This window comes from Triturus cristatus, chromosome 8, assembly GCF_964204655.1.
Source record: "Triturus cristatus chromosome 8, aTriCri1.1, whole genome shotgun sequence".
NCBI classification, from domain to species: domain Eukaryota; kingdom Metazoa; phylum Chordata; class Amphibia; order Caudata; family Salamandridae; genus Triturus; species Triturus cristatus.
Window position 1 is genome coordinate 104,505,984 of NC_140591.1, and position 288,358 is coordinate 104,794,341.

Here is a 288,358-nt window from a genome sequence, read left to right on the forward strand (position 1 = left end):
AAAACCATTGAAATTCCCCCGTTATAGTTAGTTCAGCTAACTATAACTCGCGCGCCCGCAATGCACTGCTGATGACGTCACATATTACATCACTCATGACATGGTCAGTGACATCACTCATGACATCACTGATGACATCTCAAATGACATCACTGATGACATCACTGATGACATCATCCTTGTGATAGAGTGGCAGACCTCCTCTCACCCTAATATAACCTTTGATACACACATTCAAAAATAGAGACTAAAATTTTCAAAACAATGGACATACCAATACCAGTTACAACAACCTCTTCAGTAATTCTAAGATCCACATACACATCCACTCATTCACCAACAGTCCAATACAGTCACTCATACATGTACTCACTCATCATATGTACTCATACACCTATACATCCTGTTACACAATGCCACTCATCCATAGAGTTACTCACACACATAGTCACTCATGCTAATAAAGAATCAAACATACATTTACTTGCATATACAGTTATACACACACCACCACACTTACTTCTACGGAAACTTACACATACTTAGTCTTTTAAACAATCACTTATAGAAACACATACTTATTCATACAGGAACTCTTTCAATCTCTCACTCTCACATATACTCACATATATACACCAATAGTCACATATACTAGTTTAAAACATATGTAGTTACTCATAAAGACACTATTGAGACAGTCATTCACTCACTAACACACCCATACACACACTCATCCACCCATACAGTCCTGCACACATACTGTGTTCAACACATACAAACAGTGAGTCACTCATTCATGCACCTATGCACTACGTAATACCCCCACCGAACCATGCAGACACTCAGACTGATACTCAAAAAACCAACTAATAACCTATATAGACACCCATGTAGCTACTCACCAACCCATGCAGCCACTTATACACAAAATGAGAGACTGATACAGATATTTACATATTTAAACATTACTCACTAAGCCATGTATTCACTATGATACACTTAATCAGTCAGTTACACAATCAATTTTTCAAAAACAAATCCTCCATTTAGACACTTATATACCCATTTATTCTTCCATCGACCTTGAGATATACATATATAAAACATATTTAATTTTCAGAATAACACACATTCACTGGATGATGTCATCAGTGATGTCATTTGAGATGTCATCAGTGATGTCATGAGTGATGTCACTGACCATGTCATGAGTGATGTAATATGTGACGTCATCAGCAGTGCATTGCGGGCGCGCGAGTTATAGTTAGCTGAACTAACTATAACGGGGGAATTTCAATGGTTTTGTACAAGTGAAAAGTCCAGCTAACTATAACACCCCTGAAACCTATGGTTTTTTCAGTGAATATATATATATATATATATATATATATATATATATACATACATATATATATATATATTCACTGAAAAAACCATAGGTTTCACACATGTTATAGTTAGCTGGACTTTTCACTTGTACAAAACCATTGAAATTCCCCCGTTATAGTTAGTTCAGCTAACTATAACTCGCGCGCCCGCAATGCACTGCTGATGACGTCACATATTACATCACTCATGACATGGTCAGTGACATCACTCATGACATCACTGATGACATCTCAAATGACATGACTGATGACATCACTGATGACATCATCCTTGTGATAGAGTGGCAGACCTCCTCTCACCCTAATATAACCTTTGATACACACATTCAAAAATAGAGACTAAAATTTTCAAAACAATGGACATACCAATACCAGTTACAACAACCTCTTCAGTAATTCTAAGATCCACATACACATCCACTCATTCACCAACAGTCCTATACAGTCACTCATACATGTACTCACTCATCATATGTACTCATACACCTATACATCCTGTTACACAATGCCACTCATCCATAGAGTTACTCACACACATAGTCACTCATGCTAATAAAGAATCAAACATACATTTACTTGCATATACAGTTATACACACACCACCATACTTACTTCTACGGAAACTTACACATACTTAGTCTTTTAAACAATCACTTATAGAAACACATACTTATTCATACAGGAACTCTTTCAATCTCTCACTCTCACATATACTCACATATATACACCAATAGTCACATATACTAGTTTAAAACATATGTAGTTACTCATAAAGACACTATTGAGACAGTCATTCACTCACTAACACACCCATACACACACTCATCCACCCATACAGTCCTGCACACATGCTGTGTTCAACACATACTAACAGTGAGTCACTCATTCATGCACCTATGCACTACGTAATACCCCCCACCGAACCATGCAGACACTCAGACTGATACTCAAAAAACCAACTAATAACCTATATAGACACCCATGTAGCTACTCACCAACCCATGCAGCCACTTATACACAAAGTGAGAGACTGATACAGATATTTACATATTTAAACATTACTCACTAAGCCATGTATTCACTATGATACACTTAATCAGTCAGTTACACAATCAATTTTTCAAAAACAAATCATCCATTTAGACACTTATATACCCATTTATTCTTCCATCGACCTTGAGATATACATGTATAAAACATATTTATTTTTCAGAAAAACACACATTCACTGGATGATGTCATCAGTGATGTCATCAGTGATGTCATTTGAGATGTCATCAGTGATGTCATGAGTGATGTCACTGACCATTTTCTGAGGTTTATAGTTAGTTCAGCTAACTATAACTCGCGCGCCCGCAATGCACTGCTGATGACGTCACATATTACATCACTCATGACATGGTCAGTGACATCACAGCCCTGTGGCTGTTCTAAGTTGAGAGATTAAGTCCCCCTGAATCCTAAGGGTCCCTAGGGTCCCTAGGGTCAAACTAGACCACTAGGTACCTCCAGTAAGCGCCACAGAGCTGCGTTGCAGAGAGGTGTAAAAAGGGGCTTGGCCTCAGAACACCTGGCTGCAGCGCAGCTCCCTGGCGCATACTGGAGATGCCTGTTGGGGGCGCGTTTGCAGAGTGCTGCACGGAGGGGGCATGGCCTCCGGCACGATGCCAGTCTTTTATTTATTTTAGTTTTTTAAGAAGGGGGGCTGTTTGGTTCCCCTTCTTATTCTAATTTATTGGCCCTGATGACCCCATCCCCCAGGGCCAGTCTCCTAATTATATTTTTTTGACCCCAAACCCCAGGGCCGGCCACTGTTTTTTATTATTTTTAAAAAATATATATTTATAGACACACCTAGGACATGCTGGACAAACCGTACGTACCTATCACCATGACGATTTGCGTGATATTCATTAAAAGGCGACTATGCATGCAATGAATCCACGTGGAATGTATTTACACCACTAGTGAAGCTCTGACATGTCTGATGCCCTACCGTGCCTAATCCTGGTAGACACCCTTGTCGTTTATTTATACAAACATGGGTAGCTATTGACGGGCACATTTAATACACATGCACACCAAGCCATTCAAAGGGGATTCGACAAAAATTCGACCAAAACTATGCAAGAAACCCCCCTCACGGTTAATAAAACACACATCCACTGCCGGATGTGTAATACTTTTTATTTTACTCTCTGGAAAGGGGACGAACATCACTTGAGAGTCACAGCGTGCTCCTGACAGAGCCCAATGCTGTGTTACACCCACCATTGCCTGCCGAGTGCCACACACCTCTGTGTTGTATTCCACTAGCTAGTGCATATGCTATGACACTCTCTAGCCCATGTGCACTGTAACACCACCCCGTGAATATGTCATGCCACACTTGTCTTCGCACGGGTTATATTGCCCCATCTAACGTGCCTTTCTCGATGCCTATGTTATAACGCACAGTGCTATGCCATACATATTACAATCTGGGATCCATATCTTTGTCACAGTGCATATGCAACGTTACACTCCCCAGCACATATTTTATATTACAACTTTAGAGACTAGTTAGGTTACACAACACTGCCCTGTGCATATTACACTCCAAGGCGCATATCGCATAGCACGCGCTAGTGCCTGTGCTATCTCGCGCTCTCCCATGAATCTGTCATTGCGCACAATGTATTGCATATTATATTTCACGCCCGGTTCATCTTATATCACACTTTTTGGTGCATAGTTTATACCATACACTATATCTAGTTTTCATTTTCAATCGTGCTCTCAGGACTATGTTCTATATAACACTGTGTTCACCTACCCTTTTCACGGGCATTACATTTTGCGATAGGGGGTGGAGGGTCAGGGGGTGTTTCTGCCAAGTGAGCCCGGAGTCACAGTCACAAACGTCCTCTTCTTCCTGAATAAAAGTGAGATTATGCTGCATACTTGTTCATATTTTAAGTAGTTCGCACAGACACAATGTTTTAAAAACAATAAAGTTCCTAATACCCGCCTTCTCTGAACAGTTAGCTTGCTGCCCCATCCCCTTCCTCCCTATCCTCTGTTGTCTGAATCCATGGACTAGCCTCCTCCCTCCTGCCATGCATGGTCTGATGTGCTGCCACTGCCCTCAATTTAGTATGATGTACCAGTCCACTCCTCCTGCCCTCCATTGCCCAATTCTATGCCCCATCATTGACCTCCTGCTTAAACTCTGTGCTTAGCTTGCTGCCCCTATTCTCCTTCCCCCTGCCCTCCGATGTCTTTGTGCATGCCCCTGCTCCATCCTTTTTGCCCACCATGTCCCATGGACCTGCCACTCCTATCTACTCTGAGTGTTCTGTTGAGCTGCCACTCCCCTCCCACCTGCCTAGCATTGTCAGATGACTGTAACCTGTCCCTGCCACCTCCACCCTGCCTGTCCACATGCCATGCCCCTATCCTCTTCCTCCTGTCCTACATGGTCCATTGTACTGCCACACCCTTCTGCCCTCCCTGGTCTGTTGTGCTGCAACTGCTCCTCCTGCCTGCCCCGTGTGGTCTGTTGTGAGGTCCCTTCCCCTGAACTTTCTTGTCTGTGCACAGGTCCTGACCCTTCCTTCTATCCTCCATCGTCCTTTGTGCATGCCCCTCCACCCTCCTTCTTGCCCATCATAGCCATTGTGCTGCCACTAACCCTCCCACTTGCCATGCATGGTCTTCTGTGCTGCCATGGCCCCTCCCACCTTCCCTGTGTGGTCAGTTAGCTGCCCCTGACCCCCTCCCACCTTCCCTCCATGGTCTGTGTGTATGCCATCACAGTCTCACTGTTGCTCTTCATGGTGTGTCTTGCTTCTAGTGCCCATCCTGCCTGACCTACATGGCTATCTTGCTGCTCCTGCCCTGCCCCCTTGCCCCCAGCCCTACTCCCTCCCTCCTGGCTTGTCTGTTCCATTGTAATGCCCCTGATCCGTCCCTCCTGCCCTTTATGGTCTGTTATACTGCAGCTTTCTCTCCTGTCTGTCCATTATGGTCAGCTAGCTACCATTGCCTCTTGCCCCTCTGTTCTCTGTTGTCCATGTGCATGGTCCTGTCCCCTCCCTCTTGCTTTCTATGGATTGTTGTGCTGCACTCCCGTCCTGCATGCCCTGTGTGGTGTATTGTGCTGCTGCAAACCCTGATGCCTGCCCTGCAGGGTCAGTTTGGTGCACCTCTCCATGTCCCTCCTGTCCTCTGTTATCCAAGTCCATGTCCCTATCCCATTTCCTTCCATGATCCAATGTACCATACTTGCGAACATTTTGAACTTGGTAAGAGGGAGATTTTGAAAAAAAACTGGGGTATTGATTTTCCCCTTTGAGTTACATTGAAAAAGAGGATATTGTAGACAGGAGACAGATCAAATAAAGCCCATTTGAGCTTAAAAACATTGGACGTTTCCTGGCTGAATCGGGTCTGTTGGCATGTATGGTTGTACTACCATTGCCTCTTCCTTCTGCCCACAATGGTCTATTACATTGCCACAGCCTTGAAGGAGGGTAGATTTTGTATCACAGGGGGCCCCTGGCCCGTTCTGTCCACACCTGAAGTATGAGACCCTTGTCCTTGCCCTGCCAGCTGCATTTGTAGGCCGTATTAAATTGACCAGCGGGTCCTGTGTTGCTATATAATTATCCTGAGACATCCTTACCACTCAGCCAGCATAAAACCCCTGTGTAGGCCCTTCTGTTCAATATGTAGGCCTCTTTGTTAAATTGACCATAGCTCTGCAATTTTAGTGTATAGCAGTCTGAAGGCAGGTCTGCGAGGCCTTCTGATCCAAACTAGTAGCCCCCACCCTACCCGAGTGCTCCGTGCTCGGTATCAAAGTTCAACATCCCCCTGAAGCTGTCGACATACAGTAGGCTGCATCCTGGACTGGTACTTGCTTCCTGGGCAGGTTTCCCGCTTTTAAGGAAGTGGCAACCGCAGAGCGTCAAGTTAGGAGAACTGAGGAGATTTTATACATGAATATATTGAATTCCCGTACAATACCCATTATTTTCTGCTCGCTCTATGGAACTTACGATAAGCGATTGGCCTGAGAGACTGACCTTTTCACCCAGTCCATTGTCAGCATTAAGTGGGTAAATGACGAAATGTCTGGTAAAATCTGCAGACGAAGCTTTTGGGTAGCATACGTAGGTAGATGTAGCGTGCAAAGGAGCCCACAAAATGATATAAAAAGGGAGCACCCACAGATATCGACGGACTACCTCGCCGTCTGTATGTAGGTTCACAGGCAGTGCAGGTTTTCCCCAAGAGCTGGGAGCTCTTGTCTTCCTTTGCTTAAAATGTCTTGCTCTGCTTTGCTTGAAGTATCTTATTCTATTTTACCTATATGAAATGTCATGTTATGTTTAACCATTGTTCTCTTTACTTTTGCATTTAAAAGATTTTGTATTGTAATTGCAGGAATGCTTGCTCTAAGAGTAAACGTGAGTGTTCCTAGGTAACATTTTCCTTGGTGTAACTTGTTTCTCATGATGCATTTATAGATGTGTTTTCTCTCTCTCTCTGTCAGTACATTAATTGAGATACAGAGAATATTATGACAGCTGTATGATTATCTGGATTCTGTATTTTGTACTTTATGTCTCTATTCTGCGGTTTCTTTGAAGTTGCATCTTCTCATTAAACTGCCATTGTATTCTGCCTCCAATTCCATGTCTCATATGTCTGTTTTCTTCATTTTTGGAGCAAGCGTTCCTAGGCACCCCGGCTCAAATTAAGGTGCCCCTTTTGTCCCTGACTCACTCTCCTGCTCAGTTCTGTGGTGGCTCCCGGGGATCTGGGGACCGCCCCTAGCTTCCTTGACCCGTAATAGATCTTCCCTCCAACAGTCTCTATTGCAAGTCCTGTATTGTTGGTTTGTTGCCCCTGCCCCCCTTTCCACTGCCCTCCATAGTCTGTTGTGCTTCCACGGCCCTTCCTGCCTGCTCAGTGTGGTTAAATTGTTGCCTTTGCACCCTCCTACCTGCCTTCAATTTTCAGAGTCCGTGCCCCTGGCCTCTGCCTCTCAACAGTATCCTAATGAACAACTAGATTGCTAACATTCTATATTTATTACAAAAGTGTGGAACGCCTGACATCATCTTGATGTAATCAAAACTGTAATACCTAGAGCATTTCCTTTAGAAATTACATATATGAGAGGGTCTTATTGGCATCAAAATTATGGTTAGTGCTCTAAAAGACTAAAATAAGGACATATTTTCTGAGTTTTCAAATAGCGACAAAGCACTTTTAAATTATTTGTTATCTTTATGTTTTTTTATCCAGTTGACCACTTGATTAAATGTTGCACTTAGGGGAGAGGATGTGGTGTTACTTCCAGAACTGCAGACTTTGCAACTGGGGAACCAGGTTGAAGTTTCTGCTTCAGCTCGACATTCTGTGATTCTGGTCAAATCACTTAGTCTCTCCATGTCTACAACCAAAATGAATTTGTTCTTGTGTGATGTAACCAATGCTCATGTAAAGCACTCCAATACCTGACAAGTCTGCACTATATAACACTGCAAAAACACAAAATAATAAGTGTTTTGCACACTTCTGTCATTGGGCTATATTTGGGCTACATCTGGGTGATTTTGGGCTACATTTGGGCTCTTTTGTCTCCGGTGGCCATCTTGGCAGATTTATTTGTTATGAAGTTTCCTAATTTCCTCATGTACTGCAGTCTCCTCAGTAGGAAATGCTTTCAGTTTTTTACTTTGATTCCATCATGAAGGTATTCAGATATGTCACACATTTGCCATAAATTCTGAATGTTAGCACTCTAGTTGCTCATTAGATCACTGTAGTAAAACTACTGCACCATGGAAGTCTGCTCCTGGTATTAAAAGTGCATGTTTCAGTCTGCATGTCAGAATTTTTTAATGAAATAAAATAGGATTTGAAAAGTCACTCAAAATGTGCCCTCATTTTCTTTCTTCAGCATTAATCATAATTTCTATGGCAAAATGAACCTCCTCATTGTGTTCCTTTTTAAATTAAATGTTTTAAGTGTTACCAGTTTATTCCAATCAAGATGGCTTCAGGTGTGCCATACTTTTGTCATAATGAAGACAGTAAGCGCTCTAGTTGTTTATAAGAACACTCTGGGACATTCTGTCATTGGGCTATACTTGGGCTACATCTGGGTGATATTTGGGCTACATTTGGGCTCTTTTGTCTCTGGTGGCCATCTTGGGAGACTTATTTGTTATGAAGTTTCCTAATTTCCTCATTTACTGCAGTCTCCTCAGTAGGAAATACTTTCAGTTTTTTACTTTGATTCCATCAAGAAGGCATTCAGATGTGTCACACATTTGCCATAAATTCAGAATGTTAGCACTATTTTTGCTCATTAGATCACTGTAGTAAAGCTACTGCTCACCAGGGAAAACTGCTGCTGGTATTGAAAGTGCATGTTTCAGTCTGCATGTCAGAATTTTTTAATGAAATAGAAGAGGATTTGAGAAGTCACTCAAAATGTGCCCTAATTTTTCTTTCTGCAGCACTAATCATACTTTTTATGGAAAAATGAACCCCCTCATTTTGTTCCTTTTTAAATTAAATGTTTTAAGAGTTACCACTTTAATCCAAGCAAGATGGCTTCAGGTGTGCCATACGTTTATCATAAGTAGGACTGTTAGCGCTCTAGTAGTTCTTTGGAACACTCTGGGAAGCTGCAGTAGAACACAAAGGAATCAACTGACAGTCTCTGCCCTTGTTGGATGTACATGTTTTACTGAGAATGTCAGACTTCATTCTCACATGACTGAGAAAGATAATGTGAATTTACAGAAAATAAGCTCTCAGTTTAGCCTATAGATCACCTTCCAAACCTCTGTGGTAAAAGCATGAGAAAATATTTTTCTCTCAATCATGATATCCCAGCAGAAGGCTTTTTCACATGGTGAAATCACCTTAGAACATACCACAATTCCTAAAATGAGTATGGTACCATCAACAAATGATTTATAATGTAACTAAAGTCTTAAAACCTTCTATTAACTGCAATGCTTTTTAATGAGGTGCTATCATGTATATTGGTCCCAAGATGGCTGCCAACACTTCTTGGATGAAGTGCTGACAGCCAATCAGATCTCAGGATGAGATGTGTGGTTAGGCTCCGCCCACATATATATATGCTTTTAAATGCTATTTTCTCAGGAAATACTGAACAGATTTACACCAGACCTGCAAAAGGCACTTCCTTGACCTTATGGCTACCTCTCTGCCAAATTTCAAGTAATTCTGTTCAGCCGTTCGGGCTGTAGCCGTGTCTAAAGGTCCTATGGAAAAATGCATGGGGAAAACGCGTTTTGGGACCCCCCTTTTTTCTCGGCCCCTGCTTGACGAATCCCCCCAAGACTTTCAGGGTAGGAGCGGAGCGTAGCGCCCCACCTATTTTGAAAATTTCGCGAGGATTCGTCGACCGGCGCCAAAGTTATTCCAAATAGAATGTTGCGGATTTCCTATGGAAACAGGGTCCTAACTATATCTACCTACTGGCGACCGCCAGTAGGTAATATATATATATATATATATATATATATATATATATATATATATATATATATTAGCTACTGGCAGTCGCCAGTAGGTAGTTCTAGTTAGGACATATTTACATATTTTCCATAGGAAATCCGCAACATTCTATTTTGAATAACGTTGGTGTCGAATGATGAATCTTCGCGAAATTTTCCAAACTTTTGGTCAGCTCCGGTCCGCTCCTATCCTGGAAATTTCACGGTGATTCGTCAAGCGGGGTCCGAGAAAAAAGGGGGGTCCCAAAACGCGTTTTCCCCATGCATTTTCCCATAGGACCTGTTGACGCAGCTATAGCCCGAAGTGCTGAACGGAATTACACCGAATTTGGCAAAGAGGCAGCCCTCAGTTCAGAGTCGTGCCTTTTGCTTAAATGGTGTAAATCCGTTCAGTAGTTCCTGAGAAAATCAAAAGTAAAATCACATATATATCTGTGCGTAGCCTAACCACACATCTCATCGTGAGATCTGATTGGCTGTCAGCACTTCATCCAAGAAGTGTTGGCAGCCATCTTGGGACCAATATACATGATAGCACCTCATTAAAAAGCATTGCAGTTAATAGAATGTTTTAAGACTTTAGTTACATTATAAATCATTTGTTGATGGTACCATACCCATTTTAGGAATTGTGGTGTGTTCTAAGGTGATTTTACCATGTGAAAAAGCCTTCTGCTGTGATATCATGAATCATGTTTGAGAGAACTATTTTCTCATGCTTTTCCCACAGAGGTTTGGAAGGTGATCTATAAGCTAAACTGAGAGCATATTTTCTGTAAATTCACATTATCTTTCTCAGTCATGTGAGAATGAAGTCTGACATTCTCAGTAAAACATGTACCTCCAACAAGGGCAGAGACTGTCAGTGGATTCCTTTATGTTCTACTGCAGCTTCCCAGAGTGTTCTAAAGAACAACTAGAGCGCTTACTGTCTTACTTATGACAAAAGTATGGCACACCTGAAGCCATCTTGATTGGAATAAAGTGGTAACACTTAAAACATTTAATTTACAAAGGAATAAAATGAGGGGGTTCATTTTGCCATAGAAATTATGATTAGTGCTGCAGAAAGAAAAATTAGGGCACATTTTGACTTCTCAAATCCTCTTCTATTTCATAAAAAAATTCTGACATGCAGACTGAAACACGCACTTTGAATACCAGCAGCAGACTTCCCTGGTGAGCAGTAGCTTTAATACAGTGATCTAATGAGCAACTAGAGTGCTAACATTAAGAATTTATGGCAAATGTGTGACACATCTGAATGCCTTCATGATGGAACCAAAGTAAAAAACTGAAAGTATTTCCTACCGAGGAGATGCAGTAAATGAGGAAATTAGGAAACTTCATAATAAATAAATCTCCCAAGATGGCCACCAGAGACAAATGAGCCCAAATATCACCCAGATGTAGCCCAAGTATAGCCCACTGACAGAAGTGTGCAAAACACTTATTGTTTGTGTATTTGCAGTTTTATATAGTGCAGACTTATTGGAGTGCTGTACATGAGCATTGGTTACATGCATCACACAAGATCAAATTCATTTTGGTTGTAGACATGGGGAGATTAAGTGATTTGACCAGAATCACAGAATGTTGAGCTGAAGCAGAAACTCCAACCTGGTTCCCCAGTTGCAAAGTCTGCAGCTCTGGAAGTAACACCACATCCTCTCCCCTAGGTGCAACATTTAATCAAGAGGTCAACTAGATAAAAAAACAAAGATTACAAATAATTTAAAAGTTCTTTGTCGCTATTTGAAAACTCAGAAAATATGTCCTCATTTTAGTTTTTTAGAGCACTAACCATCATTTTGGTGCAAATAAGACCCTCTCATATATGTAATTTCTAAAGGAAATACTCTAGGTATTACAGTTTTGATTACATCAAGATGACGTCAGGCGTTCCACACTTTTGTAATGACTATAGAATGTTAGCAATCTAGTTGTTCATTGGGATACTGTTGAGAGGCAGAGGCCAGGGGCACGGACTCTGAAAATTGAAGGCAGGTAGGAGAGTGCAGATGCAACAATTTGACCACACTGGGCAGGCAGGAAGGGCAGTGGCAGCACAACAGACTATGGAGGGCAGTGGAAAGGGGGGCAGGGGCAACAAACCAACAAATACAGGACTGGCAAGAGAGGCTGTGGCAATATAATAGATCATTGTGGGCAGAAGGAAGAGGCAGTGGTAGTACAACCATACATGCCAACAGACCAGTTTCAGCCAGGAAACATCCAATGTTTTTTAGCTCAAATGGGCTCTATTTGATCTGTCTCCTATCTACAATCTCCTCTTTTTCAATGTAACTCAAAGGGGAAAATCAATACCCCAGTTTTTTTCAAAATCTCCCTCTTACCAAGTTCAAAATGTTCGCAAGTATGGTACATTGGATCATGGAAGGCAGGAGGAATTGGGGTAGGGACATGGACTCGGATAACAGAGGACAGGAGGGACATGGAGAGGTGCACCAAACTGACCCTACAGGGCAGGCATCAGGGTTTGCAGCAGCACAATACACCACACAGCGCATGCAGAACGGGAGTGCAGCACAACAATCCATAGAAAGCAAGAGGGAGGGGACAGGACCATGCACATGGACAACAGAGAACAGAGGGGACAGAGGCAATGGTAGCTAGCTGACCATAATGGACAGACAGGAGAGAAAGCTGCAGCATAACAGACCATAAAGGGCAGGAGGGACAGATCAGGGGCATTACAATGGAACAGACAAGCCAGGAGGGAGGGAATAGGTGTCTGCACATGGAAACAGAGGGCTGGGGGCAAGGGGGCAGGGCAGGAGCAGCAAGAGGACCATGGATGTCAGGCAGGATGGGCACTAGAAACAAGACACACCATGGAGAGAAACAATGAGACTATGATGACTATGATGACATACACACAGACCATGGAGGAAAGGTGGGAGGGGGTCAGGGGCAGCTAGCTGACTACACAGGGAAGGTGGGAGGGGCCATGGCAGCACAGAAGACCATGCATGGCAAGCGGGAGGGTTAGTGGCCGCACAATGGCTATGATGGGCAAGAAGGAGGGTGCAGGGGCATGCACAAAGGACCATGGAGGATAGAAGGGAGGGTCAGGACCTTGGCACAGACAAGAGAGTTCAGGGGAAGGGGCCTCACAACAGACCGCGCGGGGCAGGCAGGAGGAGCAGTTGCAGCACAACAGACCAGTGAGGGCAGAAGGGTGTGGCAGTAAAATGGACCATGGAGGACAGGAGGAAGGGGATAGGGGCATGGCATGTGGGCGGGCAGTGTGGCGGTGGCAGGGACAGGTTGCAGTCATCTGACAATGCTAGGCGGGTGGGAGGGGAGTGGCAGCTCAACAGAACACTCAGAGTAGATAGGAGTGGCAGGTCCATGGAACATGGTGGGCAAAAAGGATGGAGCAGGGGCATGCACAAAGACATCGGAGGGCAGGGGGAAGGAGAATAGGGGCAAGCAAGCTAAGCACAGGGGCTAAGCAGGAGGTCAATGATGGGCCATAGAATTGGGCAATGGAGGGCAGGAGGAGTGGACTGGTACATCATGCTAAATGGAGGGCAGTGGCAGCCCATCAGACCATGCATGCATGGAAGGAGGGAGGAGGCTAGTCCATGGATTCAGACAACAGAGGATAGGGAGGAGGTGGATGGGGCAGCAGGCTAACTGTTCAGAGAAGGTGGGTATTAGGAACGTTATTGTTTTTAAAACGTGTTTCTGTGCGAACTACTTAAAATATGAACAAGTATGCAGCATAATCTCACTTTTATTCAGGAAGAAGAGGACGTTTGTGACTGTGACTCCGGGCTCACTTGGCAGGAACACCCCCTGACCCTCCACTCCCCATTGCAAAATGTAATGCCCGTGAAAAGGGTAGGTGGACGCAGTGTTATATAGAACATAGTCCTGAGAGCACGATTGAAAATGAAAACTAGATATAGTATATGGTATAAACTATGCACCAAAAAGTGTGATATAAGAGGAACTGGGGCGTGAAATATAATATGCAATACATTGTGCGCAATGACAGATTCATTGGAGAGCGCGAGATAGCACAGGCACTAGCGCGTGCCATGCGATATGCGCCTTGGGAGTGTAATATGCACAGGGCAGTGTTGTGTAACCTAACTAGTCTCTAAACTTGTAATATAACATATGTGCTGGGGAGTGTAACGTTGCATATGCACTGTGACAAAGATATGGATCCCAGATTGTAATATGTATGGCATAGCGCTGTGCGTTATAACATAGGCATCGAGGAAGGCACTTTTAGATGGGGCAATATAACCCGTGCGAAGGAAAGTGTGGCATGACATATTCACAGGGTGGTGTTACAGTGCACATGGGCTAGAGAGTGTCATAGCATACGCACTAGCTGGTGGAATACAACACAGAGGTGTGAGGCACTCAGCGGGCACTGATTGGTGTAACACAGCATTGGGCTCAGCCAGGAGCACGCTGTGACTCAAGTGAGGTTCGTCTGCTTTCCAGAAAGTAAAATAAAAAGTATTACACATCCGGCGGTGGATGTGTGTTTTATTAACCGTGAGGGGGGTTTCTTGCATAGTTTGGTCAAATTTTTGTCGAATCCCCTTTGAATGGCTTGGTGTGCGTGTATATTAAATGTGCCCGTCAATAACTACCCATGTTTGTATAAATAAACGACAAGGGTGTCTACTTGGGGCGCCGGGATTAGGCACGGTAGGGCGTCAGACACGTCAGAGCTTCACTAGCAGTGTAAATACATTCCATGTGGATTCATTCTATGCATAGTCGCCTTTTAATGAATATCAAGCAAATCGTCATGGTGATAGGTACATACGGTTTGTCCAGCATGTCCTAGGTTTTTCTATAAATATATTTTTAAAGAAAATAATAAAAAACAAAGGCCAGCACCGGGGGATGGGGTCCCCGGGGCCATAAGTGGCCTGAGGAGGGAGGCAACGCAGCCCCCTCCTAAAGAATAATACAAAATAAAAAAAAAGACCATGACCTGGGGGTTGGGGTCCCCGGGGCCGATTAAGGCCTTGGGAGGGCCAAATGTATTTTTTTCAACAAAAAAAATTAGGGTGCAGGCCCTGGGGGATGGGGTCCCCAGGGCCAGTAAATTAGAAAAAGAAGGGGGGCCACACAGCCCTCCTTCTTAAAAAAATAAAATAAATAAAAGACCGGCATCGCGCCGGAGGCCACGCCCCCTCCTTGCAGCACTCTGCAAACGCGCCCCCTGGCCAGTTGGAAGTTGGGGAATTAATTCCCCTTCAATACTGAGGGTCCCTGAGGGCCAACTAGCCCAACAGGTATCTCCAGTATGCGCCAGGGAGCTGCGTTGCAGACAGGTGTTCTGAGGCAACGCCCCTTTTTACACCTCTATGCAACGCAGCTCTGTGGCGCTTACTGGAGGTACCTAGTGGGCTAGTTTGACCCTAGGGACCCTTAGGATTCAAGGGGACTTAATCTCTCAACTTAGAATGGCCACAGGGTGTGTTTACACAGTGGTGAAGGGAGGGGACAGGGCCTGCGGTGACTTGTGCAAACACGCCCTGTGGCAAGTTTTAACAGGTGGTTTTAATCCCCTGCCCTATTATATACTAGGGGCTTACAGAGGAGGTCATGCTGATCACAGGGGGACCCCAACGCATAGTGTTCCCTAATGTATGTAGGTGTTTTCACTGTATTCTGAGTGTCTTTTAACATAGCACTGGCTCTAGGACTGGTTAGTCAGACTCAGTTACCACCAGTATCCGTCTGAAAAAGTTGAGGGTACAGGATGATTTGGCCAAAAGGCTTCTTTCTGCTCTTCTGTTTGTTCTTTCTGCACGTTATCCTTCTTCCTGCACTTTTCTTCGTCTTTGAGGACTTCTGTTGCTTCTTTCTGCATTTCTTTTTTTTCTTTCTGTGCGTTTTTTCTTCTTTCTTCACATGTCCTATCTCTGTAGGCATAGTTAGAAATTAGCATTTAAAAAACCTTTGAAATTCACTGAAAAAACCATAGGTTTCAGGCACGTTATAGTTAGGAATTAGCATTTAAAAAAACCTTAGAAATTCACTGAAAAAACCATAGGTTTCAGGGGCGTTATAGTTAGCTGGACTTTTCACTCGTACAAAACCATTGAAATTCCCCCGTTCTAGTTAGTTCAGCTAACTATAACTCGCGCGCCCGCAATGCACTGCTGATGACGTCACATATTAAATGCTGATTCCTAACTATAACGTGCCTGAAACCTATGGTTTTTTTCAGTGAAAATATATATATATATATATATATATATATATATATATTCACTGAAAAAACCATAGGTTTCACACATGTTATAGTTAGCGGAAATTTTACTGATAAAAAACCAGTGAAATTGCCCCGTTATAGTTAGTGCTGGCAACTATAACTCACGCGACCGCAATCCTCTGCTGATGCTAATACTGTATTTAGACACTTATTTGCCCATGTCTTCTTCCATACATTTTTAGCTATACATATATTACAAATATTTTTTTTTCATAAAGACACATATGTCATCAGCAGAAGATTGCGGTCGCGTGAGTTATAGTTGCCAGCACTAACTATAACGGGGCAATTTCACTGGTTTTTTATCAGTAAAATTTCCGCTAACTATAACATGTGTGAAACCTATGGTTTTTTCAGTGAATTTGCAAGGTTTTTTAAATGCTAATTCCTAACTATAACGTGTGTGAAACCTATGGTTTTTTCAGTGAATTTGTACGGTTTTTTAAATGCTAAGTTACTTTACGCCATTCGAGGCGTGCGCGCCCACTTAACGCAGTTCGTTCCGTGCATGGTTTTTATCAACTTTAATAAGCCCTGTACATTTGGTGGCCTTCGGCCACCAAAAGCACAGGGGGTGGGGTCAATGTGGATAGTGTTTTTTTTATTTCGATTTTATAATTTCATGTTGCCAAATTTTTTTTTTTTTTACCTATTAATAAGCCCTGTACATTTGGTGGCCTCCGGCCACCAAAAGCACAGGGGGTGGGGTAAGTGTGGATAGTGTTTTTTTTTTTTTTTTACCGTACGCTTACGGTAAGCGTACGGTAAGCGTACTCGGCGAAATTGCCGAAAAAAAAATAAAACCGTTTTTGCTCTTGGGGGATGTTTGGGGACTCCCTCAACATGACTGTGTGGGAGGGAGTTGTCAAAAATGCCCCGTAACATGTTTTTGGGCATCAAGTTTGAGAAATAACTCTCAATGCGAGAGACAAAATGGCGGACGCCGCTTCCTGGTTTCGGCCGATTCGAATGTTTACTAAGATCTAAGAGCCAATCAGAATCGCGCTCACGCACGCCACCGTACGCTTACGGTAAGCGTACGGTAAGCGTACCGTAAGCGGGCTCAGATATATATATTGATTTAAAGGCTATTTTCTCAGAATCTACTGAACAGATTTACACCAAACCTACAAAAGGCACTTCCTTGACCTAGGGACTACCTCTCTGCCAAATTTCTAGTAATTCTGTTCAGCCGTTCGGGCTGTAGCTCGTTCTAAAGGTCCTATGGAAAAATGCATGGGAAAAACGTGTTTTGGGACCCCCCTTTTATCTCAGCCCCCGCTTGACGAATCCCCCCGAGACTTTCAGGGTAGGAGCGGAGCGTAGCGCCCCACCTATTTTGAGAAATTCGCGAGGATTCATCGACCGGCGCCAAAGTTATTCAAAATAGAATGTTGAGGTTTTCCTATGGAAAAGGGGTCCTAACTATAACTACCTACTGGCGACCGCCAGTAGGTAATATATATATATATATATAAATAAAAAAAATGACAAGACGTTTAATGCATTTAAGGACCCCAAAAGAGTAGGTACACAATGTGAATTAGGAAGTATCAACATGTTAAAAAATCATCTGCCGTTTCAGTTCAACATATGTGAGGTCAGATGTGATCATGCTTGTGATGGACAGGATGAGCCAGATCACTATACTTATGTGAGGAGAAGCGAGGAGGTAAAGCTGGGTAGGGGATGGACAGGGAAGTCACGCACGTATTTGCTGTGCTTTACATTTTTTAAGTTTCCTCCGCACAGCCCTTGTGAAATCTCATGTAAACTAAACAATAAAAATCTTAAAACTGGCTTAGAGCCCACCCAATACTCACCATTGGTTGACTTGCACATCACTTTCCTTCAGTGGCGGATGGTAATTATAGGATGGAGGGGGTGGATGGGACACATGCACACACACACACAACCATGCATTCACACACTTTCGCACACACATCCAGTCACAACACTAATTACTAATTATAAAAAAAAAAATTTTACCTGCAGCTCTGCCTCCCAGGAGACTAAGGGACTGCTGCCTTCCCTCATTGGCTGACCACAGAGTGGGATAGGGTCAGTGAGACTTCTGACCCCACCCCACTCTGTGACAAAGTGTCACTAATTGACACTCAACCCTGGGCACGTCAGGGCTTAAAGCTGAAGCGCCCAGGTGCGAGGCAATGAGTGACGCTACCCCACGTCAATGAGGGGGAGGGCCTCAAAGATCCTTTTTCTTGTTTTTAACTTAGTTTTTATTCGTTTCAAATGACATAACATTGCAACATTAAAATAATTCATAGACAGACAAAGCATTTTGATTCTACTCCCAATAATCAGTACATACTGAAGCAGTTCATAATGAAAGGGAAATATCCACCCCTGTCCTGCCGTTTACTCTAGACCTCCCCATTTAAAGCAGGTATTGCGGATGTCGAAGCCCCGTTCGCGATGTCAGCTAGGTTAGAATAGAGGGGACAAGTAGCGTTAACACAATGAGGATCCGTGACCTAGTATCCACATATCGTCAATTAAACATCTGAAAGTATACCTGGAGAGAGAGAGGTTGAGGTTCAGATAGGAAGTGTACAAAGAGTATCTCATGTACATTGCACTCGTAAATGTCTATGTCGCTGGTTCACCTTCAGCGATTCCCTGAATTGCCAAAGGGTGTGTATTAAGGTAGTTTTTGAGGGGATCCCCGATGTCCCTAGGTCGGGACTTCAAGGGAAGTAGTTCTGCATAATTACTCAATTGTTCTTGACAGTATGTTAGATCGGTGAGCCAATCCTTAAACGTTGGCGCTCTGCCTCTGCCCCATCTGCAAGCAACACAGCGTTTAGCCATTAACAATCCCATTGACAGGAAGCGACGTTGGGGCCTGCTATTAATGCAGTGTAGCCCACCAAGGTCAATAGCGGGGAGGGTTCAAATTAAAGCACTGTCATCGGTTCTAGAGCCTCACAGACTTGCCTCCAATACTCATTAACCACAGAACAGTCCCAGGCCAGATGAAGAAAATCTGCCCCAGCAAAGCCACATCTGTCACATCTATCCGAGTCTTTCAATTTGTACTTCTACATTTTGACAGGAGCATAATATAAACGAGGCAAAAACTTGGAGTAATGCGGAGTCTACTGCTTGCCGAGAGTTGCTCCGTTTTGTAAACAGCAGAAAGCCCAGTGTTCGTCTGTGAGCTCAAAACCTAATTCTGTATTCCAGTGATCGCGAGAAGGGAAAGGAGACACCTCCCTCTGTGTGTAGATAGTCTAGTAGAGTCTGGAGACAACATGCCCCAGAGAAGTGGCTTGTAAGACCAAATGTAGGGGGTTCATTGTGGGGGGCTCCTGAGGGTACGCTGGGGAAATGTGTTGCATACCTTGCCGAAGTCGCATATAAAGGAATACATCTAATGGAGAGGGCTGAATCTTGAGGAATATCTGTTCTAGCGGTTTGAATGTGCCATTGAGATATAGGTCCCCTCAAGTTGCGATTTTCGTCCGTTCTAAAAGTTTAAGAAATCCCACCCCTTGCAGCAATGGCATATGAGGATGGTATGACAGTGGGAGTAATGGAGAGTAAAGCAGGGCGCCTCGTAGTAATGTAAGAATGCGGAACCAGGCATCAACCGTGCAGGTGATTGTTGTGGGTGTTTTGTCCCTTGGCTGAGGGGCGGTACAGATCATGCCCGTAAGGGGGACCGGGTCCGTCAGTCATTGTTCTGCTGCTGTCTGTGGCATGTATGCGGGTGGGTGAAACCAACAGTAAGCATAGTGTGCCTGAGCGCAAGTGTAATATAATTCAAAGTCTAGGACGTCAAAGCCCCTCAGGGCGTAAGGCCTAGTAAGGATATTCCAATGCAGGCGTGGCTGTTCCCTCCCCCCCTGCCCCCGCATATTAATCTGATAATTTCAGAACGCAGCGCCTTAAAGAGGTGCCTACCTGGGTGATATGGAATGTTATGGAACAAGTAAAGCAGCTGCGGAAGGACAATCATTTTAATTAGGGAGATACGACCTGCCCTCGAGAGCGGAAGGGAGATCCATTGGGTAACACAGCTTGCAAAGCGGTCAAGGGCTATACCATAGTTGAAGCGCAATAATTCCTCCCGATCTCTAGAAATGCATATCCCCAGTTAGCGCAGATCGGAGCTAAACCATTACAGTGGGAAGTCCATGGGGAATTGTGTGGCAGCAGGCGTAAGAGGGAACACTTGCGACTTCCCCCAATTAATGTGAATCCTGGAAAGTTTCCCAAAGACAATAAATTCACAAAGTAATGGGTTTATGTTGTGGTTCCCGAGCATATAGTGACGTTGTCAGCATAAATTGATAGGAGTATTTGGCGCAAATTACAGCATAATGCCTTGTCCTGGTGGTGCCGCCCAATCTTAGCCGCTAAAGGCTCGATCGCAAGGGCAAAGAGCAGGGGGGAAGTGGACACCCCTGCCGGGTGCCCCTGGTTATGGAGAAGGCTGGAGACAGTCGGTCATTGACCATGAATTTAGCCGTAGGAAGCCAGTAAAGTAAACGGATCCACGAAAGAAACAGTGGAGGGAAACCCATTCGCTGCAGCACCCCTAATAGTTAATCCCATTCTACAGAATCAAACGCCTTGGTGGTGTCTAGAAAGACAGTCGCCATGAACAGACCGGGATCGACATTGTGCAATATGGAGAAATAAAGTGCATACATTTTGTGTAGTCGATCGACCAAGGATGAATCCCGATTGGTCGGGGAGTACGAGCTTCTCCATGAGCAGGTTCAGCCTATTGGCAAGGACCTTGGCTAAAATTTTGGTGTCACAATTAATGAGGGACAATGGCCTACATTAGTCGCCGTGGGTAGCCAACTTCCCCGGTTTGAGTAAGGAGATAAGGAGCGCCTCTCATATAGACTGGGGGAGCGTACCTTGCTCTGTTAGTCCTCGTATACCTTCCAGAGAATGGGAGCTGGTTGATCGATGTATGCCTTACAAAAGTCAATGGGTATTCCATCTAGGCCGGGGGCCTTTCCAGACTTCATTTGCATAACTGCTTCTCGTATTTCATCCAGTTCAAATGGGTCACTCAGAAACTCCCTCTGCGGGTTTCCCAACAAACCCAGGGTGACATCAGCGAGACAACTGTTGAGGTCAAGGGAATCCCACCTGCCTGAGGTGTACAACTTAGAGTAATGTGTGGTAAATGTTTTAAGTAAGTCGGATGTGTCTCTGTAGAGCACCTCCCCAGGACCTTCAACTTCCAGGACATAGTTAGAAAAGCGAGGCTTACGTATGGTCTCTGCCAGAGCCCTACCGGGGTGCTCGCCCTCGCCATCCCTTGAGGCCACCCAATACTTCCCCCGGAACTTCGTCTCAGTCTGCTGTGCTGGTGGATTCTGAGAGCTTATCACGAAGCTCACTATGAGCTCGTCCATCAGCTCCACAAGAAAGTCTATTCTCTATACTTTTAAGTTCCTTCTCTAGTGTCTGTAAAGTACGTTGGATGTCCCGTAAGACTCCAAAGCTTTTGGAGATATAAAATCCTCGAATTGTGACCTTGAAGGCCTCCCATATTGTTTCGACATTCTCAACAGAGCCGCGATTCCTTTGTTGGAAAATCAGCAATTTGTTAGAGTTCTTCGTGAAAGGCTGCGTCAAGCAGCGTGAGGGGCAACAATTTCCAGATGCTGCGTGGGAGATCATGCCCTGGAGGGGATAGTGTCAACTTTACGGGTGAGTGATCAGAATATGTGTGCGCTAATTGCGTAACAGCCCTGATCGACGGGCCACGACCCCGGGAGGTGATCCAATAATCCAATCTAGCCCTTGAGGCAGAGTGTGCTGTGAAGTGTGTACATTCGGCGGTGTGAGGATGTACATAACGCCATGAATCTATCAACTCATCTCGTCAGTCAGTATATCTTGCAGTATTTTTTTTAGATCTATTGTAATGATGCGGTGCGGGATTGGACCTATCTAGAGCAGGGTTAAGATCTCCTCCCAATATAATGTGAGTGGAACCGATCTCAGTGATTTTCCCCCATAGCGTGGCAAAGAATTCCGGGGAGTCATTGTTAGGGTCATAGCAGCAAGCTAAGGTGATTGATACTGGACCCAGCCTACCCCACACAATGCAGTACCACCCCTGCTGATCTTGTGTAGTCCTGGCCACTACAAAGGGAGTTTTCCTTTTAATAAGTATGGCTGTCTCTCTAGAGGAAGAGGAGGAAAATGTTCTATGATCCGCCCATTTGGATGCAAATGTATTGTTGTGACGGGGATTGAGATGGGTTTCTTGGAGCATCACGACCTGTGCCTGGTGACGATCCAAATATACAAAGACCCTCCTCCTCTTCCTCGGATCTACCAGCCCCCTGACATTCCAGGTGAGGACATGTAGATGTTGGGGAGATTAGCCATGGGATGATGGGAAAGCCAATGCTCGATGGTGTGATTTCCCTGCTTCTGTAACAAGTAAAGCTAAGCTGAACTTTGTCTGTCTGTCACTGTAGGGTGGGAACAAAAAACAGGCCACTAGCCAAGCTCCCGGCCACCAGGTCACCAAACCTAAAATGGTGGCCGGGAGCAGGCGCCCAAGGTATTTATACCTGGGCAGAATTTAGCTATATTTGGGCTATATTTGGGCTACATTTATGCTACTAGCAAGCCCGAATTCAAAAAAGGCCGCGCAGGGCCAGCAAACCCCTCCCCACACACACCCCCTCCCAAACTGCCCAGGGGTGGGGACTCCCTACGGTCGCCTTCCCCCCCCCCCCCAAGCCCCCCTTGGGAGGGAGGGGTGGAGGGGGGGAAGCAGGCCACTGACAAAATTGTGTGTAAAAGGCCGCTTTATTGGAAACAGGTGCACATTACAATATAAACTCCTTGGCCGAAACGCCTTCCAAAACTAGACCTCACTAAATAGAACATGCCTAGCCCCGCCCCCTCCCCTAAATACCTTCGAGCCCGCCCCCGCCCGTACATTACAACATTACAACAATATAAAACATTATAAAACATTACACTCCTGTATAACCCCCCCAACAATCTCTAAATCCAAACCTTCTGTTAACCAAAACTCCCCTGCCTGCCCCTTTACAGCTATCGGCCCCCAAACTGTGTAACCGAACTAAACTTACCAACCTAACCTTTCCCTGTCGATAACCCAACTCAACAACATAACTCCACCAACCTCCGGTAAAACTGCCCAGAATTCACCATAACCCCCGCCACCCAGAAAGAGAGGGGCGGTGAGACCACCACCCTCCTCTCTTTCTGCCCCCCCAAACCACAGAGGGCTTTAAACACCCAGGTCCGGCTTCCGTACATTCAAACACCGCGACAAAACCTCCCTGAGCTCCAACAAATAAAGATCCATGCCCAACCTTGACAAGTGAACCCCGTCTCCACGAAAAAACTCTACCGCCTCAAAGCGGATATCTTTGTGGGTCACTCTCCCAAAGCCCAAATCCCGACAAAACCTGGCGATCTCCAAATTCACCTTCCTCCGGGACCTGTCAATCGCCCTGGGATTCAAAGCCCCTCTCCACACCCTCCGCGGGACCAATTCTGTCCAGAGGACATGACAACCGGACCAATGCTCCTTCAACAACGCCAAGTCCCTTTTCATGGCTCGCAATAATACCACCCCTTTCACGCTGCAAAGATCATTCTCCCCCAGATGAATTAAAAGAATATCCGGGCATTGTCCCCTCACCATGGCTTTATTCAAACAGGGAATCAGCTCCCTCCAAAGCATACCCCCCTTCCATACCAATCGAAAACGGCTGCTATTAAAACCCAAACTCCCCCCAAAATAACTTTTGCACGCTTGAACGTGCGCCCACTTGACGAAGGAATGCCCCACAATCCACACCGTCAATTCCCTCGTGTGTGGCCCAGCCACCGAACCTGAAAAGAAAAACAAGCATGAGACTCAAACCAAAGAAGTGGACGCAGGCGCCTGAGGAGCATTTTCTCTTACATATTTGTGAAAGCAGGAAGATGACCAACGCCCTAAGCGCATTATATCGCCCTGTGACCAACCCCGGTTATGCGCCTCAGTCGCCGCCCCAATCCTAAAAGAGTGCGTCCCAAACTGGGCCCCATCCAAACCCAAATGCTGTAACCCCTTACGCAGGACCATACGCAGCTGATAGTCAGAGACGCGCGCCCCATCCATGTGTCGAAAAACTAACTCGCCCCCATCACCCCCTGAGAGAGTCTTCCATTGCCTCGCCAACCGCAGCGGACATGTGCAACTAGGGGATCCTGCTTCTAACCAAACCCCTTTACCAACCCCCCTCTGATCTGTTTTTGAACTAGGCAACCAAACGTTCACACCGGTGTCCGCGAAGAACACGTCCTGCCAACAAATGCCCCGCTTCACCTTAGTCCCCAGAAGCTCCGAAACCCGAAATGCCGCAAAAAACATGAAAACCATAAGGGTAGAAAACAACAGAGCCTCAAAATCATCTCTGCAAAGTGCAGGCAACACAACCAACAAACGTGCCAGCGTCTGCCAGGAAATAGGCAAACGAGACAACCCAGTCCCACCCCGTTCTCTAGCCCAACCCTCAAGCATCCTGCGTCCTATTTCCCCAGCAGACGGGGCATAACCCCAAAAAAGCTTACCCATGAAGGCAACCCCTGCCAGTTTCCCAGCAATAGTGACTCTTGACAGACCCTTCTCAATGAGGTCAAGGATAAAGTGAACCACATCATCCGAACTGCGCCACCGCTCCTCCCTCCTACAAGCTCCTGAAGACAAAAATTCCTTCCATGCCAATGCATATGCTGTACGCGTGGAAACAGACAAGGAACCTACCACCAGTTGAAACACCCTACGTTGCCGAAACTGCCCCTCCTCTTTCTTGGGCACCACACCAATAGGGGAAATGATCAAATTAGGAACTGGCCACTCTCCAAACGGGCCTGCCATCCTCCCCTCCTGCACTTCTTTACGCAATTTTTCACTCACCACCAGTTTGTGCTCTGATGCGGATTTCAGATTATCTGCCCACCGTCTCTGCCGGGGCCCGTGGTACCCCAAATGAAAACCCCACCTGAAACCATCCAAAAGAGTGTTTTGCCACCAAATCCCCGTAGCCTTCCAATGCATCCTTGAGCTGAGCCAATTTAATTGGCGTAGGAGCCCTTTGGCCCAGAACCCTGTGCGCCCCTACCCCCTCGTCCACCCTGCGACTGCTGCGCACTGCCTGACATCCCCGCACCTGCTTGCTGCCCTTGCTGCCCGCCTGATGGCCTAACGCCCCAGCAGTTGACGAGAGGGTGCCGCTTGCCGCACTTGAACACTCGTGCCGGTATTTACAATACTCCCGAGTACACAGGCCTTTGTTGAAGTCCCAACATGCCCCGACCCCAGTCTGTGATGCGGCTGAGCCTCCCACCCCACCCCGGGTGGGCTTACCCTGAAAGGGCCGATAAACTAGAGGCAGACCACTAGCCGTAAAAATCGTCTTACCCCCTGGCGCGGCCCCCATGGTATGTTGCCACAGGTCATTATCTAACTCACCCCATTTTGCTTCTGAATCCCAAGCCATACGGGCCCTAAATTCCTCGTCATACTGAGCCCAAGCATAACCATTACCAGTGATTTGAGCCTTCCGTATAACATCCATATACTTAAATATGGCCACGCAGCGCTCGGGAAACTTTTCACAGTATACACTAGCATAAATTAAGAACGCCGCCGTCCAATTCTCGATCGTCAGCGGCACCTTAGGGCGCTTAGCCAATTCATACTCCTCTTCTTTAGAACCCTCCTTAGATCTCACCTCCCTGTGTAACAGCTTCAGAATCTCCACATATTCCCCCTTCCAAATACGCTCCTTTGTTGCCAGTATTAAATGCGCACCTAGAGGCTTAGTCACCCCCATATAAGGGAGCTTCTTGATCTTTAATTCTTTGCTCTGCGGCTTCTCCTTACCATCGCCTGCCTCTGCATTAGACCCACTCTCCACCTTGGCCCCCGACAACGCTCCCTCCGTCCCCGTGCCAACCCCTGTATCCTTCACATACTTCCCTCTATATAATCTCCCCTCCGACACACCCCCACCCCGTCCTCCCCAGACCCCACAGACACCATAATAGGTTTGGCCTGTGTTTTCGCGCTCTCACCTGGCTCTAAAGAGGGTGTGCGGACCGACTCCGACCGCTTCACCGACCGTGCAGAAGAATCCCTTGGAGGATGCGCCCTCGCTGACGGGCCGTGCTCTCCTTTAGATTTCACCACCACGGACTGTGCAATGGGTGCCACACCCGGAACCTGTAACAGACTACGAGAAACATGAGAATGTCCCCCCTCCTCGTAACCCTGAATTTCCCCTTCCTCGGGGCTGTCTTCATCATAATCGAGCAGTATTGGCTCGTCCACCAGCAAATTCTCTTCAGCATAATCCACCACACGGGCCTTACCGGACCCTGAATGAGCACCACCGGCCTCCGCGGCCTTAAAACCACCCTGCGGGGGAGCCGACTGTACTCGCCGGTCCTCCCCTCTACTTCGCTTAACATAACAATCCATCCTATCAGAAAATTCCATCCACCTTGACCGTCGTGACGTTGGGGCCAGCAAGGTCGCGCCGGACCTTCGTGAGCTGGCCGCGACGGGATCCCCCGCCGGTACGGAATGTGCCGCGCAAGGCCTCATCCTCCCTTCTCCTCGGCGATAATGGGCCGCACCTCGCCCTACCGAGTCCGCTGCTCTGCTACTTGTCCTACCCTGTAAAGAAAAAGTTTGGACTGGTGTGCCAGGAGCATGAAAACTACCAGCTGCCCGCGACCAGAGCACTCAAAAAACCCGCGCCGGATAGACCACTTCCCGAAACACCCGCTCGCCCCGCCCCCACGAGCTGCGACGACATCATCTCCTCCTCATCCCCGCTCCATTCCAGCATAGCGTGCCCCAAAGCTGACGCCGCAACTTCGCCATACCCTTCCCCCATAGATAGCGACCTACCCGACCTCGTACGGACGCGACCGCTCGCCCCATAAACCGCCCTTGTCCTGTCACCCCCCACCGTGACCTGCCCCCGGGCACCTGACCACCCCGGGCACCTGACCACCCCACTGCACCCTCCCCACCAAGGCCCCGGACACCTTCAGCCCAGGAGGGAAAAATGTCCAGGCCCTCGCCCTCAAAACCCCCCCAGCTGCCTCCCCGCCCCCCACAAACCAACCTTCCTCTCCAACCCCCCCTTCCCCAGCACCCCCAACAAACTCCTCGTTCAATGCATGCCAACCCACCCCTCCCTGGGCCAGTAGCTGCTCTGAACTCCCCCGCTCCGAACACCCCTGCTCCCCCTGCCTCCTCAACTCCTGCGCCGGACACCACCCCTCCACCTGCGCCCATTCCCCTTCTCCCAGAGAACTCGCCCCCACCGAGAAAACCGCGCCCCCTACAGAAGAGCCCGGAGAAAACAATAAGGGGCTGCTAGGCGCTGCCTCGCCCTGCCCCCTGCGCCTCTCGTCCGCCACACCCGCCTCTGAATACCTCCCCAGACCCCTCATATCTGGCACCTGTCCACGTGACGACTCCGGGCCTACTTCCAGCCCCCCCCGCACTCCCCGCGACAAACGAACTATCCCCCAAACCAAAACCGGCTGTGCCGGCAGCAAAATCCGTCCCACGCGCCTGTCCTGCCTCCTGCTCCAAAACCGCCGACCCGCCCACACTCAGCACCGCACCCCCCTCCCTCGCGCTACATAAACCCACCTCCGACACAGACGACGAACGTCGCTTCGTGCCGCGCCCGCCCCCGCGCTTACCCACCACCGCGGGAGATGACAGGGAACGCGCCGCTGACACAATTAAACCCACCCCAGGCCCCGCCGCAGACTCCACACCCGCCTCCCCCGGCACCGTCACCCGACACGGCTGGCCATAACGAGCGGGGACCGCCCTTCTCACAAGCGGGCGTCCCCGCTCACTCACTGGAATCTGCCTGGAATGCTTCGGAGAAGTACACGCGGCCACCGCAGCCGCCACTCCGGCCGAGGCCTGCCTCGGGGGACGAGACGGCCCCGCGACCTCCCCGATAACCAGGTCCATCCTGCCTGCCTCCGACAAAAGCCGGAGAGCCTCGAGCACTCGGTAATCCTGAGAAGCCATCACGACAAACCAACAACCCTCGAACTGCTGACCAAGAAACACCACAACAAAAAACACGCCACTAGCCAAGCTCCCGGCCACCAGGTCACCAAACCTAAAATGGTGGCCGGAAGCAGGCGCCCAAGGTATTTATACCTGGGCAGAATTTAGCTATATTTGGGCTATATTTGGGCTATATTTGGGCTACATTTGGGCTACATTTGGGCTACATTTGGGCTACATTTATGCTACTAGCAAGCCCGAATTCAAAAAAGGCCGCGCAGGGCCAGCAAACCCCTCCCCCCACACCCCCCCTCCCAAACTGCCCGGGGGTGGGGACTCCCTACGGTCGCCTTCCCCCCCCCCCCCCCCCCAAGCCCCCATGCCTAGCTCGTGGCTTCCTGACCTGAAAATGAACTGTCAGGCGGACCTTTGCTCAGCCTGACAGACACGGTTTGTTAGGGGCAAAAGGTGAATGGGTGTGGCATCTCAGCCCTAATGAACCTGCTGCAGCTGCTTTCCTTCCTTCCGATTGGTCAGAGTCTCCTCATCCGGCTTCCTCCTGGAGCTTCATGGATTTCCCTGCCATGGAGCAAGGACCAAGTAGAGATTCCTGGCTTAAGCCAGTATCCTCCCACTGGCCGCAGGCTCCTGCAGGTACTTTTTTTTTTTTGTGTTACTTTTGTACATGCACTCTTATAGAGTGCATGTGTTTGCAATCCCTCTCACACCACCCTCCTTAGGCTATCTGTTGTATTTCCTCCTGTCAGTTTTGTTTACCCACACCCCATTCTCCTCCTGCTGTCTGTTCTTTTTACACATCCTTCAGCCCTCCTCCTGCTGTCCGGTCTTCCTTCCTCGCTCGTGTTGCTTGCCCCCCTCCAAACCAGCCACACTTTAAGACCTTGCACAGGAGACTAAAGGAAAAAAGCACTATCACGTGGTCAATGCTAGCCACATCATAGCGCACGTTTTTCCTTTAAGCCATGTTGCACAGGTAAAGAAATTGACAAATCCAATAGATCTTGCATAGGCGAAACCTATTGGCTTGGCCAGTGCTTGTTTGAGAGACATTCTTAAATCTTGTGCTCCGCTAGTAAACCGTGATTAGTGGTCATAGGACATCCAATTATTTCAAGTTTTTTTGTATAATTTCTTTTTAATTCCAGGTGTCTATGTAAATAAGAACATGAAACGTTTGTTTTTTAAGCTACTTTTTAGAAGAACTTTATTTCTGGTTTTAAAGCTTAGCTATTTAAAAAAATTAACTATTGAGTCAAACACTTTCTTTGACACATATGCAATAATAATTGCAGCTAGGTATTACATTTTTTTGTGTCGCGTTAGATACTAATACCTGTCGGGCGTTTGCCAACCTTTTTGTTCGTGTTAACTATGGTCACTGTATTTCCTGGACCCCTCACCTTGCATTACTGATGTACACATTATTTCGGCTGCTTTGGACAACAATGTATAAAGATTTTTTTTCTCAGTAGGTGTTAGTACTTACTCTTGATTTTTTGGGAATACTCAGAGAAGATGGCTTTGAGACTGGGCTCCAGTACAGAAGATGTTCAAGTGAGAGGCACTGACGCAGAGGGGTTCATGGGCGAGGGAACGCAGCCGCCAATCGAGCTCCTCCACGTGTGTGGCCGTCAGCGGGTATCCGGGGCTTTGAATGCATACCGAGTGTCCATTGGTCATCTGGAGTACCAGCGTGTTCTAAAGAGGACTCCAGCGAGGCGTAGTAAAGCCCCAGTCAGCTGAGGCCAGCTGCGTCAGTGCACGCTCATGGAATGTTGAGATTGACAGTTTGGGAAAAAGGGAAGGTACCAAAGCGAGGAGGGGGGAAGGAAGAGTGTACCATGGAAAAATATTACAACGCATCCCCCTTTGCAGGGAGAAACAGCACTTCTCACGAGGTGTGCAGTAGGGTTAATGGGAGAGAACTGACACTGCCCGGAAGCATCCAGATAGTGAGTAGCAGCATTTTTATTATAGCTCAAATTTCTAGCACAGGATGTATCCAGTCTGCTCTCAGGTAGCATTACAAACTCCCAGCTCACCGCCACTGGCTGCTCACGAGAGATGCTGGCAGTCCAAGGCCGCTGCAAGCCTCTCGAGACGATCCCCCCCCCCCCCAGCATTGGCAGGGGACCCCAAAGGTAAATCATTTACTCCTCACAGCCACTGGCGCTTGCAGAGTCTGGGCTTAAATAAGTTTCATAAAATAAGTGAGGAGAGCTCTGAATTAGCTGTAAAGTTTATTGTAAAACTATCTTCACAGTTACCAAAGATGTGTTTTTCAAAATGTCACAGAATTAAACACGTGAATTCATGATATGCATAGTTCGATCTTAAGGTAAATATTCCCCACTTTATTTACAGTTTTGTACAAATATAAAAACGTCAGTTGAAGCAGTATAAGGATATTTTCTAGGTACGCCTTAGAAGATGCACAGGAGAATGCCCCCTTCTGGAGGTGGGTGGAATAAAAGGCACGGGGAAGAATGGCACAGACCAGCGTGGAGTATCACACATTGGGGACAGGTTAGAGGAAGGAAATCTAACGGGACACGGAGTCATATGGCACACCCCTTCGACCCCCGAACCACGACCTCTCCTTGCCACTGTGAAACTCCTACAGGCCTGTTTTATCCCCTGCCCTGGTACTTCTGGACTTGCATTTATGACGAGCAAAGTAAAGCTGGAAGAGGCTGGACGATGAGCAGGATGCAGGACTGGGCGAACTCCTCACACCTGAAACAGCACACCTGGGCATCTCTTCCACTGCACTTTTTGCAGTCAACTGGGAAGAACAGACTTTGGGGCAGACATGGAGGGTCACTAACCTGTGCCCCAGTTTCAGGGAGACCGCAAGTTCACGTGCCTTCGCTTGTTCATACCCTACAAGGAGGAGCATGTACCTCATCCAGGCTCAACCCCATGAAACACCCCCCACTGAAGACGGATACAGATGACCAACACCCCAACCGGTACTTATGGGATCACCAGCAATATGTCACAGCGTTGTGTAAAAGTGTTCACTGCACTAATGAGAAAGTGTAAAACATCCTGCACCGCAAACATATTTTACTGAAGTGCAATTGGATGGACAGTGCACACCTTTGCAAATACCCAAAGCTAACCTCACTAGTCATTGCCATCACCCCCTCTGTCCTTCCACTCCGGCAGCGTAGGGCCTCTACAGGGCGGGGTTTGCACGAACATTTAACTATAGGTGAAGGTGATAAATACCCCATCCTCCTCTGAGCAGCCTATCTTAGAGGGTTACAACACATAGGTGCATGTACATCTCATCACAGACGTCGCTCATCGTGCAGGGTCACCATGGAGCCCGGCTGGTGGCGAGACCAGAGGACCACATGGAATAGGTCTGGGAGCACACCAACCGAGCGAGATACCACTGTGTCCTTATTGGGCCCTCAGGGGACGCCCTGAACACCCTTCCTCCAGCGATGCCAGCTACGGCAGTGCAACAATGGGCCCTTGAGTATCTGTTGGAATTAGGGGTGTCAGCAACTTCCGTTAAGGCTGCACCCTATCCGGCGAAAGGCTCTCTACCACTGCAAGAGCTAAGTAAGCACATACCACCTTCTACAACAGGCAGCAACCGTCTGAAGAGTTATGATGAAGGCACATGGTTTGACATATTAGCAGAGTTCTCCTTAAGAGGCCCCACGCCTTGCCTAGTTAGTCAATCACGCTTTGAATGATGGGAACTGTAGGCACATACGTAAAGTGCCGGTGGCTAAAGACCAGGATGGCAAAAATAAAATGGCGATGATGAGGACAAGAGGACTTCTCTTAATGTCGTGTCAAAGTAATTATTTCACCACTATTTCCAAGTAACAACTCCATTCTTAGCTTAACAGGAAAAAAACAACACACACAGATTGGGCAAACACTTAGGGCTTTATGCATCCACTTGCATGTGCCACACGCCTAGTGAAGGATGTTCCACTGACCTTGGGCATACTACATATCACATACTACACATCACCCTCCCCTGAACACCTCAGAAAGAGTTCTCATTCCAGATTTAAGGCACAAGTATTCCCAGTGGGTGTTCACATTCTCACAGCGGAATATATGCCCCTAAACTTCGACATTTCAGCTGAAAGTCCAGATGATGGCATTCTAAACCCTGTGCCACTTTCATCACAGCACTTTCCGTCAAATCTCCCTCCAGTTAGACAGCCAATCACAACCGTGTGCCATGTCTGGGGCTCATCAGGTAATTTAGTTCACCAGCTTTTAGAGTTTGGAAGCCTGAAGAGTGGAAATGCTCACAAAAAACGCTACAATTCTATGGCAAGTAATTAAACTGGGTAAAAACGTATTGACTTTACTGGGCAGTAGACATAAAAGTCACTACAGAAACATGCAAATGTCCTCTGTAGAAAGCTACAGAACAATGGTACGCGGGTTATTGCAGGGAGCGCTTCTCTTCTGCTTACTTTCATGGTGCACGCCATTTTTGAAAAAAGATATATATTTTACTTAGGACAGCATTGCAATGTGTTCACATCTACTACAATAATTCAAAACAAAAATGGAAGAGAGGGTCAAATGACAATTTGCGGCTGTGTGAACGCCTACAGAGATCAAGGGAACAAGGCGAGAGAAAAATAAATCTCACACAAATGAGGAACGCAGACACCTCCTAAAGCGGGTCTTCTGTGATCAGCTGAAATTCTCCTGCTCCCACCACCATGTGCTAATTATATAAATAAACCAACCCCATGCTTCCACAGATACGCTTCTCTACACAAAAAGCACCATTATGATGAATGCATTAAAAAAAAGGTCTCTTTGAAGTAGAAAAAAAACAAAAGATGCAAATGCTCTTAAAAAATAAAAAAAATCTGCCTATAAAAATAATTGTCAGTGAACAGCAGCAGGTTGTTCACAGTCTAGATATAAAATTAGTTTACCAGTAATGGTTGTTACAAAATATTACAATGAATATTATCAGGTTGTTCTAAAACAAGAGGGGTCAGTGTTGATCTTTTCTGTTCACCTCCAAGTATCAATTAACTCTGGCACTGCTCAGAGGCTTCCAGCAAATCCAGGGACTCCAAGCTCCACCCCCAAATTCCCACCAAATGAGCATCATTGGAAACCTGGGGGCATTTGTCACTCGTCGGTCAGGGCTTTTCTACTGGATTACAAGGCAGTGGCCCTGATTGCAACACATTTTCAGTGGTTCTCTTAAAATACAGTGTAAAAAAGGCATCAACGTTCATTTTCTCCTCGGTTCCCCCCACTGGTGTCTAGGCGTCCACTTCATCCGGAATCCGCTTGGGTTTGTTGGCTGGTGGCTTGGGTGGCTCTGTGCTTCGGCGACCAGGTGCTTCCTCCTCTTCATCATCATCCTCATCGTCCCTCTGTCTCAGAGGCCTTCCTTGTTGGGTTGGCTGTCCCTCTTCTCTTTCACTGCAAAACCACATCAATGATGGTGTAAAAACAAGGAATTCAAGTATGTGATTCATTATGTTAAATAACAAATGCAACACAAACAACATTTTCTGCTCACAACCTAATCTCACCAAGGTAGTCAATTGTGTCCAGTTATTGACTACTCTAAACACTATTCTGTGACTCAAGCGTGAACATTTGGAAGTTCAAACAACTTTTGCAATCGGAGCTGAAACTACACAATCTTTGAAAGTCCAGACTGCACCGGCTTCTCCTACGCTCAAAGAACACAATTTTGGGTAAGGCTTTGAACCCAAACTCCTCTCATAGGCAGGGGATCTCCAGGGAGATCAGCCCCCGTTAGATCCTAGGTCAAACACGTGCCAGGTTGGCATCTGCATAAGGAAGGTTGACACCCAACACAGGTGGTAGGTTGCTGTCCTGAAGGAACAGGAATGATGGAGCCAGCACCATGTCACCCACCTCTGCTCACCCCTCTATGTGAGTCCAGCTCAATGCGTCTGTCAGGAACCAAACTGTTCTGCTGTGCCATCTCTGCCGAAGGCAGGACCGGGCCCAGCAGTCCTTTGGAAAGCCTGTAGTTGCTGCATATTAGGAGAAGGACAAGAGAACTGCAGCTTCCATTGAAAACCAATTTCAAAATCCAACAACTCTAATGGGCAGACATCACAAAAGCTAGGAGAAGCAGCTGACCATGATCAACGGGAAGACAAAAATTCAACTCAATTTGGTTTAGGACTTGCAACAACTTTTCAAGATTTCTGTACTGTCCCAGCTTTTAATACACTTCTCTGACAACCGTGGCTTCATGCCAGAAGTCCATTATACTTTGGGTGCATTATAAGAGTGATTCGAGTACCCGCCCTTCTCTGCCAAGCCCTGGTATAGTGAGTTACCCAGTAGCAGACCTATGGGCCAATAATGGACAGTCAATAGCTCTAGAGGGACTGAAGGTCATGGACCTCCAAAGTTGGTGTTCATCTCCAACCTGATCCCAGCATTGTTGGAATTAAAGCCATGCAACCTTCCACTGTCACGATGCAGCATGGGTCCCTCCAGCTTTGTGGATAGCCCCTTATTCTGTGGTCCTGATGGTAATAGAAGATCTTGAGAACGACCCTTTGGTAGTGATATACAAACCCATTACGACGATGAGAGCTTTTGGGTGCGGACCTCAATGTACTAAATGTATTGCACAAAATACTAAGAACTATCAACAATGACTCGTTGGGATTTAGTATCTGGTCTCTGTTCCTAACCAGTGCCCACTACAACTACTGGAGCCCAAAGGCTCTGGGGCACTGTACAGACATTAACTAACTTTGCCAAGGGCTACCCATTTTCAGTCCACCAGCATCCATCTTTGACTTGGATAGACCTTTGGGTGGATTTTGAAAAGCTCTGCAGAGCTTTGGCTGAGCCTTCTGAGGTTCTATGGTTAACCCCGCAATGGTATTTAAGAATCCAGGCCACTTGTCAGACCCAGAGAAATAACAAACTCTTCATCGAATGGAGCGTGCAACCTGAACCTACTGCATTCCTTCCAGGGAGAGCCCGGCATCTGGTCATTCGAATGCAGCCAAGGGATTGCAAGGGATCCAGATGATCCAACCTCAGGCAGTCTGGAGATTGAATAGGGGGATTTAGTGTTTATTATTTCTGGGTGCTAGAAAATCTCTGGGGCCCTTGTGTTGGGTCTCTGAAGGTGCGAGGACCATAGGTTTGTGTGAGTTTCATTCTAACTTCCCCCTTCTTTTCCAAAACCAATCCAAGTTGCTGCCTTATTCTAACTAATGTCTCTGACTGGATACTGACCTTTACTACATGTGGTAGTAAAGGTCCACTGGTGGTTCACTAATCACTCCCACTGGTGGTTCACCAACCAATTTCAAACTTCAGTACACTGAAGAGAAACGACTAACCATCAACAATGCTTCCCATCGCTCGGAGTCCACAAGAAAAGGGTCAGGAGGGACAAAAAAAAAAAAAAAATAAGACAAATTAGAAATGTACTGTAACTGACTAAAAATGAACAATATTGGAGACAGCTTTTCTTTTAGTTCAGGTTTGTTGTTAAACTGTAGAAGGTATTAGTGATCCGTCGGGTCCTCAGAGGTAGGAAATGGAGGTTAGCCATGGCAAGGTTGGTCAAAGCATTGTCCTCCACACGATCAAAAAAACAAGCATTTGCAATGCAATAGGTCTCACATTTTCGAGAGTTTAAGCTATTGGCATTGTAAATGGCAATGCCTTTTAGTTATCTGTTTTGATAATTAACACATAAATAAAAGGCATTGTCATTTACAATGCCAATAGCTCAAACTCTTGTAAATGCGAGATATTTCACATCAAAGAAGCGACCGCCATTGACACAGGCTGCTTCGAAAGTTAAAAAAAGGCATGGCGTGCTGAATATTACCCTGGAGACGGTCGTAGAGTGCAGACGCGGTTTACTTGTTCCCGTATGAGGTTGGAATTCAATTCCCTAGTGTGCGCTGAATTACTACGCTCAAGCTCACCGGGCCTTTTTGATTGTGACTAACTGTGAAGATTACTTTTGGAAGATGCAAACCCCCATGTTGGATTCATTAAAGGAACCAAGGACCATTTTCCTCACTTTCAATTGATGGGTTGCCCAGGCTAGTCCTGATGAAGATTCGCCAGGCCGAGGAATATTATAACTCGCTTTTTGGCCACAAGTCGGATCGAAACGTCGACGCTTATTTTACTTAACCTGGACCCCCTCTTTCCTCCTGGTCTTTTGACGTGCCACCTTAGAATTGAATTCTAGCTAGAATTGAAAAATTGTTTGGAGTAAATATAAATATAATTGGGCCAGGTTACCTACGGACGGTGATTTACAACCTCCCCCCTTCTTTTTTGTGCTTTGACATATTGAATTCTCTATATACTTCGGTTGAAGTATCTTCTTTCATCACTTCACTTTTGAGCACCCTGTTTTTCTGCACGTCTCCTCCTGGAGCAACCTCCTTCAAATAGCTAATTGTATTATATATTGTCTGGATCTCACCCAAATTGCTGTAAATAAATATATGGTGACCCAGTTTATGGTCGTATGCTTGTACTTCTTATAATGTTTTTGGATAATTATCTTTTGGATATTGATTGTTCTATCCTATAATCTACTAAATCACAATCCTTGATTGTTACAATTGAAATATAGGTTCAGGACCATGGTCTTTTATACCATACATTACCCAGGTCCTTGATTACTTTGGGTCACCCCGTTCTTTATTAAAGAATATTGCAGGAAAGCATGTCATGCCTGCAGTAGGAGAAACTCAATAAGGAACTTGCAGAGTAAATCTGACATACCGTGTACCAATAGAAGTAAAAGGACCAGTCCTCATGGGAGGTTACAAATGAAGACAAGGCGGTACTAAGGAGGGACTAACATGCCTATTAAGGAATCAGAAGCCGGCATTTCCAAAGGACAATGACACAATCCAATAAGAAATATGGGTGGAGTGTGGGCGGAGCTTAAAGTCCATACTTTAATACAGCGTCCCTCGCAGAGCAGCTCATGTGCTACCCAGGCTCGACTTAACAACTTCAGAACATTACTAATAAAGGATGGCAAGGGACTCACGCCATCTCGTAGTCTTCCTTGTCGTCTCTGTTCCTGCAACAACAGCAGTAGGCAATGATGCCAATCAAGATCACACCAGCGAGGCATCCTCCGATGATCCCAGCGTAGAAGGCAATGTTCATGGAAGCTGCATGGAGCAGAAAAATAGCAGAATCTTGACCCATTGAGTGCATGGTGGGACGCAACACATGCACACTTCACATGATTGTCTACACCCGACACACACAGTTGGGAAAACCAAAAGTGAGTAAAACATCGGTTTCCAGCAAAAGTTTGTGATTTTCTATAAATCTCATTCATTTCAGTGGAACAGCAGGTAACCTCCTAGGAATGGATCATGGAATGAGTTACAAAAGAAACAAACTAAGTCAACTACAGTCCACCCGCCGCCGCTGGCGCCACCCCCACCACCACCGCCTCCGCCACCACCGCCGCCACCATCACCACCGCCGCCACCATCACCACCGCTACTCCCCTTCACACATGTTCACATAAGAACTGAGGCAAAATGGTCTACAAACCACTAATGAAAAGGCAATACCAACTCTTACTTTTAATTAGATTTGCTACATTACAGATGATCAAAATACCAAAAATCAGTCATCTCTACGGATGGCAGTCAAAAGATAAATCAAAATAATATCAGAATACACATTCACCTGGACTTCTTGTGTACAAAATCAGAAACCTACCACACGTATACCAACACCACTACATACGTAATGAAAGATGGTGGCACACAAAAAAAACAGTATTAGTAAATTATTCATTATGCATTTAATCATTTTGTTCCGGAAATCTGAAGAACCAAGTATTACCAACACATTTCTACAAAACAAAATCTTTAAATAGATTTTGGAGCACATTGCTTGCTTCTTAACTAGTAATCAATAAAAGTTTGCTAGACTCCTTCCGGGGAGGCGGGTGGGGGGGGGGATTACAGGGCGCACAGGGGTAGCTGGGCCCACACAATGGTGGGGGAGATACATTGGGTTTTCTGGTCCATTCTATTATGGTTGTGGAAAATGGGCCAAGCACTGGTACAGCCTGGAAGCACTTGACTCTCAGGGCGGGGAGGGCTTCTCCGGGGTGTAGCATAGGGCAAGAGAGTATAACTTAATCAACCAACAGACACTACCAAATTGTTCATCGCAGTGCTTATCTTTTTTACCAAAAGAAAGCACTTTAAGCTCGAAGCAAAACGTGGCACTACTTAATTCAATAAGGCGTCAATAGGAATTAAAATCGCAGGGCTGCAATCTCAGTTATGATCTTCAGTAAGGCGCTAGATTACGCTAAGGGATACCCAGTACCCAAGCCCATTGGAGATTAGCTTTGTGTAGAATAAAGTACTTTTTCTAAAGATGAAGTACCATCTGGAGATTGATGTATCAGGTGCCTTCTTGGCGAGGTCTGAATCTCTACCAAAACCACCTCCCTCAGTAAGCCTTGGCTTGATCTGCCTAGCCATTGTTGAGGTAAAGTGTGAAAGCGCTGTACTTGGCACTCAGTTGTGGTCCAACTGTGAAGTGAGGCAGGATATCTTAAGTATAAGGCCTGCCCTGGCACAATTAGAGTCCTGTAACCCCTATGCCCCCCTCTACCAGGGCTACTCATAATGACAAAGTGCTGCTCAAATGCCTCAGGGACATTTCCCATGTAAGGAGCTCTGTTCAGAGATTGGTATTGATTTAATGATTTTTATAATTTTTTGCATTTTTTTCGGAATCTCTTCCCAGACACTTAGGCATTTAGAAGAGTTGTAAGGCGAGGCTACATGAAAACATCACCATGAATGCTTGATTCTGATGTTGCATCTCCTGTAGTGTTAAGAACACTAATGGGAAAGAAGCCTTAGTAATATGGGGTGTCTACAACCACAAGGCCAAAAAAGTGAAGGAAGGTAGAGGGGTATGTTAGGTCCACCCTCCTGTTGCAATAGTAGACCTACAAAATCTGAGATGTCGGATAAGGAACGTAGCAAAAAAGGGAAGGATTTTCGCTCGATCGGAGTCGGAAAATTCATCAGGAAAGGAAAGATTTCCTTTGAGTCCCCTCACTCACCAGGGTTTCCCCTTGGTGACATGCTTCATCATAGGGGCCATCTCAATCTGCTACGGATTGAGGCATGCTACGACTTGCGACGTTACGTAGGAGCACTTGTAGTGAAGAACTATGCGTAGTGCAGTAACGTTGTGGAGTGAGTAAAAATACCTAACTAGTTGGCGAAATAACTTTATTCTGGCTCCTAGTTGGTATGTCTAAAAACAGGGCGAGTTACTAGGAGGCCTAGCTATAATGAGTTAGGGGGTCCCTAGTGAACGGCAACATGTTTCGAGCCTCCCCAGAGCTCTTCTTCAGGACACACTCCAAAAAGTCACCTAAAATGAGGTAAATAGTGCAATTATTCAAGAAACCAAAACGCTGCAACTAAAAAGCTAGCGTTGGTAATACATACGATAAACCATTTGTCACGTAGTATTCATTATGATGCAAAATGTGCCTCATGGTCTTGAGGGGGTGAGGGTGCCTGCTCGAGCTTTGATATGCTCTCCTCAATGGCACACTACCTAATAGTTCCTCACGAGACCGCATATTGCAGCCCAGTGGCGAAGCTAGGCCTTTTGTCGCCCGGGGTGGCGGTAAGAGCAGGGAGGGGTCAGAAGTGGGGGGGGGAAGAGATGCTGGCAATCAATTCCTACTTTTGACGATGCGCAGCCGCAGGTAAAAAGGGGGGTCGTGGGTGGCTGCCCTGAAAACTCTTGACGCCAGGGCCCACCCTCTTTGCTATGCCACTGCTGCCAGTAGGAGTCTGTTCTTCAACATTGGCTTAGTGTGCCAGGGCTGCTCACCCTCATGTCTTCTACAGATCAAACAGCAGAGTTGCCCCTTAGTTTACAAGACACTGCCCTGATACAGCACACACAGCCATACCAACATACACACAGTCACAACTAAGTACAGGCTGCCATGCCAGTTCTTTCCTAATTTCCACAGTAACATCCCATGCCTATTTTCAAACTGTCAAAATAATGCCAGTGGGTTAACACCAGAATCTCACAAAGGCGAAACACTGTCCATTCTTGAATATCCATCAAATCTCGCCACACACTGCTGCACATGCCTGCAGATTGCCCTCCACGGAGGGTCCAGTGGAGTGCGCTACTGTGACCACTGTTTGATACAGCAAAGTTCTCCGGGCTCACAGAACTCCAAAAGTTGAGGTTGTGGTTTCAACAGTTCTTTATTTCATTTTTCCAACATACGCCGTTTGCCAACACGTGTTTTGTCTCTTACTACACAGCAGACTTCATTAGGGCTTGAGTTGTCCCAATCTTGTGTGTGGTACTCTACAATATGCTTTAGGGCTGGTAATTTGTTAGTCCATGTCTTGGATGTGCAAGTCCATGCTGCATCAGGTCGATCACACTATGGGAGCTGATGGACTTGCACATCCAAGACGTGGACTAACAAATTACCAGCCCTACAGAATATTGAAAAGTCCCACACATAACTCGAGCCCTGATGAAGGCTGCTGTGACTGTAACAGCATGAGACGAAACACCTATCGACAAAGGGTGTGTGTTGGAACAATGAAATAAAGAACTGTTGAAAACACGACCTCAACTTTTGGATTTGTGTGTGCCCGGAGAACTTTGCTATTTAATTTTCTGGACTTTTCCAGTTGAGGAAGAATAGGTGGCTCTTCCTCCTCCTGAGCAGCAGACAATATTTGGACATTAAACAAAAAAGAATGATTAATTTGACTTGATCTGTGATACATTGTGATAGTGTGTGTCCTTTCTCCCAACCACTCTAATTGCTTTCTTTCACTGCTTGATATGGTTTGCCATCCCCAGCCTAGAAGTGGCGGTCATTTCCTGGGTTTAATCGGTAAACATAGTGTACAATTTTGCTCAAAAACAAATGTCTGTGGTTACTTTACAATATTTCCCATTACTTCAGGTTTTAGTCATTAGGTACGCTAACTATTACTGAATAGTCTTAAACTACAGCATATGTTTAAGACAGGGCCATGCATGAAAAAGTTTCCTGCATCACCAGTTGGGGATATTTGGGTTTAGAAAACTAAGTCGCGTGGCATGTTGGATGTATTATGTCGGGTTGATTTCAAAAGGTGCACGGACTAAAACAATGTCTTCAACTGTAAATCTACATGCTTTAACTGTAAATCTACATGCTTTAACTGTTAATCTACATGCTCCGACTGTGAATCTACATGCTCCGACTGTGAATCTACATGCTCCGACTGTGAATCTACATGCTCCGACTGTGAATCTACATGCTCCGACTGTGAATCTACATGCTCCGACTGTGAATCTACATGCTCCGACTGTGAATCTACATGCTCCGACTGTGAATCTACATGCTCCGACTGTGAATCTACATGCTCCGACTGTGAATCTACATCCTCTTTCAATATACTGAATGAGGTGAAAAGTCCAGTTTTTCTCTTACAGTTTGAACAATGCAGCCCTTCGTAAAGACGTATTGTGTAAAACCAAGTGCTCTCTTTACTTACTTGTAGACTACCCTATGAGCGTATTGGGATGCAGGGTTCACACAAGCAGCATCTGGACACAATCTAGGCCTATACGCTATATTGGACCCTTGCTACTCCTGTGGTCAAAATAGTACTTTGGATATTTAAAGTCAACTGGAAACGAGGATATCCATCATGCACAGAAAGTGTGGTGGTTGGTCAACCACAAAATGGTATAGGAATGCAGTCATTGCATAGTGAAGATATTGGTTAAAGGCAGTATCAGATATAAATCCCACCACAGGGACCTGGCAGATGAACCCATGCTGTTAATGCCCGCTTGGTGTTTTCAAGGTGGTGTTGTCTTGCTGAAATATACTCAAGATGTTTTCTGGAAAAGTACCCCTTGTGCAAGAGATGTCCCAGGCAGTTTAAGAGACAGAATATGAAATGCATCTCAAGTAGGGAGTGAAACACATGTCTGGGAGGTCTCCTGATAGAGGCCACAAACTAGAGGTAAACACCTTGATAATGGAGGTCTAAAGAAAGGTGAAGGAAGGGCTCCTCTTTCAATGCTGCTGTACTGCTCGAGAGTAACAGCAATTCACTTTAATCTAAAGTTGCAGCGCATCCTGGTTCAAAGGGACTTCTAGCCACTTCACAACAAATATGTATGTTGGGATATGCCAGGTAGTAAGTAGTAAATAAGGAAAAGCAAATTTAAAACATACCTTAGGTTATCTAGTCAGATGGAACTTAATATGCTTAGGTCTGCAACGATTCGTGAACATCCGTCTAGCTTTTAAAAGGAAATTCCTGCGTTAAATTAATGCCTCCACCTTTGTCACTACAAGGTGGACACCTCGACTCCATTGGCACTGGCCAACTTCACAAGCATAGAGAAAAAGGGAGTAACCCCACTGACCAAGAGACAACTAATTAAAACAGAGCTCTCTTGGACTGAATATATTTACCAAAAGTAATTTGCCTCAACATCCAATCAATCCGGGGTCTCACATCAACCACAAAACCAGGCCCAAAGAACAATTATAAACACATTGATAAAAACTGAAAATAATATAAAAATATTTTTTTTTTTTTTTTTTTTTTGAAACCGTTTATTGCAATCTCAAATAGTTACAGGTATGGGCCTACAACCGTCTGGCCGGCCGCTAGAGTGGCAGAAGCATATGACATATATACAGAAAAATCTCTTGGCGGTGCAAAAAGGTAAATCAGGAGATATCAGTAGTGCAGGCCACATAACTCCAAACCCACAATACGGTTTCCTTTTGTCGAAACACAACACAAAAAACCACACCCGCAAGGCAACCCGCAATCCCAAGTGACAGCACGCGCTCCTTAAGTGGGGGACCCCAACCAATCGCCAGACTCTGAAGAGGAGAATGAGAACAGATCAGGGACTGGGGAACCACGTGCCCATGGCTGGGGGAGGGGGTCGGCTAGGGGGACGGAGCTGGTGAGGCAGCCGGCAGCAGTGGCGGCTCGCAAATACCCCCGCGATAGGCGTTCCAGGGGCCCCAGATTTTCACCCACGCCCCAGGCTTACCCCTCGCAACATACACCACCTTTTCACGAAACATACACCAGTCCATGTGTTCTTTCCAGGCCGACACCGCCGGGGGCCTCTGGGATCCCCACAATTGAGCAATGTCACGCTTAGCTATCATGTATCCCAGAGTCACCCACCGCGTCTGCGGAACCGAGTAGTCAGTTGGCTCCCACACATTCAGCAAGCATCTCCTCGCTTCAGGCAACAGCGCGACACGCGTAACCACTCGCAGGACCTCGTGCACACCACGCCAGAATCGCTCCACCTTTGGGCATTCCCACAGAATATGCAAGAAAGTTGCCAAAGCACCACAGCCACGCTTACACAGTCCATCCCCAGCAAAGCCCATACGTAGAAGCCTTGGCCCCGTCACGTAAACCCGGTGGAGGATCTTAAGCTGGACGAAGCGAAGGCGAGCCGGGATGGCCACCTCCTTCGGAGAGGCCACCGCGGAAATCCAGTCCTCGTCGTCCAATTCCAGCCCATCGGCAACCCAGGCCTCGCGAAGGCCAGTCAGCAGGCCCGATCGGTCGTTGATCAGTTTTTTATATATAAGGGAGATCGTGCTGTCTGGGACATGGCCATCCAGCACTCTGTCCTCCAGGGGGGAAGACTCCGGAATGGACGCGACATCCGGGAAGACGGAGCCCAGCGCGTGGCGGACTTGTAAGTACCGAAAGTACTCACTGCCTTGCAACTGAAACTCCGTCTGCAGCGTCTCGAAAGTTTTGAATCCCCCCCCTCGTCCAGAGATCTCCCACTGTGCTGATGCCGATCGTGTCCCACTTCTCGAAGCCCTTCGAGGTCCACAGGGAGCCCAACCTCGCGGACGCATATAGCGGTGACGCCCGGGTCAAACGGTCCTTCCACCCCATAGCTGCGTTAGCCGCGTGCCATACACGCACCATGACACGCGTCGGTCCCGTCAGGCGAGGGTCCGGCGCGCCAGAGTAGAGCGCTCGATTGTAGTCGCCACCGGGCAGGAGCATCTTGTCCATTTCAAATGCCGGGTTCAGGGCGGGCCCGTAAAGGCCATGATTAATCGCAGCTAGCTGGGAGGCCCAGTAATACCGTTTAATATCCGGGAGGGCAACCCCCCCATCGTACCACGGGAGCGTCAATTTAGCCAAGGCAATACGTGGCCTCCCGTCCCAGAACAGGCGACGCTGCAAACTCTCCACCTCACGGAAGTAGCGCGCCAGGACCAAGTCCATAGTGTTCTGGAGAGCGTACAGAAAGCGCGGCAACGACATCATCTTAAACAAGGCCGCTCGGCCGAGCGGCGAAAGCGGCAGACGCCGCCAACGCACCACATCCTCCTTCAAGCGCTGGAGGGGGGGCAGCAAATTCCGCTCGTAGCGGGCCTCCGGGTCCAGAGTAATATATATACCCAGGTACCGAAACCCCTGGGAGGCAATCTGGATCGGACAGTCCCGTGGTAGGACCGGAGCCTCCCCGGCAAGCACATATACACAGGATTTCGCCCAGTTGATGACGAGGCCTGAGTTGTGACCGAATGAGCGCAAAACATCAACTAGGACGATCAGTGATTTACGCGGGGAGGCGAGATATAGAAGGATATCAGCGTAGAGGGACACACGGTCCTCATGCTCGGGGGTCCAGCGGAGACCACGGATGGAAGGGTGCCACCGCAGCCACTCCGCCAGGGGCTCCAGGGCCAGTGCAAACAGGAGAGGCGACAGGGGGCAACCCTGTCGCGTGCCCCGTCCCAGTGCGAATGGGCCGGAATACAACAACTTGACCCAGCTGATGAAGCCCGGTCCGAAGCCAAACTTCGCCAGCATCGCCCAAATGTATGGCCACTCGAGCGTATCAAACGCCATGGTGGCGTCCAAGGACGCCAAGATGGCCGGTTCCCGCACGAACGGGACACGCGCGAGCACCCCGTGCAAGCGTCGCAGATTAAGGGCCGTGTTACGATGGGGTATGAAGCCGGACTGGTCTTGGTGGACCAAATCGCCCACCACGCCGAGCAGCCGGTTGGCCAGCACCTTGGCGAGGATTTTGGGCTCAGCGTTCAAGAGCGAGATAGGCCTATAGGATGTGACCCGCTCACGGGGTCTCCCCTCCTTGTGGATCACCACGATCGTGGCCAGACGCTGGTCCGGCGGAAGGGAACCCCGCGAGCGTGCCGCCAGGAACATCGCGCGCAGGTGGGGCGCCAGTACATCCGGTCGCAGCTTATACAGCTCGATAGGGATGCCATTGGGGCCCATGGCCTTGCCAGATGCGACCGAGCGGATAGCAAGGGCAATTTCGTCCGAGGTGGGAGGAGCGTCCAGCGAATCCCTGTCCTCCACCGAAAGGGAGGGCAGCGCGATGTCCCGAAGCAGGGCATGGGAATCCTCCTCCGAGCAGGGAGAAACCGGGGAATACACCTCGCGGAAATAATCCGCGAAGCAGGAGACAATGGCGTCCGGCTCGGCGACACACACACCATCCATCCTCTCGATCAACGGAACCACACGACTCGCTCTCTCCTTTTTGTCCAACCACGCAATCAATTTACCAGCCTTATCACCCACATCATACAGTCGCCCCTGTTGCTCTCTACTGAGGCCCCTGGCCGCCTCCGTGACGAGGGCCCTATAGGCCGCCTGCTTGAGGTGTAGAACATGCAATGTGGCATCCGTCACCCCGCTCCCCAGGTCACCCTCTAGTTCAGTAATTTCGGCCTCCACCCGGGTTACCTCCTCCCGCTCGCGCCTCCGGGCATGGGAGATAAAGGAGAGGGCCTCCCCTCTGAGAACTACCTTAAAAGCCTCCCACAGGGAGATAGCCGAAGGGACAGACCCCACATTCTCCTCAAAGTACCGCTGCAAGGATTTGATCAATTCGGCTCGAATAGTGGGGTCGCGCAGGTACCAGGCATTGATTGGGGCTACCCTGCCCTCCCCCCTCGGGAAGACATCAAAGTGCAACAGTAGTGGGGAGTGATCTGAAATACCCCGCGCCAAATGGCGCACCTCTCCCACTCTCCCAGCATAAGCCGCAGGGACAAGGACATAATCAAGCCGCGAGAGGCTACCATGGGCACCCGAGTGGAAGGTGTATTGCAGCTGCGCGGGATGCTTTAGTCGCCAGCAATCCACCAATCCTAGTGTATCTAAAAGGCCGGACAGCCACGCCTGTGCCCGGGGGAGGTCCCTGGGGGATGACGATCCATAGACCCAGAAGCCACCGCATTGAAGTCCCCCCCAACTACCAGAAGCCCACCCGGGAGGTCAAGGAGGAGGCGCCCCAGGTCCGCAAACGTGGTAGATTGCAACCCCGGCGGAACGTACACTGATACAAAAACGACCACTCTGCCCTCCATTCTACCCACCAAGACAGTGTAACGTCCCCTCTCATCATGGCGCACCTCATCAATCTCCAATGGGAGCGAGTTCTTAATCATGATGCCCACCCCCCGCGAGCCCGAAGTGAAGCCCGAATGGGCCACCAAGCGATAGCCTCGCCGATTCATGGCATGAAAGAAATTACCTATAAGGTGTGTCTCCTGCAGGAAGACCACATCTGGTGAAATCCGTTTCAGATACTGCAGGACCACACCACGCTTAATCCTATCCCCCAGTCCGTTAACGTTCCATGATAACACAGTCAAATCCCTACCCCCCATCATACATGGAAGCCATCAGTCGTCCCCCAAAGAGCATCTCGAAAACAACAATACAGTAAAGGGTTCGCCTTGCGGTGCAAACAAACAACACTCCACCCCCGCCCACCCATCCCAACAGAACTCCCCCCTCCCTGCACCCCTGCATGAGCCCAGACAGCCCCCCCAAAGTGCAGTGTGCCTGTCGCCCCATAGACGAAAAACTAACTAGTCCCCCAGAGGAGGAGGGAAAGCCCCCAATGGACCCCGTACGACCTCCATAGGAGGGGAACATACACGATCAGTGAGTGGTAACCGGAATGTTGTCCAGAGCAAGGCCTACTATTCACCCCTCAGTTCTGATCCGGCGAGCCCTCCCCGCCAACCGCACCCCCCCCACCCCCCCGGCCCCGATCCCCAGGCAGAGTATCCAACCAGTCCCCAGCCGCCTCGGGACGGTCAAAAAAGTGCGTGCGACCATCCACCTCCACCCTCAGCTTAGCTGGAAAAAGCATTGAGTACTTAAGGTTCAGGTCCCGTAGGCGACGTTTAACTCCAAGAAAACTCAGTCTCTGCTTTTGGACCGTCGGAGTAAAGTCAGGGTAGAAATTCACGTCCATATTATCGAGCTTGACCGGTCCCTGTAGCCTGGAAGTCTGCAGGATAGCGTCTCTGTCCCGAAAGTTAAAAATCCGGGCAATGAGAGGCCGCGGCGGGGCTCCGGCCTTAGGTCTTCCTCCGGGGACCCTGTGAGCACGTTCCACCGCAAAAAGTTTACTCAGCCCCCGGGGCTGGAGACGGGTGAGGATCAGGTCTTCCACAAACAAATCTGCCGCCTCCTCCTCCCGTCCCTCCGGCACCCCGACAATGCGAACGTTGTTCCTCCGGGCCCGACCCTCGGAGTCCTCCAATCGACGGTCCATCAGGGCGCTCGCCTGGCCAAGCCGGTGCACCTCCTTTCGAAGGGCCGCCACGTCTGTAGTGAGACTCGAGGTAGTGTGGGCCAGGGAATCGACTCGGTCATTTGTTTTAGACAAGTCGGCTCTCACCAGGCCCACATCCACCAGGGCCGAGTCTATCTTCTGCGCCAGAGTATCAAAGCGCTGGTCTACCGAGGCCTTCATCTCGGCAATGGCGCCCATGACGTCCCGGAGGGTCAGATCCGCGGGCTGAGCAGACGCCTCAGTCGGGCCCGCGGGGGATGTACGCTGTGCCTCTGGAGATCCCTTCTGGAGGGTGTAGCGGTCCATGCTGTTAGACTGATGTGCCGGGCCACGGCGGGTCGATTTCACCTTTGCCCGGTCGCCATCTTGCTTTGTGGACATGTCGCACTCCCAAAGTCGTGCCAATCTCCTCGAAAGGGCCGATAAACCAGTTCACGGGTTCCGGGGGGGGGGGGTGACCACTGGACCGCAGGACAACTCACAGCCGGCGGGTCAGCCGGGCACCAGGACAAGGCCACACCACCGCACCCCGCTCCGCAACCCTACCTCGCTTGAGGGCAAGGAGGGCGCAAAAGCGAAAGTGAAAGCGCGGGGTACGCGAGTCGCCCAGCCCTGCCCGCCGCTGTTGTTCGCTTTGTCCCCGGATCGCCCCACAACTCCAATCCGGGGGGCCGGCGCGGAGAAGGCCGCAATCTTCGATCGGTGCTCCCACCGGTGTCCGGGGTCCGATTCGAAAAAGGAAAACGGGTGCCGCCTCAGCTCGGGTACACAGACACAGTCCCCTCATCAAAGACAGGATATAATCAGGATTAATTCAGGAGGTCGCGGAGGTCCTCGGGAGCTTCGCACCTACGCGGCCATCTTGGTTGCGCGCTAGGCTCCTCCCCTATATATAAAAATATTTTTATTTAAAAAAAGTTCTTAGGAATTATTCAGGATTAAAAACAAATTAGATCAAACAGATGACACCAATATAATTACTAACAAATAATCAAAGTGTAAAATGCATGAGAGACCAGAAATGTGTGAAACATTCAAATCATCAAGATACGGTTATTTCAAAAGAAACAATCAATTAAATCAAAGTCCCTTAGTAAATTATATGACTGGGCATGGACAGTTCCTGGAATATACCCTTAGAGTAAAACAAGAGCGTCAACGCGTTTCGGTGGCAATAAATTATCGAGAAGCCACCTTCATCAGGACAAGGGTAATAATTGTCTCTCTTTATGGAACAATTTGTGGTACACTTTAATGTCACCTAATTGAAAAGACAAATATACAAAATCACAACTATATATTTTATCATCAATACAAATGGAAAACAATTAAAAACATTTTTATAAGAACAGTTTCAAAATGGTTTGACTGTAAATATCCAAATGTCCTCTTAAAACCAAGAACAGACCTAAGTAGATAAAATTTGTTTATAATTGTTGATTGGGGTCTGTATTTGTCCTATCTTTCATCTCTCATTTATACGCACATAGGCAGAGAGACACCACTCATTCATCAAACCATGTTACAATCTACTCACATCTTTAGAACCGATTATCTATAATAGCACTGTTACAGTAAGCTTCATATAATGTATCATATTTTTAATCTTTTATATTAAGGAACACGGTGGGGATCCCTCACCACCGTTTATGAATAAACAACTATATTTCTAACTCACGGTGTCAGGTCAACCCTAACACATTCGTATCAAGGATGTGGTATAATATTATTATGAACCACATATATGGGTTTAAATTTATAACAACCTTTTTACCCATAGCACCCACCTTTACGGTAAGTATGTAGTCAAATGTCAACCTCCGGTTAGTTAAGAAGACAGTGGCAAAAACAAATCCTTAAGAATCTTCTTCTTAGGCCAATGAGACTCCCATGGAAGAAATTAATGTTCCTTAATTTTGAGTGCCTCGTGACCTACTTGACCATCACCCCATCTAATGCTGGTGGTGGCTATGTATATATGTACCTTCCTCTTGTGGTGCTTTTCGATAAAAACTCTGAGATTTCCTCAAATCTTAAGCGAGAATTAAATACGTTGTCCGCCTTGGGTCCAGGTCAAAGAAGATCCCCTGTTATATCAGTGGGATTCTGAATAAAGGGACAGAAATAATGAATATTAATGTGTCTTTTTGATAATTACTCCATCCACACTCTTCCCCCTTTGTCTCCTGATCTCATAAAAATGGCATCTCACCTACCTTTATTATGCACAGTTTGGATATCCAAGGTAACTTTTGATTAAATATATTCTGTTACCATCATAGTGTGCCAGGGGATGATATCTTTAGTGTTGATCACTGTGGCCTGCTGCTTTGTCTAATCCCTGAAATGATATGCGTATATCTATGCGTATTTTAATGCGAAAGGTATGGTCTCGGATAGACCATAATATAGTGATAATTACAATTTCCCTGTTTGTTCCAAATACCCTATATTTTGTAATATTCCTTGCATTGTTTCCAGACCTTTCATGTCTTGTCAGTAATTGTCTTCAAAATATTCATCCTCCTGAGCCACATTGAATAGGTTCAAGAAAAACTATAGTGAAGCTCATCCGCCCCTTTTCCCATGTGTTCGGTTAACGACTGCCTTCAGTTCTTATTTAATATTTAGATCACCCCAAATATTTGCAAACGCTTCCTGTACTCTCAATAACTTTCTTTCTCTCTTTAACCCCAACTACACAGCTCAACCCGTGTTACATTGGTTCAAGAAAGCAAAGAGTACAAGACTCAAACCATTCATTAATGTTTGTTAGAGGACTGCCTCTTGTGTAGCCCATATCTGACTCATTTCTGTATGCTCTATTCGCTCACCTTTATGAATGAATCCAGCGTCTGGTATCTCGCCGCACCGTTCTGCTCCACGATCGGGTAGATACTGACCCGTATTGTGGCCCTTTTTAAATACCTTATTTCATTGGCCGTACCTGGTGCGCCACAAGCGCATCATCCAGAATCGCCTAACAGCGATGGGAATACGGCGTTAAAACAGCAATGCCTCCCGAGCCACATTGGTGGCTACCACCACCACTCAAGATTCACTCGAATTCATGAGTTGTCCATGAAACACCAAGCAACGCTCTCGTGGGTGGCTATAGTCACCCATATTGCCTCTACCTCATTACTAGTTCACAGAGAAAATCGTCTGATGTGAATCAACCAGAAGCTACTAAACGAAACCACAGTGTGATGTTTAAAGACACTTCTTAAAGTGACAAACCTTGATGATATCATGAGATACCTAAGTGGCCCCACCGTGCCTTCCGAAACGCTTAAATTCGGGTGCTAACTGGGGACTCCATGAGGGGATGTCAATAATAGATTTAAATGCCATACGTAGCCTCAGTATTAACCCTCAATTCTATCTGTAAAGAATGATGTATTGTATTTAATCAAACTAATAATTTTGTATAACCCCATATATTGTATACATGACCCTACCATATAATATATGTCAAACTAGTAGCCCTTTTCAGTGTATACGTGGCTAAAAATGAACATAAAGGCCAACGAGTGGCTAACAAAAACTGACAACTACTTAAAGTTACTGGTATTTAATGGGTCTCAATCAAGCCGAATGCCTCTAAAACAGCAATAGGACATGTCCGGTACATACCCACCTGCTGTTCACAAGGTCCCCGCAAGACCAAAGTTCCCAGTTAATCATGTCCTGCTTCCATAAAGACCCAAGGATAACTCTGAAGTGGTACATAATCTTATTGCTCAATCAGTTACATCCAATCTTCCTTGGTGTTCAGACCAGTTCTAATAGTGTCCAGGATTGCAATGTACCCTTGTTCCCGTTTTTTTCGCTTCACGTTCTCAAAAAAGGAGCAGATTCATTGAAAATAGGTCTGTCCTCAAATTGCCCCACATAGAGGCAAGCCAGACTGGGGGCACAGGAGGCCCCCATACTGGTCCCCTTGCGTTGTAAATATAGGTCACCTTTGAAAAGAAACATATTTTGTTTAAGTACCAAAGTTGTACATGCAATTATGAAATCTGCATTGGCACCTCTGCTTTCGGCAGGGCCCAGGATGCGCCTGATGACATCTAATGTCGCATCCTGGGGTATGTTCATGTACAGTGCCTTAATATCAAGTGAGAACGTGATAAAGTGGAGTAGATTCATTGACGATATTTTATTCATCTGGAAAGGCACTGCAGACCTTCTATAGGAATTTTTACAATGGCGGAATCTGGGCGATGAAAATTTAAAATTCACATCAGAGTACAGTAATAAGACTGTGAATTGTTTGGACTTAAGCAATTAAGGGCGTGGGCGAAACCTTGAGGTAGAACTTTTCACTAAACCCACAGATAAGAATACACTATAGCATTACTCGAGTTATCATCCTAGGACACAGAAGGACAACATCCCCTTTGGGCAGTTCCTCCGGCTCCGAAGGAACTGCTCATCGTGGATGATTTTTACAAGCATTCTGAAGTTTTAAAAACCAAATTGAAGGACAGTGGTTACCCCAAAAAACTCATCTCACATTCATTCAAACGAGCCCAGTTTTACGACCGTGAGTGTATGATATCCAATACAACCAATAATAATAAAAAAATTAATTGTAATGACAAGAAAAAGATCATATTTGTGAGCCAATTCTCTGGCATCAGTAATAAACTTAAAAACTTTATTAACTCCAATTAGAGTATTCTCAATGATAACGAATTTATGACTCTAGATAGGCCATTATTTGCATTCAGACGCAATAATAATTTAAAGAAAAGAATTGGTGCACTCATTTCGTGAAGCACCGAAAGTGGGCCAATGCAACTTGATGGGTACCAGAGTATTAGGCAACTACAAATGTAGTAGTTGTACTATGTGTGGTCAGTGCATAGTAGGCAAGGAGATGTTGTATAATAGACCCACTCTTGTCTCCTGAGATTTCAACAACTGTAGAATTTGAAGTTGTAGATTGAGCAATAAGAGTATGTACCACTTCAGAGTTACCCTTAGGTCTTTATGAAAGCAGGACATGCTTAACTGGGTACTTTGGTCTTGCGGGGGCCTTGCGAACAGCAAGTGTGTATGTACCGGCCAGGTCCTATTGCTGTGTTAGAGGTGTTCGGCTTGATTGGGACCCATTAAATACCAGTAACTTTTAGTAGTTGACAGTCTTTGCTAGCCACTCGTTGGCCTTTATGTTCATTATTAGACAAGTATACACAGAAAATGGCTACTAGTTTGACATATTATATGGTAGGATCATGTATTTTAATAATTGGTTATACAAAATTATTAGTATGATTAAATACAATACATCATTGTTTACAGATAGATTTGAGGGTTAATACTGAGGCTACGTATGGCATTTAAATCTATTATTGAGATTCCCTCATGGAGTCCCCAGTTAGCACCCAAATTTGAGCGGTTCGGAAAGCACGGTGGGACCCACTTAGATATCTTGTGATATCATCAAGGTTTGTCACTTTAAGAAGTGTCTTTAAACATCACACTGTGGTTTCGTTTAGTAGCTTCTGGTCGATTCACATCAGGCGATTTTCTCTGTGAACTAGTAATGAGGTAGAGGCAATATGAGTGACTGTAGCTATCCATGAGAGCGTCGCTTGGTGTTTCCCGGACAACTCATGAACTCTAGTTGAGCGGCGGTGGTATCCACCGACGTAGCTCGGGAGGCATTGCCGTTTTAACGCCATATTCCCATCGCTGTTAGGCGATTCTGGATGAAGCGCTCGTGGCGCACCAGGTGCGGCCAATGAAAGAAGGTATTTTAAAAAAGCCACAATACGGGTCAGTATCTACCCGATCGTGGAGCAGAATGGTGCGGCGCGATACCAGACGCTGGATTCATTCATAAAGGTGAGAGTAGAGCATGCAGAATGAGCCTGGTATGAGATGCAGCGCAGAATCTGGTGGGTATCGATTCGATATTCACATGAGGCAGTCCTCTAACAAACATTTAATGAATGGTTTGAGTCTTGTACTCTTTGCTTTCTTGAACCAATGTAACACGGGTTGAGCTGTGTAGTTGGGGTTAAAGAGTGAAAGAAAGTTAGAGAGTACAGAAAGCGTTTTCAAATACTTGGGGTGATCTAAATATTAAATAAGAACTGAAGGCAGTTGTTAACCGAACACATGGGAAAAGGGGCGGATGAGCTTTTCACTATAGTTTTTCTTGAACCTATTCATTCAATGTGGCTCAGGAGGATGAATATTTTTAAGACAATTACTGACAAGACATTAAAGGTCTGGAAACAATGCAAGGAATATTACAAATTATAGGGTATTTGGAACACACGGGGAAATTGTAATTATAACCATATTATCGTCTCAGACCATACCCTTCGCATTAAAATATGCATACATATACGCATATATCTTATCAGGGATTAGACAAAGCAGCGGAAGGTCACAATGATCAACACTAAATATACTGTCCCCTGGCACACTAGGATGGAAACGGAATATATTTAATCATAAGCTACCTTGACTATCCAAACTGTGCATAATAAAGGTAGGTGAGGTGCCGTTTTTATGAGATCAGGAGACAAAGGGGGATGAGTGTGGATGGAGTAATTATCAAAAAGACACACAATGATATTAATTATTTCTGTCCCTTTATTCAGGATCCCGCTGATATAACAGGGGATCTTCTTTGACCTGGACCCAAGGCGGACAACGTATTTAATTCTCGCTTAAGATTTGAGGAAATCTCAGTCTTTTTATCAAAAAGCTCCACAAGAGGTAGATACATATATACATAGCCACCACCAGCATTAGATTGGGTGATGGTCAAGTAGGTTTTGAGCCACCGAGGCACCCAAATTTAAGTAACATTAATTTCTCCCATAGGAGTCTCATTGGCCTAAGAAGAAGATTCGTAAGGATTTTTTTTGCCACTGTGTCTTCTTACCTAGCTGGAGGTTGACATTTGACTACATACTTACCGTAAAGGTGGGTGCTATGGGTAAAAAGGTTGTTATAAGTTTAAACCCATACATGTAGTGCCTAATAATAATATACCACATCCTTGATACGAATATGTAAGGGTTGACCTGACACCGTGAGTTAGAAACATAGTTGTTTATTCATAAACAGAGGTGAGGGATCCCCACCGTGTTCCTTCATATAAAAGATTAAAAATATGATACAATATATGAAGCTTACTGTAGCAGTGCCATTATAGACAATCGGTTCTAAAGATGTGAGTAGATTATAACATGGTTGGATGAATGAGTGGTGTGTGTCTCTCTCTCTGTGTGGGTATAAATGTGAAATGAAAGATAGGATAAATACGAACCCCAATCAACAGTTATAAACAAATTTTATCTACTTAGGTCTGTTCTTGGTTTTAAGAGGACATTTGGATATTTACAGTCAAACCCTTTTGAAACTGTTTTTATATAAAAAAAATTGAATTGCATTTCTATTCTTATTGTTGATAAAATATATGGTTGTGATTTTGTATATTTGTGTTTTCAATTAGGTGACATGAAAGTGTGCCACAAAATGTACCATTAAGAGAGACAATTATTACCCTTGTCCTGATGAAGGTGGCTTCTCAATTTATTGCCACCAAAACGCGTTGACACTCTTGTTTTACTCTAAGGTTATATTCAAGGAACTGTCCATGCCCAGTCATATCATTTACTGATGGACATTTATTCAATGGATTGATTCTTTTGAAATAACCGTATCACGATGATTTGAATGCTTCACGTGTTTGTTGTCTCTCATGCATTTTACACTTTGATTATTTGTTTGTAATTATATTGGCGTCATCTGTTTGATCTAATTTGTTTTTAATCATGAATAATTCCTAAGGAGAACTTTTTTAAATAAAAATATTTTTATATTATTTTCAGTTTTTATCAATGTGTTTATAATTGTTCTTTGGGCCTGGTTTTGTGGTTGATGTGAGAGCCCGGATTGATTGAATGTTGAGGCGAATGACTTTTGGTAAATATATTCAGTCCAAGAGAGCTCTGTTTTAATTAGTAATTTCACAAGCAACCATGGGCAAGTAAGTAGCTCATACAGGAGTTTGTAGAGTATGGCTTCCATCTGGGAGTAGATCCAAGCAATGGTCTGAAACCAAGGAAGACATGCAAAAGAACTCGAGTTAACCATCCCTCCTCCGCCTTTCTGCCCGAATGGTCACTCACTCACATTCTGGCGTAAGATGTTTCTAAAGTAATGTGGGACTGAGGAAGCCATTTAAACAGTCCCCCATTACTCCTAGAATCAGGTCAAGGGCATTATTAAAGCAGGTACATGACAAGCAACACTCACGAGGCATCACGGCTAGAGTGATGTTGCAGGATTCCTGGCCGACTATGTTTTTGACCGAGACAAGATAGAAACCAGAGCTGTCTGCTGAAATATTCTTCAACGTCAGGGATCCTTTGTCTGCAAAAAAACAAAAAACATTGTGTTACAAATAGCGTGAGTAAAAATGTGCACCACTAAACACAATAAGACACTACTTGTTGAAGCAGTCTTACCCCCACCATAGAGACATCTGGCAGGCCTGGCATCATGGTCTGAACAAGCATTTGCAATGCAATTGGTCTCGCCTTTGGGACCTTATATGTATTTAGCTATGTAGCACATTAGCCTGGGTGCTGAAACATCTACTGTTCCTTAACATGGAGGGAAAGTAAGCACCAAACTGGGGAACACGCCAGGTATGGTAACACATGGAGAGAAAAACTGCGTATCACCAGGAATTGTCCAAAGCTCTGTTTTTAATATAAAATCAGCCCCATCTGTGGTCATATCACTGAAAATACAAGTTTTGAAAAAAAATATTATTGTCTACTGGTGCTCATTGAATACAAGTTTCTATGGCCTGGAATCTAGGGATGCTAAAGTGATTCTGGTGTTTTACGTCTGCTGGTCATTTTCTGTCAAGAAAGTTAAATAGAGGCAGTTGCCAGAAAAATAAAAAAAGAAAGTCCCTAAGTAGAAAGCAATTCTGGTATTTTACTGCCCTCTACTGGTCGTTTTCTATCAAAACAGTTAACTAGAGGCAGATGAACAGAAAAAAAACCTCCCTAATCAAAAGCCGAAGCAGACAAGTCCTGGGGCTGATCTCCAGATCCCACAAGCACATACAACAGATCTTCCAGACAGCACAGGCGCTGTCTAGGCTCGACCTAAAAACAAAAGCAGGCCAGATAAGGACATCCAGGAAAACATCTCTCATATGAAGAAAAGGTAAAAGGGATACACCTGTTCTCTGAACATTAGAGGGAGCAATATTTTAATCATCAAACAGATACCGCGCTTTCCGCTTTTTGTGTCCTCCTCTTTACAGCGTCAATTAAAATATTTACTCCAAAATCATTGAATTTGAGTTAACAGCTGCTAAACTGTATGCCTGGCAGTTTAACACCTACTACAAAGAACCCCCTTCTCTTCCTCTTAAAAAGAAAATATTGAAAAAAGCTCAAAAGTTTTAAAAGTAGTTTTTACATCTATATCCTATCCCCAACTCCTCCCTTCCTGCAATGTTTGAGGCATTAGTTTACCAGATATTTCCACTGATACACAATTCCCTACACCATCTGTGTGTTTACGTGATTTCCCCCAGTGTAGATTCACATCACTATGTACCAGTTTTCCCCAAAATGTCCAGCCCGATTTGCTCCTCTAAGCACATGTTCAGCTATCACAACCTGACACCATCTGTGTATGGGGGAGGGTTAGGAGTGATATCCACCCCACCCCCTCAGGTTAAGCCCCTGTCCTTCACTCCTCTTGTCCTCACTGGGACATCAATCTAACAATTTTCACCACAGTTCATCCTCTTTTCAAATATTTTCCTAAGTTTAATTAAATAATTACAATGTTTTACTCTTTACGTGTTCCTTTAATATAAGGAAATATGTTTTTTTTTAAAATGCAATGTTTAAAAATTGTTCAACATGTGACTAACGTCTTCACTTCTTTGTTTACTCTTTCACTCAAAGTTTGTGCAGCTCAAATTGTTATTGGTAGACATTTTGACCCAATACCCGTAAGACCAGTTGCTGTAGTGAGTTCATGTCAAGCTTGTGACTGGAGGAATCGGTCTTACCTGCTACAGCCGTCGGCGGCAGCGGGCGCAGCTGACTGGCCACGGTGTAACTCTGCCAGGTGTAGGTGGGCACCGGAGAGCCCTCCTCAGATTCACATTTCAGTATGATGTCCTGTCCGTACTCCACCGTCCCAATGATCGACTGCTTTGGCTTGGATGGGGCGACTAGAGAGAGAAACACAAAAACGAGGATACAAAACTTGTAAAACAAGCGCTGCACTTCTTTTGATGTAAGTGAGCATCATCAAAGGCTGCACATTAAATCCTACCTCTGGCCTGTACCACTTATCCAATCCCAACAAGACAAGCGAGCAACTTCATGCAACTACTCTGGACATGTCACAAGCCGACAACTTATCCCAGTTTACTCTCAACGCTGGCATCAACGTCTTCATCAAATTAACTATCCTATTTCGTAACTCCGCTACTAGGGGCTCAGGCTTCGCACCTCCTACTTGGAGAGCATCCGCAGCTAAAATAGCAGCCCAGGTACCACCTAACTCATTCTGATGATCCTCATGGCGGATCTTTGCCCATATCGGTTGTGGCACTACATTGCCAAACAACATCTCAATATCTGCAATGTTCATAATACAAGCGTCCACTGTCTGGGACAATTCCTTATAGTAACCAGCAGGATTCTTACGGGTGTCTTGCAAAGTCTGTTTTAATGCTAATACTTCAGACTTTTTCCATGGGACATGTATCCAAACTCTCTGAAAATGTGCTGGAGCGGCCTGAATACCTCTCCCTGCATCAGCCTGTACCGCATCACGCCATACTGGCGGAACCTCTCTCATACAATACTGTCCTAATGTCTTCGTTGCCGAAGAATCATTCGCAAACAAAGCTCTAGAGGGTAGTACAGACCTATAGGCAAGAAGCCGTTCCAACGCATGTCTAGCTTCAGAACCCACTATCATACCTTTCGCAAATTCACTCTGGAGTTCGAGCATTTCAGTAGGGGCTGAGTCTAATTCGTCGTTGTCCCATTCATCTCGCAACAATTTACACATCTCCTCAAACACATACCTCTGAGTCGGTTCATTCCATTGAGAAAATGTATCGTAAACTATACGACAACTATACCGATCGGGTTTCAAAATCCACCTATGAGCCATCGAATCTAATAATGCTCGTTCCCCGGAATCAGGGAGCTGGCTACGTCTCTGCATAGAATCAGAAACGACGGGCGCAATTAGCGACCCAAAAAGAGGAGTCAGAAAACTAGGGACGGTGTCGGTTTCTCGCCGACGAACGGAAGGTGAAGTAGACATAAGAGCAGGAGAGACAGCATTCAATGAAAGCAAAGGAGCAAAAGGAGTAACAGAAACAGGAGTAACAGATGTAGTAAGGTGAGGTGTAGTAGTTAAAGACGAAAGAGGCAACCCAGGAAGAGGGGGTGCTGGAGGAACATAACCCAGCTGAGGAACAGGTGGTGGGGGAGGAACTACCAAAGGCTGACCAGCAGCCGGTTGTACAGCAGGGGGAACCAAAAGGGCTCTAGCACACTGTACGTAAGGAGGTGGCGACTTCAATAAATAAGACATCAGAGGATCCTTTTCGGGGTCCTCTATCGGCTTATCGGGACATGATGGCAAAACAGGGTAGCACTTATCAATTGCCATGCTATGTTGTCTAGTGAAAATCTCGATCGCTTTCTCTTCTTCATCTTCCTTAAACTGCCTAGCAGCTTGCATAATCGTGACACCTTTTTCTCGTTTATCCTTTTTAGCCTGTTTGATTTCTTTCTGCTTGGCTTCTTTGCGCCATAGACGAAAGGAGTCAAACATCGCCGGCCGGGCTTTCTTCTTAATAACTTCGCTTCCAAATTATCCAAAATTGCAGTTTCAAAACGACCATGTTGTGGCCATCTGAGAACACCATCTGTCCTCGTATAGCGGACCCATACCTCGTTATACGTGATAGGGCCCACACCATGCTTCGAATAGAGCTCATAAGTCGGAGTTCCAACCGGAGGTATCGGACAAGAGTCCTCCAATTGGGAATCCTTGTTGCAACATCCAAGACAAGACAAGAAATCAAGACTACGGTTAGGCATCTTCGTTCACTAACCGAGTTTCAAACTTCGAGGGGCTATCTCTACCGATACACTCGTAAATGTACGAGACCCTCGGTTTTTGGGAACTGCAGCTACCAAATAATCCTAAGGACCAAACTAAACCAAATGCAATGGAACCATGCAAACCAAAACTAAGGACCAAAGAACTCGAGTTACCAAACAAAACTAAGGACTCCAAGAACTAAGAACAAACCTAAGGACTGGGAGCGACCCACTTATACTTAACTGAAAGATCAATTACATCACCAGGAAGACCCGTCTATCGTCTCGCCGTACTAAGGACTACGCCAGGCTCCAAAACAGGTCGACAGTCAGGGCGCCAGTCCTTTGCTGCAGTCTGGAAGCGGGAACCTTCGCGGGGAAAGACCTTCGGACCACTTATGCGACATACATGGATCGATGAAGTGGGGTGCACCTCCCTCGGAAATTTCACACGAAGCTCCTCACAATCTTCAGGCTAGGACCGGGACCGCTCGATGTCGCTCAACGTTGGGCGCCAACTGAAGGACTGGGCAATTTCTAAGACCCAGCGGTGCCAGGGGACAACACCTGAAACCTTCGGGGTTCACCTGTTTTGGCGTACTAAACAAACAGACACGGGACTCCTCCTCTGGCGTCAAAAGATCGTCTTTAAAGGACTGCAGTCAGGAACAGAAGTCACAGAAGTATCATACGAGATAGATTCTAAGGAGACTGCTCGATTTGTACAAAGCAGGTCGCTCCTTAAATACTGAGTGTTATGCTTCGGGCAAACATTCCTGCAAGTTTACAATAATTCCCGTTTCTGTATTCCAGACAATAAGATCACACAACATCACATTCCCATCTCCAGGTGTCCGGCCTTCAATCACACAATTCTGACATACCTCTATTGAAAGGCCGGACCGCCCCATAATAAAATTGGTCACCTCCTCATCATAAAAGGCTAAAGGGAAATACAGGAACAGATGCAGAAAATAGAAGAGTCAGATAAGACATATTCGTAGGCAAATAAAAGAAGTGTGGTCTATTGTATCAGGGTCAGTAATCTTGCTCAAGCAGGACAAGACAGAAAACCAGTGCGGCAGGGTCCGCCTCAGGCGACAGAGTCAGCTTTCGCCAAGTCATGCAGAATTCAGCAGAACGCGCACTAGGGAATACGTGTCCTCGTTAGGTTACCTAACCAGGGTCATCGTTCGGACATCGCCCATTCACTGACTATGTGAGGGCAATGATACAAAATGGACGTCGTGCACAAAATGGAACTCGTAGGTTCGAACACGGAAACCAGCAATACAGGACGAACCCTTCAGTGCAGCGTTGCGAAAACGCTTGCACATACTAAACTCATCATTTGCGATTCACTAATACCAGAATCGTCACGGTACCATTAGTTCAGAAACACGGGTTCAGTTTTCACGGAACCTCAAAGGGAGTAGCCAGAAAAATAAGTGGCCCCCTAGCTCTGAGTGCAAAAGAAGCACCCTCCAAAGACTAGCTCCTTGTCTCTTCCATCCAAGCATCTATACATTCATTCATTCATTTCCATTATTTCGCCTTTACATTCTATCATTCATTCTTCCAGCCATCATTCAATATTTGCCCATTCCATCCATCTGTTCATTCATATATCCATCAATACATGCATGCATCCATCATTTGATTTACCCATCCATCAATAAAGTCATCCATCCATCCATCCATCCACACTCCTACACTAATGGGTATGTTTACAAAACACATGTGCTCCTAACACCGCAAAGGTGTGTAGAGGTATTGAACACGTTATAAATATGTGCACTGAAGAGTAACCATGTGTGCAGGTGACAGTGGACAACTTGTGGCCCTTACTGTTCGACACATATTTTTTGGTACTGCAGAAAATGTTTCCAGCAGGGCAAATATTCTACGTACTACATACTAAGTATTGTAAGCAGCCTGGAGTTATTAGATCAGTGATACTCTGAGTATGGCCGGGGGCGCGCATGCCGCACTCCTGACCTTTATGTACAGCCCTCCGGTCAACAGCAGCACTGGGGGCTGGTCTTTACTCGACATAGCACTAACATTAAAATATGTTAAATAAATGGGGAGGCATTTATTTAAAGGTCAATTGCTGTTAAAGATGGGAAGTAACTCGAGGAGCCCCACTGCCTACCTTTAGAACACATTCATTCATAAAAACAACTTGCAGCAGGATCTTCAAAATTCAGAAGTTCGTTTCATTAACATGCAGAACCGTTTCACCTTAGTAAATCAGAACACATCAGTGCATTCAGAAGTATTTTTCTATAAAAGTGATAGTTTTCAAACATGAATTTGTAAACATTCACGCTTCCCCCCCCCCCCCCCCCCCCCCTGGCAACAATTCCAATAGTGAACCAACAGGCAAGTCAGTGGTTATGTGCACCGTTTGGGTCACTAGGGTTGCTAGTGTACATGAATAACATTGTAGTTTCTTAAATCAAACACAGGAAAAGGTTGTGTACGGATCACATACTGAAGTCCTTCATTTTGAGGTCCTTTAATAGGTGATCATGAAGGGAAAGTAAAATTAAACAATTGCCTGGGATCACACAATTTGGTCAAGTGGGGAGGCCAGGATTGATCCCAGGTTTTCTGGTTCCACATGTGCAATTCAATTCACAGAGTAGATGTACATGCGTTGCCTACACCAAACTTACCCACCACTGCCCGACAACTCTGTACTGTCATCAGAGTGGCCATCCGTCACACCACTAAACAAACCTTTTGGCCCCTGGATAAATGTTTGCAAGTACCCATGTATTAGACAAACTAGTCTCAGCATGAAAATGTCTACTTAACATAGAAGCCTGTGTGCACCATGTACTAACTTTTGAACATGTGCTTGATTTGCTTCAGAAGATGGGCTATCTGTAAAGTTTTCACCACAGTATAAAGGCTGCAGGTAGTACGATCTTTAGCACCTTCAGAGCTTAGTTATTTTAAGTGAATAGTCGCGCTTTGGATACGTTTTGCATAGAATGCTTAGGAGATACTATTGTTTTAATACTCTGTGGTGCATTTCTCACCAGAGTTTCACTGTTTGCAAAGAGTGTGGCACAGAATGAGAATAATCTTTATTCGGTTTAAAAAACCATGAAAGAAATATCACAGTGAATCATAATAAAACATATCAACACATAAATCGCATAAAAGCAGACTAGGGTAGAAAACGACAAAAGTGTAATGTGCAAAAATGTTAAAATGCAGACTGAAAGCTCGTATATCCCAGAAGCTTCCAGATAGAGTACTACAAAGTGTCACAATATCGAGATTATCATAAAATTCTATTTTCTCACAAGATTTTAGTCTCACCGTTTCTGGATAAAATTGTAAATCAAAAGACAGACAAATTCAGTTTATAAAAGCTGAAGATGAAATCGGGCAGGCCTACACCTCCTGATATTTAAGCTCCTCATCAGCGGGATTAAGAATTTCTTCTTGAGCTCAGCATATAAATGATAAAAGAAGAAAAAATGTACCATGGACAGAATTGAGCATGACTCTTAGGGACCTAGTTCAAGGGCAGAGTCAGAATAAACATTACTACGATATGAGACAAAAAAGTGTGCTACATAAAACCTGAACCTCACCAAGTAAAATCTTTGGTGATGTTGGAGTGGGAGCAGGAGATAAGGCTCTATAGAATCTGTGGTCACTAGCGGGAGATATCTTATCACCCTCTTCCTTCCCTAAATTACCTCTGCGCATTTTACATAGGGCTACATAATCCCATTTCAACTGCTGTTTGGAGACAGTGAAGAAATTATGCGGTCTGTCAAAACAATTAGATCGCCCTGTTGCTATCAATTTCTCGTGTACATATCTGAGCCATGGGTTCCTAGAAGGATGATTCCGAGATGATCACTCATTTCCTGATTGAGCAAAGCCTCGTGTTTGGACCAAACTCAATACCATAGCATAAGCAGGGCTAGACTGATACGAACTTCGAGGGTACATAAGCCTACTTCAGTGTGACAGAGGAATATGGAAAGGCCATTAGGTACAGACAGCCTTCTCAGGAACACATTTTCTTTATTTTCAGGTTTGAGATGTCACAGTAACCCCAAACTCTGGCCCCATATATTACAGTGGAGCAGCAGTGTGGTACACAGTTAACTCTCTCCGTAGAGTACACACTGTTAACAGTACCCACTTTTCTACTCATATCCACTTTATTTCTTAATAACGGTTCAGTGCCTGTTAGGGATTTGATACAGGTAAAGACTGTCTGTAGTAGGGCATTAGTCATGTAACAGGCTTGAGAATCTGGAGGAACTTGGTTTTCCTTGAACAGTTGTATACAGATTGAACACAGTGTGCAGGATAGGTTATCCTTTCATCTGTGATTCATGGTCAACATGAACTCGGCTACCCATGAAGCGTATGGTATAGGGTCAACATTACAAAAGCATACAACCCTCAGATAAAGCAAGCTTGTATGACAGGAGCATTGATCTTCATATTATTCTGAGCTATTTTGCACACACTTTCAGAGCTCTAATGGTATACCCATTTAAAGAGCAATGTGTACAAAAGAAGCTTGGATGATTTCATCAGTGATGTCATAAATGATGTCATTTGAGATGCCAACAGTGATATCCTAACTGATGTCATAGAACAAGTCATGAGTGATATAATAAGCAATGCCATAAGGATTGCAAGGGGAGGTGCAAGTTATAGTTAGCTCCGCTAAGTTGAATAGGTGAATTTCTGTGTTTTTTTAGTAAAAAACTTTAATGTTGCCAGTGGCAAATTCTCCTAGATATGAAGTTACGTTAACCTTTGTTTTTTCAGTGAATACGCACATATATATTTTATCCATTGACCTATTGATCTGTGGTTCTGTCACTCACATTACTATGCAAACACAGAGATGATGGACAGAGTGCTGAAACTTTTCAAACACTCACCCCCAGTCACTGATCTGGGTTAAATCCATCATCATTCTTTAGCTCACTTTGCCACCTACAGTGCCTGTTACAGCCTGCTTCCTCCGGATAGGAGCATCTTGCAGTAGGCAGCTCTGGATCTGGGATGAGGAGGAAGGAAGGTGGAGCAAAATATAACCAGCCCAGCTAGTGATACTCGTAACCAGTGTCCTTGCAGCTTCAGGTGCAAGGGAAGACCGTTCACTGACAGAGCGCTGTGGAGCTCAGTCCCTCATTCCACCTCCCCTGCTGCTGATACTGCGAGGCCTGAATGATGCACGGCAAACTAGGCTTTCAGTGTAATGGTTTCTGAGAAATTGCAGCTTTCATGGTGAGTGGGCATCGTACAGTGTGAATAAAATGTATCACCGCTTATGTTTTGGCTCTGAAACATATGCCCTTACATTTCTTCTACTTCAAGCAGACACCGGTAGCTGCATGGCATGGTCTCTTAAGCTGAGAAAGGAATAGAATCACATGCATTATAATTAGGCTTCCCTGGTTTCAGTTTGCTTGTCATGAATTCAGGTGTTTTTTTTTTTATTCCAATGTTTTAAACAACGGGGGAAAAATAAGTGGTCATTGGTATTTACTCTTTTTAGCTCCTTACAAAAATCACTGGGTTGGCGTTTTTCCAATTCTTATAAAGAAATATGCTTTCATTTCCTGCCTTGTGAATTCCTCTCTTCTTTTCAGCACCTAACTTAAGTTGCCAAACCCGTTCCTTTATTTTTTTTTCGAGTAACTCTTCATTATTTCTTGCGCCTCCCTGTCTAATTTCCTAGCACTCAAATCTCTTTCCAAGCCCTTCCGTCCGTTCCATTGTCAAGAAAGCGAATGCATGGTGGCATGTTTGTACCAAAATAAAATGTGATTGTAGCATTTAAAAGGTTAATGGTGGGTGTTTAACACACCCTTGTGCTGCTCTGTTCTTTTAAAAATGGCAGAGATCTGCTAAATGAAGATTTTCTACTTAGGATGTGCATCCCTGCCAAGTACCACGCATCAAGCGTTAGACTAACGTATTTTAATGTGGTGGTCCGCATCACTGCATTAAAAATACATTATCACACATTTTTGGCACCTTGAGCACCTGCTTGCGCTGAGCCTAGGTGAACTAAGCAGGTATTGGGTAGTGCCTGTCTGTCGTTCGCGTGATAGAAACAGCAGGGCACATGCTGGCACACTGGCGGCCATGCTGCTGCATTTAGTTTTGGTCAAACAATCAACTGAGAGAAGTTCATACTTTGTTTATTTAGTTGCCGCAAGCATAGTGCGGCTTATGATCCTTAAAAAAACTATTGTGATCTCAGATCAGGGCCGGCCTCTCTGAGCCACGTGGGTTTGTGGTCACTAAAATTAAAGCAACAAACAGCAACGCTGGACTTGCTGTCTTACATGGAGACTGCAGGACATATGTCCAGCAAGGTACACTGCATGAGTTATGCACTGGTCCTCCTGTGGCACAGATGCTTACCTGATGCACATAACTTTCACATGGATGCAGACGCGGTTTGGTGTTTTGAAGAAGCATTGGTCCTGTTCACTGTGCAAACCATAAGCTATTGGAATATTGATTGGTTCTGTTTGACATGTCCTATAAAAACCCCAATGCATGGACAGCTGCAGAAGGGTCAGACAAGCAGTTTATCTGTTTCTGGGGAACTAAATGCTTTCCCGTGGCTTGTGTCTGCTTCCACTAATTCAAGCATTTCACCCATCAGTTTGTTTTTTGATTCTTCCATTATACGCTAGTTCAGTCTGGCTACTTTAGCAGGTCAGACTTTACCTCAAAACCTATAGGTGTTTAATGTGACCCTCCCTCAGAAACACTTGCATGACACAAAGTGGATTTGGCACTGTGAGAAGTCCACCATTTCTGCACAAAACACTTTTTGCTCTGAAAGTAAATCACTGATGCAGCTTTCAATCCCAGACAAGACTCAGAGAGCCCACCTTAGATGCCAGGGGTTCTTGCGTCAGCAGTGAACACATCCATCACTGCTTCCAAATGAAGGGATTTAATACTAACTGTCCAGCTTGCCCTTCACACTTCAACAATATGTTGTTTCTCTAGGCAAATGCTTCAGTTAATGGGCCCAACAAACAAGCATTGAAAATGCAATAGGTCTCGCCTTTGATTAGGTTAAAGCCATTTGGTTTGCTAATGGTATTGTATAGCAAAGCAAATGGCTTTAACTTGATGAAAGGCGAGACCTATTGCATTTTTTACGCTTGTTTTTTTGTTGCAATCACACTGCCCGTCAGTACTCATAGTTCATGCTACAAGCACACCTATCTCTCTCACCATGCATAAAGGCCCCCCCCTGTAAACTCTGCACACTGGTCCATTTTTACAAATGCTAGGTAACACTAAAGGAAGCTTCCTGGTGCTCACTAATGATGAAGCATGCCACATTATGTGTGCAGGAGTCTATCTCCCGTCACAGTTTCAATGCCATAGTTAAAATTGAATCTAAAAAATTATTAAGTATTTGTAACATTTATTTAACATTCAATATTTTACTTCATTTATCATCCTCGTGCTTCGCTCAAAAATATTTTTCTGCCATTTAAGTATGTGCTGTTTCTACGGGGAAGGTACGGTTTGACAATGCATGCAAATTAAGTCAATACTGAATTAATGTAGGGTGAATTGATAGTTTGTGGGCCCGAGCTCAGTTGCCACTCATAGAAACCTACTAAACCCAGACATTTATGAATACTAGACATTGAGGGGAGTCCATGGTTGTCTGACACATTGCCAGAATGGGTCACTTTTTAAGGCAAAAAACGTTATTTGTCATCGTTTTGGAGCATTTCTCGTCACGGCGGGCTAGCTGGCCTTCTAATCGCAAAAAGTTTGGGAATACAGAATGGTAGGACTTATGTGAAGTCCTGTAATTCTGGAACTTTCTCCCCACAGATGTGAGAGGAAACTGATTTTACCCACAGTTTGATGCTTGAACGAAATTCTGGTAAGAAAACATAGTGGGGTACATGCAAGTCACGCCACCATTTATTTGCCTATCTAGCTTCCAGAAGTGTCTGGTTTTAGTAGGTTTCCATGGGTAAGTGGCCATCCCCTTGACCAAATTCTGACAGTCAAAATGGATCAATTTTCAAGGCAAAGATATGTCTCTGCGCATTCGGGTCCACCCACAAAAGTAAGGTACCAATTTTATTTGGAGAAGTGTGGGAACACTGAAGAGTTGAACATCTGTTAGTATTTGTGGCTTCCAATTGTGAGCCAGTGTGTAAAATAGACCATATTTTGGAAGATTGTCTCTTAATCACATGACCATATAGGTAACCTCAAATGTAGAGCTTTACACAAAACAACCATGACCCACCATCCAGGGCACATTTAATAAATGAATGGGTTGCCGTCATACTCCTTTTTCATTCGATTTTAACAAATTATTTGATGTAAGGTCAGTACACAATGAAACATCATTATAAGCAGCAGTCTAGTTGATGGTTCTGTGTGCCATGTGTTTTTGGACAACTAGCAAACTTTAAATATTCCTGCAACCAGTACGTAATGGTTCAGAACTTTTGAAAATCTTTCATCAGTAAATTTGTTTCTCTGGGAAACCCACAAGTGATCTACACAAATGATACCTTCCTGAATTAAGTATTGTGTCTACTCTAATTTTCAGAAATGTATAGCTTTCTGGGTTGTTAGACCCGTCAACCTTAGAGTGGGAGCCCCCCAAACGTTTTGCCTCACCTCTTAGCCTGCATGGGTATTTCGAATGTAGTCCATAACTTCCTTGTAGTGTGTACTTTACATAAAGTAAAAGATGTATTTTCGACTTAAGATTTTCATCTTCGCATAAGGAAGCATCAATCAGACACGGAGCAGTGAGTGCTGCCGATTTGATCTTACTTCCCACTCACCTCCTCCCAGTACATCTGTTTTCAAGGATGCCCCCATCTATCTATCCTCCCTCTCTGTGTAGTATTTGTCCATATGGACCGCTTTGATGGATGCTCACAAGTTAGGAAAGGACATCTCTGGCCATCTGAAGAAATTGATAAACTCTTACCAAGCACAAGAAGGTCGACCTTGTCAAGTTTAGTGCCAGTAGTGTCCCTGGGTATTTGTGCCTCACACTGGTACGTGCCATTATCCGCCATGTTCACCTGGCTGATGGTAATGGAGAGGTCACCGTTATCTGGCTGGCCGCTAAACTGCACTCTACCAGTGTACCGCTCCCCGACACTGAGATCTTGACCAAAGAAATACACGAGCACATCAGCCTGAAACAACAAAGAATAAAAATACAAATGGAGACAAACACAGCACCAACATACAATTCAATGAATGATGCAGACACAGGAGCACCATAAGAAAAGGTGTACATAGAGAAGCCAGACAGATTAAGGGCATTACCGCCATAATGTCATCAACTAGGTCTGTAACATGTTGAAAGAAATGTTCAAAACAGATGACCGCCAAAAAATGTGTTTCACCAGTGACTGTCTCCCATTTTGTAAGAATCTGAACCCCAAACCCTATGTATGTATGTAGTATTTCTATAGCACAAACCTAGCCAAGACACACCACTCGGATTAGGTATCTGTAGACACAGGAAATGCAGTGGAAACAGAGGGGGTGCAAGCACATCCCCTTCCTATGCAACAACAGTGAGAAATAACTATTGCTTCCCCCTGTTGTTATGTGTTGTAATTGTTATGCATATCTATTTAATTGCTTATTGTGTCTCATGCCAAGAATGGGTAGTTCATGCCAAGAATGCTCACAGTCTCGATGGTAGGAATGTTCCTTGAATGGACAGTTGGAGACTTTGAGCTGGACTGACAGGCTGCACTGTTGGTGGTGTATACATAAGACTAAATAAAAAAAAAAAATCAAAACAAGACTTCTTGTAGGTTTTCAACACTGGCGGCGAGGATGTGACGTCTTGTTTTAACACGTCATAGCAGTTATTTAGAATGCAGTATTCACGCTATGGCTCTTTACAGCACCACACATAAGGATATCACTGCACATTCCACCCACCACAGAGACAACTGCATCCAACGTCCCTGCTTTAGACGTCAATTCAGCTCAGAAACCAGTAGAATAAAGGAAAATGAATGTCAACGTCCACACTTTCATCCTCCATGTTAATTGACAATGTCAATTAAGTCGTCACACACAGCCCGAAGCTACCGGTATCTATGAAAAATTAAGTAATTTATGCACACAGTTGGACACTAACATTTTGTTTACTTTTGGGCATCTGTCCTAAGCACACAGCATTCCAGGTGTGCAACGTCAATTCTTGAATCAGATGGGACTCGAGGAACTCATCTGAGCCCGATGTCTGTTCTAGTGATTAGTTCAGTGGAGGATGGCAGTCCTTCCTTTCCTAGGGCACTCCAGTCAGCTGGAGCAGAAAAGGAGATTTTGTGTTTAGGCAGTGCCCTCTTAAGGTATTTTGGGGGCTCTGGGCAAGAAATATTATGGGGAGAGAGGAGTCTAAGTTAAGATCAACTTAGAATTTTTTACCCAAGGTCTGCTAATTCAAGTCCCAGTATGAAAAACAATACTTATGTTTATGTCCAGGGTTGAGATAGCTAGATAGAGAAAAAGATAGAAGTGAGATAGTTTTCTCATTCCAAAGGGTGTGGGGAATTGCCCACTTTCCCTGGATCTTAAATGTCTGTATGTTTGGGCACACACATCCCCCCTTGTCTTTGATCTCAAAAGTAAGGAATAGGGATCTTACCCTAATAGAGTGGTAACTGTGCCCTTAGGTATCGGCAGAGTATGTGCTTAGCTGCGGAGATACATTGGTAAAAATAGGTGTAACAATTTGGAGGTAGCTGAAGGGCACAAGATAGAAAAGGTAACATACATAGTATTGGTTTAGTAGTACTTGGGCGGAAATTATCCCGCGACCTACCCTCCTCTGACAACCTGGAGGTAGTGAATGATGCAGAGGAGAGGGTTTATAAATGTGTCAGGGTTGGTCTCAGGTGTGTGGTCTGAAGCAATCAAGGGTGTGGTGGTTTCCAGTTTGGAGCCAGCAGTGACTAGACCAGCTCTCGGAAAGCATAAAAGATGTGGCCGTCATGTTGGGGGATAAGATCCCTATTCCTTACTTTTGGAATATGCTACCCTACAATGTACCATACCCTATATATGCATTTGGTGTTTTGTTGTGTTATGCTGAGTTTTCCACATGTGGACACCTGCTTTACTGTGTACACTTCACTGCAGGGCGACAGAGCGCCCTCAGCATGTTTTTTTCACTCAAAGGCATACTACTTGTATTGAGGGAGTACCAACCCATTCAGTCAGTGGTGACACCTTGGATTAGCGGTCTCTTTTCTCTTACAGGCCAGAACTTCGCCGGCCTGTAGCTTTGCAGGTATGGTTGACAAATATTGATTGGGCACATTTATTTAACACACCATCTCTCCTAATCAGGTGTAGGGTAGGCATCAACGTTTTGGTCCTGAAGAAATGCCTAAGATCCAGTTAGGACATTAGGCATGAAACATGTTGACCGAACTTCACATATTTTGAGCTGTCAAGGTTTATTGGCTGCTGTGACAGTGCCTTTGTTTTACGCCTGTCAAGGGGACCACCCAATTAAAACCGTTCTCTGTACCCCTTGGCAAGTTTAAAATCACCTAGCACACAACCCTACACTCGCAACATCCTCACATTCATAATTTCGGCTAAAAATCGGAAGATCTCCGCCAAAGAGCCCCCTTGAGGGATCCATTGGGGGTCGCACCGCCGGCCCAAAGAGGAGCAGCCCGATGAAGCAGGATACCCATCTGGGTGTGTGAGGGCAATCACTTTTGATCATAAGCATCCCCCGATCGAGTCTATAAGCCCCTTTCCTGGTCACGACCGACAGCTTCTCATTTCTTTCACTTACAGCATCCTCCTTTTGTTGAACTACTACACTGAGCCATCACCCTAGAGAAAGTTCTTAGTGAAGAGATTCATTTTTTGCAACTTACTACTACAGTCATTCATCACAAAGGAAAGGTCTAGGGAAACTGGTCAATATGTCATAAAACAGAACTATACTCAGCCATCACTGGCGAGAAGTCTCAATGAACAACTTTTTGAATAGCACTACCATACACATAAATCAGCAGGTGACATGTGCCAGTGTAGAGGCTAGTACACTGATAAACAGTACACTCGCTTTAAAAATGGGATTATATATCAATAACATGTTAGAAATAGTACAGAAACAATAGTAATTTAACTTATGCAGTAGCTTAGTAGATCTATATTTAAGTGTCAGAAACGGTTACAACACACTTACACTCACTGCATGATGTCATCAGTGATGTTCACTGACCATGTCAAGAGTGATGTAATATGTGAGGTCATAAGCAGTGCATTGCAGCTGTGTAAGTTATAGTTAGCGCAGCTAACTAGAACTGCAGAATTTCTATGGTTTTGTGAATAGGTCCCTGTGACCTTTGTTTTTTTCAGAAAATATATATATTTCTGTTTTGGTGACCCTTCTCACCCAACTTCCCTCCGCAGAGCATCTCCTCACTATTTCAGAGCACCTGGCATGTCTTCCAGTGCTGCCCTCCGACAGGTGGGTTCACTTCCTCATGTCTGTGTCCTGTCTCGTGGCTCTATATGCTTGTGTTAAATGTGTGGGCTGATATTTTCCATGGCCTCCAAGGTGACCAGGGGCTGATGAGATATTGCCCACCAAATGAGCACAACTTAGTTCGTCTCTTTTCAAATGTAATATCCCAGCAGCCCATGGTTGGACTGAGTTATAGGACACTTTGAGAGTGCCAGAAGAGCTGGTCTGACAGGCGAGCACGGGGATCGGTCTTTGGCTGTTTGTGGGCATGTTTTAATTTTCGATGGGCCAGTTTTTACAGGTCATTCCGCGGATATTAGCACAAACCTTGCTTTTGTCTACCACAAATCAAGCAGTCTACCAATAACTTGAAAAGAGCGATAGAGTACCTTTCAAAATTCAGAACTGTGGGGCATGGCTCAGCACCGTGCGGGATGGCCGCTCTTCACTAAGGCTCTGTTGCAGCTGCAGGTGGAGAGCAAGGGGATGCCTTCACACAGAGGATTTTACCTACCTTTTTACAACTTTTCTGTGTTGGAACATGTGCAGAATCAGGAGACTATGATGCAGTGCTCATTTTCTTTTCTTTTTTTTTATTTGAAGTTCCACGAGTACATATATACACACAACCAAAAAAAACATAGTACAATTGACATTTCCAGCAGCAACTAACAGAGAAGAGCAAAAGAAAACTATTCAGAAAAATAATCCGATAATGGTTGCCAAATAGCCATGCCCAATTTCTTTTTACGCGTTTTTTTCAACGAATACATACTAATTTCTAAATTATAAATATTAAATAGTTTGGCTCGCCATAAATCAAAACTCGGTGCCTCAGGTTGTAACCAGGCAGTGGCAATAGAAAGTCGCATTACAGCCGCGATGATGAACAAAAAATAGCGATATTTACAAAAAGGCTGTCCAATAGATGAGGCCCCAGCAGTCCCTAATAAAATCAGGCTTGAAGAGACTGGGATTGGTTTACCTAAAATGTAAAACAGAAAACTTTCAATTTGATTAAAAAAGGAACGCAAGGAGGGACAGGAAAAAAAGATGTGCACTATATCAGCGTTGCCAGCTTGGCAGCGATAACATTCCCCAGACTTTGAAGCTTGTGAAGGGTTACCCCATTTCATAATAACCGCAGGAGTACAATATAAATTAAATAAAGTTTTAAAGTGCTGGGCTTTTAGTGAAGCAGAATAAAAAATCTTGTGAGCCATGTCGATGGAGTCTTCAATATGAATAGAGGGAGATGAAAGCCAAGTTCTCCACTTTGCGTTAATTTTATCGAGATCATCTGATCTAGAAGCCAATAATATATGATAAATAGAGCCTATTCGTAATTGCGATCTCACAGCATCAATGATACGAATAGAAACAAGATGAGAAGTATATTTCTGTAGAAAATCCCGAATCTGAAGAAATTAAAAAAATTGAGTGTTGGCTAGGTCAAATTTCTTTTTGAGTTAGTCAAAAGAAAGATAAGCGCCATCTGGAGAAACAAAAGCCCCTAACCGAGTGAACCCTTTAGAATGCCATTGGCGCGCTATAGAGTCGAAAAAAACTTGGCGGTAACAAATTAGGTGCAACAAGAGGGGTATAGACTGTAAATTTAGGAATATGAAACATCTTTGTAAGACTTTTCCAAACAGAAAAAGCAGAAGCAATGATTTTAAAACGAGTACGTTTATAATAACTGCTATCGGCTTCAATTTGCAGACAGTTCTTAGCACAGCAACCTAGAGCCATCTGGTAGATAGTAGGGGCTTCTGAGGTATTACCTGCTTCTTCCCCTGTAATAAGGATACGCATCTTCAGAAGTAGGCATGCCATTCGATATAGCCCAAAGTCAGGGATAGCCCATCCACCACGAGCAGATGGTAGCGTCATCAATCGGGAGGCTCTGCGAATCTTACCAGGGGCCCACAGGTATTTTTCACAAAGTCACTGAAGTTGCCGAATCTGAGGCTTTTTGACCAGTAAGGGAACAGCGTGAAAGAAGTAGAGTACTCTTGGTAAGATAACCATTTTTAGCAAATTGGATCGGCCAACAAGAGTAAGATGAAGACTCTGCCAAGAATCCAGGGTGGCAGAGTTTTATCCAAAATATCATTCCAATTAATTGAAATCATATCATTTAAATTAGATCTAATCTTAATGCCAAGGTACACCACTTCCTCCACTACCCTGGTATCGATTACTGTAGCCGGATTTGTGCAAAGACATTGAGTTTTGGCAGAGTTTAACTTATAACCTGAGTATCTACCAAAAGAATTGGCAAGATGTTCAATGACCGGCAGAGCAGTATCAAGGTTAGAGGTGACCACAGTGATCTCGTCCGCATAAGCAAAAATAATATAGGGCTGATTCTGAACAATAAAAGGGGGAATCTGCGTGTTTAATTCCAGCATTTTCACAAAAGGATTAATATAAAAAGCAAAAAGAAGAGGAGAACAGGGACAACCCTGACGGGTCCCCCTGCAAATCTGAACCACCTCCGATTTAATTCCCATTGCACATATCTGCGCAGTGGGAGCCTGATAGAAAACCCGAAGAGCCCGGATAAAACCACCCCCAAACCCCATGCGCCATTATCTCCCAAAGAAAGTTCCATGCAACCCGGTCAAAAGCCTTCTCGGCGTCGAGCAGGACGAGACCCAGAGATCTGGACTCCACCTGCGCAACGTTGAGAAGAGCGACAACCCGGCTAACATGGTCAACCGTACCCCGACCAGGAACAAACCCATGTTGCTGTAATGAAACCAACCCAGCAACAAAGGGGGCCATTCGATTAGCAAGGAGTTTGGCATACAGCTTACCATCGCAGTTAACCAAAGAGATGGGGCGGTAGGATCCCGGCTGATCAGGAGGCTTCCCCTTTTTAGGGAATAACAATATGCGCATCATCCCAAGATTGAGGTGGGGATCCCTGCCTGGCCGCCTCAAAAGTCTTCAGCATATCCTCTCTGAGTTCGTGAAAAAATACCTTATAGACCTCCATAGGGAGGGTGTCTGGCCCAGCGGCCTTTCCCGAAGGCATTTTAGATACTGCCCGATCAATTTCCTCAAAGGTGAAAGGCATATCCATTTCCTCTACTTCAGACTGGTCTAGTTGTTCCCAAGTCAGTGCAGGAAGCCCCAGATCCGTAGGAAGATCCCCAACATTCGGTTGGCTATATAGTTCAGAGTAAAACAGGTGAAACACCTTCATAATAGTCTGAGGATCATAGACCAATGAACCTTGAGCGTCATGGATGGCTTTAATCTTTGAAACCTGACTTTTGGCCCGTATTCTTTGAGCCAGAAATCTCCCTGAAGATTCGCCGAATTCATACAGCTGTCTCCGGTAAAGGTGATGTTTAAGTGCTATCTCCTGGGCCCATATAAGATTAATATTGGCTTTGCACTGGGCAAGCCTAGCTAAAATTTCTTTGGTATTTGCTGCTGCTCGAAGCTGGGTGGCAAGGTCCAATTCAGCATTCCGAAAAAGTAAAAGAAGCTCTGACATTTTATGTTTAAGTGACTTTTGAACAAATAAGCCGTAACTGAGGACTTCGCCACGAAAACAGGCCTTAAAAGTATCCCACACACAGGCCGGAGTGGCAGATCCACGGTTACACAAAAAAAAGTTGTGAATCCATTTTTTCATATGGTCTACAAAAAGAGGATCATATAACAATTTTCTGTCGAACGAAAAGCCTTAACACCTCTAGAAATAGCGACCTTATAAAGGGAGATAACTAAGGGAGCATGGTCAGACATTAATCTAGGATAAATTTGAGTTTGAGTACTGTGAGCCCAGACCATGGACACAAAAAAATAATCTAAACGAAATAATTTGCTATGGGGTGAAGAAAAAAAAGTATACCCAGGATCATGCGGATAAATTATATTCCAAACATCTGCCAGCCCATGATCATTCATTAAATTATGCAGAGCTCGGAAGACTTTAGGTTTACGACCCATATAAACATACGAAGGGGAACAAGCCCAGTCACCAGATAAATGAATGTTCAAATCTCCACAAAAAATTAGTGGAGTGGGCCACAGAGCAAGTTCCCCATTTAGATAATTAAAGATGTCCGGTTCATCTGCATTGGAGCCATATACCGTGCAGAGGGTGAATTTTGTCTCCCCCACTAAACATTCGAGAATGGCCCACCGACCATGGTTATCCACCAAAGATCGCCCAGGAAGGACTAAAGAGGGTCAAGCTAAAATAGCCACCCCTCGCGTCGTATCGGATTGTTTGGAGAAAGCGAGTGTAGTATATCCCAGATCAGTTAATTTCTGGCTGTGGGTCCAGGAGATATGCGTCTCCTGCAAGCAGATGATATCTGGATTAATAATTTTTAGTTCAGCCTGAATCTTCTTGCGCTTATCATAATTGTTAGGGCCGCAAACGTTATATGCGACTATGCTTATCCCCTTATTAGCCATGGACCAATATGTAATGAGTTATCCCTGAGCTTAAACCTTTTCATGAGAAGAAACTGATAGACAACAATAAAAAAAAGAATAAAAATCTGAAAATGTACTGTGGAACAATTTTTAATTATAGACCCCCACCCCCACCCCACACAACCTTCCCTCGAGCCCCCACCCCCCCACACCCTCCCTTGGCAGAGGCAATGGGACCTAGCCCCTGTGATGGGAAGCTGGTGATGCTCCCTGTGGTGCCCCCCCTGAACCACCCACATACGAGCGCAAAAAAAAAACAAAAAAAAAAGGCAACCTACGGAGAGGACTTATTTATATGGCCAACTTATGCCTTCCTGCCTCAAGATCCAGACTTAAGTGAATGTAAATAATCATTGGCCTGGATTTCAGAAGAAAAGAACTTATTCTGGCCCTGATACACAATTTTCAGCTTTGCAGGATTAAGAAGAAATGCTTGACCCCCCTTAGCTTGAAAGAGAGGTATTAGTTGGCGGAGCTGCCACCTCCGTACAACTGTCTCGTGGCAGAAATCAGGCCTAACAAAAAAATTAACCCCTTTGGCGGATCTCTTCTGATTAGGTCTAGCTAGATCATAAACAGCTTCTCGCGCAAGAAAGTTATTTATAGAAATCAAAATAGCACGAGAATAGGGAGTCTCTAGTCCAGGACGAGCAGCTTGAGGTTTACTATGGAGAGGAAAGCGGTGGGCTCTCTGAATCTCAACCTTCCAGTCCCAGTGAGTGAGTTCAGGAAAAGCTTCAGCAAACAACTGAATAACAAATTGTCTCGTATTGGCCCCTTCTGCCCCCTCCGGGATACCCAAAACCCGTAGATTATTACGTCTCAGCCGGTTTTCCAATTCAGTTAGCTTCCATGAGACATATTCTTTTTGATTCTTTAGAATTGACCACTCCTCTCTGTGTTGCCACTTCGTCCTCTAGAATAGAAATACGAGATTCTGTCTCCCCATCTCTGGTGCCGATCTCAGAGCATGTCTTGCTTATGCGTCTGATTGCATTATTAAGCTTACGACAAGCCCCCTGCATTCTGGAATTCTCAAGTCTTGACTCAGCCCTGTGGGAAAGCATTGTATCGTAGATCATTTGAAGGGTAATCGGCTTGTTAAGATCGACAGAGCTGACAGCGGCTGAGACCCCCTCACTCCCGTCGTGGCCATTTGTTGGTGGTTGAGTGGTTGAGAACGAGTAGTCCCAGGCCAGATTCTCCACCGGAGGGTCAGAGGTGGTAATAGTTAGTGCGGATGTTTCAGACAAGACCTGTATGCCTGAAGGCTTAACTTTCCGAACTGTGCCATCGAGTGGGGGCATATTCCTATAACCGCCCATCAAACAATCATCAATCTTGCCCTGGCTAATAGATCCAGCATCAAACTCAGCCCAGTCTCCGCCAGTAACATCGTCATCCTCGGAAGTGGATGACCCATCAGACAGAGAAAAAATTTGTCCAGCACATCGTTATGACTGAGCTCAGCTCCTCCTATAGCCTTGATCTTAACCACTGGATCCCCCCCAGTAGCCCCTAGCAAGGGCTCGGCCTCAAGGGTATCACCTGACACAGCAACAGCCCTGCCGGTGGGGGGAGGAGGATTGACAGGAATAATGGGGACTACAAGTCCCATAATGCACCCTGCAGGTTGGCTATCTGCCTCAAGCTCAGGAGCTGTAATGTCCAGGGGGGTTTGTACTCCCCCACACTCTTGACCCAAGGAGTCATTCGATTGAGAGCTGAGCTGAGGAAGGTTAGAAGACACCTCCGGGGGAAGCTCATTACTGACATTTTTAGGTATGCTTTGTTTCAAGGTGCGTTTAGTGAACAGGGGGGCAGTAGCCTTGACAGAAGCAAAAGCAGAAGCAGCCGGGGTCTTACCAGCTGATGTTTTCACTAAGTCCATTTGCCCGTTTGCCAAGGGAGATTTCTGCATCTTCGAGGGCCCGCCGGAATTTCCTGAAGTATCAGTACAAGTTGTGGACTGAGCGCTGCGAGGCTTATTGCTCCTGACAGAGGTCTTGTTAATTGGTTTGGGCGGCATCTCTCCACGAGCCCTGCGAAGGCCGCCAAACACCGCAGCAACAGAAGCGGCAGAAAAGCTGCGGGCGGAAAAACGAAGAACGCCGACAGCTCCGAAAAGCCAGCCGCCTCTGTGCGAAGTCTGCAGGGATGCAGCTGCGAGCCAGATCATCGTCGGAGAGCCGCGGACATCGCCACTTCCTAAACGTAAGTGGTCGACTAAACCATCATCCCGGGGGTCAAACTGTAGGTCCTCTCGGTGGCGGCACCAGATGGGGAGCACCAGCGGCAGGGAGAGTTAGTCCAGCTTACTTGGCCGAGGTGCGGCCGCCATCTTGCCTCTAGGAGAGCCCAGTGCTCATTTTCTACCACATTAAGGTACTTTTCCTTCTAAATTCGGTGGGCATGTTCAAGAGACATGAACCTGCCATTTTGTTTTTAAAGTTGCTCTTCCTTACGGAGCCACTTTCTTTCAATTTGTACACAAGTTTATCGGGTGGACATTCCTCTTTGGTTATCTTTAATGTGCAACGTTCTTGTGAAAAAGCGGTTTGAATGGCATATATTTTGCATGGCAGTTCTGCTTGGAATCATCTCAGGCTTTGATCGCCTTCCTGACTGGATTTCATGCCACCGTTTTCTTTTTCTTACTCATAAAAATTCCGGAGCATTTTGGTTAATACAAGCAGAAATGTGTGACAACTGAACGCTGTAAAAAATTGTGTCACTGCTTCTCCTTCCTTTTTTCTCACTGTGAGATTACTTTTTTCTTCACAATCAACAATTGTTTACTCTAGTTGCAACATCGGTCTCAAGGCTGCATTTGCTATATTTTAGATTGGCGATTGGAGGCATACTTCGATAACGGTACAGCTTATCAGATGTTTAACTATATCTCGCTCCTTTTACAACAATCTTCTGGTGGTAATTACTTTAATGTACATATGATATTTCCACATATGGGCAAGACTAGAAATTTTAAATTACATGCTTCTTCAGAATCAACTGCCAGGTCAACTGCCAACGTTAATACTTTTAATACTTATTGTGTTTCGGGCATCTTCCTCTATTATATGTCCGCTGTATCCACATCCAATACGAAGGTGTCTTCTAAATTAATTTTAACGTCCGATACTTCTGCATCGAAAAGATCTTTAAAAATCAGCCCTCGCCCACTTAATCTAACACAACAATATCAATGGAGCTGCTTCTTGATGAGATTTGGACACCTAAGCCTTATATGGAGGATACTAATAAATCGCTACAACTTTCAAGATGATAAATGGTTTTTGGTAGATAACAGTCACTCAAGTGGAGCGGAAAGTGGAACAGCTTCAGGATTCAGTACAGATTATTAAAACATTGCAAGCTGAAATATCTTTTAAAAAGCACACAGAAGACATGAAAAATTGCAATAGGAGGAAATAGTTATGCATTTATGGTTTGGTGGAAGGGCCGGAAGGTTCACATCCCATCTTCAAAACATTTCTTCCTCAGATCTTGGACCTCCCTCCTGCGACTTCTTTAAACATACTGCATGCGCATAGACTTGGTCATCCTTCTAGTATTACATCATCTTCATCCAAACCCAGAGGATTTATCACATACTTTTTGGAGTACCTTGATCTTCTTTTGGTTATCAAAGCAGCTAAAGGTCGCATTTCCTGGTCTGGATCTACTCTATTTTTTGTACAGTATTTTGTACAAAGCCGCAAATGATAGAAGGAAGAAATTTCTCGATATGCATCCAGCTTTACGCTCTCTAAATGCGAGATTTGGTCTTTTCTACCCTAGTCTCTTCAAAGTGACTACCACTTCTGAAGATCCTTCTCCACTTCAGAATTTTATTGATTCCTGCAAAGCAGCAACGATGGACACTCCTAATATATTATCATATTTGCGGTTACTAGTTTCAAATGGTGGTCCTTCTGGTTTATAATGATCTCTTAGAATGCTAGTCTTTTCAGTTCATGATGGATTTGGCATTTGTTAATTGTTTGTTTTATGTCTGTTCCTTTTATTTGATATTGTAATGTTATATTTTTCTCCCCCTTTCCTGGGCTTACTCCGTGTTTACAGAAGAATATATTGAAGTCCTTCAATTTGGTCTGCTTCTCTCCAGTGTGTTAACTGCATCGAGTCTCTGTTTTTGTGATCCTCTTATGTGGTTTCACAACTCTCAACTGTTTGCTCGTTCTATATGTATGGCATTTTTGTTGTTTTTTTGTAACCTATTCGATGTTTCAGGTTTGTTCTCCTTTTGATCTTTTTTTTCTTTTTCCTTTCTACATGTCTTATTATTACCTATTTTGTAATAACTTTATATCTTTATATATTCTTCTTTCATTGCTTATTTCTTTCAATCTTTCCTAAAAATCATAAGTTTAGTGTTAGTGTTCTCTTTTTTCATTGTTTATTCCTTTCAATATTGCATAACATCTACAAATCTATCAATCTCCACCTATTTATGTGATGGTCAACTTATTTCCAACATAATTAGTCGATTATGAATGTCTGTAAGAGTTATTTCTTGCAATATAAAGGGTTTGAGTTCCCCCTATAAAATGGCAAAGAGTCTTAACACATCTATCTAAACTTAAAAGTGATATTGTTCCATCGCAAGAGAATCATGTAATTCAGTCACAAATTTTTAAACTTAAAAAAACAGTGGGTTGGTCACATCTTTTCTTCCCCATGGCACTATGAAGTGATTTGGAGTGGCCATATTGTGTAATAAATGTTTAATATTCAGGTTATTTCTCAGGACTCAGATTCTTATGGCAGGTGAATTATTCTTTCCATTACTATCAATTAAATCACCATTACAATTTTCAATATATATGCTACCACAAGAGAGGTCCTTTTGGCCCGACATTTTATTTAAACTAATGTCCCTTAATGATGATTATATCATTTGTGGAGGAGATTATAATATGGTTTTTGATCCCTTTCTTGACTGACATTCCACTTATAAATTTGCACCATCCTCTATGCTCACTCAGTTTACTTCCACCAGAAAACAAAGAGGGTTAACTGACACCTGGCGAGTCTGCAGTCCAACTCTACAAGATTGCACATTCTTCTCTGCAGTTCATTCCTCCCAATCTAGAATTTATTATTTGTTTCGCAGCCTTTTGTACAGCATATTTTACAATCTGAAATTGACTCTATGGTAATTTCTGATCATGCCCTGGTTATACTGGACTTGGATTTTATTCCACATATCCCTGGTGAAAGCAGTATATTAATTCTCTTCTTGTTGACACTATTTTTACTCAAGCTTTTGAAGTGATTACTAATCATTTCTTTATCAAAAATGAATCTTCGGATATTGGTTTGCAGGCGGTATGGTACTCATTTAAAACTGCGTTCAGGGATTTCATGATCTCCTTTGTAGCACAGACGAGGAAATCTTCTAAACAGTTAATTCAACTTTTGAATCATATTAAACAATTGGAGCACAAATATTTATCTATATCAAAGGACTCTTTAGATCAATTAATTGAAGCCAAACTCACTTTTAATAAGCATCCCACAGAAATTGCTTATTCCTATTTACTTAAATCTAGAGCTAAATATTATGGGGGCCAGAACAAATAAGGGCAATTATTGACCAATTATTTTAAGATTAAAAAAAGAACTTATTAAAATTGACACACTTTTGTTTCCGTCCATTATCCTTGTTCATAACAATGAAGATGTTTAACTTCAATTTTTCTAATTTTAGCACTCTATACACTCACGAATCCCCAACTTCTTAAGATGATATTTTACAACAATTAAGATCATACCACCTTCTTCTACAGATGTTGATTTTGCTTCCCTAGATAAAGACTTTTCTCTTGAAGATATACAGTTTGCCAGGAGTTCACTTAAAAAAGGGAAGGCTCCTGGCTGGTTTTACCATAGAATTTTATTTGCAATTTTCCAAATTTATAACTCCCAAATTATATTACCTTTTCTCTCACATTATATTGGCCGGAATGGCTGGAGGTTCGTTCCAAGAAGCGCTAATCTGTCTTATCCCTAAGGATAACCAGGATCTCAAACTATGCAAAAATTATAGGCCCATGCCCCTTGTTAATTTAGATTACAACAGTTTTGCCAAAATTCTTGCTCTTTGTCTTGATCCCTTACTCCCTCAGTTAATAGGCAGGGAGCAATCTGACTTTATTAACGGTAGATATCTCTTGGATAATACTAGATTATTTTTTAAAGTCCGGAATAGATCAACAATCCTTAGCAGTTATTGCATTAGATGCAGAAAAAGCCTTTGATCGTGTTGCTTGGCCTTTTATTTTTTTCTACTCTCTCTTGGTATGGCAATAATTTCATTCATTTAGTTTCTTTGTTATACTCCTTCCCCAAGGCATCTATCACAACTAATGGTCTTATATTTTCACAATTTTCCCTTCATAAAGGTGTTTGCCAAGGATGCCCTTTATCTACTCTTATTTAATCTCGCTTTAGGGCCTTTTTTAACTAAACTTTGTCTAAATACATATATTCATGGCTTTTAAAATTTTCTAACAACAACAGTAGAGGGTCTAAGGGAACGTTTTAAGACCACTGCATGGACATATTCCCCAAACACTTTGTAACATCAAACACAATGTCCATGGGTCTGTATAAATACAACTAACAGGCTCAGTGCTACTGTCACAACAAACTAGAGCAAAAAAGAAGAGCAAGAAAGGAGAAAATTTGGTCTAGGGAAATGCTTTCTAAAAGGACGGAGTTCCATCACTCACCGTGGTGACATGCTTCATCATCTGGGATCTCCTCCTGGTTGCAACCTAGTGCAACCAAGGGCTACACCCCCTCTCTACGTCGGGGGAGCTCAGGGATGTTTTGAAAAGAGGAGTCTCAAGGATTTGCTACAATCCAACAGGTAAACTACTCCCCGTTGGTGCAGACTACCGAGCCGGTCAATTATTCCTACGTTCGTTCTATACTTTCCCCGTCACCTCCAGCTCTTCACTTCATCATGCTCGTCTCTTATCCTTTGTTTCAACCTTCTTTTAGTTGTGTCTTCATTCTTCTCCCGTCTTTTCTGGTTTTGCATTTTCTCTTCATACCCATGTCTTCTTTTGTTGGTCCATTTTTCCTTTTTTTCCCCTTCTGTTTCTCTTCTACTCTTCCTCTTGCACATACACAAATACAACGCTCTCATTAATTACATTTGTTTAGCTACTCTTACACAAACATGTCTAGGCGCTGTAGCTGGTACTGCTAGAAAGAATTCATGCACGTCCTAAGACAAAAATAGTTTTACACTAGGTTTAGGTTTAAAATGAGCATGTTGGTTGCCAGTTAATCACATTTTATAGAATCTCGTAATCCCTCCTTTCACCGGTTCTCTTCTGGCCTCTGCACTGTATCTCTCCTTCGTGCTGCCCTCTTTGGTCAGTTAAACCTCTCCCCCCCTCTATTTTCCATCTAGTGGATCCCGCCATGGATAAGTCCAGGCTCTATCCTCCATGCTACTGCAGTATGTCATTAGGTGACATGCCTCTGTGCTCATTTTCGGCACTGCATCCTCAGATTTGGGAACGGGGTCTTTCAACTTCTTTCGAATTCAGAACCTCAAACGTTTTGTTTTGGCTTTCTCTCTCCACCAATTCTTATTTTGTTGAGAATGCTATGGGCCTACTTCTTTAATATACATGGTCTCAAAGCATACCACACATCACTTCTCTGGCACATGCCAGTAATGACGTGTATATTTTTTAGGTCGAGCCTAGCGCAATTGTTTTCATGCAGACTTTATTGTTTTGCAGGCCGTCTCTACCTGTCCCTTCTACCCCACACACATTAAATGGTTCCTTACCTTCTGTAAAAAATAAATAAAAACACAAAGAGTGTAGTAATTTTATAGCTCGTCAATCCATGGCAGCACAGGACCCAGGATAATGTGCTGCATGGCTAAACACTTACAAGGTAAAAAAATAGGCGAGACCTATTGGCTATGTCAATGCTTGTTAATAGAAGTCATGAATTTGAGCTTCTGTTTCTGTTTCTGGGTAGAAGTTGAATTCCGATAAATGTGAAATTCTTCCTTTAAATAAATGTTATCACACTGACTTCACAGATTCCAATTTTCACTGGAATCAGGATAAAAATAAAATATTTAGGTCTTTGGTTTCATCACACAATTAAAGATACAGTCTCTACTAACATGAAATAGGTTCTTTCTTCACTTCTCTTACTTCTAAATGGAATCCTTTATTTTTAACCTGGTGGGGTCGGTTAAACTCCTTGAAAATGATGCTCATCCCCATAATATGGTTTGTTTTATCTAACATTCTGATCAATATTCCTTTTTATTTTTTTTAAATACATTTATTATCCTCTGGAACAGTAACAAAGTTTGTATGTCCCTTCAAAGGCTTGAACGCGCCACGTATTTAGGAGGAGTTAATTTTCCAGATTTTCACGCCTTTTTTCTTAGATAAGCTGCATTTTTACTCGAGAAAGACATCACTACTCAATCTCCCATCTGTGTTGATATTGAACGTTTTCTTATCTATCCTTTTTCTTTTCAGGAATTTATCTCTTTCTCTCAAAAGCGCTTTCTATGTCTCTTGCCATTTTAAAGAATGCTTGTAAACTTGTATCTCCAATTTTTATCCCTTCCAACGATTCTAAAGCTCAATTTTTACATTTCTCAATTAAGCACAATAAATTTGATAATTTAAAAAAATATATATATATTTTTTGGAAAGCTTGGTACAAGAAGGGTCTGAAATGAATTCATCAACTTTTTGAAAATTATTCTAGTCTCTTATTCACTCTAGCTCAACGATTCTCCCTTGCCTCTTAATTTTTATCTAAATGGGACTCTTTAGTATTGGTTAGTCACTCTGTTTATACTAATTTATCAGAAGATTGGTCTCCCAGCGCTCCCTTGGCCCATTTGATTGCTACTTTGTCTTCCTTCCCTTCTGCGTCACAAATTTATCATAAACATGTATCTCATCCAGAAATAAAAGACTGATGTGAAGCTGCAATGGGAAAGCAATTTAGGTATTTTTCTCTATTCCTCTTTGGAACGAAATTTGGCTGAAAATTCTAAGATCTTCAAGAGCAGCAAATGTTATTCAAACTTTTTTTTTTTATTTATAATTGTCTATTTACACCTTCCATTTTACAGACAATATGTCCTACTTCCTCTCCTTCTTGTTGGTCCTGCAATACATCTCATTCTGATCTTAAACATATGATCTTTGAATGTGCCTCTACTTATCAATTCTGGCTGATGGTCTGGAAACACAAATAATATTTTTGATAGACCTATTCCTTTCAATTTTAAATTTCTAGTTTTAGGTAGCCTCTCAGAAGATTGGTCCCCTTATGGGGATAGAAGCCTCATATTAGATTTACTCCTTGCGATAGCATTTCAACAAATAACCAAATCTTGGAAAGATTTCTCCAATGTATCTTTTCAAGCATGGTGGTATAGTGTTTGCTACAATCAGACTAGACAGAGCATATGTTTCTCCCATAACACTTGCCATCAAATGAGATGACCTTTGGCTTTCAGTGACAAATTTCTTTAACTTCTCAGCAAAGTTAATCACCCTTCATGACCCTCGAATTGAAGAGGTTTTCAAACCCCAGTGATTTACTTAATATGACTTGCCTTCTATCATGACTTATGATATTTTTCTCAGTTTTGGTTTTAGCAATGATATTGTATATACTTTTTTAGTTACAGGATATTTTCTTCCATTAATATTATTCATTATTTTCTATTACACCATGTTGAAAGTATGTTATACTTTTTTTCTTAGTCATGTTCTTAGCAATATATTGTATAAAGATATTTGTTCATAGAATATTTCTTTATAACTTATATTATTGTTGGTTTTCTTATTATGACATGTTGGATAGTTTGTCTGTTTTCTCTATTCTATTTCATGTACCTTATGGATTGTGTTTTATCAAATGTTAATAAACTTTTCTTTTTAAACTGGAGGGAATAAAAAAAAAATCTGTAAAAAAGAACTGTAAACATGGCCACATTTTCACCCATCTGATTTGCTAATGGGTGTGCTCTGACCTATTTTCTGTCCAAGCCCGACCCTGCAGCAGCCCCTGCACTTCTTTTGGGCAAGGCTCATGTGTCTGCCTGGCAGCCTAATGCCCTACCTGAATCACTGCACTATTAGCCCCCTCTTCCCTACACCCCCCTTGGCATGTTTGCTTGTATCTTCTGACCCTGGCTGGGGCTGGTGGCTGCAGCAGCACTCCAGAGTCCTGGCCGCCATCGGAGTATCATTTATCCAGAAAGCAGTGACCAGAAAACCTAGATTTGTTCCATTGATCGGTTCAGGTTTTTATCCAGAGGTTGCGGCAAGGGCCTGAAGACTACATTTACTTCTGGTGCATTCCACTGCAAAAACAATTACTTTTTCCTACTGATACTGGTAATAATTACTGGGCCTGTGGTGCCAAGAGGCTCGTGCCAAGCCATGCTCTCCGTTCAATAGATGTACATGAGGCTTTTGGTGCATCAAGGGAGTTGGTTCGGACACGAAACATTAGATATTCGTTTTATACCACATAGCATGCATTTAAAGTGAAAGTGACCATTGCAGACACTGTGCCCTCTGGCAGATAAAACCTTTTGCCACAATATAACAGTTTAACTAATGATCTTTGAGAGACATTGCTTGCCGAGGTTCTTCTATAATGTGCCCCTATGGACAGGATCTTGGGTTCTGAGATGCTAACAGAGCAGATATGGTACAAGGGTAACTTCCTCTTCCCATGGGAACAGTGATTGCACTCCCAAGCTCACAGCAGGGGGTGAGGCGAGCTAGGACAGCAGCTTATCACTTCTACCTGTAGGCTTTTGATTTAAGTCATGAAGGTTATTCCAGCCATCTGCTCAATAAGAGGTTCTACCCACGTCTGATGAAAGGTTGCTTCAAGGACACCAACCAGACCTGTGCACCCAGCCACCATGTTATGCTTAGGCACCGGTGGCAAAGCGCCACGTTAGAATGTGATCAGAATCCCTAACCCTCCTCCCCCGCACCCCCTCCCACCGAGTCTCCCATAGATCACAGATATTTATTTGCCTGGTTCTGAATGGGACCTCCCAGAAGGTTTGGGGGCCTGTTGAAGAGTTAGGGGACCCGTGCACCACAGGGGCCTGTGCCACATCCCTGTTGGGCATCAACATAGCAGATGGCGGTGTGACATCAGGCTCAACGTGAGCTGCATTCTACACAGATGGATGCAATGGGCATAAAGTGAGGGTGAAGACATTCCAACACCTACTTTGCACACAACTGTAGTCAGCTGAGCACATCATTGAAAACCCTTAGACAATATAAATGAGGTGGGACAACTTTGGTCTTCATCCTACATAAAGGTCCGCCATAATATGTCCAATGCAGAAGAACAATGCCCATTAAAAGTGCCCTTGGTGGACTTCTAGTGGGTAGCACTGCAATGGGCTACAAACGTTCTGTATCCTAACCAGATTAATAGTAACCATGGATGTCATTTAGGGGTTGTAGTTGAGAGCCCTAGCTGGCACCTTTGACACCTGGCCTCAGAAGTGGCAAAATCAGTGTCAGGAACACAGGGGTGGCTCACTTTGTCAGCATCAGGCTCCAAAATCCTGGCTGTCTGCTAATTTATGTAACATTTAAAGTGAACAATAGTCCATCATTCCCTATTAGTGTAATTAAAAAGTAAAACAGAGGGATCTGGAACGAGACCTTTACTGGCATCTTCGGTAAGTTAAATGAAATGCTTTTAAATGTATTGTGTGTGTGTGGGCACGTGGGTAAGAGTGTGGGTGAGGACGGATGCATGTTTGAGCATCTGTATGTGGCATCGTGGGTGTGAAAGTGTAAGTGAATCAGAATAAAAGTGAGCCAGAGGGTGTGAATGATTGAGTGAGGCTAGGAGTGAATAAAATTAAGGAAGACAAATTAGTATGAAGGAGTGAAGAATAGTGAGTGTGAGTTAAAGTAAGTGAATGGAAGCGAGCATGAGTGAGAATGTGTTCTTAAGCTAGCTGGTCTGCTGTTGTACCTGGCATGTTTCTTGGTTTATAGAGGCACCCATAGCAAAACACTGCCACAGGCACACTAGAGGTAAATCTGGAAATGGGGCAACCAAGGAAAAATGCAGGCACTGGCATACTGGAGGAAATTCTTGGCATAAGTAAGGCATATGTCAGGATGGCAGTCATTTCATAAGCATGTCCCTGACATATTAGACATAAAATTTGACATAAGGGTCACCCATAGTACATGGATGGCAGTATTGGCAAAATTCTAACACTAGAAGTTGCAGTTGATGAGATGTACAGTAGACTGCCCATGCATATTACCATGGCGGCCATTTTAAACTACTTTTTTTTTCTAATTAGCCGTCAGGGTTTTAAGTATTTTCCATATTATTGTTCAGTAAATTATCTCCATGTTAGATTTGCAAATATGCAGCAATATACACATATAAACATATAATTTAACACAGTTGACAACAAATTGTATTAATGGCATTAAATGGTACGATGGAGCATGGAAGTTTGCCAGCTACAAGATAGAAGCAATTTCCTACGAACCTTTCAGCAACTAGATTTATCAAAAAAAAGTTTTCTTTGCAGAAAAAAATTGAACTATTCAATACTACCTCAGCGCCTTGCAAGTGTACATTTCCATTGCTTTGTCTTTGGAAGACCTGGCGTTCAGTGTCATAGTGAGATGCTAGCCCTTCAGTTTCCGTCCTTGTTCTTTGCACAGGCGTTATAAGTTTATTTTATACGACTGGCCTATTCTATACATGGGAGTTGGGTTTATAACCAACCAAGCACGGAATATACTAACTGCACAACATGGTGACCCGACAACTATATATCCAAAGCACACACCATAATTAGCTTGTTTGTACACACACCCAACATGGCTGCCAAATTTCTTAGCATACCAATTGTGTTATTCCCATCAGACCTTTTGACGACTGGTTATGCTTCTTATTTAGTCTACTTTTCCACATCCAACATGTCTGCCAAGAACACCTTTTTGCCACACCAGACATCGAACTTAGTATTACAATCCTCAAATAAGTTTTTAAATCGACACAAGACTTTAATCTTTAGAGTTGTGTACCGATCACGAGAGATGTTTGCAGCAGAGAGTAACATGGACAACATAGGTTAGCACTGAAATGACACTTCTGGAGAGAAGCTCAAAGGGCAGCTTTTATCCCTGGCTCCACAATCACTTTCTACTATTCAGATTATTAGACCACAGACCTACGGCCAGGGTTCATCCTTTCTTGCTAAAACTGCTGTAAATTAAGCAAATGAATATATAACTTTTCTTCGCATGCGTTTACTTCGCATGCAGTTACTACGCGGTCGTTAGTACGACCGCGTTGTTACTTAGCATACCTTTACTTTGCAATTCGGAACTACGAATTGCAGTAAGGGGGTGCTGGATGTTTGAATAGTATAATTTACTATTCCAACTCCAGTCTATGCGGACACTAGGGAAGGCGTTGGATTTTAAATCCAACACCTTCCCCCCCTTACTGCAATTCGTAGTTCCGAATTGCGAAGTAAAGGTATGCTAACTAACAACGCGGTCGTACTAACGACCGCGTAGTAACGGCATGCGAAGTAACGCATGCTAAGTAACCGCCGCTTCCCAAACGAATATCTTCTTACTATTCCACTCTTGCAATGAGGCCATTCTCCAAGATAATTCTCTTTGCATCAAAGACAATCCAGACAACAGGAGAACGACTACCCCCGAGTCTGTGCCATCGATTGGACACATTTTAGTCCACTATATGTACCCTATCAATAAGCTTCTCCGCCCACATGCTTGTGACATATGGACTGTATACAGGTGACACCAGACTTTCCATTCATCCCCGATTTTCCATAGACTGAGAATACTTACAACTAGTAGTTACGGCAATCCATGGGATTCAATGTTTGCCCCTACGAGTTATATACAGCTAATTACCTAACTACTTATCCTAACATTAAACTGCCCTCCTAGATCACGGCTTCCCCCTTACTTTTTCACAGATTAAGAACACAAACAGAGCAGCAAGTAACGCTATCTATACTATTATCTGTAACGCTATCTATACTATTATCTGTCGTCTTCATTTTATCATACTAAGTTTATTATTGAAATTTCCCAACCATCTATCCCCATGCTTAAAATTCCTTCACCTCAAACTCTGCACTAAAGGTAACATACTACATATTATACGCATGACTTGTATACAATATAATTAATAAGAGATAGTTTTAGACTGCTTGGCATGTGATAAGGGTCTTTCTATCCCCTGGACAGCGTACGTCAAAACAAATTCTGGAAGCTATTGGATTGGCTGATCGGTTTTTAGGTAGAACGCCGTGGGCATCGCCTGTCAGAAAGCAAATGCAAGTCTTGCGGCTTGAGCGAGCTAAAGAAAAGAGAGGATGAGGGCTGAAAGACAAACATCAAGTGTGAAGACTATTTATATCTCAATGCCGGGGCTATTTCTACCAACTACCTGTAGATCACGAACAAGAGCTGGGAAAGGCTTTTATTATTCAACTTCCGGGCTGGGACAGTAAAATATATTTACTTTGTTTTCCGGCTGGATGCCAACCCCAGCTCGTCGCTAGAGAATGCCCATGTACCAATTTGCACAAACGTACTATGGTACATTTCCTCTTTTGTGAATATTATAAAATGTATACCAAGAAATTCCTCATCCCATTTTTGAAGTTCAGGAAACTATGGCTTTGTATGCAAGCATATCATTTTTTACTGTCATTACCCGATGAATAAACGGAGGGTCACGTGACTTTCTTAAAGCCGCAGTCCGCTCCAGGAGGTCGATGTTTTAAAGATTGATTTTAGTGTATTGATGAATTAGTACTCTACTTTAATCTTGCTTTTATTCATCCCAACCTGTTTTTATCCAGATTGTTGGTTATTAATATCCCAAACCTGATGCTTTTATGTATTTTTGTTTTGCGTGTTTTAATAATTTGTATGCACTCTTTTGCTATTTTGCACACGTCTTGCATGCTTTTATGGCTGTTCACAGCCGAAATAAAGAGAATTTTGATTCTCACTTGTATTGAGACTCTCACGGGTGAGTAATCTCGCTTTACCTCTCATTGATTGATACATTGTCATAATTCTTGCTTTTGGCTGGAAAAAACTGTGGGGCATGCATTAGCATTACCCATACACAACGTGTGGCGGACTGGTATAAATGAACTGGCATAATGCATATGAACGCATTGACATGTGACAATATATTGTTATGCAAAAAAAAAAAGCCTCGAGAATGTTTTAGGAACCATGGAGATGTAGGGCAAAACACTCGTGGGTGTTTCTTGTGATATAGCAAAAGCAACAACAACTGGAGGAGAACAAAAAAGATCACTCTTTGTAAGACACCACCCTCAGAATGTTATTAAATGAAGCAACGTGGTACCTACCTGCTAGATTGAATTGGAGTGCTCGCTGTCTGGCAAATGTCCATTACTTTAAGAATGGACATGTAAAATGTAAGGATGTTTCGAACTTTCCCTCTTTTAAACATCTAGGTACCAAATAAGAAAATAAGTGTGATAATATAAAGCAAGTAAGCCTAAGCGAAAACTAGTGTCAGTGATTACATAGTTGGTAAATTAAACACGTTTTGCAAAGTAAATGAACGTATTCACAAATTCTGTATTTCTACATGCTATGTAACTAACATAACAAGGTAACACTTGTTGGTCATTATTAATTGTATTGATTTACTTTAATTTTCTCTTGCATGCTCTAGTCACACCAGTAGGGCACAGGACTATAAAACTAACCTACATAATTTGTCAACCACCCCAGACATCAGCGCCTTACCACATGATACTGTATAAGACAGGACCGCAGGCTCCAAGAATGCTCTCGCAGACAGTAGGTCTTGCCATGGTAAGTGTATGTTTTTATTTTGCAAGCAAATGCAATAAGAATGAAATGATCAAAAGAAAAAACAAATCCCGCTGGTTAATTGTGTCAGGAATAGGTTTTAAAAAAAGAAAATAAATAAATCAAATTAACTACAGCACGGCTTGGCGCTCCAGCCCTAGCACGCGAGGGCACTACTTTGTTTAGTGGATGAGCACGTGCGAGTAGAAAGAATGCTGCCGCACAAAGTACAAGAGCGCCAATGGCTCATGTGCGTTGACCCTTTGGCCCATGCTGTGTGTTGCTGAGGGCGGAAGCAAAATGTAAATGACATTTAAAACAGACCAATGGATGAAGAAGGGTGTCGCCTCAAGGCCATCTAGGTATGTATATAGGCATATTTTTAATTACTGATTATTCTGACCGCAGAGGGCTGGCAAGACTGATAAGCAGACTCTAGCTAGGGATAAAAATTGAGGAAAGCGTGGTGGGGCGCAGTGGCTGAGCATCAGATCTTAGCCTCCTGGTACTGTTATTCTATGTCAGGACTGGAGGCGAGGATTATGCCTTCTTTCTTCACTTTCTTCTCATTAACAGCATTGAGATTAACAAAGACTACGTTTCCCATGAACCACAGGGAAAGGTAGCAAAGAAAACAACAAAGCAACATCCAATCACAAACAGGCATTAGTGTCCAATCAGGGGCCATTGAGCCCAACATAGTCCCTTGCTAGTGTCCCCTCTTCCTTCGCTGCTCCGCAGCTAATTAAGTGCTCTTCCGTTATTTTACTGTCTAGTGCTTTGCATGCAATTTCACTGTTGATACTGTGTTTATGTTGATTCTACTTGCTCTGTGAGCGCTTGTGTTGGGGTTTTTCACCTGCTGTGTTTAGCGCTTTTCAACACGACCGCGCTATCACCTGTTGTTTCACTCTGTTTGGGATCGCGTGTTCCCTTTGATCATTTTCTTTCCTTTCAGCGTGTTCGGCGCTTTGTTCTAAGTGGCACTGCGGGGACGTTTTTTTCTCGTCCCTACATGGCACATTGCTTGCTTCCGCTCTGCGGACCTCCGCCGCCAGGGGGCGCGGGAGGCCGTTTCCAGCGCATCGCGGGGTTTGGTCTCCTCAGAGATTCAAACACCGCGCGTGCGTTTGGTGCAGAGCCTGGTCTGAGGAGAATGCCAGGATGTTGGGTCTGTAGACAGCAGCGGCGGATCAAATTAACCGCGGGCTGCCGGTTTGCATTACGCTCGGTTTCCCCCGTCAGATCGTTCCTCAAAGGGGAATTCAGAGTCCGTACTGGTCTTCCTTGTATGCCTCGTCGAGGTCCTGTATGTGCCTGTGAAGGCTTTAAAGGGGACACGGCCCAGACCAGCATTAATCCCTCAGGTATTGGGGTTAAGTGACAGTTCTCTATATTTGCCATATCACCAGCAGTGTCCCCTGAGGGTAGACCCCATGTAATTTGTGGTTTCCATCCCCCCAAAGTGAAGGCTGACACCCAGCCCTTACCAAATTAGGCCCCATTGTCGGCCTGGTGGGTCACCACTTTAAATACTCAGTTTATCTACTCCGCTGGTGTCATGGATTACTATGAGGACTTCCCGGAGGAGGAGGACCCCTTCTCAGAGACGCCTTGCGGGGATGCCTTTTATGAGGCAGTAGATTCCTCTATATATCAGGCAGTGGGGCCAAGCTATCACCCCCTTGGAGGATAAGCTCATACGCCAGATCAATCAGGCATTTGCACGCCTGGAGCAACGCATGGTTGTGACCCCCTCAGCCACGGTCCCTTTGGACCCCGATACCATTGGCTCCCTGCCACCTAAACGCCCCCGGTTGCCTGGGGTAGATTCGGACGTGTTTGAGGCAGGCTTTTGTGGATAGCCAAACAGTGCTGCCTGCAGGGAACCCTCCACCTCCCCCCGTATCCCCCCCCCCCCCAGCCTACTGACCCGGTTGGTGACCCCGACTCCAACCCCGGTCCTTCACTGCCTTGGTTTCCCTCCCGTCCTGTTCCACCCCAAATCACCTCTGATATGTTGGACCCTAATGATATTGTCCACCCTCGTGCTTCGGAGTGGGTCCCAGCGGAAAAAGTTGCTGCATATGTGGAGGAACACATCCGCCGTCCTCTAGAGAAGGAGGCCTGCAATTGCCTACGGGCTGAGTGTCCCCGCCCTTCTTTGGAGGGGAAAGTAGCCCATACTCCTGAGATTGACCCCAGAATGTCCACTTTCCTCCAGAAGTTTATTCGTGATCCTAAAAAAGGGATAGATTGGTACTGAAGGGCTTGCCAGGACAAGCTCCTGGATGCCCTCGGTCCCGGTACCAAAATACTCAATATGGCCGAGGAGGCCAAGGGATCCGGCTCCATTAGTTCCCCAGTAGCCCTATCCAGCTGGGCGCAGAGAGTGGTTATATTTTTGGGCAATGCGAATTGTGCCCTCTCCACAGAGCGCCGCAGGTCTCTCCTCAAAGATCGACCAAAGGTTAGGGGACCTGGCGGATTCTGAAGCAGGTGCCATTGCACAAGGGGGTTTGTTTGGCGAGCTGTTTGTAAAGGAGCTTGGCAAATTCGTGAATACCTTCACGTCCCTCGACAGGGCTCAGTCCACGATAAAGGTTTTCCCTCATGTTTTTTGCGGGGTGGGCCGAGGCAGGGGCCGCTCGACAGCACCCTGAGGGTAACCAGAGAGTCTCCGGTCAGTACCAGGACCAGTCCCGTTTTGGGAATTTTTAACCCACTAGAGGATGCAGCAGCAAAGGAAAAGGCTTCAGAGGAGGATCCTCTGCCTCAAACTCCGGTGTGTGTTCACCTTTCTTCCCCATTAAGAATAGGGGGGCGGCTGGCAAGTTGTTACCAGGCTTGGTTGTCTCCAACGCACGATGCATGGGTTCTCCAAACAGTCCAAGGGTTTCATATAGAGTTCATGGGACTCCCAGTTCAAAGAACCAAACCCCGACCCATTCAGTTTTCCGCACAAGACGCAGCCCTTGTGGACGAGGAACTCGCATCCCTCCTCCGCAAGGGCGCCATCTCCCCCACTTCCCTCCACCCAAGGGGCTTTTTAAGCAATATTTTCTTGGTGGACACGACAGACGGCGGCAAGAGGCCCGTAATAAATTTAAGCAAATTCAACGAATGGCTAGTCTATCGCCATTTCAAAATGGAAGGAGTTTATCTCCTTTGGGACGTTCTTCGTCCTCAAGATTGGATGGTCTGCCTAGACCTCAAGGACGCCTACTTGGTGATCCCGATTTTTCCCCCTCACAGGCGGTTTCTTCAGTTTGCCTGGCAGCACCTCGTTTACGAGTTTATGGCTCTTCCGTACGGCCTCTCCTCGGCCCTCTGGTGCTTCACCAAGGTGCTCAAGCCGGTGGTGGAGTTTTTGAGAGCACGAGGGGTCAGGATGATCGTGTATTCAGACTATCTCCTCCTGATGGCTTCTTGCCCCCGGCAGCTGGGTGCTCAACTTCGAATGGCAATGGCTCTCCTTCAGGACCTGGGCTTCGTGATCAATGGGAGCAAATCTCTATTACAGCCAGCCCAGTTAGTTACCTTCTTGGGGTTCGTAATTCACTCCACGTCCTCCACTCGCAGTCTATCCTCCAGAAAGGTTACCAAATTCCATCACAAATTACATCATGTTCTTACCAAACAGTAGGTCTCTCTCCGTCAGCTGGCCCGGGTGGTGGGCCTCCTGTCAGCTTCAATCCAAGCCGTCTTCCCGGGCCCGCTTCAGTACAGAGCCCTTCAGCGCCTCAAAGCATATTTCCTCCGCAATGGGTATCCATAATCTCACAAGGTATCCCCGACGCCCGAAGCAAAGGTCGAGATTCAATGGTGGTTGAACCACATGGAGGGCTGGAACGGCCGAGCGATGTTCGGTTCAGCTTCGGATCTGGTGATCGGATCAGACACCAGCAGACTTGGCTGGGGTGCCAAGTGCAGGGATCTATCTACAGGAGGGTTGTGGTCACCTGAACAAAAGTTACATATATATTGTTTGGAACTCTTGGCGGGTTCGTTTGCCGTGCGTTGCTGGACGAGAGACTTGGTGCAGTCGTGTGTCCTGCTAAAGATGGACAACGTCTCCGCAGTCCGGTATTTGAACCACTTGGGAGGCACATGGTCAAAATCCCTCTTGGATCTGGCGGCAAGTTTCCGGCAGTATTGCCTTGACAGCCAGATCTAGGTCACAGCAGAGTACCTGCCGGGTCGGGACAATTTGGAAGCGGATTTTCAATCACACCACTTCCGAACGCGGCTGATTAGTCTACAGACTCTACCTTTAAGAGGTTCTACTTTAAGCCAGTGCTTAATATGGCTCAGCTGGTTGTGGGCAAGCTTTAAACAAGCATAACCCTCGCCTCCAGTCCTGACATAGAATGAAAAATGTCCTAGCTAACGTAACGGAAAGTTTCAATTCTATTAAGGACTCGGAGGCAAAGATTATCCCGCCCTCTGCTTCAGGAGGAGATCCCTTCCCGTACTGAAGTAAGTACCTGTCTTTGAGTTTGATTGTATGTATCACTATGCTGAATTTGAGTAAACTGCTCCATGCTCTTTTACAGGCTTTAGCAGTATGCTTCCCTGTCATTTGCAGGTTCTGACACTCAGAAAGAAGAGGTCTAAAGAGAACAGAACGGCTGACGTCACGCTCCGAAAGAGGAAGAGGGGACACTAGCAAGGGACTATGTTGGGCTCAATTGCCCCTGATTGGACACTAATACCGGTTTGTGATTGGATGTTGCTATGTTGTTTTCTTTGCTACCTTTCCCTGTGGTTCATGGGAAATGTAGTCTTTGTTAATCTCAATGCTGCTAATGAGAATAAAGTGGAGAAAGAAGGCATAATCCTCGGCTCAGAGTCCTTAATAGAATTGAAACTTTCCGATACGTTAGCTAGGTAATTTTTCATTCATAACGTTGGATGAATCGAAGCTGCTGCATCGCAGCAATAAAATATGCATCATTCAGTTTCAATGATATACAAATCTCTAAGGATCGAGCAAGATGGCAGAATGTCATAACACCTCCATGGCAGAGGCAGTGGTGGCTGGTGACTTTTAAAAGTGGTGAGGCGTAATCCTGGCTTTAAATTCCACGGAACTTCTTATTGAAGGGTTCTCGCACACTTTCTTGCACTAATGGCCTCCTATGCAAAGATTTGGCCGTAGGGCAGCCCAGCAAGTCTTTCTGCTGCACTGCACTATGCCAAATTCAAAGGGTAGTAATGCACTGTATCTACGAGATACTGTGCATTCCTGTCCATTCAGCCAGCACCGGCACACAATTTGGTCCCTAGTACCAACACAGGCACCCTTGATCTGTGTTGTTGGCAGGATTGTTTTTGTGCAGTAAGAGACTCCTTACTGCACAAAAACAATCCATGATGGCGTTGTCCTCATTCTATGTGTGCTGCAGAATGCAGCACATATGGAAAAAGAGAAAAACTAGGAAAAATGAACACATTTCTCCTCGTTACGCCTGCTAAGGGGAGGCATAACGTTTTAGCGCTGCCCCAGGTGTACGTGACTTTGTAAGTCTGGGGCAGCGTCAAAATCCATGGGTGTTGCGTGGGAACACGCACTACAGCGCCCATGGAATGCCTTTTTGACACAGAGTAAGGCGTGCAGCTCTTTGCACTTCCTTATCTTACTTCACATCTATGAGGCCATGCCAAGCCACACAGGGCGGCTTGCTTTGCCTCAGATATAATTGAGAGGCCTCTTGGATATAACTCCGTAAGTTTACTTTCTCACGTTGGCTCACTCAGCCTCACTCTGTCTCACTCATTCTACTGTGACCCACTCAGTCTCATTCATTCTGAATTACTCAGTCTTACTGTGCCTGGATTCACCCACCCACCCCTTTCATCCATACACCCACCATTTCATCCATCCATCCATCCAGCTACCCACCATTTCACCCACACATCTTTTCAACCTTTCATCCAGCCACACACCATTTCAGCCACACACCATTTCACCCATCCATCATTCTATCCATCCATCCATCCACCATTTCATCCACCCATTTCATTCATCCATCCATCCACCGTCATCAGTCCACCCATCCATCATTTCATGCATCCACCCACCATTTCATCCATAGATCCTTTCATCCAGCCATCGTTCCATCCATCCACCATTTCACCCATCATTTCATCCATCCTTTCATCCATTCACCCATTCATCCACCATTTCATCCATCCATCATTTTATCCATCCTTTCATCCATCCATGCACCATTGCATTCATCCTTCCAATATAGCATTTCATCTGTCACTCAATTCCAGCCATCCTTTCTTCCATCTACCCCTCCATCCATTCTTCCATCCACCCACCATTCCATCCATCCATCCGTCCGTCCACCATTCCATCAATCCATCAATTTATCCATCCTTTCATCCCTCCACCATAGCATTTCATCCATCACTTCATTCCAGCCATCCTTTCTTCCATCCACCCCTCCATCCATCCATCCTTTCTTCCATCCACAATTCCACCCATTCCATCCTTTGATCCATCCATCAACCCACCATTTTACCCATCCATCCATCCATCCATCCGCCCACCATTTTACCCATCCATCCATCCGCCCACCATTTCATCCATCCACCATTTCATCCATCCACCCACCATTTCATCCATCCATCCGCCATTTCATCCATCCACCCATCCACCATTTCATTCATCCATCCATTTCATCTGCCATTTCATTCATCCATCCATTTCATCTGCCATTTCATCAATCCATCCGCCATTTCATCCATCCTTCCACCCACCCACCATTTCCTCCATCCACCATTTCATCATCCGTCCACCATTTCATCCATCCTTCCACCATATCATTTCATCCATCCATCCACCCACCATTCCATCCATCCATCCATCCATCCACAATTCCATCCATCCACAATTTCATCCATCCACCCATTTCACCCATCCACCCATTTCATCCATCTATCCAGCCACCCATCCATCCACCATTTCATCCATCCATCCAACCATCCACTCACTCTCCCAAGTTCATTATGAGCCTTTGCCTGCCAAACTGCAGACAGAAGAGGCCCATCAAGAACCCCACTCCCTCTGCAGCTGCTAAAGTAGGGAGGGTGTGAGGTGTGGATGGGGGTGAGGATGCCCCTGATGCAGAGGCTTAACTGCACACTTGCCTCTTAGTCCACTAGTGCAGTTGTTGTACGCTTGCTCTTAGGTAGAGATAAGGAGCAGTCTGTGTGCTCAGCTCCATAATGTTTTTTTCAAAGTGAAACCAAATGCAGTACCAAACATGTGTTCCTGCCAGGAGGCCAGCCGACTGCACCCCCCATGGCACTCTAATCCAGCACTCCCTCTCAAGGGATGTCACTGCTGTAGCGTGTGCCTGCAGGTTGAAGAAAACCTCACTGGGCTGGTGCAGTAGGACATCTGCAAAGTTCCCTAAAGTTCACCCAGGAGATTCAGCACACCACCTCACAGAAGTAATTTCTTTTCTGCTTCTCTCAGTTCATTTTCCCTGTTATTGCCTCTTCCTGGAGGGTGGCAGGGCATCACCCCTTTTGCCCATGAACACCAGTTGCCCCTGGGTAGTGGGCGCTCCGAAGGCACATGGAACACTGTTGCATCTGAAGGATGCCATACCTTAAGTTGTATATTACTGATATAAATTAGCGGTCTCAGCAGAGAGGCCAACGAATGTGTGAACATGGAGGCTCACTCTGCCCCTCCCCTCACCAGACGTTGGTACAATGCACTCTGGTGTGTGCCCTCAGAGGACCTTTCACCATCCGTGCCATGACTGGCATGTGACGGACTTTTATTAACACCCATAACATATGTTTTATGCCCATCTGTTGCTGCCCGTGTGAACTTCAAAATACTTTCTCTCTCATCTCCACATCATATTAGTAGGACAGATAAGAAGAGCTGCTAATGTTTACTGCTCATCACGAGCCTGTGTTCAGAACAACATGTGACACACTGGTGATGAAAAATATCTGCAGAGAGAGCAGGCATTCACAGGATCCCGCAAGAAAAGATGCTGGGTCGCCAATTCTGTTGTCAATGAAGCGCTCCGACGCCTCGTCGGGGGCAGTAAGCGCTATATAAATGCAATTACAATACAATGACCCATTGCAAAGCCCTGCACAGAATTTTCAACATACCCCTCCTCTTCAGTTAATGTAAAATGCAAAGGCTGTATTGTCTCCTGGTATCGAAGTGTGAGTCCCTGCCTCCAAAGGGTCCATCAATGGTGGGCAAACCACCTTCAGGGCCAAATGGTTTAGTAAGAACCGTTCTCCTGGGAAATCCAGAGGCTTTTTACTCAGATGGCCTCTCTACTCCCCAAAAGGGCGGCCTCAGTCTGGATTATTAGTGAGATCAACAAGGTATGAAATGGTGGTCCCAAGAATAAATTGATAGAGAGGATCCCACCTGGTGAGGGGTTTTTGCCAACACAGGGGATATTCATAAGGCGGTTGTAAGGCTGCACTGATGTTACTGTGGGGATTCGAATATGGACTCAGGCCTGGGGCACCAGAAGCATAGACCGTGCCATAAGGACCAGAAATCTCAACAATGACCAGGCCTTGTGATGAGAGTTTGGTGAGAAGTGAGTAATGATCTGTTAAATATGCAAAAGTGTCTCCACAAATAGAAAGAGCAGCTCTCAAGACTCCACCAACTAATTGAATGTACTGTGCGGCAAGTGACATCTCTGGTTTCCTGTCAAAAATATATTTTGAAGAAGAATTCAGGCAAGTGGTTTTCGTTTCCCATCATTCATCTCCAGAGGAAGTGACATCCATTTCCCAGCATCCATCTTTACAGGATGTGACATCACTTGCTCCCTTTTCCCTACTTCACTCAATGCCTCAGACAGTCTTCTCACCTGGAAATCCTCAGCAAAGGGAGGACATAGATATGGGCATTGCCTGTTTGGATAGGAAGGGCCCTTGCACCTCTGGTGCACTGAAACCTACAAGGTAAAATAAAACCATAGGTCTCAACCAGCACCCCACACTGCCCATTCCCACAATCACACCATGACCTAAACAACAAACACTCACAACACAGATCCAACCGCATACAAATCCCACTCATAGTTCCCTCTAACATGCGCATGTGCACATGTCCTTTTTCCAATGCGCACACTGTCCTAAAGCGCACACGTCAATAAGAGACAACTCGCAAACCGCATACTTAATTTGAGTTTTGAACCCTTAAAATATGGACAAACCCATAGGTTTATACTAATGAAAATGGATTTTAAGCATTGAAAATCACGATATTTTTGCATGTCAAATATATATTTTCTGTTATCAATGTAGGTCTGTTGATTTAATTGTTTTTTTCTGTACCCCTACTTCGATTTTTTTTTTAATATAAAATTAACTTTTTTCTTATAGTATACGTTGTTTTTATAAATACTTTTTTCTTTTTGAACTAATGTGAGATATCCCATTAAATGTCAGATGATACTACGATTAAGATACAATTACTTTGATTAATTAATTCTGAATGAATCCCTTGTTGGCAACTTTACCTGTGCATTTTGATCAGCCAAGCCCACAAGGGTTGTTTGGGTTGCCCATTTCCTTATCACATACTTAAATACAACACAAGCAGCTCAAAAAACGGTCAATTTGTTGTTAAAGTGCGAGGAGCGGTGGTGGCATTTGCGCAAGGCCGGCTTAAAGAGCGGGTGTTCTTCTACGGGCAAATTCCATTTGGAATATCCACAAGCTTGCCGCTTCTACACCTGCTGCTTGCTCTGGATATTTTGTTTCCCTGCCAGCGTGGTGCAGGGAGCCTTCCGCGTTCTGGTCCGAGCTGCTGCCTATGGAGCTAGGGAGCTTGGTTGAATCCCGTTATGGTCAGAGCTGCCGCCTATGGAGCTGGGTTGAATCCAGTTATGGTCAGAGCTGCCGCCTATGGAGCTGGGTTGAATCCCGTTATGGTCAGAGCTGCCGCCTATGGAGCTGGGTTGAATCCAGTTATGGTCAGAGCTGCCGCCTATGGAGCCAGGGAGATGGGTTGAATCCGGTTATGGTCAGAGCTGCCACCTATGGAGCCAGGGAGCCTTCAGCGTTCTGATCAGAGCTGCCGCCTATGGAGCCAGGGAGCTGGGTTGAATCCCGTTCTCGTCAGAGCTGCCGCCTATGGAGCCAGGGAGCTGGGTTGAATCCCGTTCTCGTCATAGCTGCCGCCTATGGAGCCAGGAAGCCTTCAGCGTTATGGTCAGAGCTGCCGCCTATGGAGCCAGGTTGAATCCCGTTATGGTCATAGCTGCCACCTATGGAGCCAGGGAGCCTTCAGTATTATGGTCAGAGCTGCCTCCTATGGAGCCAGGGAGCTGGGTTGAATCCCGTTCTGGTCAGAGCTGCCGCCTATGAAGCCAGGGAGCTGGGTTGAATCCAGTTTATGGTCATAGCTGCCGCCTATGGAGCCAGGGAGCTGGGTTGAATCCCGTTATGGTCATAGCTGCCGCCTATGGAGCCAGGGAGCTGGGTTGAATCCCGTTCTGGTCATAGCTGCCGCCTATGGAGCCAGGGAGCCTTCAGCGTTATGGTCAGAGCTGCCGCCTATGGAGCCAAGGAACTGGGTTGAATCCAGGTATCGTCATAGCTGCTGCCTATGGAGCCAGGGAGCTGGGTTGAATCCAGTTATGGTCAGAGCTGCCGCCTATGGAGCATGGGAGCCTTCAGCGTTATGGTCAGAGCTGCCGCCTATGGAGCCAGGGAGCCTTCAGCGTTATGGTCAGAGCTGCCGCCTATGGAGCCAGGGAGCTGGGTTGAATCCAGTTTATGGTCATAGCTGCCGCCTATGGAGCCAGGGAGCTGGGTTGAATCCCGTTATGGTCATAGCTGCCGCCTATGGAGCCAGGGAGCTGGGTTGAATCCCGTTCTGGTCATAGCTGCCGCCTATGGAGCCAGGGAGCCTTCAGCGTTATGGTCAGAGCTGCCGCCTATGGAGCCAGGGAGGTGGGTTGAATCCCGTTATGGTCAGAGCTGCCGCCTATGGAGCCAAGGACCCTTCAGCGTTATGGTCAGAGCTGCCGCCTATGGAGCCAAGGAACTGGGTTGAATCCAGGTATCGTCATAGCTGCTGCCTATGGAGCCAGGGAGCTGGGTTGAATCCAGTTATGGTCAGAGCTGCTGCCTATGGAGCATGGGAGCCTTCAGCGTTATGGTCAGAGCTGCCGCCTATGGAGCCAGGGAGCCTTCAGCGTTATGGTCAGAGCTGCCGCCTATGGAGCCAGGGAGCCTTCAGCGTTATGGTCAGAGCTGCCGCCTATGGAGCCAGGGAGCTGGGTTGAATCCCTTTATGGTCAGAGGTGCCCTCTATGGAGCCTTCAGCATTCTGGTCATAGCTGCCGCATATGGAGCCAGGGAGCCTTCAGCGTTATGGTCAGAGCTGCCGCCTATGGAGCCAGGGAGCTGGGTTGAATCCCTTTATGGTCAGAGCTGCCGCCTATGGAGCCAGGTTGAATCTCGTTATGGTCAGAGCTGCCGCCTATGGAGCCAGGGAGCCTTCAGCATTATGGTCATAGCTGCTGCCTATGGAGCCAGGGTGTTGGGTTGAATCCCATTATGGTCATAGCTGCTGCCTATGGAGCCAGGGAGCCTTCAGCGTTCTGGTCAGAGCTGCCGCCTATGGAGCCAGGGAGCCTTCAGCGTTATGGTTAGAGCTGCCGCCTATGGAGCCAGGGAGCTGGGTTGAATTCCGTTATGGTCCGAGCTGCCGCCTATGGAGCCAGGGAGCTGGGTTGAATCCTGTTATGGTCATAGCTGCCACCTATGGAGCCAGGGAGCTGGGTTGAATCCTGTTATGGTCATAGCTGCCACCTATGGAGCCAGGGAGTTGGGTTGAATCCCATTATGGTCATAGCTGCCGCCTATGGAGCCAGGGAGCCTTCAGCGTTATGGTCAGAGCTGCAGCCTATGGAGCCAGGGAGCTAGGTTGAATCCCATTATGGTCAGAGCTGCCGCCTATGGAGCCAGGGAGCCTTCAGCGTTATGGTCAGAGCTGCAGCCTATGGAGCCAGGGAGCTAGGTTGAATCCCATTATGGTCAGAGCTGCCGCCTATGGAGCCAGGGAGCCTTCAGCGTTATGGTCAGAGCTGCTGCCTATGGAGCCAGGGAGCTGGGTTGAATCCAGTTATGGTCATAGCTGCCGCCTATGGAGCCAGGGAGTTGGGTTGAATCCCATTATGGCCATAGCTGCCGCCTATGGAGCCAGGGAGACTTCAGCGTTCTAGTCAGAGCTGCCGCCTATGGAGCCAGGGAGCTGGGTTGAATCCTGTTATGGTCATAGCTGCCGCCTATGGAGCCAGGGAGCCTTCAGCGTTCTGGTCCGAGCTGCCGCCTATGGAGCCAGGGAGCCTTCAGCGTTCTGGTCCGAGCTGCCGCCTATGGAGCCAGGGAGCTGGGTTGAATTCCGTTCTGGTCATAGCTGCCGCCTATGGAGCCAGGGAGCCTTCTACGTTATGGTCAGAGCTGCCGCCTATGGAGCCAGGGAGCTGGGTTGAATTCCAGGGAAGACATGATTTGGCAGTTCGGGCTGGACTGTTCCCAAAAGGCACAGGGTTAGACTGATTTGCATATGGCCATGTCTGAACTGGGGTGGCAGAGTGGGCTAAAGAACGGTGATGGATTAAACCCAGATCAGTTGACTGGGGGTGAGTGCTTGCAATGTTCAACACTCCGTCCATCATTTACTTTGGTTTTGCTTTGAATTCTGTTATGGTCATAGCTGCCGCCTATGGAGCCAGGGAGCTGGGTTGAATCCCATTATGGTCAGAGCTGCCGCCTATGGAGCCAGGGAGCCTTCAGCGTTCTGGTCAGAGCTGCCGCCTATGGAGCCAGGGAGCTGGGTTGAATCCAGTTATGGTCAGAGCTGCTGCCTATGGAGCCAGGGAGCTGGGTTGAATCCCGTTATGGTCAGAGCTGCCGCCTATGGAGCCAGGGAGCCTTCAGCGTTATGGTCAGAGCTGCTGCCTATGGAGCCAGGGAGCTGGGTTGAATCCAGTTATGGTCAGAGTTGCCGCCTATGGTGCCAGGGAGCTGGGTTGAATCCTGTTATGGTCATAGCTGCCGCCTATGGAGCCAGGGAGTTGGGTTGAATCCCATTATGGTCATAGCTGCCGCCTATGGAGCCAGGGAGCCTTCAGCGTTCTGGTCAGAGCTGCCGCCTATGGAGCCAGGGAGCTGGGTTGAATCCTGTTATGGTCATAGCTGCCGCCTATGGAGCCAGGGAGCCTTCAGCGTTCTGGTCAGAGCTGCCGCCTATGGAGCCAGGGAGCTGGGTTGAATCCCATTATGGTCATAGCTGCTGCCTATGGAGCCAGGGAGCTGGGTTGAATCCCATTATGGTCAGAGATGCCGCCTATGGAGTCAGGTTGAATCTCGTTATGGTCAGAGCTGCCGCCTATTGAGCCTGGGAGCCTTCTATGTTATGGTCCGAGCTGCCGCCTATGGAGCCAGGGAGCTGGGTTGAATCCAGTTATGGTCAGAGGTGCCGCCTATGGAGCCAGGGAGCCTTCAAAGTTATGGTCCGAGCTGCTGCCTATGGAGCCAGTAAGCTGGGCTGAATCCAGTTATGGTCCGAGCTGCTGCCTATAGAGCCAGGGAGCCTTCAGCGTTCTGGTCAGAGCTGCCGCCTATGGAGCCAGGGAGCTGGGTTGAATCCTGTTATGGTCCGAGCTGCCGCCTATGGAGCCAGGGAGCTGGGTTGAATCCTGTTATGGTCATAGCTGCCACCTATGGAGCCAGAGAGTTGGGTTGAATCCCATTATGGTCAGAGCTGCTGCCTACGGAGCTGGGTTGAATCCCGTTATGGTCAGAGCTGCCGCCTATGGAGCCAGGGAGCTGGGTTGAATCCTGTTATGGTCATAGCTGCCACCTATGGAGCCAGAGAGTTGGGTTGAATCCCATTATGGTCAGAGCTGCCGCCTATGTAGCCAGGGAGCCTTCAGCGTTCTGGTCAGAGCTGCCGCCTATGGAGCCAGGGAGCTGGGTTGAATCCTGTTATGGTCCGAGCTGCCGCCTATGGAGCCAGGGAGCTGGGTTGAATCCCGTTATGGTCCGAGCTGCTGCCTATGGAGCCAGGGAGCTGGGTTGAATCCCATTATGGTCAGAGCTGCCGCCTATGGAGCCAGGGAGCCTTCAGCATTATGGTCAGAGCTGCCGCCTATGGAGCCAGGGAGCTGGGTTCGAATCCTGGCAAGTATATTGCTTTTCGGCCCCACAAAAACTTCTGAAGGGCCTACATAATAGCCACAGATTTGCATTTAGTAATTGAGCAATTTCTAGTCTTTGACTGAGTCCCAACTCCAAGCCTCTGCATTTGATACCAGGTCCAGCGAGTCTCTATTCAATCGGATGGCTCTAGGAGCGGCGCTGCGATCGCCCTGTAATTTGAGCGCATTCAGAACAGTAAATCCGGGGGGGGGGGGGGGGGCGGGAATTATCAATAGGTAACGCAAACTGCATTGAGCAAATTTCCCTCCTTCCCCAGTGACAATGAGGTGGAGGGAGGCAGCGTCAATCTGCAGAAAAAGTTTGAGAAAATGTTATTAAGTTGTGCATTACCAACATCCGGTCACTCTGGCTAAAACACAAAATCTCAGGAGTGCTTATAAGCAATGAATGCTCATGTAAAGAGCTCCAATGCCCTTGGGCCAAGTTTGCGCTATATAAAACTGTAAAAAAACATTTCAGTAGCAGCAATGGCATTTGGGGGCAGGTACAACGTAGGAATGAATGTATGGTCCATAGCATTTATTTATTGTAGTGGAAGTGGCCTGCATTTCATCCACAGTAGGAGTAGTTCCTCCAGTCATCTGATTGACTGTTCCTCAGTTCATGTTTTAAAATACTCACTTAATTTTTCAAATATTCTGATGTACTAAGGGGAAATACATCTGCATGTTAAAGAAATACACTTTCTTGAATTTTGAAGGCAAGCTTATTGTATTCTAGCATGATGTTTGCTGAATGATTTACATCCCAAATATGTTCAAAACTCGTGCACGGGACATCAGAGCCATCTTGACTTGGCTCTCTCGCTTAATTTCTTGGCACATCCACTTGTTTCCCCAGGTGCCCCTTCTGCTGTGTTGCTATTTTCATATATACTTGTATGGAAATTGAAAGCTCGGCAGAAACAAAACTAAGAGCGCGCCCCTTTCCAAGTCATTTGTTTACATATGGTGGTGTTAGAACGAGTGGCGTTAGGGCAGCAAATGGCTCCGTTAGGTTGTTATCCTGTAGGTGCTGATCTTATAACGTCATGCATTTTTTTGCGATTTCACCATGAAACCACTACAAAAACCTAACTTATGTCTGATGTTCAGGGCTGAAATTAGAAACGATTTATGCCAAGAGTACATAAATTGCTAGACAAGACTTGTCAACAGAAAGGGGTTGCAGTAAAAAGGAACGGAGTCATGAAAACCAGATTCTTGCGGTAAACTTATACATTGACTTTTTTTTTTTTTTTTTAACTCTGCCACAAAGAAATTGGCAACAAGAACAAATGGGACAGTAAATCTGTATAACTTATTTCGTCACAAAGGCTGCATTATAACATGTTTTATGGGGTCAGGCACCATCTACAGAGATATTTACATGCCCAGCAAATCTCAGGCATAATAATAACAGTAAGACAACTGTGGGGGTTAATGCAGTTTCTGGAGAGATCGGAGTTTTGTCTAGTTACAGTTTGGACTCATGTTGCATAGATTGTTGGCGTGTCTCCTGCAAAGCAAATTGTATAACATTTAGATCACAGATTTTTATTTTATGAAGATGGGTAAGTTGGTTTTTGCTCTAGATGAAGATACTTTTATTTGCAATTCATATATTGCAATAAATCTAATATATCACTGTGAGATATGAACCGGCATCAAGAAGCTGCCTGAAAACTTCTAGTCAAGGGTTTAGAACCTTATTGCTTTATTTCTCAATTTTCTATAGAACACTGCTAAAATGATTCCTTTGTGTAGTAATAAAGTCTTGTAATTCCAGACAATCCCAAGCACTGTTACATTTTAAATCCTGACTTTTGTTTCTCTCAGCTATACATTCTTAATACACAATGCCTACCTTCGTACAGACTATGCATATAGCTTATATACAAGGGGTAAGCAAAGTCAAAAACATGCCTCAAATATTTCTCCTTAGTGCTTGACTTGTAAAGTGATATGCCGTGTGGCTTTGTTTCCCATCCATTGAATTGGCATCTAGGTATTAGACTATAGGTAGCTTCCAGCCAGGATCATTCTTGAACAATAGGAGGGCTAATGGCCCTTTAAATGAGGCTTTTGTTTTGGGCCTAGCTGGAATTGTAGATGAGAAAGTCCCTTCACCACCTGCAGATTACTGCTCTGAAAGGAAAGCAGACAACATGCTCAATGTGTCAAAGTGTCAGCAAATTTCACTAGGAAACATTTCGGCATATTTCCCTGGGTCCAACCAGGATCCCAGTTCTGGTTTAAAAATAGCTGTCTCTGTCTTCTGACTGCTTAGATCAACCCTGCTGCCCAATAAATGTTAGAATTGTGCAGCCTTCAGAGCCCTGTTCCTTTTTAAATCTGGGGTTTTGGTACCACAGAGTAAACAACTCACTCCAAGATGGTTTTTATCTACAATTTGGAAAACTGTGTCAAGACCTCCATAAACAGAGCTATACGAGTGATATGTACTTGTTTTCGTTCTTGTTATAACAAACGTTTGGAGTGGTAATTGCCATAGATTTATACTGCTGAGCGCAGCGCTTGCAAGCATATTCAGTTCCTTGGTGCACATAACCTTCACTGCAGTACACAGAGATCTTGCACTGCCGCACACAGATGAAAAAAATTAGAGGGAACATTGATCCCACTAACTAACACACAAACTACAGAAACCCCATTCAAACTCAAGCTCAACGCTCACCTTCCAGCATTCCATGCATCAGACATTATAAACCTCATTACCAGTCACAAGCTTGATGCACTATCACAGAAACACGATTCTTCCCCACATCCTCCAAAATCGTAGATGTCCTTCTACCCACAAGCAAACACAAGGAGATGATGGACGGAGTGCTGAACACTGCAAACACTCACCCCCAGTCACAGATCTGGGTTGAATCCATCATCGTTCTTTAGCTCACTTTGCCACCTCAGTTCAGACACAGCCATATGCAAATCAGTCTTGACCGGGTGCCTCATGGGAACAGTCCAGCCCGAACTGCCAAGTCATGTCTTCACTGGACCAGAAACAAGCATCCTGGGACCGGTTTCTGGATAACAGTCATCAGCCAGGCTAGCTTGAATCCAGTGGCAAAGTGTGCAAGGGACCCACGTCTGGGCATACTCTGCCAACTTAAGGCGAACAAAGCAAACACAAGGAGATGATGGACGGAGTGCTGAACATTGCAAACACTCACCCCCAGTCACAGATCTAGGTTGAATCCATCATCGTTATTGAGCTCACTTTGCCACCCCAGTTCAGACAACGCCAAATGCAAATCAGTCTTGACCCTTTGGTATCGCTTTGTTCGCCCTAAGTTGGCAGAGTATGCCCGGACGTGGGTCCCTTGCTCACTTTGCCACTGGATTCAAGATAGCCTGGCTGAGGAGGGTTATGAACCCGAAACTGGTCCCAGGATGCTTGTTTCTGGTTCAGGGAAGACATGGCTTGGCAGTTCGGGCTGGACTGTTCCCATGAGGCACAGGGTCAGACTGATTTGCATATGGCCATGTCTGAACTGGGGTGGTGGAGTGAGCTAAAGAATGATGATGGATTAAACCCAGATCAGTTGACTGGGGGTGAGTGTTTGATTTGCACAAACGTTTCGTCCATCATCCCCTTTGGTATCGCTTCTTCCCACAAGCTACATCATCCAACACGTGGACTAAACTCAAAAGAAGGTAAGAGGAGTCACTGCCATCTGTAAGTCCTCATGGTGCTGTGCACTAGGCAAACAGGTGATCTTAAACTGCATGCAGTTTTGGACATGCCACTTCTCACTCGCAGCAACTCCTAGTGCCTGCAGCCTGCTACAGTATAGACTTGCATTTAACTTGAGGGATCTATAGTAATGGTCTAATAGAAAGTGATGACTGCAGCTATTAAAGAGCATGCAAAGCCATTGCATCTTGAAACATTCTGAGGCCCATTAGCTTTGTCTATGGTTGTCCAATATGAATTACCTTCATCATATTGACGATGTAAACATGGTGAATCAATTAGGGTTGGTAAAAACAACTACTCACCTGAGAGGGTCTCAAGGTGCTGGGGGGTTGGGGGGGGGGGGGGGTAGACGGAGCGGCTCTGTTAAGTTCTGGGGTTATCCAAAGAGCCAGGTGTTGAGATCCTTCCTGAACTGGGGCAATGTGGGAGCTTGCCAGATGTGGAGGGAGAGGTTGTTCCAGGCTTTGGCTGCGAGGTGGGAGAAGGAATTCCCTCACGTTCTGGTCTTGTAGATACATGAGACGGTGACCAGAGAGAGCTGGGCTGATCAGAGGTGTCTTTTGGGGGCGTAGAAGGAGAGGCGGTTGTTCAGGTATGTGGGTCCAGTGTTGAAGAGTCTTGTATGCGTGGGTGAGGAATTTGAAAGTTATTCTTCTTTCGACTGGGAGCCAGTGGAGGTCGCGGAGGTGTTGGGTGATGTGACTGCGAAGGTGGATGTCGAGGGTCATTCTGGCTGCGGCGTTCTGGACAGTCTGGAATATGCAAAGGAGTTTTTTTGTTAATCCCTGCATAGAGAGAGTGTGTGACAGTTTTTCTGGAATTGGATGGGATCCATCTGAACGTCTATCGAAGCAGGTGGAGGGTGTTAAAGCCGGCAGAGGATACCATTTCACTGCAACGTGGTACATCCAAAGTAGACAAGTGAGATTAAAGCCATAGGGTTGCATGTTTTGAGGAGTGTTTGGTTTGCAAGGCAATGTTGATCTACGATCCAGTCAATTGGGCCAGAAAGAGACTGCACAGATGAAAAAAGTGATTGAACTTTCTAGCTCGGATTCTCCATAGTATATTCCAGTGCTTAAATGCTTTATTAACAAATAAATGCAGGGGCCCTGCATTTTCATTTGGAGCCCAGTTAACGAATTGCTGAAAACCAACGTTGCCTGGTCTTGATTCCCCCTCCTTATAATGGTGCGGTGTCTTTACGGCACTCTTGCGGGCTGTATCAACGGAAAAGAGCTGTGGTGTGGCCTAGATACTGCTCCTTCCCAAGAAGTTACCAATTAATTGCTGCCATCTTTCCAGAGCAAGATTCTGGAATGATCAAACTGCATGGTTTACATTCATGCTCTAATCCAGGAGCAGCAGAAACACTTCCTGCAAGTTCAGAAGTCATGTAGAAAGAAACCCAACCTCAACCAGGCTGGTAGATTTCTCAGAGTTTTACAAAATTCGAAGAATCTATGAGCCCAGAATGATTTGAGTGAAAACCACATGCATTCAAACATCATAATTACCTGGTCAACCGCGGTCTTCCATGACGCAATACCTCCAGCTTTCGTGAGCACTGTTGTTTCCAATTTGCACTGTAGAGTTGTGTTTGATCCTCGTGCTACTTGGATGACTTTCTGAAGGGTTTGTACTTTAATAGCAAAGGCTGTGTCCAGCACTACAAGGGAACAAGACACCTAGGTTACAGGCAATATGTACCGACCTGAAGTCAGAGCTTTAGATCTAACGCCATCCATTTTACAAAGGTGCCCTGAGCACCACCACCTGAGAAGATCTAAGTTGCAAGCAAGCGCGTTGCCAAAACTAAGGTGTAATTGCATCATGTTATTGCTTCTACATAATGAGCCCTTTTTCAATTTTTATTTCTAAGGGTACGAAGTAACAATTTATTTACATTAAACTCAGTTACTTAACCAAAGTTACACTTTTCTACAAAATTCTGAACACCATAATGCTGGAATTTCTTAGAAGCTATCAGCTAATAATCGAATTTAAGCGAGGTTCACAAACTTCCAATAACCCTGGGTGAACTTGGACTATAGCCTGTGGAACCAAATCTAGAAGCTTTCAGAAAATGAGGCAAATATTAGGCAATCATATCATCTGCGCTCTGCATCAGCCTCAAGAAGTCTGCCTAATCTTATAAACAGGCCAATAACACAAGATGAAGGAAACTCGGACATCAGTTCTTAAACTACAGAGTGCATTTCATCAAAGGAGATTTAGAATAAAAAAATATTTCAAGTTATAAAACTATGAGTGAGTATGTTATTAATGCATCAGTCTACGCGCAAACATGGTAATTAATTTGCACAAATTCAACAATTATTAAATTGTAATCCTACGAAGGCGCCGTACGTCTGCTGCCATGGTGGAACTGTTAATGGGGCAACCTTATGCCAGGTTATAAGATGTACAAAATGCTATGTGATCCACCAGATGTAAACAGTTATCACCGTTAATTGAAATTACAAATAGAAGAATGCTATGCAAATTTATTTCACATTCAATTGCTCACAAGTTGTGACAAGATTGAAAGCCAGTAATGCACAAATGTTATAAGGATGACAAACCATTCAGGACAGAGACCTGAAAGATCAAATAAACAAATACGAATAAAGTCTGTAGTAGTCGTCTGTAAAAGTAGGAGGGGTGGGGTGAAAGAAAAGACATTCAAACAAAAGGAATGGATATTACAAGATCAGTGTCGGGGAGATTTCCAGGAGTAAAAAACCTGGCATCAGGACGTGTGGCAAGGACAGTCTGTGTGGACGGGTGCAGCAGCCCAGTGACACCAGGAATGACGTACAAACTAAGGGAACAGTCTTCTTATGGAACTCCCCCTCCCCATAAATCCTATTCTCTCCACATAGCGCTGAGGTCCATCCTGCTCGTTTATTCACATTTTATTAAGACGCATACAAGGCCCTTCACAACACCTGACCCACATACCTGAACAGCCGCCTCTCCTTCCACGCACCCAAAAGACACCTACGATCAGCCCAGCTCTTTCTGGCAACCATCTCACGCATCAACAAGACTAGAACGGGAGGAAAGTCCTTCTCCTACCTCGCACCCAAAGCCTGGAACACCCTCCCCCTCCGGCAATCTCCCACATTGCCCCAGTTCAGGAAGGAGCTCAAGACCTGGCTTTTTGGGTGACCCCAGCACTCAAGAGCCACCCCCACTCGACCCAGCACCTTGAGACCCTCACGAGTGAGTAGCTGTGCTTTACCAACCCTGATTGATTACAACATTTCCCCTCTCTCGGGTCACCACCTGCGTTCTAAATCACAGTACCACATCTCTGCACTCAACGCTATAAAATTACAAATGTTTGCACACTATGCATTGTCACTACAGGCATCGGCGATTTATAGCCATCTGAAAGGAGAATTTCACCCTCAGTTTCTTTTTGCCATTTCCTTGATTTTCCCTAAGGTTTTATTTCACCAAATATTGCATCTCCGCGGCAGGGAAAACTTGAGGCAGCGATATTTTAGATCTTCGGTTACTTTGGCAAACGTCAGTCTCTCACTATTCATGGGTCTGGGTAGGTAGTTTATCTAGAAATGCACCTATTACAGCTTCATACTTCCACAATAACTGTTACTTAGCCTATATATTCTTCTCTCCGTCGCCTTTTTTTAACGTTTCCTCTGTAATGTCTGGCTTTGAAAATGTGTAAGTTGATGGACTGATAGATGCATCTTCATCTTAGATTGCCTGTGGAGGTGACCAGTATGGGGCCCTTCCACGACTTCAAATATTCACCCATCGCATCCATGGCCACTTTCCATGAGCAGCTTCATCTATGTGCATCATGGTCCTCAAAACTTTTCCTACTGGGTGAACAAATACCTTTTCTGACCCCTCTGTATAAAAGACTTTTTGCCTACTCCATCCGGGACAGCATGTCCTCTGCTACGTTATGTGAGAAGACTTTGCCATCAGTGTAGACGAAGCCGCATATCCTGGGCCAGTCTTCTGTGTGATCCGTCGTCTATAGGGATCCTGCTATGATCTTCCACCAATGCAGGAATTTCAGGGAGGAAGGACAGAAGTTGAAGTCTTTTGTCGAGATTCAGATCCACCACTCCTACTTTTCTTACAAGAATTTGTTCCATAGCGTGTTCGATCCTAGAGATTTTTCATCTTTCCGCGGCTGTATTGAGCACTCCACTACACTCCAGAGCAGCTAGCCGCACTATCCCTCGTAGGCTCCACTGAAATTTGTGGGCAACTGTTCACACCGTCGCTTTACAAATTAATCCCCTTTCAGGAAGTGTGAGGGGATCTGTGAAAAACAGCCCTAACTTGTCATTGTGACTCTAAAATACATTCAACACAGATAGTTTTCGACTACCATGCTTATCAACTGTACTTCTACTCTTCTCCCGCAGGACCACCCACTCTCAAAAAGCAGCAACCAGTATTAAGGGCATAACAGGGACTCTGGTTTTGTACATACCTAGATTTTTCAGACTTCCAGACCCACAAATCACACAAATCCACATTCAACACTTTAGAGGCTGGACTTACCACTGACAACTAATCTCTCGGAATCCCCATTGCATGGGTTTCACCGAACAGCACTCTAGAGCCAACAATACCACAGGCACCACTGCTGCAGTCATAACTACAAATGGTCATACTCAAACATCACATGCTAGAGAGAACCCCCTTTACTAACAACACGCACAAAATGGCACCAATGCTATATAGTTTGCAAAGTGTTACAAAATTAACTCCACTGAGAGGCACCAGACCAATATTTACTTCGGAAACCCAAAAGTTATTTTAGCACACACACCCTCAAGTGTGCAACATTACATCATAAGTCCCAGACCTGGGTTGATAAACTAGTATAAAAACAGTTTTTACTCTGGCAGAGCAAAGGACAATTGATACTCACCCCCCCAAAACAAAGACAAGTAAAGTGCTTCTGCCACCCATCAATGCACTCAAAACACAACAAAGATTTCCCTTTATCAAACCCACTTTATTCCCTTAGTATCTCATACAAATATTTTTTTCCAAAATGTACACGCTGTACAAAATCTCTTCTACCCACAGGCAACCTAACACCAACTAAACACACAGACAGACACTGTCAAACAAACGCCCCTCTAGAGCAAGTCAGATTCACAAGAAGGTTGCCCAGACTGAGAAAAACAAAACGGTGGCAGGTGAAATGCATATATAAATTACTTTTTTGTTCACTGCATGAGTGGTTTTGCACTGAAACTGACAAAGCATGGCCGATTGGAAACAAATAATACTAGAAAAGTCCCACCTTCTGCTTTAGCCAAAATTGGAGGTCACTGGAAAGTTTTCTCTGGCTAAAATCGCAGGGTGTCCCGTGTGGCAGACGCAAGGTAAGAGTGGGCGGTAATCCCACCCACTCAAAATACAGATACAAGGGGTAGTAGAACAGCTGTCGTACTTGTAGAAGTGGATTACGGACACAAGTGGCGGTAGGATAGTAGAAGTGGATTACGGACACAAGTGGCAGTAGCATAGTAGAAGTGGATAACAAGTGGCGGTAGGATAGTAGAAGTGGAGTACGGACACAAGTGATAGTAGGATTGTAGAAGTGGATTACAGATACAAGTTTTAGTAGGTTTGTAGAAGTGGATTACGGACACAAGTGGCGGTAGGATAGTAGAAGTGGCGGTAGGATAGTGGAAGTGGATTACGGACACAAGTGGCGGTAGGATAGTAGAAGTGGCGGTAGGATAGTAGAAGTGGAGCACGGACACAAGTGGTAGTAGGATAGTAGAAGTGGATTACAGACAAGTGGCGGTAGGATAGTATAAGTGGATTAGGGACACAAGTGGTGGTAGGATAGTAGAAGTGGATTACGGACACAAGCGGTGGTAGGATAGTAGATGTGGATTACGGACACAAGTGGCGGTAGGATAGTAGAAGTGGCGGTAGGATAGTAGAAGTGGATTACGGACACAAGTGGATTACGGACACAAGTGGCGGTAGGGTAGTAGAAGTGGATTACGGACACAAGTGGTAGTAGGATTGTAGAAGTGGATTACAGACAAGTGGTGTAAGGATAGTAGAAGTAGATCACAGACACAAGTAGTAGTAAAAGAATATAAATGGATTAAAGACATAAGTGGTTGTGGAACAGTAGCAGTGGATTAAGTGCTGCTAGAACAGCAGAGGTTGACCAGTAGGGCAAAGAGATGGTAAAGGGATATGAATCACCAATTTAGTTTTTTAGACTTGGAGGAGTGGTGCTTTGCATAGTGTCATAGAGTATGCAGATTGCCGTGAAGGTACAGGAGCCTTTCTGGAAGACAGGGTTGTCCTTCAGTCTTTGTAACACCACACTGCTGATGTGAACGACCTAAAAACAGTAGTGAGTCTCCTCATTCTCGCGCACACACTGATCACAACCCACCCCACCCAGCTTCTTTAAATTATTTATTTCGAGGCCTTGGCACCTACAAAGTCCTACCAGACTCTTACTTTTACACGCTGCTGCACATGTTTTCATTTTTACATCACCATTCTCATAGGTCAGGTTTAAATGGCATGCAGACTTTGGACAGCATTAATGCCGACTGACATTTCACCGCGTGCACTACAGAGCTTAAACAACACTGCCGTTGTAGGTGGCAAAATGCCTATCGACCTAATGGGGAGGGCAGATCCCCGCTTAAAAAAAAACAACAAAAAAAACAGCATTCACCGTGGGGCAAACACTGACATCCAGAATTTGTCGGTGTTTGTCACGCGGTGAAATGTACACAAATGGATTTAAACAGTAAAGTTGAAATGCCAAAATTGGGCGAGAGGGGGGCAGCACAGACCAATACACCATTTTAGTGTGGAAAGGGCCGTTTTATTGAAACTGGTGCACATCACATAATTTCCCTAGACCTTTTGCCTTTGCCTTTACAATACTAAACCTCACTATACAACACCCCCCCGCGAGCCACGACTATTGACCACGCGTTCTGCAGCTCTCGGCGCCGCGCTGAGTGGGAGCAGATGTTTATTTTGTGCTGCAGGGGGAAAGTCTTTTTGCTTAGCTTGTACAAACATGAAAGGAGTCAGGGCTCAGAGAGGATTGTTGCTGCCCAACGTGCATGTGGCTCAAAAACACCAGGAACGAAAAGCATTGTCAACTTGTGTTTGCAAAGAAATATATATTAAAAAGGACAAAACCGTAATGGGCTGAAAAGCCAAGCTTTGGAAAATGTCATTATATTTCATCAGCTCGGTGCAATGGTTTAATTCTGTGGGGCTGGGAGAAAGGTGCTTTGCCTGGGCTATAAATTACCATGCCTGTACTTTTCATTCTATCTGCTACAGAAAGCAGCCCCAGAGCCTGGGCTCCTATTGGGCCAGTCCTAGGGCTACAGTAATTGCCTGATGACAACTGAAAATGATAGAATAATTGTCAAGAGAGACATTTTTAATGGGCAAGGTGATTTAAGTATGCATGAACAAGCTATGAGGGGAGAAGAGCTTGTTTATGATGCAAGCCAGTATAAACACAGTCGGGGCAATGACACACATAGCTGCACTTTCCTCAGTGACATGAGCAGGATCTCACCGCAAACACCAACAGATTCCTCCTCTGAACTGTCAGGACGAATAGGCAGCCGCCAGCTTCGTTAGTGCTGTGACGATTTTTTGCTTGGACTTTGATTCCTGTCTCTTTCGAATTCCCGCATCTTCTTAGTCTGTGAGTGATATGGATGGGTGAATGCTGGCTTAGTGATCTGTCAGGGAAGGGCGAGTAGTGTGCCCATGTGAAAGCAGGGAGAGAGATGTAACTGTGCAAGTGCAAAGAGACTTGTCTGGCTACTCCCAGAGATGTATTCGCTAAGCCACCTCTTTCTCAAATTTGCTTGAGAATGCACCATTTGCCCACTCTTTTTTCAAAATGTTCTCGAACACCCCGTAGGTGGTTTGGCCTTGCTCGCTCGCAACAGTGCAGTATTTACACCCCACCACTTTCAAATGTCACCAGCCACCCCCGAGTAGCAGCCCTCTGGGGGAGGCAGGTGGAAGCCTACTCTGCATATTTTAAAGAATTGTTAAAAATAGGTCATCCAGACAGCTGGCTATCAAGCCAGACCAAAAAAGGCAAGTTTGCCTTTCCATATAGGCCAACCATCTGTAAAGGACGCCATCAGCGGGGCGTTCTCATTTCTCCCAAATGGGTTGCAGCACAGCTCCACTATACATACACCGCAGAAAGTAATCCTAAAAGTTATTCCACTATTGCCCTAAGAACTAGGGTGTCTCCGAAATTTGCATAGTTTGCTTTTGTGTAATTCTGCAATACTTTGAGAAATGATGCGTAATTTCACAATATGAACATCCATCATTCAATGCTATGTTATAGTGTGAAGTGCATCCTTCTGTCAATGTTTGATGTGGTTAAAAAAGGGAACAAAAAAACCCCAAGTGGACGAGATAAAGCAGTTTGTGTTCTGACCGCTCGCATGATTTCCACATGCTCGTGGTAAACTTTTTACAGTGAACTGCATGTAATTATTCACATGATCTAATCTCCAGAATTTCACTTAAGCATAAAATTACGAGAATTATGTAGACCTAGTTTAAATATCACCATGGCCGACTAAAAATGTTCTTCTAACTCGATAAAGAGGTCATCTTTTCCGTGTGGCTTGACACCATTAATGGTCGGACTACGTCCCCGACTTCACCTGTACGTGCACCCCAGAGTTCTCAATACCGGGTACATCGATAACTGAGGGGAGGGAGGTAACAATAGAACAACAAGGATCGAAGGGGGACCCGCTGGATCACCTTAGAATTGGGGAATTACCTGTGGAATTTGTAGTTCAGTTTCCAATTCTCTCCAGTATTTCACACTCCTGCTTTGAGCATTTAGAGACCCCAAGTGTTAAAGGGCAGTAACGAGTTTGTAGAGCTCAGGAAAGAGTAGCATTAAGGAGTCGTATGTGGTGTTAGGGTTTAAAGAGGAGTAGATTTAAAAGGGAGTAAAGGGAGTTTCAGTTCAGTGAAAGTTAGTATTAAATGTTGCAGGGAGTTTTCAGAGTTCAGGGATGGGTAACGAAGGTGTCGTATCAGTTTGTAGAGTTCAGGGATGGGTAACGAAGGTGTCGTATCGGTTTGTAGAGTTCAGGGATGGGTAACGAAGGTGTTGTATGGGTTTGTAGAGTTCAGGGATGGGTAACGAAGGTGTCATATCGGTTTGTGGAGTTCAGGGATGGGTAACGAAGGTGTCGTATCGGTTTGGGATGGGTAACAAAGGTGTCGTATCGGTTTGTGGAGTTCAGGGATGGGTAACGAAGGTGTCGTATCAGTTTGTAGAGTTCAGGGATGGATAACAAAGGTGTTGTATGGGTTTGTAGAGTTCAGGGATGGGTAACGAAGGGGTCATATCGGTTTGTGGAGTTCAGGGATGGGTAACGAAGGTGTCGGATCGGTTTGTGGAGTTCAGGGATGGGTCACATTAAGGAGCATATATATATTTTTTTTTTTTAAGGTTCAGGGTGGAAAGCATTAGGTTAGAGGGAGGGGTAGTGTTCAGGGGTTTCAAGTTTAGGGAAGGGTAGATGTAAGGGATACCGGGAGTTTTTTAGGTTTAATTATTGTAATTGTGATTGCTTCACATACACACCACTCAACCACCAGATGGTGGGGTTCGTTGAATAGTACATAAACTATGTCAAAGACAGTATACCCAAACTGCAATAACCTCCAGCCCACCCCCTACTCAGGGGCACTAGAGTCAAAGTATAGATATATATTCATTGCACAACAGGTTGCTAGAGAAAGCGGGTGCATGATAGGGTTAGGGCCAAACACTCCCACAGCCCCCATGAGTCTGATCGCAGGGGTTCACCATGCGCCTGTATACTTTGTGTTAGGCAGAGTATCTGATGATATTTCGGGCATGTGAGCTACCGGAAACCTTCCAAGAAGATTATGCAGGAAGTCCATGTGTTTTCCCCAATGGTAGCTCCCCTCCCCTCCGGGATTGCCGTTAGTTTCTCCATCCCCAGAAGCTCCCACACAAGAGTAAGCCAAGCCTGGTGTGTCGGCACTTCATGTTTCCCCCACAGGGCAGTAATGACTTGTTTGGCTGCACACACAGTGCTAATATGATCGCTCTGCCTCAGGTTGTTCACAGAGGGCAGGTTATGTGATTAAGCAGACCACGTAAGATATAGGCGGAGACCAGCGAGAGGTCTGCGTTGAACAGGAACATGCCATCAATGCTGGCCAGGACTTCTGCCCAGTCTCGCTGCAGCTTTGGGCAGTGCCATAGTAGATGCATCAGGGTCCCCCGTTGCCTCCACCCCCTCCAGCATTCGGGCGCTTTCCTTGGGGACCCGGCCCGCATATGGCTCAATTGGTTGTACCAATAGAGAGTAACTTTTGTTAACGATTCTTCTCTGCCTGTGCTGCTCGTTGCAGAGGGGAGCATGCGTTTATATGTATCTGCCCACTCTTTATCGGAGGGGTTTTTAGGGTTCAGGGAAGGGGTAGTAAGGATTTTTTAATATTCAGGGAAGGGTAGCGTCAGGTTATGTTTTATGTACCTTACTTGCAAGTCCGCTCACTTCAATAAGTGTCTTATGGGACTGAACCGCTCTACCTCGAGAGATAGATTGTATTCTGTAACACAGGAAACGTCAGGGCACAAGCTGGGGGGGTACGAGGGTAGACAGCGTCCAGCAACAATTTTCATAGGGTAGACGCCTTCCACCCTGCCCAGAAGTTGAGCTCCACTGAAATATGCTGAGCTTGCCCCGGTGTAATTTTCAGACACCAGGACAGGTTCAGCATGGCCTGCATGTTGTCTGCTTTCCAATCCCAGAAGCAAAGTGCAGGCAGTGAGGGGGCTGTTTTTATTTTCACCTCCAGCTGGGCCCAAGATGAAGGCTGAAGTTAAAGCACCATCAGGCCTCCTTTTGTTCCAACATGATCCTGGCTGGGAGCAGTCTGAAGGCTCACACTTAGATGCAAATGCAATGGAGGGGAAACAAAGGCACACAGCTAGATATCAATAGGTACAAGAGAGGTATGCTTTTGACTTAGTTCAGTCCCTGTATAGAAGAAATATGCATGTAGTGTAAGAATGTCGGTTGTGTTGGTCTGTCCCAGTATTTACAAAAATAATTTACATACCACTATTTTATTTATTTTATAGCACTACTCATCCCAATGCAGGGAGTCAGAGCGCTTTACGCAAAATACACATTATACATTATATCATGTAAGTGTGTATATAAAAGTACAAGCATTGTTACATAAGAGTGTGGGTTACAATGTGCAGGAGTCACATGTCCTCATAGATCACTGTGCTATATTTGAAGGATTACAAATCTAATATATAAACTGTAAGTAGAGACATTAAATAAAAATCTGTCATCTGCATGTTACATGATTTGCTTTGCAGGAGGCACATTAACCTTCTAAGCTACATTGATTCAAATTTGGGACTAGACAAAACACAGACCTCTGCAGCAAAAGCTTTAACCTTCAGAGTTACTTTACAGTTATTATTCCCTGATATTAACTTGGCACACAAAGATCTCTGTAGCAGGTGCCTTAACCCCATAAGATATTTTAAAATAAGGATGTTGCAACCAGTTAAGCTGAACAGATCTACCAGCATGTTTCTCCTAGCTCCCATTTCTTTGTGGCAGAGTTTTAAAAAAAAATGTTTTAATTGAGGCCCAGATTTTGCGTCGGGTTGCGACACTTTTTTTGCACAACCCAAACGCAAAATCTCATTTGTTAAATCTCGTATTGCGATTAAATGTGCCATGATAGACCTGTATGGGGTCTTAATATCGGATGTCTGTTCTGGTGAGGACACTACCTGTGATGCCACATGCAATGTAATGTGCCATGATATTATGTGCAAGGAGGTCACGAGCCATGACGTCACTCGCATATTCCCTAACTTGGTTAGTCCTCCCACTTCTTTTTAGGTTGAGCCTAGTCTGTGGGCACGCGCTGTATGAAAGACCTGCTGTATTCAATAAAGGGCTTTGCTCCCGCCTGCTGCCTTCTCATTGGATCAATGCATGAACCCATTTCATGGAGTGACACCTCACTTCAGTTATTCTGCAGAAGAGCAAAGCCTCACTACAGTGTTTTTCCACTTCTATTCTTTGTGTGTTCTGGGGAGAACTATTTTTTCTAATTGCTATACAGCGGCACGCCACGATTCATTCTTTTAATATGGTGGCCGCTCCTCGCTTTTGTTTTACACAGCGCGCCACACGGCGGATACTGCAGGGCGCGAGCTTTGCCCTCGCGGCCAGTCATTAAGGGCGGGGAGCCTGCCAGCGCTCAGTGTCCTGCTCGTCTTTGCTGCCAGGGTGACTGAGCATGCAGTCCTGCAGTCCGCATTTCATAAAACCTAGGCAGCCAATAAAGTGTACCAGGGCGCCTATTTAATGCAGTGCAGGCTTGACAACCCATCCCATATGTTTGCAAGTGTCTCTTTTAATCGGGAGGTTCTGGTCTCCTTTCCACACATGTTCATATCCGGCTATTTTAATGGTTTTATACACAAACACAAGCAGGAGAGGCGATACGTCATCACTAATCAGCTGCGTGGTAACCTTGGCAGCCTTACTTATAAGTTTATTTTTATCATGTTAGAAGCAAAACAAAAATGTTCATGGCAGAAATCGTCAAAGTAATACATTTCACGCGGCGCGGCGTTCCCTATTCAAACCCAGACTTCTATTGTTAAAGGTGGCCATTGCGCAGAAATTGTGGGAATTTTTTGTGTGACTTCATTGTTAAGGTGTCATGACTGCCACCAGTTGTGGCGGACTTACGAGAACGTGTAACCGAAACCGTGGTAAAATGTTCAATCCCCATTTCCTCCTCTGCAGCCATGACTGTGCGTCTGAGCATTGCGTCGCCCACTTTAAGGTCTGGTATGTCCAAAAATATCACGATTATACACTTTTCTCCGACACTTCCCTCTGACTAACAGCACGCGCCAGGCTACGCAGTTTTGTTGACTCGCCCTGTGACGTCTTCTTAGTGGTTGTAGCTTGTTGATCAGGGCTGCTGTTCCAAAGTCCACATTATGATAACTCATACGGGATGTAAGCAGGATCAAATGCGCACTAAGGTAAAGAGTAACCCTTTTTATATCACATTTGTCAAAAATAAAACTAAAATCAGCTGTTTATTCCCAATTAAAAACTAAATTAACCTAGAATTAACACTTAAAGGCTTACTTTGTTACATCAACAGCATTTCCACTTAAACAATATTGGTTCGGTAACTTTTTTTTTTTTTTTTTTTTTTTTTTAAAGCGCGGCAATCTTTAATGGTGCCACGCTCTTGAGGCAGCTGCACCAATTGCTATTTTGTAAATATACTTGGACATTCTTTCACCTCTGCGCCGCATTCACACAGGTGTCGGAGTCATTCACCACTTCCTACCCACACTACGGATTCCTCTCCATCTTCCTTTCGATCTAATCTGCGCAGCTCCCACCCCGTTCTATTCACTATGCCACATAATTCCACCACACAAATACACTCCACACAATTGCACCCACACAATTATTGCACAACTAACGTTTCCAATACAACCCACACAACTGCACTTCACACACATCCACTACACTCCAAACAAAACACATAAATACGACATTTTCATTTACAACGCCAGTAGCTCCAAGTCCCGCAAATGCGAGACCTATTGCATTGCAAACGCTTTATTTTTTATTTTTTGTAGGACTCGTGCCCTGGGAAAAGTGTCTTGAAAAGGTTTTTGAAGCCTTGCAAGGGTGTATAAAAAGAAACAAAAAGGTACGATGTACCTAAATTAGAGGAGTTCCGCTTGCTTGAGGCCCATCTGTTAAACTGTGTTCAACGCTTCTATCGTTTTCTTGCGCTCATTGGTGTGTAAAGTTTTCAAAAGTGCAGCGGGCAAGATGTTTACCTCCTTCCTTCAAATGTTTGTGTATTTGAAATCAGCCCTCATATCACTGGATTTCGGCTGTTGTGGAGAAAAAAAATAGAGGCGTTGCTGGGCTCGAGGCGCGTTAGTGCAGTGTTCGGCGCCTTCGGTTGTACCGTGTCAGTGTGTAATTACAGACACCGGTAAAGGGCAGTGAAAGGGTCACGGCAGCTTAGTACATAGTTACTCACACATACCTCCATTCGTATTTACAGGTTACTGTGTGCGGGTTGCACTCAGTTCTACAATTATGGACACGATTGCACATCAATGTCCGAAGCTTACACTATTAGAGAGTGTAGATTACTCTTAACATGGGAAGTTCAACCGCAGAACCCTGGTGAGACATAGAGACCCGGTCGGACGAACGGGGGACGTTGCTGGAGCCCTCCCTCACCGTCACCTTTGCTGCCGCTCCTCTGGCCCTCCACGCTGGGTGCAACCCCGCCATCGCCGCTACACCATCCTGCGGCCTGGAAGGCGGGGGACTACAGCTCCCAAGCGCCCTAGCGCCCCTCGACGCCACCTACGCGCCCGGAGGCGCACAAAAACACCGCTGCTCCCTCGGGGGAGCGGGAAGTTCAACCGCAGAACCCTGGTGAGACAGAGACCCGGTCGGACGAACGGGGGACGTTGCTGGAGCCCTCCCTCACTGTCACCTTTGCTGCCGCTCCTCTGGCCCTCCACGCTGGGTGCAACCCCGCCATCGCCGCTACACCATCCTGCGGCCTGGAAGCGGGGGACTACAGCTCCCAAGCGCCCTAGCGCCCCTTGACGCCACCTACGCGCCCGGAGGCGCACAAAAAGACCGCTGCTCCCCCGCGTCGCGGGACGCGCGCGGGCGGGCGCCGGGTTAAGCCCGGGCAAAGGGCGGGCCGTCTGTGGCCGTCCGGGGTCGAAGGAGGTCGGGCCGGGCAACCCACCCTGGCCCAAATGAGGTGTGGGTCTAGCTGCAAGAGATCGCCATTCGTGTGAGTATATTATATACTGTGACAGGGAATTATCTAGTGTTGTATAGCATACCCAGATATATATTGAAAAATGGGGAAAAGACCACCACCTGTGCCTAAAACTATTCGTAAGCAGCCAATTTCATCATCCACTGCCATAAACCCCACTCCATTGCCCAGTCTGACCGCTATTGACAAAATGCTCCAGAAGACAATTGGTGTTGTGGCCTCTGCGATTCAAAATACTGAAAGACGTCTATCGCTCCCATCGAGCCTGCCACCACCTTTGCTGCAGGATAACTCAATGGAATCCCTGCTTGCTACATCGGACATAACATCCTATGCGGGGCTACCAGGCACAGAACTTAATGAGAATCGCAGAACTGTGGACAGAGTATCCCCTAACCAATGTTTGATGGATAACAGACTCTCGCTAACCCCGACTATGCTAAGATTAAGTACTAACAAGAGCGCTGACTCCATTTTATCCCTAGTTCATGAGCAGGCATATTCGGACGGAATAGAACTATGCTCAGATACCGATGTGTCGATCATAGATAGGGAAAAAAGTGATAGCATATCAATGCGAACAAGGGGACAGAAAGCAAGAAAACAAATAAAGCGAAAAGGGAAACAATCTGAGCCACCAGTAGATAAATGTAGAGATAATGGTGGGTGCCCCCAACTGGGTAGGCCTCCCGCTTCTGTAGAGCAAAACGATGGTAATAGCGAATTCTATCCTAGCAAGAAGGATGAACAAATAACACTAACTAATGTAATGTTGGGGAATGAAGGGTTCTGGGGGAGAATGGAGACTCTGTTAACTACCCTCCTAGGACCTATCAACCAACAAGTCCTCAATATTGACAAGAGGTTGCGGGCATTGGATGATCATGTGTTAAAATTAGGTACGGAGCGTAACCCTACAACTACATCACACCCCGGCACAACTAACACCAACACAGATAAATTACAACCTACTAAGGCCAACAAGAAAAGTATAGCGCACATCAACGCCCCTCCCTTAACACCCAAACCAAGTACTAGTAAAGATCTATCAAACTCGGAACTTCCATCTAAACAGGTATTTAATATTACAACAACTAAGACAGCTAGCTCTGGAGGAGGGGATCAAATCACTGCTAGAATTAATAGGGCATCAACAACACAAGTGATTGATGTTGACCAACAACCCCCGACCGCCAAGCAGGATATAATTGAAGTGACTAACACGAGACAGATCCCGGCTCGTATTAGTTTACCCCCAGAATGTGGAGCATATGTTTTGGTTTTAGTCAATGTCCCAAAATTGAGGGAAACCCAAGAGGAAAACCATACAAGTTAAAAAATAGAACCCTCCATTGGCTCTCGGCAAATTGCAATTTCCCAATGGACAGAGCAGGGGAGATTATTCATACTCAAAGAGTAGGGTGGGTGGGCCCATTGAGAAAAAAGTTTGAAGGGGATTGTATAATTATAAATTTTAGATCCCCACAATGGGTACAATCCACACTTTCAAAAGCCCCTTTGCCCTCACCCTGGGAATTTAATACTACTCTGCTTTCCCTTGGGTATTCTTATAGACATTTAATTGATTTTAACCCTAATCCTGGGTTTAATTTTCCAGCAGATCAACCCGGTATGAACTATAACATTATTAATGGTTATGGATACCCTCATCAGGATCTTAATTGTAATCCTAGGAATGGCCGTTCAACAGGCCATCGAACCATACCTCCATCGCATCAAATGCAATATTTATCTTTCCCCACTCCCTCTTATTTTAATCCAAGGGAGAGACCTTATGAAAGGCCTAAGCAAAATTTTAATATGCCCCTGAATGAGCCAAGGTATATATACAACATACCAACCCATAATCGTTTTGAACATGCTTTCTCCAACTTGGAATGTCAGGACTGACTGGGGAAGAGAGATAGAGGGAGTGAGGATGTACCTATCACCATCAGGGAAAATCCTCATTATATACAAACCAACGAAATCGAGATAATGGCACCATATGTTGCTCCGGTTATATCCCCAGCAACACATGAGAACATAATTATTCTACCAACCCAACTTAAGCAGTTTAGTGGGTATAATATCTCTCGTGCCTCAAGACGTTCCAAATTGTCTATTCTTAGTTGGGACGTCGCCGGGTTGGAACCAAGATTGCTTGACCCTCAATGGATCTAGCTATTGGACGATAAAGATATTGTTATGTTCCAGGAGACGTGGGCTGTTAGCAATTTATTTATTGAGGGTTACCACTGCTTTAGTGTAACTTCAAGCAAGCCTATTTTTGGCCGTGCAGTGGGAGGATTATTTATAGGTATTAGTACATTGATGGGAGGTACTATTAAAGACCTATCAGAAGGAAATCCGAATATCCAGGTTCTCGAGTTGAAACAAAAATCCAGGATTTATATAATTAATTTTTATAATAATGATTTTCATTCTACACCTAACACAAACTACATAGCACTCTCCAAGACTTTACGGAAACTGGAAATAAATCTGGAATCAGAGGAGGAGATAGGGATTTTAATCGGGGGAGATTTTAATGCCAAACTTATAAAGAAATGTTGGGCCAAGGACATTAACAATATTACAGACCAAGCTGAAAAAAGGGGGCTCGAACTGGCAAAGATACTAAGTGAGCATACCCTCAGCAACGCCATGGAAGTGTCCCAATCACCTGGTATGGACTATGTCCCTACGTTTAGGGGGAGAGATTGTTGCTCAACTATTGACTTTATTTTTATGTCCCCCGATTTAGTGGACCGTGTGCTGGAATCAAGGGTAATGAAGACATCATTTGGCGATCATAACCCCCTCATAGTCACTCTGCATTTAGGCTCTGGCCCTGTATATGCGAAATTTAACGGCGCAAGAGACATTACACCATCAGGTGATGGCCTGCGGCTAAAATGGAGGGGAATTGATAGCGGAGCTATTTTAGAAACTGTGCGGAATGATTATCCTGAATTAATCAATTCTGGTTTACTTTCAAATGGAAATAATAATAGAATAATCACTGATTTTGGCAAACTGTGTTTAGTAATTAAAAAACTGTTGTCAGTCCCTTTGCCAAAGACAGCGAAAGAACCAAGATGGTTTGATTCCACTTGCTCTATGGCGAATAGGGAACTACGCAAGGCATTGTCCTCCAAACCAAGGTGTATACTAGAGGTACAGTTGGCCAGGAAAAATTATAAATTAAAAACAACTGAAAGGAAGGCCGCCCTGCTGACAGAACAGTGGGAAACACTGGTTGAAAGCGCTAACTTGAAGAGCAGTGGCCCCTTCTGGTCAGCTGTTAGGAAGACGCGAGACATGGGGAAACATTTATCCCCAATCAGCTGTAACATAATTAGCAGTAGTTGGGAGGCTCACTTTGCTAAAATATATGCGACTCCTCTCAATGAAGTAACCATTTCTACTTCTGAGGAGTTATGCAGCCTCAAGATTGATCTCTCTGAGGTAGTTATAGCCATCAAAGAGAGCCTTGGTAATAAGGCCCCCGGTCCCGATGGACTTCCCATAGATATTATTAAGCATAACACGGATTTATGGGCACCAATTTTCCTTAACGTTTTTAACAGTTTACCCATGGTGCCTATGCCTGAAACTTGGGCCACTAGTACCATAGTTCCCATTTTTAAGAAGGGCGATAGGTCAGACCCAGCTAACTATCGTCCGATCTCGCTCTTGGATAATACTTTAAAAATCCTTGGATGAGTTATTTATAATAGGATGATAGAGTGGACTGAAGACACTGAATTATTGGACTCGTGCCAGATGGGATTCAGGAGCGGTGTGGGCACGGTGGAGCAATGTTTAAACTTAAAATTGATAGTTGATAAGTATAATGTTGCTCGATCAAGTCCAATTTATCTCGCATTCATGGACCTTTTATCCGCTTTTGACCTAGTTAATAGATCCAAATTATGGCTTATGCTTTCTAACTATGGTCTGGATGAAGCTCTTGTAAATTTTCTGGCTTATCTTCATACTGACCTCAAAGCACAAGTCAGGATCGGGTCCGGTGGCGATGTGTCCGGACCCATAAAAAATAGGCAGGGGGGTCAGGCAGGGGTGCGTTTTAGCACCTCTGCTATTTATCATCTATATTAACGGTCTTGCCAAAGCTCTGAAACAAGTGACGAGAGATGTTCCAATTATTCAGGGGAACCCATTACCAGTCTGATTATACGCAGACGATGCGGTCCTTATGGGCCGCACTCCTAATGCTCTTCGTTTGCTTGTTGGAGCATTCGTCCAACATATGGAGACATTAGATCTGCGTGTAAATTAAAAAAAATCTTTTATCATGTCTTGTGGACCCGGGAAAAGGAAGCTCAATATTATAAATGTTGGCTCGGATAAACTAGAATCCGTAACCTCTTTTCCGTACTTAGGGTTGGTTTTCGCTGTGAACGGCTCATGGAGTGGGCATTCTGCCCACGCCATGGGCAAGTTCTCGAAAGCCACCAATTCTATATTGAGCCTCCCACGCCCAAAGAAAATAGGTGCCACTAGAGCTATTTTACATTTTTTTAAACTACAGTGCATCCCTGTAGCCACGTATGGGGTGGAGGTATGGGGTTCTGGGAGAAACCTAGGGATTCAGCGTGAGGAAAACCGTTTTTGCAGAAAAATATTGGGTGCACCTTTCTCCGCTTCTGAATTCATTTGTCATAAAGAATTAAACCTCCCCTATGTTTGTGACTTTATTAGAGCCAGACCAGCCCTATTCTGGATTAGGATCTGGATAAACGATTCAGCGACCTTAACAAAAAGCATTATTAAGGATTGCCTAAAATGTGATCACGGCATGCTAATACCTTGGTTAGCCGAAGTCTCTAACACATTAACCGCCGTGGATAAAGGCAATCTTTTCTCTGAACCAACTAGAATGGAGACTAAAGATAAGGTTGTGGTTAAACAAGCACTTTATGCACTTTTTAACTTAGAAAGAATGGGGAGGGAGTCACTTAAATCTTCTGTCATCACATACATGGGGAATGATTTGTGTAGGTACCCATTGCCATCCTATTTAACTCTCCCCATGTCTAACTGGGAACGATCCTTGCTCTTTCGTTTAAGGGCAGGTTCTGTAAAATTCTTGTTGGCTTTCCCTCTGGGGTATCATCATACATTAGAATATAACCCCTGTCCATGTGATGGCACTAGTAAACAGAACGATATCCACTTCCTATTCTTCTGCAAATTTTATCTAAAATATATTAATTGGTTTTTAACTCCCTATTTTAGAAAATTAAGACCCCTTTCTTTGGGGGAATCTTGTTCATGATTATTCTCCCTGGATACAGATGAATTAATCTTCCGCACTAGCACTTTTCTGAGACTAATAGTACGCGCACGCAAAACGATTGAAAATCCCTGAAAATTATCTCATGAGAGTTGCATTGAAAATTAATTGTCTTTGGTGTTTTTATGGATTGCATTATTGTGTAAATGAATTGTGTTTTTGTTGTACTTTTATGGATTTTATGAAACCCGAATAAAGGTCATTTGAACTGAACTTGAACTTACTCTTAACATGGAATGGGGATTTGTAATTAGTACATATACATATATGCTGGGCGCATGCTGGGGCACGTGTGTATCGAAACAAGCCTGGATGTCTCCGTTCCAATACCTCCATGTATGTGCATGGTTTTATTTACCCACGCGCTCCTCTTCGCTCTTTTTAGCACAGCTTGCACACGGTGCAGCACGTTGCACGCTCTACACGCCCGTATGCTGAAAGTGTACCTGGTCTGTCTGCACTGTGCCTTTTGGAGTGTGTTAACATTAAGATGTGTATGTACTGGTGCATTTACAATGTGCGCGCCGTGAGACTGGAGCGTGACGTGGTGCAGCGTAATAAATCCACTCTCAGGGGTGTGCTCTTCCCGGCTTGCTTATAGGTTGGGTCTAATGTGCTTACAAGTGACAACCTGGCGGTGCCATTGTCTATTTGCTCTTGGGGAGCATCCCTCTTTTTGCGGTGACAACCAGAGTGTGTTGCAATATCTTTTTGCATGTTAACGAAGTTGTCTGGGAAGAGGAAACTTCCGTAAACGTCATTATTCTTTCCTTGGAATTGTTTCAGTGCCGGAAAGTGTTATTGCATTATCTCGTCCTATGCTGGGCGGCCACTTTCCGTGGAGAGTGTCTGATGTGTTGTCTCTTTGCAGAGGGGTGTCATGAACCCTCCACTTAGCAGCTTGAGCGGGGAGGAGGTCACAGAACAATCCTGTGCAACATGCAGAGGCACAACTAGACCCAAACTACCGAGGGGGGGGGGAGTGGGGAGTCCTAACACTCCCAGCCAGGGCTGCCCTAGCACTGGTCGCACACGTCCCTCCACCATTTCCTCCTCCTCCATGAACTCCTTCACTACCACTCACCAACAATGCACCTCATCTCTATAGCACTGTAGGATCTGCTTTCACGGTTACCCCCACTTTTTGCTGGTGTCAGTATGTTTTTCTGACTGGTCTCCTGATAATCTGGACCCCAGTCTCTGTGCTTCCTCCTTAAAATGGGTTTGGTGAGTACTCGGGTACCCCCAAGATTCACTACTCATGTACCATTATAAGTTCCTAGTATATGGTACTTAGTTAACCAGGGCGTAGGTACACCAGGGGTCTCACATGGCCTGAAGCATGTATAATGCCACCCTTGAGAGATCACTCAAACTGACAACAGGCCTGTCATTGCTGCCCGTGTAGCTGGTTGTATGTAGCACCACTTACAACAGATACAAGTTTCATTATATCAGAGCTCACTGCTCTTAAACCTATATGTCACCCCTAAGGCAGGCATTTCAATCCTGAAGGCAGGGTGGTCGGTTCCAAGTGTGAGGATACCCTGCATGAGCAGGACACCCCTACGACCTTTGGAGTCCATTCTCCCGGGTTGTAAATGCATCAGCCATTAAGATACATAGAATGGCCATGCGTCATTTCGGGATGACCATCTCTAAACTGGTTGTAATGAATTGCATTGGGATAGGGTGGGGGGTGCTTGCCAGCGCCACGGAGACTGCTTGAAGGGCACATTTGGTGTCCTGCTTGTATACTCCAGTTCAAACCATCTGAGGAAGCAGTTGGCTCCCACTTTGGCGAGAAACTGGACAAAGGACATGTGAGTATACACCCCACTGTCCAGCCCCTCCTCTGAGAGGGACCCCTGAATCGTCCCAACCCTCTCCTGAGGGTACTTCAGTGATTTGTTGTGGGACAAGATTCAGATCCAACTCCACATCTTCGACTTTCTGGGCACTTTGGACTTCGTGTTGGGAACAGAGACTGCAACTGGGAAGTCTCGTCGTTCTGCAACACCTGTGCTCCACACAGGTTCTTCACAGGACCTGTGGACATCCAAGACACCCGAAGAAATCTTCCTTGGAGAGAAGGAGTCACTCCCCTTCAACTGCAGGCATCGCAATGCAGCTGACTGGTCTGCTGATCCTGGGCTTCCACGGACTCTGAAAGGCTCAGCAACACAGGTGGTGGTTCTGCAACTCCCACGAGGCCTGACCGTTCTTCATAGCAGGTTTGAAGCCAGTATCCCTAGTCGTAACCACTGGGGCAGAATCCCTGTGCACCCAGTCAACTTGCGTTGACAAGACTTGTTGACTCTCTCCTCCAGAGATCTTTGGGCTCCAAGAAGTACCAGCCTCAAGCATCTCTTGCAGCCAAGATCTTGGTCCTCACCACATCCTCTGCACCGTGGCTCCTCACCCGCTTCGAGCTGTTCGAGGTACGCTTGAAACTAGTGTGCCTCCGGCCTGTGGGTCGTCGCGAGAGGCTTCTTTTGCTCAGTGGGCTCCCTGCTTCCTCGGGGCCTGCTCTGACTTACCTGATCATGGTGAGTCACTTGGACCTTGCTGTTCCAGACATTGCACTTTGTTCAAATACTGCGCCTGTTGCTGTTGCCAAGGCTTGTTGGTGCCCCTGGCTGACACTGACCTCTCGACACCGACGAGGGACAGCTCGTAACCGGCTCCTGGTCATCCTCAGCATCACCTGGTCCGCACAGCTGCAACTTCAAGGGAACCGTCAACTCTCCGGCATCTATCGACATCAGCGGTCCTTCGTCTTCTGTGCCTCCTAGTCACTCCTGAGTGGTTTAAACTCTGTCCCCTCTGCTTTCAGGTGGTTCTCACCTTGAATCCACCTTTAGGTTCCACCCGACTCTTTCACCTTCTTCGCCAGCGGCATCTTTACCATTGTGGTCTATGACCGTTTCTATTGTCACTTCACAACTATGCACCCGGTTTCCCTAGTGTAGGTACCCTGGGTCCTGGGGTATCCACGGGTGGGGTGACTTTCCAACCTTCCCATCTTCCAAGTGGTTTCTTCAGGGTCCACTAGGAAGGGTCCTTCTTTAAAACTGCAACCGCGACTTACCCATTGACTAGTACTGAGCATGCGGTCGTGTTCCCACTCGGCACACAACCTCGTTGGGGTTCCTAGATACTCACCTTGGGTGGTTCCTTGGGTCCCAGACTCTTCTACGTCTTCTGGGTCCAATTTCGACTTAGGTCGTGGTTCGCTTTCCACTATTTTACTATATGTTTAGGACTCTCCCTGGGCACACTGTGTATTTGTGCTACTTACCTGTTCTATTATTGAAGTAGTGTGTGTATTGTGGTTATATTCCGGGTAGGACATATTGCAATGTGTTAGTGAGTGATTATAATAAATACCTATTTTTGCAAGTACACTGTGTGGTTTTTTTTCACTTAACTCACCATAAGATTATGTACTGGTAAAACAAGCTGCTTTACACTCCTTCTGGACTAAGCCTGAAGGCTTCTCTCCACAGCTACCACTTAGAGAGCTTTCTAAGGTTGTCTAGACCACTAAAATCACTGTAAGGGTTGTCTGGATTAGTGCAGGGTGCTACACTTACATTAGTGAGCACCATATACTAAGCCAGCCTCCTACAAGCACCTTTCTGACAAAGATTGCATTTTTTAAATAGCGCTACTCATAGTTTACTCACGCTCAGTTCAGTGATCTGCATGGTACACAATTTTTTAGCAGGCACATTAACCCTCTGCACTGTGTGGGTGGCAAGAGTGCCCATGAGACTGCATGGTGAGAGATGCAACAGTGTGAGAGTAGGGTGAGGATTGACTGCAGGGTGAGGGAGGTGACCATATGAATTTGGGTGCGGATGTAAGTGCAGAGTGGGACGAATGAATGCATGGTTAGTGATGGGCTTGTTTGAGTGAGATTTCAGATTGAGCAGTGAGGGGGACAGGCAAGTGAAGTGTCGCATGAGTGCAGGGTGAGTAGTGTGCTCCTGTGACTGCACGGTTAAGTAAAGGGTGAACAGCACAAGTGCATTGTGAGTGCAGGGTGATCACTGTGAGTGCAGGGTGAAAGTGAAGGGCAAGAATGAGGAGTGAGTTGTCTGAATGCAGGGTGCATTCCCAGACGCTTCAAGTAACTCAGCTTGTTATTGACGGCAACGTAGGTTTTCAGATACAAGTTAACTGTTGCTATTATGGCATTAATCAGGGATCATTGATGGAGGAAATAAATAATGTGCTGATCCTGCGGAAAAAAAATCCAGTCTTATGATTAGGGTTGCCAGCTCATTATTTTGATGTCCCAGACGGTACAAAAATAAGCATTCACCTAAAGCCGAAATTTCAGCACTTATCTGTGGATACTTCGAACAGCAAATATAAATACAAAGCACTTTTAATTGTGTTCTAGGGCTGCCGAATGGTCCAGGGCTAATAATTAAAGAGAGAAAAATCACATTACAGATGAATACACATTTAGTGTGGAGACAAGGTCTTTGCAGGCTCTTTAAACACATGGCTGGCATTTTTCTTTTACCAACCCTACTTTATATTCCTTTTCACGAAATGCATTCTCACAGTACGGCAGTAAATGAAAAATGCAAATGTAAGGAATAGGCAGAGTGGGGGGCCTAGTGGGTACTGGAACCAGAAAAAACAAGCATTGGCATAGTAAATAGGTCTCGCCTTTGGGACCTTATAAGTGTTTAGCCATGCAACACTTGATGTTGTTGCCCCAAAGATATTGTGCTGGATAACTAAACACTTATAAAGGTCCCAAAGGCAAGACCTATTGGCTATGCCAATGCTTGTATTTTGTTTGTTTGTTTTACACAAAGCAGCATACTGTCAGATCTGGGCCGCAGGGCTAGGAGTGATGGCTCACAACAAAAATACACGTTTCTGGACCTCCTCAGCCATCACACTAAACAATATTCAAAAACTGCTGCCCACCAGATAAAGGGATATGACTCCTTTTGGTATGAAAACTTAGGTTCATGAAACATACTGCCCGGACAGTATGCACTATGAGGCCATACTAATGGTGCTGATAACACAAGATGGTAACACCGATCACCACACCGTACACTCACTGGCAAGACCTGTCACACCACCACACTGGTTAGAGCTATCAACAAAAGACTAACAGTACAGTGCTCTCTTCATAGTGCACAGAGGAAAAACACAGACTCCATAACAAGCTCGTACATGAGTTCTCGTCCAAACAAGCAAGTGTTAAGAAAAATGCAAGAGCTGTAGCTACCATGCACATAGAGAAATAGCATAAACATAACGCATATGCAGAACAGCCACTACAATAACAAATACACGCGCGCAAGAGCTGCCACTACACTCAAATTCAAGAGCTATTAACCCATGGCGCATTCAAGAGCTGCCACCACATGTCAGAGGCAAAAAGTGTTTCCACCATTCAAGCCACCTGGTCAAAATCAATCACTGGCAAATACGCTAAAATTGCCACCACAAGGAGTGACAGAACTATTAGCACTAAGAAACAGTCACATGGTCTCAACGGAAAAGTATATAGCAATACTGCCATACACAGGCAATGGCTTTCAACAGAGCAAGCACACAAAGGTCTTGCTAGTACTAATAATAAAGGTATGAATAGCAATACAATATAATATCAATATTACTGTTTATCGTATTATTGTTCACATCGATAAGAAAAATATGTATTAGTATTGCTATGTTTACTATCCATCTTTTCACATATTGAAGCCATTAGTATTATTATTAATATTATTTGAGGCCTAAGGGTACTTGACGAGGCATAACGCGCGAGCCGCTTCTAAAGGAGGAATGCTACTCTCTGATATAACATGATAATATGGACTCATTTGCTTCTGCTGGAATTTGTTGCAGATCTTCTACAATAGAAATACACCTAAACTGGTGAAGTACAAGATCGTGTAAAGGCAGGAAAAAAACTGTACAAAAGAGGAGTATATTTATGCTGAAGATTGTGCTTAGTACCTCAGACCATGTCCTGACCTGCAAGAGTGAGTTAGAAACTCAGGAGAGATATGAGAACACATCTGGTCTACCAGCAGCACTAGCAGAGAAAACATCAATAACTTACTGATCAAGGGACTGCCACCGCCAAAAGTGAGCGCTACTGATCTTATGAGCAGCGGTTAAACTGAAGACCATGTAGGGTACATGGATCACAAGCAGATGAAGTAATCAACAGGTCAGGTAGAGCTGCCAGGAAAGACCGTGTAAGCAATATTAATGTCGGCCAAGGGGATTAATATTGGTTAATTGCACCCTCTGTAAATGTAGTGCAAGCTCAAGCTGTAGATTGCGGACAACATGTAGGCAGCAATGCTGTTAGCGCCTGCAAAATCCCCGCCTCATGCAAAATCTCCTGCATTGTATGCCTATTGGCGCATTCTCATAATTCCACAGTGTGCTCATCTGCGTTCCACTTATGACACCTATGTTTATCACTTCTAGGACCTCTGTCTGTGAACTAGTCTTGCCTAGATTTCAACGCAGGGTATGCCGGGTCACGAATGGGATGAGGGAAGAGACAGGCTAAGTGGCCACTGTGCATACATTCATACTGTCTATCCTATTAAATGCAAAAATCTATATAAAATCGCTGATAGATAACGCCTGGAAGGAGGTTGCTGTGTTTGTGCTCAAACATATAGTGCAAAGAAGACTTTCTGATGCGCGTGAAGGAAATGTATAGAATATCTACGTGGAGCCTTTCTTCAGCATCCCTAGCACGTAAAGCAAAACCTTCCTTCCAGTAGCTATTCAAACATCTCTTAGAAATTATTCAATTTCAAATACCAATCCTGCTCTCCTTGAATGAACTCGAGCGAGCTAATTTCTTTGAAAAGCACACCCTAAATAAAGAAAGACTCCCGTAAAGTGTGGTAATCCAGGAGTTTGTCAAAAGCAGCAAATTAAAAGAAATTACACTCAGTGTTTATTTACGGGGGCGTGGCTAGGCACCCGAGGAGAATGGCGGCGCCGGAGTAGAGCTCCGTCCAAGCCAGGACACAACGGCGGTTTCGCGCGTCGCGCGCGACTTTTGGAGGGAAGCCTCGATTATTTTATGATGACGGGCATGTCCTGAGCCCTTCTCTACCGCTGTGATGGATCTTCCTGCCAACTCTGCTGCCCCTTTTGGTCCCGGTCGCGGCTCTGTAACGGCCGCGACCGCCATTTTGTTTCCTGTATGCCTGGAATCACATCAACAGCGCATTTAGCGCGTTTTCAAGCCCTGAATGTTTTCTACTGACCTGCAACGACCACAGCATTCTAGATGACACAGATGCCACAGCCAAATATCTTCAGGTGACTTTTTTTTTTTTTTAATCGCATGGCTTTTTCTGTGACTTAATGGGCATTTTATCTCCTCCTCATACTCGGCAGCCATTTTGAGATTTTATTTTGCTTCTCTTGATTCTTGGTATTACTGCTTCTTTTGGCCTGGCATATTTTTTCGCCAACTCTTTTTAGTAGCCTTTTTTTTATTTTTATTTCTCACGCTTTTCTGCTCCCGCAAGGTGCTTGTTTCGCTCCTGGTCTTCAGGTGTGCCCCCGGTGAACCTGCACTTCCTAGGCGAAGTGATGGCTGATGGTTCCAGCAAGGTCCATAAGCGCAATTATATTAAGAACTCCAGGCTTTTTACGGAACTGGCCCATTTAGAAGCTTCCCAGTCTCTACCTCCCAGTGAGATGACGTCACATGTGGAAGCCTCTTCACAGTCTTCAGCAAAAACGGTGTCTAAGAGGTTGAAAAAAGATCCACCTTCGCCTCCCAAGTCCTATTCGACCATCTCGATGGAATTACTCCTTGAAGAGATACGGGCCTTGCGCCCTTTTATGGAAGAAACCAACGCTAAATTGCAGGTTCTTACTGATAACTGGGCTTCAATGGATGAAAGAGTGTCGATAGTGGAGCGTGATGTCTCTTCTCTTCAGGATTCCGCAGCCAAAGTTACCCATTAGCATGCACAAGTCTCTTCTCTCCAGAAACAGGTGGAGGACTTGGAAAATCGGAATAGGCGCAACAATCTTCGCCTTTACGGCCTGGTGGAAGGATGCGAGGGGAGTGATCCTGTCAATTATTTCAAGTCATTTCTTCCCAAGCTTTTACACTTACCCGAAGATCCACCGCTCAAAATCCAACGCGCCCATAGGCTTGGAAGAGCCTCCTCCTCTCTATCCACACCAACGAAGCCCAGGGGTGTAATAATGTATTTTTTGGAGTATACAGACCTGTTGAAAGTTCTCTCAGCAGCCAGAGCCTCTCCTCGCCTCACATGGTCAGGCTCCAATCTGTTCTTTGCGCAGGATTATGCCAGAGCCACTGCGAACCGACGTAAGGCCTTTTTGGACATGAGACCTGAACTCCGCTCCATTGGTGCCCGATACGGTCTTTTCCACCCGTGCTTATTCAAAGTCACCTACAACAATAAAACTACGACATATGAGGAGCCTACGCGACTTCGAAGTTTCCTGAACTCTTGCAGCCAGTCTGACATGGAGTTCTCTGGGCCTTCCTCTTCTCGCCCACCGTGACTCTTTCTGTAGTTCTATTATGCTGTTCTAGTTCTCAGTTGTTGCTGATTTCTCTAACTCACATGTTCTTTGATTTATGTATGTTCTTGATGAGTTTTTACTTTTTACAAAATGTTTGTTATTTATGTCATAGTTTCTTGGTCCGCCCTATTCTTTGCTTGTCAATTGTCTTTGTTGTTTGCCGCTGCCTAACCTTGTTATTTTTCTTCCCTCGCAGTTCAATGTTCTGAGCCCCGCCTTGTTCCTCTGGTCGGACGTTTCGCTGACCCCGAGTGTCTTGCCTTCTCCAGTTGGTCCTACCTCCCTCCCCTCGTCTCCACATACGTTTTTCTATGTTCCTGTTCCTGACCGTTCCTCTCCCATTTCACCTCTTGTAAGTATTCCTCATATCCTTTATGACATACCTGTTTTTGTTCTACTTTTATTGACCTCGATTTTTCCCTTTATGTCTTCAGATTTATTGGTGTCATTACTTTTTTTGCGACCTTTTTCCTCTTCTCTCTCTCTTTCCCCTTTTCTTCTTACCTTTCATTGGATTCCCCGGTCGTATTTCATTCCCATTATACACTTCATTCCCTTGTCACTTCACCTCTCCTATGACCTATATTTATTTTCCCTTCCTTTTGGTTGTTCTCTCTCTCATTTTGTTTTTTCACTGGTTTCTTGGCGCATGATCTGTTTTCTCTTTCATTGGATTTTTTACTATCATTTATCTTGTCGATTCATTGATCTTAGTAACACTTTGGTCTTCCTCTATCTTTATGGTATTTCTCAGTCTTCTCTTCCTCTTCCTGCTTTTGTCCATCTCGTCTTTCCTATATTCCTTTTATCTTTCTTTTCCTACGCCTTTTACTTTGCATGAGGCTTTCTCTCAATGTTTTATTTCTTCTTTGTACTATTCTTTTAATAATCTTTAATGTCAGTACGTATTATATCCTGGAATGGTAAAGGTCTTCATTCTCCCATTAAGAGGCAAAAAATTCTTTCTCATCTAGCCAAACTGAATGTAGATATTGCCTTCTTGCAAGAAACACATTTGTCTGATGTTGAAGCTGCTAAGCTCAAGAGGGGTTGGGTTGGTGATGTTTTCCTCTGCCCCTGGGGATGGTAAAAGGAATGGTGTGGCTGTGTTAGTTCGTAAATCTATCTCCCACTCTCTTTTGTCTTCTGAGGCAGACCCTGAGGGCAGATGGTTGTATGTCAAACTTTCCTCGAAAGGTGTTCCCATCTCCCTTTTCAACATTTACGCACCTACTGGTGGTGACCCCACCTTTTGGCGCACAATGGCGTCCCGTATTACTGAATACATTGACGATAATTTCATTATGGCAGGAGATTGCAACTTACCCCATGACCCCTTTTTGGATAGGCATTCCAAGGTATCCTATGTCCCTAATAAGTCTCACAAATTATTTGTTCAAGCAGTCTCCCAGCACAAACTTGTTGATGCCTGGCGTTTATGCAACCCTACTACTAAAGAGTTTACTTTTTACTCCCCATCCCACCAATCCCAGTCACGCATTGACTATATTTTCCTCTCCCATCATATATCTCAGTCCCTAACTCGCGCCGATATCGGCCCCATTTTGTTCTCTGATCATGCCCCTGTTTTAGTTAACATTGATGTTTTACCCAAGGCCACTGGGCCAAAGCGCTGGCGCTTTAATAATACTCTCCTTCTCGATCCCAAATTCACTACCTCTTTTGCTAATTTTACCACAGCATTTTTCGCCATAAATGATACGCCCGATATCCTCAAGCATGTTATTTGGGACGCTTATAAAGCCGCAGCCAGGGGGTTCATCATTGATTTTGTGGCTAAAAAACGTAAAACTGCGCGCAAGCGCACCAGCGATCTCCTCCTTAAGATTAAAAAACTAGAGCACTCCTTTTATAGTTCCCATTCGCAGGAAAGTATGACTACTCTTATTGACGCTAAGATGCAGTTTAACAAACAATCCACTGATGATGCTTCGTTATATCTGTTAAAATCCAGTTCAAAATTTTATGGGGGTAAGAACAGAGCGGGGAAGGTTTTAGCCAATTATTTAAAGGTAAAACAACACAAACTGAATATGGAGTCTGTTTTTGATGCTAATTCTGTTTTAAAACACACAGATACTGATATTTTAGAAGAATTTTCTCGCTTCTATGCTACGCTTTACTCTTCTGAAACTCACCCTACTCCTCAATCCTTGGCCAACTTCTTCTCCAGCATTCAGGCTCCCTCCAACTTTCCTGTTGACTTATCCACTCTTGAAACGCCCATCTCCAGTTCCGACCTGCACACTGCTCTCCAGTCACTTAAGAAGGATAAGGCCCCGGGTCCGGATGGATTTACCGTCGAGTTTTATTTGCAATTTTCTAAATTATTACTACCCAGATTACACTCTCTTATAGATTCTTTTGTCCTTAGTGGTACTTCTTCTGGCACTTTCTCAGACGCCCACATCTGTATAATACCCAAAGAAGGGAAAGATACCCAGTATTGCAAGAATTGTAGGCCAATCTCTTTAGTCAATATTGATTACAAGATATACGCTAAATCCCTCGCCATAAGACTAGACCCCCTTCTTCCTGATTTATTGGGCCCAGAGCAATCGGGATTTGTTAAAGGTCGTTTCATCACAGACAACACCAGACTTCTGTTTAATGTCCTGTCCAAATCCTCACGATTCCAAGATTCATTAGCAGCAATTGCTTTGGACGCGGAAAAGGCGTTTGACAGAGTAGAGTGGACTTTTCTTTTTTCTGCCCTCAGATGGTTCGGCTTTGGTCCTAATTTTATTTCCTTTGTTGCTTTCCTTTATTCTAATCCCAGAGCGGCGGTTTGTGCGAATGGCCTAATTTCTTCTTTCTTCAATTTAGGTAGGGGAGTTCGTCAGGGCTGCCCCCTTTCCCCTTTCCTTTTTAATCTGGCCCTAGAACCCTTCCTCTCAAAACTTCGCCAAAATCCTAACCTACACGGATTCCACTGTTCTCAAACAAACATTAAGCTTGCTGCCTATGCAGACGACATTCTTCTCTTTATTTCCAATCCTACCATCTCCATTCCTGCATTCCTAACTGTAGTTCGTGAGTACTCCCAAATTTCCGGTTATAAGTTGAATAATGCCAAATGTGAAATTTTACCCCTCACAAAATTCACTTTCAAATCTGATTTTGTTACGTCCCACTTCGCTTGGAATGCCTCGCACATCAAATATCTTGGTTTGCATATTACCCCCTCCCTTTCAGATACTGTCTCACTATGTCTTAGTAAATGTACCCAGAGACTGTCTGACCTTACTTCTAGATGGCACCCACTTTACCTTTCCTGGTGGGGTCGTCTCGACACAATTAAGATGATGCTCTCCCCAATAGTTCTTGATACCATTTCCAACATTCCAATTCCTATTCCAGCCAAATTTTTTAAGAAAATTAATACTATTCTCTCTTCTTTCCTCTGGTCTGGCAAAAAAGCGCGTATGTCCCTGCACAGACTACGACTTCCCAAGTCAGAGGGTGGGGTCAATTATCCAGATTTTCCCTCTTATCACAAAGCTTTCCTTCTACGACAAGCCTCCCTCTGGTTACGAGATCCTGTTGAATCTCCCCCTCTGTGGCTTGTTATTGAGCGTCTTTCTTTATCCCCCTTTACTTTTGCTGAATATCTCTCATTTTCTCGAAAACCCCAGTTCTCTTCCACTCCTATTCACAAGTTGACCACCAAACTTCTTCTTTCCACTTCCCCGAGCCCTCCCTCTTCTGTAGCCGAATTTCTCAGTACCACCATTTGGCACAACAATAGCATCCTCATTAATCACAAGCCCTTTTATTGGAAATCTTGGAGACAAAAAGGACTGATCTGGGTATCACACCTCTTTTCTGGCTCTGATTTCTTGCCTTTCTCTGTTCTCTGCCAGAACTTCAACCTCCCCTCCTCCTTTGCCCGCAAGTACCTCACGCTCAAGAATGCAGTAATGTCCACCTATATCCAACTTTCCAACTCTCCCACCCAGCCCGATCTGTCCAACCCTACTCTGCGCCTTCACTCCTTGCTTCGCACTTCTAATACTGCCTCACTAATTTATCGCTCATTACACACGACTCTCTCCCCCAGGCCAAAATCCACGGTAGAGGAGCAGTGGGAGTCTGATCTTGATATCTCTTGGCCCACCTCTTTTTGGGATAAAGTGTGGACCAAACTTCGCAAATCATCCCGGGCTGCCTCCCTTACGCAAACCCTTTTTTTTTTATTTACAACAGACTTCTTTTTTCACCTCATTTGTTGAACAAAAGGTTTCCTTCAATTCCTGACCACTGTTGGTCCTGCTCGACTCCCAAAGCTACTCTTTTTCACATGCTTTTTTCCTGTACTGCTGTGCATAATTTTTGGAAACCAGTTTGGGCCCAGATTAATGCCATATTTCACACTACGTCTCCCTTTTCTTTTGTCAATGTCTTTTTAGGAAGCCTCTCTTCCTGCTGGGCAGATGTTAAGATTAATGTGCAGATTGTTGATTTATTACTAGCTGTTGCATTCCAGCAAATTACTGTGAATTGGAAAAATGTTGCTAATATCTCTTTTAGAGCATGGTGGTACAACGTATGCCATAATCACAGGCTAGATACCGTTTTTATCTATCCCTTTAACCTGGCTAAAAAACGACAGGACCTCTGGTTACCCGTGACTTTGTACCTTGATATTTGCGCTAAGCGCTCGTCTCATTTGCCTCCCTTCCAGCAGGAGGTCCCCAAACCTCCCTGATTGACCTTTCTTGTTCCTTTGCATTCTCCATGACTTATTTTACTGCATATTATTTCCAGTATTGATTTCGGTTATATAGCCTCAATTATTTGTTCTCTTAACTTCATGTTTATCTCCACAGACATGTTTATTTATTTATTATATTGCTGTTATGCGATAGTTTTTCTTATGTATTGACACCTTCACTTCTCTAATAAAGATCTTTTGAACTTAAAAAGTGTTTATTTACAAGCCCCTTGCGCCGCCTGTCTGTCCTTTGTTTCCATTTTAAAATTCGTGCACTGGCGGTGCAAGGAGCTTGTAAATAAGCCCCAAAGTTCCTCACACACAACACCCTAATGTGAATGTACACCATCGTCCACGGTCATGGGGGTCCACAAGGTAGTTGCTTGCCCCTGCCTCCTGTCCCACCCCCAGATCCTGGATTTTTCACTTGTCCTTTAAAAAAAATAATAATAGATTACCCCGGCATGTCGCCCCCCTTCCCACCATCCCCTGCCTCCCCTTCCCCCTTCCCGCCCCCCCCCCGGATCCTGAATCTTTCACTTTCCCTTTAAAAAATGTCAAATGTTGATGTTGAAATTTGTTTAATTATACCCGCCCCACCCCTTGAAAAAATTAATGCGGACATCCATGACTGCGGTCGGGGGGTTTTCAGGCGTCATGTTCATACAACACAATGTCAGTACTTTCAGAAAATACCAACCAAGGTGACCAAGAGGTGCAACTGTGAAGGCTACATGGAATGATATCAAGAAGAGAATTGGCACAGACAATCAAGTCACAGGCGCACCCTCTCCTCACAAACAGCCAATTACTAAGCAAAAGTTAAATGTTTCTTCCCGAATTCCATGAGTGCTGCTGTGACCCTACAACTGATACTGATGCCAGGACTGCTGCTATGAGTAAATATTCCCTCATACATTAATGCACCAAGGATGTATTTCTATGTGTGTACGCGCAAGGCATCAGAGCACTTGCAATGAATACGTTTTTTCTGTTTTCTTCACAGTGAAAACATTTTCCATTTAGATAAATATCTTCCCTTACACCTCCACAGATTGGGGGGTGGGGAGGGAGGGAGAGTCCTTCCCCACTGCAGCCTAAAATGGATTTACATTAACCCTTGACAGGAGGAAGCCCACATCCATTTTGAGAGAGAAAAACTACCTGCAAAGGATCTGTTAATTCCTAAACACAATTCCTGGTATTGTACGAAACTGAGACATCCAGCTATACCAATAGTTACAAGAGACACAGCTTTCAATGGAAATTCCATTTGGTTACACTCTGTTGTATTTTCATCCTATGAGAACTTCCTATGAGAACTTCCTGAGATTGAATATAGTTTTTTATATGAAATACCTGTGTCTAAAGTTGCAGTTGTGGCCATGTATGGCCGTAGGCTGTTCAAACAGTATGCTACTGCCCTCAGGTGATTTGGAGGATGTCAGGTGAAGGCACGCGTATCAGCTCGTAGTGAGCAGTTTATGTCACGAGGACTCCAGTGGGTGGTTGGCTCTTGCTTACATTGTTCTACTACGGTTTATATTTGTATCACTCACACCTTTGCAGTTTGTTTATTGTAACATACTGTTATTCTAGGGCACTTCAACCCAATTTTCCTTATGTAATGCTATTACAATAAAATTATTTTAAAAATAGAAGCAGTTAGAATTTAATGGCTCGTACCTGAAATGGAGGATTTTTTTTATCTTTTCCAAGACCTAACATCTGATTAGTTTATGGTCACTGTGAGAGAAAATGTCCTAGCAGTTGCACATAACATCTCCAGCAAACAAATCTTGTATTGTAGATCATCGTTCTAAACCTCATCACATTTCCATACTGTGAGGTAATCTAGAATATAGAAGAAAGGCAGGGGGCAAAAGAAATGACCCACAGATCACTGAACGCGTTCAGCATGGCTGCCAGTTGCAGAAAATGGCCTCCTCCATGTCATGAAATCTCAATCTATTTGATTGTTTTAATTCCATTGACGCTCTTCTTGCTTCACAATGGACAGAGCAGAGCTCTACACTCTCAGATAAAGCTTTGCTATATGACACGCAATTTATCAGTATTCAACTTTCATCGTTTTTTGTTTTTTTTAGTTCGTTGTAGTGTTTCATGGAAGTGTTGAAGGCCAGTGGTCAGTTTCCAGAAGGATGGCATGCCACTGAAGACATTTGTCCCTCATCATTGTTGATGAAATGCTGACAATGTGTTCAAAGGATCCAAAAATCTGTCATCCTTGGTGAGGAAGCTTTTATTGCAGCATTTTTGTCCAGCGAGTTCCCACAAGTCATCCTCTATTTGTCAATGGAAAGAACTCAATTAAAGTAGGTGCTGTATTTTGATAAACAAATTCTCAAAGAAGAACGTTTTTTATTTAGGCAACTTCAAAGGGTAATTTGATAGCAGCTTTTTCTCCCGCTGCCTTGAAAAAAACCTCCCCCCAGGCCTACAGGGCATTTTCCTAAACAGGCTATTTCTCATTTATTCTGCTTCCTATTACAGTTTAACCCTAGCTGTCCTGGATTCCTACTTGCTGTATTCAATTCACCAATAAGCATGTGTTTAATGCATGTATTTGCTCTTTCATTCCTCCATAAACAGAGAAGACCTCCAGTGCAAGCAGTGAATTCAATTCGGATGCAAACCCCCAATGAGCAGGTTTCATGTGTCAGCCATTTGCAGCGGACACAAAGTTCTGAGAACTCCAATAAGACACAACTAACCCAATGCAGCGCAAGACTGTCAGAATATGTTCTACTGCCTTCAAGCATGTTTTAACATCATCATAACCGGATATAGACTATTGGAAATATTACCAAATGAAAATAGAGGAACCCCTGGTAGCAACGCAGAGGGTCGTCTGCAATTGCCCTAGTCGTGCTGCATACCTCACAACACTCATGATTCTGTAGCCTTAGCCCCAAAAGAACTAGGATGGATCAGGAAGACCAACATCTAGAACAAAATTGTTAAAGCTACTAGGTTTTGTATTTTGGATGCCAATGCAGACCTCAGCATTAATAAAAAGAAAAAAGTGCAATGATGGTTATGTGTGCATGTTTTGGAACATATGCATTTATATGCGTCATTATGCTTCAGCAGCCCATCATGATGATGATGCATAGCATGATGTGGTCACCAATTTTTTTAGACCGACCCTACAGGCAGCACAGGCACCTTGTCGCTTGCGATCATCTATTGTCCTTAACAATAAAAACAAGCATTTGCAATGCAATAGGTCTCACATTTACGAGAGTCTGAGCTATTGGCATTGTAAATGACAATGCCTTTTATTTATGTGTTGATTTTTAAAACATAAATAAAATGCATTTAACAATGCCAATAGCTTAAACTCTCGCAAATGCGAGACCTATTGCATTGCAAATGCTTGCTGAAACTTGCGAGAAAATGAAAAACTATCAGGCAACAGGACAGTTTTTTAGGGTTTTTTGTAATTTTGCTCATGCAGTACGTTATACATATATACCGCGACGCTAAAATTCGTAGGCGTGGCAGACTCTGTACAGGAAACTGCACTGATAAAGGGTCGGCAAAGAGCTCGTTCCTACTGAGGATTCCACTGGTCCAGAGGAAATTCAGGACGACAGTACCAGACCACGACTATCAGCTGGGCTGCGACCGACGACAACACCGTCTCATGAAATGCGCTCTCGGGAAGGTGGCAGGGTGGCGGGGGCAGGAGGAGGGTATGCATGAAAGCAGGAGCGGCTGTGAAGAGGAATGCCAGGGCCCCTTATCGTTAGATAAACATGTATTTACGCAGCTGAGAGGTAGAATGAACAGGATTCGATGTCATGACACAGGATTCGGTGTCATGACACAGGATGCCGTCCATCCTCTTTCTTTTAAAACATTTGGCAGGAGACGCAGGAGGTAGGTCACAGCTTGCAAACTAGCAGGGGCGATATCAGCCCCCTCTCTATCCGCTAGAGCCAACACTGGGCCTGAAGGGCTAGGTGGCCGGCACCCGCCAAAGTTGAGATTAGTTGTTTATTGCCTGCAGACAAAAGACCATAACCAACACTTGAATAAAAGCCGTGTCAGAGCTGAGGGGTGTGTGGCCGATGCTGACAAGTGAGCAAAGTGCCTAAAGGAGACAGTAAAAAAGAAATGTCAAAAATAGGGAAAGATGGAGGAGCCAAGATGGCGACCGGAGCAGACGCTTGAGCGCCCGGCTCCGTCGGCCCTTGGCCTCGGACTATTATCCTGACTCCTATCCTCGCCGATTTTCGAGGTGCAACGTGTGCGACGACGCGCTGACCGCGCCGCCGCTTTCCCGGAGTCTTAGCCCGCCCGGACGCCGGAGTTCTTGGTGCTTTTGTTCTCCGCACTGGACCCCTGCTCTATTGTGGCCTTGGCCGGCCCCCTGGAAGCTCCGCAGTTACCGGACCCGCTAGCGTAAACCTGAGCCCCGAGGTCCCGGTCCCACCTCACACCACGGACTGTCGCCGGATGAGCCGGGGGAGGGACGCCCGGACACCTCCTGCACCCCGCACCTGATGGGCTGGAGCTATAGGGTAAGCCCCGGTGCGGCGGGTCTCCTGCCCCGTTCTGTGGACCGCGCTGTGGGAGGCTGCAGACCCCCTTCTTCTATTGCCTAGTCGGCTGCAAAGAGAACCCGAGGGAAGGGCAGCGACTGTTGGCTTTTCCCTGTGGCGGCGCAGACCTGAGGGGAATTGCCTCCTTGCTACGACCCCCCCCCTGGCCACTGTACCGTTCTGCGGTAAAACATGGCGTTGATTGCCTGCTCGCGGCTGGGGGATGCTACTCCGGTCTCGCCCGCTGCCCGCTTCGCCCTCCCTCTACCAGACACCAGCTCCACAGTGCCGTCCCGGATTGCTACCGATGTGGGGGCGCAGCCTCCGCTGACATGCGGCTCCGTTCTGGCTGCCCTGCGGGACTTTCGTCTACAAATGTGTCTTGGCTTGCAAGCGCTGAGTGAGCGGTTTGACTCCATACTGTCGGCTGCGGGTCGTGAGCACCCCGTTTGTCATCAACAAGGCGTGGGTCTGCCAGTGCTTTTGTCCTCTTGCGGGGACGCAATGGCTGTTTCTGATCGTGCTACACTGGTGCCTGCATCTGGCTTTACCGGCACCCAGGATCAATCGCTCTCCAGCTCAATTGCGGATACTTTGTCTCCCCGTTCATTGCTGCCTGCTTCGTTGTTGCCTGCCTCACCGTGCCCGCAAGAGTATCCAGCAGAGCGACACCTGACGTCCTCGAGGAACCGTTCATGGTGGCCTACTGCTTCTTTTCTGTGGAACTCCTGTACTTTACATGCCAGGTCTGGACTTTATGTGGTGCACAAGGGGACCTCAATATATGGTCGGCGGCCATTTTGTGACTCTACTTCACCATCTTCTCCCAAGTGGCCATATTGTCTTTGTCTGCACGGGGTGCGGGGCCTTCATGTAGGGGCTGGTGTAATCTTAAGCCCGCGATCGGGCCAGGGCTGAACTGACTTATATCGCCATGGTTTCACGGATGGGCTGGACTGGGACTGGAACTGTTTGCATATGTTGTGCGCACTCGTCGCGGTTTGCCCGTCTTTATTTAAATTGTTGTGACACGTTATCTTCACACGACCGCTTTTGGCGTAGTGGGTTCTCAGTGTGTGGAGGCCATAGCTGGCCGATGGTTTCGGGCGCTCTGGGGTAACGTAGGCTCCTCCCCACTTACCTCTCTGTTCTCTTATTTTTCTTTACTCTATTCCTACTTTCTCTCTTGTCTATATTTCGGGTTCATTGGGCGACAGGCACTATGCTGGGGGGGGGGCAGGCCGTAGCCTCCGCATTGGTGTAGGGTGGGGGGGTAATTCACTGTTTCTACTTAGTTCTATGGGCCTTTTTCTTTTATGTTTCTGCGCTATACTTGTTTCGATTCGGGGTCCGGGTGTGGGGTGGATTGAGTGGGGGCGGCTCTGGAGGGGTGCATATTTACTCATGTGACTATCCTGTTATATAACTGCATCGCCTCACTGCCTGAGATTTTCCTTCCATGACCGTTTTAATGATGCTGCTGCTCTCCCGTGTGGTGAAGCTATCTTGCGGACTCGAATCTCCTTGGTTCTTAGTCTTTACTGATTTTTTCCCTGATAAAATTATTTTGAAAACCTTAAAATTAACCTTCACTTCTCCTTCCCCTGGTGTCAAGGATCTCTCCAGTGTATACCTCATGACTCGTTGCTAATCTTGACCGTGGATGCGCAGGGGATGTAATGTTTGTACCAGTGCTTAACCGTACCGTGGCCGGCCTCACGGTTGTAGGCCCGTATTTGTTCTTTTCATATGCACAAATAAAGGTTTTAAAAAAAAAATAAAAAAAAAAAATAGGGAAAGATAGAGAGAAAACATAGGTCTCGCATTTGCGAGACTTTAAGCTACTAGCATTGCAAATAATGCCTTTTATTGGTTTTAAAAACCAAAACATATATAAAAGACATTGTAATTTACAATGCGAATAGCTCAAACTCGCGTAATGGCGAGACCTATTGCATTGCAAATGCTGGTTTCATTCGCGGCCTAAATCAGTCATTTGGAAGGGAGGCTGTTCAAATATTCGGTTACCTCAAATCAGCCCTTTGATTGCTCGTGACAAGGTCCACGCTCATCGCTACGCCTTCTCCGCCTCAGCTATGTTCTGCCGACTAAAGCTGTCCTCCATCACGTGATCTGCCGGGATCGCCGTCCCAACAATCAGACAAGTAAAGCCAAACACAGCGCCGCCTGCACAGAGAGACACAACACGGTTGGGCGGGAGAGACAAGTGGGGCCGCAGTATCAGCACTGGTCACGCTTTCAAAATAAAAACAAGCTCAAAGAAACGCCGTGTGAGCTGCCGTACTTCAGCGAGATGTTGTAGTAGCCGATGAGCAGATTTGAAAAAAAATAGGGGAACGATGTGTAACACGTCAATACGCCCCCCTCCCCCTTCAGAAGTGAACGTTCGTCTGCCACGCTGAAAAGTTAACAAGCATTTGCAATGCAATAGGTCTCGCATTACGGAAAGTTTGCGCTATTGACGTTACATTATTATTTGCAACACCAATAGCTTAAACTTTCAGTAATGCAAGACATATTGCCTTGCAAATGCTTTTTTTTAAAAAATGTATCTCTTTGCAGGGACATGACGAATTTGCTCTACTCACAAAAGTGTCATTCAAAGTGTCAGAAGTAATGATTTGACATGTCACACAAATCTGACTGAAACAGTGGAAATGTCACACAAAAGCACAATGAAAACTTGGCACCTATGATAAGGAGTTATATACTCCCCATGAATTGGTTTGTTTCATTGTCTCTTTATTAGAGGCTTTAATAATAGATATAAAAGCCCTATCGGTCCAGGTTAGCACCTCCAACAATTTTAAGGACCAGTCATCAATGTTCTAAAAAAAAAAAAAACGACTAAATAGGACCATAAGATGCCAGAAATCTGTCAAAAGCAATGGTGGAATTGGACCCAAATACCACAATGAGAGAGTATCCTTCCACGTACCCAAGAGGAACCTCCGTTCCGCTGACCCCGCCCTGGCAGAGGTCCTCCACATCTGCAGAAACAGAACAGGCGGGAGAGCCTTCTCCCACATCGCAGCCATGACCTGGAAAGAGCCCCTCCTGAACATCAAACGCTCCCCGACCCTGCACACGTTCAGGAAGGACCTCAAGACCTGGAACGAGCTCCCTGTGAACATCAGACGCTCCCCGACCCTGCACACATTCAGGAAGGACCTCAAGACCTGGAACGGGCTCCCTGTGAACATCAGGTGCTCCCCGGCCCTGCACGCGTTCAGGAAGGACCTCAAGACCTTGAACGAGCTCCCTGTGAACATCAGACGCTCCCCGACCCTGCACACGTTCAGGAAGGACCTCAAGACCTGTAACGAGCTCCCTGTGAACATCAGACGCTCCCCGACCCTGCACACGTTCAGGAAGAACCTCAAGACCTGGAACGAGCTCCATGTGAACATCAGACGCTCCCCGACCCTGCACGCGTTCAGGAAGAACCTCAAGACCTGGCTCTTCGACTGATCCGGAGCTGATTCACCCCCCCCCCCCCCCCCTCCTATTGCCTTGAGACCTTCACGGGAGAGTAGCGCGCTTTATAAACCCCTGATTGATTGGAATAAAATAAAAAGTAAAATAAATGTCAGAGTGTGCTCTAAAGAAACCGAAAGAAACTGGAAGAAACAATAGATCAAATTGTTTGAAGACACGAAAGCAAAGAATTCCAGGAATTTATGTAACCTTGTTAACCAAACCAACTCAGCGATGCAGCGAGTGCAAGGCAAAGAGTTGTATTTATTTATTTACTTACCTTACTCCATGCAGTCGTATATCCGAATCCACTACTCCCCCACCCTGCCCCTCCCCGCCTCACCGCCCGCAGCACTCCCTCTGTGAGCCGCCACTGATGATACTATCTTACTGGACCAGACCACAATCGGACTTCAAAGGTCCTTGGACACCCTATTGCGCATTGTGACTTAACAGCAAAATAAACATCCCTAATTCTAAGATATTAATATTTGGTCGCAAATTAAATACAATTGAAAGCTGGTCTATGGATAAGGTAAAAATAGATAATGCATCATCCTGTACATATCTTGGCATTTGGTTTGAAGAAAGAGGTCGCTCTAAGGCACACCCGCAATCACTCCAAAGCTAGGTGACTCCTGTTCGTTCTGTGCACAGTATAATACAGAAGTTGCTGAAAGGCCTGCCATGTTTTAAAAGGTATATTCCACTGTAGGGCTGTGAAAAACACTAAAGCCAAAACCCAAAGGCAAACGATAAAACGCTCAAGTGAATTATAGCCTTACATAACAGTGCAGGTCTGCAATGATCTTTATATTTTATGAAGAAACACATATTTGGGATCAAATTCATAAGTTTTAGAATTTACGTTTTTTCTCTTGGCACATGAGGCTGCAGTACAAAATGTGAACTGTCTCAATGGCAAAGGGAAAACTAGGTGAAAATAGCTGAGCATTTCGTTTAAGAGCGTGAGGTTTTTATTGGCTGTTCAGCTGTCACTACATTTTAAAAGAGAGAGATGGTGAAATGTTTGGACTGTGTGAAATTATTCACACAGACAGCGACATCCTCAATAACTGAGCACAGGAAGATACAAGAATTCCGAATTACAAGGGCACAAGACAGGCTAAATTACTAAAGTGAGATTCGAGCTCAAGATCTATGCGGAGCACAAGGAGGGGGGGGGGGGTCAGACTCCGCAGCCCTGAAGGACTCTTTGGTGCTTATTAAATGCACTGCCCTGCTCTACACCAGCATCAGCTATTGATCGACTTTCCTTCAAAAATAAAGGTGTCAAATCTACACGCATCCTCAGAGATAAACATGTCATGACAGACAAGATCGAGCTAACCTCAAACTAGTCGGCTCTCATGCTGGTTGTGCACTAGGATCATTGTTGCGATAGCTAAAGTAGAGGGAGATAGAGTAGACTAGTTTGCCCAGGATAACACAAAAAGCATGCAAGTAGGTAATCGATTGGCACTAGATTGCTAGACACATAACCCATTTCAAAATTTTCCAGTCGCTTACTCAAAACAATTTGACCATTTCGTTTAAGAGCGTGGGATTTTTATTGGCTGTTCAGCTGTCACTACATTCCAGTGTGTAATGTTTGGACCAATGTGCTGCTGCTGCACTTTGGCATTCTCTACTCTGCCCGAGGCGCTGATGAAACACCGCTCCTCTCTGGTGATTTACTGCTGTCACACACATTGTAGTGCTACAATAAACAGTAAATTAAGCAAGAAATGCATCAGCTAAGCACGCGATGTGTGGCGCTTTAGCACCAATAAATAAAAAATTCCAATAGTTAAACACGGTGCTGCATGAAGCTCAACAAACAAGCATTGGTAACATAGCACATGAAGAGCAGCGTCGGAGAAACGGGTGCCCTGCTGACATATGAAGTGAGTGAAAGCAAAAAAGCACAGGCTTTGAGCTTATTTGTTTTAAGCCACGCCCTTAACTACATCGACCACGTCCCTTGGAGAGACCCTCCCAAGTTCTTTCATTCCACTTGAAACCCTGGTTAGAATACATGTGAAGTATGTGATAGCACCACTTTCATTTCCAAACATTTATGCTGTCACCTTTATCACGCAGGGGGCGGAGGGGATTCCTAAATGAGCCATGAAAAACAAGCAAATCACCAGACGCTTACCAGCAGGAAGTTCAGGTGTAAAGCTTGAACTTGGTGGGCAGTGAGGTACACACCCAAGCAACAGGGGGTGCACCAACGGCGTGTACACATGCAACCTATCTTTGTTGTGTCACAAGTGGATGGGCTTAACAAGTACATTTAATTATGTGTGCAAATGCTCAGCAATTGAAGTGCTACCTGCTAATTAATCAATGCTATTTGCATGATGTGTGTGGATAACGATTTAAAAGAGGTTTCCAAGTGGGAGAATGCTGCTGAGGGTGCCCGGGTCTTGTGCTGCCTCACTCGATGCACAGGGTATGGTTGGGGGGAGAGAAACGCTGTGTCTGAAAATAAACAGGTCGGTGAACACGTTTAAAATAAAAAATGAAAACATGAGCGTTCAAGTCTAAAATGGCACAGTTTTTAACATCCACTAAGGACGATGTCACGAAACAGCAATCTAGCAGGGAAATGTTACCTTCACCCGCTGGGGGGAAAGGGGGTAAACAAGCAAATATCCAAACAAAAAAGAGCGGACAGAGGGATGCGGATCACATAGAGCAGGGAGCTGGAAACAGAGCAAGAGACAGGCGGAGATCAATAGCCGCTGGGGGATAGCTGGAGAGTGGTGGGAGCACGGAAGCAGAGACAGGAGCAGAGCCATTAAAAAACATGCGTTGGCCGCGCGCGAGCGGCTGGAGACGCAAAATGTGGTGGGGGAGAGGGAGAAGCGGGAGTTGTGGGTGCGCGTGCGTCATCGCGATCGCTCTGAAAGCGAAAGTGATTGCGATGACGCACACGAGTTTTCAAAGTGCTGCTGGCGGCCGGCTGCGCGCGTGCACGATCGCGTGAACCCAAGCGTTAGGCCAGCCAGCAGCACTTTGAAAATCCCACATACAAAATGTCTCTTCGAGCCAGCGCAAGCGCTGGGGCTCAGCGAGACCTAAAAATGAGGCCGCAGAGTAAATTTGAGCAGATTAAAAAAATCCAAAATTTAACAGGAGAGGCGCCAGCAGAATAAAACATGCACTGAAGGACCGATGACACAGAAGTGCATCGCGGAGCGCAGTGCAATGAACACAAGAAATAATTATGAGAGGCATACGTTTACCGTCATGGCGGCAGAGAATAAACAAGCTTATAAAAAAAAGTGCAGCAAGCTGATAATACACCTACTGTGTCACGCCGCGGGTAAGAGGTCCAATCCAGCTGGGCGTGGCTAAAAGGAGACAGGGTGGCAACAAGCAGCGATTGACATGCCTTGCATGCAATCATTGCACTGCTTTCGGCATAATTTGTGACGCAAAACGACGCGCACGAATCAAAGCCGAAGGCAGAGCAAGGTTGAGGCTTCTGGAATCGTATCAACTCAAAGAAGCCTCGTAAGACGAGAGCAGCGCAAGCGCTGCTTACGTCACGAGACCGAACGAGTGCTGGCGTCCGCCACCAGCAGACAACAGCACAAATTAAACACCGATGGCGAAAATACCTGCAGACAGGAAGCTGCTGGTTACACAAACCATGCAACTTAATCTTGCTTTGGTTGTATTAATTGCGGAGAAGTCTCCGCCTTGGATATTTGTCGTTTGTGCATTTTAGTTTTAACAGTCTTAACTCTGGGTGAATATCACTAAATTTAGTATTTCCGCGTTATTAAATACACAAGCTTTCAGAGGTGCAATGACTGCCGCCTTTGAGGTTAAAATGTGCATCTGTTATTGCTGCAGGTGTAATTTGGATTAGCAAACTATGTTTTTTTCTGCAATTCGTAGAGGACCTGTACGATTAATCAGTTGCCTTGTATTCTTTACTTTGCACCAGCACATTTTTTAAGGTTATTTTTTTTAATTATGCAGATTCAAACAAGAGAAAATGCAAATGTAGGGCAAGGAAATAAATCGAGAACAAAATGCGCACCAGCCTGGGTCCGACTGGGGCAGAAAATAGGGTTGTGAAGCAAAATAAAAGCAGCCCCAAATAGCTATCCAGATAACTTGAAAACAAAATGAGAAGTAACCATAGTAAAGAGCTGAATGTTAATAAATGAACAGTTAAGTAAATAAAAAATCGCAAGTCTCGATTGATGAATTAGTTTATTTTCTTCAATTCATTCATAATTCTTTTTTCTTATTTTTTCACAAATGTGCAGCCCTTTCAGTGAACTAAGAGTGGCCCACATTTGCAAATCTGGCCAGTTTTGAACTTGTAGCCATGCTGAATGTGTTTTGCACGATATGAGAGTCTGAATGCATTTATGCTTCCAGCAGGCGAGGTTTATGATAATATTAGGGAAATCAACAGTAAACACCGGGACAGTAAAACAGGACCACACACCGACCTGTCAGACCAGCCGTTCTGGCCCCGTCAGGGTGCCTGACCCACCATGACCACCCCCACATACACATTATGCGTGATTTGAAGATTAAACTTAACCTTTTAAATATTTAGAACTAAATACGTTTGGCTGTAGGGTTGCTTATCCGAGTTTGATTGTTGGTAAAACTTTAAATCAGCAAAATGTATTTCACTACGGTTGGAGGGTGAGAGGCAGGGTAACTTGCTGGTGAGGGGTGTTTTGTATGTCCGGAGCCACAACCCCCCCCTTCCTGCCTTCTCCTTTCCTGAAGAGCAGTCACAACCGGCAGTAGTGCAGAGGATACAGGACAGCCCTGCAGTATCGTCCCCACTACGATACTTACAAAATGCAGGCACACCAGAAGGGCTTTGTAGGGACCGGGACACAAACGCCATGCTGGGCCCACGTCACTGTTTGATCCCATCTGGTGGTTTCCACCATGTCAGCTGCCAAGAATAAACAGGACACCTTTGCCGCTCTACAAACAGATGTTGCAGCACGAGCGCAGGGTCCTGAATTAGCCCAGCACCAGGGGTAATGACCCCCCCTGCCCCTCCCACCCCCTTATGACCCCCCCTGCCCCTCCCACCCCCTTATGACCCCGCCTGCCCCTCCAATCCCCTTATGACCCCCCCGCCCCTTATGACCCCCCCGCCCCTCATGACCCCCCCACCCCTCCCATCCCCTTATGACACCCCCGCCCCTCCCATCTCCTTATGACCCCCCCCCCCATTGGATTGAGATTAAAAATCGTCCCGGGCACGCTAAAAAAAAAGTGGCCCACATTTGCATATTGCCTTGCCGCAAAACAGTGCGCAGATACTTCCCACTGGTGAAACACACCTGAAAACAAGTGAGGCCACTTCTGCTCAGGCCCCCTGCCCCCGCTTAATATGCACACATTAATGGGCTGGCCCAGCGAGAGAAGGTGAGGGATACCTCTGCCTGTTGATAAACAGGCAGTAATGGACGCCAATCTGCCTCCAGAGAAGCCACCCAGGCACCCACTGGGCTTCTGGCGGCACCCACACAACACAGACACACAAGCGGACCAAAAAAGCAGCCCATAACTGGAACTTCGATACCGGCCCCTCGGCCATTGCCCGAGTCCCCGCCTTACAAATTCGACCCTGCCCACCCCCCCCCCCCCCCCCCAAACTTCCCAACTCTCCCTGCTCCTTTCTGGAAGGCCAGACAAAGTATGGTAATCGCAAACTGATTTCAGCCAAGGTCAGTTGGCTCCCTGCCCTACCAGGAGGAGGGGACGCAGGCCACCCTGTCACAGCTCTTACCCACCGCCACTCCTCCCTCCATGTCACACACTCCTCTCTGCAGGATGGAAGCGACAGGCAGGCCCCCCGTCCCTCTTCCCATTGGATACCTGGTCCCTCTGCTGTCACCGAGCCATGGTTTTCACTGAAATTGGGGACCTTATTTGGAAATGTGTCACTTGCTCGTAGCTGCTGCAGCAAAGTATTGGAACAGCAGGTTTCAGCAGGTTTCGGCAGAGCTGGAATAAAACGTCCTGGGGCATCTGAGAGCAGAGAACTGCAAATATAATTACGTTGTGGTGTTAATATACAGAATTATAAATGGGCAACAGCGAATTACAGGGATTGCGGGATGGTTTTCACGGAGAGATTGTGAGTGACATCAAATACATATAGAAGGTGTGAAATCTATAATATCACTCAGAACCCAGAGATTAAAAAAAAACAAAAAAAAAAAAACAGTAGTTCACTTCTAACGCATCTTATCATTTTATGCTATGTATGGCCATCTGTAGGAAGCTGGGGTTCTGTTGCAGTAGCCCTCCTCCCCGCCCCCCACTTTTTGCCAGACTTCTGATGCCCTTTGACTGAATGTGCACTGGGTCCCTGCTAATCAAGTTATACACCAAATGCATTCACACGGTCCTCTGGTAAGCCAAACTGCTCAGCCCAGGTGTAGGAGAGTAGGGTCTGCTTTCTATGTTCACCCCCACTTTTTGCTTTACTGGTTTTCGACTTAGATGTGGCTGTGGGCCTGCTAATCAGACCCACAGCCCTGCTGTTCTCTCTCTAAATTAATACTATGTACTTTAGGTGCATAACCCATTTGGATAGGATCACCTTATTGGCCCCTGTACAGTGTACCCTAGGTACCCAGGGCATAGGTGTACCCTAGGCCTACCAGGGGCTGCAGCATGTATTATGCCACCCCTGGCCTGGCCTTCCATTTTGACACAACTGGCTGATCACTCAGCTGGGGCAAGGTCGTGTAATCACCCCTTGCTTAGGTGTAGTATTCCTATACCTAACTTACATATAGACACATGTGTACCTATTAGTCACTCCTATGGCAGGCCTTGACAATCCTGGAGGCAGAGTGCTTGGTAACATGTGAGATGGTGCTCTAGCATGAGCTGAGCCTGTCTGCAGCTTTCGGAACCTTGTCCTTATAGCTGTTCTATGATATAGCCTACCATATACTCTTAAAGTGCCTTATAATCTTAGACGGTTATGGTAACTATGGTTTGGCTTTATCAAAACATGTCGTGTAAGGTGTCTAACACTAGGGAATAATACCCCCATGCCATTTCTGGACATGAGAATATTATTCCCCCCTTCTAGAGGGAAAGACATGTTAAAATCATACTTCAACTGTTAGCCTCTGACCAAAGCCTCAGCATCACAAAATGGATGCTGCTGCCACGACACAAGTCTGACCTCCTGCAGCTGGGAGTGATCCCAGCCAGGGAGGCCTGGACAATAGGTTTCCTGCTTGGGGAGGTGCTAGCACCTCCCCAGACAGCCTTTAGTGTATTGGGGCAGGGTGGGCTGAAAGGAATGAGACATGCCTGGGGCACACAAGGTGTTCCTTGCATAGTCCAGTTCAAACCGGCGCTGGGGCACTCCAGCCCCAGCTCTGGCGCGAAACTGGACAAAGGGAAGTGGGTGTAACCACCCCCTCCCAGGTCCCACCCATAAGGCGTGACCTAGCAGGTATCCCAGCCCCCCAGATTAGTATAAGAGTGGGAGTTGGGCCTCAAGACTTTAGATTATCCTGAACCTGCAAAACTGAACAGAAACTCTGGACCTTCGACATTCGACGAAAGAAGAAGACTGAAGAATCTCCCTTGTAGCCAAGGAGTGGCTACCCTGTGCAAACAGGCACCATCAAGAGACTACCCTTTGCTTTGCGACCGTTCTACGAGGAACCGACTGCAGAGCCCGACCAGAGCCTTGACTTCCAGACTTCTCCGACCCTCATCCACATCTGCAGCAGAGCTGAGATCCGTGGAGGCGACGAGCGACGTGGGACCGGCTACCTGGGAAAAGTGGCTAGTAACTTACAGCGCAGCTTCTGAGGTACCCTCGAAGTTGTGCACCGGGGATTGAGAAGCCCCAACCCCAAGCACCATCTGCACCGAAGATCAGCCCCCCACACTCCACGAGTCCTGCGTGGGGCCCTTCAGCATTTTCCTGCTTGCCGCGTCTGTCCGGTTGCTTGCCCGCTGGCTAGTGGCCTCTGTGACGACGCACCCTGAAATCTTCTGCGCTGGTTTGGCTCCTCCAGACTGGCTCCCGCTTCTCTGCAAAGAAGAAGCACCCCAGACCTTCCTGGTCTGCACCAGAAGCAAGTCCTTTGTTCTTCGTGGGTTCCGCTTGCCAAGGCTTGGTGAGTCCTAGTCCAACTTCGACGCCGCCGACAGCAAGAGCCTTCGTGGGACAGCTCGCCTCCTGGTCCTGGTCGTCCTCGACGCTTCCTGGTCCTCCTGGCTGCAGCGACAAGCTTCACCTTCACCTGCAACTCTTCACGACATCGCCTGGTTCCTTCCTGGTTCCACGTGGTCACTGGCTAGTGACCTTGACTCTGTCCCTTCTGCTTGCAGGTTTCTTCTCTTCTTGATCCCAGCCTTGGGATCCACCGGACACTCTTCACTGACTGCCTGTCAGCATCTTTCTTCAGGCATCCATAGGAGTCGACGACGAAAACGACGCATCTTCACCCCTATGCACCCGCAGCCTGTGGGTTAGGTAACTTGGGTACTCCGGTGCTCATCAGGATAGTGACTATCCTAGTGTCTAGTTTTCAAGTCTCAACTTCCTAGCTACTCCGGAAGTGTCCTAAATCTACCGTTTTCTAAACTGTACTATTGCTATTGACTTTTACGCATTACGCGTGAGTGTTTCCACTCTGCACACGAATCCCGTGGGCCTCCCACTTCCTAACTAACGCTAGTGTAGTGCAGCCCCAGCGATTTCCTAGGCCTAGGCCTATTCTATTTCCGTGACAGTGGTTCTTATACCACTTACTTAGTATATGGTTTGCGTGGCCCCTAGGGCCTAACTGTATTACTTACCTGTGTGACTTACTGTATGCATTAATAAGACTGTGTTGTACTTACCTCTAATCTCATAAAGAGTGCTGAGGGTTTGCTTAGAATAAATACACTTTATTTTATATATATATCTGTTGTGGTGTCCTTTCATTTGGTATTCAAGGGATTATATATGGTATCACAGCTGGCTTCACATGCCATTCAGAGTTTAGCCTAAGACTGCTCTTGTCCATGCTACCACTAGGATAGCTGGTCTATAAGGTTGACTTTACAACCAATCACCATAAGGGTATTTGGACTGATATAAGGTGTACACTATAACTAGTGACATCATACATCAGGCCAACTTCTCACATTGGTGAGCAGCGGTTGGGATCTGAGATTGCTGTTGTAATACCATTGTAATCTTGAGATACTAAATTGAAAGATCACACAGATATTGTCTAGGTACATATAACATAGATTATTATACTTAAGTCCTACTGGACTTTGTAGTTGTAGGTTGAAGGGAGTAACACACCCTGACTACAACTACTAGAGAGGTTTAGTAGATACAACTAGTGTAGGTAGGTGCACACACCACACCCTCACTAGATCATGTCTCTGAGAGTAGATCAAGTAGATGCTCTCTCAGGAGGATCAGGTCTGCAAAAGATCCCCTCTAGATATGATACCTTTCCTGAAGCGGAACTTACCTGCACTTTGTCCCTTGTTGGCGGTGCGGACTCTGTTGCCTGCTCCCGTAGCTTCGCTGCCTCAAGCTGTCCCGGTCTCCCGCCGCCGCATCAACACCTATCGCGGCCGCGGTGGGGAGACGGGACTACACGCCCCAGCAGCCCCAGCGAGCAAACACCAGCTGAGCCCTAATTGCGCGCCAGGAGGCGCTTAAAGCAACGACGCTGCTCCCGCGTCGCGGGATCGCGCGCGGGTAGCGCCGGGAGAAGCCCGGGACAAGGGCGGGACCGTCTGTGGCCGTCCGGGGCAGGAAGAGGCAGGGCAGGGCCACGGACCCTTGATCATCTACAGACACCACGGACCTGTAAGTGTATTGTTCTACGCGTATACCTGTGTTACAGGCTATTGGACTTAATGTAATGATGCCGAAGTCCACGTCTACTAACCAGTCTGGTACAGGAGAAAAGAGGACCATGGATAATTATATGGTAAACGTTGTCAATAAGATCAACAAAGAACGGAGACTCTCATTGGGCAGATCAAGCTTAGAAGTACCGTCAGCGGATACATTAGCACTTAACACTGAAACATCTACTTTAGAAAGTTGTAGGGGTAGTACTGACATTGAGACTGTAGAATTAATGGTCGATGTACCCCCTGATGTGGTTAATGTTGAAAGCATTGATGAATCTACCTTTTTAAATGATTCTACCCCCTCACAGACCACAGCATCTTGTTCCAAAATCACCTCAACTCCTTCCCCCTTGCTGAGGAAAGTGCGGGCATGTAGGAAAGCCCCAGCGAAGAGGGCGGTGTCTTACAAATCTAAAAAGCAGGGTACAACCCAACTGAGCAGGGTGGCTACATCTGACTCGTTAAAAGATATACTGGGGACCAATGATAAAGCTGAGGGGGTTTTTCTTCATACAGCCTCAATAGGACATTTGGTATCTATTATCGAGTCAAAACTAGAGGCCCTAATTAGCCCCCTGCTGGTAAAGTTAAATTCAGTCTCTGCAGAAGTAGCTTGTTTAAAGGGTCTCTTGGCCTCTTATGAAAATCGACCTTTGGTAAACACCAAATTGCCCGTTCCGGCCCCTGGGGTTCATAGTTCAATGGATGGTGCCTTGGGACCTACGTCTAGTATTTATAGTAAGGGAGTCTCTGCGAATTTGGGGGACAGCAGGCAGTTAAGTCCGTCTGTAAATGTACCACCCACTGCAACAGCAGTACCTTCCTCTTCCTCATTAGCTCCATTATCAAGCACATCTCTTCCTGTATGTGCGCGCCCACAGAATGTACAAAAACCTGTAGCTGATGGAGATGCTGGTTTTATTAATCACAAGAGAAATCATATAGTTAATCTCCCACCACAGTGTGCACCTTATGCAGTGGTTTTGATTAATGTCCCTGAGGTCGACTCCAGTATGCTTAATTCCAGGCAGGAAACTCATGATTCGTTAAAAAATAAGTCCCTTGCCTGGCTCAACAAAAACTGTGGTTTTCCGCTGGCATTTTCTAAAGATATTTTGTCTACTCGCAGAGTTGGCTGGATAGGGGAAGGCAGGAAAACTACCAGAGGGGACTGTATTATAGTTAATTTTAAATACCCACAGCATGTGGCAACTGTCCTCCTAAAAGCCGCCTCCTTACCCAACCAAGTTAATTCAGTCTCTGCTAAACCTTTGGGTTATTTTTATAGTTATTTGAACTGCCAGCAATTACCACAGCATCAACAGGATGAGCACTATGCAGCTGGTCTAACTAGAGGGGGGGTTGGTTATCCTCCTAACTTGCTACCGAGAGTCCCGATGCACTGTAATAGAGGGGATATATATGGAAATGAGCCATTCTGTAGGCCGAGGGATTACACCCTCCCCCTTTTTAACCGTTTTTCTGCCTTGTCGTCGTTGGAGGAAAACGACTGACTGTTTAACAATATCAGGAAGTCGAACGATAAACAGGCCACCAGTGAGCAGTCTAATATAGTGGCGATTGCTTTTTCGCACTCTCCATTTGAAACCAATCAAGCGGATGCCGTCATGGTGTGCTCAGGAACTAAACGGACAAAGATTGCAACCTTGCCCTCCGTTGCAGACTCCCTTTTAATTCCAGAACCCTGCCTTGTAGAACGAGCAAATGATTATATAGTGTCAAACTGTGATTCCAACACAGGTTACCACGTTGTTACGTGGAATATTTCAGGTTTGAAAAGGAAATTAGATTCCCCTTTTTGGAGGGATTTTATTAACAAAGGGTACGATATAATATGTCTTCAGGAGACTTGGTGCGAGGAACCTATCTTTATTGAGGGATACTCAGCATATAGCTTGAATGCAGTGAGCTCGACCGCTGGAAGAGCCAAAGGTGGTCTCTTGATTTTAATATCAACCAAACTAAACTCCTGTAAAACCAAAAGTTGTGTTTCAGTGGATGTCTATTCTCAGGTATTATGTCTAGAGTTTGATATAGGGAAGGATTTGTTGCTGATACATTTTTATAATAATGTATTCACTGCTGACAGAGGTAAAATTCTGATTCAGCTAGAAAATGAAATTGTGAGGACTCAGGCAGTTTCAGGCCATCAGTCGATTGTCCTTTGGGTGGGTGATTTTAATATAAACCCTTGTCCTTTTGCCTCGAGTAATTTATGTGGATTAAGAAGGGAATCTGGTAATACGGAGGAAAACGACTGTTTACATTTCCCACATTGCGCGTATGGTACCGCCCTAAATATGATGCTAGCCAAGTTGGATTTGGATATGTTAAGTTGTACGAGAAATAGTAATAACGAAATCTGTCCAACTTTTACTGGCAGAGGAGCTAACTCATATATTGACCATATTTTACTGTCTAATGATTGTGCATACTCCAACTTACATGTCAACGAGCAAATTTTAAGTGATCACAACAGTATCTCTTTATCACTGCATAGTTGGGGTCACAAAAACATGGATGCCAACAATTGTTTTAATAACATCGAGGCAGTAAGACCTAATGGGTTTAGGATTAAATGGACAACGGTCGTTCCACACGAATTACTGGAGGAGGTCTTAAGCAAATGCAACATGGAAGTAAATTATTGCATTGGCGATGAGGTACATCCACATGTTGTACTCGACCACCTGTGTACAATTAATGAAACCATTGACAATCTACTTACAAAACCATATAAAGGGAAAAAAGAAATCAAGACTGGTTGGTTTGATACAAGTTGTACTCAGGCTCTCCATGCATTAAAACAAGCGTTGAGCTTCAAACCTCGCAACAGCACAGCAATTAAAAATTGTCGTGCTGTCTATAAAATATCACTCATCAAGAGGAAAAAAGCTCTCCAAGAGGAGGCCTGGAATAATCTCAGTCTTGCGGCCGAAACAAATGATAGTAAATTATACTGGAACACTATAAATAGTCCTTTCTTAAAAAATGACACTGTGCCTGAAATAATTTCTCACGTTGATTGTAAAACATGGATGCATCATTTTTTAAATATTTTTAACCCGGATAGGTTAATTTTAGATTCCCATCAGGGCAATGAGTTTACCTGGCCAAGACTGCCCCTGACTATTGGCCTGGACGAGGTCTATGAGGGTCTAAGCAACAGCAAAGGTGGCAAGGCTCCTGGCCCAGATGGGGTCCCGCTGGATTTATATAAGTCCGAGATTCACTTGTGGGCCCCCATTCTAACCAGGTTATTTAATGCAACAGTGGAGGGACAGATGCCAATTTCCTGGGGCCAGTCAATAATCATTCACCTTTTTAAGAAGGGATCCAGGTCTGAGGCAAGTAATTATCGTCCCATTTCACTATTAGACGCATCTATAAAAATTATGAGCAGAATAATTTTAAAAAGACTTGAGACTTGGGCCATCGACAATTCGATCATTTCAAAGGCACAATACGGATTCAGGAAAGGTCTGGGGACGCTGGAGCAGTGTGTTAATTTAGACCTCCTTATACATAAATACACTGTTGCTAAGGATGGCAATCTGTTCCTCTGTTTCGCAGACCTAAGCAGCGCCTTTGATCTTGTAGATCACAACATCTTATGGGACACTGTTAGATCTAGGTGCCCCTAAAGAGTGTGTATACTTTCTGGCTCGGTTATACTCCGGACTTTCATGCAAAGTACGTTATGGTCCTATGGGAGAATGTACGCCCTTTTTTAATGTTGCAAGAGGTATTCGCCAGGGGTGCGTCCTGGCACCGTTTTTATTTTCCCTATTTATAAATGAAATTGATTCAATTTTAAGTAAATTGCCTTCAGAAGCCCCTGTGATTGATGGAAGCGTTACTCCTATTTTATTATACGCAGATGATGCGGTTCTTTTATCACGAACACAGAATGGCCTCCAACGCTTAGATAGATTTGTGTTATTCACCAAAGACAGGAAACTGATAATTAATAAAACTAAGACTTTTGTTATGACCTGTGGAAAGAGGGTGAAATCTAATTCCTCCTTCTTTATCGATAAAGTTAAGATACAACCGGTCAACAGTTTCTGTTATTTGGGGATAACATTCTCCGGGGATGAGAAATGGAATAATGAGGATGAGAATGTGAGGTTAAAGATGAATAGGAATACCAGTAGTATTTTTAGATTTGCGGCCAAATTAGGGCAAAGGAGAACGAAAGACATGCTGGCCATTTATAAAGCTAGGTGTATTTCATCTGCCTTATATGGGGCAGGAGTATGGGGACATCATCCTGTTAATAATTTACAGAATGATGAGAATAAATTTTTGAAGAAATTGTTATGTGCCCCCTCCTCAGTTCCCAATATCTTAACCCATATGGAAGCCGGTATTGACTTTATCATGGACCTAGCTGCTCTACGTCCATTGTTACTTTGGCGCTCTATTTGGTCCAAAACTGAGACGGTATTTACACAAACAATCATCAAGGATTGTATGAAACTTGATTATTCGTCTCGGATACCATGGCTGAGATATATTTACTACTGGTTTGACCTTCTGTTTGATTGTAACATTCGTCTGAACCCTGAAGCAGCTGTACTGATACCTAAAAAAGACATAAAATTGAGGTTCCTGGCACACAACAATGCTGCCAGAGAGAATCAGTCCAGTAGCTTAACAACTGTTGCTTCCTACCTTGATTTGGACTTAAGGAGAGGTTTTCAGACATATCTCACGACTGACTTATAACTCCCATAGATTTGTCCTAACCCGTCTAAGGTTAGGGATTGTGCATCTTTTAGTCTCATTCCCGGCTATGAAGATCAAATCTAGTATGCTGTGCCCTTGTGATAATATCTCAAAACAAAGCTGCTGTCATTTTTTATTGTTTTGTAAATTTTATTGTTATTTTAGGAAATTTTATCTAAAACCTATCCTTTTAAAACACAAGATACGTTCTACCAAATCAGCAATGAAGTTTTTAACAACTCTGGAAAGTCCTGATACCTGTTTTTTTGTGGCATCTTATGTGCTCAAATGCATAAATATAAGGAAGTCCATAGTCTGTACCGATTAGTCAAACTTTGTTATGTATTTTGTACACTTAGGTATCGCCCAGACTTTTCTTTTCTTTTTATGCATCTTGTAGCTCAATTGAATTCTGAATGATGTATTTTTGGATTTGTTTTTAGGCTTTGCATCTTTTGCACATCTGCACATACTAGACACTTATATGGAACACGCACTTTGCTAAAAATGTAACGTATATGCTTCGTGGATAAATTAGCATTATGCACTTTAACAATGTTTACATATTGCTCTCAGTCATGTCCAGTGTATAAGGTATTAATTGGATGTTATGTATTTTTTATGTGTTTTGTTCTGCTTATATGGTTGTATTTTACATACCGAATAAAGCTTTTGAACTTGAACTTGATACCTTAACATTCCAGGAGATGAGACACTTGTGTACCTCCAGAGGAATAAAACAGGGTGCAAACCCTACCCTCCTTCAGTTAAGAGGACTCCTAGAGGAGTATGATGCTCATAGGGCATCTCAGGCAGGTGCCCTAGGCACAGAGGAGGGTCTACCCACCACAGAGGAGTCAGATGGGGCTTCAGATGGGGAGGTAGACAGCCAGAGCCAAGTAAGGAGACTTAGCCAGGCTAACCTAAGTTTACATGGGAGTTTGCATGGGGTCCCCCCATACAGACCCCCAAGTAGGCATTCACAGAGAAGCAGGAGGGACAGATCCCCTTCAAGGGAATCCATCCACTCCCATGTCTCTAGCATCTCTAATGCTTCCTCTCACAGGGGAATGACTTCACCTGAGAGAAAGGAGCATGCAGCCAGAATGAGGGAGGCTAATCTGAGGATTCAGAGGGAAGAACTTGCCCTTGCCAAAGAGAAGCTTGCTCTGGCTAGAGAGCAAAAGGTAAGTGGGTTAGAACCCACTGGTGGCAGCAACATTCCTAGAGATAGAGACAGGCACTATGATAATAGAAACCTGAGCAAGATTGTCCCTCCCTACAAGTGTGGGGATGACATCCACAAATGGATAACTGCTTTGGAGAGAGCTTGCAAAGTACAGCAGGTACCCCAAAGTCAGTGGGCAGCTATCTTGTGGCTCTCCTTCTCTGAGAAAGGAAGAGACAAGCTCCTCACAGTTAGTGATGAGGATGCAGATAATTACACTGTCCTGAAGAGTGCTCTGATTGATGGGTTTGGCCTAACCACTGAACAATACAGGTTGTTGTTCAGGGATACCCAGAAGACACAGACTCAGGACTGGACTGACTTTGTAGATTGTGCCACTAAGGCTCTGGAAGGCTGGCTAATGGGAAGTAAGGTTAAGGACTATACAGGATTGTATAATTTGATCATGAGAGAGCAAATACTTAACAACTGTCAAAACCAGCTATTGCATCAACACCCGATTGATTCTGATCTGACTTCTCCCCAAGAATTGGGAAAGAAGGCAGATAGATGGGTCAGGACTAGAGTTAAGCAGAAAAACCAGAACCAGGGCGGTGATCAGAAAAAGGCAGACCAGAAGGGTAATGAGCAGAAACAAAAAGACCAGAAGTCTTCACCAGGCCCCCAAAAGGCTCAGGGGGAGGGTGGTTCCAAAAAGGATAAGAAGAAAGATGGCCAAAAGAAACCATGGTGCAACTATTGTAAGTCCAACTCACATTGGTTTAGTGAGTGCACCAAAAAGGATAAGCCCCCAGCCACCATTGCCCCTAAGGCAACTGTACCCCCTAGTTCAGCTGTAAGTGGTGGTTCCCAGCAAAAGGGTGTAGTAGGGTTAACCCTGGGAACTGAGGAGGATTCTGGCCTAGTCAGAGTACCTACTCAGGCTGTTCTGATCTGTGATGGGGACTTAGCTTTGTCCTCTACTGTAGGCCCCAGTAACCTGGGCAAGTACAGACAGACACCTTTTATCAACCAAAGAATGGCTCAGGCCTACAGGGACACTGGAGCTAGTGTCACAATGGTGACACCTGCTTTTGTGGACCCTGGGCAGATCATACTAGGTGAGAATTACCTAGTGACCAACGCTAGCAATGCCACTACCTCCCATAGTGTGGCTATTGTTAACTTCTCCTGGGGAGGGGTAACTGGCCTCAAGAAAGTTGTTGTTAGTTCAGACCTTCCTGTAGAGTGTTTACTGGGCAATGATCTTGAAACTTCAGTTTGGTCTGAAGTGGAGTATAGGACCCATGCAGAAATGCTGGGGATAGATGCACATGTCCTTGCTGTGACCAGGTCACAGGCCAAAAAGTGCAACACTGAACAAGTGCTGGATCCTGAAACTATGGACCAGTCACAACCCAAGAGAAAGAGCAGTAGGGTTAAGGCTGTGCCTTCCCCCCTGCCTCAGGTGGTGGATCAGCCCTCCCAGGAGGATGATTCTGAGAGCCCTGAAGGAACTGTCCTAGAAGAACTTGAACCTGATCAGGTTGAGTTTCTTGGGACAGGGGGACCTTCCAGGGCAGATCTGAGGCAGGCTCAATTAGACTGCCCCTCTCTTGAACCCCTCAGACAGCTGGCTGCTGCTGAAGCTGCAGGGAATGCTCAAGGTACCCATAGAGTGTATTGGGATGAAGGGCTACTGTATTCAGAGGCTAGAGACCCCAAGCCTGGTGCATCCAGGAGGTTGGTCATACCACTGAAGTTCAGAGGCTTCCTTCTAACTTTGGCCCATGATATTCCCCTTGCAGGACATTTAGGCCAGAACAAGACTTGGGACAGGCTTGTCCCTACCTTTCACTGGCCCCATATGTCAGAAGATACTAAGGAGTTTTGTCGCTCCTGTGTCACCTGCCAAGCCAGTGGCAAATCAGGTGGCACCACAAAGGCCCCCCTCATACCACTACCTGTGGTGGGGGTCCCCTTTGAAAGAGTGGGCATAGATATTGTAGGACCAATGGACCCACAAACAGCATCTGGGCACAGATTCATACTGGTGATAGTGGACCATGCCACCAGGTACCCAGAAGCAATTCCCCTGAGGACCACAACAGCTCCTGTTGTGGCAAGGGCCCTGCTTGGAGTATTCTCCAGAGTGGGCTTTCCAAAGGAGGTCATTTCTGACAGAGGTGCCAACTTTATGTCAGGATACTTGACTGCAATGTGGAAGGAGTGTGGGGTTAACTATAAGTTCACCACACCCTATCACCCACAGTGCAATGGGCTTGTTGAGAGATTCAACAAGACCCTAAAGGGAATGATAAAAGGATTACCAGACAAGCTTAGGCGAAGATGGGACATCCTTTTACCCTGCCTTCTGTTTGCTTACAGAGAGGTCCCACAAAAGGGGGTTGGCTACAGCCCTTTTGAGCTTTTGTTTGGGCATCCTGTAAGAGGACCCCTGTGTTTGGTGAAGGAAGGATGGGAGAGACCTCTCAGACAACCCAAACTAGACATAGTGGATTATGTACTTGGTCTCCGCTCCAGGATGGCAGAGTATATGAAGAAGGCTTCTAAAAACCTTGAGGCAAGCCAAGAACTCCAAAAAGCTTGGCATGACCAAAAGGCTGTACTGACTGTTTACCAACAAGGACAGAAAGTGTGGGTGTTGGAGCCAGTGGCCCCAGCAGCACTCCAAGACAAATGGTCTGGACCCCACACTATTGTTGAGAAAAAGGGAGAAGTCACCTACTTGGTGGACCTTGGGACTCCCAGAAGCCCCCACAGGGTGCTTCATGTCAACAGATTGAAGGCATATGTTGACAGGGCAGACATGGGGCTACTCATGGCTACAGATGAGGGGCAGGAGGAAGAGAGTGACCCTCTCCCAGACCTGTTGACTCAGAACCCTGATGATGGCTCAGTTGATGGTGTGGTCTTTTCTGACAGCCTCACTGTCCATCAGCAACAGGACTGCAGACAAGTTCTGCAGACCTACAGACATATGTTCTCTCTGACCCCAAGTCAGACAAACTGGTGCACCCATGAGGTGGACACTGGTGACAGTCTGCCTGTGAAGAGTAAAATCTACAGGCAACCTGACCATGTCAGGGACTGCATAAAAGTTGAGGTACAAAAGATGTTGGATCTGGGAGTCATTGAACCTTCAGAGAGCCCTTGGGCTAGTCCTGTAGTCCTTGTGCCAAAACCTCACACCCAAGATGGTAAGAGAGAGATGAGGTTTTGCGTGGATTACAGAGGTCTCAATGCTGTCACTAGGACAGATGCCCACCCAATACCTAGGGCAGATGAGCTCATTGACAGACTGGCAGCTGCTAAGTTTTTGAGCACATTTGACCTAACAGCAGGCTACTGGCAAATCAGACTAGCTGAGAGTGCAAAGGCCAAAACTGCTTTCTCGACCCCAGGAGGACATTATCAATTTGTGGTAATGCCCTTTGGTTTGAAGAATGCACCTGCCACTTTCCAAAGGCTGGTGAATCAAGTCCTTACTGGGTTGGATGATTATTGTGCAGCTTATCTTGATGATATTGCTGTCTTTAGCTCCACCTGGGAGGATCACCTGGTCCACCTGAGGAATGTTTTAGAGGCCCTGCACAAGGCCGGCCTCACTATCAAGGCCACTAAGTGCCAGATAGGGCAGAGCAAGGTTGTATACCTGGGCCACCTAGTTGGTGGGGGTCAGGTTCAACCACTGGAGAGCAAGATCCAGACCATAAAGGACTGGGCTCCTCCAACTACCCAGACTCAGGTCAGAGCTTTCTTGGGCCTGACTGGGTACTACAGAAAGTTTGTTAAGAACTATGGGTCCATAGTGACACCACTTAATGACTTGACCTCCAAGAAGATGCCAAAGAAAGTTCAGTGGACAGTAAGCTGTCAAAAAGCATTTGATGACCTGAAGCAGGCCATGTGCAGTGCACCTATTCTGAAAAGTCCAGACTACTCCAAAGAGTTCATTGTCCAGACAGATGCTTCTGAGTTAGGTGTGGGAGCTGTTCTTTCACAACTGAATGTAGATGGTCAAGACCAGCCCATTGCTTTTATAAGTAGAAGGCTGACCCCTAGAGAGAAACGTTGGTCAGCTATTGAGAGGGAGGCCTTTGCTGTGGTTTGGGCCCTGAAGAAGCTGAGGCCATACTTGTTTGGCACTCACTTCAAGATTCAGACAGACCATAAGCCCCTCTTGTGGCTAAATCAGATGAAGGGTGAAAATCCCAAACTTCTTAGGTGGTCCATTTCCCTACAGGGGATGGACTTCACAGTGGAACATAGACCTGGGACTGACCATGCCAATGCAGATGGACTCTCCAGATATTTCCACTTAGAACATGAAGACTCAACTGGTCAAGGTTAGTTTAATGTCCCTAAGTTTGGGGGGGGGGTTGTGTAGGAGAGTAGGGTCTGCTTTCTATGTTCACCCCCACTTTTTGCTTTTGCTTTACTGGTTTTCGACTTAGATGTGGCTGTGGGCCTGCTAATCAGACCCACAGCCCTGCTGTTCTCTCTCTAAATTAATACTATGTACTTTAGGTGCATAACCCATTTGGATAGGATCACCTTATTGGCCCCTGTACAGTGTACCCTAGGTACCCAGGGCATAGGTGTACCCTAGGCCTACCAGGGGCTGCAGCATGTATTATGCCACCCCTGGCCTGGCCTTCCATTTTGACACAACTGGCTGATCACTCAGCTGGGGCAAGGTCGTGTAATCACCCCTTGCTTAGGTGTAGTATTCCTATACCTAACTTACATATAGACACATGTGTACCTATTAGTCACTCCTATGGCAGGCCTTGACAATCCTGGAGGCAGAGTGCTTGGTAACATGTGAGATGGTGCTCTAGCATGAGCTGAGCCTGTCTGCAGCTTTCGGAACCTTGTCCTTATAGCTGTTCTATGATATAGCCTACCATATACTCTTAAAGTGCCTTATAATCTTAGACGGTTATGGTAACTATGGTTTGGCTTTATCAAAACATGTTGTGTAAGGTGTCTAACACTAGGGAATAATACCCCCATGCCATTTCTGGACATGAGAATATTATTCCCCCCTTCTAGAGGGAAAGACATGTTAAAATCATACTTCAACTGTTAGCCTCTGACCAAAGCCTCAGCATCACAAAATGGATGCTGCTGCCACGACACAAGTCTGACCTCCTGCAGCTGGGAGTGATCCCAGCCAGGGAGGCCTGGACAATAGGTTTCCTGCTTGGGGAGGTGCTAGCACCTCCCCAGACAGCCTTTAGTGTATTGGGGCAGGGTGGGCTGAAAGGAATGAGACATGCCTGGGGCACACAAGGTGTTCCTTGCATAGTCCAGTTCAAACCGGCGCTGGGGCACTCCAGCCCCAGCTCTGGCGCGAAACTGGACAAAGGGAAGTGGGTGTAACCACCCCCTCCCAGGTCCCACCCATAAGGCGTGACCTAGCAGGTATCCCAGCCCCCCAGATTAGTATAAGAGTGGGAGTTGGGCCTCAAGACTTTAGATTATCCTGAACCTGCAAAACTGAACAGAAACTCTGGACCTTCGACATTCGACGAAAGAAGAAGACTGAAGAATCTCCCTTGTAGCCAAGGAGTGGCTACCCTGTGCAAACAGGCACCATCAAGAGACTACCCTTTGCTTTGCGACCGTTCTACGAGGAACCGACTGCAGAGCCCGACCAGAGCCTTGACTTCCAGACTTCTCCGACCCTCATCCACATCTGCAGCAGAGCTGAGATCCGTGGAGGCGACGAGCGACGTGGGACCGGCTACCTGGGAAAAGTGGCTAGTAACTTACAGCGCAGCTTCTGAGGTACCCTCGAAGTTGTGCACCGGGGATTGAGAAACCGCAACCCCAAGCACCATCTGCCCCGAAGATCAGCCCCCCACACTCCACGAGTCCTGCGTGGGGCCCTTCAGCATTTTCCTGCTTGCCGCGTCTGTCCGGTTGCTTGCCCGCTGGCTAGTGGCCTCTGTGACGACGCACCCTGAAATCTTCTGCGCTGGTTTGGCTCCTCCAGACTGGCTCCCGCTTCTCTGCAAAGAAGAAGCACCCCAGACCTTCCTGGTCTGCACCAGAAGCAAGTCCTTTGTTCTTCGTGGGTTCCGCTTGCCAAGGCTTGGTGAGTCCTAGTCCAACTTCGACGCCGCCGACAGCAAGAGCCTTCGTGGGACAGCTCGCCTCCTGGTCCTGGTCGTCCTCGACGCTTCCTGGTCCTCCTGGCTGCAGCGACAAGCTTCACCTTCACCTGCAACTCTTCACGACATCGCCTGGTTCCTTCCTGGTTCCACGTGGTCACTGGCTAGTGACCTTGACTCTGTCCCTTCTGCTTGCAGGTTTCTTCTCTTCTTGATCCCAGCCTTGGGATCCACCGGACACTCTTCACTGACTGCCTGTCAGCATCTTTCTTCAGGCATCCATAGGAGTCGACGACGAAAACGACGCATCTTCACCCCTATGCACCCGCAGCCTGTGGGCTAGGTAACTTGGGTACTCCGGTGCTCATCAGGATAGTGACTATCCTAGTGTCTAGTTTTCCAGTCTCAACTTCCTAGCTACTCCGGAAGTGTCCTAAATCTACCGTTTTCTAAACTGTACTATTGCTATTGACTTTTACGCATTACGCGTGAGTGTTTCCACTCTGCACACGAATCCCGTGGGCCTCCCACTTCCTAACTAACGCTAGTGTAGTGCAGCCCCAGCGATTCCCTAGGCCTAGGCCTATTCTATTTCTGTGACAGTGGTTCTTATACCACTTACTTAGTATATGGTTTGCGTGGCCCCTAGGGCCTAACTGTATTACTTACCTGTGACTTACTGTATGCATTAATAAGACTGTGTTGTACTTACCTCTAATCTCATAAAGAGTGCTGAGGGTTTGCTTAGAATAAATACACTTTATTTTATATATATATCTGTTGTGGTGTCCTTTCATTTGGTATTCAAGGGATTATATATGATATCACAGCTGGCTTCACATGCCATTCAGAGTTTAGCCTAAGACTGCTCTTGTCCATGCTACCACTAGGATAGCTGGTCTATAAGGTTGACTTTACAACCAATCACCATAAGGGTATTTGGACTGATATAAGGTGTACACTATAACTAGTGACATCATACATCAGGCCAACATCTCACACCAGGTATCACTAAATTGAGAGTAAGGTATATCAACTTTAACCTTGGCATACCTTTGGAGACTCACTGGATTCTGCACACTATACCTCTTTTTGGTATTGTAGATAGAGAGCCGGCTTCCTACACCCACATTTGCAAATCTGGTCAGTTCTGAACTTGTAAACATGCTGGATAGGTGTTTGCAAGGTATGGAAGGCTGCATGCATTTGAGCTCGCTGCAGGAAATGTTTGTTTTAAATTCAGGGAAATATACAGTAACAAGCATTTGCAATGCAATAGGTCTCACATTTACGCTAGTTTGAGTTCTTGACATTGCAAATAACAATGCCTTTAATTTTTGTTTTCAAAACATAATTGAAAGGCATTTTCATTTATAATGCCAATAGCTCAAACTCGCGTAAATGCGAGACCTATTGCATTGCATTCTTTGGAAAGAAGAGTTGGCAATTTGCAGAAATGAAATAATAGAAGTTAAGGCAAACATGTGACGGAGTAGGCTGTGCTCAGAGAAATAAGGTGTACGGCGATGGAAAGTAGGAAAATGGCATTAAAGGAAAAAAGGAGAGGAGACAAGCTTAGGTTTTGAGTCGTGGTGGGTTTATGCAGGGTTTTAGCAATGTCGAGGAGGCTTTTTCATTCATTTAGCATGCAATCTGAGGATGCAATACTGTAGAAAGAAACATCATTATTTGCATGGAATATAGCGCTGTATTCGATGCTTTTGACAGGCACTAGATTCAGGTGAACAGTAGTCCTACTGCTGATACCACTAGAGCACTGCCGGAGCAAGAACAGCCGATCAGCCCAGGACCCCACAGACCATGGGAGTGTATTCCCTCATTCCTGTGGGAGGGAGACAGTGTGATCCAGGCACTGAAGTGAGAGGAGGGGAGACTGGGCTACCTTCAGAAATGCATGTGCACGGTTAGAAAGATAATTTCTTTCTGAATGCTGTCCTTGGTTAGATCATTGGGGGAGGGGCTGTGGTTTCTGTTCAAGCTGGGGATGTTTCTTGGCCAGGCCTGTTCTTTTGTCTTTCTCGGATTGCTGTGTCAGGAGGGTTGGGGTGTAGAGATTCCACACCTCCTCCTGCCACTGTTGTGGGCCCTCCTGCTTGGAGCCAGCCCTGTGCTCCCTGCTGGCTGAGGCATGATATACACAAAGGCTGTGTGTGGGGGGAGGGGGAGGGGGTGGACGGCTCCAAGAAGAGAACAGCCCTAAACTGGCCTGCAGCAGGATTTAACAAGGGCAGGAAAAAACGCTTCTTCAAATAAAAGTGAGGTGCGTTCATCAATAATCCGTTCCCGCTCTGCGGTCTCTGTTTCTCACAGGTGATCTGACGCTTTCAGTTGCTGGAATACAGCAGATAGTGGGTTAAATGGGCTCGGGGACTGCTCACCTACAGTCAGGGAGCAACAGGCTTTTCAAATATGCTTCAACAGTCCTAACTGCTGCACACAGACTCCCATAGCGCTTGTGGATACGAAACAACAGGAGGGAAGGGCGGCATTGCATGTCTGGCCCACGCTGTGCAGGGTAAAAAGTGGAACTATGAATTCCAGAATGCAAACGGCTTTAGATAAAAAAAAATGTTTTAAAAAGGCAGTGGCTCCAAGTGTCACTTGTGGTATACGGGCAGCTGAGCACTCGCTCAACATCCGTGCAAGGCCCTCGTAATTGTGTTACCATAACCGGTAATGGCCTTTCAGGTGTATGTAAAAAATGTCAATGTCAATGTCACCATTTTTTGTAAAGCGCACAAATCACCAAAGGTCTCAGGGCGCTATATATAGTGCCCAGACAGCACTGCGCGGGATTTTCCAGTGACCCGATTGCTTGAGGGTCTACGCATCAAGCAATACATTGTTTAGGTGTACTGCTTGTGCTTTTAATCGGTGTCTGTCTGTCCCTTAAGTGTTTGTGAAAGAGTTATGAATCTGTCGAAATCAGAGCGACCGCCTCCAAGCGGAACAGAACGTACACTGATCCTGCTCACTGCAAGTTCACATTCTGCTCATTCAATTGGTGGCCTCTTTGCTGAGGCAGCGAGTGGAAACGCCATTTAGAATTAATTTGTATTAGTGCAGAAATTTCAAGAGCACAGAGTAGTGAGACCACCCAACCATGCCCATCCGTTGCCAAGTAGGGGAACACTTCCATTCTGGACTTATTAACTATCGGCCCGCCCACTGCTTGGTCTGATAAAGAGGGTGCCTGCCTGTGCCGAGGAAAACAATAGTCACAAATGTATGTTCACACACTGCTAGAGTGTGGATCAGGAGGATTTTTAAAATCATTTTTAAGGAGTTAAATGTTCCATTAAAGCACATCGCAGATGCTGCCTCTAGCCTCGCAGGTCCCTAGGCCCCGAGGAGTGGAAGGTGATTGGTGGGGACATATCCTGCTAAGATGTGCTTTACGTAGGCAGCTGTCCTTCGAGTACTAGTTTGGGCTTGTGCGCAAGGTTTAGGGGAGCATGGGCCTATCTGGCGGCTCAATGGACTGCCCTATAGTCACTGGCTCCACACACTCTTCATCCAGTCAACGTTGCATAGCGGCAAGATGCCCCGTCGGAGATGAACAGTGCCACAGATACGTCCGTTATGGATGCGCAGTGATTTTCAATAGGTACAGTTTGCACAATTCAGAAGTTCCTTCGAGTGAAAGAGGCACTCAACAGGCACTCTGCGCACACGCCTTCTCTTGGGCTCGCATCTGGGATATGATGGAAGCGCAAAAAAAACATGTTATACTTTATATTCGGGGAAAGCGCTATTACCTCATCAAGGAATGCAGTAATACCAGTTACAAGTACTATTATTTCATAAGAGTTTTGCAGACGGTACATAACCCCAGTGGACAATCTCACTAGTTGCAAGTACCAGTGCTTGGATATCCCCGAACTGAGCGCTACAACCACATCCGTCTAAAAACACAATTCCGGCCTTGAGAAGAGGGAGATCCGACGGACCCTGGCACTACTGCACCCCTCGACAATTTGAAAATCAGATCTCATGTGAACCCCAGTGAAAAAAATAAATAAACCAAGCGCGGTGTCTCAGAAGCAGACGCCGCGCTCAGTCTTAAAGTGTAAAAAAAAAAAAGTGCAGTGTCCCATAGCACTGCAGCAGCCATTGTCCCCATCAAGGTCCATTTAAAAAAAAAAAACACCACAAGGAAACAATCCAGTCTGGATGGGCCGTCGCAGAAGGAGACAGAGCGGTAACAAAAAAGCCTCACTTTCAATTGGAGGCCAGCGTTTAACATAAATGATGACGCCGGCCAATCAAAATGATGGGCGTGGCTACAAGTCCACTACAGAAATTTTCGCGATCACAATAAGCCGCAAGGGGCGCATGAGCGCTCCAGCGCTAGGCGAGACCAAAAAACAAGCATGCACACTGGCCTGTCAGACCAGCCCATTGGGCATTGCCTGATTGCTCTGTAGGTCAGTCCAACCCTGCCTTTTGTTTCCTCTCCTCCAAAAGCTTTGCTCTTTGCTTTCCAGCGCTGCTCTGACAGGTTCTTTATGATCTAGCAAAAGTGGTTTACAAGTTCTGTTACCCTCAGTTCTATGTCATAGCAGTGAATTACTGGATTCAGAATCCAGCCACTCATGCTAATGGCTATCTACGGGAGCTATAGATAACCAAAGGTGTTATTACCATTACATCAACTTTACCATGGGTAATTTATCGACCTCAAAACAAATAAAGACTGAGTTGGATCAATCAGGAAACTTCTGCACAGAGTACAGCTCGGACAGGACTCAGGAGCTCAAGAACATATCCCTATCGGGTGCACACTGGCAATGGTTCCTTTAAGGGTACGAATGTCACCAGGAGGACCACCTATCGCAGGTTCGTGAGTCTCTATGGCTTACAGCGGGATGAAAGTACTGCCCCGGTCATATAACTACTTAATACTCACAGGGCCAGCACCTGTATCTTCGCACAAGAAGCCCCATAAAGGCTCCAGTTATGTGTCAGGACATCAGTTTTTCTTTCTTTTTTAAGACCCAAAGACACAGATCTGGAGCTTAGCTCCTACCCATTCGTTTTGGTTCGCAAGCCAAAAGGCAAAGCTATCCACACACTTCCATGCCACACAATTCAAGTCCACACATTTGCAATCCATACCACATAATTCAACACCAAACCACATAATTCAACTCAACACAATTACACACCACATACATCCAATCTATACCACAGAATTCCACATTATGCCACAACACTGAACAGCACACCACATAATGAAACTCCACTACATACACTCCACAACACAAAATACCATTTCACATAATTACACTCCATAACACACAATCCCAGTTCACTCAATACCATATAATTACTAGCCATATAATTCCACTGCACACCATGCCACATAATTAGTCTAACAAATCCACTCCCCACGATTCCATGCCACACAATTCCCCAACTCACAATTCCAATCCAACCCACATAAGTCCACTTCACACCATATACGTACACGCCATAACACATGACTAAAAGACATTGTCATTTACAACACCAATAGCTCTAACTCAAGCAAATGTGAGACCGATTGCATTTCCAATGCCTGTTTCCTTTATGCTTTTCTCAGGTGGGTGTACGCATGTGCGCAGTTGAGGCAGCCGAGGATGTTTCTGCCAGTGCCGGCTGCCCTTGCAGGAGAGTCGGCTCGAAAAGGAGTGCGCGACAGTGGAACCCGAGACAGGCAGCCGATAGGGTTGCATGCTATGCAGGGCTGCAAGGACATGGTTGGTGTCATGGAAGCGGGCTGTAGCTGAGCCCTGAGGTCGTGATGCCCGCCTTGGGCTTGGCTCCCAGCTCTTCAGGCCGCTGCTTGCCCTGTGCCTGGTCTGTGTGTTGTGCTACGGGCAGGCGACTTCTCAGGTAAAGACAAGGGCGAGAACAGCAGCCACAAGTCCTATTGGCTGCTCTGCACTCAACTCCAGGTACAAAGACCATAACACTATGTTAACCCCTTGAGTGCCCCGCCCTTTCCCCGCCCTGTGCCGGCCCTTTCATTAGCGGGCGGGGTTCATGACGAGATAGTCTCGTCATGGGCACAGCGCAACCGCGGCCCATGACGAGACCATCTCGTCATGGGCACTCAAGAGGTTAAATGTTCTTCTACATCTCCTGTATGATGCGCTTGTCTACATCACTTCCCATCTGGTGCCTCTTTTACGCAATCCAACTGCCATGCCTCCCAAGGAAAAGCTATTGCAGGCAGGTCACGCTGCAACGCTCGGGGACATGGGAGGGGTGGTACTGGCGCTGGGAGGTGCATCTGAATACTACACAGATCCCAGGCCTTAGCAACTGCGCTGGCAACAACAGTATTATGGCGTGGGCATGTGGAGCAACTTCACCCGCATGCAGAACTCCGTGGAGTTCCACAGAGTTTTATGCAACTCTGTGGAATTCCACGTAGTGCAACTCTGCAAGCTCCGCCCACCACTAATTCCTACATGTTAGAATGCTCATTGTCTTATGTAACATTTCCTGTACATTGATTTACACACTTAATGTTTTGTGTCTGTGTGTGATGTAAAGCGCTCTGATGCCCTACACTGTGAGGAGTAGCACTATAAAATAAATAAATAAAACATTAGTAGGCGCCATTTAAATCATTATTTGTATAATTACTCTCCCACAGATAAACCTTGCATTTTTCCAGTGCATAGGGGGCTGAACAAAGTCAAAACCCTGCTCCCACGCCATAGTTTCTAAGTATTTGTGAAGTGATAAGCTGTGTGCCTTTGTTCCCTTCCACTACATTGGCATCCAGGTGTTAGGTTCCAGATGGCTCCCAACCATTATAAACATGTAATAAAAGAAGACCCGATGGCCCTTTAAGTCAGGCCTTTGTGTTGGGCCCAGCTCAAAATGAAAATAAGAAACCTCCTTCACACTGCCTGCCGGTTGCTACTCTGAGGTAAAGGAGAATAAACGAGAGCTGAGGGAGTACGTATAATATGGGAGGTTCGAAGCTGCTTGCTCAGAGGGTTTTAAGGCCAGAAGCTGCATCCTTTACAATAATTTAACCTTTGGGTAGCTCTAAAATTTAGAACTTAACCCAGGCCTCTCAGTCTTTACCTGAGAGAGGTCCCAGGCTCCTGAGCCAAGAAAATGTGCAGAGAAACAATTCGAGTGTTTGTACTCTAGAGTCCAAAGGGGAATAAAAAATATTTCAGGAGTAGAATTTTCACCGAGATTTTAACCAATATTCAGGGGAGGAAAAAAAAATCTATATTTGTAGAGGATTGAACATGCATTTCAACGCGTTAAGGGTTTCACAACCGCAGTGACTTGATTTATACTTAAATCAGCCAGCTAACTGAAGATTATTCGAAATAAAAAGGGCAGAGAACTGAAGTAGAAAATTGCAAAAAAACTTTATTACGAGTACGATTCGTAAATGTATATTAAGGTCTGAACAGTCTACGACCAAGCCTGCTTTGGGGTGATGTGCTTGAAAAAAATTAAAAGGAATTTCTAATAAATGTTTCACGCCCAGAGCAGACGTGAACTGTGCTTTTATTCTTGAAAGAATACATAAGAGTGATGGCACCAGTGAGGTCATAGCTCTTCATTAGATATTAGCTTTACATAATTTTGTTGGGATAGTGGGGGGAGGGAGGGGGGTCAGGAGCATTTTAAAAGCAAGTTTAAAAACACTGGTAGGAATGGTTCTGTTACTTACATGGATTGCCAGGGTCTGATACCCTGTGACACCCAGTCCCTTGCATGACCATACAGCGTAATAGGCATCAAATGGGAATGCCCTCCAAGTCACCTACAGAAGGTCATGGGGCTTGTCGTGCAACACTCCCTCTAACGTCATACACGCCTGGGAGCACGAGACACGACCTCTCCCTCCCGCAGCAGAACACAATCTTGGGGAGATACCACACACTTATGCAGAGTTTGGTATTTTTGTTTTTTTCTAACTTCCCTCCGCGCACGGACTCCGCAGGTGGGTGAGCAGCGACTCCGGTTTCAGTGAAACCGGCTCTCCGGCTCTGAGTCACCTCTGTGAATCACACGCCAAGAGCGCGGGAAAAACCTGCCTCCGCCGTCTGTGGGCAGCAAAACTTAATCACGCCTCGGGCAAGGCTCTGTTTAGCCTCGTGTTGTAACTTTTACGGCGCACTACGTCATGACGTTCAGATACAAGGTGCAATATACTCCAAGGCAATTCAAAGCACAGCAGGAACTTTATAGGTGTGTTCAAAACGTAGCTGGAAGCCTGCTATGAACGCTCCCCAACCCCGCTCTAAGAACAGGTTAAGCAACATCTACTCCAAAGGGAGGCCCCAGAGGACTGCTGGAACCAGCTCCTTCAGTCTCATCTCACTCATTCGGGCCTGTAAATTTCACGTTAGGGCAGATACAACCTATAGGGAGTACTCGCGCTACTTTAAATAGGAAGGTGGAGTACCTGCACTCCTCAGCAGGGGTGTAATACTTTCAATGGGAGAGTACCTGCACTTCACAGCAGGGGTGGAGTAGATGTTGCTTAATACCTGCACTTCTCAGCAGGGGTGTAGTACTTTCAATGGGAGAATACCTGCACTTCACAGCAGGGGTGCAATACTTTCAATGGGGGGGGGGCCGGGGGGAGGGGAGTACCTGCACTTCACAGCAGGGGTGCAATACTTTCAATGGGGGGGGGGCGGGGGAGGGGAGTACCTGCACTTCTCTGCAGGGGTGTAATACTTTCAATGGGAGAGTACCTGCACTTCTCAGCAGGGGTGTAATACTTTCAATGGGGGAGTACCTGCACTTCACAGCAGGGGTGTAATACTTTCAATGGGAGAGTACCTGCACTTCTCAGCAGGGGTGTAATACTTTCAATGGGGGAGTACCTGCACTTCACAGCAGGGGTGTAATACTTTCAATGGGGGAGTACCTGCACAACTCCTCAGCAAAGATCCTCTGGGTTAGTGAGTAGCTGCACTGTTCTCTCTATTTAAAGCACTGCCATAGGTGGCTACCAAGGAGCAGCACGCTCCTTGGTAGATGCCCGTTGATTTGGAAAGTTCAGGTGCTACAGTTGCCGACACATTTGGCATTGCAGCAACTTTCGGCATTGTTTAAGTGTTCTCCCTCATTGCCTATTTCTGTGAATTGTTTGCACCACACAGACCCGGTGTCTGTCACCTTGAAGAGCTGCCCCCCTAAGAGGGTTCTAGACACTGCATGGTCTGGGACATAATGGACGTGGATCGCAATAAGGTCTGTTTTGAAGATTGAGATATGCTACATTGCAATCCAATCCAGAAAATATAATCTATTGTTTCTATAGATCAATGGATGCTATCCTGAATTCTGGTGGAACTGCCGGTGGTAGACAAGCCGCACACACACCTCCATATATGTATGCCACGCCAATGAAAATATATGTAACCCAATATAACCGGTGATTTGGAAGAAGCATGCTAACAGACATACATTCACTGCTATTGTGCAATAATCAAACTGGGTGGTATTAGCATTCTGCAGACCAACTACTGTAGCGGGCAGTTGTAATGTAAAATGCCTTGATCCAACTTAGAATGGGTTGCTCAAACAAAGACAGGATTTTTCCTGTTTGTATGGACCAACAAACGATCACAATTTCAAGACTCTCCAAAACAAACCAAGACCGCTTCATCCACCATCCGTCAACCAGCACAAAACTACACAGGTTCATCCCCTCAACACAGACTCTCCTTCAAAGAAAACATCACCTCGAAAGCCAAAATGGGATGGTATCAGCTCTCCATCCTGAAGAAAGTGAATCCAAACAGACTCTGGAACAATGGTCCAAGCACGTGTCATCTCACACCAAGACCGAGGCAACGCACTGCGCAACGATCTCCCCGGCACCACACCAACTTGCATGAAAGGCGTTCTTCAGGGCCCACCGCATCTCATGAAAGGCCTGAGAAGCTAAACTATATCACTGCAACCCCAAAGAGATGGCGGCTCTCCCTTCAAGTGTAGATCAACCTCAAGGCCAACTTCCTAGGATAAAAGGCCAACAGAAGCATCATTCCTTCATATCTGGCCATTGAAATGACTACCTTGGCAGACCAGGCCTAAAAAGAACCATAATAGAACTAAATAACTAAAGCCTGAGAAGAAAACAATCCATCTCCATCCCGCAGTCTGGAGGAACTGCCCAAACATCATCAGAAATGCCTCAACCTTTGGCATGTCATAAAGGAGGCGAGGGCCCTCCGCTACAGAGAGCACTGCATCTCCACACGAGTGGCGTCACCACCCACAAATACTCGGCCGCCACTGCAAATGATCTTGACGCCAAAGCTACGATTCAGGCAATTCTTCAGCACTCTTTTTTTTGCAGAGTTTTATATAGCGTGAACTTGACCCGAATCGGGTATCAGAGTGCTTTTACATAGCACTACTTACGTTACACAAGGACACACATTCATTTTTGGCAAGCACAGGGAGATTAAGTGATTTGCCCAGAATCACAAGATGTTCAGCGTCATTGCAGAGACTCGAACCCATTTTGATTTTCTCACTACTGAGAATACCTTAGTTTATAACTGCTACACATAAAAAAATAGCACGACAACTAAAATTTACAGGCAGCTCCGATACGAGAAATAGGCTATTTATCACTGTTGTTGGGGAGGGGGCATCAGGAAAGACTCAAGGCTTCACCTATTCGGAGTCACGGCTCCTCCCCACACCCAAGGGTAATAAATACAATATCACACTCTGCATATCGAAGATACCAAGATTATTATAAAAATAATAACAAAAAAGTAGGTTAGGGAACGTTATGGTTGATATCCAAGTAAATCCTAAGAACCAACAATGGCCAGGTTTTGATTCTAGCGGCCGGCCCTGGTGGTTGTAGGCCCATGCTTGTATCCTTTTTACTGTTCAATAAAAACTTAAAAAAAAAAAAAAAAAAAAAAAAAAACACAATGGCCAGGTTTGCTTATCCACAACATTTCCACTCCAACGGACAACAGACGGAAGGATGTTTCAGCGTAAGTGTGAGGTTGGTGCATAATGATTCTACTGATGCTTGTAACAATAATGAGCTAACCACCGTAGCACCTGAAGTATGCAACCTTGTGATGATTAACATTGCTTGGGTATAGTGTTTTGGATTTGTTGTGCTTAAAGTACTTCTCTTTTTAAACAAAGGAAATAGGGTTGTCCATTTCTTATCTTCTCAGTTGACTGTACGATTACCCAATACTCCCACTACATTTCTGAGAAGGATGCACTTGGCCCACTTCACACATTCATGGTAGGACGGACATGGAGGCAAACTACCCCAACTAACGTGCGAGACCCGGTAGCCCCTCGTTGCCCTGTTACCCGCCTGCCCCGCCCCAAGCAGAGCCCGACACGGTCATCAAATGAAGCATAGCAAGCATGGGTTACCCAACTGTGAATCGCTAAGAGCAAGCAAAGAGGAAAATAGGATTTGACAAACAACTAAAAATAAAATTAAACTTCTGGAAAAATATCAGTTTTCATGCCAAGTTTTGTGTAAATCTGTCCAATAGTTCGGACTATAACCAAGAGCAAAATCTAACATGTGGAATTGCATGTGCTGGAGCAGAGTTTTCTGTTAGAAAATTCTGGGGCTTTTGAAGCTCTGGCATGTCTATGCGTTTTATTAATTTATTAATAATTAACAACTAATTATTTGTCTTGTGCAAGTGTGTTTCACTAATCAACCTGTTTGTCCTAACACAAGAGAAGGTTACACGAGGGTTAGCATGCGTGTGCTGTTTTTGTATTTACAATAACGTGCAAGTTTTCATGTTTAAACGTTGCTGTGTGCTATTTATTTTGAGCACAAAACGCTGTCTGAATTAATGCTTTTTTATGTCGCAAAGCTAGATAAATGCATACACATAAGGGTATTAGTGGGGTTAACACTGTCTAATCATTATGATGTAGTAATCTTTATTTTGTCTCTTTAATTAAAGATGGTCTATTGTGGCCTATGGAGGCCTTCATGAAAATAACTGAGAATAATTTGAAGCCTGGCTGAGCTCTGGTACAGGCGAAATCTGTGATGTGACAAGGGAGACCCCTGCTGGAATTCGGTTACAGACAACTGACCGTAGTCCTTATATGGAAATTTCCGGGAGGACATCAGCAAGTTTGGAGGATCTCCAAAAGAAATGATTTGTCCTTGGTAAACAAAGAGCCTCAGAAAGAACATTGTGCTAAAGCTGGTTTGCCGAGGGAAATGAGCGAGATGGATACTTTAATAGTTTCTAGTTCTTGGTTCCTGTTCCGTGATTTGCGTATTGTGACTTTTCCTGAGCGGAGATTTCAAGATGTTGCAAAGTTACATCCCTTCCTTCTCGTTCTGCTTAGTGATACAATTTTATTTGTCAAATTCATGTGGGTTTCCATTGTATTTTGCATTATAAAATATGTTAGCTTAGGGAGGGCTCTCCCCACACTTTCTTTCGTCGCCTTGCTGCGTGAACTTGCGTTGCTGAGGACTGATGCTGAGGACCTTATCCTGAAAAGACTTTTGAGAGACTGGTCCTGACCCGTTCTGACATTAGTTAGAATAGGTAACTATGAGAAATGATTTATTCTGATTTACTCTGACTAATTTTAGATAAAGCAATATAACATTTAAACATGGTGTTGGTTGTTTCTTTCCTTGTCATTTATTGAAGACTTTATAATTATTGTTTATAGATTGTTTATATTATGTTAGGCAACCACTAAACTGGTCCTATCGCCTAGATATAGATGCAGGGTGCTCTAGGAGTTTTCTTCCCACAGGTTTGCTGCTGGTAGAGTATTGGAGCGTATGTTGGTGAAATGGGCCCTAGCGTATGATGAATGTATGTGCGTACAACTGTGAAATTACTCTATCTGTGGTAGTGGGCATATTTCTGATACCCTGATCTGTATCAATTTCTCTGGTAGCAGAGGATGGTTTAGATGGTTGTCTTGATCTGATAAGATAAGATTGCTTGTAAATTAGCTTATTGATTATTGATCTATTTTGATGTTTTTGGTATATGTACTAATACTAAATGTTGGAGTCGTAATGTTGAGTTATATGTAGTGCTTCTGGAACTTGGAAGCTGGAAGCAGTTCCGTAGTAGGGCAGAGGAAGGTGTATATGCTGCTCTCGGGAAAGACGGGATTGTAAGGAATTACGTGTAACAATAGAAGTTGCGCGTTCACATTGTCTGGGTTCGGAATCGGTGACATTGTTGTATGTTACTATTAGACATTTCTAGTATATAAGGAGTGTGTATCGTAGTGAAGGTTATCTGTGAAACTCTGGTCTTAAGTCCCAGGGATCCGTAAGGATTGCCGTTAAAGCTTATTGCGGGAGGAGTAGTAGGTATTCTCTGAGCTTGTTAGCAGAACTGGGCAGAGGTAAGCTGCTTAGTTGTTGTGAGTTATAATTCTGTACAGAGACAGGTGCGCTGTTCTCAAGAAGCAGGATTCTGTGTGCATGTACTATATTTTTCTCGTATGAATGTGCGTGAATGCATATACATTTATTGATTGTAAGACTCTTTTGGATACGTCCTAGAGGAAACAGTTATGAGATGTATGTAAAGTTGTTGACTCTTGAGAAATAGACACTCTTACTATTCTGTGGTTAGCGAAGCAGACAATGGAGATGTTTTTATGTTGTAACTAATAGATTTGTAGAAATTTTGACACACGAAGTCTACTGAGAGTTTTTGTAAAGGAGGGGTAGACGAGTGACAGAGACAGGAGACAGAGACTGCAGCGGTTACTGACGTCAGAAGGTTCGCGCACTGATTGGATAGTGATTCAGAATAGGGTTCGCGCTAGGATTGGTGCGTTAGTGTGAGTCGCGCAGGGATTGGAAGAGCTGCTTAGTGACGTAGACGCTCCAGGACTGGTGCGTTAACGGGAATTGAGTTTTCGACTTAAAAGTAGAGAGTTAATAAGTATTAGTTAAGATGTATTATCAAGAAGAGAAAAAGAAAAAGACGTTCTTTGGAAAGGTTAAGAAGTGGTTTAGCAAGGATAAAGAGGTTAAGACAAGAGAGGGTGAGTTGCTACCTCCAGCGAAGACACCTGCATCTTTTATGGTTGCGAAATATGGATTACATACCTGTATATGGTTGCAGAATTGGGTTGGCTATACTAAAGAAGATGGTGTTTTAGCATTCCCAGAACATGGTTCATTTAATCTGGCCGTGTTGAGAAATTTACGGGCAAAGATGTTATGCTTGGACCCGAAGCCGAGACCTACACAGTTTGAGGCTTTAGTGGAATGGGAAGAAGAAGTATTAAATCGAGAAAGACAGAGAACTGGAGGTCAGTACAGGTATATGTTTGGGAGGAGACATGATCGTGAGACACATCAGGATCGAATGAAAAGATGGCGAGATGCTACCATGTCAGAAGGATTATATCCTATGAGAACAGTTGAAGCTTCGGCTCCTTCAGAAGAGAGGGTTTCTGAGACAGATAGGAGAAGATATGGAGAATTTGAAGATGAGGTCTTGAATGATATGATGTACAAGAGACCACCTCCATATAGATCAGAATCGGAAGAAAGTACACCAGTTGTTTCTCCGATAAGAGATACAGTTGAGAAAGAAAAAATGACACCTGAATCAAGAAATAATAGTTCTTTCAGAGAGGAAAATGCCAGAAATGCCAGACAATTAGCGAAGACGACAACAGAACTGACTGAGAAAATTAGAGAGTTAACGATGAATATGGAAGCTGTTACAGTGCCTGTTACTATAGGTCCGGTAATTCCTATGTTTGACGGACAGAGAGCAAGTGAAAATGGGCTGGTAGTTCCATATATTGCGAATAATTCAGCAGGTCCTTCAGGAAATTCAGGTAAAAGAACAGGGAGAAATGACCTGAGACAAACAGGACATGATGCAGGTAATGAATTCATGGATATTAGTGATTCTAGTAGTTTAGGGATGCCAATTTTAGAACCGCAGAAAAAAATAGTTTCAGCGAGAAAAACTGCGGAAATAACAGTTGATGACCTAAATGACTGGATGAAGGTTCTTCAGAAAAAGGATAAAGATTCACAAGTTGTTGATGTGGTTAAATTACGTATAGAATTAGAAGAGCTTGTGACAGGAACGGTTCCAACAGAAATCCTGAAAAGTCATCATGATGGTGAATTATTGTTCATGTGCAAGAGCATAACATGGAGGGCAAGAAATACACATGATAGACTGAGAGCGATAGCAAATGAGCAAGGAGTTGACATTGATAAAGTAAAGGCTTTACAGAAAACGTACAGGATGGATTTCACAGAGAAGGACATAGAGAATTTGAATAATTCTGGTAGAACAGGACAGATTAAAGAAATGGTGGCATTATTGCGTAGATGGGGTGATGTGGAAAAGTGGAAGGATAGGTGGTATAAGAAAAGGGATGAATCTGAAGATAGAACAACCTACTCAGCATTTCCAGTGAGAGAAAAAGAGAAACCAGTGGAGCAGTTTCCCATGAGAGAAATACCTGGAGGAGGATATGTACATGTTCCATGGACCAGACAGGATATTTTATCATTTACGAATGATTTCCCTCGATTGAGAGAAAAGCCTGTCGAGTGGTATAGGCAGGTAGACAGGTTTGTGAAATTGTCAAAAGTGCTGTGGGTTGACCTGAATAGTCTGTTTGATATAATTGTTCCAGCAGACTTGTGGACAGAGTGTAAAATAGTTGTGAGTTGGCCTAGTGAGGAATATCCAAGAGATCCAAGAACAGGGGCACCAGATCCAGAAGTGATGAGGAAGTACGATCAGGTGATGGTATACCTGAAGAGTAAGGTTCCTCCAAAAGAGACAGACTGGGTTAAGATAGATCGAACACAACAGGAAGCAAAAGAATCAGTTCATGCTTTTTACGAAAGGCTAATACTGGCTTTTAAACAATTCAGTGGAGATGAACACCTGGGTGACAAGGATTTGAGTCATTTTGTATACAGATTTGTATATGGTCTTAGACCTGAAATTAGTGAGAGAATTCGTGAACACACAGTGGATTGGCAGAGTAAGAAAGTAGATGAGATTCTGAGACATGCAAAATATTTCAGTGATGAAATTGAAGCAAAACAAAGAAAGCTGAAGGAAAAAGCAATGTGGGCACAGGTGAAAGTTGCAGAAAGACAGGAAGCACAGTTGGTGGAACAGGCAAATAATCCAGGAAATAATACAGGAAATAGACCGAGATTTGCGGGAAAAGGAAGGGGAAGTCTTGAGGAAGCCAAAAAGAAGTTTCCTTGTCACAACTGTGGCCAGCTGGGACATTGGAGATCTGAATGTCCTAATCCACCATTAGCGAATAATGAGGGTAAATCCTTAAATCAACAGGTGCAGAATGATGGGAATAACCAGCAGCAACAACAGCAGAAAGTTGTGAGACAGCAGCAGAGTCAAGAGCCAAAACCACCTTTACCGCAGAATAGAGGGGTACAAAAGTACAGTCAGGATTCGGGATTCTTCAATGATGAGCAGGTAAACAAACCAAGACGTACTAACAAAGTACAGCAGTACTTGTTAAAGAGTGAAGGGAGTGAGTCTGAAGGTGATTATTGACGGTGCCGAGGAGAGGAAGAAGAGTGCATACTTGGTGCAACTCTAGAAATAGACCAGGCAGGACCATTTGTGGATGGGAAAATAAATGAAGAAGGTGTTACTTTTTTAGTAGACACAGGTGCGACAAGATCAACTGTCAGGTCAACAGATGTTAGAAATCTTCCTCTCTCGGATGAAGCAATCCAAGTAGTTGGTGTAGCCAATACACAAATCAGAACACGTCTTACTGAACCAGTGAAAGTACAGATAGGGAAATTTTCAGACATGCACAGATTTATTGTCTGTGACACAAGCCCAGTGAACCTGTTAGGTAGGGATTTATTATGCAAGATGAACTGCACAATTTTCTGTACACCAGATGGAATAGCTTTTGAGACACCAGATGATGATGTTTTCTACCGGATGACTTTAGAAAATAGAGAAAGTGAATTAATTGGTACATTTCCAGTATTCAATCCGGAGGATCTGCCTCAAGTGCTGAGAAACACAGTGAAAGGAGCAGTTTGGGATTTTACAGGAGAGGATGTGGGATTGATGAATAATGTAGATCCAGTGAAAATTGCAGTGAAAGAGGGAATTGCATATCCTAACATTCCTCAGTACAAAATGACACCAGAGATAATTGAAGGGATAACTCCTATAATTGAGAAAATGATTCAGCAAGGAGTCCTAAGAGAACTATTGAGTAGTCCGTGTAATTCACCGATAATGGGACTGAAAAAGCCTAATGGCAAGTTCAGGATCGTGCAGGACCTGAGAAAGGTTAATCAGATTGTGGTGGCATGTTGTCCTATCGTGCCGAATCCATCGGTGATTCTGTATCAAATTCCACATGACGCTGAGTGGTATACAGTGATTGATTTGTGTCATGCATTCTTTTCAATTCCATTGCATCATGACAGCCAACCGATTTTTGCATTTAGGTTTGGCCAGCGCATTTTAGCATGGTGTCGTATCCCACAGGGGTATACGGAGAGTCCTTCGATATTCAATCAGTTATTGAAAAGATCGTTGGAAAGTTTGATCATGCCTGAAAGCTCAGTGCTAGTACAATACATTGATGACCTACTGGTGGCATCAAAGACACGTGAAGCTTGTGAAGTGGATACCATAGCTTTACTAAATCATCTGGCAGATGGAGGGTTAAAGGTATCCCCAGCCAAATTACAATTTTGCAAGAAAGAGGTGCATTATCTTGGACATAATATTGAGAGAGGTCTGAGAAAAGTGACTACTGACAGGATCAAAATAATCAGAGAAATGAAAGCTCCAAAAACCCAAAGAGAAGTGAGAATGTTCCTGGGTATGGTGGGATATTGTCGTCAGTGGATAATTAATTTTTCCCTGATAGCAAAGCCATTGATCAAATTGACAAAAAGTGACATGACAGATCCATTGGATCTGGATGCAGAACAATTGGCAGCATTTGAAGAGCTCAAAATAAAAATATGTGAAGCTCCAGCTCTGGGTATGCCAGACTATGAAAAAGAGTTTGAACTGTACTGCAGTGAGAGAAATGGATGTGCACTTTCAGTGTTAATCCAGAAACATGGACAATTGAGAAGGCCTATTGCGTACTTCTCATCGACACTTGACCCTGTGGCTGTGGGTTTACCAGGTTGTCTAAAATCTGTGGCTGCAACATGCAGAAGCCTGGAACAGAGTGAAGGAATCATAATGGGATATCCTGTAAGGGTATTCGTACCTCACAATGTGGCAATTCTTTTGACAAGAAGCAGAACTCAGCATATGTCAAATAGTCGGTTGACTAAGTATGAGAAAGTGATTTTGGGAGCATCAAATGTGACTCTTGAAAGATGTACGAATGTGAATCCAGCGACACTTTTGCCGGATATTGAGAATGTGGGTATAAAGATGGAAAATGATCATGATTGTTTGGATGTGCTTGAGTACTGTACGAAACCAAGACCAGATATCAAGGATGTTCCCTTGCCTGAGAATGATCATGTGTTGTTTGTGGATGGATCATGCCTGAGAAATGATAATGGTGTGCTATGTGCAGCATATGCAGTGTGCAAAGTTTCAGAAGTTATGGAAGCATCACCATTGAAAGGAGTAAAATCTGCGCAAGTGGCTGAATTAGTGGCATTGACAAGAGCTTGTGAGATTGGGAAAGATTTGAGAACGACTGTGTTGACTGATAGTCAGTATGGGTTTGGAGTGGTGCATGATTTTGGCCAACTGTGGCTACAAAGAGGTTTCTTGACATCGGGTGGAACTCCGATAAAGAATGCTGAGCTGATTGGAAAATTACTTGAGGCGATACAGCTGCCTAAGGAGTTAGCAGTTGTAAAATGTGCAGCACATGTTTCAGGAGAGGATTTTATCACTGTTGGCAAAAGGTATGCTAACGATGTGGCACAGTATTGCGCGAAATTAAATCAATCAATTAACAGGGAAAGAGAAAAGAAAGAAATGTCTTTCCCTTCTGTGATGTTTACTAATGTCCTAGAAACGTGGGATGAAGTGAAACAGTTACAAGATGAGGCAGGAGAAGAAGAGAAACAAGATTGGGTTAAGGCAGGATGTGCTCCAAGAGAAACAGACCATGTTTGGGTCTACAGAGATGGCAGACCAGTGATGCCAAACTCAATTTTGTCGTCAATGGCAAGGATGTATCATGGTCAGGGACATCTGGGGAGGGACGCGATGATTAGGTCCTTTAAACAGACCTGGTACAATGCAAAGTTTAGAACAATTGCGGAAAGCATCTGTCAAAGGTGTTTAATTTGTCAGCAGTTTAACACTGGGAAAAAGACAGTGGTGAGTTTAGGGACAATTGGCAGAGAAGGAGGTCCTTTCACAAGAATGCAAATTGATTTCATTGAAATGCCCCAAGTGAACAGACTGAGGTATGTCCTAGTGGTAGTCTGTTTGTTTTCAAGGTGGGTGGAAGCTTACCCGACAAGGAGGAATGATGGATTAACAGTGGCAAAATTACTGTTGAGGGAGTTGATTCCTAGGTTTGGGTTTCCAGTTACAGTTGAATCTGACAGAGGTAGACACTTTCAAAATGAACTCATTAGTTTGATTTGTGAAGCATTAAAAATACAGCAGAAGCTACATTGTGCATACCGACCAGAGGCTTCTGGTGTGGTTGAGCAGATTAATGGCACAATCAAAAACAGAATTGGAAAAATGTGCTTAGCCACTGGCATGAAATGGCCAGATGTTCTGCCTCTAGTCTTGATGACTATGAGATCTACTCCAGATAGAACTACAGGATTGAGTCCGCATGAAATCATTATGGGACGTGCAATGCGTCATGCATTCGTGCCTGTGAATAAGTTGATGACAATAACTGATGACATGATTTTGGATTACTGTAAAGGCCTGGCTGACGCAGTTCATTCTGTGTTTCACCAGGTTGGAGAAGAAGCTACCACACTTGAGAAGAAGCAAGCCCATGATCTAAGTCCAGGAGACTGGGTGAGGATTAAGGTGCACAGAAGAAGAAATTGCTTGATTCCAAGGTGGGGAAGGCCGAGACAAGTTATTCTAACTACAACGACTGCAGTAAAGTGTGCTGGAGTAAGACACTGGGTACATGCAAGTCATACTCTGAGAATTCCAAGTCCGAGAGAGGGAACTGGTGAAGAGTATTATGAAGAGTCAGATTCCAGTGATGGTGAAGATCCTGAAGATACGGAATCAGTGAGAAAAGAAGCAGAGAGAGCTTCAAGAGATTCACTGCGAGTATCAGAAGGGAGATCAGATTCTGATTCTGTGAAAGAGCCTGAAGTTTTGAGTAGCAGTGGAGGAAAAAGAAAAGTAAAGAGAAAACACATTGAGACTACTCCTGAATCAGAAGAGGAGGAGATTGAAGAGCCACTTGAGATTATTCTTGAAGAAACAGGGTCAGAAGAAGATAGAGAGGGACAGATTGCGGAAGACCCCCGAGGAGGTGTAGGGAACATTGATGAGGAGCTAGGTAAAGGGATAAATAGACAGCAAGAAGATTGCGTGTCGGAGACCCGAGGAGGGACAGAAGTAGGGAAGTCTCAAATAGTGGTGAAAGAATCTGTGGAAGAAAAGAAAACTGCTAAGAAACGAAAGCAAAAGGCAATTGAAACAGAATCGGATGATGAGGATGAACAAACAGAAGGTCGAGTTCTGAGAAAGAGAACTTCGATTGGAGAAAGGAGTGTTAAAGAAAAGCTGAAAAAGGTTGTGAAAGGAGATCGTTGGCCTAACAACAGAGTGAAAAGACTGAGATACAGGATAATAAGAGCAAATACATCGGGAGCTGAACAAGTGAATGAGGTATCCAGTCAAACTTCAAAGGCTGAAGAAGAAGAATCAAGAAGAACAAAAGAACCAGTAGAAATAAAAAGAGTTAAAAGACCCAACCAAAAGTACAGATCACCGGAATGGTCTTATGTGACACTGTCTGAAGAAGGAAAAGAAGAAACAGTGACTCAAGATAATCCGGAAGTGGTCTTGAGAGAAGTGGTTGAGGAAAATACTGGTGAAATTCTGAAAGTACTCTTGACTGACATCAGAGAAGAGTCAGATACTGAGGATTCGAGTGTTGGAGATCTGATACAATTTGATGTTGAAGAAATTGGAGTGAAAAACGATGAGTATCCAAACTGAGTAAAAGAAGGATTCACTTGGATTGAGTGAACAGAAAGATCTTTGAAGAAGCTGAAGAGTTTGGAATAAACGTTGGAGATTTGAAGAGTTCTAATTTCAGTAGTGGAGTAGTAGAAGTTAAAGCAGAATGGCTAACATAGAGGATAATCAAAATAGATGTGCCTTCTTAAAAAGGTGGTGCAAGATGTGCTGCTGTTGTACTGGAACATTAATGCTTCTATGGGGTGTTTTAGTTTTATTAGTTACTTTTAAGGTTGAATTTGAGATGGACACAGAAAATATGACTAATATAGAGAAGAATTCACAAAAAGAAATTCCAATTAGAAATAGTTACATACATAAAGATAGGTCAATTAACAATTTTTCTAGTAATGTTTTTTCTAAACTGTTATATGAATATGTGAAGACAATGGAAGTGAGGGATTGCTATGTCTGCATGCAGTTACCTGCATCCGTTTCAGAGGGTGTTACTTATCACCATTTACCAGCTACATATGGTATTTCTTGTAGTATTTTAAGTAGTGTTTTTTATTTGTTAGGAAAAATAGATTATAAGATGTCTAACAGAGATAGTATTTTTGGGCATTTGCCAATGAACAAAGAACTGAATCCAGCTAAAGAAGCTAACACTTTTGGTGAGATTTTTATTGAAGAAAAAGGACTAACATTAGATTACATTTTTAAGAATAATTTAACTTGCAGTTTGAAAGAAGAAGAGAAAGCTTTCCTGGATATGGTAGAGGAAAGGAGAGTGAACATGCATGAGAAAGCAGGGAAATATGAAGTGAGTGAGACAATTTGGGACATTGAAATGGGAAAAGAGTTGAGAAATGGGGCTAGTCCAACTTTGGCTCTAGATGCACCGCAGAAGGGTAAACTATGCATTACCAGAAGGAAATCCCAATATGATACATATTTTGTGGGGACTAGTGAGTGCCATGATACATACTTCGTTGCGACTGGTTGGGGTTTCAGAGGTGGAGAAGATACTATTTTTCCAGGAGTGTACTATGTGTGTGGGAACAAGGCTTATTACAAGTTGCCTGACCATTGGTATGGCACATGTTATGTAGGTTTGGTTTTTCCTAAGATTTTTCATACAGATAAAATAAGTGATGTAGAAGATATTAACCTATTAAAACGTTTTAGGAGAGAAACTTGGTCTGAAATTGTGGGTGACATTTTTGGGGTTTTGATTCCAGCAGTGGGAATTTCTTTAAATGCTTATGGAATTCGGAAATTGTCCACAGTGGTTGATCGTTTATCGACAAATACCGCAGGAGGATTTCTTTTGGTAAATACGGAGTTAAGTGCCGTACGTGCCATGTCTATGCAAAATCGACTTGCCCTTGATATTCTTTTAGCTAAGGAGGGTGGAGTTTGTGGAATTTTGAAAGTTCAACATTGTTGCACTTACATTCCTGATGAAAGTAGAGACCTGAAGGTCTATATCAAAAATATTACTGATTTGCATGAAGATTTAGTACCACTTGAAACTGGGAGTTTATGGACTAAACTAGCTAATAAGATGATAGCTGTTAAGGATTTTATTGCAAAAATAGGTAGTACTATTATAGGTAGAATATTGTTTCCCTTGTCTTGTATAATTGTTGCTTTGCTGATACTGAGATTAGTGTGTGTGTGTTGTAAAAACAGGAGAGGGAAAGAGAAATTGAAAAATGAAAAGAAAAGTAAGAATTCGAAAAATTCGAAAAGAGAACCAGAAGAGATTGAATTAGAAGAATTGAGGGAGAGTGTTTATTTAGAGACAAAGAGAGATGATGAAAGAGTGACTGGTGTGTAATGTTGTCTAAGGGGAAAAGACATTTCTGATATCTCCTAAAATGGGACTAAATTTTCACAAATTTTTTTTTTGGGTTTATTTGGTGATAAAATCACCAAAGGGGGGATTGCTGGAGCAGAGTTTTCTGTTAGAAAATTCTGGGGCTTTTGAAGCTCTGGCATGTCTATGCGTTTTATTAATTTATTAATAATTAACAACTAATTATTTGTCTTGTGCAAGTGTGTTTCACTAATCAACCTGTTTGTCCTAACACAAGAGAAGGTTACACGAGGGTTAGCATGCGTGTGCTGTTTTTGTATTTACAATAACGTGCAAGTTTTCATGTTTAAACGTTGCTGTGTGCTATTTATTTTGAGCACAAAACGCTGTCTGAATTAATGCTTTTTTATGTCGCAAAGCTAGATAAATGCATACACATAAGGGTATTAGTGGGGTTAACACTGTCTAATCATTATGATGTAGTAATCTTTATTTTGTCTCTTTAATTAAAGATGGTCTATTGTGGCCTATGGAGGCCTTCATGAAAATAACTGAGAATAATTTGAAGCCTGGCTGAGCTCTGGTACAGGCGAAATCTGTGATGTGACAAGGGAGACCCCTGCTGGAATTCGGTTACAGACAACTGACCGTAGTCCTTATATGGAAATTTCCGGGAGGACATCAGCAAGTTTGGAGGATCTCCAAAAGAAATGATTTGTCCTTGGTAAACAAAGAGCCTCAGAAAGAACATTGTGCTAAAGCTGGTTTGCCGAGGGAAATGAGCGAGATGGATACTTTAATAGTTTCTAGTTCTTGGTTCCTGTTCCGTGATTTGCGTATTGTGACTTTTCCTGAGCGGAGATTTCAAGATGTTGCAAAGTTACATCCCTTCCTTCTCGTTCTGCTTAGTGATACAATTTTATTTGTCAAATTCATGTGGGTTTCCATTGTATTTTGCATTATAAAATATGTTAGCTTAGGGAGGGCTCTCCCCACACTTTCTTTCGTCGCCTTGCTGCGTGAACTTGCGTTGCTGAGGACTGATGCTGAGGACCTTATCCTGAAAAGACTTTTGAGAGACTGGTCCTGACCCGTTCTGACATTAGTTAGAATAGGTAACTATGAGAAATGATTTATTCTGATTTACTCTGACTAATTTTAGATAAAGCAATATAACATTTAAACATGGTGTTGGTTGTTTCTTTCCTTGTCATTTATTGAAGACTTTATAATTATTGTTTATAGATTGTTTATATTATGTTAGGCAACCACTAAACTGGTCCTATCGCCTAGATATAGATGCAGGGTGCTCTAGGAGTTTTCTTCCCACAGGTTTGCTGCTGGTAGAGTATTGGAGCGTATGTTGGTGAAATGGGCCCTAGCGTATGATGAATGTATGTGCGTACAACTGTGAAATTACTCTATCTGTGGTAGTGGGCATATTTCTGATACCCTGATCTGTATCACATGCATGTGCCAATTGTTGCCCCTCTGGCAGATCAGCACCCATTGTAAGGAATCACCATAGTTAAGAGACGGAGAGTTCACCAAACTTTGTGCAGATTCATCGGGGTGGGTGTGGGGATCAAAGGCTATTATTCAAAACAATGATTGACATTTTTCTATTTATTGTCTCACTCAACCATGACTACAGTAGCACCATCACGTCACTGTAATACACTGATAAAAAAAATGCTTTCCTCAAGCTTTAGACGGGGGAAGACTTCTCTTTGTTAAATGTAAAGGTGTTAAATTCTATTTATAAAAATGTAATATAAATGATTTGTGTCAAAGTGAGAAATTTGCCCTAAAAGTAATGAGCTTATAGTACACTATACATTTATTCAAGCATGAACAAGAAAATGAACAGAGGAAATGAACACACCTGTACAGTAAATTATTAATAAAAATGGAAACAATATTATGCACGATTTAAAACAACTTTTGAAAAACGTGTTAAACAGCCTGATGCGGTGTTTTTGTTTAATGGCTGGAAGGAGCAAAGGGGTTTTCCTCAAAGGGAATCTACAGACCTTCGGCTTTTATTAAATAATTCATAAACAAATAATTTTGGCTAAAAGGAAATGACAAAGTCAAATATGCTATACCAGTGGTTGCTAACTTTTTGGCTTCTGTGGATACCCACTTAATCATTACTTGAATCTAGAAACCACCACCGACTCGTTACTGGATGCCGGGACCCCAGCCTAAGCAATTTTGATGGTTTGAACCACTCAAGAATACACAAATGACTAAATATTTTATGGAATCCAAAAAACAATTAAAAATACCATTTTTAAATGGGAAGGTTGGAGCTTTTCTAAATTTATTAAAGGCAACCCATTATCCGTAATGTATTCCGTTTGATGCACTTGCGCTGTCCCACTCATCCATCTGAGATACCAACTTAATTTGTAGACTCAGATTTCAAATTCCTACACATTTACAGAACATTTTAAAATTTTCAACTATACATTAAGCTTCTCTATACACTTTACCTATTTGTTAGTATTATTTCATTTTCTCAGCAGTCGCAGGCCCCTTGAGTAGGCTTCACAGACGCCCAGGAAATCCCGGACCACAAGTTAAGAACCACTGTCCTATACCATATCGGTAAAAGCATGCACGAACACTGCACAAGACCCATCTGGGTCCATTCCAATCAAATCACTAATAGAGGCTTCTATTAGCATCTCGTTGGTCCACACTTGTACTAGCCAATTTTAACTATACAGGTCAGTACTCCAATATTACTCGAGTGGCGTGAGCCATAACGTGAAGCCAAAGGAGGTTTCTCATGGTGAGGCTGGTTCCCAAAAACGTTTTCACACCACAATTAATTACACTTTACTATTACATAGTAACTATGATCTGCAACGTGTTGACTAGGTTTTACAGCAAATTATTCAAATACATCCAGAAATTACAGTGACCACATGCCTTATTAAATAGTAGGCCTGGATGAAGAGTCATCTATACCAGCAAAATGTGCGCAATATCTGAAACTTGCATTTCTTCAATATTTTGACATTTTGCATTACATACATTTATATATTGTTTTTATACACACAAGGCTTGTTCTCGCAGAGAGACATTTTCTGTTCAAACTAGTCAACTGAAAAATGTCATTCAAGATACCCTCTAACCACATTTCGTTGTAAATGCTTAAAACACCGACTTTTGATAGAATTGGGTAAAAAAAAAAAATCTGGGTAGTTGGCCAGGCTCTTCCTGCATTCAGTTGACTCACAGACGGAAATGTTATCTTACGATTTTGCCTTTATGCTTTTTGACATCCATCAGCCCACTGCCTTCTAGTGGATGGGGCGGACTCAAGTAATTGTCCTCTTAAAGCTCGCAAAGATCCCAATCAATCTTGTGGCTTCCACAATGTCGGACTGATAATTTTGGGAAAAATGAAATTTTGATCTACAGGTTTGTCAACTAAGTGAGCTCACCTTATGATTTTTTAAACCTATCAGACAGGTATTGTTTAATGGAAGTGGATAGCAGTGCAACTGCCTGCCAGCCCTACTTGTCCCACAAGCATTCCTCCTAGCTACTCTAGTTGACTTTATCTCTGCCCTAAAAGGTGCAACAGCTCCTAACAAGGAGGAGGAGTCTCACGCTTTGGAGTAAAGACACACGGTTGCGTCCTAGCCAATGTGGAGGCAATCCATGAGCCAGGCCGAAATGCGGCTAGGGGTAGCGGAGGTCAAAGCTTTAGGCCTCAGCTCTGGGCGTCCTTGTAACGTGCAGGACTGCAGCAATGCCCGTAACCGCACACTGAGAAGAATAACAAGTGTAGCAAGTAAAAGAACGTTTGTAAATGTACACAAGGCAAATGTGCTATTCTGAACGGTGCACAGTCACATGCCACTTCCCGACAGAGCGTCTGGTATCCTGCTTTTTTTATTTTTGGTCCTAGTTTTACTCCAATTTAGTTTGTGCGAAGAGGCCTAGTCCTGTCTCTGGACATGAGTGAGATCCTGGACCAGTCCTGTGATCTAGCGGGAGTCGTCATTTGGCGGATAGTGGAATCCTGGACCGGTTATGGTTCAGCATGTAGAGTAGTGATGGAAGTACCATATTTTTGTGAATCAGTCGTTGTGACCAGACTTTTTTTTTTTCTGTTAAATACGTGCCACTGGAGTAAGGCTCACATGCAAACTAGTGAAAAGTTCCGCTTCTATCAGCTGATCCGGATCCTTGCAGTTACACCCAAAGTGCATGTTGTGCGTGTTTGTGTATGTGGCCTGTGCGATGCACAGTCTGTCTATGAGTGAGCCAGAGTAATAAAGGCCTGCAGATGGAAGCCAAAGCCTGTTCCTGTGCACAAGATGGAGGTGAGGTTGTTTTCTCTCACAGTGGAAGTGTATTGCAGACATGTTTGAAGCTGGAGGGATGAGACCGAGACAATGAAGTGAGGACAAAGGAGACCAACCCCTTTCATAAATCTGGTTAGGTCCTTTGCCGAGAGGGGCTGCCGACTAGTCTTCGTGCAACAGTCAGATTTGGTAGATGGTGGGGCTGCAGTCTCTGTTGTACAAAGTGAGAAGGGTCTTTGAGGTGAGGGCCAGCATTTTCTCTCTGCCCAGATCATTGTGGCTTTTGATAGCAAACTGTAGAAAGCGCACACCTCTTTGCGCATGTTGTCGCTATTCCAGGCTGTAGACTAAACTTCTGTGAGGTGCATCACTCTGCACAAAGACACCACATCCTGTGTCTGCATAAAAGTGGGAGTCACTGATCCACTTGTTCCAGTTCCAAGTTCCCTTCAATCAAGAAAGAGTGCGCCCTGCAGAGTACGCAGAGGGCTGCTGCGCAACCAGAGCCGGCGCCTGCCCGACAGCAGGGGCGGCCTTAGGCATGTGCAAGCTGTGCACCTGCACAGGGCCACCAAACCCCAGGGGCCACCACGAGGAATCAGATACAATACATATTTGTGGCGGCCCCTGGTAGGGATTTGGCGCATGAACGACTGAGGCGTGCTAAATCCAATGTGATGCACGCTGAATGGTTGTTCTTATACTCTTTTCCTTTCTAACCCAGTCTCGTCTTTGTGTGGGGTCGGCCTTGTTTCAGGCTCTTCTGGTAGGTCTTGTGCTTGTTTAGAACTTTTTTTCCAGGAGAATTGAGCTTGTTTTAATAGTCCAGATCTGGCACCTCCGGAGGCTCGCATGCGCGCGCATGGGCAGTGCCCGCGAGTCCTGCAGCGAAGGCGTTACAGAAGCACCACGCATCACTGGCGGCAGGAGGGGTGGCAGCACCCATGCCCGGCGTGCAGCGAGCAGCACCGAGACCGGCCGAGGCCATGCACCGGCGCGCCTAGAGACCCTGGGCAAGAAAGGCCGCCTTGCAGAGGATAGCATGCCAGTGTGCAACCTTTGGTGCCAGCTGCGAGGTGAGCAGCCCGAGGGTCAGGGCATGGGGAGGGGGAGTGAGGAGGTCAGCGTGTGCCACTGCAGAGTGAACCCGAGGGAAGGTGAGTCATTGGACGAGGGTGTGGGGAGCCCTGGGGAGGAGGGCAGATCAGGCGTAGGAATGTATCACAGCCCGTGGGGGTGAGGAGCCGGGGGCGTGGGGAAGGTTGCGTGAGGATGTTATTGTAGATGGTGTGTGCTTTGGGTCTGGGTGGAGGTAAGACATGTGAGGTGGCGAGCTGGAGGTATTCTGGTGGTCATGGGAAGGGAGGGCATGATGAATCGTGAGAGAGAGCCTCTCTCTCACGATTCATTTCTGAGAGGGCACGGGTCGGAGAGGTGGTCACCGTGCGCAAGGGGTAGGGAGTGGTACAGATCGGCGCTGTATGTTGAGGGAAGAGTGAGTCAGGAGTGCAGGGGCGGTGTTTACTTGTGGCTGAGGGGAGGCATGGTGACTTTTGGAGGTGTAACTTGGGAGGCACGGTCGTATTGGGGGGAAGAGGAGAGCAGGGTACGAGGTGTTAGACGTAATGTTAAGGATTCATTCAAATGATTACAATTACTTATCAACAATCATGAAAACAGAGTATGAAGCTGATACTTGTGATCTAATGAGTGGATCTGCCTGCACAAATCTTTTAAAACATCGAGTGTTCGAATGTACTTGGCATTTGGTTATGTCGGTTTATATGGTGTTGAGGCAGACATGAAATGCAAGCACCTATGGATGGACGCCTGGAATAGGATGGCAGTGCCTACCCATGTTAACTCAATCTAATGCCCTTTTGCAGAGACCTTGGTAGGAGACTGGCTTTTTGATCATTTCTTTAATTACATTCTAGTGCTGGTCATGTGACTAGCAGAGAAAACTAGTTTAACTAGTCCTCAGTTTGCAATTGGTGAAGCAGCCTTCTCTGTCCATACTAGGGGCATAGTTACCATTGGTTCAGCAAGTACAGTGGTACTGAGACCCAAAACCCTCAGGGGCCCATTGAACCCTGATAATTGCTATATTTTACTTCCTGAGCAGCAGCCAAAGGGGCCATTTTCCTTGCTTATGCCACGGCCCATGGGGTCGTTGGTACGCTGTGCTAGTGATTCGTACGTCTGCTTGAAAGTTGTCTCCTGACTGGATGTTCCTTGCACATTAATTTTGCTTCAGTGAACCTCTAGTGCCTTTTCATAGCCTTAGGACTCACTGTAATTAATCCTTGTTTAATAGGTGCTCTGAAAGCGAGCAGAACTGGTTGCTGGAATATGGCACTATACAAGAAACCTTAATTAAATATATTGTATTTTGTCTTTTGACAATGTGGTAAAGTGGACGAGTCTTTGGTTACCTGTAGGCTGTCTTCAGGATCAGTTAGTGACGTACTGAGACAGGTCTCTGTGTGCCATGATTTCAAGGTAGCTTACTCTCTTCCTGCTAAGGTCACTTCCCAAATAGATCATGAACTATTCTCCAGGCTCTACTGTTCTCAGTGTACTGAGAAAACAGACCTTGTATGCCAAGTCACATGATCTACCCTAAAGTTTTATAACACTCTTCAAATAAACCTTCCATATGTGGCTAGTCTTCATAATGTGTCATACATGTAGTGGGAAGGGTAATTACTATCAATCAGTCAGGGTTTGTAAAGCTCAGCTGCTTCACACATAAGGGTTTCCAGGAGGTGTGGGATTCATGCTGCTGGATCATGCTGCTTGTTGGTTGAACAGCGAGGTCTTGTGGTCCTTCCTGAACTGCTGGAGCGATGGTGAGGCTCTAAGGTGCAGGGGGAGGGTTTTCAGGTCTTCACTGCCAGGTGGGAGAAGTAGCGGCCTCCACTGTTTTATCAGCGGCTGCATTGGGTGGCTGCTAGGGAGATGGTTCTGGAACATATTTTCCTGGTAGGTTGGTGGAAATTCACTCGTTCATTAAGGTATGCTGGTCCTTCATTGTGTAGTCCAGGGAAGACATGGCTTGGCAGTTTGGACTGGACTGTTCCCATGAGGCACAGGGTCAAGGCTGATTTGCATATGGCCATGTCTGAACTGGGGTGGTGTGGTGAGCAAAAAAACAATGGATTTAGGCCCAGATCTCTGTACTGGGGTGAATGTATGACATTGTTCTGCATTCTGTCCATCAACTGTTGTTTTTCCAAGAAAATAAAAATGACACATCAAAATCTTTCAGCAGCCGCCACTGCTGATTGTCTTCTTTTTTTCCCTACCCACTGCTAGCCTCGCCCGCTGCATTGCAAGCAAAATGAAGAGAATTAGAGTACACAAATCTGGTTATTCGAAATGAAAGAGAAAGGTGGCTCAGCAGGCTTTCGTAGTGTCACAGGAAGGAGCAATCCTGAACTTTATCACCCAAGGGAAACCTAAAGATGGAGAATCCTCTGGCCAGAGTACTGCTGATGCACTCGGTAAAACAGGCGCTGACGACCATAAAGAAGAACAAAACAATGATGATATCTATGAGCAGAATGATACTCATGAGCAGACCAATGAAAATGAACACGGCGACTCTGAAATTGATACAAACATGCAGCAATTACCAACTCAGGAAGAGGATTATTACAAAAGACCCTCAGATAGAGAAACTGAAACATTATTCATCGGTCCATCAACATCTGGCATTCTGAAGGAGGTTCAGAGTTTACAGACGGATGATGCTGGTATTGAAAAGGAAGCCAAAGAGCAAGACCATGTTACAGACCCGTGTTCTGAATATGATTTATGTGATTGGAGGGATCCTGCTTTGTGACCGAACTCTCTTACGGACGCGCAACGTGTTTTTCTTGTTGAAAGGGGTCCCTCCAGAGACCCAGATTCTAAAACAAAGTATCCAAGTGATGAGCACTCAAAACGTAAACGTCGTTTTTCTGTTACCATGTTACTTGTCATCTAACGCCTTTTCTGGACGTTTTACTAAAACACCTTCCTGAGCTCCGCCCCACCCGGACCCCCTCTTCCGGGGCCCCCTACCTGCGCTCCCTGCACAGGGCCACCATGAGCCTAGAGCCGCCCCTGCCGACAGCCAGCTTCCCATAGATGAGGGGGATCACCTGGAGTCCTGCTCGCTAGAAGAAGACAATCCTCTGCCCTGAGCACCTAGAAGCCAACCTGTTGCTGAGAGAGGGAAGGACTAATGTGACGTTAACGGATTACACCAGAGCAGTTTGACCCCTTGTGGTGTGTGGGTATGCAGACTGAAGGGAAACAGGAGGGCGAGTTGTGAGCCCCGAGAATTATGAACAGTCTCAATGTTGAAGCGGTTCCAGTCTGAGGTTCTGTATTTATTTTTGTAAAGCGCAAACTACTCACCCTTACGGGTCTCAAGGCGCTGGGGGCCGTTGTGGAAATTAAGTGAGATATTGCCCAGAGTCGCGTGGCGCTGAGCTGAGGCCGGGGATCAAACCGTGAGCTCTGTGCTCCGAAGCCAGCTGCCTTGGCCGCTGCACCACACCTCTCCACGGGCTTTCATCGTCGTGCCTGAGGCAGAGGGTGTCGCTGTCAATAAATTGTGCGCAAGGTGGAGGTTGCCACCATTCTGAAGGTGAGACCACAGTGGAGTGAGTCGACTCGCAGGAGCCTTAAGCGCCAGCATGGTATATGTAACCGTTAGCCCTTACAGTAGCATTTGCAAAAGTAATGCACTGGGCGGGGCAACGAGTTATTGGTTCTGCTTGCGATGTGAAGCTCTGAGCATGTGACGCACCCACTACCTCCCAGAGAAGCTCGCACCTGCTCATGATCTCAATCCAGTGCTTACTTTGTAAAAAGAATAAATGGCCAAAGTTTAGTCTGAAGCCCACGGCCGGATCGGCATGCTGACTACTGAGGCTGCGCAGTCTTGATTTGACGGGATGCCTCTTTATTGCATCACCAGACATTCCCCGGCTCTTTATCTCACTCTTGCAGGTTATTTTTCATCCTGGCTTTCTCTTGTGGTCACTGTTTTTCCAACATTCTCTTCATCTTCCTTTTCCCCCTTTAGTGTTTTTCCTCACACTTGCTCTGGATCGAAATCTGTTAATAAAAAAAACACATATGTGCCGGTCCTTAAAAATAGAATACTGGTGACCCCCACCGGCAGCCACCGGCTCAAATTAAGCACAGCTGGTGTCCCCGAGATTCAAGTGCTGAAGATGATGTACTCATTCCAGTTTGCACAGCCATCGTAAGACGGACCATGGGACATCAGAGGGAAATGACCTCATCGCCTCTGGCTGAGGTGATCACCGCCGCCTCCCCCCCAACCTCGCTTAACAGGTTCTGGCAAGTATCAAAAAGCCATATAGTAATTGAGAATAAATGGAAAGTGAAGAAACTGATGCTTGGAGGGATAATGAGCTCTTGAACCCTTAGCTACAAATAGGTAGACCTGGGCGGACTTCCATGGAACTTTGAAAAGTGACAAAAAACACTCCACCAATCTACACGGAGTTCCGTGAGTGACAGTGCGTTGCCTTGCGCCGTTCGCACAGATTTTTAGCACTGGGTGTTTATCCTGCGCTGTAAAATCAGTGCCAACTGTATCATGCGTAGTGCAAGAGGGCGCTGCTTCTTTCTGCTGCTCGAGTAGAAGTTTTACTCGAGCAGCAGCTTCCTCAACACAAACGGAAGGTTTCTCAACGTGAGGGGTAGCGACCACCCGCGACCGCCCGCGTTGAGAAATCTCGTGGGGAAACACGCTTGCGTTGGATTTTTATTTTTCTCGAATGCACTCGCCAACTTGCCATTGGCAAGCGGGGAAAAAACTCTGCTACGCAAAGCTGAGTTTTACGCAAAGCTGAATTTTTCAGAACTCTGCAAGGTCTGTGGAGTGCGGAAAACCCTGCAAACTCCGAGAACGGAGCCAAGTTCACCATCCAGGCCTACAAATAGGTTGACTAAGCGGATTAAAAAAAAAAATCCAGAACCATTTATTTAGCAATTGGAGAAAAAAATATTCACTACCAAAAATGAGTTTTATTAAGTCCTTTGGGAGGCGTCAGTGCTCCAAACGTGTCCAGAGGCAGGCTGGGCTGAGGTGAAGCAAGTTACCATTGAAAAGGAATACAGCTTCTCCGTTTCGTAATATTGCTGACTTGCTTGTAGCTGGCATTTCAGCCAGGTTTACAACAGATAGCAAGACATTTGCAAGTTATTTTGCTATGTTGTTATGTTTTTCATGTTTTGGACTGTCTCTCATTACTGACAATAATCGATCAAATATTAGGGTTTTACATTGTACACTGATAGATGGTATTGCCCATCACCTTTGCGTTGCGCCATTCATCACATCAACAAGGTGATGCGCCATTCATCACATCAACAAGGTGATGCGCCATGCGCCCCGTCCCTTGGCACTTCGCCATGTGTCCCGTCCCTTGGCACTTCGACATGCGTCCCGTCCCTTGGCACTTCGACATGCGTCCCGTCCCTTGGCCCTAGGCACTTCGACATGCGTCCCATCCCTTGGCACTTCGACATGCGTCCCATCCCTTGGCACTTCGACATGCGTCCCATCCCTTGGCACTTCGACATGCGTCCCATCCCTTGGCCCTTGGCACTTCGACATGCGTCCCGTCCCATGGCACTTCGACATGCGTCCCGTCCCATGGCACTTCGACATGCGTCCCGTCCCTTGGCACTTCGACATGCGTCCCGTCCCATGGCACTTCGACATGCGTCCCGTCCCATGGCACTTCGACATGCGTCCCGTCCCTTGGCACTTCGACATGCGTCCCGTCCCATGGCACTTCGACATGCGTCCCGTCCCTTGGCACTTCGACATGCGTCCCGTCCCTTGGCCCTAGGCACTTCGACATGCGTCCCATCCCTTGGCACTTCGACATGCGTCCCATCCCTTGGCACTTCGACATGCGTCCCATCCCTTGGCACTTCGACATGCGTCCCATCCCTTGGCCCTTGGCACTTCGACATGCGTCCCGTCCCTTGGCACTTCGACATGCGTCCCGTCCCATGGCACTTCGACATGCGTCCCGTCCCTTGGCACTTCGACATGCGTCCCGTCCCATGGCACTTCGACATGCGTCCCGTCCCATGGCACTTCGACATGCGTCCCGTCCCATGGCACTTCGACATGCGTCCCGTCCCATGGCACTTCGACATGCGTCCCGTCCCATGGCACTTCGACATGCGTCCCGTCCCATGGCACTTCGACATACGTCCCGTCCCATGGCACTTCGACATGCGTCCCATCCCTTGGCACTTCGACATGCGTCCCATCCCTTGGCACTTCGACATGCGTCCCATCCCTTGGCACTTCGACATGCGTCCCATTCCTTGGCCCTTGGCACTTCGCCATGTGTCCCATCCCTTGGCACTTCGCCATGCGTCCCATCCCTTGGCACTTCGACATGCGTCCCATCCCTTGGCACTTCGACATGCGTCCCATCCCTTGGCACTTCGACATGCGTCCCATCCCTTGGCACTTCGACATGCGTCCCATCCCTTGGCACTTCGACATGCGTCCCATCCCTTGGCACTTCGACATGCGTCCCATCCCTTGGCACTTCGACATGCGTCCCATCCCTTGGCACTTCGACATGCGTCCCATCCCTTGGCACTTCGACATGCGTCCCATCCCTTGGCACTTCGACATGCGTCCCATTCCTTGGCCCTTGGCACTTCGCCATGCGTCCCGTCCCTTGGCACTTCAACATGCGTCCCGTCCCTTGGCACTTCGACATGCGTCCCGTCCCTTGGCACTTCGACATGCGTCCCATTCCTTGGCCCTTCGACATGCGTCCCATCCCTTGGCACTTCGACATGCGTCCCATCCCTTGGCACTTCGACATGCGTCCCATCCCTTGGCACTTCGACATGCGTCCCATCCCTTGGCACTTCGACATGCGTCCCATCCCTTGGCACTTCGACATGCGTCCCATCCCTTGGCCCTTGGCACTTCGACATGCGTCCCATCCCTTGGCACTTCGACATGCGTCCCGTCCCTTGGCACTTCGACATGCGTCCCGTCCCATGGCACTTCGACATGCGTCCCGTCCCATGGCACTTCGACATGCGTCCCGTCCCTTGGCACTTCGACATGCGTCCCGTCCCTTGGCACTTCGACATGCGTCCCATCCCTTGGCACTTCGACATGCGTCCCATCCCTTGGCACTTCGACATGCGTCCCATCCCTTGGCACTTCGACATGCGTCCCATCCCTTGGCACTTCGACATGCGTCCCATCCCTTGGCACTTCGACATGCGTCCCATTCCTTGGCCCTTGGCACTTCGCCATGCGTCCCATCCCTTGGCACTTCGACATGCGTCCCGTCCCTTGGCACTTCGACATGCGTCCCATCCCTTGGCACTTCGACATGCGTCCCATCCCTTGGCACTTCGACATGCGTCCCGTCCCTTGGCACTTCGACATGCGTCCCGTCCCGTCCCTTGGCACTTCGACATGCGTCCCGTCCCTTGGCACTTCGACATGCGTCCCGTCCCTTGGCACTTAGACATGCGTCCCGTCCCTTGGCACTTAGACATGCGTCCCGTCCCTTGCAATGCAACATGTTCATTGAAGCACCCCATTGTTTAACCGAGGGGTGCAAATATAAAGCTTATGAGAGGATCATTGCTTCAGCCATCAATACACTTATCACCATGATCTGTTTGTGGGCTGTGAATATGTAATTTTATTGGCATTACTGGGTGTGAATTTGAAATGGATGTATTTGTTAATATTGCAGACTGTGGGCTAGCAATAATAGCCCCACTCCTGCAAAGTAATGAGTAAATGCCTACAGGGGAACCAATTTTCACGATACTTAAGGGATAACTTGGTTCCTGTGAAACCCGGGAAAACCTCTTTTTTGTCCTTTTATATATCGGCCGATGACACCCAGTTCATGGTTAGGCTGAAAAGGCAAGACCAATGCCATCACCAGAACGAAAGATTACTTCAGTTATTCTAGATGGAGGAAGTCAAAACCACTTCAACCATCAAAAACTGAGCTCCCATTAACTACTACTGCGTAAGAGGTGTGGCGCAGCGGCCAGGCTGCCTGACTCCGCACCATGGGGTTCACGGTTCGATCACCAGCGGCAGGTTAGCCCAGCACCATGTGACTCTGGGCAATAGCTCGCTTATTCTTCCGGACGACCCCCAGCGCCGGGTCACCTCTCCGGAGGTAGCTGTGCGCTTCACTGGCGTAACGAAAGGTGAGGGGGGCCTCCCTGCACGGTACGTAGAGGGGCCCCCTCTGGGTTTAATCTGGAGCTCTCTGGTCAGACTGCAGTGCCGAGGGGGCCCCTTGGAGCTTGGGGCCCCCGCACCGCGGGGGCTGCGGGGGCCTGTGTTACGCTTTACAAATACAAGAATTTATTTACTACTCACATGCAGCGAAAAGACAAGACCGGCAACAGAAAAATTGACCCATGTCCATTACCAGCTAAATTAGTACAAAATGTAGGTTTTAGGATTAACAACGGTCTCTCACTCACGGCACAAGGGGTGAAGTTTGCTGAAACTTGTTTAAGGCACTTAAAATTTCTAAACGAGACATCGCTCAGTTATGGAAAGTAGTCCCCCCCCCCCCCCTCTCCCCCAACGGTGGGGGAATGGAGAAAAAGGACCAGATAGACATTTGCCAACCCCCGCCCCCCCCCCCCCCCCCCCCCCCGCATGATCATCCAGGCCGCACACAACATACATTTACTGCTTGTTTGAGTACACATCTACACCTTTTTCAATGCATGGGTTTGGCAACTGTCTGGGCAAAGCTGGCGTTGTTTTATATAATTATTGCAGTTAATAATGCATACCAACTGCGTATATCCGGATTATCTTGGCGTCAATGTATGTATGTAGGACACCTGCCTAGCTTCCATCACGGAAAATCCCCCAAAAATGTTATTAAAATAAAAAAAAAAACATCTGAGAACAGCTCTTTGGTTCAGCGAAGATACTCTTAACGTACCGGTGGCGAGTGTCCTTAGTCACTTCATATTGCACTAAGGGAATGCAATTTAGTTTATCTCGTCTGAAAACCTAATTAATAAACCAAGATTAGTACAAAGTTTAGCAGCTCTCCTTGTGCCAAAGATGCCAAGGAAAGCACATCTCACGAGCACTGTGATTCCAAGCAAGAAATACATCCATCCAGGTGGCCCCCATTACTAGAAGATCTTGAGTTCCGATACGTGTAGGACGGGCCTCCCTGTTCTACTCTTTTTCAATGTTCATTAAGACCTGTACTTTTACCACAACATGGCTCTGTCTGGAAGTTATTGCACGCTCTCTCTGCTCCTAAAACATAGAACCTCCTAGCGTAAGCCTGGACTGTCCAACCTCACTAGCCCAAGGGAGTGAACACAAGAAGGAGCCGGGCCACTCTGAGCAGGGCAATAGTAAACAAGACAATAGGACACCAGTGGAGAACAACAGTGACTCCCTAGAGACGTTCACAATAATCCTCCCTAGAGAAAAGACCTGGCAAAGTTAACATCACAGGAGGCAGAAAACTGGCCAGGCACGGCTACTTCTGCCTCTCCTACGAGTTGATTTCAGTGGTTGTTGGTGATAAATGCTATGTGGCGGCTGCATTTCAGTCCCAAGTACCTTCGGCACTTGCGGAAGGACACTTTTTGTACCAGTCAAGCATCAATTTTGACCAGGTAATCAAGAAAAAGTCATTTTTTTAAAAGTAGTTGAACATTGTGCGAGTCTAGAGCTGTGCAGTTTTTTTTCGTCCTACCCTACTAGAATCCAAACACTACAAAATCAAGTTCTTCAGTGTTCTACCCAGTGGACTCTCAAGAATCGGACAGAATGTCTGAGATATTCAAGGAATAAATCAGATTTGAGGCTCTTCACAGATCTTGAAACTTTACCATGGGATGGTCTACCTGCAGTGAGTCACTTGGACAAGTTGCGGATTCTGACAATCACCGCAGACACAATTTTGTGTAATTACTGCACATTCTCAAGACCGAATGGCTTAAATGGAATGCATTTTCCACGTGGTGAAATAAGTGCTGTACTCAAAGTACTAAGCCCGCATAATGGGAGGTACAAGAAGCTGTGGCAAACATGAATTATTGTAGCCCAGAAATAGATCTACCGCTCTACTTTACAACCTCGGCACAAACTCTGCGCCTGTCCTCCACAAATACCATTCCTGGATACTCAATAACCACTAAGACCGAGATAGGGGTTCAAGAGACGAGGGATGCTGCAGGCAAGCATCTTATTTTTGGTCTTCGGTCCAGCCCCATCCGTTGCAAACATGCAGCAGGATTTCAAAGCATGAAATTAACTGGAGGAAGGTAGCAGCAAAGATCACTCAGGCCATCAGAAGGCACATCTAGAGAAATAGTGTTTGCAGGTATATGGGAAGTAGAGGCTCTGCTGGTCCTGCACAGGAAGTGTGCTTGCAAGCAGATGAAGGTGCTGTGGAAGCCTGGTCTCAGCATCAGAGACCATGTTACTGGATTCCATCTGCCATTTTAGGTGTCATTAAAATTATCTTGATGCACGACTTGGGGACAGCACTGGTTTTACCCACCCTCAGTGGCGAAATGTGGATTACTATGCTTCACGCTTCCAGAAATGAGTGCCACCATTCCTACAGATGCCCTGGCTCGGAAGAAGTAGGCTTTCCAAAGGGAAGGCCCCAGGATGGGGTAATTTCTGATGAAGCAACAATCTAATCAGGTGGAGAGGAATGCTGAGAAAGGGTGACAGGTATCTTGTTAGGTCATATCCAAGCATCATTCATCCTGACCAGAAATAATTTACAGGGCCTGCTGATAGTAAGATTGCCCGCCATCTGCCCCAGAGGCATCACATCTGAACGCTCTCGTTGGCGTGTAATCATTGCTGAATAATGTGAGGGAACAAGGCGCTATGCTGCTGTCAAGTATCACCCATAGCTACAAACGCCTTGCAGGGTACAAGCTTAGTGGCCCGGATCACCAAGGTTTAAACATGGTCTCGGCCAACATGGTGACAATCGCTATGGTCCGGTATCTGCTATGTACACCAACGCGCATGTCCATCAAAAGGAGGAAGACAGACCATTCACACGGCAAGATCGGTGGCGGTGAGGTGTGAAGGTGAACAACCAAAACTCAAATGGAGTCACCCCCAATACTAAGAAAAGGGACGGGATGTATTTATACTAACAACAACATAAAATTCCCTTCTCCATATCACCTGACGTACACCTTAGAGAAATCGGAAGCAGCGGAACTCTCAGTAGACCATCAAAAACTATTAAACATTTCACAAACAACTTGCATCAGACATATAGCTACGTGCTCACTGTAAACCAGGAGGCTACAGTAGGCCTTGAGCCAAAAAAAGAGAAAGAAGCAAATACATTTAGATCAGTAGTGAACTTTAAGCATTATTTATTTTTAGAAATTATTCAATTTTTACAAATATTAAAAACAATGGGTACATATATTTCCACTTATCTACTTTACACATCAATTGGTAACCACAATCATAAAAACACAGTTGACCAATTCATAAAATCCTCACAATCATTTAAAAAAAAAAAAAAAAAAAAAATGAAAAAGTAAGAGTCAGTAAGAATAAAAATTCCTTTGGGCATAATCTGCTCAATTTAAGTTTGTCTGTTGATGCGGCGTTTCGGTGAAACAGTCAGATCATCATCACCTTCTTCAGGACGATTATTGTTCTGTTCAATTACAATCACTTTTATTGGGCAAAGTTTGATATCAATCAAGATGATACATTCTAACTTGTAGAACAGAAACAAAGAAATACTCCACTTTTAACACCTTTACGCTGATGCTTATCAATTATGGTGTATTTAGGCTTAATAAAAAAAAAAAATTGGGGGTTCAAAGTATATCGAGGCATGATCCGTGGAAAAATTCAGGGATAACCATAAGCCGTATTGCATAAAGCCGTTTGATGCACAATATGATTAGGCTTGTATTATCAATTATAATTCCAAATCCTTAGAGTGTAGAAAAACAAAAATTCTCATTTAGTTGACTGAATTTTTGCTTTCGCTATATGGTCCCTTTAGATCGTCATTCGCCGAATGCTGCCTGTATATCAACCGGTCTGCTCCAAACAGAACCTATTCAATTCAGACCGTGCATCAAAAGGCTTTATGAACTACGGCTTACGGTTATCCCTGAATTTTGCCACGGATCTTGCCTCAATACACTTTGACCCCTCTCTCCCCCCCCCCCACAATTTTTTTTTTTTACTCCTATGCACACCATATTTACTACGGTTTGACACCCCCTCAGCTAGGATATACATGACAAAAGATGCTAATGATGGCCCTTTACAGAGCGTCTTATAGCAACTCCATTTTTGCCACTCAAAACATCAGCATAATGCTTCTTTTAGCCAGAGCCTGGAACCCCCCCAACCCTTCCCCCAGGATCACGTGAGCCCCCCCCCCCCCGTTTGAAGAACCCTGTTCTACATGGTGGTACGCAACTGTGAGAGTATGGCTCCTTGGGGGACAGCAAACGAATGTTGCTAGGGCCTAGCAGCCCCCTCCGAAGCCTATGGCCCAGGCCGCCCTTTATCTTAGGGGTCTCAGTGGCAGGTGCAGAGGGTACACTGGGGTCCAAGAGCCTTGTTTACTTCTGTTGTTTCCACTCGCCCCAACTCGCAGCAGATACGTGCAGGGAAATTGATCAGTGCAGTGATGTCAGGAGGGATGAAAAGGTGAGTGTCTAACTCTTACCAGCGCAGACATTAATGAACTGACGTCCATGTATTTCCCACGGGTCATGCTGCCCAGAGTAATCAAAAGACACACAAATGATGGACGGAATATGGAACAAATCAAATATTCACCCCAGTAACAGATCTGGGTTTAATCCATTGTACTTTTGCTCGCCATGTAACCCCAGTTTGGGCCCAGCCATATGCAAATCAGCCTTGACCCTGCTCCTCATGGGAACGGTCCAGCCCGAACTGCCAAGCCAGGTCCTCTCTGGACCAGAAACAAGCATCCTGGGACCGGATTCGGGGTATCACCCTTCATCAGCTACGCTAACTTGAATCCAGTGGCAAAGCGAGCACGAATAATGTGTCACGTTTTCTCCACGCAGTAGATTGCACAAAGTTTCTTTATACACGATAATTCAGAAGCAGCACGGAGCAGTGGAAAGAAACCTTGTCACACATTTAGCCAGCTGTGGCTTTTTGGCCAACAGCACTTAACATCCTGTGCTGCCACCTTTCCAGGAGAACAAGCATTGGCATAGCCAATAGGTCTCGCCTTTGGGACCTTATAAGTGTTTAGCCATGCAACAGTTGCATAACTAAATACTTATAAGGTCCCAAAAGCGAGACCTATTGGCTATGCAAAGCGGCCGTGCGGCCACGAAAGTGATCAAGATCAAACATCAAAGCGGCCGTGCAAGTGATCGCGGTGAAGCGGGACGCGCGCGCCGGCGCACATGCACGGTAGCTCTAGGCTGACCTGGTAGCACTTTTTGGAGCCCTCTCAATAAATCTCGCCAGACCAGCGCATGCGCTGGGTCAGGCGAGACCTAAAAATACAGACTATTCCTTGTTTTTTTCAAGAGTCTGCAAGAGGCCTGGACATCGGGATCGCGCAACACCCATTGGACTCACAGGGCTTCAGCCCCCCCTCCGTCGTGTGTGGCAGCCCGGGATGAGACAGCTTCCCGGGCATACACAGCCGCACCCGAGCACTTCACAGGTCTTTAAAAAACCATTTGCATGTTAATGATGCCTCGCTGTTGTTTCACCCCTTCTAAGAGCCCCTGCAGCTCCACTCTGCCTATGGCTTAAAAGATTCAGCGCCCCCCGAAATTTGGCTCTAGTTGCGCCTCTGCTGGACATGATACCAAATAGAACTGTATGCAGCACAATTGTACGTATTAATTTGTAACATGACTTTTCTGTCTTTGTTTACTTTAATTATTAGTCATGGAGCATTAATGCAGCTCTAGAACAGACGTAAAAGGGATTTCAATGTATATATACTGAAGTATTTACTGATAAGGGCTGGAAAAAACGGCTTTTGGTACCGACGGAGACGTTAAAACACCGGTAGTGCCGGTAGAAACCGGTCATGTGCCCCCTGGCTGTGCCTTGGACTTTTGCTTTCGCAGTGCGCCCCTTGGCATGCAGGGGGGCTTGGACAAAAACAGGTTTGACTGAAAGCATCACACATGACATTGGACAGTTTAGTATCCGATCACGTTCGAAGGAAAAACTGCAGAGCACACAGTGACGGGACTCATTGTAAAATACAAATAGAATTCCAGTGGTGATGTCAAACCTGCCAGGGCGGGCTCATTTGCATATAGAAATTCCACGGGAAAGGGAACGGAAGCAGGACATAGGAGTGCATCGAATATTTAAAAGGTTGCTCTTTTGGGGGGCTTCGGGTTTGTGGGGCGCACTCAAGGGGCTGTGGAGGAGAAATTAATACTAAATAAAGGGTTTCATATTAATTGTGAAAGAAGTAGGGATTCCACACTCACGAATTTAGGGGTATAGGTGTGCAATTAGGCATATAACCGAAACAATCTATTTCCGGTTTAAGTGCGCGAATACATTGTGAACATGTACCTAAACTCAGAAGAAGGGAGGTAGGTGCAGGTGCCTTTGCAAAACATGTTCAAACAGGAGGGGAAATATGTGCAGGAGGGGAAATATGTGCAGGCCGGGAAAAAAACGAGTGTGTGAATATTCAAAACCATTAACAAGGATGCAAAGCATTAAAGAAAGAAAACTAAGGCTATCGAATGCCGTGTAACATGGGGGCATATCAACAAGGGCTTCATCTCTGCTTTTTTGGCTTTAAAAGCTAAAAAAGGAGAGATAAAACTAGCGCCCTATCAACAACAGGGTGCTAACACGCAAATTTGCATGTTAGCACCCTTTTACTCTACGCTTCCCCTTGCATCTCTAATGAGATGCAAAGGGGGCGTTCCAGAGTAAAATAATAGGAGAAATGTCGCTAAGCGACATTTCTCCTATTATCAAGAATGTCGCTAACCCTGTTAGAGACAAAAAAAGCAGCGCTAACCGCGGTTAACGCTGCTTTTTTACGTCTGCTAATTTTCAGACTTAGCCATGATATCCTATGGAAGGAGGATATCATGGCTAAGTTTGCCTGTCCCTATCAACAAGGTAACGTGTGATTATCGCTGGGTTTCCAGCGAAAATCTCACGTTAGCCTGTTAGCGTGTAGATTTTTATCGCTATTGAGATAAGCGTTGCTAATAGCACGCTATCTCAGCGATAAAAATTCACGCTAGCCGGCGATAATTATCCTCACGCTAAGAGCGCTGAGCGATAATAATCGCCGGTTGTTGTTGATATGCCCCTAGTTTGGCTGTATTGTATTCTAACTGCATCAATATAGCGCTTAGTACAACTGAAGCGCTTTACGCCGGCCATCACGCAGCTCCCGGAACAGTGAAGTGTGTCCACTTCTGACACCGGATTTACGACGGAGTAAAATGTTTTTCTGACACAGAAGAATGTATCACGGGACGCTCCTTTCACATAAATAACTTTATAAAGAGCGGCCACGGTGAACGGTTTGAGACTTCACTATCGCTCGTTTGAGGACAAACACGGCCGCCGATAAACAGCCGCATCCGAGTTTGTGAACATATATCTGCCTCCGCCTTGTGACTTTGAGGTGAAACGTTGCGCAGATTACAGGTTATCCATGCGCAGGGTTATCAGAGTGGCGGCTGGCACTGATCAAACAAGCTGCCAGGGAGGGGCAGAAGGGCGCAGCCCGGGAGGGGCCGGCCCCCTAGGCTCGGGGCGCTGTCCGAGAACACCCCCCCGCCCTCGGAGTCACCCGCGGGCACCCACCTGCCAGCAGCAGCGCCGCGGCTGCGATGCTCCTCTTGGCCCCCATGGCCTCCGGGTCCCTCCTCAGTGCTGTGGCCGCTCTCAGCTCCCTCTACCGCAGACGGAGGCTCCAAGGCGCTGGGGCGATGTCTGCCCAGGTAAGCACCAGCTTCCTGTCTGACCCGGGCCCGCCCCTCCCACCTGGAGCAACAGGGGCTCTCAGCCAATAGGAGCCCGCCTCTCTTCGCCTCACCTGTTCCTGGCCCTTGGTCTCTGCTCGAGGGGCCACACACCCCGCTCTCGCTCTTTGGCGCGCTGTCAAAAGGACGCTTAGAGCTCCACAGCGCTGCGGGTTCGCTCGTTCTGTGCTTTGTTTCTGGGTTGTTCTTGTGTGGCACCAGCACAGACCACCTTGGCATACCTGTCAAGTAATAGCAAGCCTGGAGTCTTCCAATGCCGAGGAAAAATTCGGAAATATCTGATGAAAAAGTCAAAATCCACAGAGAATGTCTGAACATCTACAGAAATGACATCAACAAATAACTAGACTTAATTTATGACTAGTAACTAGACTTAATTTAATTTGTAAAAAAATAAGCACATTTCATGAGACTGAGGTCAGTCTATACATTTATTTTCCAGGCTGTTGACCAATCAAATTCTAGTTGGCATTACTTGTTTGATTGACGCATTCTGACTGACCTGCCCCTCCCCTTTAATGAAATGTATTTTTGAATAATTGCCAAAGTACATTCATTTGTTTACAAATAAACAGACGTCGCAAATTATTAATGTCCAAACGAACAGTTTGCATAATTTAAGGACTTAAACATGGTATAAATAGAAATAAAACAGGCAAGATACACATTGTATTTTTAATTTTGTAACAAATATTGTTCTCCACATACTTGAAATGAGCTGTTTAGAAATGTCAACATGAAGGTGTTGTTTCTTTCTGTTTGCATTTGTGTTCAGGTAGAGTGAGGTAGGGTTTACGAGTTTAATTTCAGGCTTCTGCTGGCATTCAACGTGAGGGCGTTCATTCATCATAAACCATGGTGTATGCTATTTTAATATATTTTCAGTACATACTAATGGATACATCTGAAAGGATGTAACGGCGATGCGCACGTTTTGTGCATCACTATGAACCAGGAGCAGCCTGCATGTTTATTGGATAATTAAAAGTGTCCTAGCAGGCAGACATGCTAAATTACACAGCGATGCATAGTAAACAAATGTGTCTCCTGGCTCACCTCGCTGCAGTCTGCCACCGGCTGCTAAATTACACAGAGATGCATAGTAAACAAATGTGTCTCCTGGCTCACCTCGGTGCAGTCTGCCACCGGCTGCTAAATTACACAGAGATGCATAGTAAACAAATGTGTCTCCTGGCTCACCTCGCTGCAGTCTGCCGCCGGCTGCTAAATTACACAGAGATGCATAGTAAACAAATGTGTCTCCTGGCTCACCTCGCTGCAGTCTGCCACGGCTGCTAAATTGCACAGAGATACATAGTAAACAAATGTGTCTGCTGGCTCACCTCGCTGCAGTTTGCCACCGGCTGCTAAATTACACAGAGATGCATAGTAAACAAATGTGTCTCCTGGCTCACCTCGCTGCAGTCTGCCACCGGCTGCTAAATTACACAGAGATGCATAGTGAACAAATGTGCCTCCTGGCTCACCTCGCTGCAGTCTGCCACCGGCTGCTAAATTACACAGATATGCATAGTAAACGATTGTGTCTCCTGGCTCAGCTCGCTGCAGTCTGCCACCGGCTGCTAAATTACACAGCGATGCATAGTAAACAAATGTGTCTCCTGGCTCACCTCGCTGCAGTCTGCCACCGGCTGCTAAATTACACAGATATGCATAGTAAACAAATGTGTCTCCTGGCTCACCTCGCTGCAGTCTGCCACCGGCTGCTAAATTACACAGAGATGCATAGTAAACAAATGTGCCTCCTGACTCACCTCGCTGCAGTCTGCCACCGGCTGTTAAATTACACAGAGATGCATAGTAAACAAATGTGTCTCCTGGCTCACCTCGCTGCAGTCTGCCACCGGCTGCTTTGAATGTTTGACTGGCAAATGAATCTTGAATCCTGGCGAAAGTGAGGGTCGAAAGTGAAGGTGCTATCCACAGGTGAACTCCTCCCATGGTATGAGAAATATGCGCCATTTTGGACTGTCTCTACTCAGGTGTCACACCTTCAGAGAGGCTTTGCTTTTTAGCCAATGCCCTGTTGCCTTCTGGGTCTTGCAATTTAAGTATGAGTCAAGTGCAAACATTCCAACATGCAATTCACTCTAGGCTGCAAAGCGGGAATTGGCTGAAGGGCTCACACTTGACACTTGACACCTGACCTCTGACCTCTGAGCTGCTCATTAGCATGCACGGCACATTCAGCTAAGGAACAGGTCTGAATAATGGCGCCAAGCATGACATTGTGCATTTTAACAGCTATGACTCAACCATGTAAAATGCTGCCACGGTAAAGATTTTTTCTATTACAAAATACAAAAAAACACAGCTCAAATGTAAACATCTACTGAGTCCAGTAACTCTTATATAGGGACTCAGCTTTTTTGCACATTGTATTCTATAGAGCTCTTATCTTGCTGTATTTTTAGATTGGTCATAGGGACTGATACCAGGAATACTTTAGCTCTTTTTTTTTTTTTTTTTTTAAACCGTGTCACTGATATGTATTGCTGTTTAATGTGATCACTTTTAAGGCATTAAGTTGTCGAATAAAGTATTCTTGACTGACTGTAAACATCTAGTTATCACTTTTTTACCTTTAGTGCTACCTGCTGCTATTGATAACCATAGCCTCTGAAATCATGGCCTTCATCACTGGCCTGGCCAGTTGCCTTTTCAAAGTAGTACCATCCCTTAACAAGCTCCTACAGCAACAACCTTTACCTGTAGTTACACTTTCTACTCTTGATGCGTGCAATATGAACCTTTGTTTAGGGACTTCCCTGAACTGGAATATTCATCACGAATAAGGCTCCCTGTTTTCCATTTTTAGTGATTTGTTCAGATAAACACAGACAGAAAACCATTTATTTTCCTGTCTGTAATTTATTTTCAAATGTGGATTAAAATGGAAATTAGATTGGTTTTTGAGTAATTCTAGATACTGTCTGCCATGACTGCCAGGCAAATAGCTGTGCGGATTGATAGGTAAGGGGGCTAAAAAAGAAAGGAATTTAGCAAAGAGGGTTGAACAGCAGTGGATATGCAAAAGGTTGATACTGAAATTTGAATATTTTCTTCTAAGCGCATTGATTTATCTTCAGTGGGTTTTAATATCACCGAAATCTGGCAGGCATTCATGGAAGAGTCCATGTTTATTCTTTAAATAAATGTGGAAATACACCAGTTTCAGGTTAATTTTTCTCACAAAACCCAAAAATAAATACAGATAAAATTCGAAAAAAATTAATATGGATAAATACACATGGAAATGTAAAAAAAAAAAATACCATAAAACAGGAGCCCTAATCTCGAATCAGTATTGTTAGAGTAATGACCTGCCTTGAACTATCCTTACCCTAAAAGCAATTTGCACATCGCAAACATCTTGAGCTTTGAGGATCCTAACTATTAGCTTCACTTGATAGAGATACGAATGCACGGAGAGACAATAGTTTAAAATCCCTTTAAATAGTACTCAATGTTTCGTATCTAGGTCATGACCTATACAATGGAGGTGTCTCTGAATATAAGCGAGCCAAGTCGCTTCCTTAATAAAGTTCACCCTTAGAATACTTCTCTGAACATAGTGCTGATTTCCAGATTGAGAGATGTCTGCGGAAACAACGCTCCTCAAATTGTCGCGGATTTCTGATTGCAAGATAGCGGCTGCAGCAACTATTATCTTTATTGGCTAGCAAGGATGCTGTGGACCATGAGGAAACTTACGCGAAACATCAAAGATGGATACTGCTATTCCCAAGTGCCATGAGGGTTCTGGAATTGTGGGCAATGTAGTTCATGCTCTGTGCCGCAGAACTTTTTGCTAAATAGCACTGATGCTCTGTGTCCAACTCCAGCTTTTTCTTCTTTTGACTGGAGCTAACACAAGCGCACTCTAAGGGTGATGCCTACAGCCTGCAGAGCACAACTCGAAAAACCATTGGCCATGACAGTGGCGGATTGTACTTATGATGTGGTGTAAGATCATTACAGGTGCCCAAATCATGTCTAACATTGAATATTTTATATGAGTATGTGAGTAAATGCTGTAACGCTTGCAGACTTCAGTAGACGATGCCAGCTATAAATAAGGCCTAGGGGCTCATCCATAGGCGTAACGACTGCCCTCCTTACTTTCACCAACATTATTGTAGCGACACCGCTGGCAGATTCAGATGTCGCTTCAATGGTATCATTGAAATCCCAACATGCAATGTATGCCCATCCCAAACTCTAATAAGAGACTGTTAAACATTTAAGGCTTACCTAGATTTGGTCCATATATTAAACATATGGTAAACAGTGTACTGAGATTAAAAATAATGCACATTTCTTTAGATCCACATTAAATGTAGTTAATATCGCTTGACTTCCATTTTTATTCACAAGTTTTAGCGGGGCACTTACCCCCTGTTTAACTGATTTTAATTATAACTATGAGGCTTTATTTTCAACGCTTACTAAACAGGACTCTTGCTGTGGTGCACTTATTATCTCCACAACAGTCCCTCGAGTACACTTCTTCAATCATCCAGGAACAAGAATTGTCAGCCTTTGAAGATTCTTCCAATTGTTCTTTTCTTACTTCTCCATTCTATCCATCACGTGTTTCGTTATTGCTGACTTTATCAGGGCTTCTCTATCATCAGTAAGTAGCGGAATAGGAGTCGGATTCAAAATCGGCGCTGACCCTATAAATCTCATCCCCATTAGACACATGCACTTGGCAGTATTCATAAGTTGGGGCGTGCAGGTCACACTACACCCATAGTCCCATCTCAAAGTAATGACGTCAAACAAATCCCGTTCACTGAGGACGCGTTTATGTAGCGTTCAGCGCAAGGAACACATGTATGTGGCATTCTGACGATTTTGTGGAAATTTTAAGGAGTGTACGCCCATCCGTTCTCCTGGCTGCCGGAAGTGTGTATACTATCTCTTATGTCTTATGGTGTGACAGAATCCATTGGCCAAACTGGGCAATAACGTGGGCTAGGCTATCGAAGAAACATTGCAGTCTGGATTCAAAGGTGTCGATGTATGTTTCCATACTTCACTGTATCCACTACCAACTCAACACAGTTGCAAGGTGTTAGCAGGAGAACCAGGGAAATTGGAATGGGATAAGAGCATGAACGCTGCGACACTGGGTAGCCCCACTATGACTAGTCAGTTCTGCTGCCCATGGACTTCGACGTGTTTTAGAGGTTTTCTAAAATATAAGACTAGCATCCTCCTCCTATAATTCTGTGACAACCCACCTTCCACGGTGGTCTGAAGGCTTTTCTTCAACTGACTGTGTGCTGCCCATACACACAATAACCATCCCTTGCACTCTAACTCTTTGGGTCAGATCCAGGATTTGTTGGTACATCAAGATGTTCAATAAACAATAGTCTTTCGACTCAATATGTGTCTTCAGACCACAGAGCTCTTTCCTGGCCTGCTGGTGTTTAGAGACTCCAGAGAAAGACATAAAAAAATCTTTTGTGCTAGAGAAGTGTGGTAAATATTTCATTACCGGTACTATTTTTTATGCGGTAAAGTCTAGTAAGAATAACTCAGTAAATATAAGAGGCAGAATCCGTGGTATTAGAGGTTCTAAAAGGCTTTATTCCTCTACAAAGGAAATACAATTCGAATTGCAGGCTTCACACTCCATCACCATGAGGGTTCAGGAAGGAAGGCAATACATTATTGACAGGTAAGTATTTTTATAAGAAATGCATTATAGTGTAACAGATGCAGGAGGCGTAACAGTTGATAAGAGAGATAAAATATGCATACGTAACCAAAAAGGCGGACATATAGGCGTAACTTAGAAAACGTCATTATACATGATGTCACAAGTGGGTGGATCCATAAGAGAATCCTGCAAGATCAGCAGAAATATTTGGCAGAGATGCGTGCGCAGCCGCATGACGTGTGATTGACGTGCAACTAGAGGGTGAAGGGGACTTGACATTTAGCTCTACGTGTGGAGACAGAAGTCTGAGGGGTCATGTCAACCTAATCCCAAATCATATCTAATATCTTATGTTTAAAGAACTGTATTATCCAAAAGGAAAGGTCTCTCGGACGGAATCTATTCTATACTGACTGTTAGTGCGTGTACGAGCGTCTAAGTGTCTACATGAGATGCGAGGGGGCAGGAATCTTCCATGGTAACAGGGCTATGAATTACTTGCACGAGGACAGTGAGGCCTGGCCCCTTGCACGGTAGCTGGAGGAATGTTTACCTAAACTACTAGACAGGAATGCATCGGATGAGGAGCGAAGCAGATAATCTTGAAGGTGAAATACAGTTTTTGGCAGGCAACAGGCTGGATCAGGCACCGTTAGCCGCGCAGGGAGTAGGACAAAGTTCATGGATACAGATGCAGGCTCGGGCTGGAGCTTTCAGAGGCAGAAAGCAGGAAAGGCTTGATGGCAGAATTCAGGGCCTACTCGCCTGAATCTGTAAAATGTGGAAAGTGAACCACATAAAGTCGGTGGCCTTTCATACTTAGGAATGGAATATCCGACCCATTCATGGTGGATCTGAAAGAGGACATGTTGACGGTGGACGCACATGTATTTGCGTCTTCAAAACTGGAACTGGAGAGAACATACATGTACTTATAGCATGCACATGGAGCCGTTGGGGTCTACGATAGGGGACATAACTGATCACAAAATTCATATTTCCTCATTCCCTCCTTGTCCCCTACGGACCCTCAGGAGATATCGATCTTCATCAATCCATCGATCTGTTCATATAGCATCATTTTTTCTTCTTTCTTCTTCCGAGATTTTGAACGAAAACTTGGAGGTGGGATACACGATGTGACACACAGGCCACAAATCGCTGGCCCACATTGTAGACATAAGCAGCAACTGAATAGTATGAGAAAGCCAATACCTAGGAAGGATAGGATCCTCCATCCCCAGGCTGACAACATGCTCCAGAACCAACCGGACCAAGTCCAGGTGCCTGGACTCTGGTGTATCTGGCTTATAATCTTATGAAGGCGGGTTATGGCTTTATATACTGACGGCGAATTTTCTGGTATGAAAATGCAGCAACTTGATCCGATGACCCTACAAGCTCCGCCCCTATCGGCCAGGATGACGTCAAGGACAAGACGATTTTGAAGCACAACAATCCGCATAGCAGACTGCTCTTCTGTTAAATTGCCGAAGGCGGAAGTAGTCTCGTTTACTACTGCTTCAAGAGTTCTAGTTAATCTACGTATCAGTTTACTATTAGTGACTGTTCCTATATAAGGAAAGAAACCTTTATTGAAATCTGTGTATTGCTCCCATGCTGTTTCAGTGTAATCGACAATCAGGAGATCTCTCTGCTGTCTATTGTGTACTAAATGGGTATTTCTGTGATAATCAGGAGGAGCTAGGAAAACAGGTGGCAGAAGGAATGCTATGTAACAGGTACCATCCCAGTCTAGAGGTAGACGTATATATGCGGTTTGGCCACATATGAAGTAGGAATGACGGGAAGCTCTAAATGTAGATTTGCCTTGATCACTGAATTTTATTACAGTGGTGCATTTACTATGGCCCATGTGCATGGAACCATTCTTTCTTACACATAATTCCCCTTTTACTGGGAATACTGACATAGCGGGCAAGATTGGTGTGGCTTCGGATTCAACATTCAGGATCATGAGGTTAAGTGTAAAATTACCTAATCCATATACTTCATTTTCTAGATCAGTTCCTGTTCTTTTGGGAAGTCCCTCCTTGTTAGGGTAGCAGACTTTAAGCAAAACTAGGTTCAGGTTTCCCCATACCCAGTTGTCTTGATAAACTGCGGAATTTGAATCTAGGGAATTAATCAAACTAAACCATGCTCCACAGGAGCCATTGTGTGTGAACGGATATGGAAAGAGGGGCAAAACTCCCTTATAGTTCTGATAGGGAGGGAGTCGGCCACATATCCAACAATTTGTGGCATTGCTGGTCTGGTGGGAATGATGTAACATACTAATGAATGTGTTGTTGCGCAGCGCAAATCTATAGGACAACTCATGCGGAGGTAATTCGCTAAAAGAATGTTCAGCAGTAACATTGTAAGCACGTTTAGAAATAGGGTAATACATATGCAGCAATATACTAAAAATGATGATCAGAAGACTTAGAAAAAACAAAATTAATAATGTTACTGTGCAGTGACTACGAAGTGATTTACAATACGCATGCTTTTTAAACTGCATCTGTTGATTTCTTTCTCTATTCCGGTCTAGAGGATACATGTCAGGGACAAATTCAACCGATTCACCTTGGAGAGGACTTAAACAATCAAATTGTCTGACTTGCTAGACCTTAACTTCAGTTTATAAAGTTCCGTTTTTGTGGGTTCAACCAAGGGGAGCTTTGAGTCTGTCTGTGATGAAATGCAGGGCTCAGTGTCCACACTGGACGGTAGTCCATAAAATTTCTTGATATGACTCGAGTGCAACCACCCTTTACGTCCCTCGATCTTCACGGCTGTCCTTGTTGCCAGTAGAACAAGTTTTGGCGATCTCCACCTAGGCTCCAGTTGGGTCTTCCGGTCGAAATTCCGTACTAGGACCAGATCACCGGGAACCACGTCATGGGGCTTCACCTCAGTGTTATCGGGAAAAGCTGCAGCTACCTGTGAACGACAAGATTGTAGTGCAGACATCAAGGAAGCCATGTAATCTGTCAGCATATTACAGTCAACATCAGTGATTTTGCGAGGTATAGGCGTCCCCCACATATTTGGTGGTCTACCGAAGATCACCTCGTACGGGGATAGCCCTGTTCGAGAATGTGCTACCATTCTCATGTAAAAGAGTGCAACTGGTAAGGCTACTATCCAATTGACACCTTTTTCTCTACATATTTTGGACAATCTAATTTTCAGAGTTTGATTATGACTAGGGCTCCCGGTTTTATGGTATTTATTTTTTTGCCATTTCCGTCTGTATTTATCCATATTTATTTTTTGGCCATTTTTTCTGTATTTATCCACATTTATTTTTGCCACAAGCAAAAGACGACGCTACAGCTAGTATTTTTCCACATTTATTTAAATTGACAATGCACACATGCGCTCAGTTGTTATTGGTCAACACTATACATTCATCTGAAAACTTTGCCATTTGCAGAATGTCCCAAATATGCTTAAAAGTGCTATCACAAGCCATTTGTCTCAGAGCCTTGCAGTTTCTGTCATCTGCAGAGTGCCACATCCTCTCCCCCACTGAACACCATACTGAGAGAAACTCACACTACCTTCAGGTGCAACCCAATTGTGCCTCACCAGCGCTAAAGCTGTCCCTGGCCATCACTATGAGATTGATGTTTTGTGTGTGCAGAAGAGAACAAGCATTTGCAATGCAATAGGTCTCGCATTTACGCTAGTTTAAGCTATTGGCATTGTAAATGACAATGCCTTTTATTTATCTGTTTTAAAAACCAAAACATAAATAAAAGGCACTGTCATTTACAATGCCAATAGCTCAAATCAAGTAAATGCAAGACCTATTGCATTGCAAATGCTTGTTTTTTAAAGTGAATGCTTCAAGTAGGAGGACAGAAAAACAGAAAAAACTGTGAAAAAAGGTAGTAGAAGCTAATGTGTAGAAAACCAAGGGCATACTCACTCACACGGTAAACGGGGCAAATCAAATGCTGTAAACGTTTGCAGTGAGCACAGCAGTGGTCTCAGGCTTTCCACGCCGCAACCATCAGGGCAATCATATGTCTTCAGAGCCCAGTCCCAGGTGGTGCAACAAAGAAAAGTTGATTTAAAAAAAGAAATGTAAACGAAGAGCAGAGATCAGAAATATTTGGAAATTTTCGAGTCCAGATTACCAAACGTTAAATATATGAGAAACTTTTTTCATGTTTTCCTGAAGATCTTAGAAATGGCATTGGTAAATTAGTCTAAGAATATGCAGATTCTGAAACATCTGAACATGGAGCGTCTCAGAAATAATTCAAAAAGTTTTGGTTTGTCTTTTCTGTACTTTCTCTCCATTCCCCCCTTCCTTCAAGCAGATACTCTCCTTGAAGTGGTTTGTAGGCTCCAAGTTAAAGGAGCTGGTTAGAGTGACATTTCTAGTCAGCAGACTTGCCCGTGCCCAGAAAGAGAGAGAGAGAGAGAGACACACATTCTCTCTCTCTCTATATATATATATATATAATTTTTTTTCTAGCTGAGAGGGTGGATGATTGTCCTTGTGCCAATCCAGAAGACTTTCTGTTGGTTGGAGTGTTTTGATCTCCATTATGTGTTTTTGCACATTCACGCCCCTACTTTACATCACCGTTTTATTTTGGAAGCAGGCCGTTCCCAGTTTGGTGATTACTGCTTGATTGAAGCTGTATCACTGGAAGGTGTCAATGGGGATAGGTATTTCGCATTGCCTAGGGATTCAAAGAAGATTGTAAACGTAGGGAGGACTTTAGACATGATCTAGTCCGTGATTGGGAGCCATTGTAGAGATATCGGGCTCTGTAATAGGATGACAGCAAAGAAATGCCACTCACGTGCACTGTTTTTGTACTCCTTCTTGGAGTTTTAGATCTGCCCATACACAGTCACGTTAGTAAAAAGCTGAATAGTGAATAGGTTGTCTAGGTTTTGCTAAATAGAGCAACGAACAGACTGCATGGTTCTTGTCTTTATTATTGCGCTTATGTTTTAGTAATAATGCATGAAGCAACTGTACCCAGTGACCGATACCGCTGTGCTCTGGCGCTCTTACGCTTTGAACTATGCTCTGATGTACCACAACTCTGTATGTATTTGGGAAAGTGAACCTCGCTTTTAATCGTACGTTTGGATTTAAATGCCAGCTTTCGTGTTCTGAAATTTGCCAGTCATGAAAGGATATGTGCTTTTAAATGTTCACGGAGGCTCAGGAACCCAGTCCCAGGTGCCCCAGGGTTTAACGCCCTCCCTCCAAGACACTTCCCGGAGCGAGCTGCGTTTGTCCAGTCTCGAACTGACTCGCCGACCCACTGGGAAAGCAAGTGCGCAACAGTGGTGTGAATAAAGGCTCCTAATGGGACTCTGGCAGGGGCTCTAAAAGGGGCGAAATAACAACAAAGCCTCATTAACAAGCGGTCTTTCAAAGACCTGTGAAGTACTCAGGTGCGGCTGGCAGCTCTATGTGAGCCCAGGAAGCTGTCTCAGCCCGTGCTGACACGTTTTGTGTTACTGTAGGCAGGTCTGCTGGAGCACGTGAGCACAGCAAAATGCACTAGTATTTTCTCGTTTTTATATATAAATACAGACAAAGGAAAACTTGTTTTCCGTCTGTATTTATATGTAAAAATCCGGAAAAACGGAAAACCGGGAGCCCTAATTATGACGTTCCACGAGACCTGCTGCCTCAGGATGTCGGACACAGTGGAATTTCCATTGGTAGCCTAATAAGAGTGAAACGTGTTTCATTAGTTCCGATGAGAATGGCTGGCCGTTATCTGAGTAGACAACACGTGGCAAACCATACCGTGGGAAGAATTCTCGAACTAACTGTTTGGCAGTAGTCGGGGCAGTGTAATCTGAAACCGGGTAGGCTTCTGTCCAACGGGAAAGAGCACAGACAACTACGAGAACATATTTGAATCCTCGACATCGTTCCATCTGGATATAATCCATCTGGAGGACTTCAAAAGCATGATCGGGAGGTTGAAATCCACCCTGCTCTACGGGAATGCTTTTACCTGGATTAAACTGACAACATATCATACAGGTACGAACTTTTTGTTTAGCTGCGGCTCGTAAATGTTTGTTGAACCAAATGTGTTGAATGCTGTCTAGCATAGCTTTTTCTCCTAGGTGCGCTGGACTATGTATTGTGTTAATGATGACTTGAACCATGGAATCGGGAAGAAACCATATAGATTTTTCCTTCGTCATCCATCCTTGATCCGTTTGGATCCCTCCTAATTCAGTCCATTTCTTTATTTCTTCTGGTGTAGCATGTGTCTGTATGTCAATTATATCAAGGGCGGGATCCTTAACTGTCATGCAATGTGTTGGTGTCGGAACTATTGTCTTTGTCGCGTCAGTTGTATGAGTCCGGTTCTGAGCAGTCTGTTTAGCTGTTCTGTCAGCTAGGTCGTTACCCTGAGAAATGATATCGGTAACTTTTGTATGAGCTTTGCATTTCATAATCGATATTGCAGTAGGTAAATGAATCGCATCTAATAGGGCTTGAATGAGGGGTCCGTGTTGGATGTGGGCACCATGAGAAGTTAGATAACCTCTCTCTCGCCACAGCACGCCGAAGTCATGGACGACTCCGAATGCATAACGTGAATCTGTGTATATGTTGACTTTCTTATCTTTTGCTTGAGTACAGGCTTGTGTCAGAGCGATGAGCTCTGCTGCTTGAGCTGACAAAGTGTTAATACAATTTGTTTCAATGACTTCAGTGTCTGTTGTGACTGCGTAAGCGGCCACTAACTCTCCTGTACTTGTTCTCATACATGAACCATCTACATACAATGTCAAGTCTGGATCTGATAAAGGGATATCTGTCAAGTCTTGTCTGGGTTTTGTCGTGATAGTAATGACTTCAATACAATCATGTGCTAATGGATCTGTTCCGTTTACTGGCAACAGTGTGGCAGGATTTAACGTATTACAACGTCTGATTTCTACGTGTGGTTGAAACAATGTCAATTCGTAACCGGTGAGTCTCGCTATAGTCAAGTGTTGTGTTTGTGTGCGGTTCAAAAGAACCTCTACTGCGTGTGGTACTTGTACTGTCAATTGATGTCCTAACACTATGGCATCGCTTTGTCTGATTGCTAAAGCTGTTGCTGCCACTGATTTCAGGCACGCAGGAAGAGCCTGAGCTACTGGATCTAATGTACTAGAGAAATAAGCACATGGTTTGTGTGATCCTGCTTGTTCCTGAGTGAGTACTGACAAGGCAGTACCTTCGCGTTCTGTAACAAATAGTGTAAACAGTTTATTGTAACATGGTGTTGCTAAAACAGGTGCTTGGCATAAAGCTTTCTTTAAGCTTTCAAAGGCATGTGTGTGTTCTTGAGTCCAAGGGAGGACAGTCGATGTGGCGACTTCCTGTGTTGTCAACTGGATGAGTGGTTTTGCTAGATATGCATATTGAGGGATTCACTGCCTACAGTACGAGGTGAGGCCTATAAAAGCCCGCACCTCCTTTTGTGTCTTGGGTGGTGGCATGTTAGCAATTAACTGGATGCGATCAGGTGTAAGCTGTCTTCCCTCCTTGGACAGCGAGTGCCCAAGGTAAACAACTCGCTGGACACAGAATTGCAGCTTAGAAGGGGACACCTTGTGCCCCTTGTCGGCCAGAAATTTTAAAACCGTCAGTGACGCTGTTTCACATTCAGGTTCGCTTCGGGCGGTGATCAGTAGATCATCGACATATTGAAGCAAGGCAGTGTTAACTGGCATGTGGATACTGTCAAGTTCTCGTTTCAGTGCTTGGCTATAGATGCTGGGGCTTTCTGTAAATCCTTGAGGTGCGCGTGTGAATTTAAAACTTTGTCCATTTAAACTGAATCCGAACAGATATTGACTTTCCGGATCTATTGGGACGCTAAAGAAAGCATTCTTGAGATCAATTACAGTGAAGAACGTTGCTTCTGAATCAATAGCAGTTAGTGTGAAGAGATATCTGGGACCACAGGGTATTGTGGTACAATACATTTATTTAATTCGCGCAGATCAATAACTAATCGATATACTGGTGGTGCTTTTGGATCCGTTCTTTTAAGAATCGGAATTATCGGGGAATTGCATATATTGGAGTCGGTTTCTACAACCACTCCTTGTGCAATGAGTTCGTCAATGATTTGCAGCAAAGCCGCAACAGCATCTGGTGGTAACCTATATTGTCGCATTCGTGGTAGTACTACTCCTGTTTTTAGTGTGACTCGATATGGTGTAATGTTCATGCAACCAACATCAGTGGGGCCTTGTGCCCATAAATGCGTAGGTAAACTCTGCAGCCGGTGATCCATGTCTCTGGACACGTAGTGACCTTTAAAATCACGTAAAAATAATCGTACTCCTTCCGGAGAACAACATATTATAGCTCCTAGAGCTTTCAATGTTTTTATACCTAACAAGTTTTCTGGACATGATTTAGTAAGCAATAAATCTGTAGTACGTGTCAATGGACCAACCGTAAGTGGAAGAGGCTGTGTTACTTCATTAATGATAGGCTTTCCTGAGAATCCAAGTGAAATATTCTGTGAGCCTGAGAGGGGTGCCCCTGGAACTTCACTGCGTCGTATAGTTGTTCTGCTTGCCCCTGTATCAAGTAAAAACTTTCTGTCTTCCCCTAATAGTTCACTATGTACATAAGGTCCCTCTTGTTCTACAGGAACCTCAATAAGGGGTAAGCCAACTTCCCTCTCTAGGCTATTTCATGTGTATCGCTGATAATCGGGATAATCTGCTTGTGCATACTGGTACATCTGTTGCGTTGTTGCTTGTGTGGCAGCAATAGGCTGCGCTGGTGGTGGTGCTACGTTCTGTTGTGGAGCTGCCTGTTGCGGAGCTAATTGTTGCGGAGCTGACCTATGTTGTGCATGCTGAGGAATTTGTTGTTGATTCTGATCCTGTCTAGGTGGACGTGGTCTTTCTTGGGTTCTACCTGTGGCAATATTATGTTTCAGGACTGGACAATCGTGTATATAATGACCTTGTTGTTTACAATAGTTGCATGTCCCTTTCGTTGGACCTGCGGAATCACCCTTTTGATGACCATCAGCTGGAACTGACTGAGCAACAAGCATTTTCATTTTTGTATCTTTCATACGTCTTTGTTCATGTTCTTGTTCTTCTCTAATTCTATTGTGGTGATATTGTAACATCTGTAACATCTGTGACGGGGTGTTACCCTGCCAGGTACTCTCAAATTTCAATACTCTATTCTTAACTTGCGGTAAGGAATTTTCAACTAATTTTGTCACAAACAGATGTGGATATGACTCGCTACTTGCTTTTATGCCACTATTTATACCAAAACATTTTTCAAATCGGGAATAGAAATCACTAGTGTCTTCATCTTGTTTTTGTTTACAGGCTGAGATTGCACCCCAGTCCTCCTTTTTCGTAGTTAATAAACGTGGCAGTACCTGCACTAGTAATCCGGGTAGTGCTGTAGTCTTTTCCCCAAGTCCTGCTCCTGCAGCTCGGGCCTTTTCTTCGTTTTCTAATGCTGTCCAATCTATCTTTTGGTCTCCCACCTCCCATTCCTTTTCTTTGAGTTTCTCGTAAACACCGGCAGGCATTAACACTTTTAATATTTTCATAATGTCGGGGTAGGTATACTCTCCCATGAGTAGCATGTCTTTTATCTCACGGTGGAAACCTGCTGGATCCTTGTCATGGCTGGGTACTACTTTCTTCATCTCTAATAATTCGATTTTAGTTATAGGCCTGTACACAAACACGCGTGTAAAGTTATTACCTTCACCTCTGATTGGGTGTACTTCGCGTAACGGATTCAGTCTATCTATGTGATACATTTTTCTTCCCATAATGGGAACTGGAACGTGTTCTGGGCACACGAAAGTTATATACTGGTTTCGAAATTCTAGAATTTCTTTAATCAAATCAGTACCTGACCCTCTCCATTTATTCGTGAGTAGTTCTATCAATATGTCAGGTAAGGGTCCTGGATCGGAGTGTTGGCTTTTATATAATATAAGGAGGTGTTGAATCATGTATATACTAGCTAAGCGTTGTTCGTATGGGGTAAGATTCAGAAACGTGTGTGCTAGTGCATCATCACTGTATTTGTCGGGACAGTCGGCCCATTGTACTGCTGACCTGGCTAATTCTTGTTCATCCATGGAATCGAGCATATGGTACCCCCTTCGATCTCGGAGTAATTTATCAGCGGCTTGGAATAGGTGTTCAGGGGACCTTGTATTTAACATAGGGGTTTGAAAATGTCTATTACATTCTGGACGTATCGAACATATCGGATCATTGAAGCCTCTAGTAATATTATGGGGTCTTCCTCTACCTACGTAAGCTATCGTTTCTATTTGTTCTGATTCTTGCTCCTCCTCTCCCTCTGATTCAATTCTGTCTGCTTCTCGTCTTTCTTTATGTATTCGTTCTACTTCCTTGCGGATTTTTCGATACATGGCGATTATACACGCCTGTTTATCATGTTTCTCTTCTGATATGTTCTGACCCCATTTGGCAAGTTTTTGCATGGTATCATGGTCTGCCCCAGGCCTGTCTTGGTTCCTGATCACGCAGTTTATGAAAAAACGTAGTAGTTGTCTTTGTACATCCACTTTCTGGTATTCCATAGCTTCGTTAATACTTTCTGGACCTCGCCCTGTTTGGACAAAGTGATATATATTGTCTAGGTGTTCAACCATTCCTGGTATTGTCATTAGATATAATGTAGCTCTAATACGTAGTGATGATATTAGCAATCTGTCCTGTTTACCTGGCACTGGATCGTATCTACAATCCACAAGATGTTCTTTAAACATGTCGGATGTCACTAGTTGGGGTGTACGTTGGAGTGCTAAATCTCTAAGGGTCTGTTTATTTCGTGGCGGTGTGGCAAACATGTCTGTCGTACCTCCTGTAGCACCGTCTGAGGTGCTGGGCACGAAAGGATTCGTTGGGCGTAAGATAGAAATTGTAGATGCGGGAAAAACAGTAGAAACGGACGGACCTGTTGGAACTAGTGCCGGAGTTTGTTGCTGCGGAGATACAGACGGATGCTCTTGGTGTTGAACACCATCGGCAAGCGGTGTGTGTGGTATGGTATTAGCATACTCGGGAGCTACGTCATCTAAATAGGAGGAAAGGAAAACGTCCTTTGCTGTTTTGGGATGTGCTTTTATCGGGAGCAATGGAGGAGTCAAGTCTTTTGGTATCTCCGGGGTAGCCTTAGGTAATCCTTCGGCCAGAAGAGGATACATACCATTCATAAGAGTATTTCTTTGTCTATCTACTTGTTCTGTTTTTACTCGGGTACCTTCCTCTATTAATAAATTTTCTCGGGTTTTATTTGAATTCTCCCTACCTTTCTCTTCCTGTCTGAGCGCTTTTTCTGTACGTCTATATGATTCTTTACGCCATAATTCAATGGCATCTTTCTGTGACTGTCTGGCTTTCTTTTTCCATAATTCTTCTTCTACTCTCATGATGCAATCTGCATCCCAGGTCCCCGCTGCGGGCCATCTTTGACTCTCTGGTAAATCTTTGGTGTAGTCCACCCATAAATCAAGAAATAACACGGCATCTAAGCCATGCTTATGATACATAAAGTATCCTGGAGTATCCCTAGGTGGAATGGGAACAGCTTCTTCGAGTACCCCTTTTCTAGTTTTGATCTGTCTTAGTTTTGAAAAGAACGGCATTTTTGATCTGGTTATTTAATTTTAAACACACTTAATACAATAAACATAATAATGAACAATCATTCACACCACAATGTATAGAACGTATTAAAACATTTAACATTTAACATTTAACGAACAATGATAACTAATAGGAAACTAGTTACTGACATAATACTGACACTAGGTAATACTTATTTATATGCAAGACATACTAGATATACTGCTAAACAGTACAGATACACTGCTAAAACAGTGCAGACCGGATTTGTGTACCCAAACCCGTCTTGACCGGCACAGATTATGTGCACGTTTAAATGCCTCCCCGGCAATGGTACTCACCGGGTAGCTCGGAACGGAAGGCCTCGGAACTGAACTGAAACTGGACCGGACTGGACTCGACTGGACTCGGAACTTCGGAACCTGGTGGGCCTCTGTATACCTCGGATCTTGCTCTCTCAGCTAGGCTCTGGTCGGTATACTTCGCACTTCTCACCGCCTCGTCTGGGTGTTGATCGCAGCCTCAGTCACCCCCGCTTGGCCGGAGGGAGATACAGGAAATCCTGCAGGTACGCGTTTTTGTCCGTTCAGCTGTGGCAGGAGACCGGGCCTGCAACGCACCTCCGGCGCGTGAGATGAGAAAGTGTCCCTGTTCGGGCGCCAATTTCTGTGGTAAATATTTCATTACCGGTACTATTTTTTATGCGGTAAAGTCTAGTAAGAATAACTCAGTAAATATAAGAGGCAGAATCCGTGGTATTAGAGGTTCTAAAAGGCTTTATTCCTCTACAAAGGAAATACAATTCGAATTGCAGGCTTGCACTCCATCACCATGAGGGTTCAGGAAGGAAGGCAATACATTATTGACAGGTAAGTATTTTTATAAGAAATGCATTATAGTGTAACAGATGCAGGAGGCGTAACAGTTGATAAGAGAGATAAAATATGCATACGTAACCAAAAAGGCGGACATATAGGCGTAACTTAGAAAACGTCATTATACATGATGTCACAAGTGGGTGGATCCATAAGAGAATCCTGCAAGATCAGCAGAAATATTTGGCAGAGATGCGTGCGCAGCCGCATGACGTGTGATTGACGTGCAACTAGAGGGTGAAGGGGACTTGACATTTAGCTCTACGTGTGGAGACAGAAGTCTGAGGGGTCATGTCAACCTAATCCCAAATCATATCTAATATCTTATGTTTAAAGAACTGTATTATCCAAAAGGAAAGGTCTCTCGGACGGAATCTATTCTATACTGACTGTTAGTGCGTGTACGAGCGTCTAAGTGTCTACATGAGATGCGAGGGGGCAGGAATCTTCCATGGTAACAGGGCTATGAATTACTTGCACGAGGACAGTGAGGCCTGGCCCCTTGCACGGTAGCTGGAGGAATGTTTACCTAAACTACTAGACAGGAATGCATCGGATGAGGAGCGAAGCAGATAATCTTGAAGGTGAAATACAGTTTTTGGCAGGCAACAGGCTGGATCAGGCACCGTTAGCCGCGCAGGGAGTAGGACAAAGTTCATGGATACAGATGCAGGCTCGGGCTGGAGCTTTCAGAGGCAGAAAGCAGGAAAGGCTTGATGGCAGAATTCAGGGCCTACTCGCCTGAATCTGTAAAATGTGGAAAGTGAACCACATAAAGTCGGTGGCCTTTCATACTTAGGAATGGAATATCCGACCCATTCATGGTGGATCTGAAAGAGGACATGTTGGCGGTGGACGCACATGTATTTGCGTCTTCAAAACTGGAACTGGAGAGAACATACATGTACTTATAGCATGCACATGGAGCCGTTGGGGTCTACGATAGGGGACATAACTGATCACAAAATTCATATTTCCTCAGAAGCACCAACAAATTTTCCCCTTCTAATTGAACCCTTGTAACTCGCGTCTCCCTTTTCTTGCGATGGGGGAGGTGGGGAGCAGATCAGTCCAAGTGCTGGGGTCATTCGAAGAGCCAGGTCTTGAGTTCTTACCTGAACTGGGGTAGCATGGTAGATAGTCTGAGATGGAGGGGTAGGGTGTTCCAGGTCTTTTCAGTGAGGAAGGAGAAGGACTTTCCTCCGGTTCTGGTCTTGCAGCTCCGTGGGGCAGTGGCCAGTACGAGCTGGATGGAGCGGAGGTGTATTTTCGGTGCGTGGAAGGAGAGGTGGCTTTTCAGGTATGCTGGTCCGGAGTTGTGGGTGGCCTTGTTAGCGTGGGTGAGGACTTTGAAGGTTATTCTTCTGTCTGCCAGGAGCCAGTGGAGTTCGGGGAGGTGTTGAGTGATATGGCTGAGGCCGAGTACCAGTCTTGCTGTGGAGTTCTGGACATTCTGGAGCTTGCAGAGGTTTTTCTGGGTAACACCGGCGTAGAGTGCGTTGCTGTAGTCAAGTCTGCTGCTGATGAGCGCATGAATGACGGTCTTTCTGGATTTGGTGGGGATCCATCTGAGGGTCTTTTGCAGCAGGTGGAGGGTATTGAAACAGGCCCAGGATACTGAGTTGATCTGGCAGTCCATAGTGAGCGAAGTCAACGTTATTATTTGTCACAGTGTCACAGTTATGGGAATACGCATATTTGTAAAGAAGCAGGTGTGTGCTGTGGTAATGGTCTGAGAAAACTCTGTATCTTGAATAAAAAAAGGGATTTGCTTCAGAGTTGGGTAAAAGTAATATCATTTACTCAGAATCCTGAGTTTAAAATTTGGAGTGTCCATTTAATGTAAATGAGTGGAGTTTGGATTCCTAATTAGCGAATGTTAAGGAATTGGAAATTGCTATTTCTTATTTACAAACATCTGCCTTTTCTAAATAGCAGTGGTATGTTTTGCATTTGCAAAATAAAAAAGTGCTATTAAGGAATTGGTCAAATTCACAAATAGTGATTTTCATGCACATGCAATGACCTCACAAACAGGATGTAGATCTACATGCTCTGTGGAGGCCGGGGGAAGGGGGCTGTGAGGTAAAGGCGGGCAGAGTACTCCACTTCGCCAGCAGAGTTTGCAGAGGTTTACCAACTCCGCGCTCCACTGGGAATGCAGAGTTGATGCAAAATTCTGACTCTGTGGCGGAGCGGAGTACGCCGCTCAGCCCCTGCACCAAAAAAAAGATAAAACCCACTTACCTGCTCTCTGGTGGTGTCTGCGGGGCGTTCACCACCTCGTCGTGGTGACTCTCCTCCTCCCTGCCACCTCCTCGTTGCCGCCGCTGCATACCCTACATTTTACGTCATTTTACGTCTTGCGTGGACAGCGCATGTGCCGTCCACGCAAGACGTAAAACGTAGGGGTTGCAAACGGCAATGATGAGGACGGCGGCGGCAAGGAGGAGAGACACCACGGTGAGGTTTAGGACGGCCCGCAGACACCACCAGAGAGCAGGTAGGTGTTTTTTTTTTTTTTTTTTTTTTTATTGTATATCGGACTGGGGCGGAGCAGAGCTTTTTTTTTAACTCAGTGGAACTCTGCGGAGTGCCACTCCGCATACTACGCCCAGGGTTATTGTGAGAAGGCAGCGCTTGCAAACTAATGCTCAGCCCTACCTAATCCCACACCACTATCCACCACCGAAAACACAACCAAAATGGAAAGCCAAGACCCCAAAACACAGGCAGAAGGCAGACCCCCAGCGCCTTGAGACCCTCACGGGTGAGTAGTTGCGCTTTACCAACCCTGATTGATTATTTGAATGCAGGAAGAGGGAAGTAAAGATAAGCAAAAAAACATGAGTTAGAAATAGTTGCAAAGGAATGTGTGTCACATAATGATGAACTATTGGTAAATCTTTACTCACTGTGCCGAAGTCCCTCAAGAGAAAGTGATGGCTCAGTATCCAAGAAAAAATGAATTCAATTGGGGTGGAACATCCTTCCTTGGACGTTATCAGCAAAACATTCTACAATCTTTGATCCGGAATGAAGGAGTGAGAAGTCAGTCCTTTAAGGGAGGCACATGGCTCAGGAGGAAGTCCTTCAGCAATAACACCATCTACCCCTTTGAGGAGTTGATAGAATCAACATTTGAGCCTGAGGCCCTGGCTGCACTGCAAATTTAGACAGTTTAGCAAGACCCTCACCCACTAGAGGTGAGTCAGCAGCACACAAGAACAGTCATGTTCAGGCAGAGTTGCATCTAAACCCACTCTGGGTGTGTGTGTGTCTGTTTTGGGAAAGTGTTAGTCAACAAATAAATATGCACAGGAAAGCCACTCTTGTTTCATTTTTGCAATATCTCTAAAAATGCATTCTTGGAATTTGAATCACAGCAATATAAAGATGGATTGTTTAGTTAAGTGCGCACATCCCTAGATTTGCATGTCAGGCAGGCCTGCAGTGCCATTACTTTTTTTGTGTTTTAAAAGAAAAGTCTCAAGTTAATTAAAAAAATACACATTTTAAAACACAAGCACTTTTTTTAGTTTAACACATTAAGTAGTTGTGCTTTAACCAGCACACCATCACATCTTCGGCAAGAAACACAAGAACAAAAAGATCAGGTGACCAAGTCTCAATATAATGACACCAGTGAACCCCCACCCAGTACCTAAAAAGCACAACAGAGAAAAATACCGGAGCCAAGAGTTGTTCATCGCCCATGCACTGCTGGAGAGGCAGATCATGCAACCAGTAAGCAGCCAGGCCTGGGCAGGTACGGAGAAGGCTCATCCACAGGCGCTGGAAGGAGGGGTGCTGCGTCACCGTCAAATAACCATGCAGGGGTTCAGGAGGTGCATGGGCAATAAAGATGCATTTAAAATTTGTTTTTATCTTGTGACATTTGCTGTGCGTTCAAAGACAAAGATCAAACTTCAGGCTATGTTTTCTGACAAATTGCTGCTTATTTATTTAACATGGAGACTGGTGCTTACTTTTCTTTCTCTTGACTCCAATGTGAGAGGATTTTGTAAAGTGAATAATGTGGAAGCCTCGTTGATGTAAAAGGGAAAGCTGAAGGACGTTGTTTTTTTCTAACACAGAACAAAAGTTAAATGCCTATAAATGAACTGTACAAATATTTCAAAATATGTCAACCCTTAGGAAAGCACAAACTGCTTTTTGGTAACTCTGAAGTGTGATGGAAACAAAGATTTTAATAACATCAAAGCAAATCAAGACACTTGACTTGGTGATGACCAAATGACATTCCCTGAAACCTGATTTCCTCACATTTAGCTTGTATGCTAAATGGTCTCATAGGTTAAGCTATGCCCTCGCGACGTTAGTGCCATTCCAATGGGAAATGTGCTGTCTGTATGCGACAGTTAGCTACCGTGCAGTGCTTTAGTGATATATTTGCAGCAGTGTGCTCCAAAATTCACCACCAGCAGCATACCGCACCCTTACCGCTCTCTTGCTGAATAGGCACGGCTCATTTGCTACACTTGTTCTTTGTACAACGATTGGACTTTTCAAAGTCCCTATGAGTTTAGTGATGTGATTTTGATAACAGCACCCCCACTCTGAAATTTGGTCCAGCACCATTGGGTTCATCTAAGATGTCAAGCACAAGTCAGGGCTCACACACGACACCCGTTTCTGGTGAGGTCGGGATCCCAACACCAGTCAATTTCCATGCCCTGGAGTAGTCCATGCTAAATGTGCAGTGCCTACCCTATAAAACATTGACAGACATAAGCAATTAGGTGGCATAAAGAAAGCTATAAAAGACGGGTATCAGGAGGTGTCTTGTGCAATAGATTACGGTGTATGATCCGTGGGTGAATAATTCGAGATTATTACAGTGACAGCAAACAATCTTTGTTGTGTGATTCAGGTAGGATCGATTAAACAGAGGTGGAGCAACATTAGTCTTTCAACTGCCTTGCCGGAGTCACTGCTTTATTATCAAGGCATGCAGGCATTTACAAGTGGGGATGGGGACTGTAGCAGGGATGTTGCCCAGGACCTGGTTTGGGTGACCACTACTCTTGAATATATCCAGACTAGACACATTGCATTGGGGCAAAAGTCAGCAACAGAAAGTGAATAGGCTTCACACTGGGAGGAATACAAACAAGTGAAGGGAGGAATGCTTTAATTAATTTCAATCACTATTAATTACTCAGGCTGCATACCAGTCCATTGTTTCTTCCCACCATGCCACCTCAGTTAAGACCCATCCACGCACAAACCGGCATTGGTCTAGCTCCAATCGAACAGTCAAGCCTGAACTAACAGGCCTGATCCTTACTGTACTGAAGCACAAGCATACTCAGCCTGTTTTTGGCCTTTTGAGCCTCAGTAGGGTGTATCTTGGTGCCAGTGAGGCAGTGAGCAAGGAATCCACATCTAGACATACCCATTACACTTAAGGTGTTGCACTGAGGAATCCAATAAAGTGATGGGTGGAATGCCTGAATTAAATTGAACCTCTTGTAATTTCTCGGGTAACATCCCACTCCATCATTTTTTTGCCCACAAAGCCACTTCAGACAAGACCTAGCCATATGCAAATAAGCATTGGTCTTGCTCCAATAGGAACAGTTGCACCTGAACTGCTAGACGAAGTCCATTCTAAGCTGGAACACAAGCCACCTGTGAGAAGTTGGCCTGGCATATGCTGGTCACTAGTTATAGTGGCCACCTTGCACCAGTCCAATTCGACTCTTATGGTAGATAGGTTTAAGACAACCTTTTAAAGAAAGCTATCCTAGTGGTAGCTGTGGAGAGCAGCCTTCAGGCTAAGTCTCAGAGGAATGTAAAGCAGCTTATTTTACCTTATAATCTCTTGAATTACCAAATGAAAGGACACCACACAGGTATATATCAAATATATATGTATTTATTACTAGACACACTCTAATAATCTCTTTATGAGATTAGAAGTCAGGAACATATGCAAATATCAACGTTTCACAATAAGTTAAGCACAAATATGGCTGGGGCCCTAGGGGCGTACCAGACCATATACTAAAAAAGAGGTTTAGGAATGTCGACTTGCAGAGGGACAAGGCCTAGGGCCTATAGAATCGTCGGGGCTTCACTAATCCACCCAAGGCAGATAAGTAAAAGACCCAAGGGAGACGCGTGCAGTGTGAGAACACAGCCACGGGTTCCCTATTGATTTCAATAGAGCAAGTCGCGGTTGGATTTTTAAAGTTTTAGGGTACTTTGAGGAAGTCTACAAGGAATCCACTTACAAGGTAAGTGATTCGAGGGCCAACACACACTAGGGCATCGGAGTGCACGAGTTACCTCACCCAGGGAAGCCAGGTGCATAGGTGTCTTTTGGTGTCGGGTCGCATCGCTGTTTTCTATGGAAGCCAAAGAAGATTTGCTGCTTGCGAAGACTGGAGAAGTGTCCGGTGGAATCCAAGGCTGTATTCAAGATGAAGATGACCTGAAAGCAGAAGGGACAGTGTTCACAGTCACTTGCCAGTGACCCGGGGCCAGGAATATGGGTGCCCACGGCAGTCGGGTGGTTTCAGGTGATCAAGGGTGTTTGGACTCTTCGCCCACGAGGTCCAGGAGGCATCGACGATAACCAGCAGCTGGATTCGGAGTGTCCCACAAAGTCTGCAGCTTACTGAGGTGTCGGCAACCTGATTGGAGCCAACAAGCCTTGGCAACAGCAAGTCTTGTGGAAAGGGAATAAAGGCAGTGGTGCAGACCAGCAAGGTCTGAGGGACTCACCCAGCGAGGGTGAGTGAGGGCAGGCCTGGAGCAACCAGGGGAGCCCTTTGGTTTGATAAGAAAGTCTTCAGGGGATCCACAAGCCAACCGGCAAGGGATTGCAAAGACGCCTTGTGAGGAAATGCTTTACAGGAGCCCACGGTCACTCGGGACGGGGTAGGCCTCTGATTTTCGGTACACAACCTGCTGGAGGCTTGGGCCACAAATGGTCCAATGCACAAGTTCATAGAATGCCGTGAAGGGGTTGCACTCGACAATAGTGCACGGTACCCGGGTATTGCTGTTCCTCGTCACTCATGAGGTCCACTCGCCTCAGCTCTGCTGGGGACTCACAATGGCCAATGAGAAGTCAGGAAATCCACTTCTGGGGCTGCAGGGACTGCGGACTCCGGCGGGAGCTGGAAACTTTGCGACCATTGAATCAAAGTTTTGGTGCCTGCCAAGCAGAGGAGTCACTCCTTGACTCCAAGGGAGATTCTTCCGTCTTCCAAAGGTAGTGGAACATCAAAGGACCAGGATTCTTCTTGTAAAGCGTCGTCCAGGGATATCTAACTTGCAATGGCAAGGGTTCCCTATCTTATACTAAAAGAAAGGGAGGGACTAGCTCTATGACCACTCCTCTGGGAGGGTCAGGGTAGGGGGTGGTTACACCCACTTCCCTTTGTCCAGTTTCGCGCCGGAGCAGGGACAGGTAACCCCTGAACCGGTTTGAGCTGGCATATGCACAGAGGAGCCTACTGCTCCCCCAGTGCAGGACTTCAAAGCACTCTAGGAGTGCACTCGCCCAGCCCCAATGCACTAAATCCTGTCTGGAAGGTGGTGACACCTCCCTGTGACAAGATGCCTATTATTGGGCCTCCTCCACTGCGAGTTTCAGTCAGCAGCAGGAGAGCAGCCCAGTGTCTGTGCTGGTGGCATCCATTTTGTGATGGCAGGGCTCTTTCAGATTTCTACCGTGTTTCCACAGTGGGTACATGTCCCCTCTAGAAGGGTGAGATCATACTCCCACACCAGTTACTGGTGTGGGGGTATGATTCAAGTTGTTTGACACCAAACACAACATGTTTTGGTGCAGTCATTCCAAAGTTAGCATTTACCGGGAAGTTATAATGCACTTAAGAGTATATGGTTTAACCGCATCCACAAACAGCCACAGAGAATAGACTCTGCCAGCTGCAGAGGGGTCCTGCTCATGCAGAGGCACCCCCTCACATTGTAAACCAAGCACCCTGCCCTCAGTATTGATAGGGCCTGCCTTTGGGGTGACTGATAGGTTTATATGTGTGTGTATGGTGAGATATAGGAACCTATACCTCAGTGAGGAGTGCTAACACTACCTCACCCAGGCTGCAGTATCAGGCCTGTTGTGTCAGATTTAATCTGCTTCCCAGGGGTGGCATAATACATGCTTTAGCCCCTGGTAGGCCTGTGAAGTACCTATGCCCTTGGTACCTAAGGTACCATATACTAGGGGCTCTTAAGGTACCACAGTTTCCAATCACTAGTGCATCTAGTATGCACTCCAAGTTGTTTAGAGAGAACAGAGAGACTGGGGCCCTGATTAGCAGGGACCCAGCCAGACTATAGCCAGAAACCAGTGTTAACATCAGAAAAAAAGTGGGGGCAACATAAGTGCAGATCCTACTCTCCTACACAACCCCCCCCCCCCAACGCAGGGACACTAAAGTAACCTTGACCAGTCGAGTCTTCCTGTTCTAAATGGAAATACCTTGAGAATCCATTTGCATTGGCATGTTGGGTCCCAGGTCTATGTTCCACTGTATAGTCCAACCCCTGTAGGGAAATGGACCACCTTAGCAGTTTAGGATTTTCACCTTTCATCTGTTTGAGCCATAGGAGGGGCTTGTGGTCAGTCTGAACTATGAAGTGAGTGCCAAACAAGTATGGCCTCAGCTTCTTCAGGGCTCACACCACAGCAAAGGCCTCCCTCTCTATAGCTGACCAACATTTCTCTCTAGGGGTCAGCCTTCTGCTTATAAAAGCTACTGGCTGGTCTTGACCTTCATCATTCAGTTGAGACAGTACAGCTCCCACACCCAACTCAGGAGCATCTGTTTGTACAATGAACCTTTTTGTGTAGTCTGGACTCTGTAAGATGGGGGCAGTGCACATGGCCTGCTTTAGGTCATCAAATGCATTTTGACAGCTAGCTGTCCACTGAACCTTCTTTGGCATTTTCTTTGAGGTAAGATCATTTAAGGGGGTCACTATAGATCCATATCTCTTAACAAACCTCCTATAGTACCCAGTCAGGCCTAAAAAGGCTCTCACCTGTGTCTGGGTGGTTGGAGCTACCCATTCCATTATGGTCTGGATTTTGCTCTGCAATGGTTGAACCTGGCCTCCACCTACAAGGTGGCCCAGGTACACAACCTGACTCTGCCCTATCTGGCACTTAGTGGCCTTGATAGTGAGGCCTGCTTTTTGCAGGGCCTCCAAAACATTTCTGAGGTGGACCAGGTGATCCTGCCAGGTGGAACTAAAGACAGCAATATCATCTAGATAAGCTGAGCAATACGTTTCCATACCTGTCAGAACTTTGTTCACCAACCTCTGAAAAGTGGCAGGTGCATTTTTCAAACCAAAGGGCATCACCACAAAGTGGTAGTGCCCACAGGGGTTGAAAATGCTGTTTTGGCCTTGGCATCATCAGCTAACTTGATTTGCCAGTAGCCAGCTGTTAGGTCAAATGTACTCAGATATTTGGCTGAGGTCAAAGTATCAATGAGCTCATCTGCCCTGGGAATTGGATAGGCATCAGTCCTGGTGACTACATTGAGGCCTCTGTAGTCAACACAAAACCTCATTTCTTTCTTACCACCCTGGGTATGAGGTTTGGGCACAAGGACTACTGGACTAGCCCAAGGGCTATCTGAAGGCTCAATTACACCTAGTTCCAACATTTCCTGGACTTCAGTCCTGGTACAGTCCCTGACATGGTCAGTTTGCCTGTAGATTTTACTCTTGACAGGCAGACTGTCTCCAGTGTCCACCTCATGGGTGCACCAGGAAGTCTGACTAGGGGTCAGGTTAAACATATGTCTGAACTGCTGCAGCACTTGTCTGCACTCAGTTTGCTGATGGTCAGTGAGGCTGCTTGCCAAAGCAACACCATCTACTAACCCATCATCAGGGTTCTGTGAGAGCAGGTCAGGGAGAGGGTCACTCTCCTCCTCCTGTTCCTCATCAGTTGCCATGAGCAAGCCCATGTCAGCCCTGTCAACATATGGCTTTAATCTGTTGATATGGAGCACCCTAAGGGGGCTCCTGGGAGTTCCAAGATTCACCAAGTAGGTGTCTACTCCCTTTTGCTCAACAATTATATGGGGGCCACTCCACTTGTCTTGGAGTGCTGTTGGGGCCACAGGCTCCAACCCCCACACTTTCTGTCCTGGCTGATAGTCAGTACAGCCTTCTGGTCATGCCAAGCTTTTTGTAGTTCTTGGCTAGCCTCCAGGTTTTTGGTTGCCTTCTTCATGTATTCAGCCATCCGGAAGCGGAGACCAAGTACATAGTCCATCACATCCTGTTTGGGAGGTTTGAGAGGCAACTCCCAGCCCTCCTTCACCAAACATAATGGACCTCTCACAGGGTGCCCAAACAGAAGTTCAAAAGGGCTGTAGCCAACCCCCTTCTGTGGAACCTCCCTGTATGCAAACAGAAGGCAGGGAAGTAAAAGGTCCCATTTTCGCCTAAGCTTTTCTGGGAGGCCTTTAGTCATTCCCTTTAGGGTTTTGTTGAACCGTTCAACTAACCCATTGCATTGTGGGTGATAGGGAGTAGTAAACTTGTAGTTTACACCACACTCCTTCCACATTGCTTTTAGATACCCTGACATGAAGTTTGTCCTTTGTCAGATATAACGTCCTTAGGGAAACCCACTCTGGAGAAAACTCCAATGAGGGCTCTTGCCACCACAGGGGCTGTGGTGGTCCTGAGGGGAATTGCTTCTGGGTACCTGGTGGCATGATCCACTACCACCAGGATAAACCTGTGCCCAGATGCTGTTGAGGGGTCAATGGGACCAACAATGTCAATCCCTACCCTTTCAAAGGGTACCCCCACCACAGGTAGTGGTATCAGGGGGGCCTTTGTTGTGCCACCTGACTTGCCACTGGCTTGGCAAGTGACACAGGAGCGACAACACTCCTTGGTGTCCTCTGACATGTGTGGCCAATGGAAATGTGGAACAAGCCTATCCCAGGTCTTGTTTTGGCCCAAGTGTCCTGCCAATGGGATATCATGTGCTAGGGTCAAGAGTAACCCCTCAAACTTCTGAGGTATTACCAACTACCTGATGGCTCCAGGGGTAGGATCTATAGCCTCAGAATATAGGAGTCCCTCATCCCAATAAACTTTATGGGACCCACTAGCACTCCCAGCAGCCTCAGCAGCAGCCTGCTGTCTGAGGGATTCAAGAGAGGGGCAGCACTGCTGCTCCTTACTCAGATCTTCCCTGGAAGGTCCCCCTGCCCCCAAGAACTCAACCTGATCAGGCTCAAATCCCTCTGGGGCAGATCCTTCTTCAGGATCTGCTTCTCCGCCCTCTGGAGGGGAATCTGAGATCTGAGACAGAGGGGAAGGCACAGCCTTAACCCTACTGCTCCTCCTCTTGGGTAGCACCTGGTCCATAGTTTCAGGATCCAGAGCTGGTTCAGCTTTATGCATTTTGGCCTGTGACCTGGTCACAGCAAATACCTCTGCAGGTATGCCCAACATCTTAGCATGAGTCCATAACTCTACTTCAGACCAGGCTGAAGTCTCTAGATCATTGCCCAATAGACATTCGACAGGGAGGTCTGCACTGACTACTACCTTCTTGAGGCCAGTTACCCCTCCCCAGGAGAAATTCACAACTGCCAGACTATGGTTGGTCCTGACATTGCTTGCATTGGTAACCTGGTACATTTCACCCAGGATGACCTGCTCAGGGTCCACCAGACCCTCTGCCAACATGGTGACACTAGCACCTGTGTCCCTGAATGCCAAAGCCTGTTTGCCATTTATTACAGGCTGCTGTTTGTATTTGCCCAGATTACTGGGGCTCAGTAGGAAGGACATGTCAATGTCTCCCTCACAAACCAGCAATGCCTGAGTGGGTACTCTGACTAGGCCAGAGTCCACTTCAGAACCCAGGGTCAACCCTACTACACCCTTGTTCTGATTACCACCTCCACCAGTAGCTGCACTAGGGGGAACAGTTGCCTTAGGGGCAGGAGTGGTGGTGGTTTGGTCTTTGGACTTGGTACAATCAGAAGTCCAGGGCCCTTTCTGTTTACAGAATTTGCACCAGGGCTTCTTTTGGCCTTTTCCCTTTGTAGACTGTGAATCTCCACCAGATGCAGATTTTTGGGGCCCTTGTGAAGACGTCTGGTCTTTTGACTTATCCCCCACCATTCTCAGAGCCCTTAGGATCCTGCTTCTTAGTGTCACCCCCTTGGTTCTGGGTTTCCTGCCTCACCCTGGTTCTGACCCATTTGTCTGCCTTCTTTCCCAATTCTTGGGGAGAGGTCAGATCAGAGTCCACCAGGTACTGATGCAACAACTTGTTTTGGCAATTATTAAGGATCTGTTCTCTCATCATAAGATTATACAATCCCTTAAAATCAGTAACTCTACTACCAACCAGCCAACCCTCCAGAGCCTTGGTTGCACAATCAACAAAGTCAGTCCAGTCCTGATTCTGTGCTTTTTGGGTGTCTCTGAACTTCAACCTGTACTGTTCAGTGGTTAAGCCAAACCCATCTATTAATTCACTTTTCAGGACATCATAGTCATCAGTATCCTCTTCTCTAACAGTGAGGAGCTTGTCTCTACCCTTATCTGAAAAGGAGAGCCACAAGATTGCTGCCCACTGTTTCTGGGGGACCTGTTGAACTTTACAGGCCCTCTCCATAGCAGTTATCCATTTGTGGATATCATCCCCACTCTGGTAGGGAGGAACAACCTTGGACAGGTTCCTATGGTCTGGGATATAATCGCTGATTCTAGGGACACTGTTGCTGCCACCAGGGGTTTCTAACCCCTCTTTCCTGGAAGCTCTCTGGAGCTCCAAGGCTTCTTTATCTAATGCCAACTGCTTGGCCTTAAGGGCAAATCTTGCTTCCTCACACTGTAGCAGTTTGTACATTCTTTCAGTGGAGGTCTCTCTTCTATTAAAGTAGGAGCTCCTCTGGTGAACAGATTCTCTGCCAGAGTGATATGAGTGGTCAGATTCCCTTGAAGGGGACCTAACCCTCTCTTCTGCTCTGTCAGTTCTCTTAGGGAGAATTCCTCTGTTCTGTTCAGACCCTTCTGTAACTGGCCCTTCAAGCACAGAGTCCTGGTCATCATGATTTTCATCATCTGACCCAGACACTGTGATTGACCCACTCCCTGATTCAGATCTGTCAGCTCTTAGAGCCAACCTCAGATCATCTTTTGTTAGCAGATCTATCAGGCCTAGTGTGGAGGGACTCTGTCCTAGCTTCAGGTGTCTTGCAACACACATGGCCTTCAGGTCAAAGAAGGTCATGTCCTTATACTGAGTGGACCCACTGGCTCCACCCTTTGAGGACATTCTAGTGTTGTGCAGTGTTGTCCTACCTACACTAGTTTGTGGCCTACTGATCCTAGCTTGAGCTGTAGCAAGGGTGTGCTATCCCTTCACAAACAGCTCTAAGTTCAGTAGAACCTATTGATACTAAGCTTGACTTTTATATGTACCTTGAGTACCTTTAGTGGTTTTCAGTTAATAATTCAAATAGAGATTTTCTGGTAAAACAATGGCAAGCTGGAATCCCACACGCTGCCCACCAATGTGAGAAGTTGGCCTGGCATATGCTGGTCACTAGTTATAGTGGCCACCTTGCACCAGTCTAATTAGACTCTTATGGTAGATAGGTTTAAGACAACCTTTTAAAGAAATCTATCCTAGTTGTAGCTGTGGAGAGCAGCCTTCAGGCTAAGTCTCAGAGGAATGTAAAGCAGCTTGTTTTACATTACAATCTCTTGGAATTACCAAATGAAAGGACACCAAGCAGGTATATATATCAAATATATATGTATTTATTACTAGACACACTCTACTAATCTCTTTATGAGCTTAGAAGTCAGGAACATATGCAAATATCAACGTTTCACAATAAGTTAAGCACAAATATGGCTGGGGCCCTAGGGGCGTACCAGACCATATACTAAAAAAGAGGTTTAGGAATGTCGACTTGCAGAGGGACAAGGCCTAGGGCCTGTAGAATCGCTGGGGCTTCACTAATTCACCCAAGGCAGGTAAGTAAAAGACCCACGGGAGATGCGTGCAGTGTGAGAACACAGCCGCGGGTTCCCTATTGATTTCAATGTAGCAAGTCGTGGTTGGATTCTTAAAGTTTTAGTGTACTTCGAGGAAGTCTACAAGCAAGCCACTTACAAGGTAAGTCATTCGAGGGCCAACACACACTAGGGCACCGGAGTGCACGAGTTACCTCACCCAGGGAAGCCGGGTGCATAGGTGTCTTTTGGTGTCGGGTCGCGTCGCTGTTTTCTATGGAAGCCAAAGAAGATTTGCTGCTTGCGAAGACTGGAGAAGTGTCCGGTGGAATCCAAGGCTGGATTCAAGATGAAGATGACCTGAAAGCAGAAGGGACAGTGTTCACAGTCACTTGCCAGTGACTCGCGGCCAGGAAGATGGGTGCCCACGGAAGTCGGGTGGTTTCAGGTGATCAAGGGTGTTTTGACTCTTCACCCACGAGGTCCAGGAGGCTTCGATGATGACCAGCAGCTGGATTCAGAGTGTCTCACGACGTCTGCAGCTTACTGAGGTGTCGGCAACCGGATTGGAGCCAACGCGCCTTGGCAACAGCAAGTCTTGTAGAAAGTGAATAAAGTCAGTGGTGCAGATCAGCACGGTCTGAGGGACTCACCCAGCAAGGGTGAGTGAGGGCAGGCCTGGAGCAACCAGGGGAACCCTTTGGTTTGATAAGAAAGCCTTCAGGGGACCCACAAGCCAACGGGCAAGGGATTGCAAAGATGCCTCGTAAGGAAATAATTTAAAGTAGCCCACAGTCACTCGGGACAGGGTAGGCCTCTGATTTTTGGTGCGCAACCTGCTGGAGGCTTGGGCCACACATGGTCCAATGCACAAATTCGTAGAAAGTCATGAAGGGGTTGAACTCGACAATAGTGCACTGTACCCGGGTATTGCTGTTCCTCGTCACTCGTGAGGTCCACTCGCCTCAGCTCTGCTGGGGACTCACAATGGCCATCGAGAAGTCAGGAAATCCACTTCTGGGGCTGCAGGGACTTCGGACTCCGGCGGGAGCGGGAAAGTTTGTGACCATTGAATCAAAGTTTTGGTGCCTGCCAAGCAGGGGAGTCACTCCTTGACTCCAAGGGAGATTCTTCCGTCTTCCAAAGGTAGTGGAACGTCGAAGGACCAGGATTCTTCTTGTAAAGCGTCGTCCAGGGATATCTAACTTGCAATGGCAAGGGTTCCCTATCTTATACTAAAAGAAAGGGAGGGACTAGCTCTATGACCACTCCTCTGGGATGGTCAGGGTAGGGGGTGGTTACACCCACTTCCCTTTGTCCAGTTTCACGCCAGAGCATGGACAGGTAGCCCCTGAACCGGTTTGAGCTGGCATATACACAGAGGAGCCTACTGCTCCCCCAGTGCAGGACTTCAAAGCACTCTAGGAGTGCACCCACCTAGCCCCAATACACTAAATCCTGTCTGGAAGGTGGTGACACCTCCCTGTGACAGGATGCCTATTGTTGGGCCTCCTCTACTGCGATTTTCAGTCAGCAGCAGGAGGGCAGCCCAGTGTCTGTGCTGGTGGCATCCATTTTGTGATGCCAGGGCTCTTTCAGATTTCTACCGTGTTTCCACAGTGGGTACATGTCGTCCCCTCTAGAAGGGTAGGATCATACTCCCACTCCAGTTACTGGTGTGGGGGTATGATTCCAAGTTGTTTGACACCGAACACGACATGGTTTGATGCAGTCATTCCAAAGTTAGCATTTACCAGGAGGTTATAATGCACTTAAGAGTATATGGTTTAACCGCATCCACAAACAGCCACAGAGAATAGACTCTGCCAGCTGCAGAGGGGTCCTGCTCATGTGGAGGCACCCCCTCACATTGTAAACCAAGCACCCTGCCCTCAGGATTGATAGGGCCTGCCTTAGGGGTGACTGATAGGTTTATATGTGTGTGTATGGTGAGATATAGGAACCTATACCTCAGTGAGGAGTGCTAACACTACCTCACCCAGGCTGCAGTATCAGGCCTGTGGTGTCAGATTTAATCTGCTTCCCAGGGGTGGCATAATACATGCTTCACCCCCTGGTAGGCCTGTGAAGTACCTATGCCCTTGGTACCTAAGGTACCATATTCTAGGAGCTCATAGGGTATCACAGTATCCAATCACTAGTGCATCTAGTATGCACTCCAAGTTGTTTAGAGAGAACAGAGAGACTGGGGCCCTGATTAGCAGGGACCCAGCCAGACTATAGCCAGAAACCAGTGTTAACATCAGAAAAAAAGTGGGGGCAATATAAGTGCAGATCCTACTCTCCTACACAACCCCAGACTGGTTTTGGCATTTTGGACCTTTTCAGTAGGATTCTGCTTGGTTCCATTGGCACAGTGAGCAATTGACTCACGACTTGGCCTACCTGTTGCAGTTAGGGGATCGCACTAAGGAATACAAAAAATTGATGGGTGAAATGCTTCAACTAATCTCAACCACAGTTAATTACTCAGCATTGCGCCACCGTCCATAATTGTTTGCTCACCATGCCACTTCAGTCAAAACACAGCTATATGTAAAATAATGTTGATCCTGCTCCAGTAGGAGAAGTCCAGCCCACAGTGAATACAAGTGGTGTCATCTATGAATACCTCGGAGTCTATTTGATGCACAATTAGGGTCAACCTCTTGATCGTCTCAATTCTGCCGTATAAAATACACAGAATTTTGATTGGATCAAGCGAGGGAAGCAAAGGAAGGGAGCAGCAAGGAAGGAGACCTAGAAGAGAAATACACACATTAGCTACCTTTATAAGCACCTCATATAGTACAAGCAGAAGGACAGACCTCTATATACCTGTAAAGAAAGTAAAGGCAGGCTGCGTAGTAATACGTCTTTATAAAATCCGTAAGCGCCGTAAGAATACAATCCTATAATACACAGAAGGCACAAAAAAAGGTTGATGTACAAAAAACACCCTCAATAAGTCTCGCTAATTCCTGTATGATTTACAGAAGAACCAGTACCTACCAAAAGGTCTGGAATGCAGAACTTCACAGGGGAAGAGAAGACACTTCGTCCTTTTGGACCAAGGAAGCAACAGCGTGACAAACTTCGGACCCAAGGTAAGTCATGTCAAGTGGTTTCAACTATTTGCAAACATTCCTCCACCAACTTTTGTGTTTTTGATCTAACGCCTTAAGTGGTTAAGGGTATGCCCAGACATGGGTCCATTGTTCACTGTGCCATCAGATCCAAGCTAAACCCTGGGCCACTGGAATTATGCAACAGAGTAGGACCAAATTATGTGGCAAGGGTGACTAAATTATGCGGCAAGAAAAGGCAAATTATGGGGCATAATGCGCCACCTTTTGTGATAGTATTACTTCATTATTTTGTTCTTTTTATACCTGGTAACAGTGTCTGAGAAAGGAGTTTACTTCAATTACTACCCATTTAACACCCAAATACAGCAATAAGCAACTGAAATAGGACCAGTCAACTTTGGCAGTATTTTTTTAAATGTTTGATCTGTTTGAGCTGCAATACATTTTTGTTGTTAAAATCTGCAGAGTATGTGGCAGATGATGGATTCTGTGCCAAATGCAGCAAATCCTTACCTGTGCAAAAATCACTGCAGCCTCAGAAACCCATAATTCCAGCTGTCCTGGCTATACCTCACTGATGAGACCTAGCAAGGCCCAAACCGGCCTAGGGTCGCCTGTGTTGCCTTCTGGAGGGGCCTTGCATGGGAGTCTTGGATGTACTAACTTATCAATGAGTAACGGACAACGTATTTGAATAAAGTAGGCCTCAGTCTAGAGTGGCACAGTGGGCAAAAAACAATGGGTTGGAATGCCCCCAAGGGTGATTGCCAGAGATTCAGACTATTTGTGCCATTTCTCCCATCAGGTTTTGTGCGTTTGGCTTCAAACCTTAGCTGCATTTCTATAAGCAACGCTGTAAGTCGAATGTGCAGTAGGCGCCATGTTACAGGCGATGATGAGCCAGAGGGAAGAGAAAGCACGGATTCACTTTATGCTATTACAATAGTTTCCTATGTTCAGCCTTCTTATACACAGGGTGTGTCCTTATTCCATTGTATTATTGGAAACATGATAGGACTGGCATATTAAAGCTTTGCATTTTTTGATACATGCCTGAATAAAAATATTGTTTTAAAGCATCCAACCAGCTTCGTCGTGCATTTAACGTGTTATAGCAGTGTCAGACATTTCCCTTAAATATAATTGTTTGTGGTATCTCTGTGTTGTGCCCTTCCTTCTTCTCACTTAGCTGCATCAGGAGAGGAGAGAGTCCATCATCATTCGAATCTGAGGGGCGTATGCACAAGCCCCTATCGCCACAGGAACTTCACTTTTTACGGCATTGTGGTGGTGATAGGAGCTGCACCTTATTAGCAAGGCAGCGTTAAGCCACTTAACGTGGCTTAATGCTGCCTTGTACATAAGGCCCCCTTTCACACTATGCTTAACGTAAAAGGGATGGACAATGGGACCCATTGATTTTGATGCTGCCCCCTATTTACAAGGGCAGCGTAAATAGGAGGCAGCGCCAAAATTAAGACCAGGGAAAACCTGGTCCTAAACAGGCGAAACAAGGGGAAATGCTTTATTTCTCCTCGTTTTTGCTGTTTCCATGTGTGCTGCGTTGTGCAGCACACATAGAAACAGCAAATTGCCTATGATTGGTTATGTACGGGAAGGTCCCCCTTCTTGCACATAAACAACATTTTTTTTAAAACAACATTTTTTTTCAAAATGCCGTTTTGGAACTTCTATGTGTGCTGCATTAAGCAGCACACATAAAAGTTGCAAAATAGCATTTAAAAAGATTGTTCGCAGACACCCTTGCACTATTGTGCAAGGGTGCCTGCGTTGGCGCTGCTAAGTGTAGTGCCAGCACAGGGGGAAACGCAGGGCTGCACCATATTCTTGTAAATATGGTGCAGCCCTGCGTTTCTGAAGTGACGGAGTGAGGGTTTAAGCCTGGAAGGCTAACGCTCCACTCCGCCATTTTCCTTGTAAATATGCCCTTGAGTGTTGAAGCACCGTGAGGAGACCCTTGTTGCACTATTCTGCAACATAGCATAGATGGCTCTAATCTTGCCTGAGATTTCAGGGCAGCATTGTAGTGTACCACTACTCTTATGGAGACATCTGACCCTTCCATGAGCTGCACTCAATGGGTTCTCTAGTGAGCATTGTTCTATCTGTGGTCACTTGGGGGTGTTGACATCCATATCCGGAGTTAGTACCCCAGGCTGGAAGGCATAGGCACTGTTACATACAAAACTGAAGATTTATGGGTAACACATATATTTGAGGACACACACGTGTGCTGTAGGAATATTTTTGTTTAACCATCCTTAAAGTCGCCTCTTGCTAAACTTTTGTAAATACCACTGTGCTGAACACATAGGAGTTGTGGGTACTACTGGGAAAACGTGCAATATTGTCTGTGATCAGACACCCTGCATCACACCCGAAAGTTGAGAGAGTGCTGAATTTTCTTTTACAAAACAGATTTGCATTTGCAGATGGTGGAAGTAGCAGTACATGTCCCGTCAACACACCCTACCACCTGAGGGAATTGGGAAATTCTACAAAATTCTAATTTTGTACACTGTAAATCCTGTGGTATGTTGATAAATACTATGCGAATGTGAAGTTTAGACACCATGGCATCTAGGAAATGTATTTAAAAATTCTAGATAGGGCACTTTGGAAAGCTCCAACAGCTGCCGCAGGGACACCCTGGTAACCTCTGGAGGCCGGGAGGGGCAGTGATCACAGCCCGGTTTCTGCATGTGCCTCTCCTTAGCTGTGGGAGTAGCTCATCAATGAATTCCAAAATTAGTGCTTAATTTGAGCTGGTGCTTACCGGTGCTCGGCACCGGGACTGAATTGACAACACTGGGACGTATGACAACTACCACATGGTTGCGCTGTTTTCCTAGTATAGAGAGATCCAACGAGCCCTTGTTCTGAAGGTCATCGAGCTACCTGCAACACAAAGTGAAAATCAAGCCCAGTGTAGAACCCTCTGAGAAAACCAAGTCATGTGCGTGCCCAGAGTTGGACAAAGAACTAGAACTTCCTCAAGCAGCTTGCAGAAGAGAAGAAGTCTTAGATGTACTGTTGTGTGTCTCTGTTCACCTCCAGATGTTCACAGTGGGGTGCTTGCTCTGGCGCCTTCCTGTCTGCTGAAGCCAAGACGACTTCCTTGCAGGTAGTGGAGTGCACGGTGTGAGTGAGGTTAGCAGGCCTCTAGATTACTATTTGGCGAACGGAATGATACATTTTGGCTTCTTCTTTGTGGAGTTAAGGACAGTGGCGGCTGCCACAAAGTAGTACAAGTTGGGCGGGGGTACGGGGCGGAGGAGAGGGGGGGAAAATGACACTTACCTGGCTGCCGGCCACCCCCTCTCCTCCGTCCTCTTCTGTTTCTCTTGGACCGTAAGCAGGAAGCACACAGGCTTCCTTAAGCCAATCACGATGCTGCTGCTGTCACCAGCATGACAGCAGTGTCGTGATTGGTCCGAGCGCCATGGTTCGGTACTCAGACAGGGAGTGGAGCCTGTGCATGTTCTCCACCCAGGCTGTGCATTACAGCCCGGCGGAGAACATGCTAAGTGCACATGACTGTTTGGCCGGACCAAGACTGCCCGTCAAACCGGCATTGGCACTTAAGTGCCCCAACCACTCCTCCCCCTGCTGGCTGTGACGACAGCCACGCCACACCCTGTAAAACTGCCTTGGAAAAATAAAATGGTAATAGCATCTTGTTATTTTCATTTTATTTTTCCCTTTTTCACTGCTGAAAGAGCGGTGGGCAGTGCTCCTCCGCCGCTAGTTAAGGATACATGAATGCCAGGTCGAAATCAGAGCTTGACCTTTTAAAGTGTCCAATCTAAGATGGTGGTCTCTTCATTGGGAATCACTTGAACTTCTCAAACAAAGATGTGTCAGATTCTCTTCCTCAGAGGCCAGTTTCTGTCATTGACATATTAAAGGCCACACTTGCACAGGGTGGATTTGTTGCATATCATTGACACTCTGGTCGACTTTTTTCACGACAACATCTCAGCCATTTATGAAAACTTCAAACCCCATCCCCCTCTGCTGACGTCATCAGCCTACTCACACCCACAAACACAAACCCCGAACATCACCCGTTGGGCCCACCTCACAAAAACCACAACCTCCATCATGAACTCTGTACATTCGGAAGCACCCATGGACCCATGTCTCCACCACATCTTCAACCTCGGAAGCAAGACAGTTGGTGACGAGCTCAAGAAAGTCCTGAATGTCTCCGTAACCACGGCCTCCTTCCCTGAGGACTGGAAAGAGACTGAAGTGAGGCCCCTCCTGAAGAAACCATCCGCTGACCCAACTAATCCGAAGAACCCATCTCCCTGCTTCCATTTCAGGAAAAGGTTCTCGAAAAGGCATTCAACACTTGTAACACCACAAGCTCCTGGACCCCTTGTAATCCGGATTCAGAGCCAGTCACAGCACAGAGACAGCCCTGATAGCAGCCACCAACGATATCAGGGCCCTCTTAGACTGTGGCAACACAGCAGCCCTGATCCTCGTGGTTCTGTCAGGTACCTCGACATCCGCTCCCACTACATCTTGATCTACAGACTCCACCAAATAGAAATTCAGGGAGATGCCATGAAATGGATCACCTCATTACTCACTGGAAGAACCCAGAAAATCTGCCTTCCACCATTCACATCGGAACCTAAGGAAATCATCTGCGGCTTCCCTCTCATCACATACATGACCCCCCCTGAGCAACATCATCAGATTACATGAACTCAACATCATCTCCTATGCCGATGACACCCAACTCATTCTCTTGCTGTCAGACGACCCTTCCACCACCAGAACCAACTTCTACAGATGTATGATAATCGTCACCAACTCGATGGAGGCCATCTGTCTCAAGCTCAACTCGGACAAGATGGAAGTCCTCAACTTTGGGGACAACACCTCGCCATGGACCGACACTTGGTGGTCTGCAGAACTCGGTCCTTCCCCTGTGCCAGTTCAAGATGCAGACCGACGCATACAAATCCCTGCACAACGAAGTACCAGTATACATCAAAAAATGAATGACCTTCCATCAACCGGCTAGACACCTGAGATCCACCTCCCTTTGCCTTGTAAACACCCTCCGGATTCGCCGATCCAACAGCAGAGGATGCGTCTTCTCTCACCTGGTGGCCAAAGCCTGTAACGACCTTACCCTGCGCCACAGAACCACCGCATCGCTCCTGGAATTTGGAAAAGGTTTCAAGATATAATACATGGCTGTTCAAATGAATAGAACAACTCCATCACCTTCAGGCCCACATGGGTGATTTGCTTCCTTTATAAATTCTGATTGATTATCTGATTTTTCATCACACTCAATGCCTCTGTGCTAAACATTTTTTCCTCGTTTTTTCTCACCAGATTTTGATAATTCTTTGTGAATTTTTTCCTTTTGGTTGCCTGGAGTAGTTTTTGGTATTTTTGTTAGTTATTTTCCTCTAAATAGTTTTGGCTCAACTTCCTTGTGGGTCATCTGACTCTAACTATTATCTTGCTCTGCTCCTTTCTTCCTCTTGAAGCCTGGGAAAGTGTGATGCCTTGCTGATCATCACCAACACAACCTACGTCACCAATCAAGATAGGCATATAATGACAAAGGCGTTTTTTTTAAAGTTGTGGGTTTTGGTCCAAACTGCGACTATCAGCTTTTCATGCCTTTTATTCTGTGCATGTTGGTACTGTGGCTCCTGGCAGGAGTCGCGCTTCCCTTTGGCACTCTCGTAGGACACTCAGTAGTCCTTCACTCATGCTTCAGTTCTTTTTTTTAACACACTTTATTGATGACTTTGACATTTCGTACAATGCAATGAATATCCTACAGAGGCAGTCTTTTATTTTTGTAGGAATTTACAGCATGCATGTTACATGCAAATTCTATATGTTTCACTCTATGTGATATATAAAACAGAGGGCAATGATCTCCAATGACATTGTTGGTACTAATACGTCGGAGTCCCAATACAGAAATTGACAGTATAAAGCCTTTATATTTCCAATTAACAAGAAGAAGCTGTTCATCACATACATGACCCCCCCTGAGCAACATCATCAGATTACATGAACTCAACATCATCTCCTATGCCGATGACACCCAACTCATTCTCTTGCTGTCAGACGACCCTTCCACCACCAGAACCAACTTCTACAGATGTATGATAATCGTCACCAACTCGATGGAGGCCATCTGTCTCAAGCTCAACTCGGACAAGATGGAAGTCCTCAACTTTGGGGACAACACCTCGCCATGGACCGACACTTGGTGGTCTGCAGAACTCGGTCCTTCCCCTGTGCCAGTTCAAGATGCAGACCGACGCATACAAATCCCTGCACAACGAAGTACCAGTATACATCAAAAAATGAATGACCTTCCATCAACCGGCTAGACACCTGAGATCCACCTCCCTTTGCCTTGTAAACACCCTCCGGATTCGCCGATCCAACAGCAGAGGATGCGTCTTCTCTCACCTGGCGGCCAAAGCCTGTAACGACCTTACCCTGCGCCACAGGACCACCGCATCGCTCCTGGAATTCGGAAAAGGTTTCAAGATATAATACATGGCTGTTCAAATGAATAGAACAACTCCATCACCTTCAGGCCCACATGGGTGATTTGCTTCCTTTATAAATTCTGATTGATTATCTGATTTTTCATCACACTCAATGCCTCTGTGCTAAACATTTTTTCCTCGTTTTTTCTCACCAGATTTTGATAATTCTTTGTGAATTTTTTCCTTTTGGTTGCCTGGAGTAGTTTTTGGTATTTTTGTTAGTTATTTTCCTCTAAATAGTTTTGGCTCAACTTCCTTGTGGGTCATCTGACTCTAACTATTATCTTGCTCTGCTCCTTTCTTCCTCTTGAAGCCTGGGAAAGTGTGATGCCTTGCTGATCATCACCAACACAACCTACGTCACCAATCAAGATAGGCATATAATGACAAAGGCGTTTTTTTTAAAGTTGTGGGTTTTGGTCCAAACTGCGACTATCAGCTTTTCATGCCTTTTATTCTGTGCATGTTGGTACTGTGGCTCCTGGCAGGAGTCGCGCTTCCCTTTGGCACTCTCGTAGGACACTCAGTAGTCCTTCACTCATGCTTCAGTTCTTTTTTTTAACACACTTTATTGATGACTTTGACATTTCGTACAATGCAATGAATATCCTACAGAGGCAGTCTTTTATTTTTGTAGGAATTTACAGCATGCATGTTACATGCAAATTCTATATGTTTCACTCTATGTGATATATAAAACAGAGGGCAATGATCTCCAATGACATTGTTGGTACTAATACGTCGGAGTCCCAATACAGAAATTGACAGTATAAAGCCTTTATATTTCCAATTAACAAGAAGAAGCTGTTCAACCGTGTCCCCCTCCCTCCCTAGCCCACCCAACCCCGACTCCTGGTCAGTCTTACTTCGGCTTCCATGTCAATCAATATAGGTCACTAGAGGTATAACACTCGAAGGACTGTAGTGTCCTTGGGTTAGAATGCATGGGTCTGGGTCTTGGAACCTACAGATGAGAAGTCACTGGGCGACATTGTGTGCTATAGGGTTGGGGTATCCTGTGGAGTTAATAAGTCAAGTGATTCTAGTTCAAGCAGCATAGCCTCCCAGTCCATCGAGATGGGTTGCTTCCTCAGCCCCCTCTCTTCCTCTCTGCGAAGAGCTGCACCCTCTGCTCTCACCCACTGAAGCATGTCAGCCTGCCAAGTGGAAACCGTGGGACACCTGGGGGATTTCCACCTCATGGTGAGGGCTCTTACTGCTAAAATGAGGGCCAGGTCTAAAAACTTTAACTGAACCTTCTGCACCTTTGTGCATCTGCGGAGGCCTGTGAGGCAGTTCAGAGTGTTGTCCGGGACCGGGATTTGTGTGACTTCGCTCAGAGAATGGCGGACTCCCACCCAGTAGCCTCTAAGGCAGGGGCAGGACCATAGCATATGGAGGAAGTCTGCCTCATCTCCCTTACAGCGGGGGCAGTAATGGGGGGAGTCTGGGAACATGCGATGAATCTTCTTAGGGGTAAGGTATGCTCTATGAAGGACCATCGTCTGAATAAACTTCAGTTTCGCGTTACGTGACACTTTTTTGGGGTGTTCAAGCATACATTCCCAGGCCTTGTCAGTAATTTCAATATTAGAGTCCTCGGACCAGTGCGCTCTAAGGGACGTGATTGCGATTGCTGCATGTGTTTGGATACCTGTGTATAACCAACGGACCAGGTGCCCCCCATTTCCCATGTAGTATAAGAGGTGTACTAGGTTATGTTGTGGGGGTTCACTCCTAATATAGTGTGACACTGTAGCGTGTAGTAAGTATAAGCGTGGTGATGCGCCCGTAGCCTGCAGAAAGGAGTCATGATCAAGCATGGTGCCATCGCCGAAGAATGCACCGATATCTTCCACCCCCGTGTCTGCCCAGTCCTGTATCCTGGCCTTCGTGAGTCTGCCTTGTGGTGTGGGAATACCCAGGAGTCGGATGTTCGTTGCATAAGGGTTTGCTGGGGAGGTGTATGATAATGCTTTCCTCCAGCTTTGTAGGGCAGTCTTCAGTAGAGGAGGGCTATCTGTAGGAATCTTGACCCTAGGCAATAGTAGTGAGTGCAGCTCGCCCCGGTGTGGCGTAAACCCAATCTCCTGCAGATTTCTCCCCGCAGTCCAGTACGATAGCCACTGGAGCTGACTGGCGTAGTAGTAGGCCCTGAAGTCGGGAACTCCCAGGCCGCCACTTCGGGTCTCCAGTTGGAGCTTCCGTATGGCTCATTCGTCTGCGGCCTGTGCCCAAAATGAGGTTCACCAGTAGAGTATTCAGTGTGTTAAAAATGGACAGTGGAAGAACCATGGGCAAGTTTACAAAATAATATAATAGGCGAGGCAGCATCACCATCTTCGAGATGGCGACTCTTCCCATCACTGATAAGGGCAGAGATGACCAGAAGACCACACTGGCACGAAGGGCCGTTATAGCTCGCACTATGTTGCCTTCAATTTGATCCGTCTGCGTTCGGTATATGTGAATGCCTAAATATTTAAAGGTGGTGGGGGCCACCGGTAGGGTGTAGTCGCCAAACTGCAGGTTATTTGGGTTTGGTGTTTCCCGAAAGAAGTAGGCTGTAGATTTCCCGGGGTCTATAGCCAGATCCGAAAGGCTTTTCAAAATTGGCAAATTCATCGGGAAGAGGGGTATTGTCAGCTTTCAGATCTCGTAAATACAAGAGTATGTCATCTGCATAAATGGATATTAGGTGATCTACACCATCAATGGGGATGACGAGCTGGTCCGCCGAACCTCTAAGTGCTATAGCCAGGGGCTCCAGCGCAAGCACAAACAACAGGGGGGATAGTGGGCATTCCTGCCTTGTACCCCTAGGAATAGTATATTGATCTGAGATGTAACGGCCTGTGCGTGCTCTGGCTGTGGGGGATGTATATAATAAGCGAACCCATTTGAGATATGTGTCCGGGAACCCAAAACATTGCAAAGTCGCAAACATAAAGTCCCAAGAGAGGGAATCAAAGGCCTGCCTGAGGTCTAGTGCTATGCATCCCGCAGACTGGTAAGCATGTGGAGTAGCCTTCATTACATAGTGTAACCGTCTGGTATTAAGGGATGTGCTACGGTTCGGTAGGAACCCGCATTCGTCACTGTGTATGAGTGTATTAAGATATGGCTGTATAAGATTAGCAAGGGCCTTACTTAAAATTTTATATTCAGTGGCTAGCAGGGAAAGGGGTCTATAATTAGACAGCTCTAAGCCATCACGTCCCGGTTTGGGTATCGATGTGACCAGTGCTTGCATGGTGGAATGTGGTAGGTGACCAGTCTCAAAGGCAACTTTGTGTACTGATTCCAGTGTGGGTACCATGGTCTCTAAGTATGTATGGTAAAATTCAACTGGTCGTCCATCCATCCCGGGCGCTTTGCTACGATTCAGACCCTTAATTGCAGCTCGAATTTCTTGTTGAGTTATGGGGCCATCTATGTCTTTTTGTACGTCTTCGGGGATTACCGGAAAGGGGAGATCCTGTAAAAACTCTGCTATAGAGGGGCCCTCTACAGGGGCGTGTGGTGCGTAAAGCGCTCCAAGGTGATCATGAAAGGCTGTGTTTATTTCTCTTTGTGTATGGACTATATGTCCCATAGGTGTACGGATTCTAGTTATGATTGGTGGATCTGGTCTATCCCTAACTATGTGGGCGAGCAGTGCACCGGACCTGTCCGCCTCCGTGTGTTTCCGTTGTAGGAATGCTCTATGGTCTATTGTCCGCAGTGTCTCTAGTTTTTCCGCATGGTCTATATGGGCAGACTGCAATGACTCTTTTTTTTCAGGGTCTGTCACCGCCTCTCGCTCAAGTGTAACCATCCGTTGTTCGATGCTCAGTAAACGTTGGTGTGTCTCCTGCCGGGCTCCTACCAACTGCCCTATCGATGCCCCCCGTACACCACGTTCAGGGCGTCCCATTCAATTAAATTAGAGGAGGCTGTGATCCAATTTTTGGCTAAATAGTTCGTTAGAGTGTTGGAAAGAGCTGTGCGAAATGGAGCATCTTCTAGCAATTGTGGATGTAACTTCCAGGTGGGCACTGAGGTGGGCACATTACCCCAGTTAATTGTGAACTCTAGAGGGTTACGATCGGAGAAGGTTTTTGCTAGATATGTGGACTGGCAGACCTGAGTGATAATGGATCTAGAGCAGAGGAATCTATCAATTCTGGTATGGAGACTATGTACTGAAAATAAAATGAGTATTCTTTGTGGGTAGGATGGAGGCATCGCCATGTGTCAGAGAGTGCCCATCCGTCAGCCCATGCAGTGAACTGGTCGGTCAATTTACTAGCATTCGTACCATGTAGGGGCGGATGTGACCTGTCTAGGGCAGTGTCCAATACAGCATTCTAATCTCGTCCCAGTACCCAGGGGATACCATCCCAGTCCACTAATGCTGCTCCTAGTCTATGCAGGAAGCGGTCCTGATCAAAGTTAGGGGCGTAAACTCTGCCGAGGACCACCAGGGAACCATCAAGCATGCCTTTCAACAGTATATATCTCCCTTGGTCATCAACTCGGCGTTCCAGCTCAAGAAATGGGACCTCGTGGCGTATCCAAATGGTCGCACCTCTGGCAAAAGCCGAATAATTAGTAGAGTAAATCTGTCCCCTCCATTTTTTGTGCGTTTTTTGTGTTTCAGACTCGGTTAAATGGGATTCTTGGAGGAACGCTACATGTGTCTTACGCCTGAGGAGATATGCATGTATACGATGCTGTTTCTGAATCGCCCCCAGCCCACGTACGTTCCATGTGATTAGGTTGTAAGACCCTAGAGTGGTAACAGTCCTGGGCATGTCACCGTGTATGGTGTGGAGCTCCAGCGCCCGTGGAGCCAGTAGACCAAACTCGACCAGGAGTCCCCTTTCCCCGAAAAATTAACAAAACATGGCTCAGCGCCTGAACTACGCTGGGCCCAACAATAGTGTACAAGCAGTAAATAACAGATAACGGTGCATACGCTAGTAGGGAGGCGGCCGCCCCTAGTCATGGTCATGATCATAGTGAGGTCCGCAACTTGGCGGCTCTACGGAACCCTGCCCTGGGGGGGTGTTATAATCAGACTTGTCAAGGACAGTATTCCCGTCTTAAACAATCATTTGTAAGAGAATTCCGAAGTCCCCACAAAAACATAGATCTGTTCACATTTACAGAGGAGATCAATCTATATCACTGTATCAAACAATTCGAGCCCTCCGTATTAATAAACCGGCTATAGCAGAGTGATAATGTTCATATGTACAATTGTGAAAACAGACTCTGAGATGTGGAGTCCGTGCTATCTATAGAAGCAGATACCAAAGGATATTTCTGGTGGCATTGTAGACTTGTCGTCAGTGTTCAGTTATCAATTATGTTGTCTGCTGCCCGGGGTGTAATCGTGGGGAAGAGAGTTATACTGTGTTCAGAGTCCGAAGTCAGAGTGCTGTTCTCCGAATCCGTGGGGATTTTGTTTGAATCTTGATGGAATGCACCGGCAACCTCGAAGGCCCCCTCCTGGTCGTGACGTTGTTGGTCGCGTGATGGACCGGCGCCACCTTTACTCTGGTTGGAGTTCTGGGATCGATGGCAGCCCCATTTAGGGAGTTTGCCCGAGTCCTGGGAAGAGAAGTCTAAGTGGCTGAGCTGGCTAGAGCTAATGCACATAACTTCCATCCATTCCTCGGCATCTGCTGGGCTTTCAAAGAAGTGAGTCTTTTTGTCATAAATAACTTTCAGCCGGGCTGGATACAGAAGTGCGTATTTGAGTTGTGCTTTCTGGAATTTTTTCTTTACCGCTTGATAGGACGATCTCTGCCTCTGCACCAAGATGGTGTAGTCGGGGTATAACAATATATGGTGGTTTTCAAATTGGATTAGTGCTTTTTCTCTCGCTTTCTGTAGTAGGACGTCGCGGTCCCTATAGTTTAGGATTTTTACTATCAGAGGGCGGGGCGGTGCGCCAGGTCTGGGCGGTCCGGTTGGAATTCTGTGAGCCCGTTCAACGCAAAAGTATGGGGAAAGTCCCTCAGGCACCACATGGTCCCTGAACCATGCTTCTATAAATTCTTCCGCCTTAACCCCTTCGCTGCGTTCCGGCAGGCCAATAACGCGTATATTGTTACGTCTGTTCCTGCCCTCCGCATCTTCCACCCGATCTAAGAGGCTTGTCATCTGTTGTTGTAGCTGTTGTAAGGTAGACGAGTTTGCTGCAACTCGGGGAGCCAGGTCTGTGAGGGATTGTCCGTGGTCTTTGACTGTGTCGGCCAACTTACCATGGTCCGCCCTGAGTAGCGTCAGTCCTGTGGTGAGTGTAACCAACTGCAACTCGAGCGCCGCTCTAGAGTCTCGGATCTCCTTAAGAATGAGGTCTAGTTTATCAAGTGGTCCATCAGTGGGCTCAGAAGACGTTGCCCCAGGCGGGGACGGATGGCTAGAGTGTTCAGTCATGTTGGAGGGGGGGCCTGTTCCTTGTTGGCCCTCCAGCGTCTTCGCCCGGACTCTGCCCATGATGTGGGTTCTCTGCTAAGCGCAGTGCAGGCCCGTCCCAGTAGGTGATCAAGAGGGGTGCTGGCAATGTTCCGTGCAATGGTAGGAGTACGTCCCGTCTTTTCCTCAGTAGACGTTGGACATGCGTTGTCGTTGAAACCCTGCGGTCCAAAAGGGAGGTCCAGTAACTGGAGGGGGGGTTCACCCTTCACGGTAAAGTCAGTAGGATAACCCTTCACGCACAGTATCCAACGGTGTTAGCTGCTAGCTGGATTGGGTTGTATGATGCCATGTTAAGTAGGCCAATGCAGGTCTGAGGGCCCGGTATCAATGGCTATTGGCGCAGTAAAGGTTGTCAGGCGATACCTCTGGTCAAGTTCGGCTGGCCGTGTCCTTTCCTGCCCATGTACAGTGCTACACAGCGCAGCGGGACCCTACTCTTTCTCACCGGCCAGTGAAATATCTCAATGGTAGTGGCGTAGGCCCCACCCCAAGGGGACACTCACCATGCCGCCACCGTTACGTGAGGGTTAGCACTACAAAGTATAGGGCGTCTTGCGTGACGGCGCTTTCCACTGTAGGGGGGAAGCCCACTGCATTCGCCAGGCGGAATCCACAGGAGTCCATTGTCATATCCCCGGGGGCCCTCTGCATGCATCTATATTGTCCCAGCCCGGCCGACCCTCGAGCTCCAACGGACACACCCAGCCGTGTGCATCGGCCGACAGCCGGACTCAGGGTCAATGTGTATAGGCCAGTGCGGGACAATGCAGCATTACCACTCACCGCACCGTCCCTCGATGGGCCCCCTGGGCTTGCCGTCGTCTTCCACTAGTCTGGTGCCCGCGGGGCGGTGCCGCCGTAAGGCCGCGTGGCCGCCTGTAGCCAACAAGTCACCTAGTGGCGTGCCTGCCCCTCGGCGTTGTGGGTAGAGCAGGTAGGGTGCTGCTGTGAAGGGGCCAGGGGGTCCCACTGTCTCTAGGCTTAAAGCGGGCCACGCACTGTAGCACGCGGGGCCTGTGCCTCACGCCAGGTCCCGGCCTCCGCCCGAGCTCAGCGGTGAGTACGCCCCGGTCAAGAACTCTGTCGTATCGCGGTCTCAAGGATCGTCCCAGGCACTCCTCAATGCCGGGGACTCCGGCGTCTCGATATCAATATCCCCGATCGGGTAGTGGCCGGGGGTGACGGTACAGGAGGAGTTAATCCCCCCAAGGGTCCGGAGCTCTAACAAGTTCCGACCGCCATCTTAGGCGGCTAGCCACGCCCCCCCCATGCTTCAGTGCTTGATGCCAAGATGCCATGTAACCCAACGTTGCAGTGCCACACCAGCTAGTCCAACAGCAGACTTTCATCCTTAGGGTTGGACCAAGAGACACTGATACCAAACCACCAACCTTGTGACCAGGGCAGTGTTCTCATATCATTCAATCAGGGTTTGTAAAGAGCGGCTTCTCACCCATGAGGGTCTCATGGCGCTGGGGGAGAGGCGATTGGTGTTCAGTCGAAGAGCCAGGTCTTGAGGTCCTTCCTGAATTGGGTCAGCAACGGGGATTTTCTGAGGTGGTACGGCAGGACGATCCAGGTCTTGGCGTAGAGGTAGGAGAAGGATCTTCCTCCGGTCTTTCTTGTAGATCCGAGAGATGGTGGCCAGGGCCAGCAGGGAGGAGCAGAGGTGTCTGGTGGGGACGTGGAATGAGAGGCGGTGGTTCAGGTATGCTGGTCCTGCGTCATGGAGGGTTTTGTAGGCATGCATGAGGAGTTTGAAGGTGATCCTTTTGTTGACTGGTAGCCAGTGAAGTTCTCGGAGGTGTTCAGAGATGTGGCTGTAGCGAGGGATGTTTTGAATGTTCTGAAGTTTTCTGAGTAGTTTCAGGGTGATGCCGGCATAGAGTGCATTGCTGTTGTCAAGTTTGCTGCTGAAGGTGAGGGTACTAGGACGAGGACTTCAGTCTTGTTCGAATTTAGTTTGATGCAGCTGCTCTTCATCAAGGTGGCAATGAACGGCCTTCATTCCTCTGTGGAAGTTGTTTCTGGCGGTTGTTGGTTTGTTGGTGAGAGAGAGGATTTGTTGGCCATTGTAGGGATAGGAGATCATGTTGAGTCCGTAGTCCCTGACGATGGTCGCAAGGGGGGCCATGTACATGTTGAAGAGTTTGGGGCTCAGGGAGGAACCATGCGTGACTCCGCAGGTGATCTCTGTGGGTTCGGAGATGAATGGAAGAAGTCTGACTCACTGTGTTCATTCTGTGATGAAGGAGTGGATCCATTCGAGGGCCTTGTCACGGATGCCGGGGTCGTGAAGCTTCTTGATTAGGGTGCGGTGGGAGATGGTATCGGAGCCGGCTGAGAAGTCCAGGAGGATGAGGACTGCGATTTTGCCTCGATCGAGGAGGGAGGGGATGTCATTTTGTGGCGAGGAGTGCAATCTTGGTGCTGTGGTTGTTCCTGAACCCGGATTGGGAGATGTCTGGATGTGGTTTGCTTCAATGAACTCGGAGAGTTGGCCGTTGATGGCCTTCTCGATGACCTTGGCTGGGAAGGGAAGATGGGTCTGAAAGTTCTTGAGATCTGTCAGGTCGGCAGATGGTTTCTTTAGCAGTGGGTTGATCTCGGCATGGTTCCAGTCATTGGGAAAGGTGGCTATTTCAATGAGGCATTTGATAGTGCGGCGGAGCTCGGGCGGTGGCTGCTCTGTGGAAGATGTGGTGGGGACATGGGTCTGAGGGGGCTCTGAAGTGGATGCTCTTAATGGTCTTGAGAGTGTCATCAGTGGTGAGCGAGGTCCAGTTGAGCAAGATTTGTTGAGGTGCAATATGGTTGGGTGTGTTGGGTGTCAAATTATCACTGTTTTCTTTTTGCGGTTTTCTTAATATAGGGTGAACTCAGCCCAAGGGCATTGGAGGGCTTTACATTAGCACCAGTTACATTACAGAAGATCACATTTTATGTTTGTGTTTTAGGCATGGGGAGGTTAAGTCATCTGCTCAGAATCACAGGATGTTGAGCTGACGCTGGGACTGGAACCTGTTCTCCTGGTTCCAAAGTTGGCATCTCTAGCCATAACGCTACATCCTCAGAAAGCAAGTCCCTTGGTGCAGTGTCCATGTGACAATTTGCTTCTCATTTTCTCTTCATGCAGAACCAGTGTTAGGAAAATGGGAATATGACTCGTTACTACGCGAATCATTACATCGCGTGGCATTACAACGCGGTCGTTACAACGACTGCGTTGTAACCACGCAATGCCATTACTATGCAAGCCATTACATACTATTCCAACTCCAGCCTACTCAACAGTAGGGAAGGTGTTGGAATAGTAAACTATACTATTCCTAATGTTAGCGCGCCATCTACTGCAAGTCAATGTAATGACTTGCGTAGTAATGGCATTGCGTGGTAACAACGCGGTCGTTGTAATGACCGCGTTGTAATGGCATCGCGGTGTAATCATCGCGATGTAAAGGTCATTTTCCGGAAAATGGCCTTTAACCAGGGAAAAACACCAAATGTTTCACTTTCTGCACTCAGTATTTAGATCTCTGCTGTGTGATGAGCCTCTATAATGGAGGATTATATGCTGCAACCTGTAGTGACTGACTTTTAATATAAGGTCAGCTGCCAGTGAGCTGTTAGGGTGCATACAAATTGCATGTACTCTGCACAAGTTACATATGTGAATTAGAATGAACATGTAGTGTTGTGCTTTACTCTTTGGGGACAGAGATACATTTTGGATCCGCTATGTGTGGATAATAAACAAGATGGAGGATGGTGAGACAAAGAATAAAAACAAGGACCCCCTGAACAGCAAATAGTTCAATTCCTAGGACAGGGAAATTTTAGTGTAATGAAATATATTCCTAGGCAATCTTCGTATAATGTATGAAATTCTATCGTATTACTTTGTAGGGAAACAAGAAAGAATTTATTCATGAAGATATTATAAATATAAAAGATTTATTTTTTCATTATTCATTTTATGAAAAAAGGAATCATGTAACACATTACATTCAATTTTAGTTAAAAGTGATGATTCAACAATTGTTAAAATCAATATAACACAAATTATAAAAAGTGGCAGCTTTTGAATAATCGACGCGCGTTTCGGCGTTCACAACGCCTTCATCAGGAGTAGCCACAAAAATATTTTATGTTTAATTAATTGGTCTTTTTAAAGGAAGACTGCACTTCAGATTTTTTTTCTTCCCACTTGGGATAATTGTTCCACGGATGTTTGGATCACGTCTTTTTTCTAAAAGTAACCTTATTCTACTGCGCATTTATTGACAACCCTGTTATTTAGGAAGGGATCGCTGGTCAAAACTGAAAATTAGTCAGTATTTATACATGTTTTAATTCACTGGTGATTCTAATTGATTGAAGCAGGGTTTCTCAAAAAGCGCAGTTGTAAGGATATACACTGTTACTACGATATAGTTGGCTTCAGAAGTGCATTTCGAAAGCGGTATTTCCCGTTGTGTGCGCAAAACGCTGGAGGCCATTTTCAGCCCAACAAAAGCAGAACCAGTGCAGATAATTAGATTATAAAGAGTGTGGGGCGCATCAAGAACTCTTATCAAGGTCAACCGTTATTACGGAGGGAAGGACCCTGATGGATTTTATACAACAATTGATCGGTACAGGACTAAGTAAAAATTGGTGTGAAAAGGAATTGATCCCACATTTTACCTCATTTTTATTTTTGGAGTCTTAAACGGACACAAAGCAGTAAACAGCCCATGCAGGCATGGTGCATTTTTTACTTCGAATGCCGGGAAACTCCTTGGGGGAGGTAGATGAGAGGGGGGCGTTGCTTATCTGTTTTTATACTATAAAGATTTTAAGTAATCGTACGGTTAATAAAGATTTAGTAGTGGGGTACCCCATCAGGGAACCTACTGGAACTCTTCGATAAAATGCGTGTAGCATGTTATGGATGGGCAACTCATTCACCCTTCTAGGAAAATGTGAATCAATTAAAATATTCTCTGAGGCTGTGAAAGATCTTCCTGCTCATCTCCCAATAAAAACCCTTTGTCTACCAAAAGGAGAAGAAAACATAAGGGCAGGAGTACAGGGGTGGGTGGCAACAGGGGTAGGGAAAGAAACAGCTGCCTTTGAGTATAGCTTTCTCTCCCAGGTCTCTTGGTATTGGTGCTTCAATATATTTCTAGCTATAGGAAAATGGCAGTACATCATGAACAAATCATAGATGCAAACAAATGATCAAAAGTTAACTTATCAAAAGTCTGACTGCCTTTTGAAGACACAAAGGCTGGGTACCTAATGCTGACAGAAGCTGTGACACCAAGTGCTAGTGAACAATCGGGCACAATTAGTAGATTCTTGAGTGGACAGGGAACACATGGAATGTGAGACAATAATACTCTGGAAGAAAGCAGAGACCATTAATCACTCCGGAAGCCTTTCTAACCTGGAACATCCTTAGCACACATGGTGCTCCGGCTGCCTAAGCTGCCCCTCAATAGTTAAGAGGAAGAAAGACAGACACAACGTGCAAAGAACCTACCCCAAATAGATGGCAAGGCTGTCCAGAGCATATGGTGTGTGCATGCATGTGTAAGGGTTCATTTGAGAAGTGGTCTCCTAGTGAGTATGTAGCCTTAAATGCTTCATGATGCTGTATAGGTCAAGAGTAGCTATAGTTACCTGTCTCCTTGTGCTCTGCATCCCCTGCGCTGCTGCTTAGATCCACTCCTCCCATTGGAATTGTGTAGTGTCTAAGTTTAAATCATCATCCAGAAGAAGAACATTTTGTTGCAAGTGACTGAAACTGAACCGGGCCAGCAGGTCGTGATGGACAAAAAACGACACTTGGACCAAGACCGTGGCCTGGATACATGTCCAGGGACACACACCCGTAGGAAGACTTTGGTTCCCTTCCTACATCCTGTGCTTTGTGCTGTGTGGGGGGACTGGACCCCTCTAATCCACAAAATGGAAGGCAGCAGTGCTGCCTCCAAATATTTGCCACTGAGGCCAACCAAAAGAATAAAATAATTCACAGTGATTGGTTCACAGGAGAGGATGTTGTAAGAGTGGATGATGCTAGAAAGAGGGATCATTTATGCGTTGAAGAGGGTTGAGCTCAGGAAGGATATTTGCGGAACTCTTATGATGAGGTTGTGGGAGTACAAGGTGTATGATGCCAGGCTGACTGATTAGGTCTTTCAAGTCAGGAAGGAGCAGAACCATCAGAGTGCATGTCCTTCGATTCTGATGCCCTGTAGGTGTTAGATGAGGATGGGGTGGGGTGGGAGGCCATCAAATGCTTTGGAGAAATCCAAGAGGGTAAGGGCCGCCGTGTCTCCTATGTCCAGAGTAATGCAATGTCGTCCATGGTGGCGATGAGGGCATGTGGGGTGCTGTGGGTGGACCTGAAACCAGGCTGAGTGGTGTTGAGGAGTTGGTGGCTCATTGAGCTATTTGGTGAGGTGTCTGTTGATGATTTTCTCTAAGGCGTTTGCCGTTAATGGTAGCAGGGAGATAGGTTTGTGATTGGTGAATTTGAATGTGCTTCTGTCTTCATTGTCCTGGCTCATTTTCCATTTGTGCTCCGGTTGTTTGCAGGGGCGTTTCATCAACCTGAGTTCCTCTGTGCAACAAATGGCTTGGGGTCTAGATCTTGTTTGAGGGGGGCAGGGAGTCAACGCAGCAGGTGGTCCAGTTGTTGACATTCTTGATGGCTTTGGGGAGGCTATTGCTGTGTTTGGGTTGGTAGGTGTTGAGAGTGGTGTTCCAGTCCCAGTCAGTGATTCTGTTCCAGTTTCCGCGAACTGGTCTGGTGGAGGTACTTGAATGTTAGATCAGTACAAGGATGCTGAACTTGATGAGGTTGTGGTCGGTCCAGTGTGTGGCCTTGTAGAGTCTAATGTTGGCAAATGTGCACTGCGAATTACCTTCAATATTTCATCACTCATTACATTTTCTATGTCACCATTGATAATATCACTGCAACATCTGAAATGGCATAATTGATAAAAACAATGTGCACGGTGGGGCACTAGTACTTTAAGGCACAAGTTATAGTTACTTGAGAAACCACAACTGGTAAACTTAAACTACACAAAATTTAGAAATTTTAAAGGATTACTTATACCTTTAAATGATAATTTATGCGACATCTTCAAATGATTATAATTTGCGTACCTCCATACACAGTATATTCAACTCAGTAGCTACAAAACATTAACTATCACTTGTGCCTTCTCTATGCACTGCTTATACTCTTTCACATTATGTCATTTACTCCACTAAAATTATAACATTTAGAACACATATGACATCACAAATCACATCATTTGAAAAAACACAGCACATTGTAGAGTGGGGAGTTATAGTTAATGTTTTTTGTTTGTATAGAAAGAGTAAATAAAGTTATCATTATTTAAAGGTAGTGTGTAATTTATACATTCAAGCTGTAACTATATTTTAAGCTTTTCTAATGTTTGCGTAGTTTGTTTGGTTTGTGTAGAAATAATAAATACAATTTCCCTAATTATAACAAAGGTTTAACATTTGTTTTTTCATTGAATTTTAATGTATTTGTTTTATAAAAATGTGTTTCAAATTGTAAAGTCCATTTTCGTCGAGTGGAGTGTCGTTAAGTGAAGTGTCACACAGTAGAGTGGAGGAGAGTGTCATGTAGTGTAGTGCTGTGGAGTAGATTAACTTGGCGTAGCGTAATGTGGACTAAAGTGTCATAGAGTGTTGTGGCGTGTTGAATAGTACAGTGGTGTGGAGTACACTAGAATGGACAGAGGTGGCACAGAGTTGAGTAAACTGTTATAAATTGTAGGGACATCTTGTACAGTACAGTTGAGAGGTGTGTTGTAGAGTGTTGGAAAGTGTCCTAGAGGGTTGTGCAGTGGAGTGTAGGAACACAGAGTGGAGTACTTGTGGTAAAGTAGTACAGAGTGTAGTAGGGTCTTGTGGAGATGCATAGAGTGGAGTATAGTGTTGTACATGGAGAGGTATAGAGTAGAGTGTTGTACAGTGCCATAGAATGGGGTAAAATGTAGTGCAGTGGAGTAGAGTCCAGTGGAGTGGTATAGCATAGATTGGAGTAGCGTATTGTAGAGCAGAGTGGCGTGGAGTGCAGTAGAGTGCACAGGCATAGCATACAGTGGAGTAAAGTATTGTACTATGGAGTGGTGTGTGGTACAGTGGAGTGGGCTGGCATGTTGTAAAGTGTCTAAGAGTGGATAAGAGTAGAGTGCCATAGAATGGATTACAGTGTTCTACAGTGAAGTGACGTGGGGTATAGTAGAGTGCAGTACAGTATGGTAGATTGCAGTGGAATAGATGGTCATAGAGTTGAGTGACATAGAGTACCATACAGTGGAGGGCCATACAATGCAGTAGTGGAGTACAGTGGAGTAGAGTGGAGTAGTGTCCCAAAGAGTAGAGTATAATAAAGTGGGATGGAGCAGCATAGAGGGAGTTGTGTGTAGTATTGCAGTGGAGTGCTGTAGGGTATAGTGGAGTGGCATTCAGAAGGGCGGCATAGAGTGGAATAGCGCAGAGTGGAATGGAGCACAGTGGAGCTCTGTACAGTGAATAGCATAGAGTGGAGTAGCATACACTGGATTGGTGTAGAGTGGAGTATCATAGAGTAGAATCACATAAAGTGGAGTGGTGTAGAGTACAATGGCGTAGAGTGGAGTTGCGTACAGTGGAATAGCATAGAGTGGAGTGGTGCAGAGTGGAATAGCGAACAGTTAAATTGTGTAGAGTGGGGTGAGGTACAGTCTAGTGGCATACAGTGGTATAGTATAGAGTGGAGTGGCATACATTGAAGTGGGGTAGAGTGGAGTGGCGTAGAGTGGAGTGGTGTACAGTGGAGTGATGTAAAGTGAAATAGCATAGCATGTAGTGGCATAGAGTGGAGTGAGGTACAGCGTAGAGGTGTACAGTGAAATAGCATAGACAGGAGTGGTGTAGTTTGGAGTTACTTAGAGTGGAATACTGTAGAGTGGAGTGTTTAGAGTGGAGCGGCATAGAGTGTAGTGTAGTGAAGTGGACTTAAGTGGTGTACAGTGTAATAGTGTATAGTGGAGTGGTGTAGAGTGGAATACAGTAGAGTGGAGTGTTTAGAATGGAGTGGGGTAGAGTGTAGTGGGGTAGACTGTAGTAGCATACAGTGAAATAGCTTACAGTGGAGTGGCGTAGACTGGAGTGGCATAGAATGGATTAGTATAGAGTCTAAAGCATACAGTGGAGTGCTGTAGAGTGGAGTGGCATTAAGTGGAGAGGGTTAGAGTGGAGTAGCATACAGTGGATTAGCATAGATTGAATGGCATAGATTGGAGCAGCATAGAGGGGAAAGGAGTAGAGTGGAATGTGGTACTTGAAACATAAATAGCGTCAGAGTGGGTGAGCGGATGTAGATGTAATGTGGCAAGAATAAAGACTATAATGTGTAAATGGTAATTTTGGTAGTAGGTGTAAATAGTGTAAGTAGTTTTAAAGTTATGTGTTACAATACTTAGTTACATATTGTGCCGCTTTATACTGCGGTATCTTTGCGGTATACCATGGTACACGCTGATGAGAAGGCAGTGTGTGATTGGTTAATGGCTGTCTTTATAAAACGTAAAAGGCAGCAATGTAGTTTTCAGCACACTTTTGCAGCGTTCGTAAAGATTAGTAGGTTTTGTTGTTATTCTCTTACCAGAGGGTAATAGGTAGAGAATAGGTAAAGGGAACCACGCTTTTTAAAAAGCTAATTTTAAGTAGAGCGTTCATTTGTAGGTAGTACCATGGTACTCTGCAGATTTTTTTTGTAAAGAATAAAATATGTAAAATATAAAAAATACACTGTAGTCCACTCTATTTGTAAAAGATGGTGCAGTACAGTGTACTCAATTTTTTTACATATTTATTTTGTTTACATTTTTTTAAGTGCCGCAGTACTTCCTAGGAAGTACTGTGGTACTTTACTTTTTAAAAAAATATATGGAAATGTATTTATCATTTTCCCTACCTATTACCACTTTAGTAAAGTGTTAAAAGTAAGAAAAAACATATGAAACCTAATACTTACTTATATCTAAGGGTGTAATGCAGTACACAACCAAAGTGTACCTAAAACTATATGGCTGCCTTTAACTTTTGTAAAGGCAGTCATTAGCCAATCGCATAATGCCTTGGCATTGTTATGTACAGCGGTAGTTTTGCGAAATACAATGAAATTTAGTGAAAGTACAGGGACCGATATCACTAAGTTAAAATGCCTTAAAACGAACTTAACTTGCTTACCTGTACTAAAGAATCATCTGCACACCATAATGTATATTCCTGCCAAATTTCATGGAAATCCATTCAGCCGTTTTTGCATTACTTCTGTTTTGAAAATGCATTGGGGAAATTGCATTTTGGGTCGCCCTAATTTTGTTTGCTCCCCCTTGATGAATCTCTGTGTAACTTTGCATGGTCCACCACAGTATAAAAAGCAACAGGCCAGCAAAGTTTAATGGTGATTCCTCATTCAGGAGCATACATATTACCTACTGGCGGTCGCCAGTAGGTAGTTATAGTTAGGACCTAGTTTTCATAGGAAAATCGTTTTTTGTTTTCCCAATAACTTTGACGCCGGTTGATGACCTTTTGCGAAATTTTCAAAACTAGTGGCCCACTCCGATCAGCTCCTGTCTTGAAAGTTTTGGGGTGATTCGCCAAGCGTGGGCCAAGAAAAAAGGGGGGTCCCAAAACGTGTTTTCCCCATGTTATTTTCTATAGGAAACTTTAGACACGGCTACAGCCCGAACTGCTGAACGGAATTACACCAAATTTGGCAAAAAGGTAGCCCTTGGTTCAGAAAGAGCCCTTTTTGTTTAATGGTGTAAATCCTTTCAATAGTTCCTGAGATATTCAAAAAAGTAAAAGTTTCGATATCTGGGCAGAGACTAACCCCCCCCAGCACAAGCTTGATTCTAATTGGCTGCCAACACTTCAAACCAGGAAGTGTTGGCAGCCATCTTGTGCTGGGACCCAGGGAGAAAGAAAAGGTCAGGAAAAAGATAAAAAACAATAAAATGGGGCAGGGTAAAAACACCCAAACCCCCTAGGCCTACTCAGGGGGTCCCATAGGGACCCCCAGGGCCAAACAATTGGGCAGGGTCAGTGCGCGAATCCGTCTGAAAATGTTAAAAAATGAAGTGCGGTCTCCTACCCTTCGTTTTTAAAGCCCCTGGGTGGGCCAGGTCCCGGGGGCATGCATAATTGGGGCATACGTTATTGTGATTTACAGCAGAGCAAGCGAGCAAAGGCGGAGTTAGTTTGTTGCAAGGAGGGGACGTGGTTGAGGTCGGCGGTGGTGAGCTCACAAGGTTGTAAGCAGGGAGCAGGACTCAGCAGTAAGTTCAGAGCAGGTTGTGAGCAGCGAGTGGTGCAGAGCAGGTTGTCGGCAGGAAGCAGGACTCAGCTGTGAGTGCAGAGCAGTGCGATTTCCCCCATACAGCCCGCCTCCACGCCACAAGCCGTGCCATATCGTTATTTTTCATCAAGGCCCGGAGGCCAACATTATGCATGCTCCCTTTTATTGCTCCCAAACAGCAGCAACAAAAAAACACTAGAAACAGAATCCTAATAAGCTCTAGAACGCTGAACATGCATAAACACATTAGAACTGGCACCCATCTTCCTCTTTTGTTGCTGCTCAGACAGAGATAAGTAACGTTTTTTAATACTGTTAACTTATGTATGAGTGTAGATAAATATAAATGTGTATTTGAGATTTAAATGTTTTGGGTTTTGAAAAGTAAGAAGATGATTTGATTGTTGGTGCGTTTAAAAAAACTTAATGAAAGTTAATTTATTTGATGTCTATTACTTTAGAGGCTTAATGTGGTTCAAGGTTAAGAGAAATGTCTTTTTAAGTTTTGGCGCGCTGGATGTAACCAGAATACAGCGTGATAATAAATAAATAAAAATAAGGAAGATTTAGTATTTTAATTTACCGGTTTTGATGGTTTATCAAATACGTGTCTTGCACGAGCGTCGGAATCCTACGGGTCTCGTGATGTGGTGTTAAAGAAGCGCGCAATTGGTGCGTGAATGCTGACGTTGGGAATGACGCCGTAGCTCTCGCGTTGGGCCGAGATTGTTTAACGCGGAGCGCGAGAGGAATGCAAATTTTAGAAATAGAAAGAATTTGGAACAATTAGGTTGCCGTACGCACGCAGCGCACGGTGGCCATTTTGAGGGCTTGGGGAGAAATGTAAGGATATTATGGAATTAATATCGGCCATATTTTGGGAAATAAATCGAAGTCTGTCAGAACGAGAGTCAGTTTCTGACAGACTTCGGTTGGGGGTTCAAGAGGAGGTCGTGATAGAGTGCTTTGCTGTGTGAGTTTTTAGTCAGAAAGTGTTTCTTTAAGGTTAAAATTCCAAGAGGAGGTTAAAGAGAGATTTAGTTTGAATAAGAGATAAGAGGATATTTTGGACATAGGTGCTTAATTTAAAAAATAAATAATTAAGAGGAATTATGGAAGGTGTTGAGGGAAGTTTTGAGGAGTGAATGAAATCCTATATGGATAGAATGTTTGGGGAGATGACTTCATCTCTGGATAAAAAAAATAGAAAGCAGTTTGGAGAAATCTATGTATAAGAAACAAAGATCTGGCGAAGAAGAGAACTTTTTTACCACAGAAGAAGTTGATGTGGTTGCTGGAAGTTCTAGCCAAGCGAGAAAAAGGGCTCTGAAAAGAAAGATGGTGGAATCAGTTAAGAAGGGCAAAGAACGTAAGGTTCTGAAAGGATCCGCTATAAAGGCAAAAGAGGGCTCAAAAAAGGCGCAAAAAATAAAGCATACTACAGTGGCTTGTGATTCCACTTCGTCAAGTGGGGATGTTGAACTTACATGTAGTAGTATTGAAGATTCTGACGTGGAGGAAGTTCCACCAAAAAGGAAAAAGTGGAGAGAAATTAAGATTAAAGAAAATGATTTCATTGATCCCCAAGGGGAAGAAATGTTTGATCCACTGATGATTCAACAACCTCTTTCTCCGCAATGGGCTCCAGTGGAGCACGTAGCTAAATATGTAAGATTTTGGATAAGGAGGGAAATACCAAAGGATTTTTTTTTCACGATAAGTAACTGTTGTCTAACTGTAGGCCCACGAGGACTACGGTAGTATCCGGAATTGTTTTTCGATGTTCACTTTTTCGGGTGGAATATCAAAGATATTGAAGAAGACGCCTCACTCACATAATAGTGACATGCTTCATCATAGGCGTTTTCTCCACACCCAGATAAGGTGGTACTATCTGGGCGGACTCAACCAAAGATGATTTTTGGGGAGTTCTTATATAAGATGATAACTGGTTAAGCAGGGAACCAGATTTTTCAATACAGTAAAAATACCTACGCGTTTTACCCCGGTTGATCCTTTATTATGGGGTACTCGTGGTACCATTAAAAACGAGTGTTGGGGTTCTTTTGAATATAATTCTTTCAAATAGACCCTCATATATGTGCCAACATGTTTCGGCCCACATTAATAGCCCTTTCGGGTCTGGGGCCTTCGTCAGGGCGTTGAAATTCTGTTCCTAAGTTTAGGGTCCCTGCCTGATCTCTACGCATATATTTCATGCAAACCACTCATGAGGCCTAATGCACTCACCGAAAAATCTTGTGCTCGAGATCCAGTAGATTTTCTAAAAGAATAGAGACAAGAGAGGGAATATACACAAATGTGCATAGTTATATGCAACTTTACGCTAAAGTGCCTTCAATCATACTATAATTCACTCCTATGGTCTTAATTTAGCCCCGCGGCGTGTGTGGTATTACTTTAAAAACACGTAAAATCAAGTAGTTTTTTAAAATTAAAGTGAGGCACGGGGATCTCAACCAAATCCTTTTTTCAGTTTCCGGCTGTTTGGTCCGCACACAAAAAACATCCGTCTGGGAGCCTTGCACAGTGTATATCAATAGCACGAAGTTTACACTATAAGTTTGGTTCTACAAATGACGCAGCAATAGTAGTGCCCCGCTACTCGCATAGGGGTAAACTGGTTAATCTTGTATCACCAATCTTAAATCGAGTAGTATAAAAATGATAGTGAGACACGGTGACTAGTGCCAATATCTTTTAACTGGTGGGCCCGTATGATGGAAACTCGTCTGGCAGCCCCGTAGTGTGTACACTGGTCGCAAGAAGGTTGCGTTAAGAACAGACATAGGCAAGATCACAAATACATGTTGCGCGAAGAGACGGGTTACGAGTAGGCTCTATAAACGATGCAGCAGAAGTTGTGTCCCGCTACTCGCGTAGGGGCAAATTTTGCTAAAACCATTAATCACAAATGCAGAGGTGTGAATTTAACAAGAGTATAATGCATCTCCAAAAATCCAGTAGATAGGGTTTTATAAATTACTATCTCCTTTACAGTGTGTGACTACAGGACGCCACCTTGATACACAAATCCTGCGTGATGCTATCAAGCATCTACCAGTAGGTGAGCTACTTTTAAAAAAATCTAAAAGAAATGAAATTTGATTTTGAATGGCTAATACAGAATATAACAAAGTGGGACATTATGAGAGTCGTGATAACACCTCACGTAGCACAATAATCTACCGCAATTGTAGAAATGAAAACACAATAACACACGTGTGTTTTGTATGACAAAATTGCACAGATTCACGGGGGGAACTTGTTGCACAATGAACTCCTTTTTACAATAAGTTGTTTGGAATCAATACACAGAGTGTGGTGGAGGAAGTATATATAGTGGCATTTAAAGTTTTGATGAGGCAAAAAAATGTTTATTAGCACCAAATAGTGAGCACATAGTCGGGTGGTGCACACATACTTAAGACCATAGGAGTGAATTATAGTATGATTGAAGGCACTTTAGCGTAAAGTTGCATATAACTATGCACATTTGTGTATATTCCCTCTCTTGTCTCTATTCTTTTAGAAAATCTACTGGATCTCGAGCACAAGATTTTTAGGTGAGTGCATTAGGCCTCATGAGTGGTTTGCATGAAATATATGCGTAGAGATCAGGCAGGGACCCTAAACTTAGGAACAGAATTTCAACGCCCTGACGAAGGCCCCAGACCCGAAAGGGCTATTAATGTGGGCCGAAACATGTTGGCACATATATGAGGGTATATTTGAAAGAATTATATTCAAAAGAACCCCAACACTCGTTTTTAATGGTACCACGAGTACCCCATAATAAAGGATCAACCGGGGTAAAACGCGTAGGTATTTTTACTGTATTAAAAAATCTGGTTCCCTGCTTAACCAGTTATCATCTTATATAAGAACTCCCAAAAAAAACATCTTTGGTTTAGTCCGCCCAGATAGTACCACCTTATCTGGGTGTGGAGAAAACGCCTATGATGCAGCATGTCACTATTATGTGAGTGAGGCGTCTTCTTCAATATCTTTGATATTCCACCCGAAAAAGTGAACATCGAAAAAAAATTCCGGATACTACCGTAGTCCTCGTGGGCCTACAGTTAGACAACAGTTGCTTATAGTGAAAAAAAGTCTTCTTGGGAGAACGCAACTGGATTGTTTCTTCTCTCACTCTCCTTGTGTGAAAAAAATACCAAAGGATGTCAGGACAAGGATGAGGAGCGAATGTCCTAGGCCTAGTCTTGAGAGCAAGGTGGCGTTTACTCCGGAGCTGGACCAAAAAATGTGGACTTTCATTAATAAGTCAGGGAAAGACCCAAGGAAAGGTCTTGAAAAAGGCTTGAAAGGGTGTCAGGATAGACTCCTGGACGTTTTGGGTCCACTGACTAAACTTTTTGACATGTGCGAAGAAGCACATACAAATAATACCGTTATTGATGTGGCAGAAATGCGTCAATGGGTCCAAAGGGCTATGTGTCTTTTGGGAAATTCTAATACTGTCCTATGCATTGAAAGGAGAAAGAGTATTCTCTTTAAAATAGATCCGAAATTGGCTGATCTTGCAAATAAAGAACCAGGGGAAAAAAGTGATGGTTTTGTAAAATTTTGTAAAAGACATGTCTAGATATGTTAGCACATTTGGGGCCTCGTGTAGGTAAATAAATATTACCGCTTCTTAAATACCGAGCCGTACCGAATCGGTATTTAAGAATCGGTAAGTTATATGTAGGTAAAAATTCGGTAACAATTACCGAATCGGTAACGTTCGGTAATCAAGAATCGGAAATCACCGATTCGGTAAATACCGAGGTGGTATTTACCGAATCGGAAAATACCGAGGTGGTATTTACCGATTCGGAAAATACCGAATCGGTATTTACCCAATCGGTAAATAATATCACATGACTTGAGGAAATAGCCAATCCTGTGCAACCACACCCCACCCAACCAGGAAGTGGCCACACCCAGGCAGGTGCACATAATTAACAGACCCTGGTGAGGCTTGGAGTGCAGAGGAGAGGCAGGGAGCCAGTGCCTCTTCGTGCAGCAAAAATAACATCATGTCCAGCCAGAGGACACAGAGAGATGGAGGGGAAAGGAGGAGGAAGCTGAAATTCAGCCCCAAGGAACTCCAGGTGCTGGTGGAGGAGGTGGTGAAGCAGCACCAGAAGCTGTTTGGGAGGCAATCCCTGCAAGTGCCTGAGGCTGAAAAGCGCAACATTTGGCTGGCCATCCAGGCGCAGGTCAATGCTGTGGGAGTGACCCACAGGGACATAGAGGTCCTCAAAAAGCGCTGGTATGACCTGAGGATTGTAACCAAGAGGAAGATGGGGGACATCCAGAAGGAGGCCAGCCAGACTGGAGGTGGAACCAACAGGGCACCTGCCCTCACCGAACTGGAGGAGCTGGTGGGGGCCACAATCGAGCAAGAGAGCGTCGTGGGTCTTGGGGATGCTGACAGCTCTGCCAGAGCCGCCACCCAACAAGGTAAGACGAATGCACAGCAATGTAGCCCCCCCTACCCCTATCCCACATCCCCCATTGTGAAAGGAGAATCCCACTCCAGTCCACATGTGTTAGTGCAGACAGGCAATGCATTCTGGGAGATGTAGTCAGGGAAACACCAACCATGAAGTTAATGGCACAGGGCAACAAGGCATGTCACACACATGAGGCACAAGGAGGCAGAGGACATTTTGGAATGTGAAATGATTTATTGTGATGCTTGCAATGCAGCCCTTCGGGGACACTGAGCCGATGTTGCATTTCTGTCCACAGATGTGACATCACGCAGGACAGGGCATGCTGCAGGAGAGAGGGCACACCGTGTAGGAAGGTGGATATCTGACTATGGTTACCCCCAACTTTTTGCCTAGTGTCTAGCTGGTTTTTCGACTTAGTTGGCCTGAGATCCTGCCATTCAGGGTCTCAGGCTGTCTGCTCTCTCTGTAAAATGGACTCCATGTACCCTAGGTACATAACCAATTGGTAAGGATCACCTTATTGGCCCCTGTACAGTGTACCCTAGGTACCCATGGCATAGGTGTACCCTAGGCCTCCCAGGGGCTGCAGCATGTATTATGCCACCCCTGGTCTGGCCTTCCAATCAGACACAACTGGCTGATCACTCAGCTGGGGCAAGGTCGTGTAATCACCCCTTGCTTAGGTGTAGTATTCCTATACCTACCTTATATATAGACACATGTGTACCTATCAGTCACTCCTATGGCAGGCCTTAACAATCCTGGAGGCAGAGTGCTTGGTAACATGTGAGATGGTGCTCTAGCATGAGCTGAGCCTGTCTGCAGCTTTCGGAACCATGTCCTTATAGCTGTTCTATGATATAGCCTACCATATACTCTTAAAGTGCCTTATAATCTTAAACGGTTATGGTAACTATGGTTTGGCTTTATCAAAACATGTCGTGTAAGGTGTCTAACACTAGGGAATAATACCCCCATGCCATTTCTGGACATGAGAATATTATCCCCCCCTTCTAGAGGGAAAGACATGTTAAAATCATACTTCAACTGTTAGCCTCTGACCAAAGCCTCAGCATCACAAAATGGATGCTGCTGCCACGACACAAGTCTGACCTCCTGCAGCTGGGAGTGATCCCAGCCAGGGAGGCCTGGACAATAGGTTTCCTGCTTGGGGAGGTGCTAGCACCTCCCCAGACAGCCTTTAGTGTATTGGGGCAGGGTGGGCTGAAAGGAATGAGACATGCCTGGGGCACACAAGGTGTTCCTTGCATAGTCCAGTTCAAACCGGCGCTGGGGCACTCCAGCCCCAGCTCTGGCGCGAAACTGGACAAAGGGAAGTGGGTGTAACCACCCCTTCCCAGGTCCCACCCATAAGGCGTGACCTAGCAGGTATCCCAGCCCCCCAGATTAGTATAAGAGTGGGAGTTGGGCCTCAAGACTTTAGATTATCCTGAACCTGCAAAACTGAACAGAAACTCTGGACCTTCGACATTCGACGAAAGAAGAAGACTGAAGAATCTCCCTTGTAGCCAAGGAGTGGCTACCCTGTGCAAACAGGCACCATCAAGAGACTACCCTTTGCTTTGCGACCGTTCTACGAGGAACCGACTGCAGAGCCCGACCAGAGCCTTGACTTCCAGACTTCTCCGACCCTCATCCACATCTGCAGCAGAGCTGAGATCCGTGGAGGCGACGAGCGACGTGGGACCGGCTACCTGGGAAAAGTGGCTAGTAACTTACAGCGCAGCTTCTGAGGTACCCTCGAAGTTGTGCACCGGGGATTGAGAAGCCCCAACCCCAAGCACCATCTGCACCAAAGATCAGCCCCCCACACTCCACGAGTCCTGCGTGGGGCCCTTCAGCATTTTCCTGCTTGCCGCGTCTGTCCGGTTGCTTGCCCGCTGGCTAGTGGCCTCTGTGACGACGCACCCTGAAATCTTCTGCGCTGGTTTGGCTCCTCCAGACTGGCTCCCGCTTCTCTGCAAAGAAGAAGCACCCCAGACCTTCCTGGTCTGCACCAGAAGCAAGTCCTTCGTTCTTCGTGGGTTCCGCTTGCCAAGGCTTGGTGAGTCCTAGTCCAACTTCGACGCCGCCGACAGCAAGAGCCTTCGTGGGACAGCTCGCCTCCTGGTCGTCCTCGACGCTTCCTGGTCCTCCTGGCTGCAGCGACAAGCTTCACCTTCACCTGCAAGTCTTCACGACATCGCCTGGTTCCTTCCTGGTTCCACGTGGTCACTGGCTAGTGACCTTGACTCTGTCCCTTCTGCTTGCAGGTTTCTTCTCTTCTTGATCCCAGCCTCGGGATCCACCGGACACTCTTCACTGACTGCCTGTCAGCATCTTTCTTCAGGCATCCATAGGAGTCGACGACGAAAACGACGCATCTTCACCCCTATGCACCCGCAGCCTGTGGGCTAGGTAACTTGGGTACTCCGGTGCTCATCGGGATAGTGACTATCCTAGTGTCTAGTTTTCAAGTCTCAACTTCCTAGCTACTCCAGAAGTGTCCTAAATCTACCGTTTTCTAAACTGTACTATTGCTATTGACTTCTACGCATTACGCGTGAGTGTTTCCACTCTGCACACGAATCCCGTGGGCCTCCCACTTCCTAACTAACGCTAGTGTAGTGTAGCCCCAGCGATTCCCTAGGCCTAGGCCTATTCTATTTCCGTGACAGTGGTTCTTATACCACTTACTTAGTATATGGTTTGCGTGGCCCCTAGGGCCTAACTGTATTACTTACCTGTGTGACTTACTGTATGCATTAATAAGACTGTGTTGTACTTACCTCTAATCTCATAAAGAGTGCTGAGGGTTTGCTTAGAATAAATACACTTTATTTTATATATATATATCTGTTGTGGTGTCCTTTCATTTGGTATTCAAGGGATTATATATGGTATCACAGCTGGCTTCACATGCCATTCAGAGTTTAGCCTAAGACTGCTCTTGTCCATGCTACCACTAGGATAGCTGGTCTATAAGGTTGACTTTACAACCAATCACCATAAGGGTATTTGGACTGATATAAGGTGTACACTATAACTAGTGACATCATACATCAGGCCAACTTCTCACATTGGTGAGCAGCGGTTGGGATCTGAGCTTGCTGTTGTAATACCATTGTAATCTTGAGATACTAAATTGAAAGATCACACAGATATTGTCTAGGTACATATAACATAGATTATTATACTTAAGTCCTACTGGACTTTGTAGTTGTAGGTTGAAGGGAGTAACACACCCTGACTACAACTACTAGAGAGGTTTAGTAGATACAACTAGTGTAGGTAGGTGCACACACCACACCCTCACTAGATCATGTCTCTGAGAGGAGATCAAGTAGATGCTCTCTCAGGAGGATCAGGTCTGCAAAAGATCCCCTCTAGATATGATACCTTAACATTCCAGGAGATGAGACACTTGTGTACCTCCAGAGGAATAAAACAGGGTGCAAACCCTACCCTCCTTCAGTTAAGACAACTCCTAGAGGAGTATGATGCTCATAGGGCATCTCAGGCAGGTGCCCTAGGCACAGAGGAGGGTCTACCCACCACAGAGGAGTCAGATGGGGCTTCAGATGGAGAGGTAGACAGCCAGGGCCAAGTAGGAAGACTTAGCCAGGCTAACCTAAGTTTACATGGGAGTTTGCATGGGGTCCCCCCATACAGACCCCCAAGTAGGCTTTCACAGAGAAGTAGGAGGGACAGATCCCCTTCAAGGGAATCCATCCACTCCCATGTTTCTAGCATCTCTAATGCTTCCTCTCACAGGGGAATGACTTCACCTGAGAGAAAGGAGCATAAAGCCAGAATGAGGGAAGCTAATCTGAGGATTCAGAGGGAAGAAATTGCCCTTGCCAAAGAGAAGCTTGCTCTGTCTAGAGAGCAAAAATTGTGTGGGTCAGAACCCACTGGTGGCAGCAACATTCCTAGAGATAGGGATAGGTCTTATGACCATAGAAACCTAAGCAAGATAGTCCCCCCATATCAGAATGGGGAT

The 288,358-nt window shown here is 45.4% G+C and overlaps 1 protein-coding gene across 1 annotated transcript; it reads right to left on the reverse strand.

Annotated features, from left to right (window-relative positions):
* Nucleotides 1-30,550: 30,550 nt before the first annotated feature.
* On the reverse strand, nucleotides 30,551-219,157 carry GPA33 (glycoprotein A33). The gene is made up of 7 exons (XM_085621109.1): nucleotides 218,911-219,157; nucleotides 112,580-112,731; nucleotides 69,157-69,370; nucleotides 58,088-58,252; nucleotides 56,299-56,415; nucleotides 37,373-37,499; nucleotides 30,551-33,759 (listed from the first exon to the last, which is right to left on the reverse strand). The coding sequence occupies exons 1-7, from the start codon at nucleotides 218,954-218,956 to the stop codon at nucleotides 33,597-33,599; spliced, it is 984 nt and encodes a 327-aa protein (XP_085477235.1). The 5' UTR covers nucleotides 218,957-219,157; the 3' UTR covers nucleotides 30,551-33,596.
* Between the last annotated feature and the right edge of the window lie 69,201 nt (nucleotides 219,158-288,358).

Coding starts and splice junctions, on each gene's coding strand:
- GPA33 (XM_085621109.1), bottom strand. CDS start 218,956: ATGGGGGCCAAGAGGAGCATCGCAGCCGCGGCGCTGCTGCTGGCAG. Junction 56,416..58,087: donor GCCGCCGACGGCTGTAGCAG/GTAAGACCGATT, acceptor GTTTTTTTGCAG/ACAAAGGATCCCTGACGTTG. Junction 33,760..37,372: donor AAGGAAGACTACGAGATGGC/GTGAGTCCCTTG, acceptor GTGGTTTTGCAG/TGAAAGAGAAGAGGGACAGC.